We start from the raw sequence: 211,932 nt of genomic DNA on the forward strand, positions 1-211,932 counted from the left end.
TTTGGCGAGTCATCAAAATATGAGGTCTCGCATTATCCTGGTGAAGCACTACATCTTTTCTATTGATCAATTCTGACCTGAGTACAGACAAATCTAATATTTCAGCAATTTCTCTAGTTGATATTCGACGATTCTTTTTTATTCGGAACTAAATTTTGCAAACCAATTTTAGCATTGGCGATCGGTCCACACATCTTCTTGACATCCCATAATTTTCGCCTTGCTTGTACTTTCTTGTATTTTTAAAATTTTATAGTAAAAAAGCCTTACTATTACTGCTATTCAAATATAAAACGGTAAAATGGTTAAACGTGCAGTTGGCTGCGAAAAAATTCAATAATATTAATACTTAACAAAATATCTAAATTCTTCACTTATCTCGGTATTATAAAGAAGTAGAAAACGTTCTCTGATTTCGAAGGGCATTGAAGAGTTAAACTTAAGCCAAACTGGAGCTATCTAAAAATGATACGGAAAAGAAGATATTGCTTAAGTCCTTAAATGGATCAAATTGAAAATCTTACCTCGCTACTTTCCATTGAATATAATTAAAAATAAAATGCTCTTAATCACTTATCTTTATTCATTCAATAAGTATTGTTTCGTTTACTTTTATTTATTGTCTTCAGTATATAGTTTTAGTAATATTTATCATTTTTCATTCACAATTTATTTATACAATTTATGTAAATACAATTTAGTTTTTTTTTCTCATTGCATTGCTTTCGTTTATAAGTATATATGTATGTATGTATGTATTTGTATGTATATAAGTGCTTGTATTTTATACTAATAGTAGTGTCTCTATGTATATAAATACAATTGGATAGGATTAGGTAGATATATGTGTGAATATTTTAACAATTCAACAACTAAAGTCTGGAACTAAGCACTCAAAACAACATTTCACATACATTGCCAAATAAATAAGTATGTATGTATATGTTCAATATGTATATATATATATTAATCTTCATTAAAATGCTAACAATTGAATATATTTTGTTTATGTTTAAAAGCAATCAACACCTTAACGCATTTGTAAATCGATTAGACACATTCACATGTATTCATGTATGTATGTATGTATGTATGTATGTATATGTGTGTGTATATTATATAGAGTTTGTGTGTGTTTGTGTCTGGGGAGTAAATTTTTATTCTCAACATCAATAACAATTAATTATATTTAAATAGGCATTTTTCTATAAATATATGCGTTTTTATGTATTTTTGTATGTATTCAAGGTATCCCATATTTAGTGTATATATAGTAGGTATGTATTTCCTCTTTTTTAGTTTTTGTTTCGCTGCTTAATATTTATCATCAAAAACTTAAAATTTGTATCATCAAATTATTTGTTATTCATATTTATTACTTATCAGTTACATGAAGAGTTCTTTTTAGTTGGTTTTGTTTTTGTAAGTATTATTAATATTTTTATATTTATTTACCTTGGGACTTTTCTTTGAATGACGTACATCAAGATTTATGCGAATGTAGTAAATATAAAATACAAATACAAGGGTTAATAAAATTCCTTACGAACACACAGCATGAATAATTCACTTACAGGTTAATGGCAAAAATTTATATTTGTAAAACGTTCAATGGGTTAAGTTGGCTTTATATATGTATATTTTATTTATATAGAATACTCTTAATAGTCTATTTGTTGTTTGTTTTTTTTTTGTCAAAAATTTAACAAATACGTATTATCAACACTCATTTATCTATGAAATGAAGTCTATTTATTGTCATAAGTTTATGTATGTAAATATATATAATATGTTTTGTAGTGGACCATGGAACATTCGAGTCCTTAGATGTACAGCATGAGATCACAAAAGTACTGTGCAGTAAATTATGTCTTTTATGTCTTCAGATATGATAGAATGATATTGTTTGCAAATTAAGCGCTTATAATAAATTCTAAATAATATTGCGCCCTAATCGGTAATACCTAAAATTATTAATACGAGTATATATGAGGGTTGCCTTCAGTGGTCCATGATGTTCTTCAACACAGTTTAAAGGAATATTATAAAATATAAATTGGAAAAATCTATGTATTTACAGAAGACTGATGATTAATGATAATTAAAAATGAAATTTCAAAATATATATCTTATAACAAAAGAGTTACAATATACATATATCGGGGGATCAAAGTAAAGTCATTTTTTTCAATAGCCTGATTTTGACAGATCACGCGTGAGTCGTGTCAAGTTGTCATATTATGTTTGCTCAGTATTGTTTGACATTTCATCATGGATAAACTTATGCCTGAACAACGTTTCCAAACTGTTCAAATTTATTACGAAAATTCACGTTCTGTAAAGAATCAGTTTCGAGCCAAATTCTGTTCAGCGTTTCTGTTTCTGGCTCAATGGGTATGTAAACAAGCAAAATTGCAGCATTTGAGACGAAGAGCAACCTAAAGAGATTCAAGAGCTGCCATTTCATCCAGAAAAAACAACGGTTTGATGTGGTTTGTGGGCCGGTGGAATCATTGGTCCATATTTCTTCAAAAATGATACCGTTGAGAACGTAACCGTCGATGGCGAACGTTATCGCGCCATAAAAACCAACTATTTGGTGCCTAAAATTGAAATTCGTGATCTCGGTGGAATTTGATTTGGCGAACGTTATCGCGCCATAAAAACCAACTATTTGGTGCCTAAAATTGAAATTCGTGATCTCGGTGGAATTTGATTTCAACAAGGCGGCACCACTACCCACACATCGCATTTAACCAATGGATTTATTGAGAGAACACTTCGGTGAGCAGATAATTTCAAATTTTGCGCCGGTCGATTGGCCACCAAGATCGTGTGATATTACAAACTTTTTTATGTGGGGATATGTAAAGTCTAAAGTCTACGCGGACAATCCCGCTTCGGTTCGGCCTTGGAGCAAAACATCAAGCGTGTTATTAGCCAGTTACCAGTCGAAATGTCGAAATGCTCAAACGAGTGGACTCCATGGCTGGAGGTAATATTTAAAAAATAAATGCTAAAGAATGTTCTTTCGATGAATGAAAATAAATATTCTCCAATTAATTTGTATTTTCTGTGTTTTTTCTTTAAACAAGTAGGGAACCTCGAACTGGATCACCCTTTATAACATATATCGAGCGGAATTTTCCAAGTCATGAAAATTGTATATCAAAATCTAAAATTATACACTCACAAAAGAAATTTCAATAATGGCGAACGATTTTTTAGGGAATATTGGAAAATATAGATTGGTAAAATTTTGGAATCAATTTATATGGCATATGTTTGGTATTTGAAATATTAATCCCAATAAGTTTGAAGAACTAGCATTATTAATGAGAAGAGACTATACTCGATTGGTTTATCAATTCTCTAAATATGTTTCTTTGTTTTACTAGTTATTACGACGAAATTATTTACACATTTCCGATAACCTTATTCAAGATACCTACAAGTTTAGCTTTGAGGCTTCTTCAAACGACTGATAGATGTTATAAGAAATTTAATCGCACTAAAGTGATACTCAGCTAGGGTCTAAATAACATATACAGTGAAAAAATAGTAATATTATTAATAAATATTTTTTAAATAACATTAAACAGCTCGACCGGAATGTCAGCTCTCGACCCCACTATTGACAACCCTGCTTTACAGAAACACTCAATTCGAAATATATTGTTGTTGCATTAAATAAAATCATCGTTTAATTATTACTACTATTCTAATATTTTTAAACCAAAATCAAGCGTTTATTGTCATTTGCATTGGTGAAGGAACTGCTTATATCTCGTTCTAGCTAGAGAATTCTACTGAAAATATTAGTTTTTAACCTTTCTGTTTACGATTTTTCTTAGCATGACGGATCTATGCTTAAATATATTATAGTATGTGGACTAGAGCATATTACGCTAACTAAATGTACATATGTATATAATATATTTGTACATACAACAACACGAAGTCAAAATATGTTTTAAGCGTATAGAACAACCAGGTATGTATTACAATAGAGAGTAAAAAACAAACCTTAAATATGCGTATTCCAATTTCACAATTTAATTATTAATTTATGTATTTAAGCAACGATAGCAATGATATGCCTGCATAATGATATAAATAACTATATGTATGTATGTATATACTAGAAAAACTTAAATTATGCATTTGCAATTTTTAATTTTTACGTATAATGATAAATTATGTGTATGTGTACGTGGCTGAGTATGTAAATGTTTACAATTGGATATGTCATTTCCAGTGGTATCGGATAATGTAAATATATCTGCAGTGTTAATTTAAGCTTTTCTGCACATTTTTTTATAACAAGAAATACAAAAACAATAATATTTTAGCAAGAGAACACTGCCAACACATTCATATGTAATTATGATCTGTTATGTTTTTTATGCTATATTGGCCGGCGTGAATTTGCATGTTTTAAGTAGTTTTCTGCCAATTTTTTCCGACGCGTGTACAGTGTGTTAATATGTTTAGTATAGACACACTTTTGGTGAAACCTATGTCTAGTTGGGATAGGTTTTAAATTTTAATAATTTTATTTGATTTTCAATATTTTGGTTTTTGTAATTTTTTTAAGAATATGCTATTATTCAGGCTGTTGGTATGATCAATTTCGACCGAGGTTTATTTTTTTAAATAATATACATATATTAAATGTCGATTATAAGTAAAATAGTATAAAATTTTGAATAAAGTCAGAATAGATTATGAAAAATAAGATATCTAGTATTTTTACTTATCGAAAAGATATCTCAAATGTCGTCTTTACATAAATATATGTTGTAAATGAGATCAAAGAAGATAATATTGTTTTACAATAATACACTCAGCGAGACGATTGAAAATATTAATGAGTTAGAGAATACCTCACATACCCTGGAAGGTTATCAAACAATTACACAGCCACAACAAAAAAAAAATTTTGGCGGTCATATTTCACAAATAAATCTACATTGATCAGTCATTTTGAATTTTTTAAAAGTAACTTCAAATTCGTAATCAGCGATCTCGAAAACCACCGAGTAACGAGTTTCAAGCGAATCCGATGAATTTTTCAAAAATTGGATCCGCCATTTTGATTTATGAAAAACCGACACCGAATTCGTAATCAGTGACCCCAAAAACAGTCGAGTAGCGAATCCGAAGAATTGAAAAAAACTATGTATGTCATATTATTTTTTTGGAGTTGTATCAAAACCCTGATATGATCTCTGACTGGACCTTGGACCCTTTAGCATAAGTATCAGTTGGTTTCTTAATTTATGTCTGATGTGATTTTTCGATTATAAATACGAATTACTGCTGAACTAACTCTGAAGAAGCGAAACTGATTAGACAGTGTGTCTGTAATAACCAATAGGTAATATCACATAGAACTTATAACACCACTTAGTTGTTCCTTGGAAACTATCCCTATTTTTTTAAACACTAGTCTCATGACGTTTGGCTTATATAAAACTTAACTAATTCCGAATTCGGGCAAATCTATCAGTACCTTATTTCCTGATTTTAAACGATGTATATTCCTGATTAAAAAAAATCCCTACATAATTTCAAAATTAAGTTGGTTTTATGCTTTCTCAAACTGCAAATTAAATTATCTCTATGTAATTTTCAACCATTTATGGGTTTTAAAAAATTTTCACTAAAACAATTAAAAATGTTTAAAATGTCTATGAAAAATTAAATTAAATATGTTCAAAGAAAAACTTTTTGGGGTCAAAGTTCAAATCAATGTTGAAATAACCTCTAGCTTATTACTTAATAATCAAAATAGCCAATTTATCTTATGTCGACTTAAGTTACTTTTACAAATTTATAATATAATATTATTAAATTAAATTATTTATGTCTCACTTAAACTTAAATTTAAATAGTATTAAATTAAAATTAATTAAAAATTGAAATTAATTTAAAATAATTTTTTTATCTAAATTAAATTAAAATATTTATTTTAAGGAATTATTTAAACAACATTAGCAACCTTGATCTAGTGTTATATATATGGTACGTATAGACTCATAATCGGTGGCTAAATTTAGATTATTTCATTCATAGAATTCGTACACACCTCACTTATTACATAAGTAAAATGAAGAACATGATTAAATGTAATTTTTGTTTTTGGAAAATCAATTTTCCGTTAGACTAGTTATTTTTATCAATGTAACCTTCACTTAAATATGTTCAATATTATTATTGTCCTTATTCTTTGTATATTTATATAATATTTTAATGTATTTACAAGTAGATTCTCTTGTCTAAACTTATAAACAATACGCTACGCTTTAAATTATTGTCTTTATATGTAATTCTACAGAATTAACTTATATTATATACTTTTGTATAGATATATTTATGTATAATTTATATGTATGTATATATATAATTTATTTAGTGCTTAACGTATTATTGTATAGTTGAGTCACCAAACTATTTTCTTTCTTCACCAAAACACCAAAAATGCAGATTTTTATTAAAAAAAAAGGTATATAACACCACGTTTGTTTTTCACACCGCACTGAGTAAATATTTTGCCCACTTTTATCATTCGTTTAAGTTGATTTTATCCAACTGTTCTCTCACTTTAAATTTATTCGCTAATGCTCGACGGTTTCGTCTGATACTACAGTTTTATTTCTTTCACTAAATGACACTCTTTTCATCATTTTAATTAGTTTTGTATTACCTTCTTTTCACTTTTAATTTTTCACGGTTCACTCCTTGTCTCTTGTGGACATTTACTCCTCTTCTTCGAGTGATTTCTCAGGCAAACCATATTTTGGACAGCACATGCCCTCTGTGCCGTCCATATTGAAACAAAATAGGGTGCGTTCGATTTCGGTAGGTTCGTGTGGCACAATGCCGTGCACCTCTTTCAGCTCTGCCTCTGGGAACCAAGCAGGATCTGAGTCTTCCACCACCTTAATGCCACATAATCTAAGCGGGAAACAAAATATTTATAAAATGTCAAAACAAAGAGTAATACCGAACACACCTCAATATCGCCACGATCGGTATCCACAATATCGATGAGAGTATAAGGAAAAATGCAATAACAATGCACCAGTGTGGCCACTCGAGCTTTTCGGTCAGGCCTTTAGCGGCTATCCAAGCGGGATAACTGCTGCCCTCTGTGAGTAATTGATAAAACGACGCCAGCAATATTGTGATCATGGCGCAGGGTGAGAGATACTTCCAACAGAGCATCCAATATAAACCAGGACGCGAACCAGTCATCATCTCAATGTCGTCTGAGAACCTGTGGGAGAAATTGAAGATAATGGAATGAAATTGGAACCAAATTTAACCAAAAATCTTAACTCATTTACCTTCTAACACCGTAGATATAACTGATCGACAGGCATTCGAAGAGCGCAATGATCAAAAGTGGGAAGTTGCCGGCAAAACTGTCCATCAGTTGAAATATATAGCTACCAGCGCCGTTAGCAAAGCACATTGATATCAAGCAACAGGAACAGCAAAGTCCCTGAAATATTATAAATGTTACAAATATATATAAATAGAATATCTGGAACAGTCAAATAAATTATAAATGTCCCACTCACCCCCACAATCCACTCTTTAGGCAGATTAGGAAATAGTTTCATATCCACGAGCGAGGTTACGACACCTTCCAGTGTGCCGAACTGTGAGTCGATGCCGAGTGTGAAAAGCATTAGGAAAAACAGCACAGCCCATATTTGAGCGCCGGGAAATTGATTGATCGCTTCGGTGAATATGATGAAGGCCAAGCCAGTGCCTGAAGCGCTCTGCAGTCGGAAAATATTTGAAAAATTCATTAATTTAATGAAATGATTTCTCTTAAATATATTATTATACACACATTCGCCAGTTCCTTTTGTAGATCACACACCGGTAAGTTTGTAGTTTTATTTTGTGCAATCAAACTTTGGCGATCTTCGACGCAGCGATCGAATGTTGATGTGGCCTTGAAGCCAATCACTGAGAAGACCACAACCCCCGCAAACATTGAAGTGCCGCAATTGGTGAGAGACACTAAAAGGGCATCCCGATAGCAATTGTTGTTGGCAGGATTGTATGAACTGAAGGCGATCAAGCCGCCAAACGCTAGGCCGAGGGAGAAGAAAATCTGCGTGCCGGCTTCAAGCCAAACAACTGGATCCAGTAGCGTTTCCCAGCGTGGCGTGAAAAGATGCGCCACGCCATCTGAGGCACCTGTGGGCGGAAGGTAAGACGATTTTTTAACGTTATGATGGGCCTTATAGGATTATAATAGTAATAAAATATTCAAAGTAAATGTCACACACTTTGACAGCTGTATTGACAGCTATACCGCTATGCAATTTGATACCTCTAAAGCAGCACCCTTTATTCACATATGTAGCACAATTATCATATAGAAGTTTACACTCCTGTACGCTATTTCACGCTCTATTTAATGTTCAACACTTTTTTGCACATTTTTAATTAATTGACATTATTTTATGCTCTTTAAACACTCACCTTTCAAAGTAATGCCGCGAAAAAAGAATATTATGAGCACCACATATGGAAATATGGCTGTCATATAGACAATTTTGCCCGACGACGTAATACCCTGCACCATACAGATGTAAACGAGAAACCATGAAACCATTAACGCTATAGCCATGTGATAATTAAAATTCTCCGGCTCATTGACGCTTTCGGAGCACTGAAGTGTGGTGCGATACCAGTAGAATTGCGTGGGCGATGAGGCCTACAAAATGCGTATAAATATTTGTACATAATTTGATTTATATTTGCTATGTTTTGGATTGACATATTTGTAAATAACTTCAATAGTGGTAATTGTAATGTAAATATTTGCATTCATGTGAACTTGGCGATGTAATCATGTTGCAGTGGAGATATGTTTGTATGTAAATTGTTGTGTTAACGGTGTGGAATTAATACAAAACACCTTGAATATTTAATTTCAGATAATTTGGAAAATACACCATATCAATTAGATAATAGAAATTTACTAAATGATTTAAAATACTTTCTAATTTTGTTCAGAATTATTAGATGAACAGATTTAAGATTTTATAACGGCTTGGAAATGGAAACAGTAGGTTCTGGTGATAAACGAAATTTTTTTATAATTAGACCACAGTGTTCAAGATGTATTAGAGAGGTAGCAAGGTTCAGCAAATCAGCAGCTGATCGAAAGGAATTAAGGTTAGTCAGGATTTTCAAAAAATCAATTTTTTTTTGCATTTTCGTTAAGTGTAATATCTTCAAAATATGCTCTAAAAATGGTTATGATTATGAAGTTGATCCGATAATAACTCTTCAAGTTATTCGACAAATAACAAAGATCGCTCGGGTGCTCCAAAACGGTCGTATGAAACTTTAAATGCGTTTTTCTCAAAACTATGTTTTATGAACTGGTGACAACTGTAACTCGAAAACCGCTAGGTAGATTTTAATGAAATTTATACAGCTTTTAGAATACATAATGAACTCAGGCCTGATCGAAGGATTTTTTTTCGATTTTTTAAGACCAATTAACTGTTGATATTTTCCCGAAAATCTAGAAAAAAATTTCATGAGGCCGCCATTTTGTTAATTTTTGAAAAAAAAACTTCGATCAGGCCCAGGATTATCTATTTATAAAACTATTTTTTTTTTATCCGATTGATTTTAGATGAATCTCCAAGGACTTATAATTGTGGCCGCAAGGACCTTTTTTGAAACTGGGTCAACACAGGCTTTGGAAATTATAATTTTTTTTTTTCAAATTTTCGTGACTTTAAGTCAAAACATTGTATATAATAGTGTCATATTATTACTTTTGTAAAATAACATGATTTAATAGCAAAAAAAAATTACTAAAAATTCTCATTTTTTGGTGTCTCTGACTACCCCTAACCCCTTAAATAATCTTTAGGTAAAAGGGCAGAAGAAGCGAAATAGATTAACAAATTGACTTATTTGGTACTCGAATAGCCTTTTCGCACAACCAAATTAGTTTTATACATTAAAGTTATAATTGAGAAATCAGTTGCCTTCCACACAGCCGGCTACTTGATTAACGATCAGCTGTTATACATTTCTCTTTTTTGTTTTTACTGTTCATATGAAGTTGGGAAGTTTCATTAGCTGATTGCTATTTTAACTATAAATAAAGCTAAATTTACAAAGTGGTCAACAACACGCAGAGCTACATTCCAGTTTCATCTCGACTTGTATTCGATTAAAAATTAATGTAGTAAAATGAGATTTTCTTTTTGTTTGGTAAATCGACAACATCAACGCTTTAATCGAGCAAAGGCTGATTAAGTGATCAATTAACTGCTGTGCGAAAATCTATAAGGTCACATATTCTCGGATTATTAATCTAACCGCTATTCCACACGTCAATTATTTTGATCTTAATCTATGTCTAAAAATTATATATATATATATTTGGCGTAGGAACCGCTTTAAGCGATTATAGCCGAATCCACCAGAGCGCGCCACTCATTCCTCCTTTTTGCTTTTTGGCGCCAATTGGAAACACCAAGTGAAGCCAGGTCACTTTGCACTTGGTCTTTCCACCGGAGTGGAGGTCGTCCTCTTCCGCGGCTTCCTCCAGCGGGTACTGCATCGAATACTTTCAGAGCTGGAGTGTTTTCTTCCATCCGTACAACATGACCTAGCCAGCGTAGCCGCTGTCTTTTTATTCGCTGAACTATGTCAATGTCGTCGTATAAATCGTACAGCTCATCGTTCCATCGCCTGCGGTATTCGCCGTTGCCAATGTTTAGAGGACCAAAAATCTTGCGCAAAACCTTTCTCTCGAAAACCCCAAGAGTCGTCTCATCGGATGTTGTCATCGTCCACGCTTCAGCGCCATACATCAGGACGGGAATAATGAGCGACTTATAGAGTTTGATTTTGGTTCGTCGAGAGAGGACTTTACTTTTCAATTGCCTACTCAGTCCAAAGTAGCACCTGTTGGCAAGAGTGATTCTGCGTTGGATTTCAAGGCTGACATTGTTGGTGTTGTTAATGCTGGTTCCCAGATAAACGAAATTATCTACAACTTCAAAGTTATGACTGTCAACAGTGACGTGGGAGCCAAGACGCGAGTGCGCCGACTGTTTGTTTGATGACAGGAGATATTTCGTCTTGTCCTCATTCACCACCAGACCCATACGCTTCGCTTCTTTATCTAGCCTGGAAAACGCAGAACAAACGGCGCGGTTGTTGCTTCCGATGATATCAATATCATCGGCATACGCCAGGAGCTGTACACTCTTGTAGAAGATTGTACCCTCTCTATTTAGTTCTGCAGCTCGTATTATTTTTTCCAGCAATAGATTGAAGAAGTCGCACGATAGTGAGTCACCCTGTCTGAAGCCTCGTTTGGTATCGAACGGCTCGGAGAGGTCCTTCCCGATCCTGACGGAGCTTTTGGTGTTGCTCAACGTCAGCTTACATAGCCGTATTAGTTTTGCAGGGATACCAAATTCAGACATCGCGGCATAAAGGCAGCTCCTTTTCGTGCTATCGAAGGCAGCTTTAAAATCGATAAAAAGATGGTGAGTATCGATTCTTCTCTCTCGGGTCTTTTCCAAGATTTGGCGCATGGTGAATATCTGGTCCATTGTGGATTTTCCAGGTCTAAAGCCACACTGATAAGGTCCAATCAGTTCGTTGACGGTGGGCTTTAGTCTTTCACACAATACGCTCGACAAAACCTTATATGCGATATTGAGGAGACTTATACCACGGTAGTTGGCGCAGATTGTGGGGTCTCCCTTCTTATGGATTGGGCAGAGCACACTAAGATTCCAATCGTCAGGCATGCTTTCTTCCGACCATATTCTACAAAGAAGCTGATGCATGCACCTTATCAGTTCTTCGCCGCCGTATTTGAATAGCTCGGCCGGTAATCCATCGGCCCCCGCCGCTTTGTTGTTCTTCAAGCGGGTAATTGCTATTCGAATTTCTTCATGGTCGGGTAATGGAACATCTATTCCATCGTCATCGATTGGGGAATCGGGTTCGCCATCTCCTGGTGTTGTACTTTCACTGCCATTGAGCAGGTCGGAGAAGTGTTCCCTCCATAATCCCAGTGTGCTCTGGACATCCGCTACCAGATTACCTTCTCGGTCCCTACATGATAATGCTCCGGTCTTGAAACCTTCTGTTAATCGCCTCATCTTTTCATAAAATTTTCGAGCATTGTCTAAAAATTATAGACTTTCTAAAATGATGAAGTTCATTGCACTGTGCTTTAGAAAACATAGACAAATAAATTGTTACATTTAAGGTTATGTTTCAGATCCTATGTTTTAGAACGTAAAATTCTTCTTTTGTAGACTTGAAAAGACCAATGTTATTCTGTGGGCTCAATTTATGTTCGTATAAAGAGTCATTTGCAAATTATAAATAAAAATGTTAATTGCTTTGGAGAGAACGGTTATATCTTGTTATTTTTTGACCTTTTTCTATCTTGAAGAAATCCCTATACTATATTTATGAGAAGATATGAGGGCTTATTCTGCCGCAGAATAAAGAGCAAATGATAAAGAAAGGTTAAGTTAGGTTAGGTAAGGTTTGGTAAGTTGGGGTCTAGCTTAACATTTGTATTAGCGGTAGGGTCTAAATCTTCTAACCATTTATTATTTGGAATATATCTAGAACATCTTTAGATTCTTAGAATGTTTTAATACTCTTTATGATATATTTATTCATGTCCGTGAGAGAACGCTTCTCACAATATCTCAAAATATTTTGAATTTCTAATTTATTCAAATAATTTCTTAATTCTACTTATACGATTACTATATACGCAGAAGTGATGCCAATTAATTGAATTTACTCACAATTCTTGAAGCCAATGTTGTTTACAACTTTTATGAGCGCGCAAATAAAGGATATTTATTGTCTGTCTTCGTGTGTGTGAACGAGTATATATGTCAGTATGTACATAATTATGTCATGGCATAGTGTTGCAAATGCGATAATCTGGTTGCATGTGTGGGTGTGTGCTTGTGTGAGTGTACTACATGCTTCATGCTGCTTACCACACATTCCGGCTCATGGTCATAAGTGTAATTGGCATAGAGGCGAGTGGGACAATCGGCCCACGGCAAAGGTGACTCAAAACTGTGCAACAAGTATATGAGGCACCAGGCAATTATGGTATTATAATACAAAGCGACTATATAACTGACAACTGCCGATGAGATGCCAATGCCGCCCAAATACGGTGACACCTGTGCGGCGAAGGAGAGCGAAAGAGATTGTAAGCGGTTAGGAATTGTATAAATAAATAATAAAAACATTTATTTTCTTATTTATAAAATATGTGCAGCTCTATTTACCTGGCTCCATACACCAATCGCACCTTTGCGCAGCCTTTGGCCCACAGCCAATTCCAAATAGAATATCGGCAAACCCTGTACACACAGCATTATGAAATATGGCACAAGGAAAGCGCCGCCGCCATTCTTTTGCGCCAGGTAAGGAAAACGCCAGACATTGCCCAAGCCAACGGCGTAGCTAAAATTAATAATAAATCATATATATTAATTTGTTTCCTTCTGCATAGGCATAACTTAACATGATTTAATTAAATTTTGTACTCAAAAGAGTTAAAGGTTGCTTCTCAATATTGGAGAACTTAAAGAGGCCCTATCGAAAACCGAGGATTTTTACTCGAGACCAAGAGTATTACCATGTTTTAGGATATTGAACTCTTTCTTATTGATTAAAGTTCCGCACACATATGCAAGTTCATTAGATTAAGGATAAAAGAATTAAAAATAAGAATAATTGAATATGATGTATAGGCAATAATTCAGGATGTATTAATTTCTACTCCACCCTTCAAATTCAAGCACTCTCCGCTTATATTCGTTACTTTAAACTATATAGATAACAAGGATTATTCGGTTGACTGTCGGTTGGACTAGAGAGTGAATTAATGGATCCATATTTCATCCTTTGTCAGATATCGACCGGAAAACTCGGATTAATTTCAATAGAACATCTACAAAGCAGTACTCTGTAAATCTGAATTCGTTGTTGATCTTCGTCGACTATGAGTTCTCGCGTCCAGGGTTGATTCTCCTAATTCAAAGTCAGACAACTTTCTTCAAACCACCTCAAGCTTACAGACCTAATCTTACAATTGGAGATTAGCCGGTTATAGCCGAGTTTACAGCAGCGCACCATTCGTTCCTCCTTTTGGCAATTTGGCGTCAATTGGAAATTCCAAGTGCTGCCAAGTCCTTCTCCACCTGGTCTTTCCAATGGAGTAGAGGTGTTCCTCTTCCTCGTCTACTACCAGTGGGTACTGCGTCGAACACATTTAAAGCTGGAGCGCTTTCGTCCATTCAAACAACAACACGAACTAGCCAGTGTTGCCACAGTCTTTTTATTCGCTGAACTATATCAATGTCGTCGAACTCATCCATCGTCTGCGGTCCAAAAGAATTGATAGTACCCTTAGTGAATTCGTTTTGGTCCGAGCCAACAGGAAATAATATGAAAGTTTTGATACGTCCCAAAAATGGACCAAGTCAGGTAAGGGAAGCTTGAAATGTTTTTCATGCCGAAAAATTATACCAAGTTCCTTATATCTACATCTGTAAATATCCGTTTGAACTAAAGAAATTACAAGACTTCTACACGTAATAATACCATTTTAGATGTACTTGATTATTATGTCACATGACCATTTAAGCTGCAGATTCCTTCTCTTCTTTATAAAGTGCTAGTATAACTATATAATTATTCAACAGTTTTATACAATCGCACACATCGACGTCACCATCACAACACTCGACGGGGTTGAGTGTTATTTTCGTGGCTCTTAACGCCATCAGTGTCATCGTCACACTTCACTTACCCTATTGTGGCGAGTAGAAACATGATTTTGTTGTCCCAACTTTCACGTTCCTCCCCCTCCTTTTCGCCCTCGACAATGTCCTCCTCTTGCGCCTCGACTGTGGCCGCGACTGCAGCGGTCAGTTCTGCTTTTGACTTGCTCGTGCTCGCCTGTGCACCGAAACCGTCGGGTTCCAACTCAGTCGATTCGTCAAAAGCATCGCCGAGAAACGCCTGATTGGTTGCACCGTACATGGGCTGATGGTGATGGGTGGCATGAGCATGGTGGTGTGTGCTGCTGGTATGGTGTTCCTTGGGTACCAAGCGACCGCGCATTTCCTAGCAAAGAAGATGGCAAATAAAGAAACAAAACAGCAAAGTCAAACAGAATGCAAAGCAGTAAGTCGAGGTGTTGAGTTAACGAAGTGGCTAATTAAGAAAGTTTATTAAAAATGTACAAGACACTTCCTGGAATCAAACACTTAAATATGTACGTACGTGCATATACATATATTCATAAGAATGCATTAATGTACCCAGTGTTACAGCTACTCACCCTTAGTTCCAGTTGATCAATGCTCTTTTGACTTTTCAACACACCGCCAAAGTCTCGCGAGCTCTGTCGCCGCAAAAGCTGTGCGGTATTCGCCATTTTTCTACAGTTTTTGGGTTAGTTCTCCTAGTTCCTAGCCGTTTTAGTATGTGCAGTTTGTTTTTGTAATTTCGTTTAAATGCGTTTTTAGTTGTAATTTTTTGTATTTTCTTTTTGTTGTTACGTTTACAATATTCAGCAATTATTAAGTTGACTGTTATAATTTTTAACTGCGAAGTATTAAATTTCGATTTTTATCATTTTAACGGTAATTGATCCACTCAGCATTGAAGCGACTTTTTCTCTTTTTACAACGTTTAATCAGAAATGGCGAAATTTTTATTAGTCCTTTGTACAATCAACTTTTGTTTTGTTGCAACATGCATTTTGTGCTTGGAAATCTATTTAATACAATCAAAGAAGGATGGTGCACGTTAGGCTTGGACTAAACAAGCCGGTGTTAAAGAAAGTACAATAGTGGTACTCATTGTGCATTGCAAACCTATAGCAACATCGCAAAACAACTGTTTTTTACATACATTCTGTTTTGCGACAATGTTGCAACTTTGCGAACCTAATTTCACTTTCACTTGTCGAAAATCACAACCAGCTGCTAATTCAAAGCGCGCATTTTGTATTTTGTAATAAAATGAAAGAGATACTTCCTACTACAATCATTTTTGAACTTTTGAGTTTTATTATTCTTAAATGTGGCAATTATAACACAAAGAGCTCATTTAACTCATATTGGCATATTGCGACTTTGCCATTTTTATATAAATGCCACAATGAGTTCCATTATTTTCGATCGACAGTCTTGTTAAAAGAAAGAGAGAAGATAATGGTCTTGTTTTTCGTAAGAGAGAGATTGTACTATCGCTTATTCTTGTGAATGACAATCCTAAATGCATTCAATCTATCAGAATATGAAGTAGCTGTGAATAATGCTTGAAGTAAATCGGCGATAATATAAAAGTTTTATGATGCCAGACCCTTAGTTTTTCGAATTAAATATAAGGCGTTAAAACATTAAATCTCCTGTACCGTGATATCTCTTTCAGTATATACAGATGTATAATTGATTATAGGGTCTCGAAACAAAATAAAAATTACTTAACAGCAATCGAGTCTACATTACTATCGAACTTGGAGTGGATATTTTCGTTTTACTGTTCGAGAACTCGACCTCACGTAAACTCAGCGAACTCGGTTTAATCGTCAATATCTAAGTGATAAACGTTCTTGAGAGCTCAGTAAGGTACGCTTTATAGTTTGAAAGGCTCCGACTCTTAAATGTCCGATTCCAAAATATACGAAAAAAAAAAATACTGTCGAATTTAACCTAAAGATATCGAGGCAGGGTCCATCTCTACCCTATCTTCTAATTACTCTGATTTTGCGAGATTGAGTTTGAACATTGATTCTTATTTATTCTTTAGAATTCCAGGGCGCCGATAAAATTAACAACTGAGTCGGAAAACTTCGTCAACTTACATTATTGAAACCCCAGAAAGTGTTTAAAAAATTCGTCAAATTAAGCAAAATGGAATATTAGTGAATTGGTTCTGGGTGTTAAAAAAATCATTTTTTAGTGGTTATAATAATACTTTAAGGTCGTAATAATAATTCAATTGGAAAAATTGTGAAAACAGAATAGTCAAACTAATTCGCCGTTGCCCTTTTGAAATAAGTGATTAAATAGATTGCTCCATTTTTTAACAAACTACATACTAAGTTATGTTTATTCATCAAATACACATTTTCGCCAGAGAACAAGAAATTGCTTTCGCTTTATTTCCAGAAGTTAGATCTATTTAGGTCCATAGACTTACCTTTAACTATTATGGTGTTGTAAATCTTGAGTATGAATTTCTTAATTATTTTCGCTTGAAATTCATTAAAAATTTGCTAAAAATTCAATATTCATTTTGTATAATATAATGTCCCCGAATAGTTCTCTTTACTATAATATAAAATATAATATCCTAAGCTCTCTCAATTTAATCATTTCTATTATACTTATGTTAGTGTTATAAAAGTTATCAATCTAACCAAATAGATAACTCAATTTCAAAACAAAAGGGCTGAAAGCATTGAAAATAAATCGAATGCAGACAGATTTATTTATTAGATTTGATTATCTCCATTCGAATGCCATTAATGCCACACAAATTACGGCACATTACTCATACGCCCTGTCGAACCTAGATACAACTACTTATAGGTAACAATAGTATGTGTGTATATATGTATGTGAATGTACTACTAAATGCGGTTTCAGTGTAAACACATAAGTAATTGCGATTGTGTGTGATAGCTGTTTACACAAATATTTGTGTGTTTTTAGCTAAATATAATACATTAGTGAGCAATTAGTATAGCATATTACGTCTAAATTTATTGTTTAAATTAAATATTTACTTGTGCCTAGCTGGTTATCTACACTTCAGCGAAGCTAAACAATTCGAATTGAGTGTATTATTGGATGGGGTTGAATGATTATTCATAATCCAACGTATATTTATTTTTATGGAAAGGTAAAATATGGATTTGACAGCAGTGAGATAAAATAAACTATGAAAAATAATCAATTAAATATTAAAACAGGTAAGGAAATGCATTTTATCGAGAGCCTGTTTGCAAAATTTTTATTATCCATATAGGGAGGCTAATGAATTAACTTTTTAACGGAGATTAATTTTATTTCGATATATTTGTTGATGCTTGTCCAACTTCAAGCTGTGGGACAATTCCTGGAACAAAATCAGTCCAGTTGTCTATGAGATATCAAATTTTACTTAAAGCCGTGCAATTTAAAGTCAATAACATAATTTCCCCACGAATTATAAGCCGAGAACCAGTCGAAAAAGGGACAAGTTTAACAGTAGTGTGGTTGATGGAATTTTCAAATTTGTTAGTTCGAATATTTGTTCTAGTCAATTAGCTTAGTTTGACTCGAAATTTAAGTAGAAATTACTACGTTATACTTCAGTTATATAAAATATAAAATTTTTATTTTACTAACATTCAATCTTCCATCCGAAATCAGCATCACTCCCGGAGTGTTTTCATACAAAACACTAGAAATCTACATCGAGTTCTCAAGATCGTCTTATAGATTGGAACAAAGGGATAGACGAATAAAGTGGAACAGATAGTGTGCAAAAGACATAGAATAATCAATTAGTTTTTAGACGTAATGTGTCGCTGGGGCAATCGTATTTCTTTCATCTCACATTTAATGAATTTAATGAATTTTAACAGCCAAGCTTTAAACTCTACATCTCTTGCAAGTTAAGAATTAGCAAAAAAACTCTTTATTTCCAGCTACCTTTCACAAGTTTAAAGAAACCTTCGGTAGACGTTAAATGTTGAACTGAAAAGTTCGGGACTCACTTAGAGATTTCTATATATTTTTTATTCAAATGAAAAATCAGCGACACTAACGAATCCATCTCTATTAGGATAAGAACACAGCCACACAAATGATCAGCGACCCCAAAACCCAAAAAAGTAACGAGTTTCAAGCGATTCCGATGAATATTGAAAAACCCACACCGGATTCGTAATCCGTGACCCCGAAAACCCCTGAGTAGCGAGGTTTAAGAGAATTCGATGAATTTAAAAAATCGCTGTCCGCCATATCGGTTTTCTGGGGTCAAAATCTTGATGTGATGGGGTTAAATGGACCTCGGATTCGGATCCAGCGACCCCAACATCCAAACAATTTGTTTTTGTGTGACTGTGGAATTAGCTCAACTGATTATTTTTGATTTCACTATTTTGGAAGCTTATTTTAAGACTGATAACATTGATCCCTCTTCCACTGACAAATACTGTTTCCAACTGAGTTGACGGAGTGTCAGCTCAGTCTCGAAAAATTTGGATTTTTAAATTCCACGCATTTCAAGAGTAGTCAGTAGTCTATTTGATATCTCTAAAGAGTAAGATGGTTTCTAAATAGACGAAGACATAACATAACATTGAAGGTTTTGGTTGCGGGAAGAATGATGAATGAAGAGAAAGAAGCGAACATCAGTTCAATGTGTCGTATGTGTGTACCAACGAAAGCCGAATGATAAGCTAAAATAGGTTAAGTCAGGGTCGAACGCAGGGGGGGGGTTTTAACACCCCAAAACCCCAAAAGTAATTGAATTTTTAAATAATAGAATCTAATTCTACATAGTCATTTGAAAAATTGTAATTTGTTGTTTTCAAAGCAAACTTTCTGCCGACGATGTAAGAATATGTAAAATAAATGAATACATTAGTCACTAACAGCGTTGCCGTTTTGATACAATTGTATCTTCTAAATTTTGTGATTTGATACTTTTTTGTTCACCAACGGCCTATTTTGACACTTTTCTGCTGATAGAATTTAATTTTTTGAAACTATGAAAATGCTAAACTAAAAACAAACCTATTGTATCTGGATAGTATTAAAAAGTTGTGGGAATGTAGGCCAATTAAAAATCCCAGAAAAATATAAACTGGACTTTGCTTTATAACTCTGTGGCTGCTGAACTGGATTTTTTAGATTTAAGGGGAATTGTGAGTCGAAAATGGACTTCTTTTGAAAATTAGATCTGAACTGAAAAGTCACGCTATTATTTTTTTTAGAGTTTATTGTTAATCATAATACAGGAAAAATTTGAAAAATTTTTATTACGACTTTCAGTTTTCGTTCCATGAGCAAACTGTTGTGAAATAAATTTAAATTAAAAAAATTATGCTATTTGCAAAAAAATACTTGAGTGTCTTAACTTAACCGCTGATGTAGAAGATCCCGATGATTTCGTTGCTGAATTTAGAATGTGGAAAAGGTTAAAAATCTTTTCTTCAGATTATATTTTCTAACTAAAATTTTGAATATATTTTCAGGAACTGGTTAAATCAAACAAAGAGATCCAAAACTTTTTTAGACGCGTTGAATTGTTGCGATGCAAAAATTTTCAAAACAGTGCATCGTTTTTTAAAGATTGGAGCAATAATCCCTATATCTGTCGCTTCAAGTGAACGCTCGTTTTCCTCACTTCGCAGGCTTAAAACATATTTAAGAAATAAAACTGGAGAAGCACGCCTGAACGGAATGGCTCTCTTGAATATCCATAGTGATATAGACGTGACGGAGGAAGAGATCCCAAGACCTTTTCCATTACTTTAAATTCACCAATTCATCCTTCTGTTGTGAGTAGTAAATGTAAACATACTTGTGGGTGTAACTGTAAATATTAACGAGTACGAAGGTAGACCGAAATTCCATTAAATCAAAATAAAAAATAACTACTTCACACTCATCTCTCTACATCTTACACTCACTCTTCCGCTTCCGTTATATTTTGCATTTTGTTTTGCTTTCACTTTCCACACTTAACCGCTATTCGCTTCGCCAGCGTTTTTGAGTCAACTTTCACACACGCAATTCGTACGCTGGATGCTTATATAACATATGAACCAGGACTGAACACCAATACGCACACGCCGAGTAAACGAACATGGAACGAGTGAACTAATATAACGGCAATATGATTGTGTTAGGATCGAATGTACCGAAATTTCACCGAATTTTACGACGCTCGATAAATGTCGACGACGAATTTTAATTGTCATGGACGGTATGTGAGGAGGTGGTGTCGCCAATGGAGTTGGCGGTGGAGGGAGTGGGAGTTTGCTGCGCAACAATTAGTTCAACGCTTTGTGGGCACTTTCATTGAGTGCGAGTAGCGATAAACAAAAACGGCAATTAAGTGGGCGGTGTGGCGCGCCTTCGACTGACGACTGACGAGACGAGACGTTGAACAAGTGAAACGACGAGTGACGATGTGACGATGCGTTAATGAAAGCGAGTGACGTGCGAGGCTGAATTTCGACTAATGCTGGCGTACGCTTGATTGGACTAACAGCTCAAACAGGAATGTGGGCAAAGCATTACTCTATATTGTATGTATATACATATGTGTGACCCCCAAAGAATAATGAAGATGACAATTTGTTTTACCAACTGGTGAGTTACCGTTATTTCACTGCACTGGAGCACAGCACAATAATTGATTTTCAGCGCACAAAAGCTAAAGGACACAGCACACGACCGTGTACTGGAGACCAACGCGCACCCACACACACGCACACACACTCACACTCACGTGAAATTGGTTTAATGTTTGCGTAACAGCATTTCGCTTTGAAAACTTTTTTTTTATTTCACGCGCTAAACATTTTCTTCTGATTCTTTATTATGCAACTTATTTAATTTTTTATTTTTTATTTTTTTCATACACTAAACTGGCGTCGAAAGTTTTCCGTTTCGATTATGTGTATAATAGCATGTCGTTAGGTGGATAGACTGCGTGGCGTTAATGGCGGAGGACCAACGGCGGAGACAAGCGAGTGTCACAGAGTACAAAGCGAAACTGTTAAATGGCTTGCCTGCCAGCTTGCGACTTAGCTTGCGTTGGTCCAAGCGAAGGATGTGTGTACGAACGAGTGGTAGCATAACAACGAGTAACTAATGGACTTAGGTGAAAAGGCGCAGAAGAGCAGCAACACCACGTCTAATTGATAAGAAATTGTTTTTGTATTGGTGTTTGACTGCCAAAAATCAGGTGGCAATGAAACCGGAGCCAACGAAACAGCGAAAGTGAAATGGAAATATACATAAATTTGTACGAGTGTGTGATACCAGATATAACGGCATATGCAATAAGCTAGATAAACCATTAAGTGAATGACAGCTGCCGTGAGTAGGGAGTTTGAATTTTAACGGTCGCTAAAAACTTAAAAAAAAATAAAAATTTAAAGCAGGTTTTTGAACAAAACGGCAGTTTCTAAGAGTTAGATGCGTTTCCACTGGGTCCATAATTATATTCGTGCGTTTTTTTTTCAAAATTTTAACGTCTGTTTAAGAAAAGCAGAAATTGTTCATCTATCTGGCGATTAGTGGATTCCATCCCAAAAGAATTGCGCCGGAATAGCGGTCAAGAATGAATCAAGCAAATTTTGAATAGTGTGTTCTGATTTGAACCGTTTTCCAGTGAGGGTGTTCTGCATCAACCGAAGCAAGTAGTAGGCAGAAGAGGCAAGAGATGGGCTAAAAGGTGGTTCCCAACTGCTATTTTCCAAATAGTTTTGAACCGGTCTTGTAACATGAGACCGAGCATTGTCATGATGGAAAATTATCCCTCGTGTTCAGTGGCAAATTTCGATCTTTTTTCGGCTATCATTCGCTTCGATATTTTTCTAATATGCAGACTCAACGTCTTTTGGCTTTACTTTATATGATATACAATTCCTTTGCTTTTGTATCTATCTATACAATAAATAAGCCCAAAAGTGCCAAATTTATGACACAACAAATGGGAAATTATGAGAACAAAAATGAAACCTTTATAAACGAGTTTTTTAGTGGAACTTTAAAGTAGTTTAACTTTTAATTAAGAGGTATGGAAACTGGAAACACTGTAAGAGGTCTAGAAACTGTCAACTCTATACATTACATTGTTATGAATATAAAGATTGTTTAAATTACTGTACCAACTGTATAAGAAGCATCGACTTCCTGAGTTATATTAATGATTACAACTTTTGTGTAATATTAAAGTCATAACCGTTAAAAATTCAAATCCGTTTGAAACAGTTATAGCAATGGTCCGTTATTGCTTTAGCATAAATTATTAATTTTGGATACGTGTTCTGTCCAATACTGTAGAACAAAATTAAATGCTATGAAATGATTTTTTTTTTCAATCAAAATTAGATAAACTTACTCATATCACTACAAAGTTTTAAAGTAAAAATATAAAATATGTATAAAAAAAGAGATTATTATTTATAAAAATTTAATGATAATGATTTAATACTTAATTGATCATAACTGTAATAAAATCCACCACTGAAAAGTTGGTGAGCATTCGAAAATGTTTCTAAATTGTAATTAATTAATTAGAGAATGACGTCCATAGAATCAACTTCTACAACAACTTACAAATAACAGTTACAGCACATGATTAATTGAAGTTTTTAAATTAAATCTTCGTCATGAAAATGAATATAAATGAGTTTATGTTTTGCTTATTCGTCTAGTTTTGTTTTGGATTTATCAAAATCCTTTGACATATTTGGACTTCTTCTTAACTGGTTTTTCCTTCGGTTTCGGCTTGACTGGTATGAACTCTTCTTGTTCAGTCGGCGAACCCGGCATATTGAGTATTGCCTCGGTGAGTTGAGTCGATTGCTGTGGCGGCATAAACTCGCTTATAAATGAAGCATTTAGAGCATCAAGCGTGTACTCATTATCATTGAAAGTCTCGATTTTATAAGACAGATTTTCATGTACTATTGTCATAGCAGAAGAATCTAATTGCTCGCTTTGCCATTTACTGGTCGAATTCATTGACTCTCGCTGTATTAATTTCGGTTTTTCTTCTTTGATATTTTCATTTAACCAATCGGTAACAAGGCTCTCTGGATCAGGTTTGACACCCAAACCTTTTTTGATATGCGAGAAAGAAATCGCCTTTTTATCGTCTTCGTAGTCTATATCCCAAATGGAGAGTATGTCTTGCACTAAAGCATCCTTGTAAGAATGTAGTGTTTGTATGGGTTTTTGCCAGCGACCCAAACCGCGTTTTCTAACGGGTGTTATATCCGCTTTGGTTTTATTATCTTCTTCAAAGTTGAGTGGAATGCTAAGTGTATTGCAGCGAAACACCTTACGCATAGCTGTAAATAATTTTAAATGTTTAAATGCAGATTTTATGAAAATTTCACATTTTATTCAAAATTGTTACCTTCTAAGTTAACCACCTCTGTACAATTTAGACGGGGCTGTGTGAGTTCACAAACACGTTTTGCATATTCACACATTGTGTTCTCAACCTCAGTTGCGGACCTTAAGCGTGCCTCAGGCTCAGCAGTATCCTGTTCAATTAAACGGTGTGCAAATACATCGCCAATTGAATTCGATGAAAGCAATAATGTAAACGTATCACAATCGTCTTCACCCATACATTCTGGAAAAGTTGATGTATCGTAGAAAGCTAAGCCCGTACTGCAACGCGATATGCGCGTTGGTAAATCTGCATCGGGCTGCAAACATTTACCGACAGAACGCGCCTGTTGATAAGCATCCTGTAGAGTTGGTGGTTGATATGGTAGGCAATAAGATTTATATAAACTTCTTTTTGAGGGACTCTTTAACGGCGATTTACTAACATTTACACCATTATCTTCGACAATTTGCCCCGCATGCTCACGCGTGAGTTCACAAATACACATATCATCAGCTAAAGCGCTACTGAGTGCTATAAATTCTACAGCTCCCAGTTGGTAAATATCCATAAAAGCAGGCGCATATTCTAACTGATGTGTCCAGCGGCACACCGCACCTGCGCCCGATTCCATATTGCCACCTAAATAGCGCAAATCTAAACAGTGTAATTTATGATTGGTCGCCACGTATGCCAAATCGCGAAATTCACTTTTGGCAATTGATGATATAAAATCACAATCATACGTGTTTGTTTCATCGCAACTGCAACTATTTAACCACTGTTCCGGTGTGGTGCGCGTATCGATGACGAAAAATTTATTTTCGTTGGCATATAAAAATGTTTGACCTTGCCATGGTCTTACCATATTCCAACTTATTCTCATAGCATCATCTCTGGTGCAAATGTCATGTGTTGCCGTAAGTGTCGGTGTTCGTGAAGTCACATCATAAACTCGTACACTTTGTTTCATTGTTGTTATAATAAAAGTACTCAAATCGATAGGGGACTGTGCGAAACTTATAAATGGAGTGGACGTGCTATTGAACCGCGTTATAGCCTTCATCTTACCAGTGGAAGGAATGCTGTAGAAATTGATGCAGTTACGTTGACGCAAAGCAAAGGACATCGCGGAATCTGCACACAGATTTTGTATTGAACGTACCTCAAACACTTCACCACCACTTTGTTGCGAACTAATGGGATTGAGAAAACTGCTAGTAAAACTAGTAAATTTCGGTAATACACCCACATCTGAATGAAAATGTATTTTTAATATATGTATATAAATTAGAATTATATAAAAAATGTGTAATCAACTACAACTTACGCAAATTGTCCATGTTTTTACCATCCACATGCAATATGTGTTCTCCATCCCCTAATATGCAAAGATTTCCTCCAGTGTAGTAATAATCGTAACTACCGTGAAAGTACGGATCGGGATCACATTCCAAACGTTTAGCCAATTCAAAAAATGAGTTATGATAAATATCTTCTTTTGTGTTAGTTTTGAACTTTTTATCTATAAAAAATAATATGATATAATTGTTTCTACGAGCTACATACAAGCAACTGCAATATAAATCTTACCTTTTTGTACTGTTTGGTAACGAGTCCGTGATGTGTGTAAACGTTTGCGATATATCTCTCGTGCCATTGTACGACGGTGACATATATCCACATTTTCGTAATGGTTGCTGGCGATATAAATTGGACATGGCATGGAAACGTTGAAACTTGGATACAAACGCAATTCATCAGCGCTGTTAACTGGAAATCTGCCCACATTGAATGCAGGAAATAAACAATGTTTTTCACGTAATTTCAATTCTTCGGAATTATGAAGTAACATTCGTTCTAAAGTGTTAGTAGAAACATTCCTTGATGCACTTGGCTGAGTGAATTGTGATTTATTATCTTTAGTTGAACTGTCATCCTTTAATAGAAAAATAAAATATTTAACTGTAGTTAATAAATATTAGGAAACTATCTCACTTTAGATGCAGTTTTAGTCTCCTTTGCTTGGGCTTTTCGCTTATATGGTCGGGTTGGCATTTTTATTTAACAATTTCCAAACTTTTTTAGTATTATTATATTACAGTGTACGATAAAATTATTCTTAATTTCTTAAAGACAACTGATATCATACCAAAAACGGATGTGGACGTACAGAAACAGCTGATTTTATAAGAAGGTTGCCATTTCCTTGAAAATTTAAATTAATATGTAAACTGTAGCATTTCTCCAGTATCCTGATTTAAATAAGCTAGAATTGTTGTATAGCAGTATTAGAAGCTCTGTGAACACTTTTTCAAAGATATGGAATAAATCGTATTTTCTTAATTGTTGAACGAATTACAAAAAAGTAACAAATATGTTTTTAAATGATTTTTATTTTGTATCAAAATTGCAACTATTCGACTCTGTTTGCAGTGGCATCCCTGTTGCAAATATCGCAAATCACAACCAGCTGTTTTGCGAGCATTTTGTGTTGTTTAATAAAATGGAACAGGTAAGTAACATTGTATATAAACAGTTTTTTACAATGCTAAGTAAATTCAAAAAAACTAGACACTAACTTTAATTATTGGCTTATTTTGTTAATATTCATGACTAAATTGTTTATTTAATAGAAAAGGGGATTACGTATAAACGGAATGTTCCGCTGGTCAGAAAGCCAAACAAAAGACCTTCTTGCATATATAGTGGATACTACAAAAGATAATGCAGGCCGATTTGAGGTAATATTCTTGTAGTTTTGTATTATTATCTCTTTTAACATTTCTCGGTTTTATTTCAGAAACCAACAGCACAGAAGTTTTACAATAAAATAGCCCAAAACGTGCCAAATTTAAGACACATCAAATGGGAAATTATGAGGACAAAATTGAGACATTTAAAAACCAGTTTTTTATCTGCACACAACTGGAAATGCCAGGCTGAAGCAGACCTACTTGAGAGTGGCGATCCTAATAATGTAGCTGAACATATAAAAAGTATATGTCCTTTTTATGAAGACCTGTACAAAATATTTGGACACCGCATTAATGCGCAGCCACTAGCCATTTATCAGTCAACGGAGTCGGGATCATCATTCGATAATGTTTACGCAGAATTAAGTATCGAGATAGATCCCGATCCATCTTTGAATCCGTTAGCCAGTCCGTCGGTTATACTTCCTTCTTCGAGTTCGCCAGCGAGTCCGTCCGCTAATTGTGAATCAGAAGCAAGCACATGCACACAAAAAAGCGATTTAAAAAGACCTCACAGGAGTTCTGAATCATTTTCTTTAATGTATGAAATCCAAAAGAAGAAATTAGAATTAGAAACGAAAAAATTAGATTTTGAAAAAGAGAAAGAGGACAACAATTTCCAATTGCAGAAATTACAGTTAGAGAAAGAAGAAAGAGTAGAAATGGAAAGAATCCAACAAACTTCAACAAAAAGAAATTCAAAAAGATCACACAGCATCTCTAATCAATTGTCCTTACTATTCGAAATCCAAAAACAAAATTTAGAATTAGAAACGAAAAAACTAGAATTTGAAAAAGAAAAAGAGGAAAACAATTTTCATTTGCAAAAACTACGTTTGGAGAAAGAAGAAAGAGTGGAAATGGAGAAAATCAGATTGGAACACGAAAGATTGAGAAGCTTAACTAGCTCACAAGATGGCAAAATGAAATAATTTGTATTCCTTTCCCTTCCTACATATATATTGATATATTCTTTTAATCATTTTAAAATTCTAGTTTTGTCTAATTCAAACTTCGTACAGTGACTAATAGTGTACAATGTAAGTATTAGAAAAAACTCATATATATTTTCCATTTTTAGTTGGTTTATTAGTATTAACAAGTTTTTTATGGTCAAATAAAAAATATGTTTATATACAAATGTATAAGGAGAGTATTTTGTTTATAAACAAGCTTTGGCTTTGTGTTAGTTCTCTGGAACTGTAATCTGTGTTCCAACTGGTCCAAAAAAGTATCTGTGTCATTCGACAATTCGTCCATCATCATTTAGTATACGTGTGCTTCTTGGAAAGCCAAATGTCTTAATTGACACTGATTAAATGTGCGTTCGTGAAGAAGTACGCTTCTGGGTCTTGCGAAGGTTTTTCCACCAATGGAATTTCCGTGCATTCAACAGTTAGGTAACTCACACCAAGTTTCGGACAAGAACTTTTCGCATGCGATACAACACAATTGCGAGTTGAGTTGCAAGCGGAAATTATTTACAACATCGGGTTTGGTGGCGAGGAACATCTTCCTTTATTAAACTCAAAATAGCATTTCAAAAGTTTTTTGGTGTTTCTGCATTCCTAAAACACGCATTTGATTTTAAATTATACCATCTTCCTTTTTTCCACTCTTCTGCAAAATAATTAATATTTAATAGTTTGAAGCAAATATAATTAATTTAAATACACACCTTCATTCTCACATAAGAATTCAACAAACATTAAATCATTTAGCGCTGTTACTTTCAATAATTGTAAAGCATTTTGTTTTTTATTTATTCTAGGCATTTTTACTTTTAACAAACATGACATAGAAATGTTGCTACAGAGCGCCCATTTAATTCATGCTGCCACTTTGCTACTTTTATATTTGTGAATGGCACATTAAATAAAAACCATCCAACAATAGATATCGATAGTAGTTTCACATTTCTAACATCGCTAACCTAAAAGCCAATCAGCTGTTACGTCAAAAAAAAAAATGAAAAAATATTAAATCTATAAGTTGTGTTATTCGAATAAATTTATAAAAATGCGAATATTCTCGCTAAGTAATCGTTTAGCGAATATACGTACACGTATAAATGATAAGTTCACATTGCCAGAACGTTTCAAGGGTACTGTAGTTGAAAAGTGGGCACATTATTGGCGTGGTCTCGCCAGTGACTATACCGATGTGGTAGTCGATGTTGTGAAAGGTGCACGCGCCAAGCCGCGTAAGGCTCTTGTGTATGCAGGCACCGGCTACGGTTTATATCAATGTGCGAAACATAATCCAAATGAAGAAGCATTTATGCGTTCATTACGTAGTTGGAGCAATCAAATGTCAATGGTGTCTAAAACATTACACAATCCAGTGTCGGAAGCATATCTTCGTGAACTAGAAGTAGCCATCAATGAAAACAAACTACGCACATTTTCACTCGGTATCTGTACCATTTTATGGAGCGATTTGTATGATAAGGAAGACTGCACCTATCCGGCTATATGCAAGTATACACAAGTAGATTATACAAACTTTTGGAAGCATATAGTAGATATTGGCTTTTGGGATTATTATTGGCGGCTTGAGTGGAAAATGCACAATTTCGATATTAATTACTTATAGATGTAACTAGTGTTAAGCGTTATTGACTTTTCTTAATTTGACCAAAATATAAAGTGTACCAAATGGCAGTCTTCTTGTAATTTAACAACTTTATTTGACAATTGAAAATAAAGTCAAAACAACTTTGTTACGAACAAACTTATTTTTTAATTTTATCACCGTTAAAATGTTTCTCTAATATCGCGTTACATTCGGGAATTTTGCTTCCATTGTTGAATTTGCCTTGAAAATTTGTATCACGGCCATTGCCTTTGCCTTCTAAGAGCTCCATAAAGATCTCACCAAACTTTTTTACTTCGTTCTCGCTGCCTCTCAATACCATGAGACCCTTGCCATTGTTTGATGAGTTCTCCGAAACAGTGAGGAAGTAGAATATACCCTCGGGCGCATTTCGTTGAAATGTGTTAATAAAGTCTGGTTCTATACCATCTTTGCGATGAAGGCAATAATACTTCGGATAAGGTTGTGGAGTATTCTCCAACTTTTCAGCTTCGGAAATTGCTACATCTTTTAACAACTTTTGAAATGCCTTTGTTGATGATTTCAAATTCAACTGCAATTTCTGTATCAATTCCAAATGTTGAGTGGGACCACCTCTGCATACATAAATTAATGGATAATTATCAACTATAGATGAGGGTTGGATATAAAAATAAAATGTAATATTTACTTTAGTGTTAAATTCATTTGTAGTTCACGTTGAAAGATCTCTCCAAGCTTTCGAAGTACCCGTTCACCCACCACAAAGTGCACATTTACGGCATTTTTACTCTTTTCAGCATATAACAATTTGATACACTGCAGCTGTGATAAGTTGCTTACATGTGTACCACAGCACATATTACTCTCGACACCTTCAATACGTACAACACGCGCCAATCCGACGTGATCTTTAGGTAATCCCCGCGGAGCACGAGCATCTTGAAACTTGATAACACAAAGTGGTTAGTTAATGCAATAAGACGTAAAGATACTTCAATTGCATTCTCCAATTAATATTGGAATAAATAATAACACTAAACAGTTACCTCTTTAGCAATTTCTGGATCCTCCAGCTGCACAGTGACGACTCGACCCTCACGAATTAGCTCATTGGCCCTTCTCTCAATCAAATCCAATGACTCACGGCTAATAAGATGTTTTGTATCTAACTCTATATAAGAGGTGTCCGATCCTAACCACCAAGACGTGGTATCATATTTAAATTCACTATCAAATAATGCCGTTATCAAATGTTGTCCAGAATGCTGTTGCATATGCTCCAAGCGACGATTCCAATCAAGCGACTGTTTTATTACATCACCTTCTTCAAACCTAGTTGAAGTTTCAACGAAATGTATTGCTTCTGCTCCTTTACGTATCACAGAACGTACTGGTTGTCCATTAAGTTGCCCATAATCACAAGGCTGACCACCACCCTCAGGAAAAAGAATTGTATCCTCGCAAATTACATTATAGCCTTGTAATTTCTTTACATTATTTTCACCAGGTGGAATCCAGTCAAGCGTTGCGGCTTCACAGGACAAAACTTTTGTGGTAAACTAAATGAAATCAAAATGTTAGACATTGTATTTCATTTTTTTTATATAAACTTGCTTGACGTAAAAAACTATCCTCTTGACATTTGAAAACCATTTTCTTTTTATAATTTTCTGATACGTGTCGAAAATGTGGTTAATTATGCAAAATAGCTTGGCAATAGCAATAAACAAAAGTGAAAACAAAAAAGTCCTTGTCCGAAACAGCTGATATCAAAGTATTTATTTACCGGTCACATGGTTGCATTATAGATAACAGAGAAATAAAATTATCAACATAGTAGGTATAAATTTTACCAGCAAATTTGATTTCAAAATTCTAAAAATATTGATTGAAAACACAATAATATTTCATCTAGCTGTATAAATTAATTATTTAACAATGGCATGCAACGAAGGCAAAAAATTCAAAACTCAAGCTCCCGAATGCAATAAGTTGGACTGTTGGTGCTTTCCAGAACCATACGTCGATCAAAAGGTAAAAGTGAAAAACAAAAAGTATTGCTGGCTATACCCTCAACGACATGCGAAAGAACTGGACAAAATGCTACCAAATTTTGAGCATTGCGAAACGCTTTATACATTATGCGATTACAGACTTGAAAACTATGTATTTAAACAATTATTGCTTATTGAAGAACAAATTCGCAATTACAAAAACAAGTTAAGAAAAGAAATCAATTTCCAACGCAAGATGTTAGATGATATGTGGAAGCTATCTCAAAGGTTTCTACTATTAACTCAGTAAGTTTTATTAAGCATTTATTTTAGTGCGCTGATTAAAAATATTTATAATTATATTTAATTTCAGATATTATGGTTGCGTTAAGCCATATCCTGACATAGTTTCGATACCGGCAGAAAAAATCGCGCAATGCAAGTTTCAAAAAAAGTTGAAAGCAATCCATTATTCTAAGTAATGTCATGATTAATTCCGTATTTTATTTTGGTACTTTTCATACCTGTTTTATTCTAGTTGTCGATTGGTATTTTTATTGGACGCACTTCGAACTTCGATTAAAAAATTAAACCACGTCTGCTCTCAATTGGATATGTCAGTTCAAAGTCCCTTTATTTTAGGCGATTATACAATGCGGCCATTAGCATACTACCGTCGCTTAATAGACGACGCGTTCGAGTATTTCAATAGCGTACTATGCAATTTGAAAAGTTGGACACAACTGCTTGATATAGGCGATCCAAATGCAATAGACGACTACAAAGGTGTACTTGACCCCAAAAAAAAGTATGATGAGTTCATAAACACTGGAAAGATTAATTGTACCTGTATGCGTACCAAAAATCTTGAATGCATTATTGATTTTGAAAACAAATGCTAGATAGGGTAAAACAGCGAAGAAATCGAATATCACTTTAATACTGAGGGTCCCATTTTATATGAAAACCATAGATTCCCACTGTAATCACTGTGGCAGCGAAGAACTATAATTATACACCAGATTTTTAAACACATCTGGCAGCGCTAATAACCTCAAATGTTCAAAATCATGAAAGTCAACAATTTTCATTCATTTATTTGTTGAAGTTATCTTGTAATCGCTTTTTAAATATTTTTTATCGGATTTGGAATTCTATAAAACAATGAGTAGTGAAATTGATATACATGTTCGCATCCATTACCAAAAAGAGGAGGAAACGCTACGGCAGCTCCTCAAATTGGAAGAATTGTTTAGGGAACACTTGGCACTTACCAAACGTGAAATGCTGCTACAGAAAGATATGGTGAACCGTTTGTGGGTTTTGTCTCAACGTTATGTTATTCTAATAAGCACAACAGGTTGTTGTAAACACCCAGAAGTATATTCTGGTCCTACGGAAGACATTTTGCTACGTGAATACTCCGATAAACTTAATCTTTTGCGTACATCCAAGTGAGTAAAATGCATGCAGGAAATAAATATCTAGCTCACAATTCTTTATTTTTAGTTGTCGCATATCGGATTCCCTAAGAAAACTTCGGCAGCAATGTATTCTATTTAATTCACTACACAGTCTTCTAGATTTAACGATGGAAACACCATTCATAATTGGCGACACATTCCACAAACCAATAGCATATTTTGTTGAGCTGGTGGACGATTTATTTAAATATTTACACGCACTGAGTGTAAAACTAAAATACTTGAGCCATCAGTTAGAACCTGTGGATTTATTGGTGCTTGAAGAATACAAAGCAGCGTTAGAGCCATCTGAAGACTTCGATGAATACTTACTTGTTGGGCTAAGTTATTGCAAATGTTTACGGCCAAAGCAAGTCTGTCAGTGAGATGAAATCAATCACGACTAAATTTACATTAAATGTTAGTAACTTGTGATATTTTTGTTCCTCATAATCCACATAGCTTTCGATTTGGAATGTAAACAAAACACTTCTAGTTAAATAAAACTTAATCCTGGATTCTATATTCAAGAAAGTAAACTACGTTTTTACTACTCAAAAACTTGTTTATTCATTGTTCCGCTTTCAGTAATTACAATCAGATGAATCAAAGTTGCATAGTACCATGTCTGCAATTGAAAACAAAACAAAATTGATTACACGAAATTTAGCAAAATATGCAGTTGAACTTACCACGCAAAATGGATAAACAGGCTTTTCTCCCAGCGCTTATGCCTAACTAGCGAAGTCTCCTGGCTTCACGTTCAGATTCAAGCAGGGTAAGAATATCACCTTCACGGACTGGTCCCTTAACGTTGCGGATAATTTGACGGTTTTGTTCACCGATGAATTCAACCTTCACCTGTGTACACTGTCCCTGGGAACCGGTACGGCCCAAGACTTTCATGACGCGTGCCCAAACAACTGGTTTATCCATATTTATTTATAAAAATTTAATATTTTTCGCGAAAAATTCACGTGTAGCAACCGCACAAAATGACAGCCGGAAGCAAAAGAAAGAGGTGTCGTCAAATTTCGTTGTTTTTTGACGAACTTTAGAATTGGGCAGCACTACGTTCGAAAAGCAGCTTACTTCACGATACCTAATGACATTCGGTACATTGTCGGTACATGTCTTAAATGACAATAAAATGCGAAATTATCCTAAATTATTCCTTTTGTTTATATACATTACGTAAAACAATTCAAATTATTGATTTTTTGATTTTATAAACAGGCTAAAGATATGAGTTACGATAGAGGTTTCCAAATTAATCGCTTTATAGTAACCACGGCAAGTCTATAAAGCTGGTAAAATGGCAAAAGAATAAGCGTTGGACTTATAAAATTTGCTGTAGTCAAACTTCATATTGAAGCGTTAGTTGTTAAATACTAATTGAATAATATTTCCATTGTGACTAAGACTGCGTATTTTCCAAGAATTGTTTCCTTACTTAATTAATTTCATAGATAACTTAAATTATATTGCATATAATTCATGTTGAGGTATTATTGCTCTACCCTACGAATTTTGAAGCATTTATGCGTGAGACCTTTCGGGACGCTCCCTTAAGTTTCTCCAGTGTCAAATTTTTTGTGTAGAGTTTCGTTGAAATCTGCTCCACGTAACAATTGTGTAGAGTTCGCATTTTGACAAGTGAAAGCTGTCCGATGCTTTTCGTGTGTTGATCGTCGTTATTCGGTAGGTTCATCACTTTGCTGTTAAACATTTTCTTTCTGTCAAACGTATTCACTGGCTGTGTTTGCCGCAACTGTTCGAATTAGATTTTTAATTGGGATTTCTCTGCGAAAAAGACAACAAAAATGAAAAGCAATTTCCTGATTCTGTTGCTGGTGGTGCCAGCACTAATTTGCACATTTCATGCCCGTAAGTACAATTCAAAAAACGTTAATAAATTGGATTTATTTTAATGGTGATTTGGTGCGGTGCGGGAAGTCATCGACGTGGCAGCAGACGATTGCTAGACGAAATGCACTGTTGAGTGGTTTGTCAACAGTCAAGTGTTTTGTTTTACATATTTCCCAAATAAAATAAACTCCAAAGATTACAAAATTACTTTGTGTCATAAATTCCTTATTTTTATATCATTAATTGTATTCTCTCCATAGCACATAAATTTGCGGCGTTCGCTGAAGGCTCGGCAGAGGATGACCTCGTAGATGTGGAAGGTGAAGATGGTGCTGTGACTGGTGATGATGTTGAAAATGATGAAGATGCTGATTCTAGTGTAACCACGTCGCCATATGCTGATACGTACCTGCTTTTCACAAATCCCTTGTACACAGCTGGCCAACAATTAGATTTACCTGGTGGCAAACCAGTTGAATTCCTTATCGGTTTTACAAATAAGGGCAAAAATGAATTTGTTATTGAGACTGTGGAAGCTTCTTTCCGTTATCCTATGGATTTCAACTATCACATTCAGAACTTCTCTGCCGTTGCATACAATCGTGAAGTGAAACCAGGCTCTGAAGCCACCGTTGCATACTCGTTCCTGCCATCAGACCAATTCGCTGGTCGTCCTTTTGGTTTAAATATTGCATTGAATTATCGTGATGCTGCTGGTGCTCAATTCACCGAAGCTGTTTTCAATGAAACTGTTTTGATCTCCGAAGTTGATGAAGGTCTAGATGGCGAAACTTTCTTCCTCTATGTGCTGTTAGCTGGTATTGTTGTATTGCTATTGGTTATTGGTCAACAATACCTTTTGGGTTCATCTGGCAAGAGGAAGCGTGCTGCTGCCAAAAAAACCATTGAAACTGGTACCGCCAATGACAGCAACATCGAATATGAATGGCTTCCACAAGAAACTTTGCGTGTGCTCCGTAAGTTATACGGCTTTATGCTTATTATTATATAAATTACAATAATTTCTTTTTTGTGTTTAAATAGAACAATCACCAAAATCGAAGACACCAAAAACTTCGCCAAAGCCCGGCAAACAAAGCAGCCCAAAACAGGGCCAGAGCCCCAAACAGCGAAAAGTGAAACGCGGTGATGATTAAACTATAAGTGTGACTGCATCACAGTAAAAACAACAAATTCACCTCAAATGTAAACGCATAATCGCCTTACTTACGCGCTTTGAAATCATATTTTTTATTTTTTAATACATTTGTTCTATTAATTTTATATGCGACATTTGAGAATTATTAGATTTCGATAAATACAAGTTATTTTTAAGTCTGAATAGTACTCTAAAATTCCTCCCATTCACAAGCGGTGTAATTGGTGTGCGTTGCAGTGCAGTGTGGTGTTATATTTGTTTTATATTTTTTTAAAACGTGCCAAACGCGGTTGCTGCAACGTCGTCCATTGACACCGACTATAATAACATTTCATGTAGCACAAAGTTTCTATTAAGTTCAAATTAGTTACCACCACTGTATCGTGTAAAATGATGTGAACTTAATGCTGAAAATTTTCTGCAAAGCATGCAGCATTTACGATCAGCTCGTCTTTATAGTTTCGTATTAGAGATTTTGTTAGAACACAGACACACAAACTTGTTTTCTTTCTTTTTTTGCTTATCCATCTCCATTTGCGTGTCAAAGAGGGTGACGATCTTTCTTTTTGATGCAATGGAATTGCTAATGTCTGATTTATTTCTATTTGTAATTAGAAAATGTTCATTAACGAAACTAATTTATAAAATAAAAAAGAAAAACAATAAAAACGATTTCTATAAAAATTTGATTCTTGCGTATATATGTATGTATGTATATATGTCTTATCTGGATGTTGTTATGTGTATTATATAGTGATAAGGAAGAATAATACGATAAAACCAGCTCTGTACGGCCTGATCAAGTTGATGTTAACCTTCAAATTTATTTATAATCTGAGGCACCGAACTGTACTGAATTGTTGATGAAAGCTATTTTCTTAGACACCATTAAGTATACAACTATGCAGCATTAGGAATCCCAATTCCCGTTTTTGTCTAAAATTAAGACCGTATCGTTCCGACAAGAGCCGGGTTCACGTTATCTCAGCAACAGGTTTTGAGTTATAACAACGGAGAATGTAGGTTTGTATGTCTAGGCCAAATTTGAAAACAACAAAAAAAAAAAATTGCTACCGTCACTCAACTATTGCCTAATTTTAATATTTCAACTTCGTGTGTTGGAATTTGCAGATATCATCTCAATGACCCCAACTTTCTTGCTTTCTCAACGCAAAGTGCATAACGATCAACCATATTATATATAATCCAGGAATTTTAGAATTGGTTAATTTGCTGTTAGATACTAGACTAAAATATAAAAGTCGTCTGGCTAGGAAAAAATTGAACGCAACGTTGAATGTCGCAAGACCTGATATCGGTAGCGCTTAGGTATGATGTCAAAGAAATTGTGTTAGGTGGAAACCTCCTCAGCCATTAGTTAAGCAACAATAGTATTGCTCCCGCGGCTTTCCTTCAAAAAGTACTTCAGACGGTTCTTATTTCTTATTTCCGGCGCTATGAAGGCTCTGGAAGTCACTCTCGGATCCCGTCAGGTTGGTACCCAAGTGAAATATGAGACATAATCGAACATGGGTGAGACCGACAATGTGACCGATAAAAGTTGGCTCCCCGGAATTTATTTGTTTAGTCAATTATATACATATTTACCTTTCAGGAATTGGATAATATAAAATCGACTTAACTTAGGGTATGCGCCGAAGTTAAAGTGCATTGGATTATTACCTCTGCATACGATTTTGAAAAGATTGATATATTTTGAGTTCCTTGGTTTAAATATTAATGAAGTCAGGTAGCTGTTGTCGAAGCCCATGAGGTGACTTCTTCAACCTCAAGAACATTTTTAATGATTATGGGTCTCAATTGCCTCGGAATTAGAGTATAGGGGGTGCTCAGTGAAGCCGCGGCCATAAATACTTCCCATTGAGATATCGCTATGAAATTTTTATCAAAAATCTAGAAAAAATATTTGAAATATATTATAAATCAAATGGTGCGACTATATTCTATAGCTCCTTTAGGAACGATCGGGAAAAGTTATAATAATTTTGTTATTTTCGGTTTTAAACCTTTCCATTTTCTTGTAATAACAGAGATTATTAAAATATTGAGTGAAAAAGGCGTGGTTAACTACCGTCCGCCCATTTCTATACATATGTATATATACAGATTCTTAATAAGTTATTATCAGATATTTAACAAAAAAAATAATAACAAGTAAGGAATGGCTATGTTCGTATCTGAGAAATTTTCCGAATCAGCCGAAAGCATGGAGGTTATCATGTTCTATATCTGAGGCCTTGAAAGGTGATAGTCCGATATTGGCGATTTTTACACCGGCGATGACACAACCTAAATGTAGTATTTGTATCAGCTGGACTTCAAAATTGTGGTGTAGAGGTTGTAAACCGACTTCATTTTCAAACTGTGGTATTGGGATGCCAAAAAAATGTAATGAATCGAATTTTTTTGGTGGTAGCTTTAGCAGTTTTCGCGATATGCACAAAAACATAAATGGGGCGGCCACGCCCACTTTTCCAAAAAAATGTTATCCAAATTAGTTATAGCATTTACAAGGCAAATTTTACGATTCTATTTTCAGAAATTCCCGTTTGATTTCCAGATAAAACTGTTTTACCATTTAAAATGTTGGTCATTTTAGAGACAATTCGTTTACTTTTTGTCAAAAAATTAAATTAATAAATAAAATAAAAATAATTTTGGCCGATGGGCGGAACAGTGGAGCTATGAATTTGGAAAAAGTTAGCACACATTCGCATGCTGTAGCTATACAGCAAATTAAATAATTTCGACCACTCTTGTACCAGAGTTCAGTAATGTAAACTCTTAACAGTCGACTTCTCACTTTGTATACATAAAAATAAAATTCTCCCATTATTCTGCTAAATAACAGCGCTGTTAAATAAAACTGATGGTTTCTTTCTAAAATTAATACCATTTTATTTTCAAATTTCTATGCGAGGTGTGGTGAATCACAATATGCATTAACGCACGTTTATTTTTCCACTTTAAGTTTTAAGCTGTCCTCTGCCATTGCAAAGCTTATAAGCTCTATTCAGCTTAAACCTTGCAAGCTCGTATTTGAGTTGAATCTAAAGCTCTAATTGAGTTACGGATGGTGTGCTTTGTGAGAGCGCCACTCACTCAAGTTATTTTTAGATAAATATATACAAATAGAATAGTGTACATATAGATTCCAGTATGTATATGAAAAGTACATACCTTTTTATCTATGAATATATATATTTGAGAGCTTTGTCTTGCAGCTGTACACACATATCTGTGGTAAGTATATGCGAAATGCTTCGGCTTTGCTTTTATATTTTCTGTATACGTAAATAAAAGTCGTAGCTACAACAACTTGTTGGTTCTATATATTCCAGAAGGACAACAAACATACAATTTAAAATGAATTGAGTTTAAAATACATTTGCGTGCATGGAGGAACTCAGTGAATGGCAAGCTACACAAGTTTTTTCTGCAATTATTTTGTAGGATTCAACCAGATATCGTATTAAGATATAACTATTTGGATTGTTTATTATTTTTATAATCATTATTGGGGACAACGAATAACATTTGTCCGCAGGATTCCATTGTTCAAAGTTGTTGTAAATTTTGGTAAACATTTTCCAAACAGTTTTAGTGAATGCTGCTGAGGTGACATCCCTTTGCTATGAACGACGGAGTTTGGTTTAAATAGAACAGACAAGAGCCGAGGATGTACAAATGTTTTTGGGAACAACCACCGCCTAAGCGATTTCAGTCTGTCATTTCTTTAAAAATAATGTGTAGAATATAAGCCATTCCACATAGTTTTTTATAGTTTCAACTGTCGGGTACATACGGTGGAACTTCCATAACTCGAACTTCCATAATTCGAACTTCTATAACTCGAAGATCTCTATAACTCGAACACTTGAATTGGCTTTCATACAAATTTCCTTCCATAAATCGAATTTTTTGGTCAGGCTATAACACAAAATTTAAAATTTTACTATCAAGGCAGAGTTTTAAAAGAGTCCATCTATATCGTACGTATTTTTATTACGAATTAAATAAATAAAACAGAATAAATCTATATTTTACAGCTTTTTGAAAATTTATATGTTTCAATGAAAATTCCATAACTCGTGGTCTCTCTAACTCGAAGTTTTTTTTGTGCATTATGGTGATTCGAAGTTCCACTGTATTTAAATCACCAATCACTTGCCCTTCTATAATTGCTGAAATCCAAATGAAGCGATTAGAATGAATTTGAGTTCTAGCCTTAAAGCCTTTTCACACAGCCAAATTAATTGATCAATTAAAATTTTAATTGAGAAACCAATTTTTGCCATTAATATCGATAATCGATCAGCTGCTATACATTTTTGTTTTTGCTTTTCATATGATTTTGATTGGCAAGTTTCAACAGCTGATTGCTATTTTATCAAAATCCTCAACCTCAACCATCGAGTAGTATTACCTACAATTACGTTCTTTGTCGCAGAGTTGTATTTTATTTTCAACTCTAGTAAGAATTAATGTAGAAAAATGAGATTTTTATTTTGTATGGTAAATCGATCTAAATCAGCGCTTTAATCGAGCAAAGGACGGTTAATTGATCAATTAATTCCTGTGCGAAAAGGCTATTATTCAATTATAGGTTACTCAAGTAAGGTAAATGTACCCTATGTTAGGTTATATTTACCTTAAATTAATTCTTTATGTCTAGGGAGTGGTTTCCATTATCACTATGTCAAATTTAATGACGGTCATATTGACAACCTCTTCAACATAATTATTCTCTTCTTATAGCATTTTATGTTAGTTACTAATATTCGTATTCACTTGCAATTCTAGTGACAAAAAGAGAGTATAATATCATTAGATGTCATCTGATTTTTTTTCTAAACTGACAGATTGACTATCCAACTGTCAAAATTGTGTGTTTTGTAGTTCCAACTCTGATGAAAATGTGTTTAGTAAGACTATTTTGATTTCCTACTGACTTTATATACACGAATAGTGTACAAGGGTACCATAGAACTTAGTGTCCTTAGATGTAAGAATTTGGAAATGGTTCCAATGACTATACGTATTTGGAAATAATAATAAAAAATTTCTTACATTATTTTACAAATGAGGTGAGATAAAAACAAATGTCATTGAGCTTCATGTGGTTGATTGGACAGTTGAAAGAGGAGGTCGAAATAATAGCTTACAGCTAATGAACGCACTAAAGGCAACATTCGACTACAAGTGAGACCAACAAAGAACTCGAATCTGTTGAGATTCTTTTATCTGCTCGATTTCTGTTGGGAGCCTCGCAAGTCATCGCTATTTAAAAATTGGAGAGGCACAGGTAATGCTGGGTTTAGGGGATATCAATTTTCTATATACTCGTATGTAGATATATCAAATTTGACTTATTTAACCAGCTTTCATCAGCTAGCCTTCTACTATGAATTTATTTCAAGGTCTTCCTTGCAACTGAATTGTGGATATGTGCTCCACACAATAATTATTTGCACACCTGTGTCAGACCATAAATATATATACCTACATATTTACATTTAAAGTCCCCCCCCCCCACCAAGCCATGTCAATAACAGCAAATCTCTTTGGAGTGCTTATTTGATTTCCACAATTATTAAACGTACTAATACGTTTATCGGCGAACTCAAAACGAAAATGAAATCAAAATGAATTTCAAACGAAAAATCACTTATGCTGCAGCATAGTATGACGGATCGAATGTTTATCGCTTGGCGAAAGTTTAAAATAAAAATGGAAAATTTTCAACAAACACAAATTTACGAGTATGTCAAACAAAAGTGTGCATATGAAGGATTATGGCGGGCGAAATGCGACTGTGGGAGGGGCGGGGGAGTGGTGATTGCGACATTGAAGAACGTTCACCAAATGTAAATAAATAAAATACAGGCACACACATTTACTGTTATATACTATACGTATAGTATATAAATTTTATATAGTGAAAGAAAAGCAAGTGACAAAAACTCTACAAGCGGTTGAGGAGGGCACACACAGAGTTGCTATCGAGCGAGTGAAACAGCAAGTGTCCTTTGAAAAGGCATTGAAAAATTACAAAAACAATTATAATAACAGCATCAGAAAAGAGAGGAGAGGCTGTGAGCTGTTGAGAGATTTATAAGGAAAATTGAAAAAAATATTTATGTATTTCTGTTAATGCATGGGGTAATTTTAGCGGGGTAGCTGGTGTTGTTAACACTTCATTAATTTCGTCGAAGCTTGTGACTGACTTAAGGGTAATAGATCGAAGGTTCGAATCTAATTGTGAAACTAAACTATATAATAACAGACAAGTAAGGTTAAAAGGGACTCTCGAGAGAGTTACTAGACTATTTAAATTGATATTTTTTCCATAAAAATTTTCTTTAAAAGTTAGTTCTCAAATTTTTTCATCAATAAATAAACATCTTTCGAAATTTTCGGAAAAACTTATTTTCAAAATTATTTCAAATATTTTAAGAGCAGAGAACACCATTTTTTGTTGTTTAATAACATAATTCCAAATTCGCTGTTAAAATGTAATGTAAAATATTTCTGTTAACCACATTACGAGGGGAAAGTGTATTTTTGTCGCGCTGTTAACAAAACAGAGAGGAGCATACTGTTTACAGGAGCTAGAGAAAACTTCTAACACTATTTATATCAAAAGCGCTCTCCTTGGAGAGCGTAAACATTACAGACAAACAGGATGTTCCTCTATGGGCATGAAGGTCTGTATTACAAGTGTGAAACATATCTGCGCTTATGTTATTATCAAGGACTTTGAACAGTGCTAACTAACAATGGGAATACACAATGTCGTCAATGACAGCTGTTGGCATTGTCAGCATTCCAATTGTGTGTGAGTGTGAGTGTTTGATTGTAAGTGTGTGCGCGAACGCCTGTTGATAAAGGTACTGCTATTCGCACTCAATGCTATTGTAGTATGTTCTTATTTATGTATCTACTATGTACAGGGGTGGCTATTTAAACTTTATTAGGGCAACCTTAAGTTGGTTGCGTCGTATGTATTAAATTCAATAATGAGCGGAAATTAGTATGGAAGATATTTCAGAATTAAATTTTTTTATAAATATTGAAAATAGCTTATTATTTTATTTTTATTAATATTATGACTATGATATGGTTGGTTTGTGATAAGGTTAGAGCGTTACATAAACTGTAGATGTATTTGTAATAATTAAATTTTGAAAAAGGTGGCAACTCTTCGAAAAAATTTATTTATTTATATTTTATGATTTGGAGATTTTTCAAATAACAATATTGTTTTATTGAATTATATAAATAAAGCTAGAATTAATTATTGAAATAAGTGGCAACCCTTCAAAATACAAATATCATAAATATCAATATAATTTTCTTTGCTCCACTGTAAATTTTCTTAAAGTTCTTCAGTTTAATATCCATATATTTTATCAACTTCATATAATATTACAATTAAACAAGTAAGGAAGGGCTAAGTTCGGGTGTAACCGAACATTTTATACTCTCGCAATTTATTTATTTAACTTTATTTTTTATATTATATAATACACAATTTGACCCACATATTCGTCATATATATTGTATAAAGTCCATTGAAAGTTGGAGACCATAATATTAGGTTAGAAGCACCGAGGTCCTCATGTTCCATATATGGGGCCTTGAAAACCTATGGTCCGATTTCGGCAATTTTTAGAATGGGGCTGCCACACTATAAACGTAGTATTTGTGCAAAGTTCTGCACCGATATCTTCACCAGTACTTACTTTATATATTGTGAAGTAAACGATTCAGATTGTCTTCAAAGTTCTGGTATATAGGAAGTAGGCGTGGTTGTGAAGCGATTTAGCCTATTTTCACAACATTTAATTGGGATGTAAGGAAACTATTACAAACCAAGTTTCATTAAAATCGGTCGAGCAGTTCCTGAGATATGGTTTTTGACCCATAAGTGGGCGACGCCAAGCCCATTTTCCATTTTGTAAAAAAATCTGAGTGTTTCTGACGTTTTTCGTTAATGAGTTAACCCAATTTTAGTAATTTTCAACCTAACGTTTGTATGGGAGGTGGGCGTGGTTATGATCCGATTTCTTTCATTTTTGGACTGTATTAGGAAGGGGCTAAATAAAACGACTGCAGAAAGTTTGGTTTATATAAACGCTTTCAATATTTAATACTATGTATATTCAAGTATTTTTAAATAAAAAACAAAAATTTAAAACATTTTTTTTATTGAAAGGAATTTTGATATAAAACTTTCTAAATTCTTTAAATCATTCAAAATAAGTAGTAAGTTCAACGAAAGTTCCATACAAAATTCAAACAATAAACAACAAACAACTTTCCTGTCGGGCAAAATTTTACATTCACTGACTTTGAAATCCTTACTAACCTTTATTTCACCTGTGTTCGATTTTCTGCTAACGTTGCTCTGCACAAATGTTAGCCGACAAAAGTCACTTGAACTGTGCGACCATGGTCTGAGAGCATAATTATCTCACAGGATTTACACACCTACCTACCACAACACCGTCTACAGCGTAACAAGAGGCTTCTGTTATGTACAATTTAATAACAGCGCGACAAAACTTGCTAACATTATAGCGGCTTTTACGCTCAGCGCTTCATTTGCTGCTGTTAAGGACAATGTCACCACTTAGGCACACTGCTATGCTGGCATTGTTATCACGCGCTGGACCAGCGAGTGTACACAGACAAGCCAATTGTGATTGTCGTTGTTGACGCTCCTGTTATCACCAATTATGTACATACTGTTAGAAAGCAGTACTGGTGACAGTAGACAGGCAGTCGAAGTAATTCTCAATTCGAATTCATTCGCGTTCACGACGTCAAACGCTATCGTCATTGTAAACGGTCGGTGCAGACAAGCTGTAAGGTTACGAATATTTCAGAATTATCAGTTTTCAACTCAATTACAGTGATTTGGTATTGAGATAGTGTGCTAAAGCAACAATTGAAGAGTTTAAGTGTTGTTGTGACCACAAAGCTTATATGTGTTTTAACTTGTTCTCAGAGAGTGTTGTAAATTGAAACGGATTTAACGGTTAAGAATTTGAAAAGGTTGGTGCAAATCAATTATGGAGTGGGAAAATTAAAAAAGAGAACTTTATAATGATTAACTAAAAAATTGAGATTTTAATTGAATTAAAGAGTTGTGTTAGTGGTGTGTTGTCCATGAAATGCATTGCTTTCAAAAGTTCAAAACTCAACCAAATTATTTGAAATAAATTTCAAAATAAAACTAGTGGTTTTGAATAAATACTTGCAACAGTCTTGTGTGGAAATGAACAACAATATTTTTAAATTTATGCGTTCAAACAAATTTTAACTTTTGTTAATTTAAAAAGTGGATTTTCAAACTTTCAAATATTTCCAAATAAATAAAAAAAATTTCAGATTTTCTGGGGAACAATTGTGACAATGGTATTAAATATTCACCATAAAATTAACTAAATTAAAAAATAATGAATATTTTTTATCGACATTAAAAAAATTTTGAAAATTGTGGCATTTTAGATTGCAAAAATATAATAATAAAGCATTTTAATGATACCAATATTCAAAACAAAACATGTTAAAATACATTTAAAACAGCAAGAGAAGGAAGGGGATTGACTTATGAAGATACTTTTTTAGAACTTTTTTTCAGTTCTGACGGATTCGATTTTAGTATTTATCTATGTTTAAATATATATGTACATATCTATATAATTTTCAATATTCTTGATTGTTTAAACTATTACTCTCACTCTCCAAGTCAGAATGTATCTTTACATATTCAGATAAATTTTATTTTAAATTAATTGTTTTAAGAAAAGTTTTAAGAAAATTGTGAAAAATTATGCAATTTGTGCAAATTCATTTGACAAAATCATATCACAAACACGAGTTTTATGTGTTAATACTAATTAAGATTACTTCATGTTTACATTAAAGAGACCTTACTGTCTTCACTATACTCCTAAAGTAATTATAATATGCTTCCTTCAGCAGTTATTGCTTTCTGTTTCCATTATAACACATAATCCGAAATAAAAGGGAAATAATTTGTTATGTGTACATTGTGCAACAGGTCGTATGCGTAATATTATTAATTCGTATTGTATTCTCCAACTCAATGTCGTATAAGGTATGCTGAAATATGCGCAAACTGTTGGTAATTTATTGCTACAGTGTGTTCAATTTCATGCTACAGTCATTAAATTTATTATAATTAGAACATATCACCATGGCGTATGAGTAATATTGTTAATACAAACACCTACATACATTTGTAAGAAACACTGTGATGTGTATAATTTGAGTGCTACTTATTTATTCTAAAATTACATTCATTTGAATTTAAATAAAATTTTCAATAGAAAAATATAAATATGTATATAGTTTAATAGATGTGAAATAAATCAGAAGTCATGGCGTATGAGTAATTTTTTTTATTTAGAGGGCATATAAAAGCATTTAGCATCCTTTGAAAGGTTTTAATGATGATTTTTATTCTAAATTTTTTTGGATTAATTTTAAAAATGTCGATTTTTTATTTTATTAATCTTATTTTTTAATTTAAAATTATTTTTTAATACATTTTTGCTTTTTATTTGCTTATCTTAACAAATTTATAACTTATTAGTCCCAGAAAAGTTCAATAATTGCTAAAACTTTAACTTGAATGTTAATGAGTTAAAAAAAAATCCTTGTAAAAATGTCTTCTCTATCAAAAAAACTAGAAAGTGTGAAAAATCGTATAATTAAATTTAATGTTTTTTTTTGGATTTCATCCAATCTCAATACTTCGTCAGTAATTTGTACTAAAAATTCTTACTCTAGTACCACAAAAGGCGAAAAGGCAGCAGATGTATTTATTAGACTTCGAAGGGCAACAGTGCGTATGAGTAATATTATTTTCAGTTATTATATTTTTGTGTGCGACTACGTATATATATATTATATCATTTAATAGCACAAATATAATGAATTAAAATTATTTACTTATTCTAATAATATTATAGTTGAACCATCAATTACGACTGAATCGTTCTCAGCTTTGTCGCAAGCTTTTGAGGATCCAACATGTCGTATGAGTAATATTTGTTAAGGCAGTAGTCTGCTTTAGAAGCCGAAAAAAAGCGTTTTTTTAATAAATTTTTTTTGAAAGGGGAGGAAATGATTGCGGTAAATGGAATTTTAAGACGATAGTGTATACAGTTCACAGTTAAGGCTTAAAAAAAATATTTATTATTATAAAATATTGAAATTTTTTCAAAGTTGTAAGTATTTTTCTGGAGCGCCTGGTGTAAATCGGTGCCGGTGATGGAGGTCGTACGATGCATCTGAAACAGTTCAACCATTTTTTTTTTTTTTAATTTTTATAAGTTTCTTTTCTCTATGAACTAAAAAAATACCGAAGAAGTTATAAAATTCCAAATTTTTTCGAAGTTTGAAAAAAAAAATCACTTTTTTAAGAAAAAAAAATTGACTTTAAGTTGCAAAACAAGTAGTTTAAATAATATTTTGTCCAAATAAAAGATAGTAAGATAGTTCAAGAAGAAGACAATTTAATACTGAAGTTAGATCACTTTGGTTTTTTTTTCGATCGGTCATATATTCTTTTTGCTATCGCCGGCACCGTTTTCTAACACTTGTTAAAATGAAAACTCGAGAAAACGCGCTTTAAAGTTCTGCCTGAGTTCTGCTCGGCCACTAAAACTGCTCTAGCTTCGAAAATATGTCGAATTGGCCTATGGAATTTTAAAGACATATTCTTGGATAGTTTTTGAAGAGATTTAAAACAAAACAAAAAAATCGATTTTTTGAAGCATGTAAAGCAGACTACTGCCTTAAACTTACAGCAGCTTTGAATATTTATATTTTCAGTATTTATATTATTCTCCTTGGGTAATATATAGCTTTGAGAGGTATATTTGTCTGAAAAATTAACAAGTAAAAATATTGATTCATATTTATTATTTAATAAATTCAGTCATATTTAGATAGAAAATATTTAATAGTAAATTCTAAATATTTACATTTTCTTCAAAGTCATTTTACATTAAATAGAAAAAAAAAATTAATGCTATTCTATCAGCCGGTATAACCCGGTACTTCCCAGAACTTTTTACGTTTCAGAGTTTTCTGAAATGAAATCCACTTATGTATTTTGACCGCCTGAGCACGAAAATGAATTCTATTTTGCGATTCATTATATTCAATATATAAATTTTCTGGAAAATGCGAAAAACCAGCGTAGTTCATAGTTTTATAGTGAAATTTTCAAGTTATTTATGAAAATATAGGGATAAATTTTGCGTTACCATATGGTAATCGTGGGTTAATTTGGGTTAAATAAAGTGAGATGCTCCAATCCAATATATATTTACACTCTTAGAAACATACATGATATCCAAGTTCTATGTAGGTTCTGTAGTCAAATATACTATAATGTTTCAATAACTGTATTTCTGCGAAAATTGGGTGTGGCGAGTTCAGCTGAAAAATCAGTAACATTAGTCGCTACATGCAATCCACTTCCAGATACTATGTTTCGTTGCAGTAAATTAAACTTAAATTCAATAAAACATCGTTACGGATTGCATACCAATTACAGTTGTTATCAGGCAAAAAGGTTTGAAAGAATGTTATTTAATATATAAACTTCTCAGAAAAATAAGCAAAAACGCTTCTTTAATTGCTGTAAGTTAAAATTTGTGACGCCTAAAATTAACACATAGAAATTTACACACAATTTTTAAACTAAATTTAGATTTCTAATAAAGCCATTTCAATTTGAATAATTGTGTGATTTCGTCGAGGTTGAAAGTCAAACATTTACTGACATGCTGACATTACACACAAATTTGGCCAACACAATTAAGCGCCCTTTCAGCATGCACGCAATTTCCCTTTCCAACTCATTAGCAACGCAATTCATATTTTGTCGAATTAATGGAAGTTTTCTGCTTAAGCATCAAAATTTACAACTCAAGCGCACACACACGCACACATGTACGCACATACATATGCACTCATATACGAGTATGTGCCTGTGTACGTGCATTTGCATGCACAGGCTACCCACTTGCGTGCTATTAATTGTTGCAATCGGCATAAATTAACTGCGAGCACTCGTTTGCTGAGCGGAAATGCAGGTGGCTAGTGCGAAAAATTTTAATGTGTTCGTTGGTTTGGCAGAAGCACCAGCTCGTTTACTTATGCAGAATGTGTGAATGCTTTTCACATACATATGTGCCTTACCGGAAATTAGTTTTGAATATGAAGACATAAAAATAGCTTTGGTATATAAGTAACTTTTGAGTCCGCTCAGTAATTTTGCAACGTAATATTTAACAGCTGACTGTTGATAAGTGAGTACATAAGTATTTTTGGGTTTACTAAAATTCATTAAAATTATTATTTAATTCAATAAATAGTTTTATTTTGTATTTAAATATATGCATTCTCTGAAAATCTTTCTCAGCGCATTCCAATTATTAACGAATATTTTCAAACATTTTTCGATAAATCGATAAAAATTACCGATAATAATTTTTCGAGTTATCATTAATTCATCGAAAAAAAAAATGTTTTTATCAAAGTCCAAATTTTGTAAATTCAAAGAATATTAATTAAAAGAAAAATATTTCACTCATGGGCTAGAAAATAATATTTTTTACATTAATTAATTTCCTGATAAATCTAAGGCCATATGCATATATATATATATATATATTTGGCGTAGAAACCGCTTAAGCGATTATAGCCGAATCCACCAGAGCGCGCCACTCATTCCTCCTTTTTGCTTTTTGGTGCCAACTGGAAACACCAAGTGAAGCCAGGTCACTTTGCACTTGATCTTTCCACCGGAGTGGAAGTCGTCCAACATGACCTAGCCAGCGTAGCCGCTGTCTTTTTATTCGCTGAACTATGGCAATATCGTCGTAAAAATCGTACAGCTCATCGTTCCATCGTCTGCGGTATTCGCCGTTGCCAATGTTCAGAGGACCATAAATCTTACGCAAAACCTTTCTCTCGAAAACCCCAAGAGTCGTCTCATCGGATGTTGTCATCGTCCACGTTTCGGCGCCATACGTCAGGACGGGAATAATGAGCGACTTGTAGAGTTTGATTTTTGTTCGTCATGAGAGGACTTTACTTTGCAATTGCCTACTCAGTCCAAAATAACACCTGTTGGCAAGAGTGATTCTGCGTTGGATTTCAAGGCTGACATTGTTGGTGTTGTTAACGCTGGTTCCCAAGTAGACGAAACTATCTGCTACTTCAAAGGTATGACTGTCAACAGTGACGTGGGAGCCAAGACGTGAGTGCGCTGACTGTTTGTTTGATGACAGGAGATATTTCGTCTTGTCCTCATTCACCACCAGACCCATACGCTTCGCTTCTTTATCTAGTCTGGATAAAGCAGAACAAACGGCGCGGTTGTTACTACCGATGATATCAATATCATAGTATCCAGTAATAGATTTAAGAAGTCGCACGATAGTGAGTCACCCTGTCTGAAACCTCGTCTGGTATGCTCTGGACATCCGTTACCAGATTACCTCCTCGGTCCCTACATGATAATGCTCCGGTCTTGAAACCTTCTGTAAATCGCCTGATCTTTTCATAAAATTTTCGAGCATTACCCATGTCGGCCAGCTTTTCAAGCTTTTCATACTCACGCATTTCGGTCTCTTTCTTTTTACGTCTGCAAATGCGTCTCGCTTCCCTCTTCAGTTCTCGATATCTGTCCCACCCCGAACGTGTTGTGGTCTTTCGCAACGTTGCGAGGTAGGCAGTCTGTTTTCTCTCCCCTGGCCATATGCATACTTTTTTTTTAAATTGAAAGCTTTAGGTATAAACTTTTTTAAAAATTACGTCCAAAAATAGTTTTTTGCAAATTTCTCTAAAACTACAGTAGAACTTCCATAACTCGAACTTATTTAACTTGAAGTTCTCCATAACTCGAACTCTCGAAAAACCAATAAGAGTCAAATATCATACAAATTATCTTCCGTAACTCGGAACTTTCTCCAACTCGAAGTTGTTTTGTGGATTATGGTGATTCGTGTTAGGGAAGTTCAACTGTATATATCGAGAACGATTAATCAATTATCTGCGAATTTGTGGTATTATAATTAAATTTCAGAACATAACAATACAATCGAGTAAGTAGGAAGAAGAATTTCAATTTTTTTTTTTTAAATTCGACCTAACCTAAAAAAAAATTATTTAATTTGATATAATTTTAATTTCTATTCTAAAATTATATAATATTTATAGTAATTTATATTTATGGAAGTTCGTGTGAGTCAAGAAATGTGTTTTCGAATGCGTACTTCAAGCTTAAAACCAGTTTTTTCTTAAATTTATTTCAAAAATATGTTTTTCCAATCGTAATAAATTTCTTAAAAAAAAAATTATTTCAATCACAATCAATTTGTGCGCTTAATTTGACGAAAAAATTAACAAAACTAGAACTATAAACAGTTCAATCAGCTCAACACAATTTTGTGTAGTTTTCTTCAGGGTCACCGCTGCAGCTACGGCACATCACTCATACGCCACGTACGCCTGTTTGTGTTCGCAAGTGCGTGGCTAATTGGATTTGCTGCTGATGTCGATTATGACATCCACTCTAATATGTATGTTTGTTTGGTATTGTTGCAGCTGTCATTATCGTCACAATACTGCTGCTGGGTAATATAGTGTGCGTGGCAGTTGCACCGAACAATTTCCCACAGATACCGCTCTGTTGTGGCGCTTGCACGTTTTTTATGCGATTGCTTTTGATATACGCACTGCATTATTGGCACGTGTTTATGTTGTTGGTATATAGTGCATTTCGGTTTCAATATTGAATTTCTGATTGAATTTAACTTTAAATTTATTTTTAAAAGCTTTCAAATGCCACACATACGAGCGTTGCAATTGACAGTATGTAGCTTGTTGGCAGTTTTTTAGTTTTTTGTGTGCCTTTGCTTAAATTTTTTATTAATATTTTTAAATATTTTCAGTTCGCTTAAATTCCATGTTTATGTGTACTTAATGTGCGCCTCTTAGGCACTAATCAACTCAACGCTTTTGTTTCAGTTTGAGTGCGTCACTCGAGGGTTGTTTTTGTTATTTTTTTTTTACAAAAATGAGCATTTACTCGTACAAGCGGAACTTTCTTCATTTGCCTCATGAACAAAGGCGTGTAATTGGAAGGCAGCAGCGCGTGAAATATTTCGAGGTTTTTTCATAACTTAATTTCGCTGAATAAACACTGTATATATGTGTACCAATGTATAATATATTACTCATACTCGCCTATTAGCATAGCTCATTAAGATTTTCTTGAAGATTCGCGGTAAATCACTTATCTTTTTGCTACATTCGTGGAAATTTTATATATTTTTTCGCATTTTCTGTGTTCAAAATTATTTTCCAACACATTTCTAATATTTTTTTTTATATTATATATATATATATGTAGTATTGTATATTGAGTATATATCAACCATCAACCACATTGTTATTGTTGCGCCTTGGGATTAATATAATGAAAGTTATCCATTCAATCTAAGCAAATGCGGTCAATTATATCCTTATCCATCCACTTCACTGCTCAATAGAAGTGAGTGAATTCAGTAACAAAATTCTTTTATATATACATATATTTGTTGTTATTTGGGCAACCACACACTTGTTGTGCCCGGAAATGGCTACTCACTCATTTCAACTGCTTAAATCATTCATTAATTTTATTTTTTTGGGCCGTGCTCTGCTCCGCCTTCGGGCGTAAAATGCTCAAATGACTGCGGCGCACAACCGCAACATGAATAAAAGAAACGCGGAGAACCACACGAACTCAATTGAAACAGAAAAAAGTGTAAACAAGCTTTTTATAGTATATATATGTATATACTTATATATATATATATTTATGTATGTATGTGCAGTAATATAATGTATGTGATTATATATTTTTTTTCTGACTTTTGGCGAGACGATGACGAATGAATTCACTCATGAACAATGCCAACTTGATTAGGGTTCGCAGCATACCTCCACTGTGTCCATTGAAATATACGAATTCATATTTTATTTTCAATTATGGTCCTTGATGTTGGCATTCTAAAATCAAGTTTATTTTTAAGAAATTTCAATGCCATAATACTGTTATTATATTTATTTAATATGAGTTAATAAAATATTTAAGAATTCATGCGCATAACAAATATAACGGTTTTGATTTGAAATTTGGTTATGTTGACATTGGTATGAGTTTTATGGGTCGTCCATAAAAGGGCGTATATAAATTGGATTGGATAATTTGTGTGTCTCTATATTGAAAGCCTTGGTTTTAGTCTTCTAATCGAATTTTAAAAGGACTTTACGATGTTCTTCACTCTGGCCTTCAGACCGTCGTTTTTTTCTCAATTTTTGTATCGTCTTGTCACAGATATCAACTCCATAGACCTCCTTAATACTTTGAAAAGATAGTGACCTTGCTAAGCCTTGCCATTGTCGGAGGCGACGACCTTTGGTGTACTAAAAATATATTGTTTTTTTCATGAAGAACATGAATTCGAAGGATATTTTGACAATACTGTTACTGGTGTGTGTACCTTCTCACAGTTTCTTAAAAACAGGTTACCATCGAAATGTTAATTTATGATAACATTAACTATTGATAAAGATATCAAATTGATGCCACATCCATGAAATATAATTTTATTAATTTTTCATATATTCATGAATAGTTTAGTCCTTTTCTGTTTTATCAAATTTTTTTATCAAAAAAGTGAGGACTTTCGAGAAGATAAAGAAAATTACTTTTACTTTTTTTTTACTTTTTTTTTATTTTATTTTCTTTTCATTTCATTTCATTTCTTTTCATTTCTTTTCTTTTCATTTCATTTCTTTTCATTTCTTTTCTTTTCTTTTCTTTTCTTTTCTTTTCTTTTCTTTTCTTTTCTTTTCTTTTCTTTTCTTTTCTTTTCTTTTCTTTTCTTTTCTTTTCTTTTCTTTTCTTTTCTTTTCTTTTCTTTTCTTTTCTTTTCTTTTCTTTTCTTTTCTTTTCTTTTCTTTTCTTTTCTTTTCTTTTCTTTTCTTTTCTTTTCTTTTCTTTTCTTTTCTTTTCTTTTCTTTTCTTTTCATTCCGTTTCTTTCCTTTCCTTTCCTTTCCTTTCCTTTCCTTTCCTTTCCTTTCCTTTCCTTTCCTTTCCTTTCTTTTCCTTTCCTTTCCTTTCCTCCCCATCATCACCGTAATTTCTCATAATTGCTGACATAGTTAATTAAGTTTCACGTAAGTTAATGACACTTATGTTATACGCAGTTAAGTTCAATAAAATTTTAAGCACTCGCTTTTAGCATAAGTTAAATTAGACACTGTTTAATTAATTCTTATCATGAAAATAAGCTTTTATTAGAACACTCTTGTTATGCAATATTCCTCATAGCACCGGAATTCAAGTGTGTTGAACAAATTTGATTGCAACAGCACGCGAACGAGCTGTTATAGCTCATTTCTTTCCTCCCCAGCTGTTGCTTCCGTGCCGGCTTCCATGCTTCTTAACACCTGTCACTGTCAGTTAAATTAATTGAAATGAATTCAAGTCAAAGACTGATTTATTAAGTAGACATGCATAGTAAATCGTACTCATCTGAACTCACTTAGGCGAACATGAATACGCACACCTACATAAATACTTATATGTGGAATTAAATGCCTCAATATATGCATAACAACATAGACAACATGGACACTTAATTAGTGACAACAAAGGTAACGAACAATGAATAAATAATTTGAGTGCGTATGAAAATATGAAGAGGTTTTGGTAATTGATGTCACCAATCTAAGCTTGCTTTTCAGTAGCAAATAGGTTGAGAAGATCTCATGGTGTTGCACATTTTAATCTTCGTCAATCACAAGATTTTAATGAAACAATAATTGTCAACAGGCTTGCAATTAACTGAGAGTATTTGAAGTGATCTAGAGTGACTTTGAGTTACCTTTTGTTGATGCACTTATGCGTATATACATATATATATATATATATATATATATATATATTTGGCGTAGGAACCGCTTTAAGCGATTATAGCCGAATCCACCAGAGCGCGCCACTCGTTTCTCCTTTTTGCTTTCTGGCGCCAACTGGAAACACCAAGTGAAGCCAGGTCACTTTAAACTTGATACTTCCATCGGAGTGCATCGTCCTCTTCCGCTGCTTCTTCCAGCGGGTACTGCATCGAACACTTTCAAGGCTTGAGTGTTTTCATCCATCCATACAACATGACCTAGCCAGCGTAGCCGCTGTCTTTTTATTCGTTGAACTATGTCAATGTCGTCATATAAATCGTACAGCTCATCGTTCCATCGTCTGCGGTATTCGCCGTTGCCAATGTTTAAGGAACCATAAATCTTCCGCAAAACATTTCTCTCGAAAACTCCTAGTGCCTAGATGAGGGACTTGTAGAGTTTAGTTTTTGTTCGTCGAGAGAGGACTTTACTTTTCAATTGCCTACTCAGTCCAAAGTAGCACCTGTTGGCAAGAGTGATTCCGCGTTGCATTTCGAGGCTGACATTGTTGGTGTTGTTAATGCTGGTTCCCAAGTAGACGAAACTATCTACGACTTTAAAGTTATAAAAGATTGTACCTTCTCTATTTAGCTCTGCAGCTCGCATTATTTTTTGCAGCAGTCGATTGAAAAAGTCGCACGATAGAGAGTCACCCTGTCTGAAACCTCGTTTGGTGTAGAACGGCTCGGAGAGGTCATTCCCGATCTGACGGAGGTTTTGGTGTTGCTCAACGGTGTTTTTTTGGTGTTTACATAGCCGCATTAGTTTTGAGGGGATACCAAACTCAGACATCGCGGCATAGAGGCAGCTCCTTTTCGTGCTGTCGAAGGCAGCTTTAAAATCGATGAAAGGTGGAGAGTGTCGATTCTTCTTTCTCGGGTCTTTTCCAAGATTTGGTGCATGATGAATATCTGGTCCATGGTGGATTTTCCAGGTCTAAAGCCACACTGATAAGGCCCAATCAGTTCGTAGACGGTGGGCTTTAGTCTTTCACACAATACGCTCGACAGGACTTTGTACGAAATGTTGAGGAGGCTTATCCCACGGTAATTGGCGCAGATTGTGGGTTTTTCAGTTTTATGGATTGGGCAGAGCACACTGAGATTCCTATTATATTATAAACTAAACATACTTACATCTTAAGCATCACCCTGTATTATCTTTCGGTCAAACTTTTGTGATGATTTGAGGAGGCGCAAAGGAAAACAATCAGAGGAGATTAAAGTAAATCAAAATTGTTGGCTTGAAAAACATATGTGTACGCACACATACTATGTACTTATACGAGTATATTGTATGTACACTCAGAAACACGAATGAATAAGAGAATATAGCGCTATGTTACATACATATGTTAGAAATAATTTTTCTAACAAATTCCTTGGCATTTCGCTTTCACTAACTTTTGCCATAAAAGCAATAAAATACAAATGTGTGTCGGGGACTTTAGCGCACAGACATATTTATGTTGGTCATATGAATATATACATACACAAGTATTTAAGGACAGATTATTGTATAATCAAGCACATCTATTTAGCACGTGCCGATGGAATGTAAGGGACGCATATACATGAGTATTTACATATGGGCATCCAAGCTTGGCCGCACGTGTGTGAAAACATGAGCTATATCATTTAAACTGCTTTCTACGCCATCTTTAAAGATGCATTTTGTCTTATAGAGCATCATGGATTCAAGGTTGATTTAAATGACTGTAAACACGTCTGGTAAAAGACAGTATTCTCCTAGAAAATTTAGGTAATGCTTATTGCCGTCACAACAACACTTATGTCGTTTTATTTCTGATACTTATTATTGAGAGGTGCTCCATTTTGATACTTTCATCAGCCTCGTAAGCCTCGGAGCTGGACAACTTCAAGTATTCCGTTAATAAATTAATTTGGGAAACACTTTCTTAAATTTAATAATTTCTCATTTGTTTAATCTGAGATCGGATCTAGGTTTCTGTTGATGTTTGCCTGGCAAGAGTAAAAACCCTCTACGAATTTTTAAACATTTTTCTTCTTTAAAAACAATATTAGTCTTAATGAGTCCTGGGGGATCTTACAGAGGCCTCATAAATCCTTCATTATATGGGCCTCTGCGATGTTATTCAGAATTGTTATTTACTCTAATTTTTGAAATCCCTTATGTTCCGTTTGCTTTTTTCTATGAAAATTTTCGAAAACTCACTGAAAATTTAGAAAATCAAGTCTCCACTATTATACTTCAAGCCGTAACACAAGAGGCACATAAAATCTCATAGAATAACAGAAAATAATTGAAAACAATAGCTATAAAATGAATAAACACCTATGGAGATGTATGTGTTTGATAAATAAAAGTGTATTTACTCAATTTACGAGTGCATGGAAAGCTGTTAAAAAGTTTAACGCCTTGTACAATTTCATTTCAGTTCGTTTTACATACATACCGTGTACACATATATTGTAGGAATGAGAATTGTTGATATAAATTTACTGCATACGCAATAAAGCAACAAATAAAGCTGTACACCTCATTAAAATGTGATCAAATTTGTGCTCAAATGTGTTACTATAGTTCCTTCTAGTCTTTATGGAGTTGGTGCTACATAACAGAACTTGACATTTACTGGGAGTAGTAGAGTGACTTAGTAGACGATCTTAGTTGGTATATAAAAAGTGCTAAACTAATGTGTGTATTAAATGAATCACTTTTGGTTGGGTTTACTATACCGGCCAGTAATTTCACATTTTCGGGAGTGGTCTCCAATTCCAGTTCTCTTGAGTCTCGCTGTTTTATTAAGTTTAGAGCATGACAGATATGACCCCTTAACAAGCTTAACTCTTGACAGCGAGTCCCTATCTAGTATTTGCTTTGTATTAAATTACTATTTTCTCGTATAAAGTTGATATACTTTATATTTATATTGAATCTTACCAAAGTTTCTATCAAACAGAATTTGCGCTCTCTCTCTTGCTTTAAATGTAATTTTATTCATCAGATTATATTGGCAAAACGGTACAAAATTCTATCGATGCATTTCGATAACACTGTTCTCTGACATAGTTCTCTCGAATTATAATTCCAAATAGTTTATTTGTTGGGAAGCGCTGGTTTATATTGGTTAATATCGCGATTTCACTTTACCTCCAGGCATAAATCACCCTTTACATATCTACTATATCATACTAATAAGCTGAAACGAATTTGTTCTCATTATTGAGTAAATCCTACATATCTTAAATGCCCAATTCCTTCATCAAATGCCTAAAGAATAAGTGTCATAGATATAAATTTATTTTTATACGTATCAACCCTTCGCGACAGTTTAATAATAAAATTATTTTCACGCACATTTCACCAAAAAGTCTTTTAAGACCCCATTCAGAGATTTCATTATTCTTGTTTCCTTTATTCGTCATTATACATTATTTCCGTTTGTACGAAATTGCCTACAAAAATATTGGTTTATGTTGTTATATAGACATATAACACCTTTTAAGTGCTGACTTCGTATATTTAATACTCTTACGACGCAACGCATACCGCATACCCTCAGCGCGCTTCGTGATTCTCATCATTTATAACAATCCCTATTTTTATTTCACTTTATTTAGCCGCGAAAACTCAAAGTCGCATTTGGTACACGGCAATAACATTAATCAAACGCTCATAAAAATAGCTTTTATGATACCAGAAAAAAGTTTCCAAAGTGGCAAAAGAAAATAGAACAAAAGCAAAATTATAAGTGTAATAGCTCAGAAACAACAACTGTAATAACAAAAACAAAAACACGTAAAAAAGCAAAAAAAAAAATCGACAAAATAACGCAAGGATTCCTTCTACCCCCACCTACATCATCGCATACATACATGTACTTGTATGTGTAGACATCAATATTGGATGTATCGAGGAGCATCAGAGCACCAGCGCAGGAACAGCAGGTATGTCGATTGTGTTGGCAGCGATATATGAGCATGTAGATATTGTCATATTCGTGTGTTTATATTGCGAAATCTGAGAGTATTGAAAGCATTTGCAATTATTTTCGATTTAAGAATGCATAGAACTGAAAAGTGATATATCATTTACGTGCATATGCTTGTGTTTATGGAGGGGTATATGACCGTAAAGCATATGAAAATTGTATTTATGGACGTAAATATTGTATTAAGCAAACAAGTAGTCCTGCTCCTGTTTGATGTATTGACAAGGGGGTATCAATAATATTTAAAACGCGATTTTAATATGGTCCAGCAAATTTAATTCGTTTAGCAAAGTTATTATATTTTTTACAAATTTGAATGGGTATCTGACATAAAAAATTCTTAAAGGTTCTTAAAATTTATGTTATTTCCTATAGAATTAGATACAATTTTTGAAAAATACCAATTAATATATAACAAATTGGTGTAAAAATTTGGCGTTTTTTGGCATAAAAATTGTCGATTTCTAATACTGGATTGACAAGTTATTGTATAGTAAATACTATATTCAAGAATACTCACTTTCAATTTATCGACTAATTTCTCTTTGAGATATGGAATATCCAACGGGATTAGAAAGAGAACATGTTTGGCTCTGGTATGAACTAGAATTATTAATTTCGCACAAAAATTAACAAAATTGGGGACTTCTGAACTTCTGATTGGATAAATTTTGAGTAACCTCATGCGCCAGTCGTTTCGAGTCACTGTTTCGAGAAAAACGCGTTTAAAGTTTTAAGAAACAAATTCTTGGGTACCTAGTTTCGTTCAATTTTCAATCGGCTAAATCTTCAAGAGGTTTTGAAATTTTCACTTGAAATTTTAAAGTAACATTCTTGAATAGTTATAGGCTCGATTTAAATTAAAATAAATCGATTTTTTGAAATCGAGAATGGGGGGGTCCCCCCCCTTTAATTCAGCGAAAACGTTTTAGTGCGATCAAGTGTGTTTATATGTCAAATCTCAAAATAGTGGAAGAAAAATCGAAGCCTTAAAAAAGTATTTGCCAACATTGTTTTGAAAGATTTAAATTTTTTAATTGTGCTGAGAAAATCATAGATTTGAAAATTACTAAAAACTTTTTAATCGATTAATTTCGCTCACTAACTGAGAAGTGTTTTTAGTTTCATATCAACATTTTAATATACAGTAAAAGCTCTTTATTCGCGGGGTATATGTTCCATAAATATGCCGCGAATACAGAAACCGCAAATACGGGATTATAGCCGAATCCACCAGAGCGCGCCACTCATTCCTCCTTTTTGCTTTTTGGCGCCAACTGGAAACACCAAGTGAAGCCAGGTCACTTTGCACTTGGTCTTTCCACCGGAGTGAAGGTCGTCCTTTTCCGCGGCTTCCTCCAGCGGGTACTGCATCGAATATTTTCAGAGCTGGCGTGTTTTCTTCCATCCGTACACCATGACCTAGCCAGCGTAGCCGCTGTCTTTTTATTCGCTGAACTATGTCAATGTCGTCGTATAAATTGTACAGCTCATCGTTCCATCGTCTGCGGTATTCGCCGTTGCCAATGTTTAGAGGACCATAAATCTTGCGCAAAACCTTTCTCTCGAAAACCCCAAGAGTCGTCTCATCGGATGTTGTCATCGTCCACGCTTCAGCGCCATACATCAGGACGGGAATAATGAGCGACTTATAGAATTTGATTTTGGTTCGTCGAGAGAGGACTTTACTTTTCAATTGCCTACTCAGTCCAAAGTAGCACCTGTTGGCAAGAGTGATTCTGCGTTGGATTTCAAGGCTGACATTGTTGGTGTTGTTAATGCTGGTTCCCAGATAAACGAAATTATCTACAACTTCAAAGTTTTGACTGTCAACAGTGACGTGGGAGCCAAGACGCGAGTGCGCTGACTGTTTGTTTGATGACAGGAGATATTTCGTCTTGTCCTCATTCACCGCCAGACCCATACGCTTCGCTTCTTTATCTAGTCTGGAAAACGCAGAACAAACGGCGCGGTTGTTGCTTCCGATGATATCAATGACATCGGCATACGCCAGGAGCTGTACACAAAAAAAATTAATTGATTGAAGTTTTTGAACATTTCAACTAATTATCTTAAGGCTTAGGCAATGGTTTGAAGAATTTTGTAATTTTTTCTTGCTTAGCAGCTTTCAATAGCTCCTTCAATTCAGACTGATACACAGCAGTCGCATTAGCAATTTGTCTCTTAAAAATTAGACTTCGTTCCATTGACAGATCACTGTTCATAAAGAAATCGCAGAGCTCATTTGCTATTCTTAAACCTTCACTAAGATTTTTCAAATTGAATGTCACGTTTCCAGTGCTTGTTGTGTTCAGTTTTATGTGAGCCCCTTCTATATGAAAATATTGCCAAAAGTTCAAAAATATTGCGAAAATAGTGGAATATTTAACATTTTCTTGTAATAAGATCTATTTTACTTTTTTATTAGTCCATTTGACAAGAATATTGGGTTGGATACCTATTGGAATAATTTTATTATGTATGTATGTGCTTATTAGATCCGCGAATAAAAAAAAAATTTAGTCGCGATTATAGAAATTGGGTCTCATTTTTTTAATCCGCGAATAGTGAAAACGCGAATAAGGAGTTTTTTCTGTACTATAAACAAACCGCAAATCCCTAAATTAAAATTATTTATAGGACTCGGTTAGAGGTTTCTTTTAAGCTAGGCATTCTTAGGTTTAGAATAACATTATAAGAATTACAAAACCATAGTCTAGAGTGGGTACAACTTATGCTAATATTAGATACTTAAATAATTCAAATTCTATTTTCTGGTATGAGTTGGAGTTTTAATATACTTTGGTAGTGTATGTGTGTTTATAAAAACATGAAATTTTATTTTAATATGACTGCGAAGTTTACAAAAAATTTCCCGCCCGGACCGAGCAAACATTTTTCCGTTGATTGATGTATGTACATACATATAATATACATATATCTTTGTAATACATACTAATTTTGAATATATTTTTGCGGTGAGCAGGTGTACGAGTACGCTGATATTTAAATATTATTTTATACAAACATTAGGGTGGTGTTAGGATGTGTTAAGAAAACACTTACATAAGGTTTGTTATACAGCAAATTATTGCCGAGTACTCTACAATGACAGTATAACTATATATATATTTTTATAAGGACTCTAAATAACATTTATTTCCTTTAATATTTTGATATATTAAAAATCGTTAGTTAATTTTTTTAAGGTTCACCCTACTGTACATATACATACATATATATGAATCTCCGTTCTATTGATAGTATTTGTGGTTGCGCAAGTTTTTGTCTATGTTGGTTAACCATCAAGCGCCTATTGATATACCGGCGAGCGTATGTATATACGTATGAATGCATACATGTATGTAAATTAGTGAATATGAGTATGTGCCTGCTCAGCTATACCGCTAGGTACATAAACTCTATGTGCTCATGAACGGACACAAATTTGAATTTATTATTAAGCGCATATAATGAAAAATCAATATTGTTTATTTTCGAAATATGTATTTATGTATGTAAGAGCGAACACATAAATGTATATACATATAACTCTATGTATATATACATATGTATCTAGTAGTGTAAGTGTATACTGATGGCTCGTTAGTACCCACAACAAGGTTAGCAATGAAAACACTGAGAGACAAGCTGCTGATGAGGGGAGCGCCTTTAGCAGCCACCAACTTTGTCTATATAACTATACAGTTAAACACATACACACATATAGACAAAGAAAACATACTTGCATACATACGTGGTATTCGCGGTGAATGTGTCCAAGTGTGTGTTTGTAAAAGGGGTCACAGCAGCCATGAAGGAGCAGCAATATTTCTCATAAAATATTTACAAATATTGGTGCTGGCGAGTGTTTGTTGGCGCTATAGTTTGTTTTTGTTTCTTATTTTCGTTTAGCATATTATGACGACAATAACCATAATGATAATGATCGTTGGTAATAGCCAGTGGCTACAAGCATGTTAATAATAGCCACTTGTCTGTCATACAGCTGCTGCCTGGCCGTCAGGTGCCTGCTCAAATTGGCGCACAAATTAATGCTCAGCTTTGTTGCTGTCGCTTGCATAAATGCGGTGCGGTTACATTTGTTAATTTTATTTCAAGTTTTGTGGTAATAGCAAGTTTTGCGGTTGCTATTATTTGCTTGTGGTTCTCCAGCATCAGACAAAACAATTGACTATTGTACACATTAAAACGTAATAAATATTGATATTTCTTTTATCGTAATGTAATGGCCATTTAATAGAGGTAAATACTTGAGATAAATACACTCAGAAAAGAAACACTTTAAAGTCACTTTAAATCCAGTACAAGGAACTGTAAAATTAAAAATTTTTATGTATGAAAACCAGCCGTATTGAAAAATATTTAATCTTAAAGTTAACACTTTAAAATGTAAATTATTAATGTTAGCACTTTGAATATTAAAGTGAAAACTTTACATTTTAATATGCGCTTTCTCGAATACAATATAAACACTTTTGATTTTAAAGTTCACACTTTTAACCCAATTTAAAAATGTTTGTATTTAAATTAAAAGTTAACACATTCAACCTCAAATTAAAAGCTTTAGCTTTTATTTTGAGTGTGAACACTTTCAAATGAAATTTAAAAGCTTTCACTATAAACGTTAAAGAAAACACACTATTTTAATTGTTTTTAATTCACATTTTTTTTATTCAAACATATTTAAATTTAAATTTATTTTATATCTATGAAATAACTTATTTATATCTCATTTATAATTCATTAAATAAAATAATTTAATTTAAAATTAAAAAATAAACCATCATATGCAATGAAATTTATCATAAAATTTAATACAAAACCTTTTACTGTATATTCTTACCTGTGATCCAAATGCGTTTCTTATTGAATTATTTGAAGAACAAGGTGAATCTTTGTGACGGTTTTTGTCTAGCCAACCAACAACTTTTGAAGTCTGGCTCAACGTTTCGTCTTCTATTCCAAACTGAAAAAATAAGTTTGCTAAATTATAAACGTAGTAATATTCAAATGGTAATTGTATCTATGTACGTGCTTAACGTCGCAAATAAGCTGCAAAATTAATATTATATTTACCTTTGACTTGCGCCAGAAAAACAACTTTTCTCTAAACTCTGCTCGAAGACCTATATTTTTTACTGCTTCCGCAATGTCTTCTTTCGACAAATATTTTAAGCTTCGAAAAGTTATTCCAGCATCTAAGGAACATTAATAAAAATGCATAAGTGTTAATATTGGCGAAGAATTTTTACTTACTTTTTAGGCCAAGAAAAAGTGTTTCCAGATCAAACTCCTTTAGCAGATTAAGGAGATCCGTATCTTCCTCAACACACGTGTACGTTAAATCACCCTGCTCATTAATTTGGATATCGTTGCCAAACATTCGCAGCAAGTCGTTTTCCGGTATAATTTTACCCTGACTGGGCATTCTTGTATCTTGTTTACACTTCTAAATTCTTAAATGTCAAAGTGAACACGTTTAAATAGAAAGTGCCACTTTGATTTATAAAATGAACACTTTAAATGTAAACGTTAACACTTTTCTGCAAATTGATCACTTTACATTTTAAATTTAACACTTTCAAAATAAACGTTATAATTTTATTTTTAAACTTTTAAAAATTTTAATTCAAATGGATTCACTTTTAATACAATTTTAAAAGTGATTACATTATAAATAATAAATTTTACTTTAAAATATAAAGTTTGTCATTATAAAATAAAGTTAACATTTTTAAATTTAAGAATTTTACGTTAAAAACAAAAATGTTAACTTTTAAATTAAAAGTAAGCAATTAAAAAACTTAGAATTAGCACTTTCACAAAATATTTTTTTTTGTGTTCCCCATAAAGAACCTATAGACTGAGACACTTTAAATAAAATTTAAAAGTGTTCACATTTAATTTTAAAGCGCACTTTTTTTCTCAGTGTACAGCCAATATATAGTATATATGTATGTATATACTTATATACATCTATCTCTAGTCATTGTTTTGGCTTCTGCCAACTCATACCGATTTCAATCAAGTGAAATATAGACTATAAGTTCAGGTGTAAGCTCATAGAATAAATAATTAAAGATTCTTCAGGTTGAAAGCCATTAAAAATTTACTTGATTGTTAGTTTGATTGTAAAATTGGAACTCTCGCAACTCGCAAGGAATACGCAACCCTTAGCGCTCGTAACCCAGTCCAAGAGCTATTAATATTTTTTTATATAAAAAACTAATTGTAATTGTGCTAAAGATACACATTTAATGAAGGATTTCCCAAAGTTTTAGCAAAAAATATTAAAAAATCTGATATTGTTACGTAATTTCCGACGAGCTCTCGGGAAAAAGGTTCATACGCAATGACACAGCATGATTGTCTAAAGTAAAATTAGCAATAAGAAACGTTTAAAAATTTACTGATATTAACGGTAAAAAACTTTTTTCAGAGACACAGAGGGCCTCATGTTCCTTACCTGGGTGCTTGAGATGTTATAGTCCGAATTGAATGAATTTTGATGAGCGATGCCACACCTCCAATTTAATATTGGTTTATATGGTTGGATATATGTATTGTACAGTGAACGAATCATATTGAATTAAAATTGTGTTATATGTGAAGTAGGCTTGAATTACCTAAGGCGACCGAAGACCTGTGAAGAGACCGAAAGTGTTGGCTTTTTGCGATGTTTGTCTGCTGCCCTCCATATATGTATGTATATCATGTATAATGTCAAATCATTGACTCTTGTATAAATGCTTATTACAGTAAGTAATGCTTTCAGGAGCAGAATAAGAAAAGAGGTTCTCAAAGATATTTTAAATCATGAAAATTGTTACATTATCCGACATAATTATGGATACCCCACCACATTTTTTACTATTATTTGAATATTTCTTCCAAGAGTTCACCAAAAAAAAAATGCACATCAAATCAATTAATAATGGTATGCTATTTACTGTTAGCTTTTGTTTCGCTTGTAGAATGAAGATTTTTTGAAGATTTACACACGTCAAAAGGATGTATCCGTGGCAATATTTGTTTTGGAAAATAGTTTAGTTTGGGGTTACCGTAGCTACTATGGTCTATCAGATCTGGTATTAATCGGAGTGATGCTGAGTATAAATGTAGAGCTCTCAGCACAAAAAATGGACTTAGAAAATAACTTTAAATACCAGGAGTACAATGAGTCCAAGCATACAAGTTGGGATAGGAAGAATGTTACGATCAAAAATCGACAGAGCTTCTGCTATGGCCTGCCTAAACCTCTGACTTAAATCGTATTAAGCATTTATAGCAATATTTAAATGACCAGCTCGACCGATATTCTTGTCATCCCAATAAATGAGACATTTTAAATAGATTGAAGGATTCCTGGGAAAACATACCACAATCCTATTTTTCTAAACTTGGTAGACAGCAAATCTCTAAGTCTTTTGGCTGTAATTAACGCTAAAGATGCGAACACTAAATATTCAAGCTCTATTTAGAAGCTAATCTTATAATATATAGCGGTATCCATACTTTTTTCGTTGTTAAATATTTGTCATAAGCAAAATAGAAAAACAATCAAAGCGATAAACTTCGCTGCTTAAAAGATACTATCATTTTGGTGTTTACATTCATAAGGTATTTATAATATTGTCGGACACTATATATATATTGTTTGAAACACAAAATGACTAGAAATCGAACTTGCTTTTAGTTTAATAAAAAAGTCACAGTAAATAATAAATAAGTCCAGAACAAACTTAAATTTTTCCTGAGTATGTTGTGCCAACTCGATCAAATTCACTGACAACATTTTATGTTACTACTAACGTTTTTACGGGCTTCAAAACTACTTTTTTTTAATATTATTTTAAATTAAAATCGATCAATAAACACAACTATCTTCCTGATAAAAGTGTTGCAATTTAATATCTTATATCCCAGAGTGCCCATATAGAGAGATAAAGACAACTATAATATTTCCATGAAGGTGAGAATGATCCGTCGATAGTTCTGGAAACCTTTTCTGCTTTCTGTGTCTTGTAGATACATACATACATACATAATAAATATTTATGTACAAATGTGTTAACGAACTTGACATTTTCACATTTGTTTTCATAAGCGCACAGAAGTTTGAAATTTAAAATTCGTGAAATGAAATATTTATTTTGCGCATATATTTTTTTATTTACAATAAATTCTATTGCCAAATGTTTAGCTGCATTGAATAGAAAATATACTGCACACGACCAAACTTACGACACGGATTACTATGGCAGTTTTGAAGAGGAAGACGAATATGAAATAGAAGTTCAAGAATTACCAGAAGAATGCAAAACGCTTCAATATTTTGTGCTAATTCGAAAATGCACTGATCTATATCCAGAGGATATTAAAGAAACCTATAATGATGATTTCGTTGAAGCCAACAATCAGTATGCAGTGTTCGGTTTCGAAGACGAAGGTGTGGAACACCATTTTCTAACGTTTCAGCACAGCGCGCTATTTCATTGCGATGAAATTGAAATACTTGGTGTCGCAAATTTTTTATGTAGAAACGCAACGGGCAGCTCAGAGGAAATTCAATTGAGAAATAGTTTCATTAAATGCCTAGATCATCAGTCCAACATGGTGGATGAACTCTTGGTAGCATGTTCGCCAAAACTAAATAAGAGTACAACGTTTACAGCTCTACATTACTCGAATTTTATACCAAAACAGCGCTCTTCCGCTGACCATGTAACCACAATGATACTACACAACTGGTTATGGCTGGCATTTGTAACGTTCACGCTTTGTATTGAGATTTGAAAAAAAATGCGACACTATATAGTATATCTTTCATGATATTTTAAAATTTCTGTAATCAATATCATTTATAATCTGTCTCATCAGATAGATAAAATAAGATACGTTTTTTATGACAGAAGGCAAAAACTCCCTATGGTATTCTTTGGTGGGCCTCATACTGATATTCTACGCATGGAAAATGGAACTTAAATGTCTAGGATGGTTTATACTATTTTATGTAAAATTTCACAGAACACAAATGTTATATATTGGTATTAATATTGATAGCAAGACTCGACGGATCTTACAGGTTTGCATTTATAACGGTACAATAAGTCTGAAGAGTAATGTCAGATCCGCAAGGGTTTGCATATCAATAATTTCTAAAATTGGCGTGAAAAATTTCATATTTCATACTTAGTATAGCCTAAAAATATCACTGGATTGGATCGGAACAGTGAATACTTCTCTTAAAACGCAATTTCAAATCCTCTTATCTTATTTGAATCTATTTTGGGTATATGTAATACTTTAGACCTACGAAAATAGTCTTAACAAGTAAGGAAAGGCTAAGATCGGGTACAATCGAACATTTTATACTCTTGCAATTTATTGACATTGTGTTTTTTAAGATAACACACAATTTGACCCATATATTCGGCATGAAGTCCAATAGAATAACGAAAATCAACATATATAGTATATGAGGGATGAGGTAATTCTTGAACGATTCCAGCCATTTCAACTAAGATATCCCACATATTAACCGATATATGCGGTATAAGGCCATCGGAAGTTTGATAATCCGAATATAAGGTATATGGGAGCTAGGTGAAGTTATGACCCGATTTGAACCATTTTTGGTACAGAGTGCATTTGGTACACAGTATTAGAAGAAAAAACTTCCTTCTGGATCAAATTAAAATACCTGAGAGATTTACCGATATATATGGTGGAAAATTACTCTTAGGCTCTGAGTTCTTCATGTTCGATATCCGGGTTCTTGAAATGTTATAGTCCGACAATTTTTTTACAATTGATGCCACACCTCAAATGCAGTATTTGTGTAAAGTTTTAATCTGTTATCTTCATTGGTTCTTAATGTTTATATTATAAAGTGATGGAATCAGATGGAATACAAAATTGGGTTTAATTGGAAGTAGGCGTGGTCGTAACCCGATTTCGCTAATTTTTCATCATAAAGAAATCTGAGTGCAGCCTCTCCGCTATTTCTCCAGTAAAATTTAGTGTTTCTGGTGTTTTTCGTTAGTGAGTTAACTCACTTTTAGTTTTAGTAGGCGTGGTTATAATCCGATTTCTTCCTTTTTTGGACTGTATCAGGGAGTTGTTAAAAGAAATGACTGCAGAAAGTTTTGTTTATACAGCTGTTTTCGGTTTTTGCCATTCAATAGCAACCCTTTCACGGTCCGAAGGAACATAAATTCCAAGTTTCATCAAGATATCTTAATGTTTACTCACGTTATCCGCTGCACGGACGGGCGGACGGACAGACAGACATCCGGATTTAAACTCGTTTCGTCATCCTGATCATTTTGATATATATACATATAACCCTATATCTAACTCGTTTAGTTTTTTGACTTGCAAACAACCGTTAGGTGAATAAAACTATGATACTCTCTTAGCAACTTTGTTGCGAGAGTATCAAAACTAGGTGCAAGCGGTTCCAACATTCCTGGGGGTATATAATGTTCTGTTCGGTTCAAATTGGGGATTCCTTCGATTATAAATCTGAGTTACTTTTCATTACATAGACGTGTGAGTTGTATAAACGAGTTTCATATCTAATATTTTTCAAAAGATAATAACATGTTTTCTATTAAAATTATAGTGAAGGAGTAGTTGGCGTGGGCTTTACAACTTGTTTTGAGGTAAAATGCACCAAGATGTCTTAAGTTTTATTTAACTATGAGCATACTTTCTGATGAAAAACACTTTCCCGGGGAAATTGCGAAAATAATGTCTAAGCTGAGGCGAGTGAGGTGTATGACCTATTAAAAATATTGTAATATTACTACTATCTTTTGTACTCAGCTTGGAGCGATTGGTAAATTTTTTTGAGAAACGCTTATATTTTAGAAACAAATTCGGAGACTATTGTCATTAAAGATGCAATAATTAAAAAAAACCAATAAAGCATATAAACCAAACTTTCTGCCGTCGTTTCCCTTACGTACCCCATCACACACCACGAAAATAGTTGAAATCGCATTATAACTACGCCCATCTCCCATACAAAGGTTATGTTGTTTACTAAAAGTGGGTTAACTCACTAACGAAAAACATCAGAAACACTAAATTTTACAGAAGATACGGCAGAAGGAAGCTGCACTCAGATGTTTTTAAAAAAAGGAAAATGGGGGTGGCTTCGCTCACTTATAGGTCAAAAACCATATCTCAGAAACTACTCAACCGATTTCAATAAAGGTAGGTACATAATATTTTCTTATTACCCCGATGAAACGGACGAAATATGTGCGAAATCGGTTCACAATCACGTCTACTTCCCATGTAACTCAATTTTGAATTCCAGAAATTACCTCAGCCCTCATATACTATTTATGATGATTATATGGGTCAAATTGTGTTATCTTAAAAATTTTAATCTATAAATTGCGAGAGTATATAATGTTCGGTTGCACACGCACTTAGCCTCCCTAACTTGTTAGTTATAATATTGTCATGGATAATTCGAGATAGTTCAACATCTTTACATTTTCAATCTAGAACCATTGCTGTATTTTATTACAAAGTACCCTTTTATAGAGTTTTTAAAGAAGACAAAAGTTGTAGAACAAGTCAACCTCCAAAGAGGGCTGTCGAGTATAGAAAAATTAGCGAAACTTGATTTCAACTAACCTGGGAATTATAGTCAAATATAATTATATATTTGGAAATGTTTGAAATATTGAAGACATGAAATATTTTCGTAAATTGTTTATAATCGGCCCTATTTCCGTTGTCGCTGTCGTCCGACTATTCTACAGCTAATTACTGAACCCATTAAATTCGCAACATCTTCTTCCAAAGGAGACAGTGGTATCTGTTTATTAACTCCTCCTCTTGTTGCTCTAGCTTCGGAATTGTTGTGTACCATTTTTTTTCTTCATTTTAAATTTTTAGACCTTTCATATCTTAAATATAACCTTAGATATAAAAATGCAATTTTATTAATGCCAACCATCTCCGACGCGAGATGGCGGTGCGAATGGATTTAGTTTTTTTTTTTTAAATATCCCTCCCAAAAAAATCGAAATTTAAAGGATTTATCCCTTTTCTAAAGTCTTATAAAGTCTTATTATTATATGCAGGATATTTTTCCATTCCAGAAATTAAAATTTCAAACTGTTTCCGATTTGGAATTTTCATCATCACTTCAAATATTCCTTCAAACAACCGCATCGTTTCTATATCGCCCTCAATTATAGCAACGACAAAGAACGACGGTTTCTATGTCGTTTCTATACTCGTTTCAAATTGGGGAATCTCAATTTATTTTCCGACTTTTCAACACAGCGAAATATTTAATTGTTCCAATGAATCTGCAGAACCTGAAGATATACTCATGAAGAGCGGCATCATGCGTTGTATGCGTTATGAGTCCGATGCGATTGATTTACTATTGGGAATGAGTTTAAATGAAAGCTCAGTATTTACTGCTTTGCATTATTCCACATTATTGACGATGCCCCGGAGTGTTGGTGGCAAGGAGGATCTGCGAATGGAGTGGTGTTTACATGTGGGATTCGTGATGTTGTGGTACAATTTTTTATTCCAATAAAAATTAATATATAAAACAAAAATTTGATAATAGATTAAATGCCGAAATATTTTAGGTTTCTAAATTTCAACCAATCATTTCTCTCAGTGTCTTGAGGAAACATAGAACTATAATATAAAAATGAATCGCTAAATATGTTGCTGAGCGCATAACTCGAGAACAGCTGAACCGCTAATTCTTTTTTATTTAGAATATTCTTTGAAGTACAAGGATGGTTCTTATGGAGAGAAAAACTAAAAAAATTCCCTGAAAAAGTCCAAAATCCACACTTTTCTAATCTCCCATACAAACAATTTGTTGATGTTCGTTAGTCTCGCAAAAAGTCCAGAACGGCCAAACCGATCTGGCTAATTTTAGTCTCGAAATATTCGTTGAAGGCCAGGAAAGGATTATGAAGTATGTAAATATGGAAAAATTTAGAGGAAGATAATAATAAGAGATTTTTATTTGAGTTGACCACAAAAATATAAAAAAAGAAAACAAAAAGTAATATTATTTTAAAGGTTGTCATTGTTGCTTTGTTAAAATATTTTTGTCATTGTTCAATTGAATAAGGTTGTGTCGATAGCAGAAAACAATTAGTAAAAAGTGTTTTAAATCGTAACGTCAAAATCAGCTATTTTGTAGGATTGCGTACGATAGTTAAATACAAACTGTGAAGAGTGGATCTGGAGGGATTTAATTTCTTGCTGCTCTGGGTACTGGAAAAAGTTTCTAATTGCATTGATATTAGCAAAAATTCGATCACAAAATGTGGTAGCCCTAGCGTTGGAATATAGGAACTTTTTAAAAGGCAGACAAACTGTACATTCAAAAAAATACAAGAGATCGTTGAAGGCACTGCATCGGACTTAAAAATATTTACGCGATAACCAAAACATTTTTGGTGGATCGATCAACTGTTGCAGACAAACTTACCGCATGCCTAAAATCATCTAATTTGGGGCGGCACATAAAGAATCTCCAATAAAGGTCTAACATACAATTGCTTTTGCAACAAGATTAAACTGTCACTTCACAAACTCGAAAGAGGATCTTATCCATCGTGCTTTTTTCGGACATAAAACAACAAACAAAGATGTCTTCGATGTCAATGTAAATTTAGAATTTCGTTCCAGGAGAGCTGACACAGCTAGAGACCAGGAGGACGTAGTCAAATATTCCAAAGAATTTTTATAATCACTGGAATTGCCTGGACTATCACCACTTAATTTGATAGGCATCAACCATTTTCAAATTTACTTGCTATAACATTTTCGTCTTTATGCGTAGGAATTTCTTCACTATATTGAAAAACTTACTAATTGTATGTATACCTTAGCCACAAAAACGTGTGGCCGAGTCTACTAGTAATAAATATTTATGTATGTAATGTGTTCAGAAACTTGACAATTTCACATTTGCTTTTATAACCGCACAGAATGTACATAAATATTTTGTTTGGCTTGAAAACGTTTGAAATTAAATATTGTGGAAATGAAATATTTTCGTAAATTGTTTATAATATTATTTACAATAATTTCTGTGACTGTGATGACTGACTGTGAGATAGATTGGACGTTATTCAATATGACAATTACTTATGATGGCGTCACGGTCTACGGCCGCAGCAGTAACCAGCCTGATAAGGGATTATCTGAGGATTGTGAATCATTGAAAAATATAAAACTCAAGCGAATTTGTGACAGTCTTTATCCAGCATTTTTGGCCGAAAACTTCGGTGATATACTCGCGGGTGTGAACGAACCATTCGCTGTTTTCCAATTTCCAGATGAGGTCACAAATCGTTACTTTTTGACTTTTCAACACAGCGAATTATTTAATTGCCAATATTTACAAGTGATCGATGCACTAAATTATAGATGCTCCAAAGAATCTGGAGAGCCGGAAGATATACTCATGAAGAGCGGCATCATGTACTGTATGTGTTACGAATCCAGTGCGATTGATTTACTATTGAGAATTTGTTCGAAGCAATTAAATGAAAGCTCTGTATTCACTGCTTTGCATTATTCCCAATTATTAAAGATACCGCGAAGCGCAGGTCGCAAAGAGGAATTGCGAATGGAGTGGTGTTTACATGTGGGATTCGCGATATTGTGGTGCATGTTTTTGTTCAAATAAAAATCAATTTATGAAACAAAAATTTTGATAATATATTAAATGCCGAAGTATTTTAGGTTTCTAAATTTTAAGCAATAATTTCGTGCAGTGTCTTGTAGAAATACACATAATAAATATTTATGTACAAATGTGTTCTGAATCTCGACAATTTCACATGTGTTTTTATAAGCGCACAGAATGTACATAAATAGTTTGTTTTGTTTGAAAACGTTTGAAATTAAATATTTTGGAAATGAAATATTTTCGTAAATTGTTTATAATATTATTTACAATAATTTCTTTGACAAAATTCATAAGCGGAGCGCCTGATGAGAATAAAGGTGCCGTTGATGGTAGTGAAAGTGGTGAAAATGTTAGTTCAGAATACAGTGATAGTGAGGACGAATACTATGATTATGACGGCGGAGTAGAATACTACGATGGTAGTAACGAACCTAAAATGGAATTACCTGAGGACTGTGTATCATTGAAATATTTAAAACTCAAACGAATTTGTGATGGTCTTTATCCAGCAATTTTAGCCGAAAACTACGAGGATATACTCGCAGATATGAACGAACCATTCGCTGTATTTCAATTTCCATATGAGGACACAAATCGCTACTTCTTGACTTTTCAACACAGTGATATATTTAATTGCCAATACTTACAAGTAATCGATGTACTAAATTATAGATGTTCCAATGAATCCGGTGAGACCAAAGATATACTCATGAAGCGCGGCATCATGCGTTGTATGCGTTATGAGTCCGATGCGATTGATTTACTATTGGGAATGTGTTCGAAGCAATTAAATGAAAGCTCTGTATTCACTGCTTTGCATTATTCCCAATTATTAACGATACCGCGAAGCGCAGGTGGCAAAGAGGAACTGCGAATGGAGTGGTGTTTACATGTGGGATTTGTGACGTTGTGGTATATTTTTTTCTCAACTATAAATTAATAAATAAAATGAAAATTTCATCATATACATATTATATTATATTAAATGTGTATATGTATATATTCGCTTAAACAGCGTAAAACCTGCTAAAAATAGATCTCGCGGACCGGAATGAGTTCCACATGTGCAAGGCATAAGCCGAAACTGGCTTTATAACTGCATTGCTTAAATAAGTTTGTTCATGAAATTGAGTTAAGATTTAGGATGCAAGAGCCATAATTTGTTTCTTGTTTTTAACTTAGGAGTGATTCTTCTTTGATTTTACATATGTATATGTCTTCCCAGTTAATCTTCGATCGTAATGTACTTAATGGTACGCAATAGTCCATGGTATGCAGGATTAATTTATATAAACATACATACATGTCCAGGCATAATGAATGTGACTCTTTACTCAGCTTCTTTCTCAAAGTGATCTACAATGCGCACAAAACGAATTAAACACTTAACAACAACAAAAATGCCATAATAGTATTATACAATAGATATACAAAATTGCAACTGAATGCCAAAAAGGAGTGAAAAAATTTAAAATATTTCAATGAGCAAAAAAAAGCTTGAGAGTAAAAGTGGGTTTACGCGCTGTCGTCGCCTTTGTTGCTATTGTAATTTTGTGTTAATGTTAAAGTGTGGTAATGTCATTGCAATGTCAGTGGGGTGTGTGTGCAAATTGCTGCAACAAAATATTGTTGTTGCTAGCGAATAGGTGAGGTAAACGTTTCAATCTTTTTATGCACATGTACCGTTAGCATAAGAATAGAGCGTTTTCACACTACCTACATATGTACAGATTTCGTTGCGTAAATGTAAGGTGTTGACGGCAAAGTTGCAGCTGAGTCGCTTGTAATGGCAAATGTTGCACGCTTAGTAGTAGATTAATGAACAGTACTCATTCTATGTAGTTGTTGCTATTGTTGTTGTACCTGTCAGCATTGATGTTGTGCCAATGGCAAATGTAGTTCATTGGTTTTGTTGTTTGCCGTTCGTGCGGAAATGTACAAAACACGCAAAATTCATGCACACAGCTGTCGAAGCACTAACGGTATGCTGCCGTTAGGGAGTAGATACCATGTGCAGCAGCTTGTTGGCAAATTGTAACATTTACAATGTTTGGATAAGAAATCGAATTTCGACACATACACATCCATGCATATCACACTACATATGTATATGTACAGCTATGTATTAACATCTACACACCAGGTACGCACATACTCCTATACAAGTAAGTGTGTGGTGCATTCATCGCACTGCACTTGATTGTTTATGCAATTGTGGCATGACGAAAGATATTTATTGCAGCTTCTCTCCTAGTTAGTCTCATATTTCGTAACATTATACAGTTTTAAAAGTATAACAACAAGTGTGTGAAATCAGAAATTATCATTTCAATTTTTACAACGAAAAGCTTTTAAAGTATGTACTTAGCAGTTTGACAGTTATGTTTCCTGCTTTCATTCTACTTGGTTCGCAGAACTTGATTGAAATATAAAGAATTACAACTAAAAAATTGATTGTTAGTAAAAGTGTACTAGGTCACCGTTTCAATATCTTAACATTGAAACACATTTGAATTTCCATAACTCGAACTTCTATATCTCGAAGATCTTCATAACTCGAACCCTTGAATTGGAAATTGCGTTTAGAATTCAAATTCATACAAATTTCGTTCCATAAATAGAACTTTTCCACCAGAGCATAATACAAAATTTCAAATTTTATTACCGAGGTAGAGTTTTAAAAGAGTCATTCTATATTGTATGGAGGCGAACAAAAAATATTGTTTACATAAAACATTAAAGGGTCGTCGTTTAACAAACATACGAGAAATCGCTTAAAGGCTTTCCCCAAAAATCGAGTTTGAGAAGTGTTTCCACGATTGCAAGAAGTGCTGGCATAAGTGCATAATATCGAAATGTGACTATTTTAAAGACGATATTTAAATATTAAAACAAAAAAGGAAAGGCTAAGTTCGGGTGCAACCGAACATTTTATAGTTTTATTAAAATAACACACATTTTGGGCCATATATTCAACATAAGTCCAAAATAATAACGAAAATCATCATATATACATAGTATATGAGGGCTGAGGTGATTCCTGAACCGATTTCACTAATTTTCACCACCAAGGCACATTATTTCCAGGACTATACGCTCACTTAATTTGGCTAAGATATTTCACATATTAACGAATACATACATATATGCGGAGTAAGAATAATATAATTGGAGCAGAGAAGTAAGTATTCTCTGAATTACATTAAATTATCTGAGAGATTTACCCATATTTTGGGTGAAAAATTACCCTTAGGCACTGAGTTCATCATGTTCGATATCTGGGGCCTTGAAAAGTTATAGATTTCCGCTATCATCATGCGTTCCTAATGTATACATTATAAAGTGAAGGAATCAGATGGAATTAAAAATGGAATTATATGGTACACCAAGATGACTGAAGCATTTCCTTGAGTCACTGTATACGTAAATATATTTAGTACAATGATTAGCGATTCTTTTTTTACCTTATCTCTACCTAGATTATACTAGTTGACTTTGTAACGGTCAATATCGAAAGAAAACTACCTTAATCAAATTCGACTATATTGTTTAGTAATTTGGTCAATATGATATTTTACTTGTAATAAAATGTTTGTGGGATCGATCAGGAGTCAATAGACAAAATCAGTTCTTACTTTTTCTAACCTCTGGACTGCCTTTCGTCAGTTCAGTGGGCTTTACTGTTGTTTGTTAAGAAAGATTAAATTTGAGGTGCCTACGAGATACAACATAATTTAAAGAAGTTGTATATAGTGACGACTGATTTCAATATTAAAATATAAATCTTTGCTCACAGCGTAAATTATGTTACACTTTCTTACTTCTTAAAGTTCTTCCTTCGAGTTTTTTTTTTCAATTCGTCTCGAGAGAAACGAAAATGACTTCAGGCTTAATTTTTTGCTTTATGAGCACGACTGGCAAAGAAATAAAATTTTACAGTTAAGACGTGAATTACAGAATTTTATTTCTGGCACAATGAATTAAATGTTGTATCCAAACGAAGATATGTATGTGTGTTATGAGTATTTTGTACAAATATTATAAAGGGTACTTCAATAAGGACTATTTGAAGATCTTAATAGACTTACTGGCAGTAAAAAGTTTCTGAAACAAACTGACAATTATTATAAACATAAAATTTAGCCAATGAAGGTTTGACTCTATTTACGTTCAATCTGGAAATCAAAACAATTTATTATCCGAAGTAAAGGACTTTGTAATCATTGGTTAGTTGTTAGACTCGCACACTTCCGAACTTTGTATTAGTAAAAAAATATATTTCGTCTTAAGTGAGACACCCTTTATATGTTATGAGACAAGTTATTGTATTTGTGTTGTGAGAGCTGTTCCTTTATTTGTACTTTAATTTCGTTTGACAAATATACTAAGAAAATATAATTTTATTACTGCTTTGCGACTCAAGGTACATACAATATTTGTGCCTACATACATAATATATATGTATGCTTATGTATATACGTGTATATATGTATACTGTATTGTGTATTATACAATGTGAAAGCACTTAGCTTTTTGTAGAAATTCATAAATTTCATTTTGGTCAACATCTACACGATAAAATTATACCATTCAACTACCGAGTCTTTAAAATGTTTACCTTCTGTATGAATTATACGAGCATAGTATCTACATATTTTTTTTTAAACATTCATATGTGCGTTGGTGTTGTTGTATGTATGTACTTTTTGCCAATATTTATTTGCTTTAATACTTAATATTTCATAGATGAAATATAACAAAATATTGGCCGCCATTAATGCCGCTAGGTAGAGTGTGAAACTATAAAAGGGTAAACAGAATTTTCACTATGCATAAATTATTAACGTTATTAATTATTGAAATTTTAATTTATATGTATATTGGCATTATTGCAACAGTGAACTGACAATAAAGAAGCAACATTTCATAAAAATATGAAATTTCGTTTACAGCATGTTGTAAGTGTATTCAGTGAATTTTATGGCGCAGGTGTTTGTTCAGGTCCGCATCGATTATAATTAATAATTTAAGTTGAAAAGTATGTGATAAAGGTAAAGTTCGGAAGCAAGCGACCTTCACATGAAAATAAACAGTTATTTTCATAAATAGTTTGTTAAATATTGAAACTAATATGAGATCATACTTGCTAGTGTATGTGAAGCGTTTTTGTCAATAGTCAATAAACTTTTACACTCTCAGTGGCAGCTGGGCGTGAATGTAATAATTCTAATAATTTTCGAAACATTTAACAAAGTAGAAAAATATGAGTAAGATTCATTAAGACCGGGATGAGTCTCATAAAGAAGGGTGAATGTTGAGTGATCTCTTTTAATATTGCACCTTTGCAACGAAAAATGTATATATTTTGGTCAGTTTAGTATCCTATCTTACACCATGTAAATGGATGAAATCGGGTCCAAAACTATATCTCAGGAACTACTCAACCAATTTCAACGAAAGTCGGTATGTTATATTTTCTTAATATTCTGATGTATAGATGGAAAATTGACGAAATCGATACAAAACTATGCTTAATTCTCTTAAAACTTAATTTTGAATTTCATCTGATTCGATATAAATCAGGAACCAATGAACACAAAGATCACATTGGAGCTGTTTCATCGCTTATATTAAAATTGTCCAAATCACTCTATAGCTATTCAAGTCCTCAGATACCGAACATGAGGGCCTTTTGAATATTGTTTTCCGAAAATATTTTATAAGAGGTCAGAAGGAATAGTCATATTTTAATAATATCCCTCTGTGCCAAAAAAAGTGGGTATATACATACTACCTCTAGCACCGATATACTTAATATAAAGATTTTCAAACGGCTATCGGTTAATATGGCAGATAACTTAGAAAAATTAAATAAGCGTATTATCTTGGATATAATGTAACAAGTAAATGGCCGTTTCATAGTATAAAGAATCGATGTTATGAGAACAGTATTCACACAATTTAAACTTTTAACATGAAAATTGAGCAAAGCTGTTAATTGATCAATTAACCGGCTTTTGCTCGATGTAGATCGATGATGAAATTTACCATCTTCTTATGAACAGAAAAAACAAAAATGTATAACAGCTGATCGTTGATCGAGTAGTCGGCAGTGCGAAGATTAAAAACTGGTTTTCAATTATAATTTTAATGTATTAAATAAATTTGTCTGTGCGAAACGGCTATTAGGGAGTTAGAGAATTTAATGGAAATCCAGTTCTTGAAAACTTTGTTAACCAAATAAGCTTTTATTGTTAGTACTTTTTATACTCTCGCAACCTGTTGCACGGGGTATAATAGTTTTGTTCACTTAACGGTTGTTTGTGTCACCAAGAAATATAAGAGTTAGATGTGGGGTTATATATACATAAATGATCAGGATGACGAGTGGATTTGAAATCCGGATGTCTGTCCGTCCGTCTGTCCATCTGTCCGTGCAAGCGATAACTTGAGTAAAAATTAAGATATCTTAATGAAACTTGGAACACATATTCCTTGGCACCTTGAGGAGGTTGCTTTCGGAAATGGGAGGTTGCTTTCGGTCCACTGCCACGCCCACTAAATGGTGGAAACCGCAAACCTAGACAGTGTCATAACTAAGCCATAAATAAAGTTATGAAAATGAAATTTGGAACATAGGATCCCATTAGGGAGGGGCACATTTGGATGTAATTGTTTTTGAAAAGTGGGCGTGACCCCGCCCCTAAATAGGTTTTTGTATATAACTCGCAAACTAATAATGCTATATACACCAAATTTTCTGCAGTCGTCCCATACAAAGGTTAGGTTGAAAATTACTAAAAGTTCGTTAACTCACTAACGAAAAGCGTCAGAAACACCAAATTTAACATAAGAAATGGCAGAAGGAAGCTGCACTGAGATTTTTTTACAAAATGGAAAATGGGCGTGGCGTCGCCCACTTATGGGTCAAAAACCATATCTCAAGAACTACTGGACAGATTTCAATGAAATTCCGTATATAACACTTTCTTGACACCCTGATGACACGGGTGGAATATGGGCGAAGTCGGTTCACAACTACGTCTACTTCCCATATAACTCAATTTTGAATTCTTCGGATGCGTTCACTTTATAATATATACATTAAGAACCAATGAAGATATCGGAATAAAACTTTACACAAATACTGTATTTGAGCTGTGACATCACTTGTGAAAAAATTGTCAAAATCGGACCATGACTTTTCAAGGCCCCTGATATCGAAGAATAATTTTTCACCGAAAATGTAGGTAAATCGCGCAGATATTTTAATGGAATTCATTCCCTCTCAATTTTTTTCTTATCACATTTTGTCTATGTACCTGAAATGGTAAAAATCGGGTCATAACTTCCCCCAGATCCCATATACCTAATTATAAGTAATATTAAATTAAGGGAGCGTATAGTCTTCGATACATTGTATCTTGGTCGTGAAAACGAGTGAAATCGGTTTAGGAATTACCTCAGTCCCCATATACTATTTATGATGATTTTCGTTATTCTATTGAACTTTATGCCGAATATATGGGTCGAATTGTGTTGTCTTTATAAAATTACATCAATAAATTGCGAGAGTATAAAATGTTCGGTTACACCCGAACTTAGCCCTTCCTTACTTGTTTTAAATATATATAAATTATTCATATATATGAATAGTTTTTTAATTATTATTACAATAAAAGCCATTATATTATTAGCCATCTTGTACATAAGATATTTCATTCTCAAAAGCATTTGAAAAATGCTGTCAACTAATATCAAATTCTCGTCTGAATGGATAATGTTCCTGCAATATATACGCACCTACATATAAATGTAAGTTATATACCTACATATGTATATAAAGGGTGATTTTTTAAGAGCTTGATAACTTTTTAAAAAAAAAAAACGCATAAAATTTGCAAAATCTCATCGGTTCTTTATTTGAAACGTTAGATTGGTTCATGACATTTACTTTTTGAAGATAATTTCATTTAAATGTTGACCGCGGCTGCGTCTTAGGTGGTCCATTCGGAAAGTCCAATTTTGGGCAACTTTTTCGAGCATTTCGGCCGGAATAGCCCGAATTTCTTCGGAAATGTTGTCTTCCAAAGCTGGAATAGTTGCTGGCTTATTTCTGTAGACTTTAGACTTGACGTAGCCCCACAAAAAATAGTCTAAAGGCGTTAAATCGCATGATCTTGGTGGCCAACTTACGGGTCCATTTCTTGAGATGAATTGTTCTCCGAAGTTTTCCCTCAAAATGGCCATAGAATCGCGAGCTGTGTGGCATGTAGCGCCATCTTGTTGAAACCACATGTCAACCAAGTTCAGTTCTTCCATTTTTGGCAACAAAAAGTTTGTTAGCATCGAACGATAGCGATCGCCATTCACCGTAACGTTGCGTCCAACAGCATCTTTGAAAAAATACGGTCCAATGATTCCACCAGCGTACAAACCACACCAAACAGTGCATTTTTCGGGATGCATGGGCAGTTCTTGAACGGCTTCTGGTTGCTCTTCACCCCAAATGCGGCAATTTTGCTTATTTACGTAGCCATTCAACCAGAAATGAGCCTCATCGCTGAACAAAATTTGTCGATAAAAAAGCGGAACACCGAACACTGATTTTGGTAATAAAATTCAATGATTTGCAAGCGTTGCTCGTTAGTAAGTCTATTCATGATGAAATGTCAAAGCATACTGAGCATCTTTCTCTTTGACACCATGTCTGAAATCCCACGTGATCTGTCAAATACTAATGCATGAAAATCCTAACCTCAAAAAAATCACCCGTTATGTATGTTATGTAATGTCATATGTCATGCTCCTAAGCATACACATCTTACTTTGACATTGAAATACTTATGTTTGTGTATGCTAACTTAAGTGCTGTTTCATAAATTCTTTTTAGACCCGTCACAGGTGTATTATGAGTTTTCATTTATAATATTCTTGATTTACTTTCAACCTCTTCGTCCACTTCACTTCACTCCACTTCCCGTTACTTGTGTATTAATGTTTTAATAAATTAAATATGCGTAAACAGCTTGCATTTGCAGATGAGTGTGTTTGTTCTTACATACGCATATATCTTATCTTTGGAGTTTGCTTTCGTGTAATATTCTTAAGTAAGCGCTTCTAGCGTATCACAGTTAATTCGGGAGGTAATGACAATTTTGAGCTGGAAATGTGAGGAAAATGAAATTGCTTTGGGTGCATATAAACTAATGAAATTATAAATGCTACTCAAGTGCATTATTCTATCAAAACGCATAGAAATAAGTTTTAACAAAATATATACTATATACTAAAAGGGTAACTGGAAAAATCACATGTGTAAAATTTAATTTTCATAAGTTCGATTCTCCATGCATGCGACTTTACAAATTTCAAATCAACTGCATAAATTTTAAATTTGTTTTTCGCTCAATAATATTTTTGAGCACACACACTTCATCACATGCCGCACTCTTGCCTTGGCACACGGTATTCTTACCCAACAACCAGCGCACAAGTTCGCTTGATTCCTTCTATGCTCAGCCAAATTTTTGTTCAAATTCGTTGAAATGTTCGTTCAAAAGTGTTTTTCCAAGTCATCATTTCAACACATTGTCAGCACAACAGTCAGTAAAAGTCAGTGCCATACGCTGAATGTCTGGCTGTGTGACTCACTCTCTTCCTTAGATTGCTTGTGTTGTGGCATTTTCAGAGAATTTCTTATACCAAATTCGGCTGTTTTGCATATAAATTACACTTTTACTTCGGCAGAATTTTCCTTTTTATACCGTTATGAAGTAAGCAGTTCTTGGAAGTGGGTAAAAATATGTGTAACTAAATATATTGAGTGCACTTGCTGAATTCTGCTCACACACAGTGCTACAGCCAAGTTTTTTAAATTTGCTAGCGGTTTTCGGTATTTCAAGTAACTTTCTGTATAGTTAAAATAATATTGAAAATGCATACACTTCCATTATACTCCCTTAACTCGAACTTCTATAACTTTAACTCTTGAATTGACAATAGAAATTTCATCCACCTTACCTTTCGTAACTCGGTAATCTCTTAAACTCGAAGTTTTTTTGTGGATTATGGTGATTCGCGTTAGGAAATTGTTTAATTTAATTATTTCAATTATATTTTGATTCTTTTTTTAAACAATATTAATCAAGAAGCAATTTATTACATATAGTATATCCAGCATAGAATAATTTCGTTAAATATTTTTCGCCAGAAAAATGGTCTGTGGATATCAACAATGAAAATGTTGCCTACTATTGTGAAGTCTCGGGCGAAGGTTACCCTTCGAAACATCTGATGGACTTTAAAAACATTTACATTAGTGAAATCCTCTGCGACTTGTTGAAAGCCCATTGAATGGCACTCCTACACCCTCATGTGGTAGAAAAACCCTATAAGAGGAAGAAATTACAACTCAGTCGATTTACTGTCGATTAAAAAAATTTGTTAGTTTAGTTACTTGAAGCAGTTGCTGTAATGGTCGGTTTTGAACTTAAATATGGTATGCTATATATGAAATCTTTATTTCGTAGAATAAACTCAGAAAAAAATAGTTAAACACTTATACCTCAGAAATGGTTTCCTGGTCCAAATCTAGTGATTTACTTTGGAGCTACCGATAATGTTTGTTACTGTTTTAGAGACCAACGAAGTATATTTCAAATTTCTTTAATGAACTCTCCTTACTGATATATAACACTGTACAACACTCGACTGGGTATTGAACCAAATTAATTGTTTCCTTAAGTTAAAAAAATTCGATTTACGAAGTTGGCCTCCAAAATCGAAGTTTAATAACTATATCCCGTAATTAATAACACTTATTTTAAAAAAGCCTTTTTTTGAACTTCGAAAACAAATATTTCCAAAATCGGAGAATTCTCTATTTTTTGCTAAAGTCTCAAGCTAACGTAAAATATTAGTTTGGTCCAATACACAGGAAAAAGTGAATTTTGCCATATAGTGTAATATATCACAACCACAACAAAAGGCGACTGTATAGAACTAAAATAAAAATTAAAAGCTTGATTATTGCCTAGTGACACAAAAAAACAAAACCAACGATTTTCGTCTTCCGAAAAAATGTCAAAAATCCTCGATTATTTATATTTTTGGAACATCTAAAAATATTAATTTATGGAATAGTCATAGTATAGTGTTATCTTACTTCAAATAAATTGAATGTCTAATTTTATGTTTCTAAAGCGAGGCGATATAAAATGTATAGCTACTAACTGAGTAGGAATGACTCCCAATGACTGGGTTAGTCTGTTATGCCTTTTTCCAAGGCGAAAAACATAAATAAGTTCTGCCATGTTGAAGTAATAGTAAAAATTACGTTATAGTACCTCCAGTTAAACCACTGCGTATTTGCTATTAATTCCTTTGAGTTTTTTTTTATTATTTCATATATGTATAAGAGATCCTTGATTATTTTGACTGTTAAATCTTGATTTTAAGGGTTTTCTTCGAATGATATGCATTTCATCGAGTATAAGATTTTTCAATTTATCGAGAAACAGTTATGGATGCAAACGATGTATCGATGTTTTTGAAACATCGATGTTTTCGACAAAAAGCATCGATGTTAGTCATTGATGTCTCGAGTCTAAAAACATCGATGCATCGATGTCACTTTCAACGATGTTTTATGTCGATGTTTTATATAAAAATTTGACTTCACACCTTCACACTTTTTCGGGTATTAACTCGAAACCTTCTATTTGAATACGCTTTATTACATTGAAATTCGACTTTTGTAAAATACGGAGAATTCGTTAAGAGAATGTGCGCTTGGGCAATACTGCGGTTACTTTTTTGATTTATTTAAACAATTTAATTCTGGCGTAGGCTACTGCGTTAGATCAGAGATTCAAATTACTGCACTTTAAAGATGTTATGGCTAAAATAAATACTATTTTTTTGTTTCATAACAGTTTCAAAGAATCGTGCTGATACAAAGGAATCTTCGGATGAGTGTGAAACAGAATACTCGTTTGATATTTGGAACCAGAATAAACATTTGGTCCACCAAAAGGTGAAATGTTAGCTGTCAAGTTTTTCTACAATTACAGGAGCGAAAGGTTGAAGATAAAGTGTATCTCGGCTGTTACCCCTACCAATCAGAAGCCAATAGAGTTTGGGTTGACATGAATACTGTGTTTCCGGAGTTGTATAAATAGGCTTATCAATATTTACACATTGTTGCCACTTCAGTGCCGAGTAAACGACCGTTTTCTAAACCCAGGGCAACTATCGCGCAGAAGTAAAATCGAAAAGAAATGACATTGAAAAAACTTTCCATGTCGTTGTTTTGAAATTCTGTTATTTATTGAGAAAAAACTTTAACAGTCATATAATGCTAAGTGAAATAAAATGTATCAACTTAAGACGTACTACATTTCATTTATTTATGCTTCTGCTTCTGAATCCCTTAGCTTTTTACACTAAATTTAAAATAAGTTTAAAAATACATCGATGTTTCGATGTATCGATGTTTTAATGGCCGATGTTTTTGATTTCGATGGGTTTTGTAGAAACATCGATACATCGAACCATCGATGTTTCATTTCACGATGTTTGCATCCCTAGAAACAGTAGATTTATTTAGAATAAAATATGATACTTATTATAAAGGTAGGGCATATTTTTTAACATATCTATATAAGAGCTGAAATAAAGCCTTTCATTAATAATCTCAATTTCACTCACAGAGCATCCAAAGCATTAGTTTAGTTATCCCTCCAGCCCTATAAATTATCATACAATTTTTACATGGCATATTTTTTCATAAATTAGAATAGTTGATTATACAAAAAGTTTAAAACTTGAAAGGGTGTCGGTTTAGGTTCATCCTCTATTGTATATTTACTTATCGACTACTTTTAAATGCCACAGGCTAATCTGCAGCTGACACAATCTAAAGCATTGTTGCGAGAAAACTAAAGTTAATTAAGCACAAAACTAAAACTAATTAATGAGTGAATCAAATAATAGTTCACATTTAACGAGCAACAAATAAAAAATTTGAATTGTCTCTTTTCAGATTTGCTTGAATTGACACGTGTGCCGCTAATACTCCACGCTTTGACCTTCAAAAGGTGGATCGCCCTTTATGCTCAAGTAAGTCAAATGCGTTTTTGTGTGAAATAAAAATTGTGCACTCTCACCACTTTTATTGACTGACCTTCGTTGTAAGCTTGTCACAATATTTCATGGAATAAAGGAGTCAAATGCCAATGGCAATTTTACTGCTTTGATTTGTTTATTTTTTTAGAAAATAAAAAAAAATTCTATGGGCACATTACACGCCATAAGTATGTATATTACATATGTATTTGCGTTTTTACATTTGCAAATTTATTCAATATCCAACAAATGTTGAGCTAATATACTGTTATACAAATACTTACTTGCATTTGTATGTGGTGTGTGTGTGTGTGTAAAATCAAAAAGCGTATGATTTGCATAATTTGTGATGTGGAATGAATTTCCGTTAACAATACTTTTGTGAATATCTGTAGTATGTGATTCATACCACAACTTAGCACATTGTGCTGCAGTTTAATTTTTTAGACGTCTAGGTGTGAGTACCAAATGTAGCTTGTAGTGTAGCATTAAATTAGTTAGGAAAATACTAGTTGTTTGAGTAATTCCTGGATCGTTTTCAAAAGCCAATCCGAGACTACACGCTCACTTCATTGTGTGGTACTGAGGTATTCATATCGTGAATAAATAGCCTTGCTATAGTCCGAAATCGGTTTTTAGACGGGAAATGTCACACTAGAAATTAAATATTTTTGCAAAGTTTTGTTTCGATATCTTCACTTGTGTTTAATTTGTATATTGTAAAGTGAAGCGATTTTCCCTATTTGAGTAGTTCCAGACAAATAGCTTTTGTCCATTTTATAATCCAAAAATTAGGGGTTTCTGGTGTTTTTCGTTAGTGAGTTAACGCCCTTTTAGTAGTTTTCAACATAATATTTGTACGGTAGGTGGGCGTGGATCTTTTAATGAAAGCTTCTTCAGAAGGTTTGGATGCTATAGCTTTAGTTGTTTACGGGATGTACAAAAAACTCAGGCTACTCAAAATAGTAGCCACGCCCATTTACTTAAAAAAATGCATCCAAATATGATTCCTCCTAGTGTTATACTCTATATTACATTTTACTCTCTGTACAACATGTTGCGAGAGTATAAAAAATACCATTTGCTGGCATGGAAAAAGTAACTGGACGGCTGACTAATCCCACTTGTGGTTCACATGGTACTAGTGGAAAAAATATTGTATAACAAATCGTTAAGACCTCCTGGTTTTTATTTACATATTCAGCGTAAACGTATTCCGCTTAGTAGCGTATTTAAGTGGAAATGTAGAATTGCTTTGCATGCAGACAAAATGGTTATGGAGTCTATAGTGATATACTAAGTCACTATGTTACGCTGTGTCAAGGGAAATGCTTGAATTTGCAAACAACGCATAAATACTCTCTACACTTGTATATACATAGTTAGTATATATAAATACATATAAATATATGCAAATGTGTACAATAAATATTGATGTTTAGCTTGAGAATACACCATTCAGCATGTGGGAGTGAGAAAAGGGTTACATTGTCATTTAGCGACATGCACTTCTGTTGTTTTGAGTTAATATATACACTCATGGATAAAATAAAAATATATGAGACATATATATACAAGTATGAATAACATTATAATATTACGCCCAAAAAAGGTGGCAACATGCCAAAAAATAACTGGGAGAACCCATCGATTCGCTGTTTTTAGACAAACTCAGCGCTGATTATGTCATTTTAGTGCACTCATATAATTTGTATACATTTGTTTGCACGACAGGGTTAAAGCTTGCTGGAAAATTTACTTTTAAAATTGATGACAAGGGTTTCAGTTTTATTATATTTTATTTTATTAACATATATTTATTTAAATACGATATGAGAAAGTACAGACAACATTTATTTGAAATAGGTGGATATATAGAAACTGGCTAGTTACTCCCTAAAGTCACAAGAGCCTAATAAAATACATGAATCCATTAATAAATTATTTATCTGACTAAGGAAACCTTTTAATAAGGGGCATGATTTTTTTTTTGCAAAATTTTTTTATTGAAAGTGAGTATAGACCTCTAACATTCCTATTGCCAAATTTAGAAGAGCTTTAACATTATTTATAAATCATAATATCTTTTACTGAAAAAACCAACTATTGAAAAAATCTGTCTTTGATTTTAATTTTTTTTATTGTAGCTCAGAATATGTTTATAAAATATTACATATTATTTCAGAATAAGCTTTATTTAAGGTTGAGGAATCTTTAAAAGAAAAACATCTTCTGTTGCATGTTCGGAGTAGGTACATCTGATCGAGGAGCTTCTTTCCATAGTCTTAATATTATATTATTTTCGTTATTACTTTGATACAAATATGCAATCCTCTACTGCACTCAGCAGGGCATACAATCTATAAGCCATTTGAGTGACGGTATTTGTTCTGCGGATTCGCGATCATTTTGAAGCCTTCGGAAAGGAAATGGTTTGAGATGTTCATACTTTAAACACTAGTTGTTATCATTACCAAAAATAGTCTAAATATGGGGTCTAATGGCAAATATAATTCATTCTTTAAATCTATTCAGTTAACCATTAAAACCGTTTTGATTATTAATTTAGCTACAGCTGTTTGGAGACAATTCTAAGCTTATCGAAATTGATTTTATGTAACCGTAAAATGCACAATCCTCAGTAAGCAGTCCTCCCAGAACACAAAGTCCTCATCTTTATAATTTAAGAACTTGCTATATACCTGTTTGATTTTTATACCGCTAGCCATTGATTCCTATGTAATCTTTTGTTCTATTAACAGAATCTACTCTGGATCTTAACATACATATCTAGTTTTCCTGTCCCTTTAAAAGTTTTGTTTAATTTGTAAGGCAAAGTTGAGATTGATTTCAAATATTCCAAAAATTTGGAATATTTAGGTATTCAAATATACATATTTAAACAGAATTTAGTGAAATTTTTATTTAAAAGATGCTCGTGCCGTGGACAGCATAACTCCTTAGTGGTTCATCCAAAATAAAAAAAAAAAAAAAAAAAAATATTTCTTAAGTACATTATAAATCTAGTTAATGAACAAAGAAAATTAAATATTGAATTTTTGATATAAATTTCGCAATGCATTGGTTCGAAAAAAATTAATTATAATAAAAAATCCCATTCAATGACTAAATAATGATATTTCAAAGATGAAATTTGAACAAAATCGCTTCACAACTTTTCGAGAAATCGTGGCCACCGACTTAAAACATTGTGTTTTGGAATAAACGGGTTTAAAGTTTTAATTGAAACTGAAGTAGCCTGATAGGCGGATCTTACAAATGATCTATCTCTTCGAATCTTACTCGAATCGATTTGAAATTTTAGGAGATTACATATTGTACTATTTAATAAGATAATATTTTTATACTCTCGCAACAAAAGTTGCTAAGAGAGTATTATAGTTTTGTCCACATAACGGTTGTTTGTAAGTCCTAAAACTAAGCAAGTAAGGAAGGGCTAAGTTCGGGTGTAACCGAACATTTTATACTCTCGCAATTTATTTATTTAATTTTATTAATATTATATAATACACAATTTGACCCACATATTCGTCATATATATTGTATAAAGTCCATTGAAAGTTGGAAACCATAATATCAGGTTAGAAGCACCGAGGACCTCGTGTTCGATATATGGGGCCTTAAAAACCTATGGTCCGATTTTGGCGATTTTTAGAATAGGGCTGCCACACTATTAACATAGTATTTGTGCAAAGTTCTGCACCGATATCTTCACTAGTACTTACTTTATATATTGTGAAGTAAACGATTCAGATCGTCTTCAAAGTTCTGGTATATAGGAAGTAGGCGTGGTTGTAAAGCGAATTGGCCTATTTTCACAACATATCATTGGGATGTAAGGAAATTATTACAAACCAAGTTTCATTGAAATCGGTCGAGTAGTTCCTGAGATATGATTTTTGACCCATAAGTGGGCGAAGCCACGCCCATTTTCCATTTTGTAAAAAAATCTGAGTGCAGCTTTCATCTGCCATTCCTTATGTGCAATTTAGTGTTTCTGGCGTTTTTCGTTAATGAGTTAACTCACTTTTAGTCATTTTCAACCTAACCTTTGTATTGGAGGTGGGCGTGATTATTATCCTATAATATATATAAGGAAAAGGCTAAAAGAAACGACTGCAGAAAGTTTGGTTTATATAGCTTTATTGGTTTGCAAGATATATACAAAAAACCTATTTGGAGGCGGGGTCACGCCCACTTTTCCAAAAAAATTATATTCAAATGTGCCCCTCCCTAATGCGATCCTATGTTCCAAATTTTATTTTCATAACTTTATTTATGGCTTAGTTATAGCTCTTTATGTGTTTTTGATTATCGCCATTTTGTGGGCGTGGCAGTGGTCCGATTCCGCCCATCTTCGAACTTAACCTTCTTTTGGTGCCAAGGAACACGTTTTACAAGTTTCATTAAGATATCTCAATTTTTACTCAAGTTACAGCTTGCACGGACGGACAGACGGACGGACGGACAGACAAACATCCGGATTTGAACTTTACTCGTCACTCTGATCACTTTGGTATATATAACCCTATATCTAACTCGTTTAGTTTTGGGTGTTACAAACAACCGTTATGTGAACAAAACTATAATACTCTCTTTAGCAACATTTGTTGCGAGAGTATAAGTATAATTTTTAAATTTCATATGATTATTATACTCTCGCAACAAATTTGTTAGAGAGTATTATAGTTTTGTTCACATAACGGCTGTTTGTAACACCCAAAACTAAACGAGTTAGATATAGGGTTATATATACCAAAGTGATCAGGGTGACGAGTAAAGTTCAAATCCGAATGTCTGTCTGTCCGTCCGTGCAAGCTATAACTTGAGTACAAATTGAGATATCTTAATGAAACTTGTAACACGTGTTCCTTGGCACCAAAAGAAGGTTAAGTTCGAAGATGGGCGGAATCGGACCACTGCCACGCCCACAAAATGGCGAAAACCGAAAACTCTTAAAGTGCCATGACTAAGCTATAATAAATTTGGTATGAAGGATCGCACTAGGAAAGGGCATGTGTGGATGTAATTTTTTTGAGGAAGTGGGCGTGGCCCCGCCCCTACTAAGTTTTTTGTACATACCTCGCAAACTACTAAAGCTATATCAAGGAAACTTTCTGGAGTCATTTACTTTAGGTACTACCTTATACAGTCCAAAAATGGAGAAAATCGGATTATAACCACGCCTACCTCCCATACAAAGGTTAGGTTGAAAATGACTAAAAGTGCGTTAACTCACTAACGAGAAACGTCAGCAACACCAAATTTTACATAAGAAATGGCAGAAGGAAGCTGCACTGAGATTTTTTTTACAAAATGGAAAATGGGCGTGGCTTCGCCTACTTATGGGTCAAAAACCATATCTCAAGAACTAGCCTTTCCTTACTTGTTAATTTTTAAACTCATCTAACTTCTTAACGGGAAATCTATTTTCATTTTCTATTCATTTATTTATGATATGCTATATTGATATACCAGAACATGAGTGTTAATAAGCGTAATCTCACGATAGCCCATAAAGCTTCGAACAGCAACTATTTAATTACCTTCAACTAAATGCCTTACTATTTGAATTTGAATTAAATGCCATTGGTAATTTAAATACTTTGCAGTTAAAGGAGTTTGACATTATGTTGCGCTAATCCCTTTAGAAATGTGTACAGCGCTTAAGTACTTATCCATGTACTTAAATTTACATATGCATATGTAAGCGATTGCTAAACGAACTTTCCAATAGAGAAAGTTTCGTGTGTGAGCATGCTGGGCGTACCAATTTTCAAACTTTTAACGAAAACCGAAAAATAGTTACTCAATTAATATTAAATAAACATTAGCAGTCTGAGCACACACACACACACATACGCTTATAACGGTATATGTACACTTACATGTACAAATATTCATAAACATTGCGGTAAAAAGCTTAATTTCGGCTAGTGAGCTTATGCGCAAAAGTTTGAACTTGTAAAACAGTGGTTACAGCGGCAAGTGCTTGCATATATTTGAGTGTGTGTGTATGTGTGTCTTTATATATGTATATGTATTCGGATGTGTGTTTCATTGAAAACTATTTTCAAAAAGGTCTAATTAGCCAGTTTACGTCAATCCTTTGCCAGTGCTCTCGCTAAGTGCAAGTGCATTAAAGGCCAAATCCTAAAGAATTACCACAGCACGCTCTGGCTTTCATTTTGTTTTACGGTTATGCTTTCATTTTTTTTTGGGCGGCTTTAAAAATGCTTAACACACTGACTGACAGCTTGACTGGCATGTGTGTATTAAACGCGCATTAATATGAACGCTTTGCAAGTGTGTGTATGTATGTGTATGTGAGTGTGTGCGAGACAGGCATGTTTTGTCTTTTTCTTTTATGCTTTTTATTCTTTTATTGTGCTTGCTTCGCTTTTCATTTTGATTACCTTGTAGTCTTTACATCCGTCACTGACATCCGCTCGGCAGGCATGCTTGTAAATTCTTACATACGCACACACATGATTATGGTAGCCGGTAGTTAGCTTAGCTTAAATCACATAAAATTATACACCTGTATATTGAATATATGTACATACACACAATCGCTGCTGGTTATCCAAATAAGCAAACGACATGTTGAGGTTAACATACTTTGTATTCAGTTTTACTTGCGCTTTCACTTTCTCTTATTAACCTTCAGACAGGCAATCTCACTTTTTTCCGCATTTCGATGAAATTTTATTTCATCCGATTTTTACACATGAGTTGTCAAAAAGGTTCGTCAGCATATACCGTGCGCCTGCCAGTCAGCCCTTTCTTCTACTTTCCGTTTTTTTCTTTCTGTTCAATAGAACTCGCTGAGTTGCCGTTTTAAATTTTCAACAAATCCCTCAAATGGTTTGGGTGAGAAAATGCTTTGATAAATATACCAACGAAGGTAGTGGAGAACATTACACGCTTCGTTACAGAGATAGTCATTTAATATAACAAAGTGGAGGATATATAAATATATATTGATGTATATATATTACACACACATTGTGGCAACACTTCTGGGTATGACTTTGTGTTGTATTTTATAGATTTTTCGCATATCTGTGTAAAAGCATGCTTGAAAGTCAATGTTGTGTGAATAAATAAGGCAAGTTCTTGAAATTTCCAGCAACAAAGTGGAATCACGCATATTTTCCTACACTTACTTAGAGCAATATGCAACCCAGGTGGCAAGCGGGCGTCACAGTTTAGGCATAAAACCCAATTCATATTTTTTGAAAGCTTGCCGTTTAATATATGAGTTGATATTTCATCAGCGCCTCTTTGAATAATACTGATCCTTCACAAGAATAGAAGTCTGTCTCCAAGTGATATCTCAAAACGTATAATTAAATTGTCATTTTGATTTCACGCAGACGCTCAAAGTGTAAGAAAATGCTATTTTACCCGACCCCCTAAAATTTCAAGACGTCCTTATGTTAACTCATAATATGCAACCCGGATTTTATCTGATCCCTTAAAATGCAAACGAACTTGATTTCGTGGGATCCCTAGAAACGCATATTCACTAGACTCCACATGACCCCTAATATGCAAAAAAACCTGACCTCATATGACCTTTCAGAATACCTCAAAATATAAACTGTAAATTAGGTCTCAAGTAACCTTTTACAATTTAAACAAACCAGACTTCGCCTGGGTCCTCACAATGTTAACAAACCGGATCTCATATGACCCTCAAAAGCTAAACAAACCTTACATCACATAACTCTTCAGAATTTAATGAACTTTTGCTTTCGTGATCCTTCAAAATATAAACAATTATTTTGTCTTGACTTGTTTAATGGTATTATTAAATCTGGTTAAATCTGGTCAAGAACATTTATCTCGAACACAATGTAAACAAACACATGTCGAAGGTTATTAAATTCGACTGAAATGTTAACAAATCTATGTCAAGGACATAGACCTTGACCAAAATGTAACAAACCCCGATCAAAGGTCAATAGCACCGACCAAAATATAAACAAATCCTGTCATAATGTGTTAAACTTCAACTAAAATGTAAACAAACCTCTATCCAAGGTCATTGATCGCGACTAAAATATTAACAACAAGTAAGGAAGGGCTAAGTTCGGTTGTGACCGATCATTTTATACTCTCTCAATTTATTTATTTAATATTATTTAATATTATACAATATACAATTTGACCCACATATTCGTCAGATATATGGCATAAAGTGCATTGAAAGCTGGAAATCCGAATATTAGGTTAGAAGGGGGCTGTCACACTATAAATGCAGAATTTATACAAAGTTGTGCTTCGACATCTTCTCTAGTGTTTACCTTACATATTGTAAAGTGAACTATTCAGATTGACTTCAAAGTTCTGGATTTGGCCTATTTTCACAACATATCATTGGGATGCAAAGAAAATATTACAAACCAAATTTCATTGATATTGGTCGAGTAGTTTCGGTGATATGGTTTTTGACCCATAAGTGGGCGGAGCCACACCCACTTAAAATTTTGTATACCAATTTGGGTGGACCCCTTCTGTAAAGAAATTTAACAGAAACCTTTTTAGTATTTTTAGTAGTTTTCAACATTTACCTTTGTATGGGAGGAGGGCGTGGTTATAATCCGATTTCCTCCATTTTTTGGACTGTATAAGGTAGTACCTAAAAGAAACGATTTTAGAAAGTTTGGTTGATATAGTTAAAGGAGTTTACGTGATATGTACAAAAAGCTTAGTAGGGAACGGGGCCACGCCAATATATCCAAATATGCCCCTTCATATGTAGTGCGATTATTTGTACCAAATTTTATTTCCATAGCTTTATTAATGGCTTAGCTATGGCACTTTATGTCTGTTCGGTTTTCGCCATTTTGTGGGCGTGGTAGTGGTCCGATCCATCTTCGAAAGCAACCTTCCTCTGGTGCCAAGTTTCATCAAGATATCTTAATTTTGACTCAAGTTACAGCTTGCACAGACGTACGGAACTCCACTCTTCACCCTGATCACTTTGGTATATATAACATTATATCTAACTCGTTTAGTTTTGGATGTTACAAACAACCGTTATATGAACAAAAACTATACTACTCTCTTAGCAACTTTGTTGCAAGAGTATAAAAAAATAATGAAAATTCATTAAATGGACGATTGTCATTATAATGGGAGTATAGGGACTAGACTAAGATTTATACCGATTTCATAACTTTATTATGGTCTATATTCTATATTTCCACGAATATCTCCCATATTACCTGAAAAACAAAAAAATTTTGTTCATGAAAGGTTATAACCCGTTATATATACAAACAACTTTCTAGAAGGCGGTGCAAGGCACTATTTCCGAAAAATTGTATATAAAGTTGCAAAACTATTACAAACTCTCTTAACTATTTAACGTGTGACATTAATTTGCACTAGAAAATTCTCAGAAATTTAATTTTTTCACTCCAGTTATTTAATTTATTGCACACTAAAATCAATAAAATCAGAATGCAATCAGCTGCACCAACTTTAGCTTCTGAATTCACGGCCGTATGTATATTTTTGGCTTCGCACGTTCTGGCCAGCTTCATTCATAAATTCCAACATAATATCTATTACCAAAATGTTCAGTGTCAATGCATAGTAAATAACAAACACTCACTTCCTTTATTGGTAGTGTAAGGATGTGTGAACGAGACCCACTCGTATAAATAAGTGTGTTTCACGCTCGACGCATTTTTAAGTATCCACTTGAAACACGCCAGTTACAGTTTATGGAGCGACTGGCAGCAGCAGTGATTCCGTGCGAGAGCGAATGCCATCTACATATGCGGTCGGACGGTTAGTTACCGAGTTACCTAGCAGGAAAGTATTGACGTCATAAATCTACAGTTCAGCGCAAGAGAGAGATTCAAATTTATGAACTTGTTGCAACCAGTTCATGAGTGTAGAACGAATGAGAGTAAAGAGAGAAAAGAAAAAGCATTATACTCTACTTACTTGTTCTAACAAATATATGTATCTCCATTAGTTTAATTCATGCTTATGACAACACAATCAAACGAATTTAAGCCCAGATTTCCCTACAGGGTTAGCTAAAATGTGAAATATACCCCTATGACTACATATATACTGTATGTAGAATTTTGAACCCTTACATAGATACGCACACCAAAGTGTTAGGTGTAAGCAAACTCTGGCGCATTCCCAAGACAACTATTTAAGAATATTTTTCCTTTTTTCAACTGGCTTGCAGAAAAAAAGCTTAAGTGTTGAAATAAATGAGTCTCATGTCATTTTATAAATGACTTCCGGCACAACGATGATGTGGGTGATCATGGTGATTATCCAAAAAAAAAAAAAAAATGTTTTCACTGAAAAGATATATGCCTTATTTTATACACTTGGTATTTCGACGATATTGCTTTAACTCACTTTATGCGGTAAAAAAGATAAGAAGAGTTAAATATAATTTATTTTGCAAAGTAGAAAGTGTCTACTCTTATTGTGGTGTATTGCGAGTAATTATTTGTGTCTATTTGGCAGTTGATTTAAATTTAGGTTTTTTTTTGTACATTAATTAAGAGTTAGATTCATAAATGCTGTCAACAGTGTAGTAAATATTCCCACAGCATTTTTTGAACTTATAATGCTCACTTGAATTTTAGGTATTGATATTTGAGAATTCCCTAAAATGCTCATACTAAAAGTTAAATATTAGAACCACATTTCGAAATGGTTTAATAAAATTTAACTCTATTCCATGATAAGTATGTGTGTTTTTTGTGAAACCTACATCATTCGTAAGTGGCTTGCTAAACTCCAAACAGCCTAGGTGAACACTCGAGATAATAAACCCAGTATATGTTCGTCAAAAGAGACAATATTAATCTGAATTGCCGTCATAATGAGGAATAATCGACTTATTCATCGCATCACAAATCAATGAAAACGAAAACAAAATTTGTTGAAACGGTCTTCCAATTACTTCCCACTGTATCCCCCAGATCTTAAGTCCAGCGTCTTTTTTCACTTCGCATACATCAATAAAATATCATATAAAATACATCGTCGAGACTGAGATCTAGTTTGAAACAATAGATCAATCGCACTTGAATTCCATAGTAATGAGATAGATGCAATCTTTTGGCACCATTATGACACTGATTCAGTAGTCAATATGGTTCAAAAACTGATAAGATAAATCAGGCTAGTTGTAACGAATAAAACGCACTTCGCATTAGAATCATGGGGTTTGTATTCCTCGAATGGTATTATATGGATAAATTTTAATCAGTTTCCTTCCCAATGTTCCGTTCTTCCTTGAAAGTTCGAGTTCTGACTCTTCTTCACTGTCCTGAGTACTGATATTTCTTACAAAATTTTCAAAGTGTGCTCGAAATTGTTATGTACATATCGCCCATTTACTTGAATAGTGTCACAGATTTTTGAGTTGAGTATGCAGAAATGTGCGCAATTTCAGCGTCCATATTGTATAAAAATTTCATTCCGATGCGTAGAAAAATAAACCGTGAAATAAGAATGTGCCGTTATTAAACTTGTTATGTTGGATTATTTCTTAGCTACAATAACGACACTTCTCAGTTGTGCCAGAATTAGGCATGGATTTTTATCTGAAATAGAGACATATTTTGTGTGACAACACATTTTGTCATAGAGTGAATTTGGTTTTCTTTTCAGAAAGGACGACATATTTCGTATTACAACGATATTGGTGAAAAGTAATTAAATTTTTCGTATTGATTTTTTTCAACAAAAACGACACATTTGACTTATGACGGCGAAATTGATTTATATTTTTCACAAATAACAACACAATTCAAGATGGGTCACGTTTATGCCCAAGAAAAAGCATTAGTACACTCTATTTGGTCCATTTATGCTCAACATTGTATTTAATATATTACAGGCCACCAGATTTGTCAATAAACAGTTGGAAATTTTCTATATTTGCTAAATAAGAGACAATTAAAAACTTTAAATCGCTCTCCTGAAAAATCGACTTTTTTGAGTTGTGACACTATTCAAGTAAATGAGCGATATGTATATCTCATTGTATTCTAAAAGTTCTATTTTCTAAATCCTTTAGACATTTTGTATTCGTTCCAAACATTTGTAGTCACCTCATTTTTCTGTTTTTTTCTGAAGACCTTAGACTTTTGAATTTCTTGTCTGCTCTTATCAATAATTTATAAATTATTTTTAAACAATTTATGATCTCTCATAAGATATGTTCTCTTCATTTGAAACCAGTTTTTGGCCTTTCCTCTTCGGTCATTGAATTAATTTTATTGGGTAGAATATGAAATTAATCATAGTATTAATCTCAGAATTTTTATTGAGTTTGATAAAGGATAGATTCTATTGATTCATATTTAATTGTATTTGAAATCGTGTAAATTGAAAAAATTAGTTGAAATTTATGATTTTCAGAATTTCATAATTCAGAGACACGTCAAAAAGGAATCTGCTGAGGCTAGAACACAAACTTGTGTAAATTGATGCGAGGATTGAAGGTCATGAGCCACAGAGAGTTAGGCATACATACATAAACTCACTCACTCAGGCGAACCTTATTTAATTTTCGCATACGATTTAGTTTAACAATTAAATTAAATTAAGTTTAATAATATTCATATAAGTAAAAAACCAAGCAAAACACGTGTTTCTAATGAGAGAACCCACGAAAGGCTCAGTGCTCAGCATTGCTATGCCATCCACTATTAATCAACAATAAAAACAAAATGGCTGCAGCAAAAGTGGTTCTATTTAATTTAATGTTAGAGATAAAATTTCGTTGGTATTTCCAAAAGTGTAGGAGGTCCGCACACATAATACCCCCATAATGTTGAGCTCACAATATGAGCACATGTGTCGGGTTGTCAGTTTACGAGCGCGCCACTATGCCATACATTTTTAGGCGAGCATATCAGCTTCAACCACTTGCTGATTTATACACGCATCAGCCAGTTTACAATGCTGCAAACCACGTTTGCCAGACCCCTATAATATTTTGCATAGACACATATTCCTACCAGTCTACATACGTCACGGCGTACGCCTTGTTGGTTATTTGCTTTCCGTTTACGATTTGAAGCACCGAATGACTGGAGTGTGTGTGTGTGTGTTAGATTTCATAGTCTCCCCCTGCATATTGTATAATAGCGCACTTGTAGGCATTTACTTGTTTCCTGCGGCAAGTGAGTTGTATCGTTGCATACATTGAGGCGCCTCAGCATGCTCGCATTACGCTTTGCATATTTATTCGGTGGCTGTGCATGAGCAGTCATCACATTGCTGTAGGGTAAAAACTTAATAAATTTCCTCTCATACAATGTGGCACTTGCGGTTAAATGGCACGTACGCTGTACGCTGGTTTTGCTGTAGCGGCGCCTAAAAGTGGGCTAAGTGTGTGTGTAAATATTTATGAGAAATTTCATTGTTTGCCCAGCGGCTTGGTGTGTTGGCTTTCTTTTGCTTTTCTGTTTGCTTTCAACCACGTTGTTGCTGTTGTTTGTGCTTTTATAATTGTGGCAAAAGTGGCAGCGTGACTGTTGATTTACATAGATTTCGACCGAACTGATTGTGCGTGCTGTAAATAGTTGAAAAGTTTTGTTCCAACCAAATGTGTTCGATTGAATTGTTAAGTTTTGAAATGTTTTGCATTTATGGAAATTTTTTTGTTTGTAAAGTAGCTTCATGAAATGAGTTAATGGCGGTCGTTTTAAAGCATTAATTTTTAATTTAAATTATATTTAACAGAGTAGGACCTCAATATTTTAAAATTTGTTTACTGAAAATGGAGTTTTGATGGGAAAAGTAGACTTGCCTTAGTATCAGAAAAAATAAATCTATCTATTCTAAGCCAACTTTTAAATATAATATTTCATTTTGAAGAAAATTAATCGGGTTCAGAATAGGAATAAAGAATTTATGTATATTTAATAACAAGTATAGGACACTCCATATTATATATGACCATGCCCGGAATAGTTGACCGAATTCGAACCAAAGTCTATAAAATTTGCTATTTTGAAAGTTTGTGATATTAATTTGTATTATTAACTCAATATCCTAATAAAAATTTTAATATAAAATATGCCCGAAAAAGGAATACATAATCTCATAAATCTGATTCTACCATTCCTGATTTTGGTGGTGAGTTCTCAAGGATAAATGATATACTACACTCAGTTAATTGTAGACTCAAATTCTCTTGCTTTGCCTCTTTACCATATGCACTGTCCCTAAGGAACTTTGTTATGCATTTTATATCAGTGGTGTTCTTCTAGCACCTTATTTAAATCGATACATGGGGATCTTACCCCCGTTAGCACCTGAGCCATTCGCTTTTTCACATCCCATACGTTTATGTGACCTGCCATTACTCAAAAGCCCGAGGTTTACTTAAAAGCAAGACCACGACTTGAGTTTTTAATAAGAGTCTATTGATCTCCTTTTTATAGTATGCTAGACAAGTGTAATGTGTGATACCACATAGAGTATGTAACGTATCAACCTTAGCTCAATGTAATTAACATGATATACAAAGAGATCATTATAAGTTCAGATTTAGTAGTGTTATGATTAGTTTCAGAATAACATGCAACCTCATTATTTCTGAAAGAAATTTGAAAGTAAATAAGATTTAAGTTTAAAAGTTGTTGGACTATTTTGCGTAAAGTACGAAAAACATACAGTAAAGGTTCTTGAACTGTCCTCAGAAAAGTTGGGTTTACATAACTCTGACCTCAGATTTATTACAATAAATGTAACAAAAGATTAATTATCCAATTTTAATTTTGTTTTTTTGCTGAACAAGAACATCAGGGTTTCGTGAACTGCAGATTTCAAACTTAGATTGTTATTCCTAACCAGTTCGATGGGCTTGTAACTAAAAATAAAATACATCTATGCTAATTCTTCAAAAAACTCATTCCTTTGACATTAATGGCTATTAGCGAAATTCGTATTATTTTGTTTGCTGAAAATGAAAATGCGTGAATGCCCTTTTAGTAGCTATTTCCCAGAAGTTTAAAATTTGAAAAAAAAGTTTACCCCATTCGTTCTTATTACCTTAAGTATGTACTTTACTGGCTATCAGTTTACCAACTAATCCGTAACTTAAACTTCAAAATATATATATAAGTTGGCGAAACTTGCCGCAAACAAACTTTAATGAGTGTCTAGAGATCTTCGGATATTTCTACCAATTTTACGCTTACTAAAGTCTTAGCAACATTTTTTCGTGTGGATTGCCGCTGCTTCACTGCTCTTCACTGTTCTTCGCTACTTTCATATCTTATTATTTTCAGCAATTTTACTACAAACTCCTTAAATTCATTTCTGCTTTTTTAGCCTTTGGCGAAATTTGCTGCTTCGTTCTTTGCACAACTTTACCTTTCGACAAAGTTTTCATGGAGTAAAATGCTCACTCTCACACATTTACACAAACAAACATACATATATGTGTACATATATATGCAGTCATACGGCATACTCATGGCATTGATTTGTGTTTTATTTTGCTCCAATGGTTTGCTGCATTGCCGAGGGAAATATACGAATTGTTCGATGTGGCAAGCAAAGATAATTAAATTTTAATTGCTTTCGTTAACGATTTTAGGTGTTGATTTTTTCAACGATTGCCAGTTGCAAAAGTGAATCTACTATATATAAACATGTGGATTATTATTTGTGTTGGTACCCTTGTGCAAACAGTCAGCGCATTCGCGTCTTGGCTCCCACGTCACTGTTGACAGTCATAACTTTGAAGTTGTAGATAATTTCGTATACCTAGGCAATTGAAAAGTAAAGTCCTCTCTCGGCGAACCAAAACTAAACTCTAAAAGTCCCTCATCATTCCCGTCCTACTTTATGGTGCAGAAGCGTGGACGGTGTCAACATCCGATGAGACGGCACTACGAGTTTTCGAGAGAAAGGTTTTGCGGAAGATTTATGGTCCTTTAAACATTGGCAACGGCGAATACCGCAGACGATGGAACGATGAGCTGTACGAGTTATACGACGACATTGACATAGTTCAGCGAATAAAAAGACAGCGGCTACGCTGGCTAGGTCATGTTGTCCGGATGGACGAAAACACTACAGCCCTGAAAGTGTTCGATGCAGTACCCGCCGGAGGAAGCCGAGGAAGAGGAAGGCCTCCACTCCGGTGGAGGGACCAGGTGGAGAGCGACCTGGTTACACTTGGGATCTCCAACTGGCGCCGAACTGCGAAGGAGAGAGAGAGGTGGCGCACTATCGTCGATTCGGCTATAACCGGCTAAACGGTTGCAACGCCAATCACATACATACCCTTGTGCTTTAAAGTGGCTTCGAGCTTATTTCATTATTGAATTATTTGATTATGCAATTTAGTACTTATGTAGTTTGTTGGCGTAAATATATTATTAAATATATTTAATACATTGAAATCTTACCAAATATTGCAAATAATATTAGCGAGTTGATGATAATACTATCATGCGATTTTAAACTACAAAATTTTGCTTCGGTTATAGACAGTGGGCATGGTGCCGCTTTTTTGTAGAAATAAGTTACAGCTCAAAAACGAATTGAACGATTTAACCAAATTTGTTTAAATCCTGACCAGTATTAATCGAGACTTTTCCCTAGTCTCTATATATTGAATATGAGTATATCCTCCTTCCGGTATAATAAGTACGTGGCATGTTAAAAACATAACGGGAATTTCTTTTTAATTCTGCAGAGTGGACGTTCAAAGCCGAGCCGAGTGCGACGCTGATGAATGCTAGAAATAAACGTCAAAGCTGTGCGCATACATTTTCATACGAAATCACCCAGTTAGCGCAGAGTGGAAGTTGACCGAGGCAGAACGTAACGCTGATCAACGCGAGCCAAATAGTTTAGAAGTGTTTTTCGGCGCTGACTCGTGCTGAAATGTATTTATTCACATTATTTTTGCAATTTTATGTACAAATATGTATGTTGTTAACTTAATATTTTTAATTTAAATTAGTATTAAATAAATTTAATTCAAAAATGAAATTAAATTCAAAAATTTATTTAATATAATAATATTATAATATTTAAAAATATATTTAATTATAGATTAGAATTGATCGGCGCTGATCGAAATCAGCCTTGCGCTCGGCTCGGCTTTAAGCGTCCACTCTGCAAGCACCCTTAGGCGCTTTCAGTGAATTCTTGTATGCTCTTTAAAGGACGAACCTTAAAGGTTCTCTTTTTTTAGAAATATAAAAGAATCAAAAGGAGACAGATTTGACGAATTTGACAAATTGGCGAACAATTTTGACAATTGGACTCTCAAAAGCCGTCAAATTCTGAATTTAAAAATTACCCCTATTTTCAACACACAACGAATTATTATAATGCGAATCATTATATATCATATATATCATTATTATTTAGGTTTTTACCATATTCTTATATGCATTTAAAATTATGGCAATTTGACTATAGTGGAAGTAGTGCCATGTTTTTTTCTAATAATATACATATATTAACTTCAATATTTACTAAAAACACGCCTACTTCCCTATGTAAGACAATTTCCAATTCCATCAGACCTTTTCACTTTACATTATATAAATCAAGCATCTATGAAGATAACCATAAAATTGCCACTAAAGTGTGGGACCCCTATCTTATAAAATTGCTTTAAGGCCCCAGATATCTAATATCGAACTACGAATACGCCTACTTTCCATATAATATAATATTAAAATGCATTCTATTTACTTTACAACATATAAATCAAGCACCAAAAGATATCGTGTTAAAATCATCTAAATATTGTCCAAATCAGACTATAGCTTCTTAAGCCACTTATACCAAAGACAAGGACATCAGTCATTAATTTCTCAGATATATTAATGCGTTAATTCATTAACCAGTTGTATGATAATATTGGTGTGTTTTTATATTGTAACTATTTCCCCAAACATTTTGGACTTCTTCAACGGAATATTTCTCTTATCAACCCTTCCAAACTCCTTCTTCTTCTTGACTGGCGTAGAAAACGCTTACGCGGTTATAGCCGAGTCCACAACAGCGCGCCACGCATCTCTCCTTTTGGCAGTTTGGCGCCAATTGGTCCTTCTCCACCTGGTCCTTCCATCGGAGTGGAGGTCTCCCTCTTCCTCGGCGTCCACCAGCGAGCACTGCATCGAAAACTTTCAGAGCTGGGGCACTTTCGTCCATTCGAACAACATGACCCAGCCAGCGTAGCCGCTGTCTTTTTATTCGCTGGACTATGTCTATGTCGTCGAACAACACATACAGCTCATCATTCCATCTTCTGCGGTATTCGCCGTTGCCAATGTTTAAAGGACCATAAATCTTCCGCAAAACCTTTCTCTCGAAAACTCCTAGTGCCGTCTCATCGGATGTTGACACCGTCCACGCTTCTGCACCATAAAGTAGGACGGGAATGATGAGGGACTTGTAGAGTTTAGTTTTGGTTCGTCGAGAGAGGACTTTACTTTTCAATTGCCTAGGTATACGAAATTATCTACAACTTCAAAGTTATGACTGTCAACAGTGACGTGGGAGCCAAGACGCGAATGCGCTGACTGTTTGTTTGATGACAGGAGATATTTCGTCTTTTCCTCGTTCACCACCAGACCCATTCGCTTCGCTTCCTTATCCAGGCGGGAAAAAGCAGAGCTCCAAACTCCTTAGTATAATTTTAATATTGTCATATTTATTAAACGTATTATTTTTACTCACAATTGGCAACCCTTTTCAAAAGTAGTTTCAATGTAATAGTAATTCTTAAACATATTTATTGCGATACGCTTATTGAAATAAATTGGTCTACATATATAATTAATTTTATTACATTAGCTAAAAGTTGTATATGGCAGCCCTGCTTAATAAATGAAAGGCATTTTTAATTGTTTAATAAAATAAAAGCTTAAATTAATATAATTTATTTTAGGTAAAACCCAAAACAATATTTAAATCCGGCCAATCTTAATTAAGACGCCCCTCGGTTTTGCATCATAAAATATATACTAAGGAAATTATATATTAATAATAAATATTCAAATAAAGGGGTGTTTCTCAGAAAGCAACAACTGAAATAAGCATTTTTTGATTACTCCGTGACAAAATGTTTCGTATTCATAAATACTTCATACCCCATGATCGGCAGTTATGATTGTAAGCAATTTGGTTTTGCTTGTCATACTTTTATTTGAAAGTCATCTCCACTCTCACTTGCCACTTGTACGCCTTTCATATTTCCCCTAATTTTAATTACAGTTTCATTTACTGCGCAGGAATAAATTTATTTGGCTTCGCTAACTCTGTCTGCCACATTTTTCTATGACACTACTGCCATATTTTAACTCTCGTGGAGGAAAAGAAACATTTTCAAATTTCTTTTACGACGTTTCTCATTTCTTCAATTAAATATTTATTCTATTTATTCAAAGAGAAGTGTATGTGTACGTTTGTTTGTTTGTATTTGTGCATTTATAAAAACGTAAATGTGAAATTTCATAAATTTCAGAAAAAAGAAGGCTGGCTGCGGAAAGACAATCTCAGTGGTGTCTGAAACCTTTTAACGACCACCAAAGCGTCCCTTATACAGCCGAACACAGACACAGGCTTATATACATATATATAAAATTATATATGAAAGCCTAACGAACTTTCCGCCTAACCTGCCGTCTTCTCCGTTTCACCCGCTCCGCTAGTTCACCTGCTTCACGGCAAATTGCAATGCGCACAATTCAATTTCCCTAATTCCTTCTTAATCCTTCTTGTTGCGTGTCTTATTTATTCATGCGTCCCCACCGAACGTTAAGTGGAAAAGGCAGTAAAAGCGTTTTGCGCCAGTGCAAAGGGCCGACGCGGCGCTTAGCTTAGTGAGCTGCTCATAAAGCTCTGCAAACTCATCTTTGTGGCGGCGCGCCAACTTTGTGTGTGTGTGTGTGAGTCTGCTTTCTTTTTAATTTTTTCCTTTTTTTTGCTTACTTAGAAAATTTACCATCCCCGAAATTGTTCGTTCGTTTCAGCTGCATTGTTTGAATATTTCAGCTGTTATTTTTGCTTTTGCTGCCGTTGAAGCTAAAGCCAGAAAAATGATTTTTATTATGATGAACAGGCTCCCCGCTTTTTTTGTTGTTGCTCTTCTTCTTCGAGGGTAGTAATTGTTTGGGTCTGACGAAAACAGCTGTGCACAAAAATATTATTGCTTAATCGATTAATACCTGCCAACTTTCATTTTCGTTGTTGCCGTACAAATATTCCTAAATCGTCAGTGAAATGCCTGCGCTCAGCATATTTGTTTTTTCACCTCCAATTTTTTTCCTGTACTCAAATAAAAATTCAATGGAAACCGTAAAAGCAGCAGCTCTCGGCGGCAACATATTGAAAGCGAATTAAAAATTCGTTGGTGCACAGCACTTACATGCATTCGTTTGAAGCACGTAAGCTGGCGTGTGGATGGGCCCACGGGGCGTATGAGTGTCATACCTGCATGCGCGCCGACACAACGTTTCAGCGTTTTATTGGTGATAAGCGCACCGAAACGCACACCCTGACACACGGTTGAACAGCCGCATTTATCCAAGCAGACACGGTTATGCTTTTTTCAAAAGAGAATATTAAATATACGCAATGAAAGTGAACACTAATTTCGTTATTAATTCAATAGCTCCAAAACTTTGCTGGAAAAACATAACCAAATTTAAAATGTGAATTTTCAGCACAAATTTTTGAAAGGCAATTAAACTAAAATAAACACAAGAGAAAGAAAAGAAATTAAATAAAAATATTTGTATGTTGCATCAAAAATGTTTAAATACTAAAAAAACACAGGAAAAATAAAAATTTCGGGTTTTACTAACATTTAAGAGGTCGTTGAAGCAAACATGGAATAGCATATTATCAATACGATTACCTGTATATAGCGCCATTTACTCTTTTCATGCATAAAGTGATTACCTACTGGCATTTATTGATATCAGCCAACATTGTAGTGTTAAAATGGACAAAATTGTTCGATTAAAAATGTTTAAATAAAAAAATAATATATTTAAAATTAAGGCAGATTTTATTTATCTTGAGGAGAACATAGTTAAAGTGAGCTAGCTTCCAGTTTGTCACACTTGCGTAGATTGCAACTTTAATTTTCCGTATTTAAATTTTCTGATATTTTAGTATCTTTTGTTAGTATCTAAGTAGTGTAGTGTAGTGAATATTTGTTTCAGTCTTTTAGAAGGTGGCAACATTAATATTATTTTAAGTATTTGTAATTTTGAAGTTTTAGTATTCAGTCAGATGGAAGGTAAGGTTAGGTTAGATTCATAGACAGCATGGTCAGCTAAAGAAGTCGGTACATTGTGATGCAAAAATACTCCTATATATGGAACGCTATGAACAACCTTACATATCACCGAAACGTTTTGAGCCTATCACAATTTTTTTGAGGCAACTAATGGTCATTCCAGTCGATCCGTTTGGTTCGCTATAATTATAGGGGGAGGAAATGGCTTGATGTTTCCACCTCGCCCGCCTCTATATAGCTAAGGCAATTAGGGTCCGTCACGATTCTTTAAATCATCGCATGCATGCCTATTCCCCATTTCCCACTGTTTAGTGAGTACTCCCACTATTGCGGCAAGTTTAACCTTTTTAAATAAAAGTAGTTCTGTAGTTCTGACGACACTCTGAGCCAAAGGTATATCGCAACCTAGCAGGTGGTGGTTGTTAGTCTCGAGAGGTTCATTGACACAGCGCTAGACCACAAGAGGACAACGGAGCTCGGACTCATTCTCAACTTCATCTCGAGTACATCTCGAGAATCGCTACATAGCTCACTGCTACATCTACATAACTCTTTAACGTTACATAACTCCTACGTCTTCAAATCATATTAAATTGTGAAATTCACTAGTGCGTGCATCCCATTCCACAGGTAATCTAATTTCATTCGAACTTTGTCATTCCGTATTTGCTTGTACTCCTATCGCTTTCTTTAGCACCTCAATTGGATTTGATTGGATTTTAACACACTCAATGCAGGAAATTACTGAAATAGCATGCCGGATTTTGGTATTGAACTGGCAACTGAATTGCTGAATTTATGACGAAGAGTACCTTATACGAGTTTGTCACTAAGAGAAAAGGGATTGCGTGTTAAATGTGAAAATGTCACAAGAAATGAAAATTAGAAATAATGTGAATAGGTACAGGAAAAGGTGTAGAAAATTTGAGTTGATATACGAGTATTTGCAATTATTGCAATAAGATTTGTCTAATATTTTTGAAAATTTGTTGCTACAGAAATGTGTATTTATAGAACAATATTACTGCCGATAAAAGCCGAAATCTAATTTATTAAGGTCCGATTAATATTGTGTTATTCACAAATGCTCAAAATAAAATTTTTATCGCTGAGGGATCTTAAATCACTCTAAGGCGCCTGCTACACGTTCAGTATTTATCGTGATATTTCCTGTATCGCGATATTTATTGAACGTTTAGCATGCAATATTGATGGATCACGATCCATATCACAAAATATTTAAATATTTTGAAATCCAGATCGCGGAACTGGGTCGCGAGATAAATATTGAATGTGTAGCATATTTTGTGATTTACAAGTCCGAATTGGTGAAATACAACAGTCCAAAATTTTAAAATTAACTTTATTCTAATAAATGAACATGAATTATACTGTTTACAATAGAATCTTTGCCAGAGCTATGCAACTCATCTGCCAAAGGTTTTTTGATAACGTCCAAATATTGGATACATATAATGAATTGCTGTGGGAGCAAAAACAATAGCCAAACATGATTTTCTTAGGTTTTCATCCGAAATTTTATGAAAAAATGTACGAAAAAAAAACAAATAAATTGTTTAAATATTTTTTCTTATGAAAACACTAAAAACATGGTATAAATATTGACGTAATATATCGAGCCTTTACCGCCATTTTAGCGTAAGCGACAAAAAAAATTTATTTTTTTTTTTCAATTATATATGTAAATGTCTGAAAAGCATTAATGTATGAGAAATTTCAAATTACTACCACATTAATGGTTAAAAGTATTTAAAAAAAACCTTCTCCTGTAAAGTTTGGTTTTGGCTAAAATGGCGGTAAAGGCTCGATATATTGAACGTCTAGCAGTCGCGAAGTAATCCATCAATATTCAATATAGATCGCGATCCAAATATCACGATACATATTGAAGGTGTAGCAGGCCCCTAAAAACCATACCGAGTTGATATAATTTTCACTATGGGAAGGCATTTAAAATATTTCATTAAAGGGGTATAATCGCTCTATATTTCATTATTATGTTGCTTGTTCGATTCACTACTCTCAAATAGAATAGAAAACACTCTCTACTACTCTCTCGAATAGAAAACATATAGTAGTGTATTCAATTTCTCACACCCCAAGCTGTTGGCTATTTGCCCGCAAGCGCTTTTCTATACAAGTTTCCAACTACTTGCGTGCTGTTAAGTTTATATTGGAAATCCTGTCTTCATCAGTAGGTATTAGATATCAGCTGATAAGTGCGAAACTATTAAAGCGATACGAATTTCACTTCCGGTTTGTTACGGCAAGGTCAAAGTTACGTTTCGCAGACATTTTAGTTTGTGTAAGGGCAAGAAACACAATAGATACAAATAACAATATATTGAAAATGAGTTTGCGGTGCTTGTCTTGCTACTTACTAGTTTCTTTGCGAACAAATAGACAAAGGAAAGTAAGAAATTGTCTTCGCATAATATTCCTAAGTATCGTTACAACTTTTCAATGCCTTTGCTGTGAGAATGTGAAAAACTATTAAGTTGTTTTCTTTGTATTGCGATGTAATCTGTTGTGCAACTTTTTGTTTATTTTAGCCGCTGGCATCTAGTACGAGTCTACCTATTTGAGAGTTTATAAACGAATTTGTTTATAGATTGAAAAATACACTTCTACGTTCTCGCCTAACAGTGATGTGGAGTGGAGTGTAACTAGAAAGACATTGTCGTATATACATATACTCACTTTTATCTCCTGTTTTGTCTATCAACTGACCTTTAGAATATCTTGTTCCATAACTTTGTTATGTGAGTATTTTACTGTTAGTTGTAGAGTAGTAGAAATTTAAAACATAACATAAACGTAAACATTGTCAACAAGAAACTTTAAATGGAAAAAAGTATCTACACAAGACTATTTGTAATGACATTGTAAAGTTCTTGTTTTATGCAACTAATTGACTGGAAATTATGGAAAGTTTTCTTTTAAAATAAACAGAAATTGTAATGGAAATTGTAGAAAAATTTAAATTTACTGAGATTCTTTAAGAATGTCAAGCAAAAGTGGTGAAAATAAATCAAGAAAAAAGGCCACACTTGATTTTGCGTATAAGAGGTTTGATTTCTTAACCGCAATTTAGTAGTCAACTTTCCGATGAGAGGTTTTACGATTTATCTGTTAATATTTATAGGATTTTAAAAATGCTAGAAATACTATAATACTCGATTTATTGTCAAAACTCTCTCATGATAGTCTCGTTACAGTGAACTTGAACCTATCAATCTCAGAACATGAGTTACTTTTGTACGAGGAATATAATTTATGCCAATAACTTCAGACAGGCTAATATAAAGAACTTTGAAAAGAAGATAAAAAATCATATACAGAACATAAAATGAAGCTTCAGATGAGTAGCAATTCGGAACAGAAACACATTCACTGAATTACGGTGTCTGCTTAGACCACAGCGAACATTCTCGTACATTTCACATTTCTCAATTACCATTTTGTAGATAACAGTATGTATGTATGTATGTGATTGGCGTTCAACCGTTTAGCCGGTTATAGCCGAATCGATGAGAGCGCGCCACTCCTCTCTTTCCTTCGCAGTTCGGCGCCAGTTGGAGATTCCAAGTGTAACCAAGTCGCTCTCCACCTGGTCCCTCCAACGGAGTGGAGGCCTTCCCCTTCCTCGGCTTCCTCCAGCGGGTACTGCATCGAACACTTTCAGAGCTGGAGTGTTTTCGTCCATTCGGACAACATGACCTAGCCAGCGTAGCCGCTGTCTTTTTATTCGCTGAATATGTCAATGTCGTCGTATAACTCGTACAGCTCATCGTTCCATCCATTGCGGTATTCGCCGTTGCCAATGTTCTGAGGTCCATAAATCTTGCGCAAAATTTTTCTCTCGAAAACTCCCAGTGTCGTCTCATCCGATGTTGACATCGTCCAAGCTTCTGTACCATAAAGCAGGACGGGAATGATAAGCGACTTGTAGAGTTTGATTTTGGTTCGTCGAGAGAGGACTTTACTGTTCTATTTCCTACTCAGTCCAAAGTAGCACCTGTTGGCAAGAATGATTCTGCGCTAGATTTCGAGGCTGACATTGTTCGTGTTGTTGATGCTGTTTCCCAGATATACGAAACTATCTACTACTTCAAAGTTATGACTGTCAACAGTGACGTGGGAGCCAAGACGCCAGTGCGCCTCTGTTTGTTTATAGACAGGGATATTTCGTCTTGTCCCCATTCACCTCTAGACCCATTCACTTCGCTTCCTTATCCAGGCGGGAAGAAGCAGTACTAACGGTGCGGTTGTTGCTTCCGATGATATCAATATCATCGGCGTACGCCAGGAGCTGTACACTCTTGTAGAAGATTGTACCTTCTCTTTTTTTAGGTCTGCAGCTCGAATTATTTTTTCCAACATCAAGTTAAAGAAGTCGCACTATAGTGAGTCACCTTGTCTGAAACCTCGTTTGGTATCGAACGGCTCGGAGAGGTCCTTACCAATCATGACGGAGCTTTTGGTATTGCTCAACGTCAACTTACACAGCCGTATTAGTTTTGCGGGGATACCAAATTCAGGCATCGCGGCATAAAGGCAGCTCCTTTTCGTGCTGTCGAAAGCAGCTTTAAAGTCGACAAATAGATGGTGTGTGTCGATCCTTTTTTCACGGGTCTTCTCCAAGATTTGGCGCATGGTGAATATCTGGTCAGTTGTTGATTTTCCAGGTCTAAAGCCACACTGATAAGGTCCAATCAGTTTGTTGACGGTGGGTTTAAGTCTTTCACAGAGTACGCTCGATAGAACCTTATAGGCGATATTTAGGAGGCTTATCACACGGTAATTGGCACAGTTTGTGGGATCTCCCTTTTTATGGATTGAGCAGAGCACACTGAGATTACAATCGTCAAGCATGCTTTATTTTGCAAAGAAGCTGATGCATGCACCTTATCAGTTCTTCGCCACCGTATTTGAATAGCTCAGCCGATAACAGTATAGTAAGATATAATTTATTTTATTGATTTCTGGTGGCAATTGTGCTCAAAAATATATTTTACCTATTTACTTTTCTGTCCATTTACGATAAAAAGTAATTAATTTCGTAAATTTAAGCCATCATCATTTTATAGATGTCAAACGTCCCTGATGCTTCAACTGTATGCTTTCATAATCCTATTCTATTTGATAACCGTACTGCAATAATATTGAATTTATGACGTAAATTTAAAGTGACAACTCATTTCAAAAATATCTTCGACATATGTTTATTTTAACCAGCTTGGTTTTAGCTTATCAATTAGTTTAAATAAATGATTTAAAAAAGGTGGCAATTTTTTTTGGAAAATATTTCAAACCTTGTACTATCTTAATTCCTTTTTATTGCATTAAATTGTTTGTAATCTTGTTTTGTCTTCATCATTTAATCAGTTGAATGCATATTTCAATTCACAATGAGAACAATAGCATTCGAAATATAAAGCCACTGAAAGCTAAAATGCTTTTAAAATAACATTCATACAAAGTTGCAGATTCTAATGAATTGTATTGTTTTATAATAAAAAAAGTATTTAATTTCATTGTGTCTATTTGTCATCAAATCGTATACATTACAAGGTTAATGGGTAAACAATTTAAATTATTCGTTAAGTGCTTTTCTATCGTTTGTTGCACTTTGCAGTGCCAGCTATAAATACACACGCTTGTGGAATTTTCAGCAAATATTTGCGTGACTTGTGCAAATGTAAATATTATTAATTTGTGATTTGTGTATTTATAGACAAATATTTATCAACGTAAAACGTAACTGAGTTTCGCTTTAAATGTAATATATTTGTTGGAAATTGATTCCTAACATATAATATAAATAAGCAAACCTATTTACATATTTGAATCACGTTCAGTGCAGAGAGGAAGTAAAAAAGCAACGCCACTTGAACTGTGATGGGCGGCGTAAGATGCCAATGTAATATGAAGGCAAACAAATAGAAATGTGTCAGATTTTTCATAACCCAGCAAACATTTTTGGAAAACGTACACCCAAACGATTTTCATGGATAGATAATTTAAAATAAAATAAAATTTTAAAATAAATAAATTTTTTTCGAACAGATAGTATGGCATTTAATTATAAAATCTCAACAATATTTTTAAATTTTTACAAAATGTCTTCAAACAAAGAAATATCACTAAAAACTCTAATAGTTCCAATACTAAACAAAAATATAAATAAAATAAATAAATGAGGGAATTGGCAAATAGTTTGACTTAATTCGCAAATTGAAGACTGTTTAAAATTCTAGTATTTTATCATCATAGCCGGACTTATCTCATAAACAAAGTAGTCTTATCGGTCACTTGAGGCTGTCGAACCATACCATTTATGGTGTCAAATGGCATCAAATTACTGAAGTTACCCATTACTGAATAAATACAGTCAAATAGATTATCATAATAAAATGGTTTACAACTTTATAATGATTTGTGCACAGTCCTGCTGGGATTATTTAGAGTTCACCATTTACTCAGTAATATTGGATTCATTTTCAGTTTTAATAAAGTGTGAAGCAATAATAACAAAAACTTTTTACTGTCACTCGATAGCGCATCTCTTGTGCGCTTGTATTGCATTGTAAAGGCAACGTCTCTAGCATTTGGCATTTATTGGACTTCATCCATCATATAAAAACTAAAAGTTCTAAGCCTCCTTAGAAAGGCGATAAAGATTTGTGAGAAGATTTATCACCGCACCGTATGTATATGAGTATACTCATCAGTGCTTATTATTATAAAGACGATTCTGTGATTGGAAAATTATAGTGACATCAAATGGATCTGATTATTAAATTGTACAAAATGAATGATTAATTTTATCAAAATAATTTTTAAACCATTGGACACAAAGGCATTGTAATTGAACCTGTAACCGATGTGAAAAATATGTACATTTCACTGAATATCAGACTATGGTTGGAGAAGTAGATAAACTGCAGTCATATCGGCTGGTAAGACCTAGAGGTGGTAGGAGGGAATACTTAGCTTATTACGGCTCTTTCTACAAGCACTATTTTAGACTTATTATTACTATTAGAGCTATATGAGTTCAAAAGCTTATGTTTATTACGGTTCATCCTCATTCATAGAGATAAAATACTGCGCCTTATGCATGGTATAATAAACATAAAAATAGATTTTGATTTTCAGATATTTACCTATAGAATTGTGCTTCAGCGGAGTTCTAAGTTCAAGTAAAGAACTTACACCATTTGCCACATTTAATTATGGCTTGGTAAAAACAGACTCCTACACCCGTTGAGATTACTATGATTTTCCGATTGAGATACTGTTGAGAAAAAATCTTCGAAATTTCAGAAATAAGTTATCTATATTTCAACAAAATATCATGTCAAACATCATGTAGTTGTTTATTGGGTATAAAGTATTTGCGATTTGAGTACATACCTAAAGTGTATCGACTTTTTTCCTGTATGCCTCATTTGACTGCGTGAATGTTTGTGCGTGCAAAACATATCTGCCGCACGCATTTATACACTTCAATGACTTCTCACATTTCGTGAAAATCGCGCCTATGCTTTGTGCAAGTATGTCTACGTATATATATACATATACATATACATGAATTTATATTATAGGAAAGCATTTTGCAGAGCAAATATTTATGCACGAGCGTACATTTCTATGTAAATAGGCACGAAAGTACAACCGTATGTAACCATGTGAAAATATGCTTCACCTCACTTATTTATTTATTTATATTTATTTTTATACACACTTTCGATGCTGATTATCCACGTTGATCACAATTTTATTACAAGCATTTTATTCGAAATGACTATAATTTTCTGCCACCTAGTACCTACGCAGTTTGTCTGCCGCAGTCTGTATTGTTGGCCTTATTGACTGCGGGGTCAACATAGCGGTGTAGTGCGTAACATACATATTAAGATGAAGGCATAAATTTATGGTTTTGTTGCTTTAACCACGACTTCCAGGCCTTGTGTTGTTACTTTGAGTTCACTGCTGTTGATCATACGCCCTGTCTACCAACTCGTCCTTGCGCCAGTGTTGTTTGCCATTTGTTATAAACGAATTTGAGTTGAATGTTATTGTGATTATGCGTTTAACAACGTTATTAATTTTGGCGAAGATGTCATTTATCTTTACTTACGTCGCACGCACACACACACACACACATACACATTTACATTTGCCAATTTGTATGGGTTATATTTTATATTGCTCGCTATGTATGTGCTTTGGGTTCGTTCGTTTATGTAGATAATTTGCCACAAATCGTTTAGGTGGTCCAACAGAAATCGACGTTCAATTCATCTATTATTTTGTTTGCTTTATTTGGTCATTTCACATCACCATGATTTACGTAATCGCGTAATCATCAATCGCCATCGGAAGCGTGCTGTGCTATTACAGAGCGTGCGCTGCATAGCAATTCAAGTACCAATAAATATTTATGAGACAATGAAAGAGGAATAAAAGGTCATAAATTTACTGATGTGGGAACAAATCCTGGAGGAATCATCATTTTACCTTTTAAATACAATAGACCATCAGGTGTCATATTTATAAAAATATAATAACATACGAGTATATAGTTTTATAGAGTATATTAGGTCTATAACTTTGCTTCCGCCGTTTTGCTTTTTGTAAATTTAAGGCTTTTTTTTGTATAAAAATGGTTGTTATTCAAAATATTGGCCTTCGCTAGCTACGATACTACTTTTGACCATCTTTCTGGCAGCATGCGTATTCCGTGCAAATGTCGAGAATTCGGCTCAAAAAGAGACATTTTCAGTTGAGAATAAGGTTGGGATGCAAACAGATCTCTACAAATATTTTGTTGGGTTAATGTTGACACAAATGTCCAAGATCGATAAAACGATTTAGTCGATTTAATCGAGCAGTGCTTGACCCTGGAGACATCTATTGGAAAACGACGGAAGTTGTAGACATAATATAATTTGATTTCTCCGACAATTGATGCTCAACAAATTGTAGGTCAAAATACGAGGACTATGGAAGCACTACCATGATGTTCATCAGAATATTTTTCATCCAATAATTATTTATATATTAATAGTTGCTTCCACTCTATCAAATTATTGTCGCCAAATTTAAATTCCAGATCTTTTAGTTTTGCTAAGGTATCACACATATTTTCTGACAATTTCCGTTTATCCGTTTATCGGGTATATGGGGATTTGAAGAAGTATTAAATAGATACAGAGACAGAGATAAATCATTATACGGAAAAGATTCCTACTGAATTTTTTTGGAAAATATGTATCCAGTTATTTTCGTTAAAAAAATTAGCCAAACCTACTGAGGCCGTAATATTCGATATCTGGGATCTACAAAAGTTATAGTCCGATTTCGATAAGCTTTAAATGAGCATTAGCTCAGCATATGTATATCGAAGTAGTGGACACAACTATTTCCAGATTTCAGCAGATTTGAGGCTAGTTGGGGGCGGGGCTAAGCCTACTTCACGAAAATTTTAGAAACGTAGATGGACTTTCGTATTGTGATTCTAAGTAATAAATTGTGTTTCCATAGCTTAATTGTTGGCTTACTTATTGCACTTGAAAGATTTTTGGTTAATAGTCAACCTGATCACTTGATTATTCTTGACATACAAACAGCCGTTATGAGAACAAAAATATTATACTCTGTGCAACATGTTGCGGGAGTATAAATATAATATGTGCACAAATTTCTAAATATTTAAAAAATACACACATTCTTCCACATCCGTAGTGTAAAATGCATATTAGACCAACTGTTCAAGTAAGTGTGAGAAACATGTTTTGTATTTGTAATGAAAGTGAATTGATATTTTTTTATTTACCTTAAACATTTGTTTATAGTAACAAATGTATATATATACGTGCTTGTAACTGGTGCTGCAACTTTATCAAAAAGCATGTGGTACAAAGGAACGGAAAAGATATCAGAAAACTAGTTTGAAAACATGAATTTTAAATTATTGCAGCAACAAAAACAAATATACAGTTGAAATAAACTGTAGCCTGCATGACAAAGCCAGCAAAACCATTGATGAAGATGAGCAACAATGAAGACCGAAAATCAAGCTAAAAGAAAATGCAGAAAGAGTTAAATCAAGCGGCTCAATGGTCTAGGGGTATGATTCTCGCTTTGGGTGCGAGAGGTCCCGGGTTCAAATCCCGGTTGAGCCCAATCTATTTTTTGTTTAAAATTTTTGGAAATACTTTTTTTTTATAATACGTTAACGGTATTTTGATACAGTTATTTATTACATATATTATTTTAGTCAAACTTTGCTCTAAGCGAGTCAAATTTTGTGCTTCAGAATTGATAATTTTTAAAGTGTTTTTTACATACTACATCATTTCTTTATTTTAAGTTGAACATTGTTAAAATTGGTTTAATTTCATGGTTCAGAGTAGAGCGAAGAGTCACGAAAGTAACCTCAGAAAACTAGATGGAACTATTTATTACATTCGGGTATTCTTATTTTGCAATAATTTGAAACCTAAAATTCCCGATAATTGTTAAATAAAAAACTCAATTGCAGAGTATGATATGTTAATCATCGCCATAAAAAATACTTTCACTTAAGCATTTTTTTGGAATGAGAGTTGTTTCCAAATTTTATCTAAGCTTAATCTGCTCAAAATCTCAAGTTTGCGAAATGTTTGGATTTTATAGCAATATGGCTTATTTCGTTCTTGGTATAAGTAACGTATGTACTTCCCTAAATAAAAGCGGCAGCGGCAGATGACTGTCAAAAAATGTCTATGCAATTTGTATGGCGCATACCGAAATAACGGAGCGACAGAGCGTTCAGTAGTAAAGTTGGCTGCGAAAAACGAAATTTTTCTGTACAATAAAATTTCACAACAACAATTCTAGTAAACATTTTGATATTAGACGTAAAGTTGCGCTTTTATTTAGGGATGGCGCATCGACGTTAACGCTGAGCAGTAGAAAACGTTCCGCTCAACGCTTTTTTTTAGGAAAGGCAGTTACTAATAGTAGAAAAATTCTTCCGAAAGACTTTACAAAGATGTAAGCAGAATTCATAGCTCACCCGGCTCAAAAGATATTGCGAAGAATAGTTGTCTCGAATGCATTAATTGCTTTCTTATCGTCCACATTTGAGCACCGTATAATTGGACGGGAAGGATGAGAGTCTTATAGAGCGTTAGTATTGTTCGTCGAGAAAATGCCTATGTGCTTTCTATGCTGGTCCCGGAATAAACAAAGTCCTTCACTTTTTGAAATTTGTAGCTGCCAACAGTGACTTAGTTTCCAAGATGAGAGAATTCTTTGTATGTCACCTTTGCTTTGACCTCGTTCATCACAAAACCAGTAATTTGCTAGTAATAGGAGGTTAGCTTCTTTGCTATTTAAATTCTGCAGCTTTTATCAAAATTTAAACAGGTTACTTTCGTATATACGTAGCTTAATGATTTCATAGTTTTTGATTAGTAATTAATACATTGTGCAAATTGACATTTGAACCTAAAAAAGGGTTAGTAAAACGACTTGGCTTCAACGACTTACCTCACTTTCCTAATCAATGCAGAGTAATAGTTGATTGGTAAATCTCTTCCTCTACTTGTTAGGTATCAAATTCATAAAAGTTTTTCGTATTCAAGTAGAATACAAAAATAATTAGAACCTACTGAGATAAAAACTTCATATCGTAAACACCACATATAGTACATAAAAATAGGATTCTGCAAGCAAGAATGTATTGAGCTATATTTCCAAGAAAAAATAAAACATATATGTATATATGTAAATACAATGAAAACATCTACCTGCCTGCATGCACAAAAAAATTCTTGTATTTTTAGGAGTATGCGAAAATCTGCAAGCAATGCCAGCCGCAAAACTCATAAAAATGCAATAAAAGAAAAGCACAATAAAAAGAGACCTCAATTAGAAGAGAATGTATAATTGCCAGCATAAATACACTTTCCACATACAAACGAACTTAGCTTGCAGCATTTTCACATTATAAGTTTTTATTATGGTATACAAAGTATAAACGCATAAGTAGAGTTTGTAGGTAAACGATTTTACTTATATTTAATATATTTTTTAATCATCAAATAAGCTTATTTTAATTTAGGTTGCTGTTATTTGAATATATTATTGTTTCAGCCTGCAAAATATTAAGATTTGCAGTTGAAATGCTTGAGTTCAGACGTCAAAAATCAAAATTTCATTAAATTAAGTTTGGCTGTTGTTGCTTTTAAGCATAGATACAGGCATACATAGTATATTTGTGCGTTGAACAGCTGTTGTCAATATAATTTGCAGCATAAAAATACATTTTCTTAAGCGAAAATCATATTTATTTACATACAAATATACATACATATACATATATATATATATGTATATATACATATATATACTCTTAAATACATTTCCATCGCCTGTGGTCAGCCAGCCGGGTTTGTTTTGACAGCTTTGGTTTGTTGGTCTTAGGCCTTTTCTTTGTTTTCACTTGTAATTTGTTTGGCACCCGCAAAGGGGTGTGGGTATGTGGCAATCTAACGGTATCTGTTGCAAACTTGTTAAGTGGCATGTGTGGCATTATCAACCAAGTGTATCGCTAAGCGATAGCTCGAATGCTGACCACGTAAACACTACGCCACAGCCACAATCGGCGTTAAATACCCTCCCCTCAGCGCCACAATATGAGCAGGCTGCTAAATAACAGTTACTCGTATTATTTCACGAGGCTAAGAGCGCAAATAAAACTGCTTCTCTCTTCTTATTTGGCTGCTGCTGCTGCTGCCTTTCCTTTCGAGTACTTTTTATCATTAATCTGTTTAATACAGCATCTCCTTTTCAACTTTGTTATTTCAGTTCCTTCTGCCGCTTTGCTGTTTTTTCCTTTTGCCAATTCTACCCTTGTGCGCTTAATCTTCAACCCGCACAGCCATACACAGGCGAGAGAATGTTTGTGTTTCATGTCGAAGTTTTCGCAATAAAAGTGAGGCGTCATCTGTTTTTATTTATCCAAGAGGTATCACTTCGCCTTTTTTATGTCCGCTGACCACAAGCGCCGTCCGAGTACCACTACACAAGTGCGTGTGTGTATGTGTGGCCGTGCCAATTTGTGTTTGTGTGCTTTTGAGCTTAAGTGCGTGTGTTTCTGTCGCCAATTGTTTAGTTCTGCACGTAATGCAATTGCTGTGCAAGTGACAAACACATTCGCCTCTCCAGCGCAAGCTTCAAAGGCTCTGAGTGCCTGAGGTTTGTTGCTTTGTTGCCGTCATTTCGAGTTTGAGTGTTGTTACTTCGCTGCCGTGAATTGCTGTCCTAAAACTGACCTTAATGCAATAATAAAGTACAAATGTGATCAAGAGTGCCGGCGAAAAGCTTTTTTAAAATTCAAGCCAAAGACGACGCGTGTATAATGCGTTGCTTTATAAATACTCAGTAGAAGAGAATTTGTATGTGTATGAAGAGCGGATACTTTAAAATATGTTTAAAGGTGGAGCCATTGGAATTTTAAAGAATTTATTATGGATGTAATTCAGTAATCTGTTCGGAAGTGCATTAAAATATTTTAATGAAAATGTGAAACAATAAGTGAACGATCTAACTAATATAATAATAAAATTGGAAAAAATGTTCACTTAAACGAGTGGGCTAACTTCATAATCCCATAATTGTGGAGCCTACAAAACGGCTTCAAAATTATTGCTGCTCAAAGCCTATCAAAGCAAAATTTCGGTATTAATAACAATATTGTATTATTAAATAATACAATATATTTAAAATATTCTGCAAAAACATCAATTCAATTCGAATTAAATTCTCAGTTTCAATTTAAAACTTTAAAAGCTTTTATCTCTAGATTTATCCATGCACTATCAAAATATTTCATATATTTCAAAGTTCTGGTATATGGGAAGTAGTCTTGGTTGTGAACCGATTTTGCTTATTTTCACAACATATTATTAGGATGTAAGGATATTACAAACCGAATTTCATTGCAATTGGTCGAGTAGTTTCGGAGATATAGTTTTTGAGCCATAAGTGGGTGGAACCACACCCATTTAAAATTTTGTATACCAATTTGAGTGCAGCACTTCTGTACCATCTTTATAATAAAGTTTAAGGTTTTAAGTGTTTTTCCTTGCTGAATTATAGCGTTTTTAGTTGTTTTCAACGCAACCTTTGTATGAGAGGTGGGCGTGGTTATAATGCGATTTCCTCCATATTTACGGTATAAGGAAGTGGCTAAGGAAATGACTCCAGAGAGTTTGGTTGATATAGTTTTAATAGTTTACGAGATATGTACAAAAAACTTAATAGGGGCGGGACCAAATATGCCCCTTCCCCGTGCGATCCTTTGTAGCAAATTTGTGTGGGCGTGGCAATGATATGATTTCGCCCATTTTCAATACCAACCTCCTCAGGGTGCCAAGGAATATGTGTACCTATCTCAATTTTTATTCAAGTTAAATATTAACAAAGTCAAAATAGATTCATAGGCAAAATTATACCACGTTCGGACCGACATTGAAAGCCTCTTGAAAACACAATTTGTGTATTGTGGAACCAAAGTCGTTCTGACCGACATTTTCTGTTTTCGATGCGTTTTCATTGACAATTCGCAAATTTATTTGTGTGATTATATTTGAGCATTTTTATACTCCCGCAACGTGTTGCTAAGAAAGTATCAAAGTTTTGTTCTCATGTTGTTTATAAGTCATAAAACTAAACGCTATAGGGTTATAAATATAAAAAAGAGGATGACGAGACCAGCTTGTCTGTCCGTATAAGCGTTTACTTGAGTAAAACTTCCGATATATTAATGAAACTTCAGGAATTAAACCATCATTCATATAATGATTTTTTTTCTAGTAGACTATGTGCCCAATACATGAGGCGAGTTGCATGTAATTTTAAAGCGCTTTTTTTTCTCAAAAATTTTTTGAATTTATTCTGCCTTGTACTCAAGTTATCAAATTGTCAGTGAGAGATGACCAGCATAATAGGGTGACATTTTCTTTGTTCTTTAATCATGTAAAAAATGGAGCACATTCAAAAAGGTAATGCAGCATGTGTATTATGTTGAAATACAAAAAGTCACCATTCGAGAAAAGAAAAGAAAACGCGCTTAATAACATTTAACAAATAAATCGCGAGAGTATAAAATGTTCGGTCACACGCGAACTTAGCCCTTCCTTTCTTATTTTTATTTTTGTTTCTCCATTATTTTGACAAAGTAGTGGAATTTGTTTACAATATCAAATGACAAATTAAAGCTGGCAAAATATGTCTTCCAATAATATCGAAAACACAAGTTTTCGAACGAAAACCCATTTTTTCAATGAAAACATGTTTTCAATGTCGATCCGAACGTACTATTAATATATTTAAAATTGTTAGTACAATTGATATCTCATCTGAGCTAATACAATGTATTAAAAAGGTAGTGTAATCAAATACCAAAAAAGTAAAATCCATAACTGCAAACACTTTTTTTGCACCACCGTTTGTCCGAGCTAACAAATGTAAACCTTCCAATAAAGTCCAAAAAAAAGTATGATCAAAACTACTCGATATTCGTTGACGGCTCTGAAAGATGATTGATTTATAGCCTCAGTCAAATATATGTTTTTTTTTAGTGCTGAAATATTTATTTTAGTGCTGATATAAATGTATGAAAACCCTGAGAGTGTTCCTCAAAAATTTAAGGGCAATAAATGGCACTGGAGTCAAGTGGAGTTAGTTAAACTTTTGAATTTTGTTGCCTTAGTATTAACCTTTAAATTCTAAGTCCAGCAGTTGTCACTGGATTGTAGTTATCAAGCAATTTCATATCTATAGTCCGATTATATCTTATCATATTACAGTTGAACTTCCATAACTCGAACTTTTATAATTCGAAGTTCTCCATAACTCGAACTGTTGAATTGGCAATAGAAGTCAAATTTCATACAAATTACCACCAATAACTCGAAGTCTCTCTAATTCGAAGTTTTTTTGTTGATTATGTTGATTAAAGTTAGGGAAGTTCAACTGTATATCCTTATTTTTAGTGGAAATTATCACAAAGATTAGCTGTTAAATCCGATAAGTTCTGAAAAATTATTTACATGGAAAGTATTCCCGAATATTGGTGAAAATTATGAAAATTTAATTTTCTTGAATTTTGAAGGTATGTTCCGTTAACGGATTTAATAACTAGTGATTTGCTAATGATGTATAATTAAATTTGATGAGAACTTCTTGAGTAGCATCTTAACCTCTTAACTCTCAACTTAACGATTCATTTTGAGTTTCAAAATATATTAAATTTTTAGTGTTTTGTAAAAAAGTTTGTAAAAATGAAGTGAGCAAGTCAGTTTCTAAAAATGTGTTGTTTTGTAAGAGTCAGTTGTATTAAATAGGAAATTGAACAAAACATAGCTACATTTATTAACATCATTACTTAAAATCCATTTCATTGGAAAATTGAAACACATAACTTTCACAAATATTTTTTTCTCGTTGAATAAAATGAATGCTTTGATCAATTCATAAAATTAAGCAATATCCACTCAACCTTATAACACAATAGACTCCTTCGCATTGCTATGACTTCATCATCTAATAACTTACTCAAACTTGCATTCGTGTTTTCAGCTTAATTTGTGTGATTTATTTCCGACCTTACGTCATGCAGAGAGTGCCCAACTCTCGGTGAACATCTTTTTATCAAGCACTCAGCATGGTTTCTTCTAAAAAAGCATTTCTTAACTTATTTGCAGATTTGCAGAGCTTTTCATTGTGCCACCATTGGATAATTCGGTAAACTGTTGTTGAATTTTTATTGAGTCAGCCGGCTGTGTTGGTCAGTCGTTTAAGTTCTCGCTCCCTCCCTCTCTCCAACCGTGTTTATTCTGCCCCACTGTTACGTGATATTATTGGAAAGTGCTACTTAATAACAATTTCATTTCCATTTTCATCACATTTACTTTCACTTTATTACCTGTGTTTGCGCTGCTGCCACGTTTCGCATGCTAAATGCGTAGGCAGACTTACACATTGAGCGGTTCGTATCTACCGTATCTGCACGTGTAGCTGTAACGGTGTGCACAGCAGAAATTTACATCTCATTGTAGCGCTGGTCAAATGGCTGATTGACTATTAAGATGGCGCTGCGGTTGGTTGAATCACAATAGCCTCCCGACCGCAAGAGATTTGTCAGCATTGTTGCTTTGCGCGTACCTTAAAGTGCTCTTATTGTTGGAGCCCACGATTCCGTCTTGGTTTCGGACTTTAGTATTACTTTTTGTGTGTTATACCATGACGCGGCAGGTGTGCGGCACTGCAGGAGTGCTTAGCGAATTGCGTCAGTGAAATTGATGCAAAGCAGATGGCTGGCCGGAATTGGTTCCCAACTGCCCCGAAGAAATGACAAAATACGAGTACACATTCAATTCAGTCGGGGAGTAGTTGCTGCGACTGCTGCTTTTATTGCTCTACGTGAATTGGTTTTACTGATGTTTTTATAGCACTTGCGATTACGAATGTATTTTTCATGGAAAACCAAATCACTTTTTTATATTCACCTGCGGTTCATTGAATGTGTCCCAGATTTGTTTCGACGTGTGTTGTGTGTGCGTAAGAATAGTAGTCAACTGAATGGCTGGGCGTTAAGGTGGCAGCTCTTGAGAAAAACCATTCCAGTTGCCAGCTGCGTACAGTTACTTAGTTACTTACAGAAAAAATATATATTTGCCAGACGCATTTTGAAATCACAGGCACACTTATTGGGAAACTTGAGAAGTCTGATTTTCAATAGCTTTATGTACTCACTCAATTGTTTATTATTCAAGTGCATTTCAGTATAAATGGAAAATAACAAAAGTATATATTTAGCTTCCTCCTTCCTCACGTTTTCTAGTTGTTTGTGACGCAGTAAATATTTACTAAGCCAAAGCATTAGTTAATGCTGGGAAGCGTTGAAAATATAGAAGCTGAAGCGACACACCTCTATTCGAAAATCTTTTGATTGAGAAGTATTTGATGACAATGGTTATATTCTAACAGGCTCAAAGTTGTCTACTTTTTACTCGAGCAACTTTGAATTTGATTTTCGGCTCCTTTTAAAGATAGTATTTTCAATAAAGTTTTTCTTAGTTTCTCAATTTTCTTATATTCATTGTAGACATATAGGGGTTTATTATACCTTGGACTACTTTGGGTTTATTTACCTGAGAAAAGTCACTGGTTGCTGATTAAATTCTGAAGTATTATTATATATTCAAGAATCCACCATGTTTATAATAGCCACTGTCTAATGAGTTCAAACAAAAAATAATTTCATCACTGTTCGAATCATCTAAAATCATTTGACGTCTTTCTGGAGTTATGATCATTTTTAGGACAAATTTTGAAATTTCAAATGATTATTATACTCTCGCAACAAAGTTGCTAGAGAGTATTATAGTTTTGTTCACATAACGGCTGTTTGTAACACCCAAAACTAAACGAGTTAGATATAGGGGTGATCAGGGTGAAGAGTGGAGTTCAAATCCGAATGTCTGTCTGTCCGTCCGTCCGTCCGTCTGTGCAAGCTGTAACTTGAGTAAAAATTAAGATACAGTTGATCTCCTTTTTACACGGTTTTTTTTGCACGGTTTTTTTTACACGGTGTTGTTGAACACTTCCCAGTTACCATTTTTACACGGTTTTATTTTTTTACACGGATTTTTTATTTTAATTGTATACTTTTTTGCAATATAATCAAAATTCCTTCCGTCAATACGTCACAAATCCATTGCTTTTAAAGAATTTAATAAATTCTAAATTAGGTTTAAACTGAAAAATACAAATCTTAGATTCGAAAGTCAGTGAAAAGGTTGCAACAATTTCAATATGTAAACAAATAAATGAAGCTGTATGAAGAAGTAAGAAAAAAGAAGACACAGCGATTAATGACGGAACTTTGAAAATTATTATTTTTTTTTACCATTCCCAGGATAGTTGTTGTTTGTTCCTTCTAATAGTAATATGTACATACATATAATACCAGAAAAGTATATAACAACAACAACAGTGAAAATTCTCACTGTACGAATAGATAGAATTTCATGTAAAATTAGATCTTTTTTATACGTTTTCTATTTTTTGCACGATTTTTTTCTTAAATTGGTCCCAATAGTGAGTTTTATATAAAAATTTGATTTTTTTTGCACGGTTTTTTTTTACACGAGTAATTTACTGTCCCAATTAACCGTGCAAAAAGGAGATCGACTGTATAAATTAAGATTCCTGGCACCATGGGAAGGTTGCTTTCGAAAATGAGCAAAATCGGTCCACTGCCACGCCCATAAAATTGCGAAAACCGAAAACACATAAAGTGCCATAACTAAGCCATAAATAAAGCTATGGAAATACAATTTGGTATGAAGGATCGCACTATGAAGGGTCATTTTTGGATGTAATTTTTTTGGGGAGGTGGGCGTTGCCCCGCCTCCAAATAGATTTTTTGTACATATCTCGGAAACCAATAGATCTATATAAACCAATCTGCAGTCGTTTTTTTAGCCACTTCTTAATACAGTTCAAAAATGAAAGAAATCGGATAATAACCACGCCCACCTCCCATACAAAGGCTATATTGAAAATTACAAAAAGTGGGTTAACTCACTAAAGAAAAACGTCAGAAACACTAAATTTCAAATAAGAAATGACAGATGGAAGCTGCACTCAGATTTTTTTACAAAATGGAAAATGGGCGTGGCGTCGCCCACTTATGGGTTAAAAATCATATCTCAGGAACTACTCTACCGATTTCAATGAAACTTGGTTTGTAATAGTTTGCTTACATCCCAATGATATGTTGTGAAAATAGGCCAAATCGCTTCACAACCACGCCTACTTTCTAAATACCAGAACTTTGAAGACAATCTGAATCGTTTACTTTACAATATATAAAGTAAGTACTAGTGAAGATATCGGTGCAGAACTTTGCACAAGTACTATGTTTATAGTGTGGCAGCCCTATTCTAAAAATCGCTGAAATTGGACCATAGGTTTTTAAGGCCCCATATATCGAACACGAAGACCTCGGTGCTTCTAAATTACATAATACAAATTGCTCGAAATTTGGTGTAGCATATCAACTAACAGACAATGACTGTAAAGCACTGTGTGCTCTATGTCAAATTCAATGACAAGAGCTCAACGAATTAACTACATTGAGAATAATTGACAAAAAGAACTCAACTTTAATTCGTATTTGTCATTGAAATTCGTATTCAGCTAAAGTGTATTTAAAACCTCCTCTCATCAGCCACATAAAAACTCTATAATAATAAGCCAAACTTGGACTTTAATCACCAATAAGCACACACACACACACACATAGCGAATATCGAATTTAGTTAGCTTTAATTAATCCCTTCACTTTGAGAAAACTCACAAAAGCGCTTTCAAAGAACTACTAATACTCGTACACATTTGACTTCTAGCTAAGCGCACGCAAATGCGGACAAATTTACAATTAAATCCTTTATTAAGGAATCGAGGTCAATGGGTTGAGAGTGCGACACATTGTTTGTGCACAATTTACATAACAACAGCTTAAATCACAGTAACAAGGAGGAGAGCAGTTTAATTGACTTCGAACCACATGCATACCCATGCTATTTAGCTAAGGAACTTGTAAGCGTATTATCGCATATGTGTGGGTATACACGCAGACACTGACTTTTACTCAATTATATAATGCATATTGTACTACTTGGATACAGATTTTACTGGATTGTTATCGAACTGTTTCTCCGAAATGTATTGAGTTCCTGGATGTCGTCCAAGTCTATAATAATCTCAATGCGTTCTGGTTATGTATCAAACTATTTGACTACAAAAGCTTCTAAAATTAGCACTAAGATTAAATCTATATAAGATTTTCATATTCATTCCATTCAGTTATAAAATCAAGATTCTTCTCATCTACAAACAAGACAATCAGCAACGTAATTCAATAAGTACTGGAAGGAACCATATTCTGAGGCTTCCAAAATAATCGGACTTGTATGACTTAAAATCGACGAAGCTAAAATGTCAGGATACCAAGAGCTTTGTTGAAGAAGTCAAAGTCATATTCGGATTCTGTAGGTTGTGTTGTTTTGAAGGCTGAAAAGTCTTTAGGTTAGGATACATTTCGAAAAGGTTACCAATTCTACCCATGGTTTAATAGGGTTACATTGGGAACTCACTCTTGGATGCCCCTAAAAGAACAATGTACACATAGATGACAATAAAACAGTTAGAATACTCGTACAAACGCACAAATTTTATACAAACAAAAACTGAATCAGCTGCTGAATTTCAACTGCAAACAATTGTCGACGGGCTTGTATATTTGCACACAATTTACACATACATGCAAACAGTTACTTCTTTAAGACAACACACTGGCTTATATGGAAACATGTTTTCGTAAGACTTTGGCAAAGCTGTGGCACACTAAGTGATTATGTGCTGACTGTTTTCATAGTGGTGATTTAGTTGCCTTCGACTTTGTGTTGCTATCTTATGGATGAATAGACTTGGGTCTGCGGGCGCCACAAGTCAACAGCTGTTTAAATGCGCATAAATTTCGTAATTTAAAACTACAATTATAATTGCCAGCAAACAAATATATATATATATATATATATACATATGTACATAAGCAAGTATATACAGAGTGCAAAATAAATTATTACATAAAGGGTTGTACGGTAGGCTTTAAAGACTTAAGCCATTTCGTAGGCGAAGGTATAATCAAAAATATTCCAAAATCCTCAAAAAATATATATGTAATTATTAAGCACATAATTTGCCATCAAATAAACTTCTAAAAGCTGATTGCGTTATAGATTTCATTTTTTGTTGGACTAATTTTTGCTGTTTAAAATATTTTACTTGCTGAAATGTAGTTTTCGAATCACCCTATACCTGTATAAATGTAAACAATAACAATTAATGCAATAGCGAACCAATTTATTCCCCACAACCATTTAACAATCCGCATTTTAAATCAGTTATAAATATTCAAATATTTTTAGTGCTACAAATACAAACTGTAAATTACTAAATGTAAAAAAAAAAAACAAAAAATATAAAATTGAATCGTAAATTAAGTGAAATAAATGCTATCAAACATGCCTGACTATTTGATTTATGCCAGTTGTTTGTTCGATTCGCCATCCCCGAAGGTTTGGTAAATATAAGAGAGCTTGTAGTTTCTGAAATATATTATTTGAATATCGTTAATGGAAAAAAATATGAAATTAAATGTATAAATTCATATTAAAAAAAACGACTATGAAACCGATTTAGCTCAATTTGTTCATCGAAATAAACTCTTCAAATCAGCCAGTACCGAATATAATATAAGAAATGTATAATATTTTGAATATATAGGATGCAATATATGACGATAGCTTTATGCGTCTAACCTATTGCTTGAGATGTAGATGTGCATATAAGGGACGCAGCGCCCCCTGGCAGCTTGTCCAAAGCACAACATCGGTATACAAAAGGCAGATCTGTAGAGATTGTACTCCATTCACCAGTATTTAATATCGAAAAGGCCCTGGAATATAAGGAGTATGCTCTCGAAGCTTTTCTGAACATTTCCGGAGCATTCAATACGTTTCAATAGAATCCATTCTGAACAGTAGCGAGTCTATAGGGGTTGAACCTGTCATACGACGGTGGGTAAAAAGCCTCTTGACCTCTAGAAGGATAACGGCAGAATGGAACGATGCCAGAACGACCAAGGAAGTTGGTAGGGGCACTCCACAAGGCGGAGTACTATCTCCGCTCCTTTGAACACTGGTCGTGAATAATTTGTTGAAGAACTTGGAAGGTAAACACACCAAGATAGTAGCGTATGCGAACGATATAGCCATAGTAATAACGAGAAAGTGTCTGCATACTATGACCAACACACTCATTACTGTCCAAAATTGGGGCGAATCAACTTACCGAAAGCCAATGGAAAGGGTTCAGCGACTCGCAGAGCTCTATATAACGGGAGCTCTAAGAACCACCCCTACGGCAGCTCTTGAATGGATACTTAACCCAACCGATAGATCTCTTTGGCGGGGCGACTACTGGCGGGAGGAGAATTTATTTTTGGGCACAGCTCGGTGGGTAGAGGCGGTTTGGCAAGTACCGACTACTTGACCCCACTTATGAACTGGGAAAGAAGATTCCGCGTGAACCTGGAAAAAGACGGCTGGCATAAGAGAATGATAACCTCACGCAGCACATTGAATATCTATACGGATGGTTCGAAAATGGAGGACGGGGGAGGTGCGAGAATATACTGTCCGGAGTTAGGCAGCCTTTTCAAATTCCGAATCACTGCAGTATTTTTCAAGCGGAAGTGTTTGCTATTGGGAAAGCCGCAGAGCTAGCCCTCAATACAGCAGCTGGCTACTCCAGAGTCAATATCTACGTAGACAGTAAATAAATAGTAAAATTCGCGTCAAGAGCAGGCATCCTAAATGATGACTAACTACTCCTCGTGGGCAACGTGACGGCTGGTATCGCAAACGACCAAAACTGGTCTATGTGGGGCGTATTGGCCTACCAGTAAAACCTAACCTAACCTATTGTTTGAGCTAATTGGTACCGAAACTCAATTAGTTTCTGGTACAGGACAGTTTCAGTTCCCTTGGAAACCCATTTCACCTATTTCGATATTATATCTAGAGCGAAGAGGAGTTGTTTTGAAATGTGTAAAAAATTTACAATTTTTAGCTTATAGAACTATAGCTTTATTTAAAGTTTTCAATAATAATATTTCGAACACAGAGCTTCCAGCACTACTTGGACCAACATACAGATTAATTGTGTATTTTAAGTATCTAATTATATTTTACTCTATTGGAAGTGTTACGAGGGTTTAAAGATAACTACTTAATTATTCAATTAAGCCTTTCTCTATATAGTCGACAAAGTTATATTCTCATCCGGAACACAGACTCGCCACCGAAGTACATAAATTTGAACGCAATTACGAGTATGATTACACTTTAATGCCATGAAGTTTGCGTTCTCCTTACTCTACTCTTTTCACTTCAATACATTTATGTCGCCTTAATAATATTGTACGCATTGTTAAGTATTCAAATTAGCAACTCTACAAAACTTGTGCCCCTTTGTTTACACATTTTCCATTTAACTAACTTTAAGCTGGTGACGCGCTCTTACTTGAACTGTTCAACTACATTTATCAAAAGACGGGACTTGGTGGGATTTGCTTCGTACGAACACTTAGGTAGCTGTATGCGCATTTATTAGGGTGCTCATTATGTTGCTGAAACCCAATTTTTGAGATGAATTTATATTATTGGCTCTACCTTAAATCGATATAAATAAGAGTTCCACTCTCTCCCTGGAGTTGGAGTAGCTCGGACCTTTTTGGACCTTGGTTTTATTCCGATACTCTATAACTATCTTTACAATCAATTACTATACAAAATATCTTAGTAGCTAATCATTCGAGTTCTTGTTATATTCTTGGAAACTTTTATTTTCTAATTTCGTTCTACATTTATTAAAAAAAACTGTGAAAATATCAGTTCGATCAATTTAACGTTCAAAAACCAAGTATATTGGTTATAAATATTTGAGAACAAATGAGCGATATTTTGAAGTACAATATTTTTTAAGTTTAAGTTTAATTGTCAAAATTATATAGTTTATTGATATATTAATCATGAGATCGCTTACATAAAATAAAATAAAATCAAATCGGTCAAAAGTGAATAAGAGAGACGGTATATGTATATCACACTGCGGCTACAAAATATTACTCACTCTCAAGATCTCTGCACATACAAGACTCAGCCTAATGTGATAATATTTTTTTTTTATATTGCCACTAAAATCCCCCTTAACGTGTTTCGTTCCATAAATTTACCAGCATCTTCTGTTCTTGCTCGCGCTTTTATATTTCGCAGTGAACGACGCCCCCGCGGGCTACTGCTAATGAAGTTGTTTGTAAATTTTGTTCAATTCTTATTTTGCCTGAAACGCAAATTTTCTGCTACATTGCTTGGCAACTAGCAACAAAAACAAAGGCAACAACGCAAAATACACTATTATTAATGCTACTCAACAAGCAGGGTTCACTCTTAATGCCTTCATTTTTGCTTGTCTTGGCTACTTTCTTAATTTCACCGTTATCCTCGCTCTATTTTGCCGTACGTACAATATTTGTAGTAAGTTCGAAACGAAAAAAAATGAAACTGAAAGAAAATTGCTGTCTGCTGATCATAAACTACAAAGATTTCGCACTTCCCAGCACTCTTCCAGTCCGAAGTGTATTTATTTTCTTTGTGGCCCCTGTGTTTTCATAGCAATTTTTCGGTCATTTGCGAATGTTCAACATTTTTCAATGGTTACTTGGCATCGTAATTTATATTTTTGTGTTTATGGCATTTCAGTTTTTACTTTTTGTTCTTTCCTTTTGACTTTTTACTGTTTGCATTTTCTTGTTGGATACTTTATTAACCGTTGTCTGTGTGGGAAGTCCGTTGTAATTGAGTGGAATATCATATTGTATAATATTGTAGACTTTGGTGAATATTCTTCTTCTTCTTAACTGGCGTAGAAACCGCTTACGCGGTTATAGCCGAGTCCACAACAGTGCGCCACGCATCTCTCCTTTTGGCGGTTTGGTCCTTCTCCACCTAGTCCTTCCACCGGAGTGGAGGTCTCCCTCTTCCTCGGCTTCCACCAGCGGGTACTGCATCGAAAACTTTCAGAGCTGGGGCACTTTCATCCATTCGCACAACATGACCGCTGTCGTTTTATTCGCTGGACTATGTCTATGTCGTCGAACAACACATACAGCTCATCATTCCATCTTCTGCGGTATTCGCCGTTGCCAATGTTTAAGGGACCGTAAATCTTCCGCAAAACCTTTCTCTCGAAAACTCCTAGTGCCGTCTCATCGGATGTTGACACCGTCCACGCTTCTGCACCATAAAGTAGGACGGGAATGATGAGGGACTTGTAGAGTTTAGTTTTTGTTCGTCGAGAGAGGACTTTACTTTTCAATTGCCTACTCAGTCCATAGTAGCACCTGTTGGCAAGAGTGATTCTGCGTTGGATTTCAAGGCTGACATTATTATCTAGGTATACGAAATTATCTACAACTTCAAAGTTATGACTGTCAACAGTGACGTGGGAGCCAAGACGCGAATGCGCTGACTGTTTGTTTGATGACAGGAGATATTTCGTCTTGTCCTCGTTCACCACCAGACCCATTCGCTTCGCTTCCTTATCCAGGCGGGAAAAAGCAGAACTAAGGGCGCGGGTGTTGTTTCCAATGATATCGATTTCATCGGCGTACGCCAGTAGCTGGAATCTAGATCTTTATGGAATCTAGTACTACAGATGACCATATTTCGGGCCCCGGAGAAGTCGATCAGCCTCAGACCGTTTGGTGATGTTTCGTCATGGAGGCTGAATTTTCCGACTGTTGTGCCAAAGACACCTTCTTTACCCACCCTAGCGTTGAAATCGCCAAGCACGATTTTGACATCGTGGCGGGGGCAGCGCTCATAGGTACGTTCTAGGCGCTCATAGAAGGTATCTTTGATCACTTCGTCTTTCTCTTCCGTCGGGGCGTGGGCGCAAATAAGCGATATGTTGAAGAACCTCGCTTTGATGCGGATTGTGGCTAGACGTTCATCCACCGGAGTGAATGCCAGGACTCGACGACGGAGTCTCTCTCCCACCACGAATCCCACACCGAATTTGCGCTCCTTTATATGGCCGCTGTAGTAGATGTCACAAGGACCCACCTTCTTCCGTCCTTGTCCCGTCCATCGCATTTCTTGGATTGCGGTGATGTCAGCCTTTACTCTTACGAGGACATCAACCAGCTGGGCAGAGGCACCTTCCCAATTAAGGGTCCGGGCATCCCAGGTGCATGCCCTTATTTCGTAGTCCTTTATACGTTTGCCGTGGTCGTCATCAAAAGGGGGGTTTCTCATCCGAGGCCTGTGTTTCTTATTCACTGGTTATTCGTTTTTATGTGGTGGGTCCCAAGCCCTACGCACAACCTCATAAGCGGGATTCGCCTTCTCACTTTAGCTCGCTTCCAGACGGATGTCTGTTGGCTACCCAGAGGATACTTGGTCTAAGACCGGAAGTTGTGAGCTGCTTGAGCCACATGTAAAAGAATCGTTCCTGGCCACTCCCAAGTGAATGGCAGTCAGAAACTTTCCTCACTTACGTGAACTTCTACATATGACTCCATCCTCCTGGTGAATATTGCCGAACTTTAAATTAAATATATAATTTATCTTATATAAATATCTATCCTTAACAAATCGAAAGAATGACACCATCTCAATTATTAAATTGATCAAATTATTTGCGGTTTTCGCCATTTTGTGGGCAATTATGACAATAGCTCTATTGATTTCGCCCAAACTTCTCACGATGCCAAGGTATTTGTGTACCAAGTTGCATTACGATATCTAAATTTTTATTCAAGCCGTTTGCACGTTCAGACGGACGGACGGACAGACATCCGGATATCAACTTCACTCGTCATTCTGATCATTTATATAGATATAACCATATATCTACCAAACAACCGTCATACATGTGGGGTGTATAAACGGGTTTCATATCTAATATTACATGCTATTAAAAACTTATAGTTAAAGGCGTAGTTGGCGTGGGCTTAAAAACTTCTTTCGAGGTTAAACTAACCAAGTAGTCTTAAGTTGAGCAAACTTTCTGATGAAAAGCACTTTCCCGGGGAACTTGCGAAAATAATGCTTAAACTGAGGTGAGTGAGGGGTGTGACCTATTGAAAATATTGTAATATTACTACTATCTTTTGAACTCAGCTTGGAGTGATTGGTACATGTTTTTGATAAGCGCTTATATTTTAGAAACAAATTCGGAGACTATTGTCATTAAAGATGCGAACAATTTTTAAAAACAAATTTCTATAATTTTCCTCGAGCTCATTTCCAATTAAACTATTTTTTATACTCTCGCAACAAAGTTGTTAAGAGTGTATACTAGTTTTGTTCACATAACGGTTGTTTGTAACAACTAAAACTGAACAAGTTAGATATAGGGTTATATATACCAAAGTGATCAGGGTGAGGAATAGAAATTGAGATGTCTGTCCGTGCAAGCTATAACTTGAATAAAAATTGAGATATCTTAATGAAACTTGGTACACATATTCCTAGTGCGGAAAGTCTAAGTCACTAACGGAAAACCCCAGAAACACTAAATTTTACAGAAGATACGGCAAAAGGCAGCTGCACTCAGATGGTTTTAAAAAATGGAAAATGGGCGAGGCTTTGTCCACTTATAGGTCAAAAACTATAACTCAGAAACTACTCGACCGATTTCAATGAAAGTCGGTACATATAATAATATTTTCTTATTACCCTGATGAAACGGACGCAATATGTGCGAAATCGAATGAAAATAGCGGCATAAAACTTGACACAATACTTGTCGAAAACGGGGTAGAACTTTTCAAGGCCGCGGATATCGAACATGAAGAGTGCCTAAGGTTAGTTTTTCACCGAAAATACCGCTAAATCTCTCAGATATTTTAATTTAATTCAGAGGAAATTAGTTTCTTCTAATAGTATGTCTCTGTTCCATAAATTATTAAAACCGGGTCATAACTTCCCATAGACAAAATATAGAAATTATAGGTTTTTCAAAAATACAGTGGGCTTTTTCCGCATATATCGGATATAACGCATATCTTAGCAAATTTAAGTGAGCGTATAGTCTTGGATATAGTGTACATTGGTGGTGAAAATGAGTGAAATCGATTAAGGAATTACCTCTTCCCACATATACTATATATGATGATTTTCGTTATTCTAGTTGACTTTATGCCGAATATATGGGTCAATTTGTGTGTTATCTTAATAAAAATATATCAATAAATTGCGAGAGTATAAAATGTTCGGTTGCACCCGAACTGCGCCTTTCCTTACTTGTTTATCTTTTAATTTTGAATAAGAGACATAGGCGTGTGACTCTTATTAATCTACTTTATTATTTGAAGGTACAATATATATGTCTTTAAGGGAGTTCTTTTCCTATATTTGCTTTCGAGATTGGAATATCATACCCTTTTCAAGCACCGTTTAGATTGGCATTACTCTCGGTACATTTTCTTATTATAGCCATAAGAACCATTTTATCAAAACTGAAAAAATAAAGTTTTAGATACTGATTGAACTACACTGAAACATATTATTCTATTTCAATTTCCAAGGCATAAATAAGGAGGAGGCACATAAACATATTCTAACTTGAAATCACTTCTCATCAATTAGCGCTTTCCATAGCTTCCAGCATGCCTGTTAGTTATATACACAAAATTAAGCAAGTCCAAGGTCTAACAAAACAATGATTTCTTGCGGCTAAAAACATTTAAATGTTTCTAAAGCACTCTGTAGACTTTTACATTGATTTATTAATTAGAATACAAACACCTCGGGTAGAAAAATACTATAAGTATATATAATATCTTAGTAGTATACTACTGAAATGTCACTGCGATTATTATTCGTAACAACAACAACGAACAAGGCAGCAAGTAGCGAACCGGTTGTTGAACGCTTGAACGCAGCTGACAAGAGGTAGCAAAGCAGTAAAGCAGCAAATTTACGCAGCATAAATGTCAATTTGAATCTGGCCGAGGGCGTTACGCCCTCGCAGCATTTCAGCGTCAAACGGGTGCGACTGTTTGTGTGTGTGTGTGTATGTGCATGTTTGCAGAGCGAAATTAAATGCAAACTCAAATCATGATTTGGCTTTGCACGGAGTTCATATGGTCCAATGGCTGGGGGCTATCAATCTTGCGCTCGTTTGCTTCATTTCCGTCAAAAAAAACTAAAAAACAAAATATTACGTATACGACCTGTAGCACGCCTGTTCATGGCTCTTGTATGTTTGTGTGTGTTGTCGCATTTGTGTGTAGAGCACGACACGCAACCAGCTACACTTCAATATGCCATTTTTCCATCTCACTTGTTCGATTATGATTGCTTCGGAGAAATGTCAAATTTGTCACAAATACTTTGGTGCGATTTTGTCAGCGACAGTACAAAAGTCCCTCAGGGAAAACTCTCTTAGTGTGTTTAAATATATATTTGACAGTCTGTGTAGCGCGTGTATAATATAAAAATATTAATTTTTATATGATTTTCCATCATTTTGAATGAACAAATTTGCTAAAATGGAATTAATTGCTCAGGGCGCAAAAAAGGATTATTTTGAACAGTGTTCGCTTCCACTCACGGATTTACTAGACTGTCAACTAATTTTAATCTCATAGAAATGAGCTTCTGGGTAGCTATTATTCCGCTTTATGAAAGAGTAAAAAATTTAAATTGGATTAACAAGCAATTATGTAGATGGTGCTGGATTCAAGATCTTTATAGCACCCGCATGACTGATCTCTTTCTTTATATAGGTTTTAAAATATATACATATTATTACATTTGCCGCCATTATTCGTTTAATAAAAATGCCATTTAAAGAAAAATATCAGATTTATATCTGTTTGAGTTCTCACTTAACATTGCTAAGTATACCGGATATAAATGTCAAATACATGTGTCCACTTTGACAGCTGGTTTGACAGCTACCCTTGTAGGAAATTGTATACCTCTGAAGAAAACACATTTCCAAATAGTCATCTAAGAATTTTTAATATCACATATGTACATTGGGAAGCAACCCTGAAATCGGGAGAACGGTCATCATGCACCAAACTCCATTTAAATTCATTTAATGCTCACATTACTTGCACCCATAAGAGCGTAAGATATGTACTATCATAACGAATCAGCGGCCATCAGCGTAAAGCAGACATTTTAACGAATCAATAATCTTTTACTATAGTTCGTGAAGAGTGATGGTGGAAGGATAAATGGAGCATGAACGTCAACACATTATTATTGGTAGTTAAAAAGTTCAAATTGCAACTTATTTTGTTATTGCTGGAAAATGCTTTGACAAAGACTGCAACGCCAATCACCAATCTCTGCAATAGAGGCTACTCTGCGCTGAGCTGAGTGTGTAATTAAATAGTGAAGCCTTGCGCTGCAATAAAACTTTATAAGCATTTTATCATATGCTTGCACCATAATGTGTTGTATTAGCCGGGACACAAGCGTGTTTATGCCACGTGTTATGCGTGAGTGGGTAATTCAATGGAAGGCAATCGTTCCATCTCTTTAAATGGTTGGCAATCGATATTAATAAAGCTTCGACCACTTCAAACGACGTTAAGTTGTGAAATTTTACAAGTTATAGTGGGTTGCCAATACGGTAAGTAAGTATGGTAAGACGGTGGGGTATCCTTAGTTTGATAGTTATCTGTGGAGCTATCAGCAAACTTTATATGGTGGTCGACTGGTAGTATAGGTCCGTGGCTACAGATATCGTTATTTTAGAAAAAATGTTCAGTATAACAGTATTAAAGTGTTCAGGGAGAGTATTATAAAAGAAGCCAGTATTTGAAGTATATTAAGAAGAAGTCGGTATAAGGATAAAACATAAGATGAAATATTTCTAATAGTATGTTCAGTTCAAAAATTATAGAAATAAATTAAATGACATTTGTATGACATTTGTATGACACCGAACAACACAAATTATTTCCTCACGGATATGTGTAATTTATTTAAAGTATTTACGCGCATAAATACCAGATAATATCATAAGATAACGTATATTACACTTGCATTTATAAACACATTTCAGTAACGTATTTAATAGCAAATGCATAATTTATCTGCAATTTCGTTATGTTGTGGATAAATTTAAATTCGATCAGTGAAAATTAGTCATGCAATTTATTTAGCCGACGATTATGAAATTATGAAAATTGCGCATTTTTTTCTGATAATGTTGAGTCCATTTGTTACTTTACAATAATTGCATACATAAATAATTGATTTTGTGTGTACAATTGAATTAAATGCTGAAGGAATGAAATTGAATTGAAATTGAAATTTAATTATTTATTAATTCCCTTTGCAAAAAAACATAAATATGTATATTACTATGATTCTTTGGTGGAATGAATGAAAGAAATTCATGGGTTTAAAAAATATTTATATGTAAATAGGTATATATTACAACGTATGTATATATTAATGATCAGAAGATCAAGAAAAGGTTTCTTTGTTATATCCAGTAGTTCTCATTTTCTCTCTACTTTACTGAGTAGATTTGTGTAATGAACATCATATTTAGATTTCCTAAACAAGATCGTAAGTTCTGGCGCATGCGGTTACTCAAAACCTTTTAATCCAATCGGTTCTAAAATTTTGATACGTTATTCTATACATAAATAGCTATGGTATGAACTAGGATAAATCAAATCGGTGAAGATCTTTTTTACTTTTCAACTAGATTTGTGGCTCAAAAAAGGCGATTTTCAAAAAAAAAAAACATGTCAAAGGTCTATTTTAAAAGATCTTTATTTATTTTTGTGCGAAATTAATAATCCTAGTTCATACAGAGATTTTTCTTAAATTAAATCTATGCAAAGTTACAACCCCAAAAAATAATTTATATTCATTTACCGGCCCATTGAAAATCGTCAAAATTTGAAATCGAGAATGAGGGGGTGGTCCCCTTAAGGGTTTAGATGGGTTTCAGAGATTTTTATTTATTTTTTGTAATATATACAATCATATATTTCATTTAAACAAATCGCATATCAAAGACACATATTCAATCAGTATTTTGTAAATTTTGATTTATGTATAAATTTCGAAAACTCAGACATTGGTATCTATTCTCCCTTGAAGTATCAAAAAAAAAAAGCTTATGTCGTGAAAAATTTGAATTTTTGACAGACTTTGAACAAAAAAAAATAATTTTGAAATATTATATCAAAGAGTGTGCAATTTGAACAAAATCGCTTCATACCTTTGAAAAATAGTGTACAATGACTTAAAATATTTTAAATTCTTATAGAATTTTACTCGGATCGATTATATTTTTAGCGAATATTTTAAATATATTGTACTATTTTATATTTTTTTTTTTGTTTTAGATAAAAAAGTTTATAATTTTATAGTTTGCAAAACCACTTAACACCTTAAAACAAATGGAGATAGTAAGAAACAACCCTAATTTACTTATTTTTATTTATTTAAATATGTGGCAACTCCTTTCATTCTAAAGTTTTCTCAAATATATTTTGTTCTGTAAACTATTCTTATTTTTTAGATTTAAGTAAATTTAGTATTTCTTTCGGTTGGTAACATCATTCAAAATATCGAAATAGTTTACTTAAAAAAATTAAATATTTAAAATTTTCGATAGCGAATTTCTACACCAAATAAAAATTCCCACCTGATAATAAATTTAAACCGGAAATCCCGATATTTTTAGCTGTAAATTCAAATAATAAAAGTAAGGAGGTATTAAGTACGAACTATTCATATAAAGGCACTTTATAGAGATACGATCACCAAAGTTAAAATCCTTTCATCATAGAGCTTAATTACTCAATCTAATACCCAGCGATACTGGTATTGAACTTACTAATTGTGTAGACTTGACTTCTAAGTCTTTCTGATCCTGAGTTTAAAACATCCTGGATCTCATACTTTTGGCCATGCAGAGGACTTTCGTATACTCGATTGTTCTCATTACAGGTAGATCTAATCTGTCTTTGTGGGTTTAAACACCACAAAAATTTTTTTTAGAACCAGCCATACAAGAGAGATTACCAATTTCTATTTTCTATATATATATCACTATATTACACCACTTCCTAAGAGGTGTCGGATTATGAGAAGGTGCATAGCACAAATATTATCAAGAAGACACATAAGAGCTTTTATTAAAAATTACTAATTTATATAAGTAAAGTGATAACAAAACAAAAGCTAAATATTAATTTATCAATTCTTCTTATCGCACGATTCACTCCTAGACAAGAATCATCTTCAAAGTGATTGTGCAAATTCTGCGGAAGCGTTGAAGCCAAAAACAGCGCTCTCTAAAAGTAGTTGTATTCGAACTCGTCTGCTGTTATTGCCACCTTCGCTTTCTCTTCACTTGCTTTTGTAATTGGTGTTGGCAGCCAATAAAAAACAATTAACGTCGATGGGTCTTTCATAAAGACTCACGTTTAATTTTAACACAGCCATCATACCTGAAAAGCGTTGTCCACTTGCTCCCGCGACCGAGACGTAAATAGATACGTATCAACGCGTTTACTCCAAAGGCTTCGAGCTAAGTGCTTCGAGCTACTGATGGCCTTTATTCGTCAAACAATAGCAGCCGCAGGGGCAAGGGAGATAACACTGTAGATACCTTGAAAGCGACGGCCAAATACGAGAGCACGAAAACGCGGCAAAAACTACACGTCGGCAGCGAATGTAATTAATTTTATTCCTATCTTATAAATGCAATAAACAAACAGTCGCCGGAGATGACAGCCAACAATGGCACGACGGTGGCGCTGGTGATGGCGATGGTGCAGCAGAATGTGACAGCTGCAGTCATTGGTAAATTGGCTATGGCAGGTGCGCGATAACCCGCTTTGTGGTGGCAATGATGAGCGACATAAATGGAAAGTAATGAACTTATTTATTTTCCCTTTCATATACACGAGTATGTGTATGTGTGTTTGTGTCTATAGCAGCGTCCCCATGATAGATTGTTGACTAAGGAAATCGAGTAAATGGCTGTGTTGCCAACTTCTGGGAAATAATTTGCATAAAATGGGTAATTTCACAATTAAAACAGAAAGTGTTAACGTAAGGAATGAAATTAAAATGCAAACATGCTACTGAAGGGAGTAAGTTTCTAGGCAAAGCAATCAATTTACATTTTTTTTTCAGTGCAACAGGCTTCTATTAGGAACGGATATTGGTTTTTCAAAAAAGTAGACACGTGCTTTATAAGCTCTCTATTTTTTTCCAATAATGGATGAAATAATTCAGAAATATGTTAAACTATTTGAAGGGATACTTAAACGATATACATATACAACAGGTCAAGTGGATGTTCGAAAATCATTATATTATATTACATATATGGTATAGGATGTCAAGAAAGTAAGTTCGGTTAGGTAAAAGGGCTGATCTCCTGCGGCACAGCTAAAGCTAGTCCTTTGTAAAGCCGCCAACTCCTCAAAATGGATGCACAAGATGCTCAAGTGACTACAAGCTGCATTAAGCCTTTCACGAATTTGTACAGGTACAAAGTAGTTGTATTCGGGACAGTTTAGCTGGTTCTCTGAAATTTATCCTGCCAAGATGTTTAAGCCGCAATCTAGTGAAAGCTGGACAAAGGAGGAGAAAGTGTCTCGAAGTCGAAAATCTCCCCTTCTGCCATGCAACTTTGGCAATTTCTATCCGTCAGGATATTTAGCCTCACGGCATGTAACCCCATCGGACAGGGAGTAGTAAGTACTCATAGCTCTATGGATCTCCTGCGATCCCTCTTAGGCCAGAATGATCTCGTGACACAGGTCTACCGTGTTCATTCTACGACCACGAGATTTAATTTTGCGTTCGGGGACTATTATAATGTGTCCACTTGTAAAATCGTGCTACAGGAAAGATATCAAAAATTGTTTTTTTTTTGAAAAACACTCGTCTTAAAATCTCAAATTTTAATGTCAAAAACATTTTCCACCTGGATTATTTGTAATTACGAAATACTTTGTATATTTCTTTAGAAGTTTAATCTCACAGATAACCTGTAGAATTGAAATTATTAATGAGTTTGCAATTTTAGGAAGTTAGCCGAAATTTCTCAACTTCTCAATAAATATTTAGCATCCTTCAAAGCACCGACGTATCCTACACCGCACTTAAGGAAGAAACAGCCCACACCTCACACTTGATACTCGTATCCACAAAGCGCTCTACCACCTTCGCTGAATTATCTCAAATTGCTTAAATTGTAAAACGCACACATTCCCCACCTGCGCGGCGCTGCCAAACGCTTTTATTGGTTATTCGGCAGTAAAGATTCGCGCGCTCGTTGCTTGGCAATTGGCGGATGGCGTTGAAATTAAGCGTAATAATGGCGAAAGTAATTAAAATGACTGCTGATAATGTGGCGTAATTTTGTGCAAAGCAATGAAATAAATGAGTTAAGTATTAATTTTACTTTTGCCCCTGCCAACGTAAATCGAAGCATGCGGAAATGATAAATGTGCGCCTTAGTACAGGCTACAGTATAGGAAAATGCATGAGTTTGCCGATAACAGCTCGATAAGGTGCTCTAACAAAAAGGACGAAGACGAATATTTAAATAATTAATTTGCTGTCAAGTCAACTGGCATTAGCAGAGAATAAGTTCGCTTGTGTTTAAACCAAATAAAGGGCAAACAATTTTATTTAGAAATTTTTGTTGACCTAAATGGGAAATGCGATTGTGACGCATGTGAAGCGACGAGAGGATAACGAAGGTTATTGAAAAGTTTTATGTTTCTAATGTGACAAATACAAAATGCAAATACCGCTGGTGGATCGGAAGTAGTAGGTCCAGTGTATTGAAACCAAAAAAAGAATGGGGTGACAACAAAAGAGGCGGATTTTGTTTACAATTCGACATGTCCAGTTGAATAACAATCGTAAAAGTTCTAATTGGATTAGGCGACCACAAGCAAATACGCAGATATAACAGAAAAAAGTCAATAGAGCATATATTGCGAAACCACAGACCTTTTGAGCACATCTGTGTATGTGTTTTTTTATTAGGGTAGTACTAACGTTTATCGAAATAAATGTTTATTTTAGTTTGCTTATATATTGCCAACAACGATATGGTAGCAGTGTAATTCTCTCGGGTTCATCTTTAAAGAGTAAAATTAGAAAGTTTATTTAAAAAAAGATTTCATTTATAAAATATATATGGTAAATATTAACTCCCGATGCAGTGAGTTTTACCAAAGCAAAGTACGTCGAACATAACGGGCTTGGTGGGAATCAATTCTAAATCTAATAAGTCTAGAATACATATATTACTGAATACAAATCGCGAAGTCATAGAGTCTCATACTGTTTTTAAATGCACTGCCGACAGCTTAGGTTGTTTGAATGTTATCTGCCGGACTCAGTAGATCTATATACTCTTAGAGAATCTTTCTCTTACATTGACTGGAAATCTAAATTCATAAAAAATTATTTTCTAGGATTTTTTAAGACGTTCTCCCTGCAGTCAGTTCTATGTAAATGAAACGACCATTTCATGGACTGTCAACAGAGCAGCATACTAAAGAAATATATGTGAATTTTTTTCTTTAAAAGATGCATCAAGAAAGTTATACGCAATAGTCCAAAATAGTCCACCAGCATGTGGACTTTATTAACACTCATTGTTAACACGAATTGTTTGGTAAGCTCACTCGCTCTGTCAATGATCTTTAAGGTGAGGAAGAAAATAGTTTAATTCTTATTAAAAAGTCTGAAATGTGACTAATAACTTATAAAACTGTTGAGAACACAAGCAACTCTAAATGCGCCAAATGAGCCCTTAGGAGACCATTTAAAATTCGATAAATTTGTTGATACTTGTATGTTCTAATGCTTTCTAAAAAGGTTTAAGATTGTTAATACGTATGAGTGAGTTTCGACCAAGATTAAAATTAAGGTCCACTGGATCCTAAGGATCTTTAATATCTAAATACAGTCCGTCTTACTCGAAGAGATAAATACACTACTCCTAGTTTCACTTCTCTCTAAATATTAGTACCCTGCAATATAAAACATGTCTTATTCGTATTTTTCTTGCTCTTGACAATTATCTACTAGCTCCAATGAAACAACTAGTCCCGGTAAGAGGATGACAAGATCCCAATTAGAGAAGGTTACTGAAGGTGTTATGTGATAATATGTAGGTATTTGATATTCGGCATACCAGTCTGACGAAGAGAAATTTAAATAAAAGAAAAGTAGTTAGTATACTAAAGGAGGATAAAAATTGCTGATGGGTTCCAGTGGAGAGTAGTTAGTGATGACATTAAAGATTTCAAGTTCCAACCTTATACCACTTATACTATTAGCACTATATAATACTGTGATACACTAATTTCTTTGCCTATGTATGATCATCTATACCACATTCCAGGAGACTATAAACAGAGCTTTCATGCACCCGATTTATCAGTTATACATTTAAATGACAACTTCACCACTGTTTTATATTTTATATTTACAACAAAATAAGCCTCATTCATACGTGGTATGGTAAAAACGAGTAATCAAAGCTGAAGACAAGAAGACAGCAATTTATATTGTACTTCTTCATTATTTTTCTCTTTATGCTATGTTTCTGTTTTCTTGTCCTACATCTGTACATTCAATTTAAGTTTATTACCAACTTTTTTATTTGCGCTGCCAGCCGCAGTTGTTTAATTGTACTCACAAGTCTGCCAGTCTGTCTGCCTCGTTTTATCTGCTCATCTGTTAGACATTTGACCGGTCGAATGTCCTTCGATTGTGCAGCTGGTGGGGGAGAAGACTGACCGGCGGTATAAAAAAGCTTTAGTATTTTTTCTGCAGAAATATTCATTGGTGTCGACGTACATTTTTGCATGTTTTGTTAACCCTTTTCACATCAGTATGCCCTTTATGTTTAGAAATCAGTGTGTATTCATTTGAATATGCACATACCCACTCATATACTCTTACAAACATTTAAGATACTGCTGATAGTTTGGCAGATTATGCTTTGCCTTTAAATGCATATTTCTCTTTTTATTTTGTTTTGTTGTGCCGCCACATTAGCACCTTTCGAGGCATTGGGTCAGTATTACACTGGTATTTGAAAGGACCCATTAAGCGGGGATATAAATTAAAATATACATTAAGGGACATTTTTATTTGCATTTTATGCATAGTTAACAAACTGGAAGATATAAAAAGGTAGACTTTTAATTTACATTTTTGCGGCTCAAACACAACGGGGTATGTTCGATTTAAAATTTTGAACTTTAGAGGTTTTTCAGTTTGGTTAGCATTGAACATCTTTCTGAAAACACACTATTGAACAGAACTAATAAATTAGAACAAGAAAGTATGATAGATATAGAGAAGCTCACGCCGGTGCGGTGTAGCCCCAACAAGCCGCAATGCTCTATGTAAAGTGGTTAAAGGAACACTTTTCTTCAGGAAGTATAGTCATAGAAATTTAGTTTCGAATTTAGCCTCCAAAAGAGATCCGAAGTGTAACCAGGTCGCTCTCCACCTGGTCCCTCCAACGGAATGAATACCTTCCCTTCCTCGGCTTCCTTCGGCGGGTACTGCATCGAACACTTTCAGAGCTGGAGTGTTTTCGTCCATTCGGACAATATGACCTAGCCAGCGTAGCCGCTGTCTTTTTATTCGCTGATTCAATGTCGTCGTATAACTCGTACAGCTCATCGTTCCATCTACGGTATTCTGAATATCTGCGGTATTCGCCGTTGCCAATGTTCTGCGGACCATAAATCTTGTGCAAAATTTTCCTCTCGAAAACTCCTAGTGTCATCTCATCAGATGTTGACACCGTCCAAGCTTCTGTACCATAAAGTAGGACGGGAATGATAAGCGACTTGTAGAGTTTGATTTTGGTTCGTCGAGAGAGGACTTTACTTTTCAATTGCCTACTCAGTTCAAAGTAGCACCTGTTGGCAAGAGTGATTCTGCGCTGGATTTCGAGGCTGTTGTTGGTGTTGTCGATTGAATATCGGATATAGCTACTAAGATATACAAAGTATAGATATAATCTCAATTTTCTTCTTAACTCAATGGTATATGCAACTTGTTCATCAATTTTATACGACAAAGGGGGTTATAAGGGGGCCAGTATTTTTAGATATATATCTTGCTTGGCCGACTTGAACACTTTGATCATGCGACGGATTGAAAAAGGAAAATTGTTTTTCATTATTTATTTGTATAATGTGTTGAAGACCCTAAGGTGTACTTTAAATAAAATAAAAACGTAATCGATTTTTTAAAGAACGACCCCTTAAAAACTTTTAATTTCTATAAAATTAGATTTCTCAAAAAAGTTTAGGAATACCAACCGATTTACTTGCTCATTATTTATTTCATAAAATTATTTTATATAAATTTAAATTTAAAATTACATTCACTGTAGTTTTCGAAATTACGACTCATCAATTCATGTTGTAAAAACCTTATGACGTCTATGAAAAAAATTGTCAGTAAAAAAATTAATAGAATTAAATAAATACATAGTTACAGAGGAATAGAAGAAGTCAATTAGCAACGGATATTTGCAATAACTATATTAAGCCTTGAGCATTGTGTTCCGAAAGCAAAGAGGTAAGGGATCAAATGTATATTTATATATTTTCCTACTAAACTCAAACTATCTGCTTTCTATGTGGTGTCTACGTGCATTTAAGTACGTTTATATTCGTACATACTCGTGCATACGTACAAACACAAAGTGTGACTTCGTAAATTGCAATAAGTGTCAAGTTAGTTGAAAAAAGTGCTTTTGTTCGCGCGTCAGTTGAATAAGTGTTGGCAACAGCAATTTACTTCTCGCAGAGCGGCATTCAGGAAAGCGAAAAAAAAGAAAAGAATATAGCCGTAGCTTCCACTTTTTTATACATACATAAAATAGTAATAAACTGCCAAGAAGAAAGGCGGAGGACAATCGTCGGCACGTGATAAGTTGTGCCTACGATGAGTTTATTGTATGTTTATATCTGTGTTTGCATATAATAAGATGTCAGTGCTAATATTAAAACAGACAAGTCCAGAAGTCTAGCGGTGCCGGCAGTGGGGTATTTGCACTTACACTTAACGGCTTAAAGTATAACGGAAAGCAAAGTCAAAGATTCGTCCCCAGCAAAGCAATAAAATAAGTTTTATTTTTCTCTGTCAAATATCAAGACTAGTAGGTTACATGGTTATATTTCGAGTAATTTAATTCTAGAACACATTTTAAATCGTCAAACCGAGATTAAATAAAAACACAGAATAATCTTAAGTTTAGTGTAGAGTACGTTATTGTACTGGTAGTAAACATATCTAAAATAATTTTATGAATTTTGCAGGACTTACAGACCTTAACTAGATGCAAACGGATGATCAGTTCGTTGAGTTGTCAAATATATTCCAAAAATACTACCGATTTATTTAAATGCATCATCTATAGCTTTTATACCGCTTTCATATCAGCACCCTATTTATTATCTTACCCTATCCTTTTCTCTTTCATTCGGACACTCTGCGCAGAAGACGTTTTTTCTGTTCCTTTTCATAATGTTGAGAGACATATTTGGTACAATGATCCCAATTTGTGTTGCATGTTTTGTTCTACTTGGAGTGTTAAACCATCGGTCGTTCGTGATGTCAAAAACATCTAGGTTTGGTTCAAAACACTTATGCATCGATGACGCACATTGCGTATCACAAAAATATACTGATGCACTTAATTTTTATACCTGCCAGAGATATAGAGATATTTCTCTATATATAGATCTCGCTTTGGGATAGATGTATCTATTTCATATGAATAGTTCCTCACAAGGATAACATATTTGTATATCAAATCTCTAAAAAAGGTTTCAAGTTAATATTGATGGATTTCGTATTGAATGCTCTTAAACTTATACATTTACAGTTATTGCGATGATAAAGTAAGAAAAATAAACTATTTAGACTCTTTCAGTACAACAAATGTCCAGGTATTAAGCTTTGAAACAAAGTTGTATATTTGTACATATATTTCCATTTCTTGAGTGGTATAACAATCGGCAAAGGGAAGTACAGAACAATTAACGGCATTTTGTCGAGTTGCTGTTATGCTGCAAATAGGAAATGCTGACGAAAGCGGAGACAGCTTACGTAAACTAATTAGCGACGGAATGGCACTTAAATGAAGGGCGTAATCTATTTTACGGAAGCAATTAGTTTTCGACAGAAAAAAATGTTTTCTTTGGGTTTTTAAAATATTAGAGAATACTTAGAATAGATGTGTCTTTATTTGACTAGGAAATAATAGCAACACTTTATTGTAAAAACAAGGATTTTAACGACTAATATGTAATACGGAAAGTAAATGTTTATCTAATAAAATATAATTTATGTATATATATTTTTATAAATTTTAAATTCGGTAAAATCGGTAAATTTTTAATATAATTAATCCCTTAATATTTATAACCCCAAAATCATTTACTAATTTATCAATTTCTTACTTTCAGTTAAAATCGAACTCATCAGCAAGGACTCTCAACTAACCGACAGCTGTCAAAACTGTGTATAACAGCTCCCATCGAACGCATCACTCTCCCGTAAACAACGCTTACGCTCGTGTGCGTAAACCACTTTAATCATTGCTGCCCTTAGCACCGTCACCATTTCCACCATCAGCACCATTGAGCACCCGGCAGCGTCCGACTCCGCCTCCACTTCCGCCTCCACCTCTGCTGCCGCTCCAACCGCTGCAATGCGTCGCTCCTCATTTACGCCCGTCTTCAGTTTGAGCACTCAAGAGCCGCTCATTGTTGTGGAGGAGACAAATACCGTTGAGGATGGCGAGGATGCGGAGGGTGCCGCCGGTGGTGCTGATACCGCAGCAGCAACACGCAAGTCCACCAGCGACGATTCTGATCCCGACTCGCCCGTCAATCCATATTTGTTATGCCCATTTCCGGACATGCAACAGCGACGCAAACACTCTTTGCCATCACTGCAAATCACCGAGGGTATAACAGCCAGTCAGGTGCGCCGCTTGTCGGAGGTGGGCGGAGAGAATGGTGGGCTTAGTCCGAAGGAAGTCGAGTTTCTGGCAACATTGTCGCAGAAAGCAAATCCCGCCGCGGGTGGCCGCAGACATTCGGTTGTTACAATTTCTGCCGTGCCACCGACATTGTTTGGTCGCAATCGACGGGAGTCGCTAACAGGCATGCCGCTCAGGTGAGTACAAAAGCAAGCGTTGCGCTATTAATTGCAGGTAGCCTTTCGCGCGAATGAAATTCATAGTTGTTGTTTGTTTTTTGGTGTTCCATGTGCTAGTGCAGCAAAGCGCATATTGCATATTTGATGTAGATGTAAGATAGGAATCAAATCTAATCTAAATTTCACTTCTTGGATGTTTTTTACATTTTTACTTACATAATTGTGTTTGCCGACGTATTCTGACCTCAGTCCCATTTGAATATATGTTTAATTTGAAGTTTATACATTTTGAGAATATATATGACTGAGTAGGCAATTGAAAAGTAAAGTCCTCTCTCGACGAACCAAAATCAAACTATATAAGTCGCTCATTATTCCCGTCCTGATGTATGGCGCTGAAGCGTGGACGATGACAACATCCGATGAGACGACTCTTGGGGTTTTCGAGAGAAAGGTTTTGCGCAAGATTTTTGGTCCTCTAAACATTGGCAACGGCGAATACCGCAGGCGATGGAACGATGAGCTGTACGATTTATACGACGACATTGACATAGTTCAGCGAATAAAAAGACAGCGGCTACGCTGGCTAGGTCATGTTGTACGGATGGAAGAAAACACTCCAGCTCTGAAAGTATTCGATGCAGTACCCGCTGGAGGAAGCCGCGGAAGAGGACGACCTCCACTCCGGTGGAAAGACCAAGTGCAAAGTGACCTGGCTTCACTTGGTGTTTCCAATTGCCGCCAAAAAGGAGGAATGAGTGGCGCGCTCTGGTGGATTCGGCTATAATCGCTTAAAGCGGTTCCTACGCCAAATATATATATATATATGACGCAGTAGCTCAGTGCAGAAGTAAGGACCTAGGATCGGCCTCCTCTACTTATATAAACCAATTATGTATCTAAATAAGGAATTTCTAATAAAAGTTCCAGACTAAATATGATACTTTATATATGAGACGTTCACAATTGATGAAGAAATTTGTTACTTCCACAGAGTCAGTTTCATTGGTCAAATCATATATTGGTCCCAAAAAATTTAATTGGAAAGTCGATCAGATTAGGGGAAATTTGGATTAAATTACGGTCAAAATCTTGGTAGTTAAGTAGTAAGTGTGCAGTTGTCTCTACCGTAGTACAGCAGTTTTTGTATCCTCTCAAATAGTTTGGCTTCAGTGGAGTCGTGACAGTACTGATTGTATGGATTTTACCTAACCCCGTGATCCAATAAGTCTCATTAAAAGTCCAAGTGGGACTTCCGGTTCCCGGTCTAACTCAAGGGCGGAGATATTTTATAGAATGTGTAATGATGAGATTCATTGCTGCTGATCTGGAACATATTGAACTTCCCTGATGTAATTTTATAAATGGTAATCCATTTGAGGTTCTCTACTTTTTTAAAGAAAAAACACAGAAAATTCAATTTTAATGGAGAATGTTTATTATCATTCGAAAGAATATTCCTTCATTGGTCCATCCGTTGTATCCAATTTGCGGTTACTCGTTCGAGGATTTCGACTGGTAACTGGCGGATGATACGCGTAATGTGTTGCTCCAAGGTCTGTATCGCAGCGGGATTGTCCTCATATACTTTATACTTTACATATCCCTACAGGAAAAAGTCTAACGGTCTGATATCACACGATCTTGGTGGTCAATCGATCAACCTAAAACGTGAAATTATCTGCTCATCGAAGTGTTCTCTCAATAAATCCATTGATTGATACGATGTGTGAGTAGTGGCGCCGTCTGGTTGAAACTAATAGTCGCAGGGATCACGTGCTTAATTCCAGACATCAAATAGTCAGCTTGACACGACTCAAGACCGTTTATTTACCAGAGAGGAAGATCTGTTTTTTATAGAACTTGTGGATTTTTGAGTATACAATTTTGGGGTTTATGAAATGATACATATTACTTTTTTTATATTTGTTAATATACATATTTTCTCACCTATTTTTATAGCGGTGGCAGTCGACGTGGTAGCATTATTCAAGGACCACCACTAACCGATCATCGAGGCAGTATTCATAATTTACAGCTGGACATCATGGATGGCATTGTGCAGACACGAAAACGTGCCGGCAGTGGTGTGTGGACGGCACCAGTACTGCAGGAGACCGAGAATAATGTGCCAGTGCAAACATAAATTATAACAACGTCCCCCTACCCCACCAATCGGCCCACTACCATCATACTAAAAACTAATAACATCATCGACATCAACGGCAGCAACAGCAGCAACAACAAGAGCAACAAGAAAGATGAAAAAAATGTTAGTCAAATTAGCAGCAGCAGCAGCAACACAATTAAGCAGAAGTGCAGCGGCAATAGCAAAAAGCAAAACTCAGTAACGGGCAGTTTGGAGGGTGCAACAGCTGAAACAACAACAGCAGCGACAACGGCAACACCAGCAACTGGTAATGGACCATCAACATCATGGCACAGCAATTTAGTTTCACGTTTCGGCGCATTGCTCTGTTGGCAATCGCTGGACTGTTGAAGCGGCGGCAAAGCGGCGAAGAAGTGACTTGTGTGCGACTCCAGCAGTGTAACAGCGAGAGATTGTGGCGCACACATTGCGATGTGTGGCAAGTATGGTGGCTCTGCCGGTGGTCGATTTAGAAGTCAACCGAACAGCGATGACCAACCGGAAATGTCAACAGTGCACAGCGTGAGTCAACAATACGGTCTAGCTCAATTTGGTAGCAACATGTGGATGCAATCATCAACATTTCCGTATTCCCAACTGGCATGAGTCAAGAAATCGCCACACACACACGCACACGCGCGAGAGTCACAAGTCCATCGATTTGCTAGTTATTTGTGCAGGCACATATGCGTTTAATGGCAACCGCATTGGCGCTGTGCCGTCATAAACTTGCCAAAGGTCAGCCGTGGGGGGACGTTGGAGAGAAAAAGAAATTACTTTATATTTTCAGTTTACTCGATTTCTATTGTTTGAAATGTAAAGAATGGTGTATAATCAGAGCTCGAATGATTACTGGACAATTCTCGTACATATTCGAAGAGAATACAAAAGTGAAGCGGAGAGCAATGGGTGCATAAGCATGTGGATAATGGTCAACTTTAATACTGCACATTTTGAAGGGTTGGAATAAAACAACAAATAATGTAAGTTAATTTTGAATTTTATTAAATTATTTGTATTATATTACTTATTACTGTGATATGCCTTTATGTATAACTTCAATTCGAATCAAAGAAAATATTATATTTGTGTTTGAAATATATTTAAAAGTTTTGAAATACTATGAAAAGTTCCAAGCATAATAATTTCAAGGAATAAATTCTTGGAAGAATCGACCGTGCTGGTTTTTTTTTGTTAATTTTATCCGTTTAACAATCTTATTGTTGCACAGCAAACAAATGTCGTAAGATTCCTCAATCTACATACCGTGGTATCATCTACTGATCTTGTACAAACTTATAAACAGTTTGTTTTATTATTCATAGGACAGTTACAATTATTTTTGCAAATTTCTAAACAGACTTTAATTTCTGAGACACTTTAAATGCAAATTATAATATTATATTATAAGAACACACCTGTCTACCTACAATAGATAATTGAAACTCTCTTTTCGGACTTCTCATTTTATGTTTAGAAATTTAAATAGTAGTCGAACTGCATTTCACAATCATGTATTGCTATTTATAGTAAATATAATAATATTCCAAAATCTGAAATTTGCACTTTAAGTTGCTCATACGCACTGGTGTACAACTCTGAATCTATACTTTGGTACTTGCGAAGGATACCATTGTATTATTACTATTATTGATTGTTCCATTTTAGTGATGAGCGATATTGCTATTTTCGAATCACTGTGATTTTATATTGCTATTGCGATCGCAACAAAAAAAACGAATTTATGAGAATTTGTACTCCACAATTGTTTTTATTTTTTTTTTATTATTTTTAACAATATCCAAAATATACTTGCTTTTGTAATCACAATTAACTAATTAATAAATTTTGGGTACATTTAACTGATTTTGTATCACCGTACCCAAAATTACCGAAATTGCAACTAAAATTTCTAATGTGATCACTGAACAGTGATTGCTACTTTCGAACTATGATTGCTACTGAACTGTGATTGCTCCTGAACAGTGATTCATACTTTTCGAACTGCTATTGCTACAGTGATCGAATTAGAATTACTGAACTACTTTTGCTACAGTGATCGAACTCAAATTACTGAACTGCTATTGCGTTTGTAAATCACTGCTATTTACAAAAATTGATCGCAGTTGCTATATGTGATTTTTCAATCACAGTGAAAAAATCACCGGTAGTGAAATATCGCTCACCACTAGTCCATTTATAAAATTTACATTTATTATTTTGAGTTTGGGGGATATGTTCAAATGTCTGTTGAAAGCTCACTGAATATTTTTAAAGGGTATTCTATTTTATTATCTATATTGTATATTGATAACTGATTCGGAAGCTGAAATCTTTTCAGTGACAGTCTTTTAATATAAGTATATATTATTTAGTCCAATTCGCTTTAATTTATTGTCTTTACCGACCAAATATGTAAAATATTTTGTTAAAACATATCTTTGAATATAATTCACCCAAAGGCAGGGAATGACAATTTATAAAAATATATATACTGCTAGAAATAATCATCAAATTTTAGCACTACATCATAAGAGGTTCACCATAAATTAGCAGCGATTCGTAACCAAATACGTTTGCAGTGGTCGTCATCAAAATTGGGATTTTTCATCCGAGGCTGTTATTTCCTTTTCATTGGTAGTTCATTTTTATGTGGTGGGTCCCAAACCCTTCGTACAACTGCATAACCGGGATTCGCCTTCTCACTTTAGCCTCCAAACGGATGTCTGTTGGCTACTTTCCTCACTTACGTGAACTCCTTCATGACTCTTTCTCCTACTACTATATAATAAAGCCAACAGAAATCCTTTGTTAGTTTCGCTTTCATATTCACATGTTCTATATTTAAAATAATAAAAATTTTAGTTAAAAATATTTTTTTGTGTATAGTTAGCTTATTGAATTTAATATAATAATATCGTACCTACTACAACTCGAATTTGCACAAAAAGTATTATATAAAACCCTAAAAACTTGATTTTTTGATTTTACTACATAGACATTACCTCAGAGTTCTATATGATATGATACATTTTATATTGATAAATGATAAATATAAATGATAAATGAAAAAAATATGTTATACTGTGCGAAAACTCATCGAAATGAATTATTAGTATGAAAAGTAATATTCAAACTTGTGACATGTCATTAGTTGACTTTATTGCAAACGCTTCACAATAAGTTGCTCATACGCACTGGTGTACAATTTAGAAAATATAACGAAGATGCTGTCTCAATGGATTTATGTGCATACATATGTGCATTCGTAGATTGTTGCAGCTACTAGGTCGTGGCCTTGGCTTTCCCTAGTGACTGCGAAAAAATTATTATGAGCTCCTTGAATGCCTGCGTGTGTACATATGTTTATACATACATATGTATGCATTAAAAAATCAAGGAATATTTACATGAGCAGTTGCAACTGCTTGGCCTATTTTTCTCATGCGCTCATATTACCACGGCTGATATTATATTTGCATTGCTACACATGTTATACTTATACTCATACACACATACGTAGCAATGTGAGTGTTTTCCATTTCCATGGAGAAAATAACTTTTAATAATTATCATTTGCTTTAAAACATACTGATGTAGTATTTGCTGCATTTTCCGCTGACTACTGCCTGAGGGGGGTAAATGTGCCGAATGAGAACATTACGTAAAAGTTTTAATAGTTGAGTTAGCAAAAATACGTATTTTAGTGATGTAAATGGAGTGAAAATATATTCTAACGAAGCCAATTCGTATACGTCAGTATCGATCGACTGACCCATTATTAAGTCACCCGAAATTAGTCCCATTATAGATAGATAGTCTCATGCTCTGTATGCCTTACGCCGATTAAAATTGGAATCGGCACCATTCTACTCTAGAACTCATTAACTCCTTCGTCAGAGAGATTTAGATTTAATCGCATTCCAATTACAAAATTTTCTTAACTACTTACATGATATGACAGTTGAAAGTGCTTTATAAGTTAGGGCAAGAATAGCGTGCTTTTATAATAATTTTGTTTTCGATTTTTAAACGCTATCACCATATTAGAATCTACTTGATACTTTGTCAAAGTATACTGGATATAATTGCCAAAAAGCAGTTATCAAATTTGACAGCTAGTTTGACATTCTGCCCTCTATTAAATATTCACAAAACTTTAAAATATTCGTATTATGTTTTACCCTAGTACAAGCACACAATACCTAAATGACAGAGAAAACACATAAAAAAGTGAAAATGACCCGTTAGCGATTTGTGCTAAAAGTGTCCAAACCACAATATCTAATAATACACCGTGTTGAGAGTTTTATCAGTTCGCGTAAAAGTTAGCCCGTTTGTTGTTGGACTCTGTTATGCAGTATACCGTACTTTGCGCATTTTCAATCGTAAATACTCATATACTTATGTATATATGAATGCACACAAAATTGTTTTTAAAACAAACTCAGTGAACTTTTCAGTTTCTATTTTTGTTTTTTTTGTATAACCGCAACGTGGTAATTTATATTCACGTTAGGAGCATATATTTCGGAATTACACATTTATTCCTCAGCTCCCCAGCATATGCATTCGCTCTATGTGAGTATATATGTATGTGTATGGATATGCGCCCATAAATAGTTCAATGTACATAAATTTTCGCGCGTATTTGCACAGCTTCAGAGCTTACTTACAGATTCATAAAAAGTTGTACGGGAAACTATATATTCAGTTGTTAATGGCTTCTTGATGGACTGAAAATATTGTTAAAGGATTTTGATCTAAAATGTGAAATTTATTTTAAATTTTATGTATGAGATGATATTTTTTAACAGAAAGACATTTTTGAAAACACCTTGAAAGTCTCATTTGTAATTACTTTCCATTAACTGGCCTCCTCTGTAATAGCTGAAGTCACTGAAATGTTCTGATAAGACTGATATAACTTATAATGTCATCTAAGATTTAAAACACAGACGCCAAAAACATCATAAATTATTAATTGTTTAACATTCTTGCAATGATAATAGACAATTTTTTTATTATAAAGAAAGTTGTAAAAATTGAATTACAATTTCAGTCAAAACATGTAAGGAAAGGCTAAGTTCGGGTGCAACCGAACATTTTATACTCTCGCAATTTATTGCTATATTTTTATTAAGATCATACACAATTTGACCCATATATTCGGCATAAAGTCCAATAGAAAAACGAAAATCATCATATATATATATCATATATAGTATATAGGCTGAGGTAATTCCTGAACCGATTTCACTCATTTTCATCACCAACATACATCATATCTGAGAGTATATGCTCACTTATTTTGGCTAAGATATTTCACATATTAACCGATTTAAGCTATTAAGCCCATCGTATTTTTGAAAATCTTATAATTAGGTATATGAGAGCTTGGGAAGTTATGACCCGATTTTAACCATTTCTGGTACAGAGACACACTATTAGAAGAAAACGATTTCCTCTGAATTAAATTGAGATATCTGAGAGATTTACCGATATTTTCGGTGAAAAATTACCATAAGGCACTGAGTTCTTCTTCATAATCGATATCCGGGGCATTGAAAAGTTATAGTCCGATTTCGACAATTTTTTCACAAGTAATGCCACGGATCATATACAGTGTTTCTGTAAAGTTCTATTTCGCTATCTTCATTGGTTCCTTAAGTATATCTTAAAAAGTGAAGGACTCAGATGGTCTTCAAAATTTAATTATATGGTAAGTTGTCGTGGTTGTGAACCGATTTCATCTATTTTCCACACGTGTCATCAGGGTGTCAGGAAAATATTATACACCAAATTTCATTGAAATCTGTTGAGTAGTTCCTGAGATATGGTTTTTAACCCATAAGTGGGCGATGCCACTCCCATTTTCCATTTTGTAAAAAAATCTGAGTGCAGCTTGTTTCTGTAAAATTTAGTGTTTCTGACGTTTTATTTATCCGATTTTTATTATATATTTATATTTTTTATATATTTTTATTATCCGATTTCTTTCATTTGGACTGTATTAAGAAGTGGCTAAAAGAAACGACTGCAGAAAGTTTGGTTTATACAGCTTTATTGGTTTGCGAGATATATACAAATAACTGATTTGGGGCGTGGCCACGCCCACTTACCCAAAAACATTACATCCAAATATGACCCTTACTAGTACGATCGTTTATTTATGTCTTAGTTATGACACTTTATGTGTTTTCGGTTTTTGCCATTTTGTGGGCGTGGCAGTGGTCCGATTTTGCCATTTTCGAAAGCAACCCTCTTACGATCCCAAGGAACATGTGTGCCAAGTTTCGTCAAGATATCTCAATTTTTACTCAAGTTATCCGTTGCACGGATGGACGGACGGACAGACAGACATTCGGATTTTGACTCATCTTGGCGCCCTGATCATTTGATATATATAACCCTATATCCAACTCGTTTAGTTTTATGATTTACGAACAACCGTTATACTATAATACTATCTTAGCAACTTTTGTTGCGAGAGTATAAAAAAATTTTCTACTCGTTGAGCCTGGTTAGCGATACATCAAAGCTGATTCGGATGGAATTATCAATCAATAAGTTCAACGCGATGTTTTGGAAAAAGCACTTAATTATTTAAACAGATTTTAATATGATAAAAATAATGCTCCAATTCTTTAGATTGAAGACTATTTCAAAAGACCCCTACATTGGAAAACTGTAGATAGCCTCTGACTTGGAAGAGATTAAACATTAAAAAGCATTTGAGTAAATTAATAAAGTTTATATTGGCTTAAGTTAACGCTTTGGTATGGAAAATTTATTCGTCTACTGAAAAATAATTTTTTACTTACTCAAGCAATTTGAACTTCTTTTACTCCAACACCAGAGTATTGAGCAATTTCTCAATCTGCATACCCGCAATTCACAGCTTAGAAGCGAAACTAAATGGTTTCCATATAAAAATTAACTCCCGATTATCCCATAAGGGTTTTAACTACCGAAGAAGCAAAGTAAAGCATCTTTAATGTCGCACTTAAAGCGTATTAAATTCTGCCATATAAAAGAGTGTGTTTAAAGGAAAATGCGTTTATAATGTATGTAATGAAATACACCTCCATGCAACGGCACATTGCCATGAACTTTTGCTGTTAAAGCACATCTATAACTTTTATTTTAATAATAAAGAGCAAAACTTAAGCAACAAAATGCGAGCATATGATGCGAACACAAACGTAAAGGGGGTCTGACACAAAAGCCACGCACGAACACACGCAGCAAATGAATGCAAGCGGAGCTTACCAACAAAAAGCTACAAAAAAAGCAAAAAAAAAAAAAGAAATTAAAAATTTACAAAAAGTAGCAAATTGCTCGGTGGTAAAGCCAAACAAGAAAGCGAAAAGCGTATGAGGAAGAACTGCAAGCGTGTAAAAAGCAGAAAGCGCAACAAAATGTCGGCAACAACAATGATTTTCCTAGCGCATTTCCACTTTTCGTGGTAAACGGAAGGAAATTGGCACAAACAACGGCACACAAAAGGCGCACATGCTCATTTAACCAGACGTATGTACCCAGCAGATGATTTCCAAAATACAGTTGTATTTACTGGGTCTTCATAATCGAATGGATAGACCCTAATAATATGGATCAAACAACATCGAACAAAAAATATGGTACAGACGTCAAGAGACAAACAATAGCAAAGTGCAACAAACAAAAATTACGGAATACTGGTAGATATTACAGCTTTTTAAAAAATTTATATTTTAATGAAAATTTCTATAACTCGAGGTCTCTCTAACTCGGAAGTTTTTTTGTGGATTATGGTGACTCGAGTTAGTGAAATTCCACTGCTTATACTCAAGGCAACTCAATTTCCTTAAACTGCATTAGACCTTTCAGCTCCGTTTAACGTTGTCTAAGAACTGCTGTCTGCTGGTGGAACTCCTCAGGTCTTGGAACACCGATACCACCGGTCTTGTTGCCCACCAAAAAACTATTTTGGGGTAATGTTGACAATAGACGGACCAAAAACTTCTAGGAAAGTGAGAACTAAGCAGATTCCTGACACCTATGATCGGTACTTATCTCTAAGATCTCAGTAGGTAGAAATCGGTATGTGATAATTGGCAGAATGTTGGTCATATGCGGTGGAAGAAGACACTAAATCTACGAAAATTGGTATTTTATTTATTCTGTTGTTAAATAAAGCTTAAAAACGTTTCCATTATTTGGTTGTATCCGAACGGAATCTATCTCCTCAGTCAGTTGAGTTCGACTAAATTAAAATGTTGTATATTGTAACAACAACAATCGATAATGCCGTGTTTAATTATAATCAACTATTATTTTCTATTGTCTGATATAGTCAACCAGAGGCCATTCGTTATATAGGCCAAGTCGAATAAGAAAACTGGTTGTTTCCGAGTAAAGTTTCTGACATCAAGTTTCTGTGTAATTGAAAGTATAAAACTGATATATTTTTGTGCGAAAACTGACATTTCACATCTCGTAGAATACCAAACAAAATAACCAGTTTTTGTATAACTAGTTTTTGTCTAACTAGTTGCGTGTGTGGTCCATACTACCTCCCAACTAGTTTATAACAAATTTATTTCACTGCTGGGATATTAATGTGCATACATATTTCGCGTACGCGTTCTTGGAAGTGAACATCTTCTTGCGTATGTATTTATGTATGCACACATCAGAAATGCAGTTCCGCAAATTGTGCATTTACATATTCTCTGGGGTACAGTTCAAGTAAATGCGCACGAGGGAAAAGCGGAAGTGTGGGAATTTATGGGCGTGCAACAAGTGAATGTTTTCGGTAGGGAGAATCAAATTAAAACTAAATTTAGAGGATTTTAAAGGACACCTTGCACATGAAGAGTGGAAGAAGCAAATATGATGGGGTTTATATATTTAATATATATGTAAATATATATATATAAAGGTGTGTGTGAGTGTGTTTGTGCACACAAAATGTGCTTAACGAGCAGTGTAATAACGCATTAATTGAAATGTACCGCGCATAGCGGATTAAACCTGCAAGTGTCTGGCTGTATATATGTATGCATACATGTACATATGTTTGTTTCGCGTATGTGTGACATTACGAATACGCTGAAATTGCAGTGTGTATTTATGCATGTACATAGAGTTGTACGTGAGCTTTGACTTATTTGTGGTTTCATACATACATACATATGTAATGCAATTACAATTGCTACAACATAAGCAAACATGTGTGTGTGCGTATTAGTGTGAGCTTAATTGGAATTATAGCATTTTTTTCTTAATATTCCGCACATTATTATTTATTAAAATTTCTATTTCCGCTTACAGATTAAATACAAATAAACTATAACAACAACAACTGCAACAAGAGAATCAACTCTAATCTCCCAAATGCACCATGCACCAATTATTTACGAAGGAATAATTGAAATCACTCAACAAGCAATGGAAATTACAAATACACTCATACCTATATAACGATAATCAAACCAAACAGAAATTAACACTTTGATGAGATTATAAAAAGGACATAATTAATTATTATTAAATCAGGAATTGATAAATTAGTGGTTAAATATATATATAAATATATATATGTGTATTTACAGTACTTGTGTGTGTATATGTTTGTATATTTTCGAATTGCACCCAGCAAATACGCTTACTTACATAACATACATACATACATGCATACAAACAAACATGCATTTGCTGTGTATGTACTGCAGTATGTATGTGTATGCGTGTTGAATAAACAAAAATAAGCAACGGTATGGATAATAAGGAAAGTAAAATAATAATCATGTATGAAAGTAGTAAATACAATTAAATATAAATTAAATATAAACTGTATTGTTATAATATTTTTATTTTTTTAAGAGTTATTATACAATTCAGTTAATACGAAATACGAAAACAATATACTGATTTCTGATATGTATATTTATGTCTTCTGTAATAGCCCATTACTGCATAATCAATATAAAAGTACTTAACCCAGCTGAATTACTTGGAATAAATAAAAGCTTATGTCTCACGTCGGACAAAGACATAATTCAGACTAGACGACTTGAGAGTAGTTAATAATTTTTGGATATCGATCTTGATTATTTTGTCAAATAAATCACTTACATATTTTTATAGTTATTCTGCCTGTGAAAATTGCAAAAAATCGCCATCATCAAATATCTTAACTTATAAATGGTATAACTAATCCAACTTTATTTACATTATTTATACCGAGAAGCCGCTCCTAACGAACACCTCTATTAGACAGACACCTGCCTTAAAGGGGTATTTTTTCATACACCAAGCACAAATTAGCCTCTATTAGACGGACTATCACTGAGCGGATGCGAATCTCTTCTCAATGGACAAAGATTTGTCAGTTCTTCTTTCCATCCTGACAAATGATGACAAATTGTATCTTCGTCGGTATGAGTTTTCTAGAAGAGACTTTAAGCTCTCGTTCTAGATTTAAATTAACAACAGATAATGTTATTTTGTGTAAGAAATCCAACCAAAACCAACAGAGTGTCGAGCGCAAACTCCTTTGAGTTAATGTCATCAAAAGAGTAGAATCCAAATCTATAAATAGGTGAAAATCGTTTAACAATCAGATTAGTCAATACGTGAAGGCCTCCCTATATTATTCCAAACAGATATATGTAGTTTACATCTTCCTTTGCTGCTCTCAACTGGTATAACAATGAATGCTAAAATGTGTTTTTTACAATGCTTCAGGCAGCTATTTCGAACTCCATATAAGAGATCCCCTCTTTTTAGAGAATTTTTATCTCGGTCCACAGTCATAAACTATCATAGTTTTCGGGGTCGATGCTGCTTCCGAGATAAATAAAAAGTCGGAATTTCATATTTCTATTTAATGACGTATTTCAAAGAATAAGTTATAATGTGGAAATAGCGTATAATAACGGTATACTACACAGATTTGTTCAATACGAAAACATATTATATATTCATATACACTCCTCGTCAATGGGTTAGACGCATCCGTCCTTACAATAATATTCAGCTTGAAACTTTTATTTTGGATTCAATTAAATAAAAGTTGGTATGCAACAGTCATGGTTATGCAATGATATATAAGGGATAATATTCAATAGATTTATAAAAAATTAACGAAATTGTGTTCTTCAAACATTTTTAAATTTTTTTAGATCAGCTTAAAATAAGGCCATATTTTTTTTTTGGTCACTAGAATAGACACACTTAAAATAATTAATTTTTAGAAAAAAGCCTATTTTATACTTTTATTTTTAGTGAGGGTCAATATTAGACCTATTAGGATAAAATGAAAAATATTTTCAGTAATGTATACTGTTTCCTTTGCTTGCAATAACTTCATTTATCACTTTCGTCCTTAAATGATGGAGAGAGTCTATGTAATTTAGCGAATTCTCACATCAAGTAAGTGTTATTGCTACAATTAATAGTTCCTAATCTTAGTACTGCTTTCCTTCTTCATAAACTTTCCATGAAGGCCGACTCCAAACGTTTTCAATTACGTTAAGATCCGGAGAATATGGTGGTCCAGACATGATATTAATGTGTTGAATCGAAATACATGACTTAACTAATCGAGCGTTAAGAATTGGGGCATGATATTGTTAATCTCCATGGGATAGATCTGCAGAGATCTTTTAACAATAGAAAAATTGACTGTAATGTTGTTTTGAACCGCTCACCGTTTATTTTGTGATCAATAAAAATCAAATCAATTGTTCTATAAAACGTGATGGCATCCCGTACTATTACTTATTTATGATGGCGGCTAAAACACACTTCTTCTTTGAGTGAATCAAGAAAATAATATTGAACGCCATCGGGCCCCTCCAAATTAAAACGTTTTTCATTAGTAAAACAACTGAACACCGATCATTGAGGCGAGTGTCAGCATGAACACTCCAAGGCATGTACTCTTCCGCAAATTGAAGCCGTTTTTCTTTGTGTATGGCATTCAGAAGTGTATTTTTCATCATGTTTTGCATTTATGATTGCACGCGGAACGCTTGAAAAGTTTGTGTTTATTCCGATTAATTCACTGATCTTAGATGTCGACTTTGTAGAACTGTAACCGATTCTAACAATTTTATGATCCGATCGTGCTGTTTATCGCCGTTTAAAGTTTTTTATATGCCTCTGGATCTTTTAAAAATCTATCAACAGTTCTGGAACGGCACTTTAGTTGTTGGCAATATTTCGATTCAATAGTCCTTGTGAGTGAAATAAGTCTATTTTTAGGCTTTTGAATAGGTTCAAACCATTACCTATTCCTATATTTTTTTCAAATATTGGTAAAAAAAACAATTGATTTCTTAATATTACGTGTTTTTATTAATGAAAATAATTCCTTCTTTTTACAATGGACCAACTGAAACAGCATGTGTGGATTCATCGAAGTCTCTAAAGTCTTCGAATGCACAGTTATGCTTGCCCAAGCCAAGCTACAATTAGCAGTTTTTTATGAAACATGGTTTGAAAATTCATAAGGAAAAGGTTTTGCTCAACTAAAACATATTTGGTAGTAAATATAACGGGTTCTTTAAGGAAAAATGGGTGAGTCTAACCTATAACCAGCAGTGTATATACCTTTTGAAAAAACTTGTAAAAGACATTTTAAATTATGCTTTTTTGAGGATGATGTTAGTTAAAGGGACCCTTTTTCAATATGGCAATAGTTCAGATAATATTAAGCGATAATTAATATATAATTAATTCTATAAAAGCCGAAGTACTCATAATAAGTCGATTGTAATTATCAACGTGAAGGAGCCACTGTTATCTTTCAATTGAATGGTATATTTTATATGAAAAAAACAGTCTTTTACAAGAGCTTGAACCTGTCTATAAATAAGTCTGTTAATAATCAAGAGACAGTAATGGGTTAAACAAATTATAATATTTTAAATAAATATATGAAAATAATGCAAAAAACTAGTACTGTACTAGAGATCAAATAAATAAACACAATGTACGTAAAAATGCAGTAATTAAATAAACAAAATATTTTTTTTCCAAATAAGTACTTTCATTCATAATTATTTAAAAAAATCATGCCACCATTTTTTATTATTTTTTTTTATTTTATTTTTTTATTTTTTTAAATTATTTTTATTAAAAATGCTAAGTACATACATACAAACTCATAAAAAAGATTTGTAATATAAGGCACATATTATTAAACTTGAAATTTGAAAGGTATAGTTATTAGTGAAAACGTAGCGTAAATATTCCTAGACCCTCAGGTGTTGTTTGTTTAACATTTTTCATATATGTATGTATGTAATTGAAATTTGTTTTTCACATAAGCAATTTGTCAATGAAAAACAAAAACAACAACTAATAACAAAATTAAAGTTATTTACTTTTAAAACTAGCAAATTAGCAATGGGTTAGTTAAAAAAACTAAAAATAAAAAATATGTACAATAAAATATAATTGTAAATTAGCAAAAATTTGATTGCATTGAGATGTACCACGTACCTTACCTAAAAAACAAAAAATATAATTAAATGCAAAAAAATGCATATTTAATGAAGTTTACGTAGTAACTAAAATGAAGAAATAATGATTAATTGAAAAGCCCAAATTTGTTACTTTGATTTCAAAATGAATAAATAAAATATAGATGTTACGAAGCGTATTAATCTTTTTAAGATATTATTAAAAAAATGTATTTATTCCTTTATTTTTTTGTTATTAGTTTAAGAGTCTGATCTGACCTTTATAATTCGATTGCGCATTTATTGAAGTGACATAAAAAAATTATAAATTTAAACTGTCAAAACTGTCAAATAAAATGACAATTGATATTAATCGGATGTCAAGAGTTTCGGCAAACCAAAATTGACGGAGAATTTAAGTAGAATACAACTGATAACGCAAGAGGTATTTGCAATTTTATAAGTTTTCTTTTTAAGAAAACAGAGATTTAATTACATAAAAAGTTAGAAACCCGAACTTGTATCTATAATTGTTGTAATTTGACTAAAGACGACATGAATTCATTGCTTCCCTCAAAGAACTGTCAAAATATGCTTTATAGAGATTTCAGCAGATGACATTTTTTAGACATTTGACATTTTCTTGATAGTGAAAATAATTCATTTTGAGAGCGTAAAGAGAGTGCATAATGTAAACTTTAAGTTGATTTTTAAAAGAGACCAAATCTTATTAATCTCCAAAAATTTCAGAGAAATAAGTACTCGAGAAAGCGACGAAATGGAAAATTTGAAAAAAAAAAACTTATTTGTGAACAAAACTCAGTTGATTTGTCACCTACTACTTTCTGTCCTGATAAGAGATGGCAAATTTGTTTCGTCGGCAGTGTGCTTTTTTCTAGGAGAAACCTTAAGCGCTCGCTCTCGATTTAAATTAACAACTGTTAAGGAATTTTCTTTGAACCAAATTAGTGCCAAATTTAAAGATTTCGTAAATCGGTAATTTATTTATTTTATTTTGTAACTTTGATTATATAAATTTGTATTGAATTAAAATCATTTCGTTTAACTGTAATTAAGCTATAAGTATAATTCTTCAACGCACACAAAAATACGCTAAATTGTTGTTTAAATATTTTAATAAGAAGAAATATTCAACAGAGTTGCTCTAACAACTAAGCAAACATACTACTTGTACGTAAAAAAAAATAAATAATAGTTATTAGAAGAGAAAACTATATTAGAAGGCCGAATGTTATGAGAAAATATGAACAGCAGATCAAACAAGTGTAAGCCCATTCATGAACACTGGAGCCCCTAGCTGCATGATGAAGCATAGGTTAGCATATCGCGCCATTCTTTTAAGTCACAATAAGTTTAATATAGCGCTAGACTTAGTTACATGTGCGTATTGCTGTAAATGTATTTAGCATTAAAAAAAATTGGTGAACAGCAGATTTCTTAGTTTTAAAGTCGCTGGACGACAAAATCTTATATAATACTGTTTAGCGTTAAATTTCGCGTTTTATCTATTGTTTTTACAATTAATAAAAATACATACAAATAAACACAAAAAAACATTAAATAATTAATTATAAGTGAACGTATGAACAATCAGTGTTGCAAATTTTACCAACTCTCCATTAGAAGGTTAAACATTTATATCAGATAATGTTCAAATACACTTATATAAAAGAAAAATTTTGCATTTATAAATTTTTAACTTTCTCCACTTTACAAAGAAATCATAAATATTTCGTGTATGTGTGTGTTGTTTTAAATAAAGATTTAGCGATAACAAAAACACATTTAGCGAGTAAATAAAAAATGTAAAAGCATTAACAAAAACAAAAATAATAAATAAATAAAATATAAAAAAACGATTGCAATATTTACGTAATAAAAACAAAAAATATTCAGCTAAAAATCATCTAAAAATCAACTCTACAACTATAAAAGGTACTAATGTTTAGATTAAATTACGTTAAATACAAAAATATATGTATGTTTATGTGTATAAAAAAAAAATATTCGAATAATTTTAAGCAAAAGTATGAGACATACTTTACATTCATACATACAAACCTACGAACGTCAACGTGAGAGTCATAACGGGCATGCTGTCATATGCAGGCGAACGTCGAAAAAACAACAACAACATCAACAAATACACGAGTAAAATACAATTGATATATATTTTTTAGAAATTATTCAGACATATTGTACTTGTGAAGAAAAAAAAAAAAAACAAAGACAAGAAAAGCAGAAAAAGAAAATGTAAACTCCACGAAAAAAAAATGTGGAGTTTCTTTTATTATTAAATATTATTATTGAAACTTTAAATGTGTATTAAATAAACGTAAATGTTGAAACAAATTTACTACAGTAACTCTATAAATAGCTATACATATTGATAACCATGGTCACTAATGGACTTCTATGCTGTTAGAACGATTAGAGCGTATGGAATATTAATGGTGTATAAATAAATAAATATTGCTGCAGGAGGATTAACAATTTCACTATGAAAAACACACAATTGTTGTTTTATTTCACAATAATCGGCTATTTGAAATGAGTAAGCGCAAATTTATCGCACATATCGATAGTAAGTAAAAAAATACCTTTAATTATCGATAGATTACCCCAATTATTAAAAAATACCCACAATTATCGAAAAAATACCTTCAATTATCGATTATATACTCATTATATGCATTATCATGGAAACTAACACTCGCTGGAACTCATTGGTGCTATGGGTAGGAAATAATGAACCCTAACTGCTCAAAAGTTTCGCGTAGTTTCATTAAACCGGACTTAAGAAACTTGTATTAATTTTAACATAAATCTTTAGTAGCGTTCTCTAGTAACGTATGATTTAACTAATAGCAGACTTACATGGAACCTAACTAAATTAAAGATAACTCCACTCTTGTCTGTAATATTGGATATTTTTGTTTTCATAGGATAATATATCTAGAGACTGTTGTAATATGCGATCGCAAATGAAGTGATATGAAACAGAGCTACACATATATATTAAAAAAACTGCAGAAATTTTGGCAAAATAGCAAGCTGTATGTTCCAGTAATTTTGTTAACTGTCTAAATTAATAAATATATTTATTCAATAAAATCTATAAAAAATTGTTTGATAAATTTAAAAATTGTATACAAATTTTCATTAAAGCTTCACTCTCTTTTCCTATTCAGTTTGCTAAACACCCTATGTTCTTAATATTTGTTTCGTTCCTACTTCATTTCGTTCCTCAGTAATTTTCCTATAACTTTGTAATTCCCACAATTGCTATTATCTGTCAAAAACATCAGTTCGTCTGGTTGAAGTTTTGCGAAATTTTCCTTTTCATTAAAAAAATTGCATTTTAAGTTAACAAATTGTTCCAAAAATGCATTTTGCTTAAAATAAAATAAATGAAAAATATTTTGTGTAAGTGTTTAAGCCGACAATATATGAAATAATTTGTGAAAGTGTTGTGCAATGGGAAGTGGTGGCTGTGTGCTGTGAAAAATGCCAGTTTCGGAAATTAGTGCCCAACATTGTTGAAAATATTACATATATAAATTGTTTTATCGCCATAATACAAAATATTTGTTTAAAAACTTACAAATATTGTCAGTCTAAAACAACAAATATGCATACATATATATTTAAAATATGTTTTTATACATCCTCTAATATATATGTGCAGGTATATCTGTATATGTAGACATAATTCATTCATAAGTCGTCATAGTAAAACATTTTTACAAACATATATACTATTAAGTATGTATGGCACTATCGCACATACACTATTCGTTTAAGAAATCTAAAAAAACGGGTTTTCGGTCGCCGTACATATGTATATATGGTATTCATTTGTTTTGTAGGAGAATTAAAAATTTGCAACACTTTGTATACAAATAATGACTGTCGCGTAGTTGTGGGCATTAGCTTCGCTATATGGTGTCAACTGATTTACAATTGCAAAGGCAACAAAATATACAATTTTCTCTTTGCAGTTAGTACTTGCAAGCAATTTAGTTCTTAGTATACAACTCATATATATTTAATGTCATTTATCAGTATTTGAAAATAATTACAAAAGTCTAAGCAACAAGTTTTTAATTTGGTTGAATCCTAGTTTACTCGTATTGCTTGTAAATATAAGTAAGTTTTGTGATATTTTTTTTGTTTGTTATTTTTTGCATCCGCATTCCCCTTTTATTCGTGTTATGTGAAAACTAGTTCAATTTGGGTTTATTGGTTTGACGTCGTAAATAGTTACATACAAATATATGCAGTTTTCAAACAGTGGTCATTATAGACATAACCATTTAAGCTCTTTTACATTTGTCGTCAAAACAAATTAAAGGTCAAGGGAAATTTTATAGTAATAATTTATGTACCTAATTGCATTCTTTACTAATTACAAAATACCACAAAGTTAGCCAACTGTGAAATGTACAATGCTGACAAGTAAATTTATTTGAATTTTAGTTTCACATAAATTCAAGTGTTCGCACGTACGTGCATATGTACATATATAAATTTATATATTAATCGTCGTCATGTCTTAAAATTTTAGTATGCGTATGTTTGTATATTTAAATGTAAGTTTACAAAATTAAAAAAAAAACATTTCAAATTATTTCGGTACTCATTACATCGGTAAATATAAACAAAATGCGGTGTATACAACGTCTAATAGAAAGTGAATCATGTGAAAATATTAAGACAATAATTATTTAAAACATATTTAATAGAAAACATAGATAGTAGCTAAGACTGATATTAGCTAAAATGAAATATGTATTTTCTAAAATATTGAAAATGCATTTTATTTTACATGAGAATTTTTGTTACAAGGAATACATATTAATTATATTTTTTGATTGTTCTAAACGAAATTACAAGTGTGTCACCAGTCATAAATATATTCGCGCATTAATTCTCGCTAGAAGTTTTGCCGTTTTCATCTACATACGTACTCCTGTTTGTAAAGATTTATGTTTGTACTAGGTTAGAACTCCATTTATTTTCTAAAAAACTACACGAATAATTAATACAAATGGTTATATACAATATTTAAATATGTATTGATATCTCCTTTGTCTTTGTATTATAGATAATTTAAAGTCACGAAACGGCGTGAAAACAAATAGTTTGTTGACAAATGAGTCGTTTCTATAATTACTCATATTCTTGGTATTAGTAAAATAGCTCGTTATTCTTAGAGAATATGGTGCTATCTGCATGACTTTACTTAAATGCAACTTTTGGTCTGCAATGATGTAAAATTAGCAAAAAGAAACTCTCACTCACTTATATGCAAGTAATTTGTATTTATATATTCATATACACAACGAAATAATAACGGGTTTTAACGTCATTTATCAACGACCTTGTAAATAAGTTTCCAAACACAAACATCACACGAACAACTGTTAAGTATTAAACTCAAAGTTCTTAACTAGACCAACAAGAGGTAGCTGACGCCAATTTCGACGATAGTTGTTCATCAACTATTTACTTATTTTAAGTAAAAAATATGAATATGAAAATATGAACTAATTTATACTCAATCACACTTCACTGAAACACATGTACACAACTGAAGGAAACATTTGCAGTATTACTTCAAAAACTAGTTAAATACTTGTTTACTGCTGTACAAATGTATTTGTTTAGTGTTAAAACCAAAACTCGCAGTTTAAAACTTATTGCAGAAAATTCATTGCTTTACCTAGATTTACGACATTTGCGTTTGCATAACCGGAACGGATCACCGGCGACTGTTTTATGTTACTGCTATAATAATTTTTTACTTACATTAATTTTAGATATTATTTGAATTATACAAACTGTATTGCAGAATTATTCCAGACTTTTCAGTCCCCCAATGCCATAGAACTCGATCTGTATTACTCATATTATTTTATAACAAACCTATAATATATTTGTGTACTTTACTGTTGGTAATACCCCAAATATTTTCAATTGAATTAAAATCTGTAGGGCAATGTTGGCAAATTCAAAACCCCATGATCAGTTGTGTTACATTTTCTGAGCATTACATTCACACAAAAATATGTATGTATGTTCTCATGCCAATTCGAAAAATCAGATTAACCTCATTCAATTGCTAATGGAAATTTCTATTGTTTTGAATGCAAAAAAATGTATATGTACATAAAATAGTATATAAATGATGTACATATTCACTTCCTTATTTCTTAACAAAGGCGAATCCAACAAACAATATTTAATTTTCCAATAAACCATAATTACAAGCACTCGTACATATATACTTACAATGTAATGCGGTCGCCTTGCCTCTGCATGTCATTGTTAAATTCGTTTAACCTATGGGGTGTCAGCGTGTGTTTTGGTGCCTATCCGAGAGATAACAGAGGCTGCTTTATCACTTTGTGTATATACTTTTCATTCATTTTAAATACTTGTGTGGGCGTTATGCAAGTATCCGTCTCGTGCATAGCTGACATTTTGTACAAATTCAAGTTCAGTTAAACACATTATTTGCACAGCACAAACATAGTTTGATTAATTGTTTAGGAAATAGCGCAAGTTAACTAAAAATATAAAATTTTCCTTCTAATTTATCAGCTATCAATGTAATGGAAGTGTGTGGCGTCTAAGAAAAATTGAAAATCGACAGGTTATTTATACAAAAACACAAAAATACAACAGAAAATAAAACAAAATGGAACCGAATTCGGATGATAATCTCTTGGAGATTATGGATTTGGCACGTACTTTGCGCCAGGAACAACTATTCATACAACAAGAACAAGCCGCCTTTGCGCAATTCACAGAGTCACTATCGGAGAACTCGGCAGCCATAACAAAGGTAAAATTGTGTATTTATTAACTGTTGACGCATCTGTTGTTATTAATGAATGTTTACATAACCTATTTGCAGTTGGCGTATATATGCGCACAACAAAGACAGAATCTTAATGATTTGATCACGTCGCGTCCAGAGACGGGCCCCAGTATTTGCTGTCGGCGTGCGAAGAACTATGAAAATGCTAAATACATTGATGCCAAGAAAGTGCTGGACTATGAGGTGAGTTAAATGGTTAAATTGTTTATTTAGACGCCTTTAATTTAGTTGCTAATTTCATTAAATTTTTTTTTCACTTTTTCTCACTACAGCATGCCATTTCCTATGAAGAGCTGTTCAATCACCTCTATCGTTCACCTTATCTGCTTGCACTTTCGCTGGCCACCGGCGATCGCATTGCTGAGATAACACCACAGCACCTTAGCTGTGTAATACACACCATATCGGCGGGGCTCTATGGCAACGCCATCAATACGAAGGATGTGGAAATGATATTGAAGCTCTTAAGAGAGCTTATTGAAATACAAATTGTGGTTAGTGAGAATCCACGTAATTTATTACGTGCAAATTCGTCGGCTTTTGCGCGTCTCTATCATCGTTTGAACGAGTCAATGTTTTCGGCGAAAATCTTTTTAACGGCAGCATTATTCGAACCAATAATGGGCGTATTGAGTGATGTTGATAGTGTGTTGGATGTGGATCCAAGCAAAGTGGTGGAGAATTTCAGCAGTAAAGAGCGCTTGAAAAGGTAAAACTAGTTGTAAGTTTAAATTAAAGAAGATTAGGTCTTATATTTGCTTTTAATTACTGTAATCATTACATTTTTAATTACAATTACATTATCGATTACCGTAATGAAGTAAATTATGTTTATAATTAAAATTCATTTTACAATTAATGTAAGCGAAACAATACATTGCACCATAGTAATCAAATTACTGTAAACATTACTTTTTTTAAATTATAATTACATTACTGATTAACCAAGCAAATAATGTTTACATTTCAAATTCAAATTTGTAAATTACAATCATGCATTATTTAATTATGATAACCATGATTATGATGGTAATCGTAATGCTAACTATTTTCTGCATTACAGTTAAAGTAATCGTAACTCTACGTAATCGATATGTAATCGAAAGTTACATAAAATGCTGTAAACTAATTTTCGTTCGCTTTAACATTCTAGATTTGGTGCTGAAAACTCGAATAACTATCAAGAGAACATAAATAAGTTCCACAATGATATCATAGCCAAGCTGCATGTTATGGCTAAATCATTCATTGACAGCTTAACTTTCAATTGGTCACTTTTTCCATCCACACTCCGCTGGCTGGTACAAACCATGTCACATCAGCTAAAGCAATCACATTTCTCGGATAAAATCATCAATGAAATAATCACGGATATGGTTTTCACACATTTCATTTGCCCAGCAATCGTTAGTCCGGACATAATGGGTATCATCGATGCACCAATACCGGAGCAGGTGCGCTTTAATCTCATACAAATCGGACAAATCATACAAATGCTCGCCTTGGCCAAACACGATGATGTTGATGCGAAATTCGCGCAAGTGCATGCGAAATTCGAATCGAATATGGTTTCAAATTTAATCGATTTATTGCTGATGAGTCAATCCGGCGAAGATGTGGTTGCCATACTCTCGCAGCAAAGTGATTTTGATCGCTCCCATTTGCTGAGTACACAAAGTGAGCTCGCTTATTTTGTAGAGTTCTATCGCATACTCATGGCTAATGATGACTTCGAGCCGCCAGCCGAAGAACGAAAGAAACTGCAGAAAATACTCGCGCATTTGCCGGAATCCGCAGAGCACAGTCAGCGTGTGCAGTCGAATGGCGGGGAGGTGGCCGGCGCATTGCCGGTAAACGGTGAGACAAGTGGACTCAAAGAACGCTCCAAACAAGGTTTCATGGGTCTCAGCAAAGTGACAAAGAACAAAATTGCCAAAAGTATGAGCTTTAGTACAAATAGTAATACAGGAATCGATGGCGCAGCAGCATCAACCCATTTGAATGGGTTAACAAATGGCGGTGGACACACGGGCATAAGTCAAGGTTGGTTGTGTTTTGTGCAAGTGAGGTTATGTTAATTGTATACTTGTTAATCACAATATTTGCAGTTCTAAAAAAGCGGATAACTTTCTACAGACGTAAAGAACAATTTTATATTTATTGTAGTCACTTAGTTACGCATTAGTTAAGCTAAATAGACACTAGCCAGTATGATCGACTATCATTCTAATAGCACACACTCTATTAGTATTATTTTAAATTAATTTTCTTTTGTAACTCCATTCCACAGCCCACGCACATGAAAATCATAACGGTAATAATGGCAGCGCCGGCGCATCAACCAATGCATCCGTCAGTTCGAATAGTTCATCGCCGATACGCACGATAAATATGAATGATGTACTCGAAAATGAGCCAATACTTGTCTTCAGCATTTATAACGGTGATGAGCATAAATTGCAACCGCTCACTGAAGAGGAAGTGCTGAAGATGAACTGCATTGGCCAGGATATATCTAATGGCGAGGCGCTACTCGTCGATACGGGCAGCGTAAATTTGGACAACACTATTGACAAATCATCCTCAGTGGCCAATGGTTTCGATGGCATGGACAACATGAGCGATGTATTGCGTCCGTTGCATTCGAAAACCACACGTTTCTCACTGTCGCACGACGACGCGTCGATCGGCAATTCGGACAATCTGGAAGCGGTTAGCGAGGCGCCGTCCAACCACTCTGTCACTAGCTCACTTGAGTTGGAGGAGGAAAACGATCAAAATGATAATCTATCCGATATGGTATCGGCGAATGTATCAGGACGCGGTTCGCCCAATATAAGCGGTCGCGACACACCCTCTTCACAAGTGACCGATGGTGAATCGGTGCATAATGCTCTACCCACACCGCAAATGCAGAAGCTAATATCGAAAGCGCGTTCCGATATTGAGGATAAATTTTGTAAATTCGAAATAAAGAAATTCGAAGGCGACGAAACTGTTTCGATCATATCGGACACCTGGTCCACCGATGTGTTAGCGAGCGATTCGGAAACTGTAGACGCGAGCGAACGTGACCGTGATCGCAATTTCTCTACACCACTCATACCATCAGCTGTCGTCTTGCCGGGAGACAATAATTTTGATGTGCTAACTGGTGCGGGCGTCATGCGTCCCTTTTTAGATGTATCCGATCAACGCTCCGAGTCTAATTGGAGCACCGATGTGCTGGCCAGCGATTCGGAAAAGTTTGCCGAAGTAGATACGGATGATAATTTGAGCATCACCGCCAAATCGGACATAACCGATTCGGGCGCACGTTCGGAACAGGAGCGTGATCAGTTGGCAGCTGCGATATCTGCTGCGCACACACGACGCGTACCGAATTCACCTTATTATACAGCGCGCAACGGTAGGACATTTCGTGCTGCGACCGCAGCTAATTACAATGCGCCTGCAGGTGGCAACAGTGGTAGCGCTGCGCTTAATGGCGCTGGAAAGGTGGTACGTGCGGCGATTGTCAATGCAGGCAGCGAAGACGGTGGTGTTGTCACGGCCGATGGCAGCCATGGCAGTGGCAGCAGCGATCATTCTCAAGATGATTCAGCATTTTATGATGCGGCGAATTTGTACGATGAAGCCGCGGCCTCTGTGAAGACCGAACAAGATGCTACAGCGCACTACGCCGGATTTTCCTCATTAGCACGCAGCTCGGTGCGCACGACCAATCAGTATAGCGGTGAAAATAACTTTCAGCAAGAATATAAAAGTAGTAGTGGCACTTCCGATGGCAAAGAAACGTTTTTGGGCGCGCCACGCATGCGCCGACAAACCTCAGCCGAGAGCAGTATCTCAAATCAAAGTGTAACATTTGAAGATGCGTCTGGTAATGCGGGTGTGATTGCCAGCAAACCACCGAAGTCGCATCATAAGGGTGGTGTGAAAAAGAAGAAGCAACACAACAACAGCACGTCGAGTCACAAAGATTTAATAGATTTCAGCGATTTCGGTGAAGAGGAAAAACCACCAATATCTGTAAGAGCAGCTATACACGACACGCTGACCGCTCCAACGCCATCGTCGCTCATTGATTTGTTCGTCGATGAAAACGTCGAGCATCGGCACACATCAAATGAGGCGCGCAATGCCAGTTTCGATGGACGTCGTAACGGTATAATGGCAATGAAGGGCAACGGACATACCGAGTCGCCGGGCAGTCATGCGTCGGTGCCGGTATTGCGTCGCCATCAGAGTCTCAATTACGAAAATCATGAGCTCATGATCAGCAATGTGGTAAATTCCACGAAACGTGTAACAATGATACCGAATTTGTCACAAACGGACGACGCCAAAAGTCAACAGCAACAACAGATTATGTTACTTTGCGCGAAAACCGAGAAATTGCAGCTGAACGATACCGATAACGGCACGAGTGAAAGCGCCACGTTGTCCACATCGCGTACCACACTCTCGAACAACACGTCTGGCATTGGCACCGCCAGTGCAACGACTTCTAGTTTAAGTATTGCCACTACCAGCATGAACAGTTGCCAAAAACCGACCAAATCGACCGGTGCCATACCGAAAAGCATCAGTTTCGACGCATCGGCCGACAAGAATACGAATAGCCATAATGATGGTGCCGCGGGCGCAACCACCAGTGCCGGCGCAGGTGCGCGCCATTTACCCACACATCGCAATGCGCGTGTACTATACCCTAATTTGGGTGGACATATCTCGACTAGTGCCAATAGCAATTCCGGTATATTCAACAAGTTGAAGCAAGGTATTTTCAAGCACAGACGCGGCAACAAATCACATTCACGCCACTCGACGCATCTACATAACGGTGTTGAGAGTGTGGATGCTGGCGCTGCGAGTGGTGAGTACGCTACGACACACACCACCAGCAGTCGCAGCGTTTCGTTCAGCGCCAACACCTCGGAAATGTCGCTCGAAATTATTGGCATCGGCAGTGGTTCGGCTAGTGCGCGCAACACATCTACAGGCGGTGCTGACAATGTTGGTGCCACCGGCGGCATGGCATCGAGCTATAGCGATATCAATGAGGATATTCTGGCCAAGTATCGTCGTAAGGTGAGCAGCTCGAGCGAAGCAACCAACTCCGACTCAATGGGCAACTGTTTGGTGGGCTTGGCTGCCGGTGCGGCTGCTCATGAACGCAAACTTTCCGATACAGAGGCGAAGTGAGTGATTTGCAAATATTTTTTTAGTTTTGTTTTACTTAAAAATATTTTTTTATTTCATAGATCACCAACTACTTTGTTGCACGATAAAACGCTTGCTTTTAATGTGATCAAGAAGAAAATACGTACCGTGCTGTCTAAGACTGATTTACACACTGGCGATTTTCGCCATACTACAGTAAATATATTTTTGCCATTCTTCTGTATTCTCTTTCATAAACTGTTCATGCGTCTTTCAGTACACCAATGCCTCACCTTTGCTCACATATCTGCAAATCCAGTTGGCGCAAGCGCTGAATCTGCAAAATTTCCAACAAATATCCTACGTTTCCGAAGCCATTCGTTGCATTTCCACACTCGAACGCAGCCAGCACACCCAGCTACTCGAGGAATTGCAGCAGGACATACAAAAGCGTCAAAATTACTTACAGTATTTAATGCGTTATCGGCAAAACCAACTGCTCATGATGGAGAATATCGAACAGTTCGAGACGCGCCTGCGCAGCGAAAGTGCCACTTGCAATCGTTACTTAATGGCCGTTTGTGTGCGCCTATTTTTTGAGAAACGCCAAGCGAAGTTGGCTGAGTTCCAAGAGGAGTTTGCACGCCTCACAGTCTCGGATGACAAAATCGAGTTGATTGAGGAATTCGTTGATGGGCTGATGGAGGAGTTGCTTGCACCGGCCGGCATATTGCATGGCATGCCCGAGTGGCAGGCACAGGAGGCACGCCAATCCATCGAACGCATACTGCTTACGCGTCTCTACCAGCAAGTGATGTTCCCCAATGAAGATGCGGACTTGTCGCGTGACACGTAAGTGAAGGACTTCTCAATTCCTGGAAACTCTTTATTTTAATATATTTGTTTTTAGTGTACTTTCGGAGCACATAAGAAAGCTGCAGCGTGTGATTAGTCCTTCACATCCGGCACTTTGCATTCCACAAGCATATCTCTCCGAGGCTCCTTGGTCCTTTTCACAGCAGCAGCTCTCCTATATATCGGCGTATAAAACACCGCGTGAAAAATTGCTGTGTGTTATTAGGTAAGCTAAGTTTTTGTAATTATGGTTTTGTGTTATTGTTTGTATATTGTTGAGAACAACAAACCCATGAGAGGGCGAGTGGAGTAGAGCCTTCCAGAATCGAATGGGGAACGGCTTCCTTCTCGAACTTTCTCGCTTATTCACTGCTAAGAGCTTTCGTAGAATCCAATCCCCCTCCCAGAGGCATCAATAATACCTCACTGAAATACGTCGACGCCACACAGAATTATACCGACTGGACTTCGGATGGGACGGACTGAACGCCATTCACAGAGAAGCCATTAACACCTTCATGGACTCCCTTCCCGAATGGCGTCTCGCGAAACTACAGTGACCTCCGCGCTACTTCGTTCTCCTGCTTGTCCAGACTAGACTCTGACATGCTCCATATGTCCTGCATGCAAAAGAGTCCCCGCATGATACTAACCACCTCTTTGCATGCCCCCTAAACCCCACTCATCAAACATCTCTTTCCTTTTGGTCCGACCCATCGAAACAGCTCGTTTCATTGGACTTCCGTTGGATGACTTCGATTACAATTCATTTAGGCTTGTAGGTTCAAGTACGTTTGGGTAACCGCTACAACAATAACAACAAGATCGAATGGGAGTAGTTTATGAGATGGTTTTTATTATTGTAACGGCAAATGAATTTTAATAAGTTTTCGAGATGTCAGTCCTTAGCCAAATAAAAATCCGACTCCATTCTGGTTACATAGACCCGACTTCTGTGGAATAGTTTAAGAGGTGGCAGCTCTTCGTCATCGTTCTCAAGTTTCTATAACTCTTTCTATAACTATTTCTATAACTCTGATAACCTCCTAGTGTTTTTTTCATCTTTCATTATTTATCTGTCTTTATTTTAAGAGTCATACCTATTTGATTCCATTTTCTTTATTTTTATTTCTTTCATTCCAGGTGCATTTCGAGTATTATGAGTTTGTTGCACATGTCGAGTGGCCGTGTGCCAGCTGCTGATGATATTTTGCCCGTTCTAATTTACGTGGTGATTATGGTGAGTATTTTGTCAACAACAAATAACAACAATAAAATATTTTATTTATTCATCTTAATTTTCTCCACAGACAAATCCACCCTTCCTGCTGTCAACAGTTGAATATATTACTTGCTTTATTGGCGAGAAGCTGGAAGGTGAAGAACAGTTCCATTGGACGCTCTTCTGTTCCGTGGTGAAATTTATCAAAACAATGGACTACTTGGATTGAGCGTACACTTCCATATAACAAGGTTTCTGTTACACTTTTGTTGATGAAGCAACGTGCTTTTTTGTTTTAATTATAAGCTCTATTCCAAATTGTTTATTATTTTTATTGTGAATGTATTGTCTCAATTAGTCGACTGGTCGAAATGAAGAGCATCCTTAAAGCAATATTAATGTAATCTATATATATGCATATACATACATACATATACATACGAGTATATGTAACGAGTTGATAATTGTTGAACTGTTAAGTTTTTTCTTCTGTTATTTATGCACTATACAAATGCGATTAGTTTGTAACTGTTTAATTGGATTTAAGTACACATTATATCGAAAAGAAATGTAAATTTGCATGTTTTAAGTTTAGCTCCTGAGTTGAGTTGTATATTTGTTTAACGAAAGCGTGAGTTTGGACATCTACGAACTTGTCCATGAAGATTCTGGCGATGTGTGCATAAGTGTATAGCTTACGTTGTAATTATTGTATGTATTTTGTTATAATAAATTAAAATATATAAATAAAGGCTTATTGTATACATACGTACATATAAAAACTATATATATATATATACATACATATATAATGTAAACTATTTTTTGATATTTATTAAGCAAACATAAATATACATAGTATACTTTACCTATATACACCATATGTATTAGCAATCAACAGCATTCATTAGTATACTCTTTATAATGTAAACAAAAAACTTGAACTTGAATAGCAAAACAAAAACAGGGTGACAGTAAATGTAGTACACGCATACATACCTACATAGAGTTGAGCATTTTAATTACATATTTTCTTAATTACATAATCATGAATTAAATTAAAAATTACATATTTAGTAGTACAATATTCAAAGATATTAATAAAACTGATACATATGTATATGGTGAATTTGTTTGCGTACTATTTCGAAACAACGATGGGTGGGTGTGGTGAGTTTTTGTTAAATAATGGTTTTTGACAAAATTTTGTACAGGGTTTTTCAAGAAGAGCGCTACAAAAGTTTTAAAACAATGTCAATGAAATTCTTTATTCCTGTGAAAGTATCCTCGATGCCATTATGTTCCATACATCCATGGCGCCGTCCTGTTGGTTCCTGCGGTTCCCATTCACAGTAACGTACCGGTCTTGATCATCACGGTAGAAGTACGACACCAATGCCACCGCCGGCGCATAAACCGCACCAAACCGTACTTTGTTCGGGATGCAATGGTGACACTAGGATTACGTGTGGATTGCTTCCTAACCAATAACGCATATATTGCTTATAGATGAAGCCATTCAGCCAGAAATGAGCCGACCATAAATTAGACCTAGCGCTCTTGAAGTTGAGGCCACTTACTCTGAATCTTTCCATGATGAAATGGCAAACCTTACTGAAGCGAAATGTCAAAGAGCGGGAGAAAATATGGCGTCATTTGCTGTCCCTAATGGTCTACCTTTGTAGCGTCCCTATTGGAAAAGCGTCCCCTAAAAATGAGCTCTTTGTACATGTTTTGGTGAAGTATGGGTTCTATCCGACAGTCGGGTGAGTATTATCGACGACCAAAATTGTTCCTGCAACAACAAAAAAGTCAAAGCAGTTAAGTTTTATCCTAAAAGCAACCAACCCCTGATATCAACATTTTCAATTACAAGGACGGTCGGTACTGTACAACTACCGGTATTGATTCGGATTTCCTCCGGCTGAGGGCTATCCTTTTGACGATCAAATCCTGTTTGGAACAGTAAGGTTGCATTTTGCTTGCTCGAACATTTCCATTATATGATCCCAACCACATCTAAATAACCATTTCCAAGATGGACAGATCCAAAATACCGGATCGGGCTCATATTTTTTTCCTCAAAATTATTTCGAAAGCTCGTTTTTTGTGTCTAATGTGTAGCTGAAGAATCTGAAGTACTTCCCACACGACCTAGATAACCGTTATAACTACAATAAAAACACTTCAGTTCAAATCGGTGGTTCGATATCAGATACCGAAGTTTATTAAAACAAAAATTTCTTAAATTTTAGACAAGTACACAATTTTTCCGCAAAACCTACCTACAGATTTACCAACAGATACTGGCGAAGTATCTAACAACAGCCATTAAAAGTTGAATATTTTGTTTTTCGCAATATATAATGTTTATTAGCAGTAAATTTGCATTAACTATGTAAATAATTCATTATTAATTGAATTTCAATGAACAAATTTCAACAATTTCAAACCAAATATTACATAGATGCACTGAGTCACATGTTCACACATAATTTGTGCCCTATTTTCCATTGATAAATTCTCACTATTCAGTCTATAGAATTTTTATTTCGTACTTGGCTGCGTCTACATCCTCGCCATACATTAGATAGGAGTTAATGTACATCTGCGAGTAGATCTGCACATCCAGCGTACGCAGATAATCGTAATCGGTGCGTGTTAGCGGCGCTTTCTTCACATCCACGAAGCAGTGCGTGGCATTTCTCGACGCACTACAAGCACTAAATGGCGACTGTACCGACAACACTTCGCCATAACCGGCGCGTAAGACATTCTTCACGGCCTCCGAATTGCGCTCGGAAATGTGTAGTATAACGCGAAAACCACTGAAAGCGCCCAGCTTTTTGCCATCGGCCGTTGTGGCCACATTGAGCTTCGTACGCCAACGATGCACCGCCGAGGCCAACAGCTGCTCATCAGCCGTTAGTTGTGGTAGATTTAACGCTTTGCTATTGCCCCATTCGTAGAGTTCCTCGTCGACGAAAACATCCTTGGCGTAGCACTCTTCAATGTACTTGAGACTGAGCACCCATTTGCCCGACGAGACACAACCGAGCATTTTCTCGCCACGATTCGGGCGTTCGCAAATGAAATGTGTGCATTGCGGATCGAAGTTGACGAGGTTCTCAGATACCTAAAATGAATATGAAGAATATAACAAATGCTTTATTGATTTGTCAAGTGCTACTTACCGTTCCGCCGAGCTTATGTATCTTGTTGATAATGTCATTGCGCGTGTCTTCGTCGACGCACGAAATGCTGAAACGCGGTATGCCTTTGTGTTGCATGCTGGGCGAAGCTTTGGAACGTCGTTCCTTACCGAATTCGACGGGATCGCGCCAACCGACCATATTCTCAGTGCCCAAACCGAATTGCTCCGACTCAAAGGGCTGCACGTAATTTTGTGTTTCCGTCTCTGCGGCGCCACAAGGCGGCACATCCGTATCCATGTCGTCGGTGCCAGTATCTGCACTATCCGAGGCGCCACTGCCAGTTACATTGCTGGAGCCGCCTGTGCGTCGCGACTGTTTCAGACTCTGCCTGCGAGATTCACAATTCTTTAGATACTCAGTGATCTTCTGTAGCTCCGGCGAGGATGCAGCCAATGTGGTAGTGGCACGAGCGCTGCTTTCTTTGCGGTTGTCGTTTTCGTTCGCGACGTTTGCCAAAGTGTCAGCCTCGGTGTTTTCGAAACTGATTTTATCAAAATCCAAAGTGGTCTTGCCAAAGCTTGCCTGCTGCACCATATGCGACGGCTCGCCACCCAAACTACCGCCTCTGGTAGGTGTCTGTGTGCTGGGCACAAAGGCGTCCGCATCGGAGACACGTGTTGTGCGGCGTTCGCTCGTGTTCAGACTGTGGTTCATGCTTGTGGCGAAGATTGCACGTGGCACTATACCCTTCACGCTATGCTCTGACGTATTCATTGTGTCATGCGGCGATCTGCGCGGCGTATTTGAAGTAGGCGCCGCCAGTGCTGACATTTCCGCTGTGGCAGCCATAGCTTTCTTAGCTGCCTTCGCGCTGGTCGTGGGCCTGTCTTCAGTATCGGTATATTGTATGCCTAAAGCCTCGCACGTAGAGCGTAGCACACGTCGACGCAGCTCATCGATGGGTGTATCCACCTTCAGCTTTTTCGTTGGTAAACGCCAGCGACGCTCAAATGCGTCCGCCATACGCTTTTGGAACTCGGGTGTGGTGCAGAAATCGGGTATACCTTTCGGTGTGGGCAATTTACGATTGATGGGTGTGCAAGCTTGTCGGCGTATACGCTCCAATTCGGGTGTCTGATTGTTACGCATCTCTTCGATGAGTTCACGCAGACATTCGCGTGCGTCTTCGTTATCCAGTTCGGCCACAACACCTTCCAGATACTCGAAATTGCACGAGGAACGCCCATAAGTATTTGTGGGTGTATGTGGCGAGTCCGGCGTAACCGGCGCATTATTTGTGGGTATATTGGAAAGTGACGTACGATTGTTGCGCGAAAAGGAGCCGGCCAATTCGGTGACACGTTTGTTGCGTAGTGGCGTGAAATCGGTGGCCGCAGTCACCTCGGGCGTGTTCTGGGGGAACATAAAAAATATGATAATATATAACAAAAACATCAAACCGATTTCAATGCTTACGTCATTTTCTGTATTTTCTTGCGTCTCCATTGCTTCAACGGCTGCAACGGCCGGCGTGGTGGGCGGACGCGCCACTGCATTGGGTAGATTTTTTTCGCGTAAAGTGGGTGATATTGGAAAATCTGGCGGACTGTTACCTACCAAGTACTGTTGAAATGGTAATTTCTTGCCTTCGACTGCGCATTGTACTAACCAGGCAGAAGTGACTACTGGATAACCCCATTTAATAGCACCCTCATATTTAGAACCTTCTGCGCGTGGACAAATTAAGAGGGGACGCTCTTTTTTGGCCAATATGCGATTGACAGAGGCGCCCAGTAATTGCGCTACGGAGTCTATAAAGTCATATTCCAACGCTGTATAAATGGAAATGACGATTGTCATGCCCTCAAGTGGCTGCGCGCTGGCAGTGTGTGGCACAGGACGATGGAAATATTCTATGGGCACCATTTTATTTTGTTTCATGCAGTTTTCCTATATAATAAGTAAATTAATTTATTTAAATATTGAGACATTTTAACTTATATATCTATGTATTTGTAATTGTTTGCTTACCACATATAAATCCGTGACTATGTGGCGCGCCTTGACTGGTAACTTATTAGCTTTTAATGTGCGCTCAAACGAGACAATTGCATAGTCCACAATATCTACGAAGTTAGCCGGTACTATATCGCCATGTGCCGCTTCACATTCGCTTAACATTTGTGTGTAGAATTCTTCGGGAAAGTGATCGCGATCGATATAAAGCGACATGCCGTCAAAGAAATTCAAATTCTCAAAGTCGATCTCACTATTCATCTTTGTCGAATTCTCATTCTCAGCAGTTGTATTTGCTGCAGGCGCTGCAACTTTATGCGCTATCGGTTTTAAGGTTGATGAGGCTACCGGCCCAGATAAAGTGTGATCTGCATTATTTGTGGTAACATCTGCAATTGGTGCCGGTACTGAGGCAGCTGGTTCATTCTCCTGCGAGTACTGTGCGATCAGATGTTGCTCGTCTTCCTCGAATGGCAAATCTTTCGGAGTTGTGGGCTCAGACTTATCATCACTTTCGAAGAGCTTCTTTTTCGGCTTCTCTGGTTGTTTAAAACTATGATTCATAGAGCGTAAAGTCTTTTTGCTAGACGGCGAAGGAGCATCAGGCTCACGTGCATTGGGTAGTGACATGCGATAGACGACTTCGCTGGCAGCTTGTTTCAATTTGATGCTTTGCAGTAACCAATCGAGACGTACGATATTTACCGCTAGAATGTTAAAAGAAAAAACAGTGAAGATAAAGGTTTATGTATCGCATACAGCTAAAGCATATGAAGCATTCCTTACTTGTCAAAATCCCATCACGCTTCCAGGCGCGTAGCTCAGCATCGTCTAGTTGTCCTACAATAATGTGCGTAATTTTCTCATTCACCACATCGTAACGCGTCGCGCCGCCAACATTTAATATCCGATTTAATTTTTCTCTTTCTTCCAGCCGAAAACCACTTAAATAAATGCAACAACCATCCAAAAAATTGCCCGCTTTCTTTGCTTGTTTGGGACAAATCTCTTCATAGACTAGACGATAATGATCTGAAGCAACTTGTTTACGATGAATTTCCCTCTGTAAGTCCTTAGAGGTACCTGCCCGTGGTATTGGCGCTACAAATGTGCCATCTTTCTGTTGAATTGCTGTTTCGTTTATGCCGCTGCTCACTGTGTCATTAACTGTTGTGAGTTCACTTTTGCCGCTACGGCCGGAACCACACATAACGCTTATACGCGATGTATCGGAGAGCTGTGTAAAATCTGCGAGTGTACGATCGCCTTTGATAGGAGTTGAAACTTTTAATGATTTCACTTGGTAGCCTTTTGTAGGCAGAGCGAAGCCCTTTTCAGCACTATCAAATATCCACTCAGGGCAAAGTATGTCCTTTTTGTAACGCACAGCGGCTTTATATTTATCTGAATTTGTGTTTCCCCGTTCAGTGATAACTATATCAACAAGTGCTGAACGAAATGCACAATGATAGGTGCCACCGTTTTCATTCACCAAACGCATTATCTGCAAATTTACATTTATTTATTATTCAGTCAAGATGAAAATATTTAGATTGTGTTACCTCATTTTTCTTATCAGTTTCTAAGCCAGTGCAAGTGATGTTTGTACCAAAGAATATCGGTAACTTATACTTGTCGAACTCTTCGTCAGTTGCAGCAACATTCTCAATAGAACTGCGTTCCCAGACGCGTTGTACCCAGTCAACATGCATCACCGGTATGCCGTTCAACGTCGCATGTTCATATTTTGTAGATTTGATTGTATTTGAAATTAGATGTGTAACTGGACGACTAAGATTTTGGAAATAATAACCACCCATCCATTGAATATATGTGCGCACACGCTCTTTTTGATCTGCCGGTATGCCTGTGGCACAAATGTGCAAATCACGCATTGCCGTTGTATAAATTGGACTAGTGCCAAGTGGAACGGGTAGTGAGTCTATCAGACATGTTATAAGACATCGCGGTCCTATTATAAGTGACTTTGTTTGTTGCAGTTGTTTGAAAAAATCTCCTTCAAACTGGTCGAAAATGAATACATCCTTTTTCGTAAGCTGCCCTGAAGCAATAAGTGGGAATCCATCACTGGCATTTATATGCCTTATATTTTCTTCTGCTATATGCCCACGAAGTTGAGTAAATGCCTTTTCCAAATCAGCGCATTTGGGGGAGTTACGTTCTTCCACCGTTCCCGTTGTAACGAAATAGGCATTTATTGTGTCGTCAAAACTCATGAGTGAAGATATTATTTTTGCATAAATAAGAACTGATTAACTATTCGTGCAAAATTATTTTATTTCTTTTTGCAATCGCGCCAAATTAAAAATTTTAAATGTCAAAAGAATTCAGGGATGTATTTTAAGTACTGAAAAATGACAATTAGAGATAACACATATCCATTTGAGAGTTTTGAGAAACCTATTGGCAGAGATCTGGATGCAACAGAATTAATAAACGATTTTTGGCGCACAAATTTGACGCAAATTCTGAGGTAATTCTGAGTTAATAACAATAACAAAAACACACATTTTTTAAATTAATTTAATTTCGTTATAATATCAATCCAAAAAACATATTTTTTCTAACAATTTGAATCTTTTGCTCATCATTCAATTCATTAACTTTTTTGGTAAAATCTATTGACAAAACGGAAATGAAATCACATTTTTAAATGAAATTTTTTATATTATAATAAATGTATATCCAATATATATTTTTTTGTTATAAGTTTGGTCTTTAGTTTTTTATTTAATATTTTGATATTTTAAGAAAAAAAAAGAATTCGTACTTCACGAAATAGTCAATTCTAAATTAAGATTTTGAAGTAAAAAATTCAAATTTAATTTTTATTATTCAATTATAATTTATAAATATTCATGTTAATGTTTTCATGCAAAAATAAAAACATTTGTGGTTTGTTGTCGATAACGAATTATCGCTCCCATCTAATCGTTAATAATTTGACGTTTTCATTGTACATTAATCTAACACGTCAGCTACGAAGGGAGAGGATTTTGACAAAATTGTGTAAAAAATTGTCTTAATTATTCTTCTAGTTCTATAAAAGTGTTCTAAATCGTATAAACAAATTTGTGAAAATGGTGAGCATTGACAAATAAACCATTAACTTTGCGTTGTGGATTAGAAATACATTTTTCTGTTTGTCGTATTTGCAGGTTTTGATAGCTGCGGCGGTGTGTACAAAAAATGGCAAAGGTATGCAACTACATATATCTGCTTTTCGGAAATAATTACGTTGTATATACACCTGCACATAACTAAAACTCTTACTATTTTCTTTAAACAGTGATTATATCACGACAGTTTGTCGAGATGACGAAAGCACGTATTGAGGGATTGCTTGCCGCTTTTCCAAAGCTGATGACCTCCGGAAAACAACATACTTACGTGGAGACCGAGTCGGTGCGTTATGTCTATCAACCAATGGAGAAGCTTTATATGTTGCTAATCACAACAAAAGCCAGTAATATTTTGGAAGATTTGGAGACACTTCGTTTGTTTTCCAAAGTTGTAAGTTATATCTATATGCTTTTGATATGCGTGCATTTAATGTAAAATTTTCACCATAGATTCCTGAATATTGCCATAGTTTAGATGAGAAGGAAATTCTTGAGAATGCATTCAATTTGATTTTCGCTTTTGATGAAATTGTCGCGCTTGGGTATCGCGAGAGCGTCAATTTGAAACAGATCAAAACCTTTATTGAAATGGACTCACACGAGGAGAAGGTATATCAAGCAGTACGTCAAACTCAAGAGCGTGAGGCGCATCAAAAAATGCGTGAAAAGGCTAAAGAGTTACAGCGTCAACGCTTGGAGGCTGCCAAGCGTGGTGTTAGTAGTTCACTGATCGGACGTGGTAGTCATGGTAGCAGTAACAGCAGTGGCATGGACGCTTTTGGCATCAGTTCCAATTCGATAAGCAGTGCACCGTCAATTGAGTCCGAGTTGAAACCAGCGGTTACAAAGACCCAGTAAGTTGTAATCATTTACATAAAACGAATATGTTTTGTAAAATGTTTAATTTTATTGTAGAAAACCAGTTGCACGTAATGCTTTGAAATTGGGTGGCAAAACGAAAGACGTCGACAGTTTCGTTGATCAACTGAAGAGCGAGGGTGAAAAGATTTCCGCTTTGACACCTGTAAATAGTCAAAACAGCGTGGCCGTGGCCAAAACAAAAATTGCTTCAGATGTGCATACTGAGAGGTAGCATTCTATAATTCTAATGTTGTATTGTATTACAATATTAATATATATATTTTTTATTTAAAAGCGTGCACCTTAAAATGGAAGATAAGCTTACTGTGCGCCTTGGACGTGATGGCGGCTTGCAACAATTCGAGCTATCCGGTTTACTTACGCTGCGTATTTCGGATGAAAACTTCGGTCGTATTAAGGTGCAATTACGTAACAATGACACACATGGCATACAACTACAAACACATCCTAATGTGGATAAGGAGCTCTTCAAGACGCGCTCAATAATCGGGCTGAAAAATCCAGCTAAACCATTCCCATTAAACACAGATGTCGGTGTATTGAAATGGCGTTTTATTACACAGGATGAAGCTGCCATACCCTTGACAAGTAAATATTATTTGCATAAATGCACGCAATATGTTTAATATGTAAATTTTAATCTTAATTTATAACAGTTAATTGCTGGCCTTCTGAGAATGGCGAAGGCGGTTGTGATGTAAACATCGAGTACGAGTTAGAAGCGCAACATTTAGAATTGCAAGATGTCACTATCTCCATACCATTGCCGTAAGTATTCTTTAATTATATGGCATACCAAACATTAATTAACTAAATTTTATTTTTTTTTTCAACAGCATGAATGTACAGCCGTCGGTAGCTGAATATGATGGCACATACAATTATGATGCACGCAAGCATATACTACAGTGGAACATACCCATCATTGACCGAAACAATACATCTGGCTCGATGGAATTCAGCTGCAATTCATCAATTTCAGGCGATTTCTTTCCACTACAGGTATGTTATTTGCCAGAGAGATATCCTTAACAATCCTAACCTCGTTTTCAATTAGGTCAACTTCGTATCGAAAACGCCATATGCTGCTCTAAGCGCCACAGACGTGTTGCTTATTGATGACGATAGCACAGTAAAATATTCTACTGAAACGATGCTTTTTGTTGAAAAATATGAAATTGTTTAAAAGTTAGTAATATAAATCACTTACACTTTCCACATTAAGCATGTGTGTAACATAAGTTACCAATTGCAGGAAAAAAATTATCATATTACATGAATTCTTACCATTTTACTTATACATATATATACTGTTTGTTTTCACTGGCTCAAACATACATACATAGTTACGTTGTTGCGTTGAGAAATAACCAAAATAGCATAGCAATTGAAAAATGTAAACTTTAAAATGGTATAATCTCGGTATTTCTTGTTAATAGTCTGTAAACTAACAGTATATTGTAATTCCAAACATATATTACGACATAATTTTATATATATATCTGATTTATAACTTAAAAATGATTTTTTGTTGGCCAAACACTATATAAATATGATAATGATATACATATATGTAAGCATTGATTGCAATGATTTATAATGCAGATATATTCAGAAATAAATATTTAGGTTATGAAACTATATGTATTGTATTTCTCCTTCATTTGAGTAAATTGAAAAAAAAAAAATGAAACATTTCAAGGAACCTTAACTAAAAGTTCTGTTGGAACCTTCCAATCTGTTGGAGACGTAATACACTGTGGATTATTGGGAGTTTAAACCTCAACTAAGACAACAAACCCCGTCTAAGCAAAATACAATAAAATAGTTTTAAACAATAGAAATATTCTTATAACAAAAAAATAGTTAATTTTAATTAACTATTAAATTAGCAAATTTATTAATTTGCTGCGGAATGATTTTTATTCCGTCATTTCATATTTCTTATCGATTGCTATCGTTTAGCATAATCGATAACTGTTTTTCTCCGCTAACTAGTACCAGATGACATTTCCAAATTAAAACAGCTGTTTGAAAATTTTTAATTTGTTTACGATTTTCTCAGGATATAAATTTTAGTAATACAATACAGGTCCTTTAATAAAACATGGAACAGCAGTTAGAGAAAGTTCTTAATGATTTGTAAGTAAATGTATGTGTTTTAAATGAAATTGTTGTTACTTTATCACTTTCTGCGCAGTGCCTCCCAGCCGGAAACAGTGGGTGTGTTGCTGGCCAATCGTCAAGGACTCTGTCTGGGAGGTAAGCAATATAGTTAAAATATTTCAAAGCATCAGTAGTGAGCTAATAACCTAATACAACTTTAGCAAAAGGTCAAATAAATCCCAATGTTTCTGGTATTGGTATGGCTATCTCAGAGCAGGCGTGCAAACTGGAGCCCAACTTGAATCCACCAACTATTTGTCTGTACAGTGGGAACAAGTAAGTTTAAATGCAATAAAGTGCATCCACGTTAATCACATTGTTGGATGTGATTTACAATGTTTAAATTAAAATAAGTTTGTTGTTAAAATTACGTATGTATATTTGTTGTGCTTTGTTTATTCTTTTATACAGTTTTTTTTTTAATTTTAGAGTTATATAATTTGTTTTGCTTTTTTAAAAAATTACCTTTCTCGTAGTATTTTATCACAAAGTAAATTGTTAAAAAAATAAGTATTAACAAGCAATTGCATTTAAATGAAAGAGTGACGTCATCTTGTAAAATTGTAACATCACTATATGTTAAGGCACTGCTTTTTTACTGTGAAAATTCTAATTAATTTAAGTGTGTAAACTGTGAATTGAAATATTTTTTTTTTAATTATCAATTTCTAGGCGTTGTATCATCAAAAAGGACGGTGAATTAACTGGTGTCATTTATAAACAAAAACCTAACTGAATATGAGCTGTAAAGTGCCCTTTTTATATACCTACATACTTACATATATACTTATATGCATAAATAAACCAAAATAACTATAAAAGCATGTGTAAAATTTAGCATAAACTTCTTTTGTAATTAAAACTCTTAGCAAAGTGTATAAAATATAGCTTATGAAAACAATTCATTTAACTTTTTATTACTAAGTTTCTAAAATATTTTTAAAATAGTATAAAATATAATAATACTTTTTTAATTTCGTTAATTAGCGGTTTTTTGAATCTAAAAAATGTTCAATTTAAATAGTGACATTGAATTATGGTCTTTACGAAGTGCTTGTTTCGAATTGAAAAAATATATTTTTTTGTGGTTGGATACTGGAAAATACATTTTGTTTTGAAGGTCTTTGCCTATATTTGTTTATGCTGTTCGCCCGATTTTTGTTGTAATTAGAAATTCACAACGTTATAATCTGTATGAAGTTCTTGAATACTATATGCATCCTAAGTGAAATGTAATAGCATCAAAGGTTTGCTGTGGAGTGGAGCGTAAATGACATGCAACAAGCAGAGAAAGCGATAGTCAAAGCGACGTGTTTTTCAATTTAAGGTAAACCATCTATTTTTGCCATATTTGCGCTAAATGGAGAAATTTCAAAGTCGCGGCAACGTTCGAATGCTGCATGCAGTTCGAATTGAAAACGGAAAACTAATATGGACGCACATGAAGCATGAATGTACGTATGTATGTATTGATGTAAAGCAAGGCGCAACACCAAGGAAACCGACTGCATGAGGCTGAGACATATTGAAAAAGTGTGTAAGAACTGTAAATGACTTGATACCCTTTTTGGAGGAAAATGTGGTGAATATCTCGATGGTGGTGTTGGGGAAATTTGTTTTAAAGATCTGTTTTAGTGTTTAAAATTTAATTTCAAAGATTTTCACAGAAACTATATACATATAGAATTCGAGCAGATCTCAAGTATAAAAAAAAACATTTTGGACGAATAAAGTAGATGTGATTTTTTTCAAAATTTAATAATTGACTGGGATAACCTCCACTTTGTGAAAACCGTTTAACGGCAGAAATGCGTGGTTTTCGTTTACATGCAACTGTGCAATATGAGCACAAACATACAAAGAAATGTTTGCAAACACACGTTGTTGCATAAAAAGTGGGTTTGGCAAATTGGGTCACGCCTTTACGCCCGGTTTGATTTGTGTTTGCGCCTTTGACGCTCTTCATGGACGGCAAGATCTCGAGCCAAAAGCACACGCATACACTAACATACAAACTTATGTGCAACTGCGGTTCGGTTAGCGCCACAGATGCACTCACATAGCGGTGTATGTTATGTTTGTTTGCCTAATGTGGTAAAAACAAAACAAATACACATGCGTGCACGCGTGCCACGTTACCGTTAACGAGTTTATTGTAATTTTGCTGCATGCCATTGGCAACAAGTGCACGTACACTTCGCCTATTTCTTTGCGTGCGTCAGCCTTTGTATGTGTGTGTGTCTGTGTGCGTATTTTCCATTTAGAGGTGGTGATGTGGCATTTGCATCACGCTTGCCAAAGCGTGTAAATTTGCATCGAACATGTGTATGTAAATGATAGTGAAATACATGTAACTAGGTGCTTACCAGAGAGCTGCAACGGATATATCATTTTCGTGCACACTCGAATGTCCACTCTGATTTTGTTTGATTAAACTTTTCGGTATGAATACACGTATTGATCGTTTGGAGACATGTTCAAAACGAACGAGCCTTTCGCGACACTCGAAACACAAGCATATATGCTTGTTTTAACAGAGTGCCGAGTTGACAAAGATGTTACGACACACTCGTACCGAATTTAAGCTAGTGTGATTGAACACACTCGAACATACCCGAAGCTGCTCTCTGGTGCTTACGAGTGTGTCGAAACACTCTTCAAACATGTGTTCGATCGAGTTTGGAACCCGAAGCGAAAATAACGCAAACGAACAATCACGACGGTCCTATTTTCGAGTGCAAGCAGCAAACTCGGATTTTATGTATCTTATATTTTCGGGTGTGTCGTGCACGTGTTGATTGTGATCGAAACACTCGAGTGGCACTCGAAGACCAAAAAATAATAGATAAACATACGTACACACATATGTATGTATGTTTGTTGGCGTCGGGATGTCGCGTTCTGTCTTAGCTTTTTTGGTTGAATAATTTGAATATTAGACGTACATAGTACATATTATAAAAGAATAATTCAATTTAAGAATAGAATTCACTCAAAACTTATTTTATTTATTAATTCATAAATCATAAATAAAAAACATTTCATTGCACTTAAATATTTTAATTTTTTTTAAATCACAAATTTCAGGTGTAGACCAGATAAGGTGTTTGTGCCATTGGAAATGTTCTCACAACCCGAATTTTCTATCGTTGTCATTATGAATTATAAAAAGTAAACAAAACAAACAAAACCAATAATCGTTGACAATCACTACGCAATAATAGCATGACTGCCAATTACATACATACATATTCTGAAATTTTGTGCACACTCGTGTGTGACTCGATCACATTCAATACGATCGGGTTAGAGTGCCAGCTCGTTCACAAACGAGTGTCAACTCGGCACTCTGTTAAAACAAGCATATATGCTTGTGTTTCGAGTGTCGCGAAAGGCTCGTTCGTTTTGAACATGTCTCCAAACGATCAATACGTGTATTCATACCGAAAACTTTGATCAAACAAAATCAGAGTGGACATTCGAGTGTGCACGAAAATGATATACCCGTTGCAGCTCTCTGGTGCTTACCTGCGTGTAGTTGCTATATACATACATACAAAATATGCTATGTAAAAATTCAAAATATTAATAATATGTGTGTTTATGGTATTTTCCATAATTTCTTATATGATAGAGCCGAATGGAAATATCGCCACCATCGTACGAATGATGGAAATTAAAGTTTTGATTTTTCACGTCAGAAAGTCCCTCGCGTGAATTGTATTGACTGCTGTGCGACAATGGGTGATAGAAAAAATATATTTTCTAAATTTTTTTCATCCGGTTTTGAAATACAGTGGAACTTCTCTAACTCGAATCACCATAATCCACAGAAAAACTTCGAGTTACAGAATTTTCATTAAAACCTTCTATTGCAATTTCAAGATTTCTAGTTATGGAGAACTTCGAGTTATAGAAGTTCGAGTTATGGAACGAAATTTGTACGCAAATTGATTCACCAAGTGGTAAGCTCGTAATCGATTTAATCATTACTGAATTTGTCTCAGTAAATTACATCCAATTAAAGTAAGTTCCAAACAATTTAATTCTGGAAGTCGAATATTTAAAATTTTTGCACCAAATTTAGTTATTTCAAATTTAAATTCTGCATGTCAGGTTCAAATCGTATACTGAAAACTTTGAAAGTGAAACTTTAGAGCTTCCGTTGATAGACGGATCTTCGTAACAGGAAGGAATTCGAGTTTATATATAACCAAGAACTGTGAACTCGGAAGCATTGATTGTAATTATTTGAGGAATGTTTTCTAAAACTAATGGGTGATCCAAGTTGAGGTACTATTTTTAAAATCATTTTTTGACAGGTCACGCGTGAGTCGTGTCAAGCTGTCATGTTATTTTTGTTTAATATCGTTTGGAATTTCATCATTGAAAGACTTACACCTAAACACCATTTACAAATTGTTTCACTTTATTACGAAAATTCACCTTCTGTAAAGAACTTATGGTCAACATAATCGGCCTTCTGAGCGTACTACACCAACACAACATCATCACCCATCTTGAGAGCCAGCATTCATTATTCGATAATAATCGACCGATGAGTTCACGTCCAGCACGCAGTGAAGGAAATATAGCAGCCGTAGTTGAGAGTGTACACGAAGACCGTGGAGAGTCCATTCGATTCCAATTACTTTTGCGCATTTTATGACGAGATTTTAAATTGAAAGCGTATAAAATACAGCTTGTACTAGTACTGAAGCCTCATTTCTACTTTGAAAAGTTCCAAGAAGATCCGACGTTTTCGAAACAAATTCTGTTCAGCGATGGCCCATTTCAGGCTCAATGCGTATGTAAAGAAGAAAAATTGCCGCATTTGGGACGAAGAGCAACCTGAAGAGATTCAAGAGCTGCCATCATCGATCAATATTCCTTCGAAAATGATGCCGATGAGAATGTAACCGTCAATGGCGACCGTTGTCGCGTCATGATAACCGAATATTTGATGCCTGAAATTAAAACTCGGGATCTCGGCGACCTTTGGTTTCAACAAGACGGCGATACTTCCAACGCATCGCATCAATCAATGGATTTGTTGAGAGAACACTTTGGTGAGCAGATAATTTCACGTTTCGGTTACAAATAGTGGGAACCTCGAAATGGACAATACTGGAACATGAATACGTTCTAGTCTGTTTTGGTTAATAATAAATCGGTACTGTACTGTAATCGAAAAAATTCAAAGGACCAGGTATTTGTTAAAAGAAAAGTGAAATGTAGAGAAAACTAATTAGTCATTAAACAAATACAATAAGGATGGCTAATAATGGAAGATATCTGACGATGACGATTATATATTTTAAACCGATGAAAAAGTCTGTATGATAAAAGGAGGGAGACTTTAAATAATAATAAATCGTTGGTAATCGGTAGAAAAAACTGAGGAACTGCCGGTACTACAGAATATAATATTTTTAGCCATCCGGACAACGTAGCCATTGGTTTTTGATTCGCAAAACTATGTCACAGTTTATCCATCGGTTACGGTATTCGCAGGATCAAAAATCCTCGGGAAAATCTTACTTTCGAAAATTCCTAACACCGACATCTGATGCTGTTATTGTCCATGTCACCGCACCATATAGCAGGACGGGAATGATGAAATAACTGTTGCTTTCGGTCTTTGTTCTTTGAGAAAGGTCTTTATTTTTGTGATCATCGATTTGAAAGTCAGATTTTCGAACTTTTCAATATAAAATGACGTTCGAATTCTTTGTAATGTACAAGATGGCGGTCATAAGCTAAAACAGCTAGTCAAATTTTGTTTTATTCGACAAGAAAATTACCTAAATAATCTAAATCATGATTGCTATAATATACAAAAGTTAATGGAAAGCAGTTTGTGAAAAAAATTCTGTATAGTTCTGCCGCTGACAGAATAGTACAAAATCTGCGGCTCTCTGCCATCAATCTCAAAATCAATCTTCAATTTTGGAAGGTTGAATATTTTTTAGAAAAATTTAGAAAGGAAGTCACAAACGATAATTTAATTAAAAATTAAAGAATTCATTAGTTTAAAATAACATTTAATGTATGTTTCCACTTTTCCCTAGTTATTTCTCATCGGTTTGAAATGGCCGCCGCACTAAAGTCACTCATACGCCACGTGCTAACTATAATAAAATGCACCGTTTATCCAACTGCCAGTTTGTTACTCATTACTATTTCAATTTCAATTTCAATTAAATTTTCATTTCATTTCATGCCACACACTTACACACACTCATAAATACATGCAACAAACACGATGTAAGTAATGAGTATTAGCGCAATTACCGCAAAGGGATCATTATGCCGATACTGCCGGTGTAATGCACTCTCATGTATTAGTGTGCAATGGCACAAACTGTCTCTAATCAATATTTCCGTTAGTACATTACAACAACAAAACCAAAAACAAAAATTCGAGAAAAAAGTGGAAAAACGTTATCATTTGGCTGGGCGGTATTTTCATTATATGCGCATATTTCAGCAAATGAATTGCAACTAAGTGTGGTCGAACGTGAATTTGTGCTGCTGCTAAATGTAAAAAACCGCAGCGTACAAAACGGTAAACCGCAACGGGGCCATGAGCCAGAGGATCAATAGTTCGCTGAGTGCGCGAGTGTGTTTGTGTCCTGCGCGCTGAATGAAAGTGAAATTTGTTGGCCGGTTGGTTGGTTGGCTGGTCTAGTCTAGTTTTGCTTTTATTTTTGTAAATTATAATATTGTACCTGCAATGACTGATGAAATGGCCTAAACACTGCATTAATAAATGACCTATAAATGGACAGCAGGCATCGCCATGTGTGCAGACATGCAAATATGAGTGCAAATAGAGTCCGGTGGGTCTCGGTGGGTGCAAAATTTGGCGTAGCTTCATTTACATGGCGGGCATCAATATCATCTCTTACTCATATACGTGCCTTTAATATGTGGCACTTTAACGTGCTCCTAATAAGTGTCTGGCGAATAAATTTAAATATTTTTAGGTGCAAAATAAAAATCGTGAAGCACTTTTGAAATTTATTTATTTAATTTTATTAAGATAACACATAATTTGATCCATATATTCGACATAAAGTAATTTAGAATAACGCAAATCATTAATATATAGTATATAGAACATAAAGATAATTCTTGGACCGCTTATTTTTGTCAAGATCTCTCATATATTAACAGTCAGAAACGGTCTAAAGCTCAACTGAAGTTTGAAAACCACAGTATTAGATATGCATATGGGATAATGGTAGTTTTGACCTGATTTTAAATAATTTTGAGATACAATATTACAGTGAAAGACTTTCTATAGAATGTATGAAAGGTTAAAAGATATTTGCGGTAAAAAATTAGCCACAGGCGCTGACGTTCTCATGTTATTGTTCTGGGACCTTGAGAAGTTATAGTCCGAATTCGGAAATTTTAAGTGGAGCGATAGATATACATACTATGAGAATGTTAGGAATATGATATATACCAAATTTGGCTGATATTAGTCGAGTAGTTTCTAATATATGTTTTTTGACCCATAGTTGGACAACGTCACGCCCACTTTTTATTTGTTTACCAATTCAAGTGAACCAGTTTTTATACATATGTTTTCGGTTTCACTTTCAACATAATTTTTGTGTGCGAGAGGGGCTATTTCACAGATCATCATACGACATCATTATATATATATGTAATGACCAGTTCTAAGTAAGTCTGGGTGATATAGTTTTAACAGCTTCCGAGATATGTACAAAAAAACCTTTTAAGGGCGGGACAATGCCCTATCTCCCAAAAAAACTTAAATCTGAGAGACAAAACCGAAATTTGATTGAACTAGTGAAAGTATATCTATTACAGAGTCTTATCTACATACAAATATACAAATGGGTCGCTAAGTTCCATATGGTATGCGTCAATGACCACCATCTAGTTTCCGAGCGGGAAAAATCACTCTTTTTGGCATTCCGAATTTGAATGATTTGTATATAAAAGCGCTTATGTGAGTACCATACGCCATTTTTTGTGGTGTGTTCTATGTAGTGCCGAAATTAATGGTTTCGCCTATGCCGCAGTTGACATATATCGAAATTATGCAGCGCAAAATGTTGCCAAGTGCCCATACACAGACACGCAGTAAATCTATTTGCTGTCATATCAGCGAAAGCGAAAAGTGAAATGCATCACAAAAGCAAAAACACTGAAAGGCTGTCGAAACTAGTTTTTCGCGAAATGTTGCGGATAGAAAGCAACAACAACAACAACATGTATGAAGAATACCTACAAATAACGGATAGGGTAGGTCGGAATTCAAACGAAAAATAACTCTTCTACTTCATTGAAAGTCCCGATAGATTACCGACAGAGCTATTCAAATACGGCGGCGAAGTACTGATAAGATGCATGCATCAGCTTCTTTGCAGAATATGGTCGGAAGAAAGCATGCCTGACGATTGGAATCTCAGTGTGCTTTGCCCAATCCATAAAAAGGGAGATCCCACAATCTGCGCCAATTACCGTGGGATACGCCTTCTAAATATCGCATACAAGGTTCCTTCGAGCGTACTGTGTGAAAGACTAAAGCCCACCGTCAACAGATTGGACCTTATCAGTGTGGCTTTAGACCTGGAAAATCGACAACTGACCAGATATTCACCATGCACTAAATCTTGGAGAAGACCCGTGAAAAGAGGATCGACACACCACAACACCTTTTTGTCGATTTTAAAGCTGCTTTCGACAGCACGAAAAGGAGCTGCCTTTACGCCGCGATATCTTATTTGATAAGTTGACGTTGAGCAACACCAAAAGCTCGGTCATGATTGGAAAATACCTCTCTGAGCCGTTCGAAGCTTCAGACAAGATGATTCACTATCGTGCGACAACTTTAATTTGATGCTGGAAAAAATATAAGAGCTGCAGAGCTAAATAGAGAAGGTACAATCTTCTATAAGAGTGTACAGCTCCTGGCGTACGCCGATGATATTGATATCATCGGAAGCAACAACCGCGCCGTTAGTTCTGCTTTTTCCCGCCTGGATAAGGAAGCGAAGCGAATGGGTCTGGAGGTGAATGAGGACAAGACGAAATATCTCCTGTCATTAAACAAACAGTCAGCGCACTGGCGTCTTGGCTCCCACGTCACTGTTGACAGTCATAACTTTGAAGTAGTAGATAGTTTCGTATATCTGGGAAACAGCATCAACAACACGAACAATGTCGGCCTCGAAATCTAGCGCAGAATCATTCTTGCCAACAGGTGCTACTTTGGACTGAGTAGGCAATTGAAAAGTAAAGTCCTCTCTCAACGAACCAAAATCAAACTCTACAAGTCGCTTATCATTCCCGCCCTGCTTTATGGTGCAGAAGCTTGGACGATGTCAACATCGGATGAGACGGCACTGGGAGTTTTCGAGAGAAAAATTTTGCGCAAGATTTATGGACCTCAGAACATTGGCAACGGCGAATACCGCAGACGATGGAACGATGAGCTGTACGAGTTATACGACCACATTGACATAGTTCAGCGAATAAAAAAACAGCGGCTACGCTGGCTAGGTCATGTTGTTCGAATGGACGAAAGCACTCCAGCCCTGAAAGTGTTCGATGCAGTACCCGCCGGAGGAAACCGAGGAAGGGGAAGGCCTCCACTCGGTTGGAGGGATCTCCAACTGGCGCCGAACTGCGAAGGAGAGAGAGAAGTGGGGCACTATCGTTGATTCAGCTATAACCGGCTAAACGGTTGCAACGCCAATCTCATACATACATACATACTTCATTGAAAACCTAGGAACTTAATTGAATTAGGTTTGAAATTGCTTGGCTTTAATTGAGGTCAAATTCCTCCCTACTTAGCCTATCCCAGTGCATGGAAAGCCTTTTCCCCTTTGAATGCAAATCCTCGAATTTCCTCTTTAAAATTTCCGGTTCAGGTTAACAATGGTTTCTAGATCGCCATGTCGAATAGCTTAAATAATGATTCCTATAGCTGTGTTAGTTGCGTTCTACCAATTTTCTTGAATGTATTCTTTACACGTTCTCCGCTTTTGTTAAGCAATTGGATATGATCTCAATATCGCTCACCAGATTTCATTAACCACTATTATTGACTTGAGATCGTTTTTTTTCATGGAGCTGAGAACAAGTTAATCCAATTTTCGAATCTTCATAACACTTTCCTAAAAACCACGTCAAGCTGGATGAGAGATTGTCCTACTAGACAGCGTCTGTTCCTTTTACGAAACAGTGCATTCTATTTTTCTCTTTCACACTTTAATTCAGAATTAAAGTGATATCCATCAGAGAGTAACAAGTCGTTTAACATTGTACTCGGAAAGCGAAAGTGAGCAGGGCACATGTCTGTTGTCGCCAGTTCTATTGGTTGGTTAAAACGAGGACCAAAAGGAACCTTTGTTAGCGAGTGATCTTTTCTGCAAAAAGCTACCAATCGGAAGTCGAAGTTTGGTTATTAAATGACCCCAAAAACCTAAAATTGTAAGTTCGACTGTTTGGTTATTTATTTTCGAAATCTTTGTAGTCTACTAACAGGAAGATCCTCTTTTGTCTTGAACATATTTGATAAGAAATACTTAGAACATATACATTTGAAATTTCTACCGTTATTTAATAATCTGTCACTACCAGAATACCCTTGTGGCACACATTGTGCTCCAGCACAAAAACAAAAGCCGCGATATTGTCAATGTAAAGCTGCAACTCGCTCATTTGCACTGGTGTTCGCATGCATGGCCGTGTGCTGCACTTGAAGTTTACATCCATTGACGGTGTTGACGATCGACGGCTATCCACCTGCCTGCCACCCACTCTGCCCAATATGCTGTGCCTATCTGCCACACACACACGCAGACACTCGGCATACACATATTAATGGTGATATTCGTGCATAAATTGCTATCCGGCATAGATGTGGCGTGTAAACGTTGACATAACGGTAATCTTACTTATGTACCGTTGCATACTTGCTATGTGCATATGAATGTGTGTGTTAGTTACCCCATGCAATTTTCACTAGCCACTAGTTGTTAGATGAAGTCCACTTACAGTGTTGTTGTTAGTTTGTTGCTAGCATGGCTAGTGAATGGCAGCGTGATTACTCGGCTTGTAGTTGATGTATTTGTTAGCGTCGAATATGTTGTCAAAGATGTTGTTGTAACGCCCCAGAAATGGTGCTGTGCAATGTCAATAATAACAAAAACAACAACAACTAAAACAATACACAGTAACAAGAGTAGCTGTAACATAAGCAGTAACGTCTGCAACAACATGCTTAAAACAAACAACAACAAAAACAAGTTTAAGTGTAATATTGCATTTGGCTGCTGCACACCAATTCCAAGCTGTCATGCTTGCAACAAACTAAAGCACACTAGTGTTGCATGCAAGGCGGTGCGAACTGTACTCATCACACTGCACACACACACACCACTTTCTAGCCAGACGCAAGTGCAGCAAAGTCACACGGAGTTTGTTGTAGTTGTAGTTGTAGTTGTCGATGTGTGAAGACAATATATGTATGTGTGGTGTTTGCTTGTTAGAACATGCATTTAGTCAGCGCCTTGCATGCATCACTTCACTGTGCAATGAATGCGCACACGAGTGTACATCAGCGGATATGGTTATTTGTTGCCCAGTGTTTGCCCTACTACTACTACTAAATTGCAAAACACGAATACAAAGTGCTGTGCCAACAAGTTACAACGACAACAGAAATAACTGTAACTGTAAAATCAACTAAGTACACTCGTAGTTGTCCAATTGCCAAAGTAGAAGGCAAATAAACAACAAAATCAAATCACTCCAAGTATTATTCCAAAAATTATCGCTGGCTCACACGACGGGGTGTTTCACGCAGAACCAAGTGAAACAAAATGTGTCTTTTCGGTGTTAGAAAAGTTTTTTTTGCTGAAAAATATTAAAGAAAAGCTTATAAAGTCTATATCGATGATGATACGCTTTCTTCTCTATCCATATCTCGATGCCATTTCAGTACGATTAGCTTCAAAATATATCTTAGTATCGGCTATATCCTTCCTCGACCATAATATCAACTTCTGGTGGCGCCCTTTTATAGAAACGGTATGAGCTTTTCAAGTATGTCTTGAGAAAAGATAATAAAAAGTAACAAGTAAGGAAAGGCTAAGTTCGGGTGCAACCGAACATTTTATACTCTCGCAATTTATTGATATATTTTTATTAAGATAACACCCAAATTTACCCATAAATTCGGCATAAAGTTTAATAGAATAACGAAAATCGTCATATATATTTAGATATTAGGGCTAATTTTGCTAACATATCTCACATATTAATCAATGCATATAAACGGAATAAATACCACCGTATTTCTGAAAAACCTATAATTAGGTATATGGGAGCTAGGAGATTCAGATGGAATTCAAAATTGAGTTATAAGGAGAGTAGTCGTGTTTGAGAACCGATTTCACCCATTTTTTATTCGTGTTATCAAGGTGTCAAGAAAATGTTATATACCGAATTTCATTGAAATCTGTGGATAGTTCCTGAGATATGGTTATTGGCCCATAAGTGTGCGATGCTACGTCCATTTTTTCATTTTGTAAACAAATCTGAGTGCAGCTTCATTCTGCTATTTCTTCTTTAAAATTCAGTGTTTCTGACGTTTTTCGTTAGTGAGTTAACTTTTTAGTAATTTTCAACCTAACCTTTGTATGGCAGGTGTGCGTGGTTATTATCCGATTTCAACTATTTTCATGGTGTGTGGTGGGGTACGCGCATTCGCGTCTTGGCTCCCACGTCACTGTTGACAGTCATAACTTTGAAGTTGTAGATAATTTCGTATACCTAGGAACCAACATTAACACCGATAATAATGTCAGCCTTGAAATCCAACGCAGAATCACTCTTGCCAACAGGTGCTACTATGGACTGAGTAGGCAATTGAAAAGTAAAGTCCTCTCTCGACGAACAAAAACTAAACTCTACAAGTCCCTCATCATTCCCGTCCTGCTCTACGGTGCAGAAGCGTGGACGATGTCAACATCCGATGAGACGGCACTAGGAGTTTTCGAGAGAAAGGTTTTGCGGAAGATTTACGGTCCCTTAAACATTGGCAACGGCGAATACCGCAGAAGATGGAATGATGAGCTGTATGTGTTGTTCGACGACATAGACATAGTCCAGCGAATAAAAAGACAGCGGCTACGCTGGCTGGGTCATGTTGTTCGAATGGATGAAAGTGCCCCAGCTCTGAAAGTTTTCGATGCAGTACCCGCTGGTGGAAGCCGAGGAAGAGGGAGACCTCCACTCCGGTGGAAGGACCAGGTGGAGAAGGACCTGTCTTCACTTGGTATTACCAATTGGCGCCAAACCGCCAAAAGGAGAGATGCGTGGCGCACTGTTGTGGACTCGGCTATAACCGCGTAAGCGGTTTCTACGCCAGTTAAGAAGAAGAAGAAGAAGTGGTGGGGTACGTAAGAGAACCGACTGCAGAAAGTTTAATTTATATTGATTCATTGGTTATACAAATAACCTATTTAAGGCGTGGTCACGCCCACTTCCCCAAAAAAATTACATCCAAAAATGCCCCTTCCAAATTTCCTTTATTCTAAATTTTACTTTTACGTACGGACAGACAGACATCCGGATGTCAACTCGTCTCGTCATCCTGAGAATTTGGATAAATATAACCCTATATCTAACTCGTTTAGTTTTGGGTGTTACAAACAACCGTTATGTGAACAAAACTATTATACTCTCTTAGCAATTTTTGTTGCGAGAGTATAAAAAATAACAATAATAATAGGATAGAACACCAGCTATGTCAAAGTTAGTATTGTATAATATTACAAAGAAAGGTATTTAAAAGGTCGAGTATTATTGAATTTGATATCACCAACTCCTCGCCCAATTTTGTAACTATTTCGCAGGTAAATTTTTTGACAAAATATCCGTTCTAAACCATATCGAATAGGGACTCTAGACTCTTCATAGGTTGATTAGGAAACACGCTCCATATTTTTAGTCTAGACAATGAGGTAATACATTAAATTAACGTGCCTAAATAATACACGCGTCTTATGACGTATTTCTTACAAACGTTTAAAGCAATGCTCGGAATTTTACTTCCGATTTCTTTGATTTGTAGTTATGTAATACCTCTCGTCACTATAATCAATCATATAGTCCAAACAAATTTAGAATTTTTTCTTAAATCCATCATTCTGGTTAGCACCGTAGGAAGAAGCAATTTCACCGATACACTCTCCATCTATTAACATCCGCTAAAACTTGATTACTTCTGTGCAAGCATAAATAGAATATTTTTAAGTGTCACTGGAAAAATAGCGAACTCTTATTCTTGCTAGCTAAACGGGCTATAGACAGCCAGATAATGTTCATAAAGAAAAGTATTTCTATTCAAGTTGTTTCTAAAATGGTCCATAGTTTCTCGGACTTTCAATAAGCTGTGGCCAGTTCTACTTAAAATCGCCGTAGTGAGTACCCAGTGTTTTCTTCCACTTTGTATTGAACATGTTTGGTTTATGGGTCAACACTCCATTTACTTTTACCGATGTTCTCCAATGCAAAAAAAGAGACTTACATATGTATGTACCTAAAATTTTTTTTTGCACAATTTTGTTTAACATTTTCGAGTGTTTATTTTGTTGTTGTTGCTATTTCTTTGACTGAATTCCCCTATTAGCATTTGATATTCGTAATCAGTTCACAGTTCACAATATATAGACATAAGTTGTTAAAACATAAAAATTTATTTCGTCACATCATTCTTTCGGCTGTGCTCTTCAAAGGTAAGAATGGCCAAACATATTGCTTTGATCCATAACGTAATGGCAGTTTTTTATATAAAAAAAAAAATAAAATTAAATCAATCGCTTTTATACCCTCGCAACAATTGTTGCTAAACACAGTATTACAGTTTTGTTCACATAACGGTTGTTTGTAACACCCACAACTAAACGAGTTAGATATAGGGTTATATATACCAAAGTGATCAGGGTGAAGAGTGGAGTTCAAATCCGAATGTCTGTCTGTTTGTCCGCCAGTCCGTCCGTCTGTGCAAGCTGTAACTTGAGTAAAAATTAAGATATAAATTAAGATTCTTGACACCATGGGAAGGTTGCTTTCGAAAATGAGCAAAATCGGTCCACTGCCACGCCCACAAAATGGCGAAAACCGAAAACAAAGAAAGTGCCATAACTAAGCCATAAATAAAGCGATGGAAATAAAATTTGGTATGAAGGATCGCACTATGAAGGGACATATTTGGATGTAATTGTTTTGGGGCTTTCTGCAGTCGTTTTTTTAGCCACTTCCTAATACAGTCCAAAAATGAAAGAAATCGGATCATAACCACGCCCACAAAAGTTAGGTTGAAAATTACTAAAAGTGGGTTAACTCATTAACGAAAAACGGCAGAAACACTAAATTTCACATAAGAAATGGCAGATGAAAGCTGCACTCAGATTTTTTTACAAAATGGAAAGTGGGCGTGGCGTCGCCCACTTATGGGTCAAAAACCATATCTCAGGAACTGCTCGACCAATTTCAATGAAACTTGGTTTGTAATAGTTTCCTTACATCCCAATGATATGTTGTGAAAATAGGCCAAATCGCTGACGACGGAATGGGAGCCTCCACTCTTGACAGCAGGCTCAACAGAGAGTGTTCTGAGAGAGAGAGCCTACTCTGTAGACTACTTAAATAACTTTGAGTGTCACTGGATGAAATGTATCAAACTAAAAGAAGACTATCTTGATAATTCAATCGCTGGTTTCGCGAATGTTTTGATTTGGTTTGTAGGCTAAGTATTTATCGCACCCGATCTCGTATAAATTCTGTATGCATTCCAAATATAGGATGGAAATATTGTTTTAAAGTTCGGAATAATTCCAGGATGGGATATTTAAAAAGTCGCATTATACCTAGCCTAGTCCCGTAATGTTAATATTTAAAATATTTCATGAGACATGTGTAAAATTTCGCCCGCAATACCGAGTAAATATATATATACATTTAACACACAGATGCCACCTACAGCCCACTACATATGTTTTAATTGCTATTTCAATGCGACACCAAATAAAGTGCAACAACGTTGTTGTTTGTGGCTTGGCTGCGCGAAGTGGTCAGTGTCGATCTGCGCAATTGTGGCCGTAATGCATGCAAATTTTCGACTGCCACGCTAGGGTGTGCGCCGGGGTGTGCGAGTATACAGTGCTTGTGGCATGTGCCACATAACTAACTCGTATGTATACTGGTAATACGTGACACGCACTGATGCGCCGTTCGACAGGCCGTTAAAATTTGCTGCATAATTCCAAACAAAAATTACGAGTTCTACTCTAGCAATTATGTATGTAAATGTGGCGTACAAAGAATAAACATTCACGCTTGTAGCAGGCACAATGACTGCTGCATGTTCGACATGTCGCGTGTGGCATGTGGCATACGTGGCATTCATGGCAGGCGGCAAGCAGCATTATGATGCAAGCAACAATTTGCTATTAGCATTACGCTAGCTGCATAAAGTGAATATGCACACAAATGCGGTCAGACAGGGATATACAGACACACCAACGCAGGGACTCACGCAAACGCGTGTTACATATACATATGTATGTACATTAAGTGTGAGCCTCACCAATAAACTTTGATTTTGTTGATATTAGCGACTATGTGACATGTAGTACACATGTCCACTTATTACATACATATGTATATGACCGCTTAGTGAAACAGTGCCACCTTAGGGGACTTCTGGGGCCCAATTGTTCCTTTATTTAATAAGTTTTCAATAAAGACCGATGAGTTGTCTTTTTTTAAAGGTCAGTTTGAATGAGAGTGACATATTTATTTCCGTAGACATTTTAGAGCATTTTAACAGCAAATATACAGTATATAACAGGTTCTTCTTCATTGTAAACATTAAATAACTTAAGGACTAATATTTGTTGAAAACAATATCAGTTAAACGTCTGTCTTCATTAGCCATAGCAAAGGAACTGCCGAGGTGGACAGCTTTTTCTAATATATCGTGTGGTCTAACTTGAAGCTTGTCAATAACCCAAGGATTGATGAGTTATACTTTGTTTTTAATATAACGCGACAATCAGGAGATAAGGGGAGTCAAAGCTACTGATCTAGGTGACCAGTTAATAGTGGCAAAGGTCGACGACTTGCTTCAAACCATAAATCAACAAGGTCTTCTTCGAGCTTTTGCGGGCATTTATAATGAACCATGTATCTACCCATTACCTTCAATACTCAGATATTTTCTTTTGACGCTGACTCAAACAGTTGATGTAATAGATACATTTAATATATGTACTATAACTATTTATATTATATGTTCTCCCAGACATTTTTCGGGAATTCGAATAATAAACCATACCTCAAGAATCTTGTTAAACTTTATTACAACTTGTAACGTCTTATAGTCTAACTCACTCTTCGATAATAACTTTATTAAACCTTGTAGATTTTTTCAGCACACGTATATTATATATTTTTCACGTTTTAATTTTTAAATGAAACTGGCGCCCCTCTTCTCGTCAACCTTTTAAATGGTCCTACCCTCTGCGCTCTTAATACACCCCTGTTGCACTTACATACCGTAGGTGTATGTATAGGTACATTAGTACATAATGACCGTCATTCAGTTCCTCTGTCATTCGAATTTTATTTATGTCATTTGTATGATAATTTGCAACATGCAACATGCAACATGAGCCACATACGATTGCAAATAACAAACTGTCAAAATTAAATTGCGCGAATTAAGTGTCAGCAAATGTGATTTGCCATGCCACTGAAGGGGTGTGGGGTGTTGTGAGTGAAAATTGATGTGACATTGGCTTTACTGCTTTAAAGTGTGAGCATTTCAAAGGATTCGGTAAATGCGTGAATTTACATATGGATTGAACATTTATATAGCTATGTGTGTACTACGAAGCACGATATATTTATATGTAGATAGGTATATCAATGGCAGAAGTTGTCACAATAAACCAATGTGAAATCGATTGCGCCAAGCGAATTATCCCTCATTTAAATATCTTAAATCGAGTGTTTTTTTACCTATTCCTGAATATGGCCACTGATTTTTGGAAATCGACTGTCATGGGTGTTTGCCAATAGGTACTATATAGGTACTATTTTCTATGAAAGTGGCCTTATGGAATTACTTTCAAAATGGCAATAAGTTCTAGGACAAAATGTTGCATATTTGACCCAAATCGGATTATTCTAACTCTGTTAAATATAATGTTCAATTTATTGAAAAAATAGTAGATTTCTTTTTATACATGTATATGTTATATATTTTTCACCTTTTTATTCTCGTCAAGAAATTTCTAACAATAGTACATTTTGAATAGACATGTAAATATCCAGTTTTACTGAGTTTCTAGTACGAGTTTACGAACGAATTCCTTTGCGTGTAGCCTTTTCGTACCGAAGATAATTGATCAATTAATCGGCTTTTGCTCTATTAAAGCGCTGATTCAGATGGATTTACCATACAAAATAATCTTATTTTACTACATTAATTCTTTATCGAATACAAGTCTAGTTGAAACTGGAAGGCAGTCGTCCACGCTGGAAATTATAGCAAAAACAAAAATGTATAACAGTTAATCGAGTAGCTGGGCTATGCGAAAGGGAAAAAATGGTTTCTCAATTATAATCAATTATAATCTCAATGTATTAAATTAATTTGGCTGTACGAAAAGGTTACTATCAAATTAATTTAACAAAATCGGATCTCTGCGATTTTTTCAAGTTTCAAGATGTTAAATCGCAAACGTTAAATAATTGTTGTAGATATTCCATTGAAAATGTGTGTATTTTAATTAATAACGTAATTACTTGAAAAAACCGAAATACCGTACGATTTGAATTCGGCAAGTTGCTTTGGCAAGCGGACGATGTTAGATGAAGTAAGCTCACCTTTAATGAACGGTTTCAACAAAACATTTTACACTTCGAACTTGGCCTCTTGACATTTATTTTATTTCAACGCGTTAAATTACACTCATTAAAGATAAATAATCAGCCTATTATGCAAGATTAAGTTCAAATGAAAGTTAGTCAAGGGTGATTTTCTAAATTTTACCTCTCACCCTACTCACGTAAAGAAAACAGAAGGAATAAATTCAAAAAGGAAATATATCACAATACGAAGCCAAGAAGCATTCCGCCGTCAAGCTAACGAACTTGAACAAATAATAATGATGTACTCATTTGAATAAAAGTTTAACACCTAAGACCTTAATAGTAGCCGTGGAGCCATGGAAACTTAGCCCGAGTGATTGTGAGCAAAAGCTCGCTCGTTGCCTGAGTAAATGCCCGCATTAAGGTGGGTGAGTTTAAAAATGTGCGCAAATAAATATATATGTAGAAGTGTATAAAACGGCAATAGTCCTTATGCCAAATGACAAGTTCGTACGCGTCCATTTTGCTAAATAATTGCCATCATTGACATTAAAAGCGTACATTAAATTTTACTTATCTGCGTCGGTAAGGTGTGTACGCGTGTGTATATTCGGCGGGTCTGAAAAAATGCGTATTAAAAGTGTAGCAAAAGAATGTTTGTTAAGAAAATA

The 211,932-nt window shown here is 34.7% G+C and overlaps 15 protein-coding genes, 2 long non-coding RNA genes and 1 other non-coding gene across 22 annotated transcripts; 12 read left to right on the plus strand and 6 right to left on the minus strand.

The window, feature by feature from the left end:
- Positions 1-4,682: 4,682 nt before the first annotated feature.
- LOC105216416 (sodium-dependent neutral amino acid transporter B(0)AT3) lies at positions 4,683-21,843 on the minus strand. Its single transcript, XM_029042971.2, has 11 exons — positions 21,722-21,843; positions 15,410-15,846; positions 14,876-15,192; positions 13,347-13,524; positions 13,047-13,238; positions 8,509-8,743; positions 7,868-8,220; positions 7,590-7,793; positions 7,353-7,510; positions 7,019-7,282; positions 4,683-6,960 (listed from the first exon to the last, which is right to left on the minus strand). Exons 2-11 carry the CDS (start codon positions 15,503-15,505, stop codon positions 6,762-6,764), a joined length of 2,196 nt encoding a protein of 731 aa, XP_028898804.1. The 5' UTR covers positions 15,506-15,846; positions 21,722-21,843; the 3' UTR covers positions 4,683-6,761.
- LOC128921860 (uncharacterized) lies at positions 17,346-21,864 on the plus strand. The gene is made up of 3 exons (XR_008471171.1): positions 17,346-20,268; positions 20,327-20,632; positions 21,741-21,864. It is a non-coding gene; the product is annotated as an uncharacterized LOC128921860 (long non-coding RNA).
- A 1,381-nt stretch (positions 21,865-23,245) lies between these two features.
- On the minus strand, positions 23,246-26,398 carry LOC105216417 (uncharacterized). The gene is made up of 5 exons (XM_011190892.3): positions 26,209-26,398; positions 25,804-26,149; positions 25,541-25,735; positions 24,232-25,464; positions 23,246-24,163 (listed from the first exon to the last, which is right to left on the minus strand). The coding sequence occupies exons 1-5, from the start codon at positions 26,266-26,268 to the stop codon at positions 23,541-23,543; spliced, it is 2,457 nt and encodes an 818-aa protein (XP_011189194.1). The 5' UTR covers positions 26,269-26,398; the 3' UTR covers positions 23,246-23,540.
- A 177-nt stretch (positions 26,399-26,575) lies between these two features.
- On the plus strand, positions 26,576-28,138 carry LOC105216419 (uncharacterized protein KIAA2012-like). The gene is made up of 3 exons (XM_011190893.3): positions 26,576-26,725; positions 26,847-26,954; positions 27,014-28,138. The coding sequence occupies exons 1-3, from the start codon at positions 26,588-26,590 to the stop codon at positions 27,896-27,898; spliced, it is 1,131 nt and encodes a 376-aa protein (XP_011189195.2). The 5' UTR covers positions 26,576-26,587; the 3' UTR covers positions 27,899-28,138.
- A 726-nt stretch (positions 28,139-28,864) lies between these two features.
- LOC105216421 (mitochondrial import inner membrane translocase subunit Tim29) lies at positions 28,865-29,699 on the plus strand. The gene has a single exon (XM_011190895.3). It carries the CDS (start codon positions 28,986-28,988, stop codon positions 29,559-29,561), a length of 576 nt encoding a protein of 191 aa, XP_011189197.2. The 5' UTR covers positions 28,865-28,985; the 3' UTR covers positions 29,562-29,699.
- Positions 29,631-31,299, minus strand: LOC105216420 (alanyl-tRNA editing protein Aarsd1-A). The gene is made up of 4 exons (XM_011190894.3): positions 31,158-31,299; positions 30,590-31,102; positions 30,232-30,488; positions 29,631-30,157 (listed from the first exon to the last, which is right to left on the minus strand). Exons 1-4 carry the CDS (start codon positions 31,194-31,196, stop codon positions 29,701-29,703), a joined length of 1,266 nt encoding a protein of 421 aa, XP_011189196.2. The 5' UTR covers positions 31,197-31,299; the 3' UTR covers positions 29,631-29,700.
- Positions 31,300-31,481: 182 nt separating this feature from the next.
- On the plus strand, positions 31,482-32,718 carry LOC105216422 (uncharacterized). Its single transcript, XM_029042964.2, has 3 exons — positions 31,482-31,843; positions 31,911-32,015; positions 32,076-32,718. Exons 1-3 carry the CDS (start codon positions 31,482-31,484, stop codon positions 32,437-32,439), a joined length of 831 nt encoding a protein of 276 aa, XP_028898797.1. The 3' UTR covers positions 32,440-32,718.
- Positions 32,681-33,855, plus strand: LOC105216424 (uncharacterized). The gene is made up of 2 exons (XM_011190901.3): positions 32,681-32,991; positions 33,047-33,855. The coding sequence occupies exons 1-2, from the start codon at positions 32,702-32,704 to the stop codon at positions 33,384-33,386; spliced, it is 630 nt and encodes a 209-aa protein (XP_011189203.1). The 5' UTR covers positions 32,681-32,701; the 3' UTR covers positions 33,387-33,855.
- Positions 33,545-34,033, minus strand: LOC105216423 (40S ribosomal protein S28). Its single transcript, XM_011190900.3, has 2 exons — positions 33,693-34,033; positions 33,545-33,628 (listed from the first exon to the last, which is right to left on the minus strand). Exon 1 carries the CDS (start codon positions 33,934-33,936, stop codon positions 33,739-33,741), a length of 198 nt encoding a protein of 65 aa, XP_011189202.1. The 5' UTR covers positions 33,937-34,033; the 3' UTR covers positions 33,545-33,628; positions 33,693-33,738.
- A 621-nt stretch (positions 34,034-34,654) lies between these two features.
- Positions 34,655-36,717, plus strand: LOC105216425 (translocon-associated protein subunit alpha). The gene is made up of 3 exons (XM_011190902.3): positions 34,655-34,887; positions 35,130-35,846; positions 35,914-36,717. Exons 1-3 carry the CDS (start codon positions 34,824-34,826, stop codon positions 36,024-36,026), a joined length of 894 nt encoding a protein of 297 aa, XP_011189204.1. The 5' UTR covers positions 34,655-34,823; the 3' UTR covers positions 36,027-36,717.
- A 7,935-nt stretch (positions 36,718-44,652) lies between these two features.
- Positions 44,653-64,686, minus strand: LOC128922142 (uncharacterized). Its single transcript, XM_054231767.1, has 4 exons — positions 64,369-64,686; positions 64,189-64,310; positions 63,956-64,078; positions 44,653-44,775 (listed from the first exon to the last, which is right to left on the minus strand). The coding sequence occupies exons 1-4, from the start codon at positions 64,538-64,540 to the stop codon at positions 44,653-44,655; spliced, it is 540 nt and encodes a 179-aa protein (XP_054087742.1). The 5' UTR covers positions 64,541-64,686.
- LOC105216426 (uncharacterized) lies at positions 44,919-163,199 on the plus strand. Of its 4 annotated transcripts, none has more exons than XM_054232622.1 (6): positions 44,919-45,109; positions 58,718-59,044; positions 86,862-86,938; positions 150,511-151,225; positions 153,170-154,339; positions 162,675-163,199. In XM_054232622.1, the coding sequence occupies exons 4-5, from the start codon at positions 150,756-150,758 to the stop codon at positions 153,351-153,353; spliced, it is 654 nt and encodes a 217-aa protein (XP_054088597.1). In that variant the 5' UTR covers positions 44,919-45,109; positions 58,718-59,044; positions 86,862-86,938; positions 150,511-150,755; the 3' UTR covers positions 153,354-154,339; positions 162,675-163,199. The 4 variants fall into 4 exon arrangements, with proteins under 4 accessions (XP_054088597.1, XP_054088594.1, XP_054088596.1 ...); XM_054232621.1 differs by lacking the exons at positions 44,919-45,109; positions 58,718-59,044 and adding exons at positions 74,110-74,436; positions 74,489-74,728; XM_054232620.1 differs by lacking the exons at positions 44,919-45,109; positions 58,718-59,044; positions 86,862-86,938 and adding an exon at positions 148,421-148,615.
- Positions 118,400-118,471, plus strand: Trnap-ugg (transfer RNA proline (anticodon UGG)). The gene has a single exon. It is a non-coding gene; the product is annotated as a tRNA-Pro (tRNA).
- Positions 151,241-153,151, plus strand: LOC128922365 (uncharacterized). The gene is made up of 3 exons (XR_008471612.1): positions 151,241-152,574; positions 152,661-152,763; positions 152,820-153,151. It is a non-coding gene; the product is annotated as an uncharacterized LOC128922365 (long non-coding RNA).
- Positions 163,200-171,670: 8,471 nt separating the features above from the next.
- LOC105216427 (receptor-mediated endocytosis protein 6 homolog) lies at positions 171,671-182,092 on the plus strand. The gene is made up of 11 exons (XM_029042959.2): positions 171,671-173,334; positions 173,441-173,684; positions 173,757-173,903; positions 173,993-174,429; positions 174,874-175,763; positions 176,011-178,924; positions 178,988-179,102; positions 179,164-179,738; positions 179,797-179,967; positions 180,885-180,981; positions 181,052-182,092. The coding sequence occupies exons 2-11, from the start codon at positions 173,538-173,540 to the stop codon at positions 181,190-181,192; spliced, it is 5,634 nt and encodes a 1,877-aa protein (XP_028898792.2). The 5' UTR covers positions 171,671-173,334; positions 173,441-173,537; the 3' UTR covers positions 181,193-182,092.
- Positions 182,093-183,308: 1,216 nt separating this feature from the next.
- Topbp1-a (DNA topoisomerase 2-binding protein 1-B) lies at positions 183,309-188,630 on the minus strand. 2 transcript variants are annotated; one of them, XM_011190906.3, is made up of 6 exons: positions 187,697-188,625; positions 186,921-187,638; positions 186,150-186,841; positions 185,595-186,068; positions 184,158-185,531; positions 183,309-184,099 (listed from the first exon to the last, which is right to left on the minus strand). In XM_011190906.3, exons 1-6 carry the CDS (start codon positions 188,369-188,371, stop codon positions 183,500-183,502), a joined length of 4,533 nt encoding a protein of 1,510 aa, XP_011189208.2. In that variant the 5' UTR covers positions 188,372-188,625; the 3' UTR covers positions 183,309-183,499. The 2 variants fall into 2 exon arrangements, with proteins under 2 accessions (XP_011189208.2, XP_028898801.2); XM_029042968.2 differs by having other exon boundaries at positions 184,158-186,068; positions 187,697-188,630.
- Positions 188,631-189,081: 451 nt separating this feature from the next.
- On the plus strand, positions 189,082-191,802 carry LOC105216430 (coatomer subunit delta). Its single transcript, XM_011190907.3, has 9 exons — positions 189,082-189,238; positions 189,314-189,353; positions 189,445-189,668; positions 189,728-190,131; positions 190,193-190,366; positions 190,434-190,747; positions 190,816-190,927; positions 190,996-191,161; positions 191,217-191,802. The coding sequence occupies exons 1-9, from the start codon at positions 189,236-189,238 to the stop codon at positions 191,343-191,345; spliced, it is 1,566 nt and encodes a 521-aa protein (XP_011189209.1). The 5' UTR covers positions 189,082-189,235; the 3' UTR covers positions 191,346-191,802.
- Positions 191,803-192,137: 335 nt separating this feature from the next.
- Positions 192,138-193,226, plus strand: LOC105216431 (uncharacterized). The gene is made up of 4 exons (XM_011190909.2): positions 192,138-192,301; positions 192,360-192,421; positions 192,487-192,601; positions 192,998-193,226. Exons 1-4 carry the CDS (start codon positions 192,267-192,269, stop codon positions 193,059-193,061), a joined length of 276 nt encoding a protein of 91 aa, XP_011189211.1. The 5' UTR covers positions 192,138-192,266; the 3' UTR covers positions 193,062-193,226.
- The last annotated feature ends 18,706 nt before the right edge of the window (positions 193,227-211,932 follow it).

Source organism: Zeugodacus cucurbitae, chromosome 5, assembly GCF_028554725.1.
Source record: "Zeugodacus cucurbitae isolate PBARC_wt_2022May chromosome 5, idZeuCucr1.2, whole genome shotgun sequence".
In the NCBI taxonomy this organism is placed as follows: Eukaryota; Metazoa; Arthropoda; class Insecta; order Diptera; family Tephritidae; genus Zeugodacus; species Zeugodacus cucurbitae.

Coding starts and splice junctions, on each gene's coding strand:
- LOC105216419 (XM_011190893.3), top strand. CDS start 26,588: ATGTTTTTAAATGATTTTTATTTTGTATCAAAATTGCAACTATTCGAC. Junction 26,726..26,846: donor TGTTTAATAAAATGGAACAG/GTAAGTAACATT, acceptor TTTATTTAATAG/AAAAGGGGATTACGTATAAA. Junction 26,955..27,013: donor ATAATGCAGGCCGATTTGAG/GTAATATTCTTG, acceptor GTTTTATTTCAG/AAACCAACAGCACAGAAGTT.
- LOC105216431 (XM_011190909.2), top strand. CDS start 192,267: ATGGAACAGCAGTTAGAGAAAGTTCTTAATGATTT. Junction 192,302..192,359: donor GAGAAAGTTCTTAATGATTT/GTAAGTAAATGT, acceptor CTTTCTGCGCAG/TGCCTCCCAGCCGGAAACAG. Junction 192,602..192,997: donor TGTCTGTACAGTGGGAACAA/GTAAGTTTAAAT, acceptor ATCAATTTCTAG/GCGTTGTATCATCAAAAAGG.
- LOC105216424 (XM_011190901.3), top strand. CDS start 32,702: ATGAGTAGTGAAATTGATATACATGTTCGCATCCATTACCAAAAAGAG. Junction 32,992..33,046: donor AATCTTTTGCGTACATCCAA/GTGAGTAAAATG, acceptor CTTTATTTTTAG/TTGTCGCATATCGGATTCCC.
- LOC105216416 (XM_029042971.2), bottom strand. CDS start 15,505: ATGGCGAATACCGCACAGCTTTTGCGGCGACAGAGCTCGCGAGACTTT. Junction 7,511..7,589: donor CTAAAGAGTGGATTGTGGGG/GTGAGTGGGACA, acceptor ATAATATTTCAG/GGACTTTGCTGTTCCTGTTG. Junction 6,961..7,018: donor CCGATCGTGGCGATATTGAG/GTGTGTTCGGTA, acceptor TTTCCCGCTTAG/ATTATGTGGCATTAAGGTGG.
- LOC105216427 (XM_029042959.2), top strand. CDS start 173,538: ATGGAACCGAATTCGGATGATAATCTCTTGGAGATTATGGATTTGGCA. Junction 173,685..173,756: donor ACTCGGCAGCCATAACAAAG/GTAAAATTGTGT, acceptor ACCTATTTGCAG/TTGGCGTATATATGCGCACA. Junction 173,904..173,992: donor AGAAAGTGCTGGACTATGAG/GTGAGTTAAATG, acceptor TTCTCACTACAG/CATGCCATTTCCTATGAAGA.
- LOC105216422 (XM_029042964.2), top strand. CDS start 31,482: ATGGCATGCAACGAAGGCAAAAAATTCAAAACTCAAGCTCCCGAATGC. Junction 31,844..31,910: donor AGGTTTCTACTATTAACTCA/GTAAGTTTTATT, acceptor ATTTAATTTCAG/ATATTATGGTTGCGTTAAGC. Junction 32,016..32,075: donor AAAGCAATCCATTATTCTAA/GTAATGTCATGA, acceptor GTTTTATTCTAG/TTGTCGATTGGTATTTTTAT.
- LOC105216425 (XM_011190902.3), top strand. CDS start 34,824: ATGAAAAGCAATTTCCTGATTCTGTTGCTGGTGGTGCCAGCACTAATT. Junction 34,888..35,129: donor AATTTGCACATTTCATGCCC/GTAAGTACAATT, acceptor TTCTCTCCATAG/CACATAAATTTGCGGCGTTC. Junction 35,847..35,913: donor AGAAACTTTGCGTGTGCTCC/GTAAGTTATACG, acceptor GTGTTTAAATAG/AACAATCACCAAAATCGAAG.
- LOC105216426 (XM_054232619.1), top strand. CDS start 74,046: ATGAAATATTTTCGTAAATTGTTTATAATATTATTTACAATAATTTCT.
- LOC105216423 (XM_011190900.3), bottom strand. CDS start 33,936: ATGGATAAACCAGTTGTTTGGGCACGCGTCATGAAAGTCTTGGGCCGT.
- Topbp1-a (XM_029042968.2), bottom strand. CDS start 188,371: ATGAGTTTTGACGACACAATAAATGCCTATTTCGTTACAACGGGAACG. Junction 186,842..186,920: donor GCGTGATGGGATTTTGACAA/GTAAGGAATGCT, acceptor TTAACATTCTAG/CGGTAAATATCGTACGTCTC. Junction 184,100..184,157: donor TACATAAGCTCGGCGGAACG/GTAAGTAGCACT, acceptor TATTCATTTTAG/GTATCTGAGAACCTCGTCAA.
- LOC105216421 (XM_011190895.3), top strand. CDS start 28,986: ATGCGAATATTCTCGCTAAGTAATCGTTTAGCGAATATACGTACACGT.
- LOC105216420 (XM_011190894.3), bottom strand. CDS start 31,196: ATGGTTTTCAAATGTCAAGAGGATAGTTTTTTACGTCAA. Junction 30,489..30,589: donor ATCCAGAAATTGCTAAAGAG/GTAACTGTTTAG, acceptor TGTGTTATCAAG/TTTCAAGATGCTCGTGCTCC. Junction 30,158..30,231: donor CAAATGAATTTAACACTAAA/GTAAATATTACA, acceptor TTATGTATGCAG/AGGTGGTCCCACTCAACATT.
- LOC105216430 (XM_011190907.3), top strand. Junction 189,354..189,444: donor GTGTACAAAAAATGGCAAAG/GTATGCAACTAC, acceptor TTCTTTAAACAG/TGATTATATCACGACAGTTT. Junction 191,162..191,216: donor GCGATTTCTTTCCACTACAG/GTATGTTATTTG, acceptor GTTTTCAATTAG/GTCAACTTCGTATCGAAAAC.
- LOC105216417 (XM_011190892.3), bottom strand. CDS start 26,268: ATGCCAACCCGACCATATAAGCGAAAAGCCCAAGCAAAGGAGACTAAA. Junction 26,150..26,208: donor AGACTAAAACTGCATCTAAA/GTGAGATAGTTT, acceptor TTTCTATTAAAG/GATGACAGTTCAACTAAAGA. Junction 25,465..25,540: donor TAAAAACATGGACAATTTGC/GTAAGTTGTAGT, acceptor ATTTTCATTCAG/ATGTGGGTGTATTACCGAAA.
- LOC128922142 (XM_054231767.1), bottom strand. CDS start 64,540: ATGCCCAGTCAGGGTAAAATTATACCGGAAAACGACTTGCTGCGAATG. Junction 64,311..64,368: donor ACTTTTTCTTGGCCTAAAAA/GTAAGTAAAAAT, acceptor AATGTTCCTTAG/ATGCTGGAATAACTTTTCGA. Junction 44,776..63,955: donor GAAACGCATTTGGATCACAG/GTAAGAATATAC, acceptor TGGTGATAACAG/GAGCGTCAACAACGACAATC.